At 30.5% G+C, this 267,495-nt stretch overlaps 36 protein-coding genes, 2 long non-coding RNA genes, 2 other non-coding genes and 1 pseudogene across 81 annotated transcripts in view; 16 read left to right on the top strand and 25 right to left on the bottom strand.

Moving 5' to 3' along the window:
- Positions 1–14,749: 14,749 nt before the first annotated feature.
- LOC114187060 lies at positions 14,750–16,066 on the bottom strand. The gene is made up of 2 exons (XM_028075182.1): positions 15,516–16,066; positions 14,750–15,382 (listed from the first exon to the last, which is right to left on the bottom strand). Exons 1-2 carry the CDS (start codon positions 15,788–15,790, stop codon positions 15,046–15,048), a joined length of 612 nt encoding a protein of 203 aa, XP_027930983.1. The 5' UTR covers positions 15,791–16,066; the 3' UTR covers positions 14,750–15,045.
- A 4,544-nt stretch (positions 16,067–20,610) lies between these two features.
- Positions 20,611–22,988, top strand: LOC114187549 (CASP-like protein 2A2). The gene is made up of 3 exons (XM_028075821.1): positions 20,611–20,917; positions 21,553–21,670; positions 22,486–22,988. The coding sequence occupies exons 1-3, from the start codon at positions 20,703–20,705 to the stop codon at positions 22,759–22,761; spliced, it is 609 nt and encodes a 202-aa protein (XP_027931622.1). The 5' UTR covers positions 20,611–20,702; the 3' UTR covers positions 22,762–22,988.
- A 4,224-nt stretch (positions 22,989–27,212) lies between these two features.
- On the top strand, positions 27,213–28,265 carry LOC114187636. The gene is made up of 4 exons (XM_028075931.1): positions 27,213–27,404; positions 27,491–27,716; positions 27,790–27,834; positions 28,159–28,265. The coding sequence occupies exons 1-4, from the start codon at positions 27,213–27,215 to the stop codon at positions 28,263–28,265; spliced, it is 570 nt and encodes a 189-aa protein (XP_027931732.1).
- Positions 28,266–30,622: 2,357 nt separating this feature from the next.
- Positions 30,623–31,638, top strand: LOC114188536. The gene is made up of 2 exons (XM_028077109.1): positions 30,623–30,955; positions 31,102–31,638. The coding sequence occupies exons 1-2, from the start codon at positions 30,623–30,625 to the stop codon at positions 31,636–31,638; spliced, it is 870 nt and encodes a 289-aa protein (XP_027932910.1).
- Positions 31,639–34,335: 2,697 nt separating this feature from the next.
- Positions 34,336–45,359, top strand: LOC114188755 (uncharacterized protein At5g08430-like). 2 transcript variants are annotated; one of them, XM_028077388.1, is made up of 13 exons: positions 34,336–34,489; positions 34,569–34,742; positions 35,378–35,457; positions 35,844–36,031; positions 36,781–37,672; positions 38,467–38,579; positions 38,700–38,759; positions 39,090–39,176; positions 40,089–40,139; positions 40,552–40,622; positions 40,857–41,110; positions 44,472–44,592; positions 44,699–45,359. In XM_028077388.1, the coding sequence occupies exons 2-13, from the start codon at positions 34,621–34,623 to the stop codon at positions 45,066–45,068; spliced, it is 2,409 nt and encodes an 802-aa protein (XP_027933189.1). In that variant the 5' UTR covers positions 34,336–34,489; positions 34,569–34,620; the 3' UTR covers positions 45,069–45,359. The 2 variants fall into 2 exon arrangements, with proteins under 2 accessions (XP_027933189.1, XP_027933190.1); XM_028077389.1 differs by lacking the exon at positions 39,090–39,176.
- LOC114188757 lies at positions 38,293–38,731 on the bottom strand. The gene is made up of 2 exons (XR_003605444.1): positions 38,545–38,731; positions 38,293–38,452 (listed from the first exon to the last, which is right to left on the bottom strand). It is a non-coding gene; the product is annotated as an uncharacterized LOC114188757 (long non-coding RNA).
- Positions 45,360–46,546: 1,187 nt separating the features above from the next.
- On the bottom strand, positions 46,547–48,020 carry LOC114188756 (COX assembly mitochondrial protein 2 homolog). 3 transcript variants are annotated; one of them, XM_028077390.1, is made up of 4 exons: positions 47,897–48,020; positions 47,568–47,676; positions 46,869–46,973; positions 46,547–46,796 (listed from the first exon to the last, which is right to left on the bottom strand). In XM_028077390.1, the coding sequence occupies exons 2-4, from the start codon at positions 47,610–47,612 to the stop codon at positions 46,698–46,700; spliced, it is 249 nt and encodes an 82-aa protein (XP_027933191.1). In that variant the 5' UTR covers positions 47,613–47,676; positions 47,897–48,020; the 3' UTR covers positions 46,547–46,697. The 3 variants fall into 3 exon arrangements, with proteins under 3 accessions (XP_027933191.1, XP_027933193.1, XP_027933192.1); XM_028077392.1 differs by having other exon boundaries at positions 47,568–47,646; positions 47,897–48,018; XM_028077391.1 differs by having other exon boundaries at positions 47,568–47,762; positions 47,897–48,002.
- A 638-nt stretch (positions 48,021–48,658) lies between these two features.
- LOC114188754 lies at positions 48,659–55,388 on the top strand. 5 transcript variants are annotated; one of them, XR_003605441.1, is made up of 11 exons: positions 48,659–48,848; positions 48,932–49,025; positions 50,090–50,665; positions 50,870–52,243; positions 52,378–52,702; positions 52,856–53,117; positions 53,201–53,417; positions 53,649–54,013; positions 54,109–54,433; positions 54,772–54,924; positions 55,032–55,388. XR_003605441.1 is itself a non-coding variant. In XM_028077387.1 (10 exons), the coding sequence occupies exons 2-9, from the start codon at positions 48,942–48,944 to the stop codon at positions 54,227–54,229; spliced, it is 3,324 nt and encodes a 1,107-aa protein (XP_027933188.1). In that variant the 5' UTR covers positions 48,659–48,848; positions 48,932–48,941; the 3' UTR covers positions 54,230–54,237; positions 54,772–55,388. The 5 variants fall into 5 exon arrangements, 1 of the variants encoding a protein (XP_027933188.1); XR_003605443.1 differs by adding an exon at positions 49,339–49,484 and having other exon boundaries at positions 48,680–48,848; positions 54,772–55,388; XR_003605442.1 differs by having other exon boundaries at positions 52,862–53,117; positions 54,772–55,388.
- A 3,713-nt stretch (positions 55,389–59,101) lies between these two features.
- Positions 59,102–63,014, top strand: LOC114187342 (probable helicase MAGATAMA 3). 3 transcript variants are annotated; one of them, XM_028075571.1, is made up of 8 exons: positions 59,102–59,185; positions 59,271–59,383; positions 59,548–60,090; positions 60,362–61,588; positions 61,680–62,007; positions 62,140–62,398; positions 62,491–62,727; positions 62,857–63,014. In XM_028075571.1, the coding sequence occupies exons 2-8, from the start codon at positions 59,276–59,278 to the stop codon at positions 62,897–62,899; spliced, it is 2,745 nt and encodes a 914-aa protein (XP_027931372.1). In that variant the 5' UTR covers positions 59,102–59,185; positions 59,271–59,275; the 3' UTR covers positions 62,900–63,014. The 3 variants fall into 3 exon arrangements, with proteins under 3 accessions (XP_027931372.1, XP_027931373.1, XP_027931371.1); XM_028075572.1 differs by lacking the exon at positions 59,102–59,185 and having other exon boundaries at positions 59,244–59,383; positions 62,860–63,014; XM_028075570.1 differs by lacking the exon at positions 59,102–59,185 and having other exon boundaries at positions 59,244–59,383.
- Positions 63,015–63,681: 667 nt separating this feature from the next.
- Positions 63,682–68,024, bottom strand: LOC114187343 (beta-catenin-like protein 1). 3 transcript variants are annotated; one of them, XM_028075574.1, is made up of 8 exons: positions 66,780–68,024; positions 66,477–66,584; positions 65,365–65,461; positions 64,934–64,997; positions 64,792–64,848; positions 64,457–64,494; positions 64,273–64,354; positions 63,682–63,964 (listed from the first exon to the last, which is right to left on the bottom strand). In XM_028075574.1, exons 1-8 carry the CDS (start codon positions 67,837–67,839, stop codon positions 63,875–63,877), a joined length of 1,596 nt encoding a protein of 531 aa, XP_027931375.1. In that variant the 5' UTR covers positions 67,840–68,024; the 3' UTR covers positions 63,682–63,874. The 3 variants fall into 3 exon arrangements, with proteins under 3 accessions (XP_027931375.1, XP_027931376.1, XP_027931377.1); XM_028075575.1 differs by having other exon boundaries at positions 66,477–66,581; XM_028075576.1 differs by having other exon boundaries at positions 66,477–66,561; positions 66,775–68,023.
- Positions 68,025–68,138: 114 nt separating this feature from the next.
- On the bottom strand, positions 68,139–68,220 carry TRNAS-AGA. Its single transcript has one exon. It is a non-coding gene; the product is annotated as a tRNA-Ser (tRNA).
- A 2,199-nt stretch (positions 68,221–70,419) lies between these two features.
- On the top strand, positions 70,420–74,670 carry LOC114187101 (protein DJ-1 homolog D). Its single transcript, XM_028075233.1, has 5 exons — positions 70,420–70,708; positions 70,812–70,928; positions 71,922–72,365; positions 72,686–73,048; positions 74,255–74,670. Exons 1-5 carry the CDS (start codon positions 70,655–70,657, stop codon positions 74,441–74,443), a joined length of 1,167 nt encoding a protein of 388 aa, XP_027931034.1. The 5' UTR covers positions 70,420–70,654; the 3' UTR covers positions 74,444–74,670.
- Positions 74,671–74,983: 313 nt separating this feature from the next.
- LOC114187097 (cold-responsive protein kinase 1-like) lies at positions 74,984–80,179 on the bottom strand. Its single transcript, XM_028075229.1, has 8 exons — positions 79,700–80,179; positions 77,446–77,837; positions 77,030–77,143; positions 76,659–76,786; positions 76,362–76,575; positions 76,024–76,255; positions 75,728–75,881; positions 74,984–75,637 (listed from the first exon to the last, which is right to left on the bottom strand). Exons 1-8 carry the CDS (start codon positions 80,071–80,073, stop codon positions 75,323–75,325), a joined length of 1,923 nt encoding a protein of 640 aa, XP_027931030.1. The 5' UTR covers positions 80,074–80,179; the 3' UTR covers positions 74,984–75,322.
- Positions 80,180–82,432: 2,253 nt separating this feature from the next.
- On the bottom strand, positions 82,433–86,610 carry LOC114187098 (cold-responsive protein kinase 1-like). The gene is made up of 8 exons (XM_028075230.1): positions 86,144–86,610; positions 84,882–85,273; positions 84,510–84,620; positions 84,255–84,382; positions 83,895–84,108; positions 83,569–83,800; positions 83,047–83,197; positions 82,433–82,969 (listed from the first exon to the last, which is right to left on the bottom strand). Exons 1-8 carry the CDS (start codon positions 86,518–86,520, stop codon positions 82,667–82,669), a joined length of 1,908 nt encoding a protein of 635 aa, XP_027931031.1. The 5' UTR covers positions 86,521–86,610; the 3' UTR covers positions 82,433–82,666.
- Positions 86,611–89,186: 2,576 nt separating this feature from the next.
- On the bottom strand, positions 89,187–92,370 carry LOC114187099 (cold-responsive protein kinase 1-like). The gene is made up of 8 exons (XM_028075231.1): positions 91,968–92,370; positions 91,496–91,890; positions 91,303–91,413; positions 90,865–90,992; positions 90,396–90,609; positions 90,080–90,308; positions 89,843–89,996; positions 89,187–89,763 (listed from the first exon to the last, which is right to left on the bottom strand). Exons 1-8 carry the CDS (start codon positions 92,339–92,341, stop codon positions 89,461–89,463), a joined length of 1,908 nt encoding a protein of 635 aa, XP_027931032.1. The 5' UTR covers positions 92,342–92,370; the 3' UTR covers positions 89,187–89,460.
- Positions 92,371–97,711: 5,341 nt separating this feature from the next.
- LOC114187096 (cysteine-rich receptor-like protein kinase 2) lies at positions 97,712–101,838 on the bottom strand. Its single transcript, XM_028075228.1, has 8 exons — positions 101,433–101,838; positions 99,537–99,925; positions 99,337–99,462; positions 99,104–99,231; positions 98,787–99,000; positions 98,466–98,697; positions 98,234–98,387; positions 97,712–98,152 (listed from the first exon to the last, which is right to left on the bottom strand). The coding sequence occupies exons 1-8, from the start codon at positions 101,810–101,812 to the stop codon at positions 97,838–97,840; spliced, it is 1,938 nt and encodes a 645-aa protein (XP_027931029.1). The 5' UTR covers positions 101,813–101,838; the 3' UTR covers positions 97,712–97,837.
- A 3,923-nt stretch (positions 101,839–105,761) lies between these two features.
- LOC114187094 (cysteine-rich receptor-like protein kinase 1) lies at positions 105,762–110,571 on the bottom strand. The gene is made up of 10 exons (XM_028075225.1): positions 110,132–110,571; positions 109,560–109,951; positions 108,392–108,701; positions 107,900–108,294; positions 107,563–107,682; positions 107,200–107,327; positions 106,813–107,026; positions 106,499–106,727; positions 106,222–106,375; positions 105,762–106,142 (listed from the first exon to the last, which is right to left on the bottom strand). The coding sequence occupies exons 1-10, from the start codon at positions 110,554–110,556 to the stop codon at positions 105,822–105,824; spliced, it is 2,688 nt and encodes an 895-aa protein (XP_027931026.1). The 5' UTR covers positions 110,557–110,571; the 3' UTR covers positions 105,762–105,821.
- Positions 110,572–111,220: 649 nt separating this feature from the next.
- LOC114187100 (cold-responsive protein kinase 1-like) lies at positions 111,221–114,226 on the bottom strand. The gene is made up of 8 exons (XM_028075232.1): positions 113,828–114,226; positions 113,344–113,735; positions 113,047–113,157; positions 112,604–112,731; positions 112,306–112,519; positions 111,972–112,203; positions 111,712–111,865; positions 111,221–111,633 (listed from the first exon to the last, which is right to left on the bottom strand). The coding sequence occupies exons 1-8, from the start codon at positions 114,214–114,216 to the stop codon at positions 111,331–111,333; spliced, it is 1,923 nt and encodes a 640-aa protein (XP_027931033.1). The 5' UTR covers positions 114,217–114,226; the 3' UTR covers positions 111,221–111,330.
- A 4,940-nt stretch (positions 114,227–119,166) lies between these two features.
- Positions 119,167–125,373, bottom strand: LOC114187095 (cold-responsive protein kinase 1-like). Its single transcript, XM_028075226.1, has 8 exons — positions 124,924–125,373; positions 121,726–122,117; positions 121,316–121,438; positions 121,048–121,175; positions 120,679–120,892; positions 120,346–120,577; positions 120,090–120,240; positions 119,167–119,844 (listed from the first exon to the last, which is right to left on the bottom strand). Exons 1-8 carry the CDS (start codon positions 125,355–125,357, stop codon positions 119,527–119,529), a joined length of 1,992 nt encoding a protein of 663 aa, XP_027931027.1. The 5' UTR covers positions 125,358–125,373; the 3' UTR covers positions 119,167–119,526.
- Positions 125,374–134,373: 9,000 nt separating this feature from the next.
- LOC114187580 (psbQ-like protein 3, chloroplastic) lies at positions 134,374–136,140 on the bottom strand. 2 transcript variants are annotated; one of them, XM_028075858.1, is made up of 3 exons: positions 136,011–136,140; positions 135,247–135,726; positions 134,374–134,711 (listed from the first exon to the last, which is right to left on the bottom strand). In XM_028075858.1, the coding sequence occupies exons 2-3, from the start codon at positions 135,706–135,708 to the stop codon at positions 134,616–134,618; spliced, it is 558 nt and encodes a 185-aa protein (XP_027931659.1). In that variant the 5' UTR covers positions 135,709–135,726; positions 136,011–136,140; the 3' UTR covers positions 134,374–134,615. The 2 variants fall into 2 exon arrangements, with proteins under 2 accessions (XP_027931659.1, XP_027931660.1); XM_028075859.1 differs by having other exon boundaries at positions 136,016–136,124.
- Positions 136,141–136,466: 326 nt separating this feature from the next.
- Positions 136,467–143,335, top strand: LOC114188087 (auxin response factor 8-like). Its single transcript, XM_028076606.1, has 15 exons — positions 136,467–136,663; positions 136,765–137,105; positions 137,326–137,438; positions 137,584–137,682; positions 137,784–137,840; positions 137,931–138,086; positions 138,163–138,247; positions 139,033–139,123; positions 139,217–139,381; positions 139,466–139,588; positions 140,059–140,134; positions 140,879–141,026; positions 141,401–142,407; positions 142,492–142,682; positions 142,789–143,335. Exons 2-15 carry the CDS (start codon positions 137,063–137,065, stop codon positions 142,964–142,966), a joined length of 2,532 nt encoding a protein of 843 aa, XP_027932407.1. The 5' UTR covers positions 136,467–136,663; positions 136,765–137,062; the 3' UTR covers positions 142,967–143,335.
- A 1,148-nt stretch (positions 143,336–144,483) lies between these two features.
- TRNAE-CUC lies at positions 144,484–144,556 on the top strand. The gene has a single exon. It is a non-coding gene; the product is annotated as a tRNA-Glu (tRNA).
- Positions 144,557–145,798: 1,242 nt separating this feature from the next.
- Positions 145,799–147,684, bottom strand: LOC114188535. The gene is made up of 2 exons (XM_028077108.1): positions 147,657–147,684; positions 145,799–146,798 (listed from the first exon to the last, which is right to left on the bottom strand). The coding sequence occupies exons 1-2, from the start codon at positions 147,682–147,684 to the stop codon at positions 146,092–146,094; spliced, it is 735 nt and encodes a 244-aa protein (XP_027932909.1). The 3' UTR covers positions 145,799–146,091.
- Positions 147,685–148,575: 891 nt separating this feature from the next.
- LOC114188534 lies at positions 148,576–149,585 on the top strand. Its single transcript, XM_028077107.1, has 2 exons — positions 148,576–148,669; positions 148,897–149,585. The coding sequence occupies exons 1-2, from the start codon at positions 148,576–148,578 to the stop codon at positions 149,583–149,585; spliced, it is 783 nt and encodes a 260-aa protein (XP_027932908.1).
- A 1,630-nt stretch (positions 149,586–151,215) lies between these two features.
- On the top strand, positions 151,216–152,368 carry LOC114189081. Its single transcript, XM_028077789.1, has 2 exons — positions 151,216–151,390; positions 151,601–152,368. Exons 1-2 carry the CDS (start codon positions 151,297–151,299, stop codon positions 152,233–152,235), a joined length of 729 nt encoding a protein of 242 aa, XP_027933590.1. The 5' UTR covers positions 151,216–151,296; the 3' UTR covers positions 152,236–152,368.
- Positions 152,369–153,200: 832 nt separating this feature from the next.
- On the bottom strand, positions 153,201–154,362 carry LOC114188939. The gene is made up of 2 exons (XM_028077615.1): positions 154,168–154,362; positions 153,201–153,479 (listed from the first exon to the last, which is right to left on the bottom strand). The coding sequence occupies exons 1-2, from the start codon at positions 154,306–154,308 to the stop codon at positions 153,411–153,413; spliced, it is 210 nt and encodes a 69-aa protein (XP_027933416.1). The 5' UTR covers positions 154,309–154,362; the 3' UTR covers positions 153,201–153,410.
- Positions 154,363–154,452: 90 nt separating this feature from the next.
- Positions 154,453–158,301, top strand: LOC114188938. Of its 2 annotated transcripts, XM_028077613.1 has the most exons (9): positions 154,562–154,643; positions 154,683–154,700; positions 155,105–155,499; positions 155,762–155,867; positions 156,385–156,440; positions 156,989–157,150; positions 157,326–157,409; positions 157,763–157,876; positions 157,969–158,301. In XM_028077613.1, exons 3-9 carry the CDS (start codon positions 155,122–155,124, stop codon positions 158,089–158,091), a joined length of 1,023 nt encoding a protein of 340 aa, XP_027933414.1. In that variant the 5' UTR covers positions 154,562–154,643; positions 154,683–154,700; positions 155,105–155,121; the 3' UTR covers positions 158,092–158,301. The 2 variants fall into 2 exon arrangements, with proteins under 2 accessions (XP_027933415.1, XP_027933414.1); XM_028077614.1 differs by lacking the exons at positions 154,562–154,643; positions 154,683–154,700 and adding an exon at positions 154,453–154,559.
- A 2,551-nt stretch (positions 158,302–160,852) lies between these two features.
- Positions 160,853–165,686, top strand: LOC114187210 (probable metal-nicotianamine transporter YSL7). Its single transcript, XM_028075392.1, has 6 exons — positions 160,853–161,102; positions 163,090–163,253; positions 163,433–163,530; positions 163,619–163,753; positions 163,860–164,049; positions 164,574–165,686. Exons 1-6 carry the CDS (start codon positions 160,868–160,870, stop codon positions 165,666–165,668), a joined length of 1,917 nt encoding a protein of 638 aa, XP_027931193.1. The 5' UTR covers positions 160,853–160,867; the 3' UTR covers positions 165,669–165,686.
- Positions 165,687–169,097: 3,411 nt separating this feature from the next.
- LOC114187211 lies at positions 169,098–170,129 on the top strand. Its single transcript, XM_028075393.1, has 2 exons — positions 169,098–169,417; positions 169,501–170,129. Exons 1-2 carry the CDS (start codon positions 169,177–169,179, stop codon positions 169,749–169,751), a joined length of 492 nt encoding a protein of 163 aa, XP_027931194.1. The 5' UTR covers positions 169,098–169,176; the 3' UTR covers positions 169,752–170,129.
- A 919-nt stretch (positions 170,130–171,048) lies between these two features.
- Positions 171,049–174,255, bottom strand: LOC114187405 (protein ROOT PRIMORDIUM DEFECTIVE 1). Of its 2 annotated transcripts, none has more exons than XM_028075656.1 (3): positions 172,768–174,255; positions 171,334–171,583; positions 171,049–171,257 (listed from the first exon to the last, which is right to left on the bottom strand). In XM_028075656.1, exon 1 carries the CDS (start codon positions 174,021–174,023, stop codon positions 172,773–172,775), a length of 1,251 nt encoding a protein of 416 aa, XP_027931457.1. In that variant the 5' UTR covers positions 174,024–174,255; the 3' UTR covers positions 171,049–171,257; positions 171,334–171,583; positions 172,768–172,772. The 2 variants fall into 2 exon arrangements, with proteins under 2 accessions (XP_027931457.1, XP_027931458.1); XM_028075657.1 differs by having other exon boundaries at positions 171,334–171,575.
- A 1,075-nt stretch (positions 174,256–175,330) lies between these two features.
- LOC114187199 (NDR1/HIN1-like protein 6) lies at positions 175,331–176,398 on the bottom strand. The gene has a single exon (XM_028075377.1). It carries the CDS (start codon positions 176,255–176,257, stop codon positions 175,526–175,528), a length of 732 nt encoding a protein of 243 aa, XP_027931178.1. The 5' UTR covers positions 176,258–176,398; the 3' UTR covers positions 175,331–175,525.
- A 2,908-nt stretch (positions 176,399–179,306) lies between these two features.
- LOC114186893 (WAT1-related protein At3g02690, chloroplastic) lies at positions 179,307–183,231 on the top strand. Its single transcript, XM_028074964.1, is given in 8 exon segments — positions 179,307–179,953; positions 180,112–180,159; positions 181,041–181,163; positions 181,387–181,536; positions 181,982–182,132; positions 182,135–182,152; positions 182,401–182,461; positions 182,719–183,231. Coding segments are annotated over 8 exon segments (1,224 nt in total). The 5' UTR covers positions 179,307–179,383; the 3' UTR covers positions 182,822–183,231.
- Positions 183,232–183,719: 488 nt separating this feature from the next.
- On the bottom strand, positions 183,720–186,368 carry LOC114187214 (uncharacterized protein At1g65710-like). Its single transcript, XM_028075400.1, has 2 exons — positions 184,918–186,368; positions 183,720–184,782 (listed from the first exon to the last, which is right to left on the bottom strand). The coding sequence occupies exons 1-2, from the start codon at positions 186,127–186,129 to the stop codon at positions 183,916–183,918; spliced, it is 2,079 nt and encodes a 692-aa protein (XP_027931201.1). The 5' UTR covers positions 186,130–186,368; the 3' UTR covers positions 183,720–183,915.
- A 760-nt stretch (positions 186,369–187,128) lies between these two features.
- LOC114188194 (protein TIC 40, chloroplastic) lies at positions 187,129–195,263 on the bottom strand. 2 transcript variants are annotated; one of them, XM_028076752.1, is made up of 14 exons: positions 194,783–195,263; positions 193,666–193,777; positions 193,429–193,486; positions 193,315–193,332; positions 192,502–192,793; positions 191,379–191,476; positions 191,233–191,296; positions 190,674–190,746; positions 190,022–190,062; positions 189,659–189,704; positions 188,872–188,963; positions 187,998–188,101; positions 187,874–187,921; positions 187,129–187,503 (listed from the first exon to the last, which is right to left on the bottom strand). In XM_028076752.1, the coding sequence occupies exons 1-14, from the start codon at positions 194,973–194,975 to the stop codon at positions 187,447–187,449; spliced, it is 1,296 nt and encodes a 431-aa protein (XP_027932553.1). In that variant the 5' UTR covers positions 194,976–195,263; the 3' UTR covers positions 187,129–187,446. The 2 variants fall into 2 exon arrangements, with proteins under 2 accessions (XP_027932553.1, XP_027932552.1); XM_028076751.1 differs by having other exon boundaries at positions 191,379–191,485; positions 194,783–195,261.
- Positions 195,264–198,976: 3,713 nt separating this feature from the next.
- Positions 198,977–200,386, bottom strand: LOC114188195 (annotated as a pseudogene).
- A 738-nt stretch (positions 200,387–201,124) lies between these two features.
- On the top strand, positions 201,125–203,216 carry LOC114186637 (probable 2-oxoglutarate-dependent dioxygenase ANS). The gene is made up of 2 exons (XM_028074600.1): positions 201,125–202,031; positions 202,751–203,216. The coding sequence occupies exons 1-2, from the start codon at positions 201,192–201,194 to the stop codon at positions 202,997–202,999; spliced, it is 1,089 nt and encodes a 362-aa protein (XP_027930401.1). The 5' UTR covers positions 201,125–201,191; the 3' UTR covers positions 203,000–203,216.
- A 563-nt stretch (positions 203,217–203,779) lies between these two features.
- On the bottom strand, positions 203,780–205,913 carry LOC114187500 (protein TIC 40, chloroplastic-like). 4 transcript variants are annotated; one of them, XM_028075763.1, is made up of 4 exons: positions 205,646–205,913; positions 204,405–204,511; positions 204,169–204,226; positions 203,780–204,065 (listed from the first exon to the last, which is right to left on the bottom strand). In XM_028075763.1, the coding sequence occupies exons 1-4, from the start codon at positions 205,658–205,660 to the stop codon at positions 203,964–203,966; spliced, it is 282 nt and encodes a 93-aa protein (XP_027931564.1). In that variant the 5' UTR covers positions 205,661–205,913; the 3' UTR covers positions 203,780–203,963. The 4 variants fall into 4 exon arrangements, with proteins under 4 accessions (XP_027931564.1, XP_027931563.1, XP_027931562.1 ...); XM_028075762.1 differs by having other exon boundaries at positions 204,405–204,516; positions 205,658–205,913; XM_028075761.1 differs by having other exon boundaries at positions 204,169–204,223; positions 204,405–204,516; positions 205,646–205,912.
- A 3,601-nt stretch (positions 205,914–209,514) lies between these two features.
- On the bottom strand, positions 209,515–227,257 carry LOC114186721 (KS1 protein-like). 12 transcript variants are annotated; one of them, XM_028074698.1, is made up of 13 exons: positions 227,170–227,257; positions 226,757–226,908; positions 226,587–226,625; positions 226,170–226,211; positions 223,188–223,229; positions 220,029–220,070; positions 217,285–217,320; positions 211,956–211,991; positions 210,954–211,347; positions 210,083–210,133; positions 209,955–210,002; positions 209,829–209,869; positions 209,515–209,717 (listed from the first exon to the last, which is right to left on the bottom strand). In XM_028074698.1, exons 1-12 carry the CDS (start codon positions 227,214–227,216, stop codon positions 209,848–209,850), a joined length of 951 nt encoding a protein of 316 aa, XP_027930499.1. In that variant the 5' UTR covers positions 227,217–227,257; the 3' UTR covers positions 209,515–209,717; positions 209,829–209,847. The 12 variants fall into 12 exon arrangements, with proteins under 12 accessions (XP_027930499.1, XP_027930500.1, XP_027930506.1 ...); XM_028074699.1 differs by lacking the exon at positions 227,170–227,257 and adding an exon at positions 227,011–227,101; XM_028074705.1 differs by lacking the exon at positions 227,170–227,257 and adding an exon at positions 226,981–227,094.
- A 5,057-nt stretch (positions 227,258–232,314) lies between these two features.
- Positions 232,315–234,774, bottom strand: LOC114187330. Of its 2 annotated transcripts, none has more exons than XR_003605241.1 (7): positions 234,570–234,774; positions 234,207–234,412; positions 233,465–233,523; positions 233,268–233,342; positions 233,056–233,118; positions 232,853–232,962; positions 232,315–232,678 (listed from the first exon to the last, which is right to left on the bottom strand). It is a non-coding gene; the product is annotated as an uncharacterized LOC114187330 (long non-coding RNA). The 2 variants fall into 2 exon arrangements; XR_003605240.1 differs by having other exon boundaries at positions 232,316–232,678; positions 234,207–234,463.
- Positions 234,775–237,064: 2,290 nt separating this feature from the next.
- Positions 237,065–243,601, bottom strand: LOC114187535 (RNA polymerase II subunit 5-mediating protein homolog). Of its 9 annotated transcripts, none has more exons than XM_028075808.1 (12): positions 243,061–243,178; positions 242,810–242,967; positions 242,445–242,486; positions 238,809–239,109; positions 238,487–238,522; positions 238,237–238,272; positions 238,024–238,071; positions 237,891–237,947; positions 237,763–237,810; positions 237,634–237,682; positions 237,504–237,550; positions 237,068–237,390 (listed from the first exon to the last, which is right to left on the bottom strand). In XM_028075808.1, exons 2-11 carry the CDS (start codon positions 242,955–242,957, stop codon positions 237,533–237,535), a joined length of 783 nt encoding a protein of 260 aa, XP_027931609.1. In that variant the 5' UTR covers positions 242,958–242,967; positions 243,061–243,178; the 3' UTR covers positions 237,068–237,390; positions 237,504–237,532. The 9 variants fall into 9 exon arrangements, with proteins under 9 accessions (XP_027931611.1, XP_027931612.1, XP_027931609.1 ...); XM_028075804.1 differs by having other exon boundaries at positions 243,070–243,176; XM_028075809.1 differs by having other exon boundaries at positions 243,064–243,171.
- A 16,877-nt stretch (positions 243,602–260,478) lies between these two features.
- The window catches only part of LOC114188937 (acidic leucine-rich nuclear phosphoprotein 32-related protein 2-like), a 7,387-nt gene continuing 370 nt past the window's right edge, over positions 260,479–267,495 (bottom strand). The window contains exons 2-6 of one of the 4 annotated variants that reach the window (XM_028077609.1): positions 266,324–266,365; positions 266,179–266,214; positions 262,258–262,480; positions 260,844–260,891; positions 260,479–260,731 (exon numbers count right to left, since the gene is read on the bottom strand). In XM_028077609.1, coding sequence (XP_027933410.1) covers positions 260,707–260,731; positions 260,844–260,891; positions 262,258–262,480; positions 266,179–266,214; positions 266,324–266,365 — 374 coding nt within the window. In that variant the 3' untranslated portion in view covers positions 260,479–260,706. Of the gene's footprint in view, positions 260,732–260,843; positions 260,892–262,257; positions 262,502–266,178; positions 266,215–266,323; positions 266,366–267,495 lie in introns of all 4 variants that reach the window. The other 3 variants (XM_028077611.1, XM_028077612.1, XM_028077610.1) reach the window with 3 other exon arrangements.

Below are 267,495 nucleotides of genomic sequence, written 5' to 3'. Positions count from 1 at the left end.
TTTAATTTAGTCCCTATATTTGTTATCTTTGTTCAATTTAGTCCCAATTTTTGTTCAAATAAATCAATTTTGTCCCTTTGAAATTGACACTAAATTTAATATCTTTTATACAAATTACATTAATATATTTTCTAAAATTGACATTTGAATTTATTATTTTTTAAATTTAATTATAAATTATTAAATTTAATTATAAATTATATAAATTCTTATATTTAACTGCTAAATAGAATATAATTATTTAAAATATTATAAGAATATAATTTTTTTTCTAATATTTGTATTCTAAAATATTTTTAAAATTAATATATACAAATCTTTTAAATATTCAAAATATTTTAGAAAAATAAACTAATATTTGTAAAAATAACATTTACATATAAAATATTTTTGATTTTAATATTTAAAATGCAATAAAAATATTAAATATTTTAAATTTAAATGTGAATTTTACAAATGTTAATATATATTTTTAAAATTTTAATAATTATATTTTAATAATATTTAAATAATTATATGCTATTTAACAATTGAATCTAAGAATTATATTCAATTAATAATTAAATATTATAATTTATAATTAAATTTAAAAAATAACTAATAATAATGTCAATTTTAAAAATTAAATAGTTTTATTTTAACAAATTTTGGGACTAAATTAAACAAAAATAACGAATATAGGGACTAAATTGAACAAAAATAACGAATATCAAAACTAAATTGAACAAAAATAAATAATACAACTACAAACTGACACGTGACACTAGCATTGACACGTAGCACAATTGTGACTTGACACGTGGACACTTTTTTTGAAAACTAAAAAATTTTAAAAAAATTTTAAAATAAAATTAAAAAAAAATAAAAAAAACCAGGAGCTGACACGTGACATGTACTACTGTTCAAAAACATTAACTATTTAGACACCGTTAGTGAAAATGACCAAATTGACCACAATTTGACGAAAATGATGACCTAATTGAACATAAAACGAAAATAAGGACCAAATTAAATAAAATCAACAAAAATAGAATCAAATATATATTTAAGAAAAAAAAACAAAATGTAAAAAATTGTGGTATTCATGATATCTTAAATATATATATATATATATATATATATATATATATATATTTAAAAACTACGAATATCTTTTTTATATATATCCAATAAATAACCGAACAAAGTTTTTAAATAGGACGAATAAAAGCTAGACATTACTTATATTCGATTTGACCATTTTTCATTTATTTATTTTGAATTGCTCTTTAATGATAACATAGTTTAGGAATTTTTTTAAACCACTTATATTTTCTAGTTTCTTAATCTTATAAACTGAATTCTAGTGATTTTAAAAATAAATTAACAGTACTTAGAAACAATCTTATATCATTATGAAATTATACATTATGAATTTGAAATTTAATGTACATTATCCATAATTGTCTCTATACATTTTAATTTTAATGATATAAGTAACCATTTATTTAATATGTCACACCGATTAAAATACTAGTTAAAAATTATAGATAACATTTTCTGAAATTTCCAAAAAATATGGATATTTTTTAATCAGGTAAGCAAAACTTTGAAACGAAACGTATCCTCATATTAATTTTTAAAGATAAAAAAAATGTTCCGTATGTACCTAAAATGTCAAATAACACATTCTTTAACTAAATTAATATAAATATTGATTTACAATTTAAGAAATAACACATTCTTCAACTAATTAATATAAATATTGATTTACAATTGAAGTATTCTTCTTAAAGACGGAATATTCCAATTTCGGTAACTGAAGATTTTTTTTCTTTTTCTCTAATCAAGTATGTAATAAAGTATTGACCTTTTTGAACGCGAATATTATTGATTAATTTTGGCGGGAAAATTTTGTCCTTTATGACATGATGAAGACAGTAACCTAACCAAAGCTGCACTTTATGTTGTCACGTGCTTTACTATGTGGTGGGGACAGTTTCATAGAGAAAAGAATATTCAGTTTTTTTTTTTCATTTCAATTTTTTCCATTTTTTCGTTTAGAGAACAATATTAAAATAAGGAAGGAGAATAATTACAATAACTATAAATATAATTAATTTTTAATATAATATATTATATAATAGAATTTTATTTATATTAATTTATTTAAATTTTATTAGTATTAATATAATTAATTATGTATTTATTTTTTAATAATAATTAATCATATTAATTTTTTAATAAGTATATGGGACTTATGTATAGTTAATCACATTTATTATTAACAGAGTTTAAATCAAATTAATACAATTAAAATATTATAATTTTTTATTATATAAAAATAAAAAATAAATTGTGTTAATATTTATAATAGTGGACATTTTTCTCGTAATGAAAGAAAAATTAATTGATTGTTATGTGCTCATAAATAATAACCTGATAACATAAATTCAGTGAAAATGTGTATTTGATTAGAATGTTCCAACTCAGATAATTTGTCAAGAATTTACAAGATGAACCTATAGCAGAAGATGTGGTTAATAATAATAATAATAATGATAATAATAATAATAATAGTAAATGATTGTATGGTTTTATTGTGAATGAGTGAATTGATTGATTTATGATATATGTCATTAGATGATAAAAGTAAAATTATGGGTTGTGCTATTGTTATTTTATGATGTGAATGAAAAATTGGTTGTGATTAAGGAACCATGTGAGAAGTGGGTATAACGGTTTGGATTTAATAGACTCATAGGACTAAATTTCAGTTAATAAGTAGTTATTTTTGTCGTGGAAATGAGAGAAAAATCATCTAGAATCACCGGTGCATACAGGTATATTTTACATAATTTTTATTTGGGTTAAATATGATTTTATCCTCAAATTTTAGTAAATTTTGTAGTTAGTTTATTTTTAAAATTTTATATCAATTTAGTCATTTATTTTTAGAAATACGTGGATTTAGTCCTTCTTATTAAATTTTGTTAAGTTTATTGACATTTTAAACATATTTTATGATAATATTTGAGTTAGCATTGAAACGAAAATGTGTCAAACAATGTAAACAATTCAAATACTATAATGAAATACGCTTGAAACGTCAGATAACTTAACACAATTTGGTTAAAATAACTAAATTCACGCATTTTTAAAGATGAAAGACTAAATTGGTCAAAAATTTTGAAGATAGACTAATTCTAAATTATACTGAAATTTGAGAGACCAAAAACATATTTAACCATTTTTTATTTTATACATACTCGTTGGGGGACCCAAACCACGATTGGGCATGAAATAAAAATTTTAAATCTAATGGTTTTAGAAGTTATACTCATTAAACGAGTCATAACTCACTGGGTGAGTTTAATAAGGCTTGGTCAATCGACGAGAGGAATTTCCTTGAGTGAGACTAAAACTAGAAACATAAGAACTCACGCTGCTTGAGGTTGTTAAGTGAGGGTTAGGTTTGTTGGGTGAAAATGTTAAGAGTTTTGCTCTAGGGGAGGTCATTGGGCCAGTTAAATCCTTGTTGAGTGAAAGGACATTCTTTTTAAATCCAGAGAGCTCTAGAGAACTAGTCATTAAGTGACCCATAGACTCTCGTTGAGTGAGTGTACCTCCTATAAGTAATCGTTGAGCGAGTAAAAAGAGTTACTGACACAAGCTTATTATTTAATAATGCTATTGTCTACTCTCGTTAGGCGTTCTAAATGGCGCTTAATGAGGGAGAAAGGATTTTGGAATGGAAAATGAGGTATTTTTTTAAAGAGAATGAGATAGCTATGAAGTATTTCCAAAGAGAAAATGCGTTATTATGTGACTTTAGGTGGTGTATTCAATACATGACTCCTTGACGAGATTATTCAAACTCTACTAAATATTTTAACTCACCTAAAGAAAGATATCCTGGTGGCGAAAGTCAATGGAGGTTCCTATAAAAAAATTTGGTATGAAAGAAAACCATTATGGCAGGCTATAGTGACTTAATCATGTTATGTGAAAAGAACCTAGTTCCTAATATATTTTGGACGAAATAGAGCCCGGGTGATAATTGTTAAAATGTAATGAGTATTACATGATAAATACAAAATATGTACGTATATTTATTTGTAATATGGTAGTTAGTTGCATGGTGAGCAATAATGTAATAGCTATTAGGGTCAATAATTATTAATGTATTTAATTTTTAATGTAATATATTGTGCATAACAATTTTAATTATATTAATTGATTTAATTAGTAATTTTGTATGATTTTTCTTTTGTTTTATATTTTTTATTAAGTTGAGTTCAATATTTTTTTTTAAAGACAATGGATCCCTCATGTTAAATCAAGGTTAATGGTGTTAAGAGATAGTTATCACATATGAGTCATACCTTTTTTTTCTCTCTCCAACATCTTATTTTTCATTGGATGACACAACTTCATCACCACCTTCTATGACAACACACACCACTATTTGATGTTGTTTTCAAGACTCTTGCCTCATAGTCATTGTTAGAACTCGCTCCTCATGCCTCCTTCATATCCAAGATTATTAGAGTTAAAATCATAGGTTCAGGTGATGACGAACAAGTTTGAATTGGTGATGTAAAGGTGGGTTAGGATTGGGAGGTCAAGTCGCACAAGAGCTCATGCTTTCACTTTTATTGCAACAATCCACTCCTTTCAATTTCTTCCATGTCTCGTTACCATAAGATCCAAGTCAACACAAATCAAATATGGGTTCAACCCAAATTTCAAAAAATAATTGGTAGTTATAATGGATACAAAACTTAATTTTTTTTAGTCTACTTTAGTGGGTGGGTCTCTGTGATTCAAACGGGCTGGCGTCACAAATGTATGAATTTTGAGAAGGGAATTAGGGATTTGTCCTTCATCCTGCCACTCCTATAACAACTGATGAGGTAGTGACTAACAGAAAAGGATTCGACGTGTGAGACTGAGTAAACATTATACTTTATGAAACATGTGCAAATTATACCTATTATGAAAAAAATATAAATAAATACATGGAGGTAAAATATCAAATCACTTATATTGTTCTCTATGAATCAAAGTTAAATTAGCTAACTTATCAGTAGAATGATTTTCTTCACGAAAAACGACATATGTATGTTTACAAAAATTCAAGAATCAATGTCATCTCCCTCTAAGACTCCAAAGAACCACTCATTGGTCCAAAAAAACATGACACACTGAAGAGGAATTACTCTCAAAATCAAAGCCTTTGATAATTCTCCCTCAAAGCATGCTCCAATGTGTAAATAATGTCCATAAATTTGGCATAAACTACTCACATATTCACCCCGACTTCTTCTAAATTTAACAACACATAAAGTCAAATCAGGACAATCCCTAATTACATTATCAATATTCACCATAAACCAATTGGTAGATATTTTATCAATAATTTATAATTAAGACCTTCTAACAGAAATAATTTATCAAGAATTTACAAAATAAACTTAATATTATTTTCATAAATAAATATTAAACAATCTTATAAAAAATGTTACAAAATTTAACTAAAGCTACAAGAGATAAAACTAGTTCACCGTATATAAAATCCACCTTATAAACTAATTTTATAAAATTGAATTATACTCTAATTCCTCGTCTTAATCGAAACATTCATTACCCACTAATACTCAATGATTTAAACATGTCGGCTACCCATTTGCAAGGATGGCCCTCTCACTGGATCCCATGTAAATACACATTAAATTATTGATATAAAATATTTATGAATTTCATTAGTGATTAATCTTGACTCTAGAAAATGTGAGATCATCTAATTCATTCGTAAGACTAATACAGTGAATATTCAAACATCTAAAGAATCACTCGAAAACTTTGCCTTCTTGAGAGTTAAAAAATTGCTTACGTGATGTTTACAAACACGAATTGAGATATTTCTTTTGTAATATTTTAAAGAAAAAGAAGAATCAGTATTGTGTAGTTGGATATGCTTGGATTGGATTCCAGCGGTGTTAATTGGTCCATTGGGGGCATAGTGGAAGTCATAAGACAACGATGGAGCACGGTCAAAACACGTCATGTGACCTCAAAAAGTATCAACCACAACATGACACTCTTTTTGTCACTATTTAATAATTATTTATAAAGATTAAATATCTTAATACTTTTTAAATATATATTTTTTAATTCAACCACATGTTAATTTTGTTTTTCTAATATGATATTTGAGTTGGTTATATAATTTATCATCTTTTAATAAAATTAGTGTAAAAGAAGAAAAAAGTACCAAATTTGTTGCCATTATCACTGACATCCTTTAATGTGTTATTTTGTTTTAAACTCTAATTTTTTTATCGCATAATATATCGTAGAAAAAAACATATTTAATGTTCACACAAAGATTTGTGTGAAATTTAGAGTAATTATTATAATAAATTATTGTTGTCAATTCTATCAAAATTAAGATTAACAGACAAATGTATCACATTTAAATAATTAATCATTTGAATATCTCATATTTGATAAATTTTTAACATTTTTCATTTAAATGTCAAGATGTAACAAATAAAAAAGTTAACATTATTAAATTAAAAAAATATTTATTTATTTATTTTTAAAATTTGAAACAAAAACGATCAATGATTTGGCTTTCAAATTTAAAAAAATATATTTAATATTTTATATAACGAAGAAAGTTGACACTCGTAAGGAAGTTTGCAAGAAAGTGACGATGAGGTTCCTCCCACATAATTGCTGAAATTTGACCTACTTTCCTTTCTGCTTTTTATTGTCGTCACCCCACACGAACCAGCCCAACTAACAAAACAACAACAATATAATAATAACAACACTCACTAATTCATTGCTCATGTCAATTTAAAACTTTTTTGTATCAATATACAAATATATAATTCCAAATATAAAAGAAAACATTTACTAAACAATTAAAATATCAGTAAATACTAATTTTTAAAACATTTTAATCGTGACCAAAATTAAAGCCAGAGAAGCATCGAGACGTTTTCTTAAAAGAAAAAGCTAAACTAAAATTTTAGTTTTAACTAAATATTTAAATTAACATTTTAACTATTTAAGAGTTTATTATTTTTAAAATTTATTTAAATTTTCTCTAAATTTTATACTAAATTATGAAGCTAATTCTTGATATTTTATTTTTCTCATTATATAACACTAGGAGGAATTAAGAAGGTGATGGAATAATTAAGATCCTTTACGATTCATGAAAGTTTATAATAAAGTAATCTTATTTCGACTCTATACCTTTTTCTATAGTATTTTTTGAATTTAAGTTGAAATTTTATATTTTATTAGTTTCTAAAGGTAAGAAAATGATATCGCATCAAAATCAATGCTTAATTATAACGTTTTAATTAATGTTTCTTTAGATGATTGAAGTTTTCCGAAATATAACTTTTTATGTACCGCTTACTTTGGAGTAATAGAAGTTTTTTTATGTCAGGTGTACTTCAACACCGAGACAAATTCATAGATGACTAAAAAGTTTAAAGAAGATATAAAAAAATAAAATGAATATTTTTTAAAGAGATAATGGTTTTTATAAAATAAAACTCCGTTAATTAATTTTTGGCTTAAATATATATTTGGTCTCTTTGATTTTATTCAATTTGGTCCCTATTTTCACTTTATGTTTAATTAGGTCCTCATTCTCGTTAAATTGTGGTCAATTTGGTCCTTTTCACTAACGGTGTTTAAATAGTTAACATTTTTGAACAGTACATGCCACGTGTCAGCTCCTATTTTTTTATTTTTTTTTTAAATTTTTTTAATTTTTTTTAATTTCAAAAAAAGTGTCCATGTGTCAAGTCATAATTGTGCCACGTGTCAGTTTCTGCTAGTATTATTATTTTTGTTCAATTTAGTCCTTATATTCGTTATTTTTGTTCAATTCAGTCTCTATATTCGTTATTTTTGTTTAATTTAGTCCCAAATTTTGTTAAAATAAAACCATTTAATTTTTAAAATTGACATTATTATTACTTATTTTTTAAATTTAATTATAAATTATAATATTTAATTATTAATTGAATATAATTTTTAGATTCAATTGTTAAATAGAATATAATTATTTAAATATAATTAAAATATAATTATTAAAATTTTAAAAATATATATTAACATTTGTAAAATTTACATTTAAATTTAAAATATTTAATATTTTTTATTGCATTTTAGATATTAAAATTGATTTATAAAAATGTTTTAAATATTCAAAATATTTTAGAAAAATAAACTAATATTTGTAAAATTAACATTTACATATAAAATATTTTAGATTTTAATTACATTAACATTTAATTATATTTAAATAATTATATTATATTTAACAATTGAATCTAAAAATTATATTCAATTAATTATTAAATATTATAATTTATAATTAAATTTAAAAAATAAGTAATAATAATTTCAATTTTAAAAATTAAATGGTTTTATTTGAACAAAATTTGGAACTAAATTAAACAAAAATAACGAATATAGGAACTGAATTGAACAAAAATAACGAATATAGGGACTAAATTGAACAAAAAAAATAATACTAGCAGAAACTGACACGTGGCACAATTGTGATTTGACACGTAGACACTTTTTTTGAAATTTAAAAAAATTAAAAAAATAAAAAAAAAATTTAAAAAAAATTTAAAAAAAATTAAAAAAACCAGGAACTGACACGTGGCATGTACTGTTCAAAAACGTTAACTATTTAAACACCGTTAGTAAAAAGGACCAAATTGACCATAATTTGACGAAAATGAAGACCTAATTGAACATAAAACGAAAATAGGGACCAAATTGAATAAAATCAACAAAAATAGGGACCAAATGTATATTTAAGCCTTAATTTTTTATTTTTAATTTGAATTTTTTATTCATCTAGTTTTTATAAAATTAATTTTTTATAACATAATTGAATATCAATTATAAAAATTACTTTTATTTTTAATTATTTTCTAAATCCTTATATATAAAATTACTAGATCTTAGAAAAAATATCTCTATTGAATAAAATTAAATAAAAAGTTCATCAATTTATATTATTATATTATTTGTTAGCATATATAGAATTTGGACATGAACAAAAATATCTAAAAAAGTTAAACAAAAAATAAATAAACAGAAAAAATGTAATACATATAGAGGAATGAGAGTTGTTTCTTTTCTTTAAACAGACACAAATTATGACAATATCGATAGCAACCATAAAGATAACATTACAAGTTTAAGAACAATTAAGTTGTAAAAGGAAAGTAATTAAGTGATACTAAATGAAGACATAATTTTGGTGCAGATTAGGGTTTTGTTGTGACATGTAGAAGTTGTGTATTCCACCCTGGACATGGTTGTGGTCCACCCAAATAATGGTGTGCCAACCCTACCACCTCCTCAATTTTGCTTTCTCTTCCCTGCAACTTGCTTTATTTATTCATTTATTCAATCATACATCAATCTTTTTTCATCATTTTATGTGCTATTCTCTGCTAAGTGGATGCATGCATCCATCATCCTTGCAAATGTAATAATTGTATTACATGTGAAATAGATCCAATCATTCTTTTTTATCCCTTTCCTTCTCATATTATAAACTTTGACCTTTCAGATCGGTTTTATTTTGGTATACCACAGCGGTTTAATGACAAGATTTATTAGTGATTTAGTTATTTAATTTGTTAATTTGGTTTATTTTGTCTCTTTTATTAATTTTAGGTTCAATTTATTTATTTAATTTTATAAGAAGGTTCAATTTGGTTATTTTATTATTTTTTTATTCAATTTAATCTTTTTTTTAAATGATTTAATGTTGTCATTTTTGATTTAAGACTAAATTAGTAATTAAACTTAATTATAATTTATATATACATGTTCAAATATTTTTTATAATTTATGTATGAATCTCTCCGCCTAAATGTAAAATATTTGAATATTTAGGTGGGGTATAAAAAAAATGATATACTATCTTTTCAAAATGTATGTTATCCTTTTGTGCTATCACATTCATTTGAACTCAAGTTTTTATTGCATTGGGTTAAATATGTTTTTGGTCTCTTAACTTTAAGTGAAATTTAGAATTAGTCTCGAAACTTAGACCCAATCTAGTCCCTCAACTTAAAAAATGTGTAGATTTAGTCCTTTTAATCAAATTTTGTTAAGTTTATTTGATATTTCAAACACATTTCTTAGCTAACATTCGGTTAACATTGAAGGAAAATTGTGTCAAATTGTATAAACAACTCTAATGCTATCATGCAACGCGTTCGAAGTGTTATATAAACCAAATAAACTTAATAAAGTTGGATTAAAAAGACTAAATTCACACACATTTCTAAAATTGAATGATTAAATTGGGTTAAAATTTTGAAGATGGACTTATTTCAATTTTCAGTCAAAGTTAAAAGACCGAAAACATATTTAATCTTGTTGCATTTTATTTTTTGCGGTATCATTCTCAAAGTCTAATCTTATCTAGAGAAAGCATCATATATGAGTTCACATTACTTAAAAAAATGTTCTTTTGATACAAATTGTTTTAAAAAAAAAGATAATTACATGTAACTGAAAATAGTTATTTTGTTATAATAGTTTTATTGGAAATGTTTGTGCTGTCTAACGTTAATGTTCAATAATTTTGTCATTTTTCTTTCTTTTCTAATAAGTTCCTACTTTACAACTTCTTCAATATCTATATTAAACAATTTTCTTCTATTTTTTTCCTTTCTATTTTCTCAAACCCCACTGAAAAAGGTAAGTATTTTAACCACAAAGTCAATCTACCAACAAACATAGGGTTCTTTAATGATTTAGATGGAGAAACAACAAAGAGAGAAATGATGGAACAACATAAAATAGAACAATTAAAAACTGAACAACAAAAAGACAGAAGGAGATGAGGGAGAAAATGGGGGGAAAGAAAGAAAATTATTATGTTCTCAGAAAAAGGCAAGAACACATACAGAAAAGTTGGCATGCAAACATAATTTGTTGCTCTGCATGTGCATAACAGATTATGTGAATTTGTTTCTTCTCCGGCACAATTAATTGACTAATAATAATGATTAAAACAAAAATAATAAGAAGAAATGTTTCAAATAAACTTATCAATAATACTTCTTCCTCTAGACTCAATAATCTCATGTAGTGAGAGTTGAAGTTAAATATATTTTGCTTTGTTACAAGAAAATTATTAAAATAACAATTAACTTAACAAAAAATAATTAATCATTGACTATTTTATAACCTTATTGATATAAAAGATATTTTTTATTATTAGTAAAAATAAATAAATCACAATCTAAATTATTCTCTAACATTAATAATAGTAAGTAGCTTACTAGCTTTATTCACAGAATAATTAATTTTTTTTATTAATAATAAAAATCATTTTAGATGTCAATAACTTTTATTTACAAAATAGTATTTATGCAATTATTGTCTATATATAAATTAGTATAGTTATTTAATGTTTTTTTTTTTGTAATATTTTTTTAATCATAAAACCATGATGAAAGTCTGAATTCTAAAAAGATAATATAACAAATGTTGTCTTAAAGTTGAAACATTTTGTTCCTCTCAAACGTTGGCTAAAACAGAGTTTCAAACTTCAAATCAGATAATCCTTATTTATTTAGTTAAATTAGTAATAAAATTATTTATTTAGTTTTATGTTAAATAGTCTTTAAAAAAATTCGTTTTATTTTTTAAACCAGGCTATCTCTTTTTTTTTGGTTTTTTCATCTCTTTCCTTTTTATAATAATAATAAATATTTTTCTACTTTTCTTTAATACACCGCTTAAGCTTAGTCTTTCATTTGTCACCTGTGAAGGGATAGATTTAAAAACTATTTTTTTTAACAATATAAGAAAATCAATATCCTTATCGCGAACCAGAGAATTATTTATTTGAGATACAAATTAAAAACTAAAAATTTAAAATATTCACTACAAAAATAAGAAACTATGAATTATACAACAAGCCATTGACATTTCTAAATTGAAACAAAATCAAATAATGTATATTTATTTTCTACCAAATAAAATAAATTTAAGTGGTTATAAGATAACATATACGTTTCATGGATAAAATTCTGTTATTTTATAATACTTTTGATGTTCTTTTTGATTCTTTTAATTTCAGTGATACTTAAAAATTACCCTTAATAATAATGTCTTCGTTTAGTTGTTGTGGTGGATCCAAATGTATTATAGTGATTGAAAAGATATTTAAATCTGAATAAATTGTACTGGCATAGAAGATTCAAAATACTCAATAGCATTATTCTATATTATCTTTCAAAATGAGTTATTTAAGATCACTGAGCTGGTTCTGATTCAATAAGATTAACTCTAATTAAAGACATAACCTAACTATATCTAACCTAATTAGTTTTTATAATTAATCGTGGTTCAACCATTATTGTCTCTGCAACCTATAGGGCTAAGGACTAAACATGATAACTGGTGCACAAATTGATATAATTTGAACTTATTATGTTAATTATACTATTAAATTGGGTTTATAATGCAAGAATTAGGTTACCAGACCAAACTTTTCCCTTTCTTTTTTTTCTAGTTGGATCACATTCAGTATCCACCACAACAACTAAAACAAATAAATAAAAGTAAAAACTAAAATTGCATCATGCTTACTAATTGAACCGTGATTACTAAAACTAAAGTAATGTGAATGAACAATATAAAACAAATAAGCGAATATGCAATAATATTTTTATGTAAATGAAACTGAATTTAGATCTTTCAAATAAGCTCCTAAATTCAAATTTAATAAAATTATACCATGAAAAAGATAGATTTTATTAAAAGTGACAAACCAATAAATACTCAATAGTAATTAATATATCATCTGCGCAAAGCTCTACGTATTTCTTTCTTATGTACACTTTAAATACTCCAAATAATAATAATAAAATTATTATTATTATTATTATGATAAAGTAAAATTAAATAATTTTATAATTAAATTTTTTGTATTTACTTTCGGTGGCAGAACTGTGAGTTATATGTTTCGAAAAACTAAAATAATATATTCAAAATTTATATATATATCCTAAAACAACTCATTTACACATAATTTTTTATACAATAAATATTAAAAGAAAAATATATGATAATCATGATTAAAAAATAAATATATATATATATATATATATAAATAAATTAAACTATTATTATTTTTCTTGAGCAACAAAAGATAACAGATGAGAGCAAAGATTTATGAGAAATTCAAAAAATAAAGAAAGAACATAAAAACTATTTCAATAATTTTATTTATTTTATTATATTTAATTTTATATTTTATTATTTATTAACATTAAATATTATATTTTATAAGTTATCGAGGAAAAATTTACTTAACTTAATTTTTACTAATATAATATATACTACATGTAATTTTAAATTTTTTCAAACATTTAGGAGTTATGGTTCCCTGTGTGGAATCTAAGATCCGTCTTTCTACTTTGTAGGTTGACTTATAATTATAAAAGAAAAAACGATCAAATAAAAAAAAAAGCAGTTAAAGTTAAAAATGTGGTCACTTATGGTAAAATTAATAAAATAATTATTTTAATTTTAAAAAAACTTTAATTTAAGATATTTATATATATGGATAAAAAATTATTATTTATTATATTAAACACATTAAATAATCATAGTTATAAACTAGTTTATAAAAGTGACGAGTAAACTTTACAAACTTTACCCATTTAGATAAAATCAACTAAGGATTGCATCATTAAGTTGAAAAATACACACAAAAAAATCGACACAAAACGGTGTAACATTGATGAAATGATATTATTCCATTTCGTTGCTAAATTTCTTGGGTTGAATCTACGTAAAGATGGGTTCAACGATTCATTTGTTTTGAACTTCGAAAGAAGTTACTTTTTCTCTATTTTGGAATGATTTTTATATAATTTTGGTATTCTTTGAAAAATAATTCCCAAAGGAATGGAGTGGCTCAATATATCTTTTGGACACTTCTTCATGCACCTCCATATTTTCAAACCTCAATTGTGAAATATCAAGTATACCCTTATTTAAAAATTAAATAAATTTATTAAATTTATTCTTTTCTATTCTTTCGGTTCATCTCTTTCTATTTCTGTAGCAGCGCCCGTATTCTGCTCCTGTCCCGCTCTTCCTTGCGTTTTATTTTATGGAGGTGCAGGAAGAAAATTTGAGGTTAAGGCAGTAGCATCCTAACTATCAATGTCTAAATTTATTTTCATAAGGGTAAAACTGATATTTTCAAAATTATGGGAGTGCATATTGAAAACTTGAGGTGCAGGAAGGAGATATTTTTTTTACGAAGTAAGCTGAGCTCTAAAGTCCATTATACGGCCCAGTTGGATTTCTATGTCCATTTTGGACTAATAATGTGGGCTTCTCGATACAGCAAGCAGATTATTATATTTTCAACACATCAAGACAATATTTTAGAATGAAAAGCATTACATTTTTTTAGAAAAGGACTGCGGGTTGATATTTTGAGATACAAAATGAAAAGTATTCTTGATTTAAATTTTAAAATATAAGTCTGAAAATATCTCAAGTGATGCTTTTATAACATATATTTTAATATTAATATTTTATTTTTGTAGCATCTTTAGCCGATAAAAATCACAAGATTTATTTTTTTTAAAAATAGAAGTTAAGTCAGTATGAGCTCGATTTAGACAGAAAATAGTAAAATAAGTCACACAAAGTTTATGCAAGACATGGCTTGAATTAGTATATTTGAGGTTATTTATAATTTTTGTGTAGCTCTGCAATCTGTGATAACATTCTGGGAGTAGTTATCAGAAGGAAAAAAAAAAAAATCATCTGCACAAAAATTATAAACCAAAATTGAACAGGTGAACAAATAAAATAAAATCTAGATTAATTGTTGCTCTCTTTTCCCCTCTCCAACAGTGCTTGGTCCTCAAAAGAAACTACTGAATCTACCTCACATGGTGTCCTCAAAAGTCAAAACAAAACCTAATTCAACAGCAGCAAAAGCTTCCATTCAAATCCCTTTCATGCAAACAACACAGTTTGATTAGGAATGGTGTTGGCGGTGGTAGATCTATGAGGAGGAATCGGTGGCCTACTACCTATGAAATTAGTGACACTTCCTTTTCTTGCATTCAAAGAAGAACACGAAGCCCTTGAACCTGCAGAATGCATCATTCCCCTCTTGGAAACCGCCATTGAAACCCCTTCCTTCTCAGCCAACCCTCCTCCATAGCTCTTGCAGGACTTCAACCTCTTGTTGTAAGGGTTCTCTGCCTTTGCAAGATCCTCCAAGCTCCTCACATTTGTTAGTGAAGTGAAAGACTGTGACTTCCCCTCGTAGAATTTTGATAATCCCCTCCTGCAACACCGCCATCACAACACAACAAAGCTTCAGCAAATTCAAGATCGTTCTTTGAAACCAAGTTTAAGGTTTTTCTTTTTTTTTTTGTTCTATACACTGACCCATTTGTCTGAAAAATCAAGAAACTTACTTGATGGGGAGTTGTTGAAAGAGAGAAGACATGTCACTGAATGGATCAGGCACAACTACAAGTTGTTGTTGATGATGATGATCAGCTGAGGATGATGATGGAGAAGATGTCACCTCTTCAAAAGAGTCACATTCCAATGAGGATAACCCACTTGAAATTTCAGAAACAGAGGATGATGTTGAAGAGTCAGAAGAAGAAGAAGAGAAAGACCCAACAACATCAAGAACATCATCATGGTACACATGAACTGGTTCTTTCTTCTGGGCTTGCTCCATTTTGATCACAAACAAAATTTGACTAGGTAGCACTTTATGACTTCAATCACACACAAAGAAACAGATAAAAAAAAATATATAGCATACCCTTTTTTTTTTCCTGTGTGAGAACTATAAATGGAATGGAAGGTTTGAAAAATGTTGGGATGATTTATAAAGAATGTGGTAAGGTGGCGGATAAGATTAAAGGATCTTTTCCACTTTTGTTGTTAATATTCTTCTTTGGAAAGAAACAGTAAGATTCGGCTTTATCCGAATATGATTTCTCATTTTCTCTTGTCCCCCCTACCCTATCATCATGTATCACTCTACTTTCTCTACCTTACCTAAAAATGTATCATTTTCTTTATCTCTATTCTCCGTTCTCAGTTCAACACCTATCTCTAGCGCGTGATTTTCCCACGTTTCAATGCAACCTTGTCTTCAACTTATTATATTTAATTCATCACATGGTCTTCATTATTTATCTCAAAATTCAAATGGGTCAAAGTATTATAAATATTTATAATTTTTAAAATTGTTTAACTAATTATTAAATATTAATTTGCAGTTAATTGTAGAAAGTTATAGAATAAAAATATGTTGAAAATCTGCATTTATAATCGTTTTCCACAGAAGGAATTGAAATACTACTAATAATCTCTAACTGTCTTTAAAGACAAGGAGTGAAAGCAACGTGTGAAAGAGAGCGCGTGCGTGGAGAGTGAGGTTTGAGAAGGGTTATGGATAAGGTCGAAGTGGTGACATGGCAACGGGCACGAGTTGAATTGTTAATAAACGGAACGGAATGCGCGGCGCCCACTGAGTTGAAGAAATGTGAAATTAGAAATATTTTGAAGGGATTGTTTGTTTGGTTGGGTTGTTTTAAGGGCATGATGGCCCCAACTTCATCCTTTTCTGTCTGCCTTTCTCTTCACCCAAACAGACACTAGTTCCTCTTTTTGGGTAAAACCTTCTCCACTACTAAATAAATTTATATTCCTTTCATATTTCTTTTTCATCACATTCTTATCACCATTCTCAATCAAATCTTAATTATCATCATCACTTCTCATACAATAAATAACTAAACTATTCATTTATTAGCTATTGGCTTTTCCCTAAAACAAGTTATTACCACTTTAAAAATACTTGTTTTTTCTTCTTATAACCCTTATTATATTATTGCTTTAAATTATTATCCATAGGAAAATATATTTTTATATATATGATAGATTCAAAATTAAAAGCTATCTTAAACTTTAATTATTAATTAATAATTATTATTTATTGTTGTAAAGAACAATTTACTATTATCACCTGTACCAACACATTATATTTATTTTTAGTGATATATTACTTGATAAGATCATATTAAATGACTTCCAGAGGATGATATCTTACAAGTTTTTTAGAAGTAATTGACGAGATGATATTACATTTATTTTTTCATAATATAATTTTAATATTTAAAATCATTTAACTGAAAAATATAATAAAGTTACTTAAAAATGTACTCTCACTATATTTATACATAAATGATTTTTTCTTGTAGGCAGATTTTAATAATATATATGAGCAGTACAAGAGGTTACATTACATTATATAAATCATACAAGAGGTTACATTACATTTAGAAATAAGAAAACAACATTTTACATTATATTAAAGTTAAAAATTAACTAGACATTGTTAGCTTTTAACATTAAACAAACTCTATTAACATTAACTCAATTGATTTTATTAACATCTGATATACAAGAAAAATACTTCGTTAACAACTAATTTTAGTGACTAAAATTAGTCACTGTAACGATTAATTTAAATATTAATTTATAAAATAAAAAATTATTAATAACTAAAATAGTCATTATTAAAAATAAAAATATATAATTGGTTTCTAAAATTTAACTAATGAAATTTTAGTTACCGAATGAAATAGACCACTAAACATTAGCTATCAAGTTTTTATTACCAAGAGTTTGTTTCTAAATTAGTGACTAATTATAATTTTTTATTCATAATAGTGATTATGTTAGTAATCAATATATATTTTTATTTTGTAAATTGGTGTTTAAATTGATCATTAACAACTTTTAATCATTAAAATTAATTATTAATAAAATATTTTTTTGTAATAATGATAAATGGTATTAATATCCTGACATTAAGTGAATTATGTCAATATAATACAATAAATATTCTAAAATATAAGGTGAGAGTTAAAATAAGTAGAGCTATGAAAATTATCTTATACGCATCTAGATTATTGAAACCACAATTGAAGAAATGTATCTTTGTATTCTTCCGAAAGAGAATTGTAAATTCTTCTGAAGAGCGACACCACTTAGAACTCCGTACCTAATTAACTATTTCAAAATAGATACATGTCTAAATCGTGGAAGAACATTCATATATATATTTTTTAAGTTTCCTCTTTAAGAAGTAATAAATAGTTGAAAGGTTGCTTTGGCTACGTGGTCATAAATTAAATTTGATTGACTTATATTGCAATTTTTTTAAATCAGCAAACAAATAAATATATGTATAAATAACATGTACAAGAGTTACCAATAATATTATTACATGAATTTTGGAATATATGGTAAGGTACTTTACATTTAACTTATATATTGCATATTGAAAGATTAAATATTGGTGGAATAAAATTTTGATAGGTGATGGTCAAAGAATGGTGAGTTGCTTTTAATTTTGTATTAAGTAAAGTTGGACTAATATCAAGAAAGAAAATATAGAAAATGTCATAAAATTGAGGAGTTGTTTTAATTGCTTTATTAAAATATAATAATTTTGTGGTTGTATACGAGACATGGGTAATTGTGTTTATGAGAAGATTAATATTTTATTTTTTTAGATTGATATTTTTATTTGTAAAAATTGTATGTTAAATAATAAATATTTGTTTGAATATTTAAATATCAAAGTGAGAAAACCTGGTTCCCACTACTTAACTTATTACAAATTAAGTTAAAAATTAATCAATTTAACCTGACTTATTTTTTTACAAGTTAAAATTTTTGTAACATGTTCGACCCATCATAAGTTGGTGGATTGATTCACTTAAAAATGTTGTGTTCATCTGATTTATTTTATATACCTATTGCAATACAATCAAAGTGGATTGACTTGACTCATATGATTATAGTAGTACAATGTTTATCTATTTAAAGAAAAAAATATTATAAGAAAGCTAGTAGTCTCTATTACATATTGCATATCAACAATGGTTATTGTCATTAAAAGTTCAAATAAAAGCCGATAATTATTTAGATTAAATTTTTTGGTAACCAAAACCTAGGTAGCTAATGTTAATGACTAATTTAGAGACCAATTCATAATAGAAACTATTTTAATTATCAATTTAGAGATCAATTATAATTTTTTGAAACAATTTTAGTTACTAATAATTTTTAGTTTATAAATTAGTATATAAACTTGTCACTATAGTGATTAATTACTTTTGATCACTAAATTTAATCATTATTTAAGGTTAATTTATAAATTAGTATTTAAATTGGTTATTTTAGTGATTAATTACTTTTAATCACTAAATTTCATCATTATTTAAGTTTTTTCTTAGAGTGTTTATTTAATTATTATACAGATATATTTTTGCTAGAAAAAGTATTTCTTAATGGTCGATTATGTGTGTATAAGATCAATTAATATTATTTTGTAAGACCAAGTTTTCTAGATTTATTTTATTGAGACGAAACTAATTGTGTTTTTAAAATTGTTTATATATATATATATATATATATATTAATAAAAAATATGAAAAACATTATTTTCATTCAATTAACCTATTAAAAAAACATTTAAATTTAATAAAAATTACATCCAACATTAAATATAGATATCTCTTTCAACAATATATTAATTTACTATGTTATACAAATCTTTTTCTACTAGTTTGACTTCATTCCAAATAATAATTAACTAATATAAAAATAAATTATGAATTTAGTCTTTAAAATTGTATTTTGTCATGACTTAAAAAACAATCAAATAAATTCATGCATTTTTGTGTCTCTAAAATCAACTAGAAATTCAAATGGTGATAATATTGGTATTAAAAGAAAAACAATAATTTGAAATATTTAAATAAAATCTTATATATGAGTTGAAAGAATTCATACTATATTAGAATTAAATATATTTTTGATCATATATATTCTTAATTTCTTAGTTGAACATCTCGTGTGATCCTAGGCATGATGGACCATTCCATTCCCCATGTATAGAGATTGATTTTAAACCACATACATGTGAAATCCAGATGGTTCTTATCCACACAACACATATTCATAAAAGACTCTATATTAATTATGACAAGGAAGATACTGCTATCAAACGAAGACATTAATGTTTAAGGAATGGAATACATGGTGAAGGAGAGCCATAAAATGCATGCATGTGTTTTTTCTGTAGATCCATGGAAAGTTTGATTAGGTTTTTGGACACGATTCTATGAATTTCACTCATGTTTGACATATACATGGGTGTATGTTTTCCTCCTTCGTCTTCCACTTAGGATTTATCAATATATGTTTCAACTGGTTTCAAAAATGGCATCACGTGAAAAGTAAAGCAGAAGCACTGATACATTATTTACTCCATTTATTGTGCTCCGTTGTCTCAAACTTCACAAAAGAGATAATGAAAAAAAAAAACAAAGAAAAAGTGAGAAGAGAAGTGAAAATGAGATAGGTTTGGGAACATGTGGCCTTCATAATAAAGACAACATTGAATGCAGTTGCAGTTCCCATACCTGCCTCTCCACTCTTTCCTTTAATGCCCTACATGCCTACCCTAACACCTCTACCAACTAGTAACATACTCTTCAAAACCTACCCACACGCATAAAAAAAAACAAAAGCTTTTGTTCATAACAACATTAGTGTATACAAGGATGGAGAAAACAAGTGTTGTGGAAGGTTCAAGATCTCCCATGCAGATGAAGATGGGAGATGAATTGGAAGGCAACACCAACACCCTACGCACTGCCGAAACCTTCCTGCGCTTGCTTCCTGTTGGTCTCTGTGTTTCTGCACTTGTTCTCATGCTTAAGAACTCTCAGCAAAATCAATATGGCTCTGTTGATTACACTGACCTTGGTGCTTTCAAGTACGTATATGTTACCAAGTACAGGAATATTACATGTATCTTTTTTCCTCAACTTCTTAGAATGTTTTTTAACATATAAGATGATGAAATAAGGGTGTATATATATATATATATATATATATATATATATATATATATATATATATATATATATATATATATATATATATATATATACTTGCAGTGAAACAGTTTTCATCTCCTACCTCTGTCACTACTGTTGCATTGGTCATCAATTTTATTCTCAGAATTGCCAATTAATCAATCTGTTAAGGATTAAAAGTACGGATTAATTAATTCTTTGACCAGGGACTCCGTCAACTCTAACTTTGTTTAACCCTTAAAGGGTTAAATATTATGAATTATTTGATTTTTATCATAGTATTTGGATTTATACTTTGTTTTTGGTTGACATTTTCTAACAGTTAGAAGCACTCATGCTTGGATAATTGGGTTTTAAGCGGAGATTGTGTAAGATGAATCTAACTTAGTTTTGGTTGAACTTTAGGCTCAAATATTGAAACTGCTATAATGTTAACAGTACAAAATATTGTGAATTTTTTAGATCTGAATCAGAATATATAGGAAAAGGATGAGAAAGATTTATATTGGTTGATGGGTGTTTGATGTTGCAGGTATCTGGTGCATGCCAATGGCATTTGTGCAGGTTACTCTCTATTTTCAGCTGTTATTGCTGCTATGCCACGCCCTTCCACTATGCCTCGAGCTTGGACTTTCTTTTTGCTTGATCAGGTCATCACATCCCACTCATTCTTAATTTCTTCCTGCAATAAAGTGTTATATATAGCTACCTAATTAAAGAGATTATAAATGCTCCAAATAATGATATGGTTAATTCAAGTATGTGAATCTATTTGGACTAGAAAAGTACAGATAAGGATTAAATTTAAGCCTTCAAAATGAAGTTCAAACTTGTGAAAAAGCAATTTTTGTAGCCTAAACCAGAATCAAATTTTAGTTTTTAAAACTTAAGTCTCATATATAATCAGAACTAGCAAATGAGCAGTTAAACCAAACACCCACTTTATCTTCTGGCATGTTTTGGATAATTCCATTGACCTGTTTTGCCACTTTGTCAATATAGTCCACGGATTTGACCCTGATCCACGTTGCTGGGTCAAAAAAGTTCATAAAATAAAAAGTCTCGACTTTCAAACATGAAAAAAGTATTAATTTTTTTAGAATAATATTATTAGACCTTCATTTAAGTCTTGTTTATCTCGACTTTCAATTTGAATTGATCTGTCTCGATCTTCAGAAAATCGGATAGGGTTGATCTTGAATTGAATTGAATTATCCCTTCGGTTCAGGCCAATTCATCTTGAACTTAAGTCCAGTTCGGTCGAAATTCACCTTCAACTTTGATTTGGACTGGACCGATTAGTCTTAACCTTCAATTTGGACTAACCGTTTCGATCTTTGACTTGGACTGATCTGTGTCAATCAACGACTAGATTTGGCATGTCTTGACCTTCAGCTCAGCTAATGATGTTAATGTTAATGCTAATGATGCATAAACTGAAAACTTGTCAAATTTGCATTTTTAGGTGCTAACGTACATAGTTCTAGCTGCTGGAGCAGTGTCAACTGAGGTTTTGTACCTAGCAGAGAATGGAAACACTGCCACAACATGGAGCTCAGCCTGTGGATCATTTGGTCGATTCTGTAACAAGGTGACAGCATCAATTGTTATCACATTTGTGGCAGTGTTTTGCTATGTGTTGCTTTCTCTTATTTCCTCTTACAAGCTGTTCACCAAGTATGATGCACCAGCAGCATGCAGACCAACTGCACCCATTGAGGTTGCTGCTTTCCCTGGCTGACTCACCCTTTATGTATAACAATGTTTTCATGTATGTGTATGCTTAATTGCTTCCAATTAATAATGTAAGGACATGCTGTTGTGTTAATTAGGACCTTAACTGTGAGTTTAGTTATAGTTTTAAACCTCTGACCTTAACACTGCTGTTCATGCATCTGCCTTTGACTTGTTTTACTGGTGCTTGGTTTTACCTTAAGTACAAACTTTGCTTTCACCTTCTTTTTTAAAGTTGTGTTTGTGAAATTATAGTATTAAAAGGGATCAATTAATCTTTAGTTTAAGTATATTTTCTTTAAATATATTATTATTTTTTAAGTATAATGTAAATATGAAATGTAGTAAGCACTTTGTACTCTGAGAAAAATATATATTTAGGAATGTTTCTTCAATATGATATTGATGAATTGCTCGTATGGTAAAGAAATGTGTGATGACTTTATTTTATAGTCATGTTATGATAAAACGAGTTACACAATTAACAATGATAATAAAGATAAATCTTTAGTGAAAAATTAATAGGATATATTGAACTTCGTGTTCAGCTAAGTTGATAGATTTAAGTATAATCCAAAAAAAAAAAAAACTTCCTTAGAAAAAGTTAAATTCACTTCCTAATTAAAATAAGATAGTTTACGAATAGATTCATATTATTTTACCTATAGACGGTTTTAGTTTATATAAAATTCAAAAAAGTTAAACGTTAAATTAATGTACATATAATTAGTATTATTATCTTAGATTTATTTATTTATCTTTCTTGATCATTAATCATGCTGACATTTATATGTCAACTTTATAATATTGAGAGATAACTTTATACATTGTTTAACGGTCTTATTATCACAAAATAAATTTTCAAATAAGGAATTTATGCCATTTTTATTGCTGTAAAATGACTCAATTTGTTTTGAACACTAAAAATGATAAATGAGATAATATATATATATATATATATATATATATATATATATATAAATGTTTTAAAAATCTAAGCCCTCATGTATTATTTTACAACAAAGTGGTTTTAAAATTGATTATCTAACTTCCAAATTTGAATATCCTAAACAAATATAAAAGTTATATATTTTATTTAACAAAATTTTGATTACATATATAATGCTTAATAAAAATTGAAAAAATGATATATATGAACCAAAAATGGACTCAGATGCAATGAAGGGTTATTTTTGATGTTACACTATTGTTCATGAATTGCAGTATATTTCGATATAGTAAATAACGAATAAATATAGGCTACAGTTAAAAATTGTTGTCTATATTATGATAGGTTACAATTTCATTAAATAACTGTAACCTATAATTATTTTCAAAGAGAGGTACAATTCCATCATTTTTTTATTTTATTTTGACTCTCAATGAGCAAAGTCTTAACAAGAGTGGATGAATAATGGACCAAGGCGTGAATAATGAACTAAGACGTCAATAATGGAGTAAGGCACAACCTTAATGAACTTGCGATAAAGATCAAAATGCATCATTGTGTGTCTCTTTATTGTGAACAAATATTAAACAGACCAAAACAAATGCAAGAAAGACGAAAACAAACATCCAAGCAATAAGAGATGGCTTGTGACACTAATGATGAAAATGGAGAGATTATGAGAAAAAGATGCTTCTCAAAGAGAGGAGATGAGAATAAGATGTTCCGTGACAATCAACAATGGAAATGGAGAAGAGTTTCCCATGGAGAGGAGGCCAACAATGACTAATTCAACTGCAATGGAGAAGGGAGAGTGTGAGTTTTTGCAAGTGTAGAGAAGTTACAAAGATTCTACAACGATGCAATGTTGTGATAAAGAAGTAATTTTTCTAAAAATTTAATCCTATGTAGAAAGCTTATTCTATGATTGACTAAGAATAAATTTATAGTTCTTTATAGACTTGAAATCTATAATTGTACAAACATTTTAAAAATGTCATGTGTCATTATATACTTCAATTCTTTAAAGAACTAAAACTTATATAAATATTAGCTAATACTAAAAATTTATAGTTGTACAAATAATTTAAAAGATGTTACTGCATTTTTAAAGATTTATTTTTTTCTTGAAATTAAATCTATTATTAGACAAAGTTAAATAATCTTTTTGTACCAATAAAAAGATATTTAAAAAAAAAGGCTTGATTGGATAGATAACCGTAGTTTAAAAGCTTTAGCGGAAAAAAAAATATAGACTAAGATTTTGGGTAAAATCATAACTTGCAAACTTTAGAAAAGATAAATTAAAAAAAAAAGACCAAAATATAGGTTACAATTTTTGGTATAATCATAGTTATGGACTATGATTTTTGGCAAAACCGTATCTTATAGTTATTTATTTTTTTGTTTTGGTATTTTGAAAATTTGACATGAGCAATTTCTGCATATAATGGTCACAGAATAGACTAACTATTAAAATTATTGTCCATTTAAATTATATATTGTGCACAAATTTTCCTTGCATAAGCTAATGAATCTGATTCTTGAAATATTTAACAAAAAAAATAAATTTAATTAGTATATAAAAAATAAAATTAAAACACTTTAAATTAAATAAACTAACCCTATTCGAGATAAAGACTACAATTCTATGTAAAATTGTAACCTATACTCTTTACCAAATTATAAACTATAATTTGATATGATATGAAGCATAACTTTTACCTTAAGAGTGTGTTTGGATAGAGTAATTTAATGAGTCAATTCATTTTTTTAAAGAATTTAAATTACTTTGTGATAAAATGTGTTGTTTGGACAGAGAAATTAAAAGGTATTTAAAATGCATGTATTTTTTTTAAGGAATTTTAATTAACTAAAACAGTAGTAATTGAAATGCCCTCAAAATAGTTAGAATTTAAAATTCTTCATCTCACACTTTGGACTCTTTGCTCACACGAATATTCTGGTGCTCTCTCTGGTTCAGTGGTGCTCTCTCTGCTCCTCTCTCACAGTCCCGTCACTGTTCCTCTCTCACTAGCTTTGCTCACACGAATATTCTACTCCTCTGCAGGTACACAACATTCTTCCTCTTCCACCACATTTTTATTTCCTTCACACCATCACAACTTGTTCTTTCCCTTTTCTTCTCTACTTTTTGTTTTATTTTCATTGTTCTTCCTTATTTGGTTGTTGCATTTGGGATTTGGGTTTCAATGTTAGTTTAATATTTTGTGTTTATCATTTTTGTCCCATTTGCCTACTAAATATTCGATGAAATGTTCAAGTCACAATGTTAGTTTTCTAGTGTTAAACTTAAGCAAGCAATGTTAGTTTTCTGGTGGTGGCTTCTCATATGGAGGATGGAACAGTGGTGGAGGGAGAAATGGGGGGTTATATAATGGCGGTGGATTTTCAGTTGGTGGAGGTTCATAGATGGGTGGAGGTTCAGTTATGGGTGGTATCCCAATTGGGGGAGGCTCATAAATGGGTATGTTGAAATTGGCCACCGTTGGTGTAGTAACAAGTGCCACTCCAAGAAGGAACAACAAGAGTGAGTGTGAAGAAGTCATGGGAACAACTTGTGGTGGAAACTAATAACAACGAAATAGTATTTATAGGGAAATACCAGAAAATTTTCTGTCAATATCATCAACCTTTTGTTATTTTATGCAAAATAATATTTAAATCCGAATTAAAGTCAAAAGTGTGGCAGATATAATTTGTGATTTTGATATTCAGTACCCGGGAATGGATTTTTCACCCATTCAGGTTTAATGGAGTCTACTGGGAATTACATGTTCCCAGTTTTCAATGTACAAATTCAAGCAGTGACTGTGTAACTATAAATAATTTATTTGATATGAAAGTTGAATTTGCAACAGCACATAGATAAGAATCCTATAATTTGCACAAGTTGTCTTGCCATTAGTCTTAAATTTCCCGCGTATATATTTTTTTATTGATAACATGGATTTTGCATTGGAAAAGTAACATAGTTGAGTTTGGCAACATGCATATCTAGATAAGATCTTACAGCTTGAGTGTAGGTGTAGTTTCTCCTGCCAGTGAGTTGGTCACCAGTGTAGGTGTACTTTTAGATACTATATTCAATATGGATTTTGTTGTTTAACTAATTGTTGTTTCCTTTTACTCTTTCAGTGCCAACATATTGTTAAGAAATGGATACTAGTATAAATGATGGTGCAATTATTTCAAGGAAACGTAAAAGAGAGGAATTTAAGAAAATCATTATGATTGCTGCTGCTTATGTTGTTTATATGTTTATGAGTGTAGCAGTATGGTATCACAATAATTACTTAGATAAGGAACCTGCTCGTAATTGGGAATTGGAACAACGTAATTTCCTTAATCGTCTTTATAGAGGGACAGAGAAAGATTGTATTGAACAACTAAGAGTTAGTAAAAGTGCGTTTCTCAAACTTTGTAAAATTTTACAAGAGAGAGGTGGATTGGTAAGAACGAAAAATATTCTAATAACTGAGGCAGTGGCGATGTTTTTACATATCCTGGCTCACAATCTTAAGTACAGGGTGATACAATTTAGTTACTATAGATCAAAAGAAACAATAAGTAGACAATTCAATAATGTCTTAAGAGCGATAATGAAAGTGAGCAAGGATTATTTGAAGTTTCATACTTATAACCTGGAAGGTCTTGATGCAAGTAGATGGAGATGGTTTGAGGTATGTTTATTGATAATTATACTAGATTAATTAACTTTACACATTTGTATAGACATTACATATTAATAAATGTATGTTGCTTGTAGAAATGTGTTGGAGCACTTGATGGAACTCATATTCCGATAACAGTTTCTCCAGAAGATAGGCCTAAATATCGTAATAGAAAGGGTGATGTCTCTACAAATGTGTTGGCAGTTTGTGGTCCAGATTTAAGGTTTATTTATGTGTTACCTGGGTGGGAAGGTTCTGCAGGAGATTCTCGAGTATTACGAGATGCTTTACATCGTCAAAATAAACTTAAAATCCCAACTGGTAATATCTTTTAAAAATAATATTTAATTTAATTTTAATTGAAGCCTATGATTTTTACTTTAAACTGTTGTAGGTAAGTACTTTCTTGTGGATGCGGGATATACTAATGGTCCTGGATTTTTAGCACCATATCGTGGGACTAGATATCATCTCAATGAGTGGATTGGGAACACCCCTCAAACTTACAAGGAGTTGTTTAATCTTCGTCATGCAAGTGCACGAAATGCAATAGAAAGGTCATTTGGGATATTGAAAAAACGATGGAGCATATTAAGAACTCCTTCATTTTTTGATATAAAGACACAAATAAGGATTATCAATGCTTGTTTTGTGTTACACAACTTCATCAGAAATGAGGGACTAACTGATAAAGTTTTAGAAGTTCAAGACCTAGAGCTTTTAGCTAATGTAGATGAAGAGTTAACCCTATCAAGGGAAATAATTCAAAACAATATCACAGATGAAGTTGCAACTATTCAAGTCACCGAAGAATGGACAAGATTTCGAGACACATTAGCAATGAATATGTTTGCTAGTTATCAAAGATGAAGTCACCTTTTATGTCATTAGTTGGCTTATTTCATTATGTGATTATTTCTTTATCTGAGATTGAGACTGGAGTTTTTGACAAGAATTTGTTAATTTCAGGATATGATTCTTGCTTTGAGTTCAGGATATGATTCTTGCTTTGAGTTACATAGATGTTATGCTAATATGATCTTTTGATTATAACAATTGTTGTGGTTTATGTTGTGTGCTCAACATATCTATTTTCATTTATGTCTGACTTCTTTTTCACACACTCGACACCCTCAATAATTTCAGGTTTTGAATCATATACAATGTGCATTTGAAATACTAAGATATTCTTTTTATCAGTATTAAAATAGCAGATACTGTATGCCTATGTTATTATATTTGATTCAGAAATGGCATGTACAATCTCTACTGTGTTTGAAGGAATTGCCCTAGTTCTAGAATGGGGGTTTTTGGGTCTGGTGTGGTGGGTTGTATTAGATACTCATGTTGTTGTGCCAAGATGATATTTCTTTTAGGATTCGTGACCGATGGTTTCTTGAATTTTTCTTTGAATCTGGCTAGTTTGCTTAAGTGGGATGGCTGTTGTTTTTCTCGGAGCTGTGTTTTGTCATGTACTTGTTGCTGAAATGTGTTCACTTATAGTAGCATCTTACAGTTATATTACTATTATTTGCCTTCCAGAAAAACGTTTTTTTTTTCACACTTTCACTCAATCAGAAATCGTAACATGCTAGATATCACTTTTAAGATAACTATTGTGAAACTCAATAAAGTAATCTATATCTGATTTGATGATGTTTTTGGGTCTGGTGTGGTGGGTTGTATTAGATACTCATGTTGCTGTGCCAAGATGATATTTCTTTTAGGATTCGTGACCGATGGTTTCTTGAATTTTTCTTTGAATCTGGCTAGTTTGCTTAAGTGGGATGGCTGTTGTTTTTCTCGGAGTTGTGTTTTGTCATGTACTTGTTGCTGAAATGTGTTCACTTATAGTAGCATCTTACAGTTATATTACTATTATTTGCCTTCCAGAAAAACGTTTTTTTTTTTCACACTTTCACTCAATCAGAAATCGTAACATGCTAGATATCACTTTTAAGATAACTATTGTGAAACTCAATAAAGTAATCTATATCTGATTTGATGATGTTTTATAATTATTGTAAAGTTAAAAGAAAGATAAAGTATATATGTCTTGCCATTGTGAAACTCAATAAAGTAATATATATCTGATAGATTAATACTTTTCTATTTCACTGCAAAAATGGTCTCTAAGAAAACTATAAAAATAGGATTTGGCTTTTTACAAGTTTATATATAAAATTTGATTGAAAAATCAAGGGAATCATTGTTTAAATTAAGTAATTGCTTTGAAAAATGCTCTATAAAATGAATGTGAAAATATACTAGCCTCAAAAGTCGCAGTAACTATGATTCCCGTAATTTAGTTAATAAATGAAAACCTAGGAACTTAGGATTACAGCATAATATGGGTGCATTTAGTTCTGACTGTTTGTAGTTCTGATATTTGAGATCAATATTAAAGTTAATCTATTTTTATTAGTGTCATTATTAAACACTACATTCTATTCTCTGTAGTGTATTAGTGTCTTTCTTTTGCTATTTCTTTTGTTATTAAACCTTATCAAATATAATTACCACAACTTTTAAAAATAATTATACACACATCTTGAGAATTTATGTATTGATTTGAATATTTTTTTCCACTCTAGTCCATAAGTAGTTCTCTTATAATTTCTTGATTATTGTAATTTTTCCTTGATTAATCACTCTACACCCATTTCACACCAATGTTATTGCCTATTAAAAACTCAATTATTATATAAGCAACAAAATTGGTATACAGATGGTACCCTGGCACTAAAAAGGAAAGAGTTTTCTAACAGTTATGATAAACTCTAGCAGATTGTGGGATCGATTAAAGTGAAATGTTCTTTTGCTTTTGCTTATGATAATAATATATGAAAGTTCTCAGGTATGCATGTGCTATTAAAGTGAAATGTCTAGCAATTTCCTTTTGATTTCTTTATGTCTTTTTGTTTTCTAAGTATTGTTCAAAATCTTGTACTTGTTTTCAACCATATTATATAGTGCGAATATCTTCTGAATCTACTGTTGCCACTGCTCCAATTAATGGGTTTTCTCAGCATTCTTGGTGTACGTTTGAAGCCACTGCTCTAGCCCAAAACTTGATCTGCTATTTCATGATCTTTATGATCATCACAGTAAATTAAGAATTCTGCTTGAATTGATAAGTTTTGTAAATTTCTTGTTTATCTTTTAGAATCACTTCTGCAAGTTATTTGTTATGTGTAGGTTAAGAAAATATGAAGGGTAAAAAAAACATGACAGAAAGAAGCAATGATGAAACAAGAAGTTATTTTTCATGGAATTTGGAGATGGAACGTGTGTTAGCTGAAGTATTAAGAGATCAAAGAAACATGGGCAATAAGAGTGACGGAGCTTGGAAAAGAGTTGCATATAATGCTGCAGCTGTAGTGTTATCCAACAACTTCAAAGTCCAAGTCACTTGGGAGAATGTTAAAAATCGAATCAAACTTTGGAGATCATGGTATGGAGTTGTAAGTGACATCCTTGGTCAGAGTGGATTTGATTGGGATGGAACCAAACACATGATTACAGTTGGTGATGAAAATGTATGGAATGAATATGTCATTGTAAGTACTCTTTTACATGCAATCCTGTAGCAATTGTTTTTTTTATATGCCATTATATCTTTGAGTAAACAGTGATTGTATGGTCTAATTCCTTTGTATGGAATTGTAGTTGTGTTATTATTGACTTCTTCCTTTTCATTTTCAAGTCGCATAAGGAGGCTAGACATTTTCGATTCAAAGCAATTCCAAATTGGGATGATATAGTGGATTTATGTGCTAAAGATAGAGCTACTGGTCATGGAGCTGAAACTGCTATGGATGCTGATGAAGTCATGAGTAAAGAGGTAACTGAAGTAAATTTTGTGGGTTTGGAGGACTTGAATGCTACTATAGATTTGGAGGAACCAAACTCTAACTTAAAAAGAAAAGCACAATCTACTTCAAGTTCTACTAGTACACAATCTCAAAGGAGAAAGATTAGTGAAAAAGAGCTAATGACTGCTTCAATGAAAGATGTGGCTGAGTCTTTTAGGCGATTGACACATGTATATGGTGAAAAGGTTGATGAAAATGAAATCAAAGAAGTGCTAGATGAGGTGCGTTTAATGCCAAATCTTACTAAGGAACAATGGACTAAAGTTGTTAAATGGTTAGCTGACATGCCAAAACAATTAGCTATTGTGAGAGCCCTTCCAATTGAGCAGAAGGAAGATTATGTTTTAATACATATTTCTACAACTTAAATCATGGTATGTAATATATATTTTCTTGTGATTGATTAATTTCATGGTATTTGGTTAAGTATGCTGCATATTCGTATTAATTGTACAATACTATGATTGATAAATTTTGTTGCACTTTTGTAGATCTAGCAGATGTTGAAGAGGACTGAAACAGGATGTTAAAGAGAACTAAAGAGGGTGTTGAAAGACTTACTAGTTGGATGTGGAAAAATTATAAAACAAACATATTAAATAAGAAAACACTTGTTTTAACATGTTATTTAGCTTGACATCATAACTTTGGATAATGAGTTTGGTTAATTGTGATATCAATTTATGGATTTATGTTATATTTGTGGGTTAATTATATCACATTGATGATATTGTGTTTTTACGTTATATATTAAGCTTGTGATTTTTATACTTAATTGTTTTATTGTTTATAAATGAAGTAATTAGTAATTAATAATATATTTCTTTGATAGAGTGAATCGATATTGATATAAATTATATTATTGTTGATCCAGAATTTTTAATATTAATTAATTTTAAAAAGTTGGCTAATATTTTTAAATTGAACTATTAAATATTATTTAAATATTTTAAGTTCATTACTATTTTTTAAATTTAATTTAAAAATTTTATACATTGAAATAAATATTATTAAAATAAAATTTTATTTTATAAGAAATTCAATTGTCTTATCCAAACAAGAAATTCAAATGTATGGTATTCTAATTATCCTATCCAAACAAGTTATTTAGAAAATGATGAAAATTCAATTACAAGAATTTTAAATACTATACATTTCAATTTCTTAGAATTGTTAAATTACCTCGTCCAAACACAAGGTAACTGTATTATGCATAATTAAATGTAGTTTTTCATTTTAAGATTTCCTTACTGTTAAATTTTCTTCATAGTCATGTGACATTATTAAGAATCTTCATTAATTACTTGTTGAATTTTTGTGGTGGATCATTATTTTTTAATAAGAAAAAAAAACATTCAGAATTGTATCCATATTAGTACATATTTTATATTTTCTTTATTTTACCATGAAGAGAAATTTCTTTTATTTTTAAGACTTATTATTTTAATATAAAATGTACATAATCTAGTTTTTGACATTCTTTTATAACTTAACCTATTTTACAACTTTTTTACTTATTTTGATACATATTTTTTAATAATTAAAATTTGACGTCGATAAAAAATCTAATTCCAAACAATTTTAAAAGAAAAATAAAAATTATATATATTTAATGCTGTGAATTTTTTTTATAATACTAAACATTGTCAAAGTAATAATGGGAAAATACTCTTTATTTTTATTTATTATTTAATTGGTGAATTTATTGTTTTTATAATTATCATATTGATTTGACTATTTTTTGGTATAGAAAATTCTCACAATTAACATAATATAAACAAACTAATTAATTGTAGGAAACGTTCTATATCATATTGAAAGAAATTAGTTTAAGTTTAAAATAACATGAAAAAATATCATTTTAATTAAATTGAAATAATGTTTTTAGTATAATTTTAGTTTTAAAAAAATTATAATACAGATATTATAAACATAATTTTAATTAAATTAAAATCACATTTTGGGAGTGTATATATATATATATATATATATATATATATATATATATATATATATATATATATATATATACTTCTTCTGGGATCTTATTTCTTTTATCAAGCATAATAAATGCTTATTCAGGAAGAAATGCCAAGGAAGTGATAGGAAAAAGAAATAATAAAACTTGTGAAATTTAAGAGAAAAAAAGTTGCTTTTATCATAATAGGTTGCTTAAATAGTTATTGAAATTGAAAATATTAAGAGCTTCTCACTTTTGTTTAAGGTATTCCTTTCAATATATAAAATATAATATAACAATGTGTAAAATATAATATAGTACGATTGTATACAATAATAATAAAAATAATAAACGATAAATAATAAAAATAATAATTAATAATAAATTATTCTTAAGAAAATAAATAGTATAAAAATATTAATATTAATAAATAAACTGAACTAATTTATTTTACTTCTAATAATATAGTTTCAAGACATTTTTTTTTCCATTTTTCATTTGTCTTCGATCAAATAACATATACTTTTATTCTACTCTTTTACTTATTTATTTTCACCTATTTTCTCTGCTTTTATTTTTATTTTTTTACCAAAAGTACCATAGTAGTACCAATTTCACTAATTCGGAAAAGACAAATTTTTTAAAATAAGAAGGAAATTAATTGTTTAAAATGAGAAATAATATCAGATGCCTGTGTATACAACAACTTTCAATTTTTTTTCATTCACGGAACATACCATAAATGTAAATACATCTTATTTATATGATTTCCACTATTAAATTAAACAATAGTCAAAATTATAAAATGGACTAAAATTTATAAAATTAAATTTAAGAAAAAAAAAAGTGTACAAAAAGATTCCAAATTTTAACTCTTCAAGAGAACTGAGTTTTTAAGTAAAATTTGAATAAAAACATGCGATACACGTTTTTGCAATAATAATAACATTGGACTAAACCGCGTTATTAAATTTGTAACTAAAAAAAGAAAAACCAAGATGAGTCAGAACATCTGTAGTTATTGAAAATAATTTGATTTAGAAAATGTAAGGTTCCAATTTGTATATATAATAATAATAATAATAAATACACTCAATGTGTCCCACTAAAATCCTACTCAGACCCTTTCTTCGGTTTCTGTGCCCTACTTTTCTTTCACTCTTTCACCCTCTCACTGTGATCACTCCCTCCATCCCTCACCAATGCCTTCAGAATTTACTCACAGCTTTCTTACAGATTGAAATTTTCATTATCTTCAGGTCTGTTCTTACGTTCAGTTCATCTTTTTTGTCTTTCTTAGTACTGCATTTTCTTATCTGATTTTTTGGTTTCTTTCAGCTACATTTTGCAGAGTTGTTGGAGTCTGTTTATTTTATTTTCGTGAAACAAGATGGTGAAGAAGAAGAAGACAAGGACCGTAAAGAAGAAGAAGAAGAAGACAAGGACCGAGGATACTGAGGACTGGTGTTTTATGTGCAAGGATGGAGGGTTGTTAATGGTCTGTGACCATGGGTAAGTTTCAACTCCCAAACAAGTGTAAGTTGTAGAGATGAAATTTTAATTTTAAAATACAAGAATGAGCTATGAATGAGAAGAAGACTGTTTATTCTTGGGACACTTTCGAAATGAAGCAGATATAAATTTCTTACAAATCTTTTATATACTACATTAATTTTTTTTTTTTAACCTTTGGTAGTGACAGATGAATCTGTACTAAAAAGAACATAATATTTAATTACTTTATTTTTTAATTTTTTTTTTGTTTTAATTTTTTACAGAGTGCTGTGACTTTTCACTTGGGTCTTTGTTTTTGTGGGAAATATGAAGTGTGTACATAAATTTGACCCGTGGTAGTTTGCTGCTTCTATAAATGGCATCAAATTTTTCATACCTGTTTTCTAATTTATACCAAGAATTTGGCCTTGCAGCAAACACAGAAAATTGTGAGGTATTAAAAAAATAAGTTGTTCATACTTTAGGCTTTGTTTATTTTACCTTTTGTTGGTAAAATTGTGGTTTACTTGAAATCTTCTTCAATCGTGTGTGTGCGTGTAATTAACAGTGGATCTCAATTTGAAATCTTGTATCATTTTATTCTCTGGAAAAGACTTTCTTTTTGACTGTTAATTAACCCATGTTGATTGAAGGGGTTGCCGGAAAGCTTATCATCCTCGTTGTGTGGATAAAGATGATTCGTTTTTGGAGAACGGAAGTGAATGGACTTGTAGTAAGCCCTGCTTCTGCCTATCACCCTACCATTATTGGAAGACAGTCAAATATATTTTCTCTATGCAATTGATTCCACCTTGAGATCTAATTACTCATCTTATATATCTGGGAATTATGCACAGATGCTTCAGTTGTTCTCTTATACACTATTTGTTGTCAGAGTCTACATTGCTTGATTATCTCAAAAAATAAGCAAAAAAAAACTACTGTTTATCTGTATTACAACTCCTAAGAAACCTCGTATACGGTCAATTTATTTTCCATGCATAGCTATAAATGCGTCTACCCCCTGTTTCCTCTCTCTGTTCATGTTTAAGAGACCATGTTAGAATGCCTTTTGATCCTTTTGTTACTGAAGGACTTTTGAATAAATTCTTTTTGCAGGTTCACATTTTTGCTACCTCTGCCATAAAGTGTCTAAGATTAAGTGTTTTTGCTGTCCAAAAGCTACTTGTGGGAAATGCTTTTATGATGCTGACTTTACAATTGTCAAAGGGAACAAAGGATTTTGCAGACACTGCTTAAAACTTGCTTTTCTAATTGAAGATGATGCTAGTATTGATTCTGACGGGGTAAGATTGTTTTCAATCACATCTTATATGCAGCAAGGGTAAAAGGAAGACAAATTGTGACAGTATTTGACATCCTAAATTTGAAAACAAAATGGAAAATTGCCATTAATGGAAAAATACAAGTTTAATTTTTTTACTAGCAAGTGACAAGAATGGCTATTAAAACTACACAGGTTGTTAAGCTGGGACAGTAATATTAACAGAGGCACATCTTTTCTGTGTTTTTGCCTGTTTTTTAAAAATAAATATTGTTCTATTTATTTTGAAGAGAAACTTGGAAGCACAGTCTGGAACTGTTTTATTGTTATTGTTTTAATTAAAAGCAAAAATTGTTTATGAAAAACACTAAAAGGAACCAAATCTGTATTTCTTACATTCCTCTCACTTGTATGAAATGAGACTTGAAAATGAAATCTTACGTTTGTAGAGTTAGTTTTGATGAATTTTAACTAAGAAATTATAATCAGTACTAACATATGGTCTTTTATGGCTGGATGCTTGATGCATACTGATGAATGGAGAATTTTTCATGACTGGATAAGATTTCAATGTATGCCTAGTTATAGAATTTTAAAATTTAAACTATGGTCAAGTGTAGTATTTTCGCATTTAACTTAAGACATGCTTATTTTACTTTTTCTTGATGGGAACTTGGAATTTAGTATAGAACATTTATCTTTCTCTGGAACTATTAAAACAATTTTATTTTCTTTCTATCACTTTATTTTTTCATGCTTTTTTATTAACAGGAAGTGGTAGATTTCAAAGATCAAGATACATATGAATTCTTATTTTCAGAATATTATAAAAGCATCAAAAAAGAAGAAGGGCTGAATTATAAACATGTACACTCTGCCCATAGATTTTTTAAGAATGGCAAAAGCAAATGTGACTTGGATCCAGATGAAATAGGTGTAGAGGAAGATGACACTGGTGATTCCGAAGACGTGAGTAGCTATATGGTTTCTGATTGTGATGACCTGAGTGACACAGCAGGATCAAAGTCGGGGAGGACAAAGAAGGGTCTGGGAAAGTTAAAATCAACGAAAGGAAGTGGGAAAGATAAGAAAAAAGAATTTATTGGATGGGGTTCGAGACCTCTCATAGAATTTCTTGAATATATAGGCCAAGACACGAGCAATGAACTTTCTGAACATGATGTCACTTCAATCATTATTGAGTACTGCAGAGAAAACAATCTTTTTGACCCTAAGAAAAAGAGAAAGATACATTGCGATGCACTGCTGATATCCTTACTGCGGAGGAAATCCGTAAACAAAAACAGGATGCAAAATCTTCTGGCACCACACTTTGCTGAGAATTGTCAAGAAATGGACGATATTAGTAGCAGTTCTGAAGATAGGGATTACAATGAACCATCCAACTTGTCAAGAAAGAGAAAATCGATTTCATGTACAGAATCTCATAATGTAAACATAGTTTCTGAAGGGCATCAAAGCTGTTTTGCAGCAATAGTTAGTTCGAACCTCAAGCTTGTCTACTTGAAGAGGAGTTTAGTCGATGAACTTTCAAAGCAACCACAAACTTTTGATGGCAAAGTGCTAGGAAGTTTTGTAAGAATCAAAACTGATCCGAATGACTATTTACAGAAGAATTCACATCTGCTTGTGCAAGTTGTAGGTAATTTATCTCTTGACTTCTTCAAACTACTGAAATAGTACTTGGTAGATTTTTCAATTTTTAATGGAAGTAAAGTAGTTAATTTTTGCTGGCAGCAAAAAGGTTTTCAAATAAACTGCTAATAGTGTAATTGTTTGATGATCCTATTTCTGAAATGGGATCAGAAGTATGCAAAAAATTTCTTGGTATGTAATTTGCCTTAAAATTCATGTTATGTAATGAAGAGATAGACATGTCTGTTGCAGCTAGTAGTAAGATATTCTTGTTTTGTATCTAGTTAGCATGTGTATAATACATGAGTTGAAGAACTGTAGGTATATAAACTACTTTTGTGATGTAAAATTATAGAGGATCCTGTGCAAAATGCTTTGTTATGTAAAATTATATATACCGACTGCCTTTTATTTATTTTTACTCAAAATAAATCTACTGCTTCTTATACTCGATTAAATAATATTATTTCTTTTGACAAGACATGTAAAGGAATTAATTGGATTAAACTCATCATAACTTTATCTTGAACTTCATTTTTTTAAATATTTTAAAAGAATTAGTGGACCATGCATATAGTTTTGACTCTAATTTTCTTGTATTGGAAGAAAAAGATCCCGAGTCATCCATTGTATTCAAAACGCATATCTAAATATAAATGAAATATAAAATCTCAAGCATATTTTACTTTGTTCTTTCTTTAGGCACAGTACATTGCTGTGGAAGGTCAACATTCCTGATGCTGTTATACTAGCCATCTTTCTTACATGCATAGTTGACATTCTTTATCTGCAAAATTACAGGAATAAACAGACCTTTAAACAATGATGAAACCAACAAGGAAGTTATGCTTCAGCTTTCTAATGTGCCAAAAAATGTACCTATCTCCAAAATTTCAGATGATGACTTTTCTGAGGTATGAATACAGTGGTAATAAGATTTTTCTCTAATTTCTCCTTTCCTTATAGGCACTGGAACTAAGTAAGCAACAGTTTCCTTCCATGGATTCATAATTATAACATTTGATGTTATGCAGGAGGAATGTCAAGATCTGTATCACAGAATGAGAAACGGTCTGCTCAAACAGCCTACCGTGGTTAGTTTGTATGACTTATTAGTGATTTAGTGCATACCATAATAAATACTATGCTCATTGCTCAATGATCTGTTTAAATTTTATTAAGGGAACTGTAAATCTTGAGTTTGATGATAAATTATTAATTAACATTTTTCTGCAATGTGTTGGTTATGTTTGAAGTTTTCAGCAAATAAAATGGTGAACCAATTTTTGTTATAGAATAGCAGTAGTACTGCATGTAAGGAAGCCTTTGGAGGGGGAATTTAAATATGATTTCTAAATTGTTGTCTCCATTTAATTGATCTGCCAAATAATGATGAGAGAGTTTTCTGACATCCATTTATGAAGCAAAGGGTTGGTCTTTCCTGTTTGAGGAGAGTCTCCAGTCACGTAACCCAGTTTACCTTTGCCGTTGAAGACTTGAGCTCGTCAAATGTAATTTCTTCCGATTAGCTTTTAGAATTGTAAACTGTAATTTAGAAACTGAGGCAGAGCATCATTTTAGATATTTATTTCAAAGTCCAACTCAATCTCACAAAATAGAAGATTAAAAACGGAGGAACATAATCATCAACCGAGAATGTATATGCTCACGACCAATTTGATGTTCCTAAACTATGTAACCTACCATTAGATTTCTTTGAAATTTAAATTAATTAACTAAACAGAAAAAAGAAGAAGATAAAATCTACAACAATAACAAGTTCTCTATCTAAAACTTATTCAATTCTAGTAAGGGAAAAATCTCATCACTTTAACACACTCCTTGAGATTTGTCATGTGTTGAGCTTTAACTCCACGAACCGGGAGTGCAGTCAGTATACCAACAAGTTTTCCTTTAATTTCTTGGCTTAAATCATTGTCATCATAGTCATTTAATTTAACTTCATATCTTTAAAAATGATATTCCAAGATTTTTTATCCCGAATTATCTTGCATGAAATTTAATGACTTCAAGTTGATAGGACCCCAGTCTTTCATGCCAAAACATCCCTCAATTTTGATAATAGAATCATGAACTTCAACTAAATTAGACTTCAAAATTTAAACCATTTCTAATCTTTTTAATCTTTGTCATCTCTATTTCATGTTCATGAATGATAAAACAATAATTTTCGGTAAAAGGAGACCGTGTATCTTTGTGTTGATTTTCAACAGTATATCTGTGTCTTTCATTCTAGTTTAGGGCCGTTAAACATATACTTTAGTAAGTCTAGACTATACTGATTAAATGGTCTTTATGTGTTTTATGTGCTATAGTTTGATTTGCAGAATAATATAATTTGTTAGTTAGTCATAGTACCATCATGTGACCAACAGATGACAACCACCTCTTTATGTTGACAGCTGGAGCTTGAGCAGAAAGCTAGAAGTCTACATGAAGATATAATAAAGCATGTACGTATGTACTTATCAATATTGTTTGTCCCTTTTGTGATTATAAAGATAGAATGCAATTCACAATACAATTTTCGTGTAGGTTAGCAGTTATAAACACGGTCTATGCATCATAAAATTCAACAACAAAGGCTAGCTTATTAATTACTATTTTCCAAAATTCAGTGGTTAGAATTGATTGTATCTTGTAATTATAAAACTCGCTTAAGCACATGCCAGCAGACACTAAACATATTATGCAAACTAAATTTTAAAATCTGCCCTTAAATTATTACTTTAATTCTTTATGCTTAGTATGTCTAATTGCATGTTAACATTATTGAACACCTGATTCTTTTAGGCTATTAAAGAGCACCACGCGTATAATTTATTTTTACTGATGTTTGTCTTTATGTTTTGCTTTATGTGACAGTGGATCCCAAGGAAGTTAGTATTATTACAAAACCTAATTGATCGGGCAAATGAAAAGGGATGGAGGAGAGAATATCCTTTCATGGTTTACTTTTTTTATTGATGCCTCAAATTTGTGGCTAATGGTCAAAGTATTTTCAGTTGTTTTCCATTTTAATGCTTGATGAAGCATATCTATCTCAATCGATTTAAAGTGGGAGAGAGGAGTTGTAAACTAAGCTGATTTTTGATAAATGTTGTCTTATTCTCTGTTTGGAGTTTGATCTTTTCTGTGTGAGTAGTTTGATCCTTGACCATTTTCCGTACGCTTTCTGAGTACTTAGATCAAAGGCTGAAGCTTGAGACACAATTCGAGCAATCACGTTTATTAAATGACATGCCAAAAGTAATTCCTGAAATAGTTGGTACCACACTATCCCCAGACGGTTCCCCAAGAAGAGATAAACTTGAGCAAGGTGGCTTGTCAGAATTAGCCAGTGGACAGACTTGTAACTCTGTCGGACAGTATTCCAAACACATTGGTTTTGCTCATTGCCTAAATAATAGAACATATGCTGCAGGTTTGCCATGTTTTTCTATCTTTACTTTCTTTTTTTAGTTTTTACATATATATGTTATTTTGAATACATATCTACCAGACAATAGTATGTAAATCAGGTTGATGTTGTTATGCAAGTGTTGTATTTATTTTATGTCTGACAAGTCTGATGTGTCAAATTTATTTTAAAACTTCGTCGATATGGTTGAAAATCAGTTTCATACCTTCTGACAAAAAAAAAAATTTAATAGTTGCCCTCTGCGATTTTAACTAAAATAGGAATTCAGTTCTAATCTGGTTATCCTAACATTCTTCAATAGAATGGTCTTGCTGAACTTGTTTGGCTTATCATGTTTGCTAGCATCATATTTATTAGTTAATAAAATCGTACTTCTGTGCTGATTCTGTTGACAACTATAGCTTCAAATCTCTTAACCAGGCGAAGAATACATGCTGACTAACCCAAAACAATCTGGTTGTATTATCTTTGTTTATGTCACAGTAAATTTTAGGCCTAAACTTAATCCATGTGCTGAAAAATGTGATTTATATGCTCTTGGTAAAGAAGGATATAGCTGTTGTTGCTTTACAAGAAAATATAACTGTTGTAGCTTTACAAGAAAATACACACTACGTCAGTGTGTATGTATCCGTTTGGAGAACCTTTATTTCTCTTATGGACGAGATCACGACCAATGAAGATACTTTTCTGCATGAGTTGGGTACCCAGAGGTTCCAAAATTAAGGGCTGGTTTGGCTGGAGGGGAGGGACTGGAAATGGGTGGGATGGATAAAATTAGGTTTGTTTGGTATAATAGAAAAAGGAATGAGAGAATTAGAAAGTCAGTGTGTTTCACTAGAGTTTTTTCGCTCTATATCTCGTCTATTTCTATTAATCTATCTATTTATCTCATTATTTCTTTTCTATTTCCCTTCAACCAAATATCTTTACTTTTCTCGTTATTTCTTTCTTATTTCCATCTGCATATTTTAGTTTCACCCACTTTATTTTTCTACTCTACCAAATGGACCTTAGAAGTATATTCTAGAAGAGAGATTAGGTAATTAAAGGAAGAGCATTTATGGTTGTTACAAACAGTTGTGAGTGGTACCTTTAAATAAAAGTGGGGTAGTGAGAGGGACTTTGATATTATGGGGTGCCTACATCATACAATTTTTTCAAAAAAGTTGTTACTGATAATATTCACAAAAGAGAGAAATTGCCCTTAAATAGAATACAGAAAACTTGATTAAGGAAACTCCTGATTTACGATAGACACAATCTATCCCTGTAATTTAGGATATCCTGTACAATAAATCTAAACTATATGGTCAACTTATCCTCCTTATTATGGAATGTAATTAAATCTCCTATCATGGAATGTAATTAAATTTGAACAAGGAAACATTATCTCCGACATATTTCAAGGAAACATTAACAGTAGACTGAAATGTGGCACCACTTAGCCCTTTCGTCATTACATCTGTAAGTTGATTTCTAAGTTGATTTCTAGAGAATACAAATGGTGTACAAATTGTCCCATTATCCAACTTTTCCTTTATGAAATGTTTTCTATTTCAACATTTTTAGTTCTATCATATTTGTTAGAAGTCCCGCATTGATTAGAGATATGAGTTTATAGTATTTAAGTGGATGCAAACCTGATCTTACAAACCAGTTTTGTGAGGTTGAATTAATATAGTATCAGAGTTATTGTTAAAGCCTATTTTAGCACTATCGAGCTGTTATCAGACCACACATTAATGTGTAGTCCCATACATGAGATGTATATACCTCGACGCGACGGGATGTGTTGGAAGTCCTACATCGACTAGAGATAAGACGAGTTTATAGTGTATAAGTGGGTGCAAATCTCACCTTACAAGCTGGTTTTGTGAGGTTGAGTTAGGCTTAAAGTCTACTACTTATCCAACTTTTCCTTTATGAAATGTTTTCTATTTCAAGATATTTAGTTCTATTATATTGGATTAAGCACAATATTTATTGCCAACTTGTTATTGCAATACAGTCTCATAGGCTTCTTCTCATCAATCTTCAAGTCTTTAAAATTATCTTTAACCATAGTATTTCACGAATCCAAAAGTCTATTGCTCTAAACTTTGTATTTGCACTTGATCTTGTCTCAATATTTTGTTTTTTGCTCCCCCAAATCACCAAATTTCCTCCAAGAGAAGTGATATATCAGGATTTAGATCTTTTTGTTGTATATAGAGAACCTGCATAGTCAACATCTGTGTAGGCTTCCAAGATCATCTCATTTCCCTTGTAAATAGAATTCATTTTCCAGATCCTTTCAAGTACTGCAAAATGTGATAACAACTCAGACATGAGTGTCCTTTGAATTGCATGGACAGACTTACAATCAATACATCATGGGTAATGTTGGGCTTAGGGTAAGACAAGTAGATCAATTTTCCAACTGGCATATGATAAGATTGTCTATCAGCTGCTACATCTTCAATTGATTCTCTAAGTTTGTGATTTTGTGCAATGTGTCTCTACTGGTTTGCATCCTAATTTACCAGTTTCATCCAATAATTCTAGCAGATTTTCGTTGGGAGATGAAAATACCATGACGGGAATGAGTCATTTTGATACCCAAGAAATATTTCAATATGCCTAACTCTTTAATTTCAAATTTTGTTGTCAAACGTTTTTTTTTTTAAGACTTCCATTCCTGGTGCCTAATCATTTCAAGTTACAACTATACCATCTACGTAAACAATTAATACATTAAGTCCTCCCCCGCCCCCGAAGAATTTTCATCTCCCACAAAAAGTATGTTCTTGATATACTTGTTTTGATACTGACAAAAAATCTACCTCTTGGTACTGTATATCTTTTAGAGAAAGTCTATTAATATGGAGAAGTAAAAAAAATAAGATAAAGTATCTCGTTCTAGTGCATTAGTTGAATTTCAAGCCCTTGCACAAGGTATATGTGGAAGATTATGATTGAAAGTCATACTAGAACCTTAAAATAAAGGTTTGCATCCCTGTACAGCTGTAGTGTGATAACATTAACCATTAAGGGAGCTAAAAGTTCATTGTCCTATACCAATATATGGTGAAGTTTGTCTTTATTATGAACTATTGTACATTAGAAGTTAAATACACAGTTTTAAGTTTATATGTTTTAAACAACCAAATCCTTCTTTTACTGTATTTTATGAACCTTTTATTATTACATTCCTATATTTAGCCCACCATATCATTTCAAGGTTAAGCAATCTGTAGACGTGTATGCATTTTACTGTAAAAAGTGACCTTTTTTTTTGTTCTGGGTTATGTGAGGAAATTTATGTAGACAGTATTTGCAAATGTACCTCACAATATGCACTCTGTTAATTTTCATGGCTTAGGTCCAAAATCTCCAGTAAAGGAAAACCAAGAGGGCACAACCTTTCCTGTTGCCAGTACTGCTTCCCAATATAAAGACACTTCTCAAAGGAATATGCCTCAATCTTCTACCTCAAAAGCAAGGTAAGATGATCCTGAGGCTAAACTCTTTGAATCTGAACTATCCAGCAAAATATGGCTTGTGCCAACTGAGGAACACTGAATCTGGTTCTGTTATAATAAATGGCAGAAATCTGTGTGTTACCTTGGATGCTGAACAAAGAATAAAGGAGAAGCAAAGCATTTCAGTTGCAAGTGTCAATGACAAACAGGATACATGTACCTCAGCTATTCCAGTGGAAGACAAGGAATTGAGCAATCCTACTGCAGGTGTCATCGTTTTAAGTGACGATGATGAACAAGAGAATCCTGATATTTCTATTTGGCATTGTATAGGTTCCTTTGGTGAAACAGGAGGACCCTATACAATGTCTGCACTCAAACTTTGGACGGAAACTTCTCCAATACCCTTAGAATTCAAGGTCTGGAAGACTGGCCAGAGTGCAACAAAGGCAATATCTGTCACTGATGCCGTGAAACGATTTTTCTCACGCACGTAAGTAAACGGAAACGAAGGGGGAGTCACTTCCTTAATCAAAGTACATAGACAGTGTTAATATAGAATTAAGTACATGGAAAGTTTTAACCAAACAGTTGCTTGGGTGGAATGTTGCCAAGTTAATAGTACTTCCTATGATAATGTTTACTTTGGATGTAAATTTCACCTACAGAATTGCAGCACAAAATAGGAACTCAACCCAGTGAAGCTCTCAAAAGTTGTGTATTTGCTTATCAAATTCGAACTTGTATTCCTTGTTCCTTTTGTCTTATGACCACAATTTTTGCTTTAAGTTATCAGCATTCTCTTGGAAAACTCGATCAAAAGCTAAACAAGGAAAAATTCACTGCGTGAAACTGGAATTTCAACTCCTTTTTGGATGCTCGCACATTATGTTTAAGATTCAATGTAATGTTTGTTTAAATTAAAAAAATATTCTTTTCTTATTAATAATGGATTTAATTACTTAGTTGCTTGCTGCTCCAAAAGGTTTCCAATTCTTTTAGATTCTTTTGTTCGTTTTTCAATGATTAAGGTAGTTACAGCCGACTAGAGGATTTAAGATCAGAAATTAGGATCTCAGTGAGTGTCTGGTTGTGTCTAAGCTAGTTTCGGAAGATTAGAGAATGATATGCTTTATTGAGAGCTAAGTGCGTCTATTGAAGATTGAATTAGATTTACGTAAGTTAGGCATCACATCATCTTTTAGAACATTTTAAAGTTATATCAAATGGCATGAGTGATAACTTCTTTATACTCCCTTTCGATTTTTACCTTTGAATACCTTCACCAAAGAAACAAACTACAATTTGAAAAATACAGGGAAAATGTTCGCAGCACTGGAGGGTAGTAAGCCAACAAAAAGCAAGAGTTAAGAAACCATATAAAACTTTTCTCATGTTCAAATTAAGAATGCACAAAAATCTTTTAAAAAAAATACAGAAGCTAATTTTAACTTGAGAGAGATGTTAATCTTTTAAAAATACACAAGTCAATTTTAACTTATAAATACTAAAAAACATCTATCTAAAATAAGACCTGGGTGCTACAGAGTGCCCATTCTTGGCAAAAGAAAGAACATGGTGCTGATATCTGTCTTCACCTAATAAAGTAAACCGCATAAATAATACAGACATTAAAAGAAACAGTTGACAGTAACAGCCATAATGTTCCCAAGGCAAAGTAATCTTCAAGCGAAGTTATATACATAACCACCTACATCATGCAGGGATAGGTACTTTAACATTCTGGTTCACTGTCTACAGTGGAACCCAAACATGTTATGCTCATTGTCAAGTCATAGCAAATTTAGAACCTTAGAAACCATACATTTTATGAGTGCTTTTTACTCCCTGATTCCAAGTTTAAATCCTAATTACATCAGCCAACAAACATGTAATGCTGACTGGGTAGCATGCATGTAAGTGAGCAGCACGCATAATGAATCAATGATTATTGACTGAGTAGCATAAAGACAGAGCAGGCAAGGGCATAAAAAATACTTCAAACAATATGGTCGTGTGTAACAACCCTCTTTTAAGGCTGTAAGAAGTATATCATATAAAGGCCATGTATAAAATGTTCTAATTTGCAGAACAGTTTGGCATTTTCTACATCTCAAAAAATCCTTCTATTGACTGCTGCTTGCAGCATTTTCTTTCCTCAAAATTCGCAACTGTTCCTTTAACTTTTTGCTCTCTTCAAAATTAGCCTTCCGCTTCAAAGCTTTCTAGGAGAACAAAGAGAGATCCTTAACAAACAACAACAAAAAAATAAAATATAAGAAAAGAAAAAGGTTCACCTCTGCTCTGAAACAGCGATCCAATTTTATTTTCAAATCAGTACATTCGCCAAAGAATTTGGCAATTGGATGTTCTACATGACACTTTTGAAACTGCTCAATAATCTGCATAAACGCACAGTCTAAATTAAAGTTATACTGCTTCACCTTTGCAAGACCAATTACAGTGAAATTCAGGACCAAGTGAAAAAGTTTGCCCTTATTTTCTATTTTTACTTTATTTCCCGTATTCTAAAGCTTATACAAGGAAAAGTAAAAACAGAAACAAATAAAAATTGTCTTCACTCTACCCATTTGCCATACAGACTTCCGAAGATAATAAATAAAGTAGAAATAAAATCTTAAACTAAATAGTAGCTTAGTAAAATCTGAATTTCTAAAGTCCACCGTGGACTGCAAAGGCAATGAAAGGAGATTGAAGCTTTTTAAGTATTGTCATCAAAGCTTCATTCCATTTATCCAACATAAAACTCCACATAGCCATTAAAAGTTTACATTGCAAAGGTGATTTACTCAGAAACACTAGATTAAGACCAAACATCCTACAGTTAACCATTATCCCATGACAAAACTATGAGCATCAAATTAACAATACACAACAAGTACACCAATAACACAACAACAATATCTATTTAAGAATACATTAATAATAGTAAATAGTTTGGTTTATTTTTAAACAGAGAGATAAAACAAACTCACTTCAGCGCACATTGGGTGTTTGTGCAATGTTAAAGGAGGGTGCATCTTCCACAGTCAAATATATATGCAACACCTTCTCCTGCGGAGCAACCACCCACTGTTATGTTCCCTTCACAGTACCAAACAAGAACTATATTCAAAAAATTGAAATCGGCCGCAGAAGAAATCCAATGCAAAAGATCATAATTTTGAAACCTAGCAAAGCCATAGATTACAACATAGCAAGAAATAAAGTGATGAAATCGATCAAATTGAAATCCAACGGGAAAAATATAAAACCGGAACTTCGAAATCATTATTAAAGTCTCGAAAGTGGGAAATTAACTTACCCGATTCAAATTTGAGATCGAAGGCTCAAATGGGAGTTTCTAAGCTAAGGGCGGTGAAGAGTTTGGAACAACGAATGAGGAACGGGAAAGACACGGCTCATAAATGTTTTTTTTTTTTTTTTCATATGTTATAACTTAATAAAATAATACAAATACCAGAAAATAATTTTGGGCTTAGACTAAACATTTTTTTTTTTTGCACATGATATACAATACAAAAGGGCCTTTTTGTTTCCGCACCCCTTAAACTAACTTCACACTCGGTCCAATTTTGTTTGTGACAAAAATATTCTTGCCAGAAACAATACACTCCAGAAGCTGAAGAAGAAATTGCCCCAACTTTGTTAGAATTGAATTAATACATTCCAAAAATAATCTAAAAGGAATACATACATGTGTCATTATCGTTAAAGTGTATAAACAACATATTTTATTGTTATTAACTTATATTAATTAAGTAATTACACAAAGTCAATAATAATAAAAAAATATATTTTATTTGGATTTATCAATTTTTTTATAAATCAAAAAGTTCAATTCCCAAAGTAAAATTAATCACTACATAATTTAATAATTACCCGGAATTGACATATTTAATACATATCCCTTTCCACTAGTTCTTAGAAGATGAATATGTTAATTTTTAAGTCAGTTATCAAAATAACTCCTAATACCTACATACTTTTCTAGCAATTAAATTTTTCAATAGTACATAAAACACACTGATTTGATTTACCAATTTGGATATTTCCTTCTTCTATAAAATTTTGAATGCTCGATAATTTTTTTTTTCTAACCTCTTTCACCAAAAAAGATGACATCTCTATATAAATTAGGCAATTGTCATGCCTCGTGTGTTTTGCCTCGTGTATTAGAGAGTAAAATTCTGGAACCTCTCTGTTATCTCTGCAAGGGCAATTGTTCCTTCTCTCCGAACCGGTAAATTCAAAAGGTACATTCATGTCTATTCGTTTTCCCGCATTGATCAACGAATTTCTGTATCAGTGAGTGATAATCTGATTGAATTTTTGTTAGAAACCAAGTGATGGAAACGAGTGAAGGTTTTTCGAGATTGATACTATCTTGGTCTCTTGAGGATGTACTCAACAATGATCTTTACATAGACAAGGTCAGGTTACTCATGTCCTAGCTTTATTAAATGGTCATTTGTTCCTCTATGACGTTTTTTTTTTCCTGAACTCACCGTAGTTAGTTTTAGGTTAAATTACGCTGTAAATTCTCACTTTAAAACTTTGAAGTTTCCTCCCATGGAATTTTTCAGTGTATGAGTGTTTTTGTTGCTACTGTCTAGTTAGGCTAGTAGGCTTTACGCAACTAACTTGCTGTCTGTCGTATGCGTTGGGTTTTGTTTGGTATTTACAAAGTTCCTTAGTGTTGGTGTAATAATTCAATTTTCCTCTTTACATTGTTTCTTGGTGCAGGTGTGAATCAATTTGTTTGACAACATAAGTGGACTGTCTGATTCTGGATCATTTGATTTGAGCCCAATATATAGTGATTTCTAGAGGGGAATATGTGTCACATATCGATATCCTGTACTCTAACATTGCCAGGACTTATTGATGAAGTATCTTATATATGAAGCACTAATTCTTTTATGATGATGATAGGTTATAGTTTTTATTACAATGTATGAGAAATGTGTTTTTACTTGCATTCACGCAATTGCAATTATATATACATTATGTTTTAAGAATTTTTATACATTTTAGATATGTAAGTGTCACATATAGTAACCTGGCAATTCAAAAATAAACATATCGTATCACCCTATCGGATAGTATTTGATACAAGTATTGTATCCATGCATCATACATTTATAAGTAGGTGTGATCACCCTGATCACGCATACAAGGGCTACCTGAGGTTTCTTTAGTACATAACAGGCTTGAGGATTCTTCATTGAGTATGTTCTTTGATGTGAAAAAAATATTGTTTTTCCTTCTTTTTTATATATTGATTTTTTTACGGATTAATGAGTTATGTCATGTGTAAACGAAAATAATTCTTACAGGTTGCATGCAGTTATTGGTTAGTACTGAGGATTTACATCTTTCTAATATGTTGATAAATATCTGATTGTGTAGTCAACATTCATTGCATACTAGAAGCTCCTTACCTTTTTTGCATATAATGAGATACTAAAGCTGTTATGTCTGTACGTTTTAATAGGTGAGGCAAATTCCAAAGACATTCTTGTCCGTAGCTCACTATTTGAAATCATTTACTTTTCCTCTTATTGAGGAAACTCGTACAGATTTATGCTCAAGCATGAAGATGTTGTCAGAGGCTCCGGTGTATGAAATAACCGACATTGCTTTTTCTGAAAATTATAAACCTCCTCAGGATTTGTTATACCAGATAGAAATGAAAACAGTGGTAGATAGTGATAGAAAAGGGGATATATGTGAGCCTGAGATTGGACAACTTTTTACTTTGACTAATACAAGGCCAGAATGCATAGATGATTTGAACAAGCATGGAAATTCCTATCTTATTGGTTTAATTGGGAAGGTTAGAAAGAAAAAAGACGAGGAAGATGTTTATGAGGTTCAAATACTAGCTTCAAATCCCATTAAATTGGAAATGTACTGGCAGGAGGATGGCAGATATGTATATGGCATATATGGTTTTGCTGCCTATCTTATCAATATAACAACAAATATGCGTATATGGAATGCACTGAACTCGGATCCAGAAGGTCCAGATATCCATGTGATCAAACAACTGCTCCAACCTGATCCTGCTGTAAGAGCAATGGTTTATTCTCTGCCTTTTACCATAGATATATATGCCTTGCAATGTCTAGTTCATGGTATAACTGTACAACTGGTTAGCAGATGAAGCTAGATCCTTTGTATATACCCTCTAATTTTGTTCCATTACCTTGTCAAGATAACCTTATTGATTGGATAGATGATTAAGTACTTCAAATGTTGCATCTTCTGACAGGTTGGGGGAAATTGTGCTCAATGTTTCTCTAGTGAAAGGTACACTATTGATGTGTCAAATATTGGTGCTGTTATTCGATCATTCGATTTGAACAAAGCTCAAGAAGAGGGAGTTTTAAGTTGTTTAGCTGCAAGGGAGTGCTCTCACAAAATTACTGTGAAATTGATTTGGGGCCCTCCAGGGACAGGGAAAACAAAAACAGTTGGCTCATTACTATTTGCCCTCCTCAAGCGGAAATGCAGAACACTTACTTGTGCCCCAACTAATGTGGCTGTGCTGGAAGTGACTTCCAGGTTTCTTAGGCTAGTGATGGACTCCATTGATTATCACACTTATGGTCTTGGCGACATAGTGTTATTTGGCAACAGAAAGCGGATGAGTATTGACGATCGAGATGATCTTCTTGATATATTTCTTGATTACCGTGTAAATATTCTTGCCAGGTGCTTTGCACCCTTGTCTGGTTGGAAACATCATTTAGAACTGGTAATTCGGTTACTTGAAATCCCTGAAGAGCAGTATCATGAATATTTAAAGTGTGATGAAAAGAGGGATTATGAGATCGATGATGATGGCTGCTTGAAAGAAGAGAATGAACTACGTGTAATTGCAAGTCAACAAACAAATCAAGAGAAAATAAATATGTCGCAGGACCCCAAAATTTGTAAGCAAAATGAGTGGATGAAAATAATTAATAGAACTTTAAGAGAAAACAGATTGTCTTTTAAAGAGACAAACAAAAGCAAATATGATAAGCAGGAGAAGAAGGATCTTCTTTTCCGTGAGAACAAAATAGAAAGGTTGACATTTCATGAGTTTTTCACGAAAGAGTTGAATTATATTTGGAGGCGGATGAGGACATTTGCAGTGGATATGTGTACGCATTTGCCAACTTCTTTTATTTCATTAAGAGCGATCAAAAGTTTATTTGAATGTCTTGATCGGCTTGAAGTCCTTTTAGAAGTTTTATCAAACAATTCCATTACTGATCACGAATTTAAAGATGCCATTTCTGTATCTACTATTGATCAAAGTAGAGCTAGTTGCTGTACTTGGCAGGCTAAGTTGGGTGTAACCAGGAAAGAATGCCTTAAAATGCTGAAATCTCTTGTTAATATCTTCGTTCTTCCTGATTTTACTGATGAATATTCAATCAAAAACTTTTGTCTCAGAAGATCTCGCATGCTTTTTTGTACTGCTGCGAGCTCTGCTAGATTGCATGCAGTAGAACACTGTAGACTAGAAATGTTAGTTATTGATGAAGCTGCTCAACTCAAAGAATGTGAGTCAAATATACCTTTACAACTTCCTGGTCTTCGTCATGTTGTACTTATTGGAGACGAGAAACAGTTGCCTGCCCTAGTCAAAAGTGAGGTGTGTTCCAGTCTTGTTATTTCCTGTTTTCCTGACTGTGCAAGCATGTTCGTTATTATGTCTCACTTTTTAGCTCTGTTATGAAATTCATGGACAAAATATTTCAACATATAGAAATTTTTATGAATATACAGATTTCCAGCAAGGCAGGGTTCGGAAGAAGTTTGTTTGAAAGGCTGGTCCTCTTGGGTCATGAAAAACAGTTTCTCAATATTCAGTATAGAATGCATCCATCCATTAGCTTGTTTCCAAATATGGAATTCTATGACAAACAGATTTTGGATTCTCCAAGGGTCAAAGAAAGAAGCTATGAGAAGCATTTTCTATGTGGTGATATGTTTAAGTTCTACTCTTTCATAAATGTTGCTTATGGACAAGATGAATTAGATGAAGGGAATAGCAGGAAAAATAGGGTGGAAGTAGCTGTGGTATCTGAGATTGTTTTTGAGCTCTACAAAGGTAATTTTATTATGTGATCTATAATATGACTACGGGTAAAAGTAACCAACTGAACTCTAAATGTTTGTGATAAGTTCTTCATCATGTAATTTATGAATGGTAACTTTTATTGTAATGTTTGGATTTTAATTATCATCTATTGACTCTTTACAGAATCAGTTTCTAGAACACGGACTGTTAGTGTTGGTGTTATATCTCCATATAAAGCTCAGGTTATTGCCATACAAGATGCTATTGGAAAAAGGATTGGTGGTGATGTTGATCATAATTTTTCCGTGAAGGTTTGCACTGTTGATGGTTTCCAAGGTGGTGAAGAGGATGTGATAATAATATCCACTGTAAGATATAATAACATGGGATTTGTGGGTTTTATTTCTAACCTTCAAAGAACTAATGTTGCCTTAACAAGAGCAAGGTATGATATGTTCCCATTTATTATACACGCTATTTGTTCTACATGTGTTGTAATCATGAATGTCCTGTTCCTTATCTATACAGGTATTGTCTTTGGATAGTAGGTAATGGGGAAACTTTGATGAATAGTGGCTCTATTTGGGAGAGAATAGTCCTTGATGCTAGGTCTCGAGGGTGTTATCATAATGCTGACGAAGATGATAGGTTATCTCATGCTATTACAACTTCCATTATTGATCTTGGTCAAGTTGGTGATCTACTGCATTTGAGTTCTCCACTCTTCAGGAAAGCAAGGTGGAAGGTAACGGACCTTAGAATCGTTCTCGAGACTCTACTTTTAATACTGAAAAAGACATAAGAATTCAAGTTAACCCTTTAAAGCATACATAACAAGAGACAGAGAACATTTTTTCCAACTAAAACAAAAAGTTTCTCACATCATAAATGCATACCAGATCGGTTATTGTCCTAGTCTTCTGACAATTCTTAAACTGCTTTACCGTTTTCATGAACTCCCGTGACTTTATTATAGGTTTGCTTCAATCAAAGTTTTCTAATCTCTATGGCAAGAATTAAGAGCGCTGAGATTTGCCAGAAAATATGTTCCCTGCTGAGGCAACTTTCAAGTGGTTGGCGTCAGCCTAAAGGGGAAATAAATCTTGGAGTTGTGGATGATATTTCTTCCCAACTATTGGAGCTGTACAAGGTCAATGAGTCACTTTATCTTGTTTGGACCGTCGATGTTATAAAGGAGAACTCAAATTATGTTCAAATTTTGAAGATTTGGGATGTTTTGCCATTGTCTGAGGTAACCAATTTGGCAAGGAATATTGACATTTCATACAGGAGTTATTCTGTTGATATTCTTAGATGCTGCAAAACCAGATGTTATGATGGGTATAACTCCTATACTAACTCTGTTTAGCTTCACATGGTCAAAAATAGTGGAAAATTTATTTCAAATAGAATCATTAACATATTAGTTACTGCAGGAAATTTGACATTCCAGGGACATGGCTTGCTAGTTCGAATCATCTGACAAATAATAGTCTTCCAGATCCTATGCAAGTTCTATGCAACCAATTTTCTTCACTTGGACTGAGGAAAAACTAGAATCAACAGTATATTACTCTCACCTCCCTTGAATTTTATTTGTTACTTACCCCTCACCTTTGTTTTGAAAAAAATATATAAAAAAATCAAAAAGAGGTTTGTTATTCGATGGCCATTTTTTTAAGGTGTTTAAACGTGTGGTGCAAGTAAAATACAAAAGGGGTTAGAGTAATATACTCAATTTCAACCCGTTAGAAGTTATGGGTAAGTTTTTCTTCTTTTGCCTTATTGGGACTTCATTGTCAGGCCATGCCTTATTTTAGATTGTGGTAGTTCTTCTAAATTCTAAAGTAATCATTTCCTTTGGTTAGTCCAAAAAAGATATTGATCTTGGTTTCTCACTTTGTATGTCCATCCTTAAACTTATTTAAGAAATAAGTATCATCAGGGTCTCTCTACACTTTTGAAAGTAAGGACAATTTTGTTTCTGATCTTTCCAATGTGGTTTCTTCATGAGATTTCATATTGTTTATTAAATTTTTTTTATTGATGAGGCAGAGATGATGATTCTTTCTTTTCTTTTTTTTCTTCTTGTTTTTCAGAAATATTAGATTTTGGAATCCCATATCAAAGCTGCTTTGGTTTGGAGAGCAATAGTGAATTTTTTGGGAAAGTATCGGCTTCAACAGCGAGGTCAATAGCAATTGTGTATATATACATATAGAAGAGTATACTCTCTGTGCATACAGTCATAGGTTAGATAAAAAATAATCCCTCTTTTGGGTTTGCTTTGGCTATATTTCTGACATGATAAGGACGAAGTATGGTTTGTGACTCAAAGACAAGTTATATTCTTCTACAGGAATTTAACTCTGCTGGAGTAAGCTTTCACTTTAGAGAGAAAGTAAAAAAATCTCAATAATCATCGATGAAAAAAAGATCAACAGTTCATATTACTCGAACATGTGCAACAAGCCATACATTTGTCAAAATCTTGACTTAATTTTGTCATTAATGATCGAGGTGTCTCACATTTCCTTTGTGTAGCAAACAAGAGTAAATTCCTTTCCGAAACATGAATATTTGAGTAGTCTGATGTATAGTTTCTTTGTGATTTGTGTTTTTCTTTTCTTGATTTTTCTGTTTTTAATGCACTTGCACTTATAAAATCAAGATGAACCAACAAAAGTGAATGTAAGAAAGTTTTAGATGGTTAATCAGATTTAGGCCATTATGCTATGTATTTTTAGTAAGTAGGGTGGTTGTTAGTTGTGAGGATTTAAGATGTCTATCTGTGCCAATGCTCTTCCAACTTTCAGATTGTAAAGTTCAGTAATTTGTATTTGTAAAAAAATAAAGCATTTGATTTGATGGAAAAAAAAAATTAATCGGTCGAATATGTTATTCAGTTTTGGGCTATTTCTTCCCCCACTGCTATGATTTCTTCATGCATCTTCGTATGGGTGGTAGAAAAGTGTAAAATGTCCTTTTAGAATTCAAATCACACAATTAAAAAAAATATGTTTTTAAATTATCCTATCCGAAATATATTTTCACATTTTATAACTTAAATTTCAAATTATATAATTTAGAATATTTTTTTAGACTCAAAAAATTATTTTGAATTATGGATTATAAAAATGCGTTTTATATTGTTTAATCTATAATATATTTTTGAAGTATACAATCTATAAACATATTCAAAACTTTAAATCGTATGTTCTGAAATGTATCTTTAAGGTGAAATAAATTTTTGAATTTTAAATTGTACAATTCAAAACAAATTTATGAATTACACAATTGGAAATGTTTTCGACTAATGGATGATTTGAATTTTTTTCATACTTATAAAAATTACAGAAAGGAAGTATTGAATGCTAAAAGAATTTGCTTGAGTTTGGTTGTGCTTTATAACTAAATTTACATTTGTGCATAATAGAGTTGAATATGGAAAAAATGGCTAAACCTAAATTTTAAGCTGAACTTATGATGAGATGAAAATTTAATAAATGAAAAGGATATATATATATATATATATATATATATATATATATATATATATAATAAGAAACTATAGTCCACTATTTTTTGTTTAATTATATTTGTATACAAATTTCTTTATTTATACCACGTCAATTATAATAGTAAACTTATTATTCAATTGACATCTTTATATTTTTAAATATTTTAGTCATGTGTTTTATATTTAACTACTAAGTTGGGTGGAGTTAGATTACAACTTCTTATAGTTTTTTAGTCTTGTTCATCTTTAGGCTAAGTGAATTATAATAGTAGACTTCTTAATTTGTTGATCAACAATATTTTTTTGTGTGTACATATTTTAGTTATTTTCATATATTTTGTAGGTAGCTACTAGATCAGCAGAGATTAACTTACAAATTTTTAATTTTTATTATTTCCTCTCTTTTTTTTTTCTATCTTTGCATTGAGTGAGTGAAATTAGGATTATAACTTGTAGTTTATACTAAACTTATTTCTACTATTTTCATTCTCTTTATATTTTTCTATTTGTTTCACTTGAGAACCTATTGTATCCTTACAATTTAAAAACTCTCCATTGACTATATTGTGCCATATTTGTTTTTTTTTTCTTCTGAAATTTTACTCTTTTATTTACTTTTTCGTTTTTGTTCTCATGTCTACGTAGGAAAGGTACCTAACATGTCAATAACTTCATGTATTCAGTTTCTATTACGGGTAGATAAATTAGACTTTTTTATCATTCTATTTGGAATAAATTATATTTTTAATATTCTCTTTATGAGTTTTCTTATTAAATTTATATGTTAATGTATATTTTTTTTGGCACTTGACCTATAGGCTCAATAAGAAAGATAAATTATAATTGGACTATTTTTTTTCTTTAATCATTTGAAAAATAATTTTTTTAGTCGACTATGAAATCTATATAATACATTAACCATATAAAAGAAATATAATATTTATAAGATATATGATATATAATAATAACAACCGATAACATTTATAGGTTAATATACACTTAACATTCAAATACCTAAAAAAGATATAAATATATGTCATTATAGAAATTCTATAATGTAATCATCTCATAAATACTCACTACAAATTTCTTAGGTCGAAAAAATTCTCTGCAGGGTGGACTATCCTCACCTTTGGCGATCACGTAGGAAACTACTCTGCCACAATTGGTAAGTACACTATGTTTGTTTCAAATTTTCAATATAGGAGACAATTTTTTATATTATTTTTTATTTTAATTTATTGAAAATAATCCATTAACTGCTTAATATTGTAAATTTTAAACGTTATCATTTAGAAGAAAATCTTAGTTTGTTTCAAATTCTCCACTGTTTGCATTACCAAAAAATTGGAGTGCTTCCTTCATTCCCAAGGCCCCAACCTAGGTTTCATTAAGAGTCCCTCCAATTGAACTTTCCAACACTATTTCAATTCTATTAAAAAAAAATGTTAATATCACTTTTTATTTTAATTTTTTTAGTAATTAAATGTTGTCTCCCGCTATTAAAATGTTGCTTCTAAATCATTGGAAAATTTTCTTATACAAATTGTTGGAATTCTTTTTACTGAAATAGATTAGACCGGAGAAATTTTCCACATATGAAGTATGTTCTTATAAGAGACCCAACATCGTATTCAATATAAAATTTTAAAGTTCAATGTTTATAAGTTTTTTTTTATATATACATCATTAAACTTTCTCATTTCTATTAAATTGAAGTATTTAAGTTCCTACCGAAAATATTTTTTCCCACTTCAAAAATTCTGCCACCCATTACAAGCTTTTGTTTATAAATGTAAACATTTAATCAAGGGTTAAATATGTTTTTGTGCTTTAATAGTAAAAATTAGAATTAATCTTTTTTGAAAACTTGAAACCAATTTAATCATTTATCTTTATAAATGTATTAATTTAGTCATTCAAACGAAACTTTTTAAAGCTTATTTGAAAAATTTCAAATACGATTTTCAGCAAACATTGTTTTGAACACATGTCAATTGGTTTAAATAAATTAAAATATTATAATAAAATATGTTTTAAACGTCAAATAAATTTAATAAAATTTGGATTAAATGACTAAATTTACATATTTATATCGTTGAAAGACTAAATTAGTTCAATATTTTCAAGAGAGATTAATCTCAATTTTTACTGAATTGAAGAAAAAAAATATATTTCACCCTTTAATCAGTAACAAACCCCTGTTTACTTCCAAATCTCACAATGGCAAAAAATTATAGAATTGGGAAATCGCACTGGTCTTGGAAATTGAATGGAAAAGCACCGATTACACAACAAATCCACAGGCCCAAGCACATTTATTAGTTTCCACATGGAAAACTTTATTTCGTTACTGTTTTCAATCGTACAACATAAGATATTTTCCATATGTGTAAATGAATACACAGGTTACTCTATATATATAAAAAAATAGAGATAAAAAAAAATAAAGAATCACATCGAATAATTACTAAAAAATTGAGTAAAAAAATTATATTAATCCTGTTAAAATAATTATTCATGCCTGTTTATGTTTTGTATCTATGGAGTCTTAAACATTAAGTAACATATTATTGGTTGACAAACTTTTCCATTAGTGTGGACAAACTAGTAGACAACATTAGAAGTGATAAAAATAAATGCAACCAATTAATTAATCACACAAACTAATTTCCAATGTTCTACAATTTCACATTCCACAAAAATTGCAGCGTAAGTAACTAATAAATAGAGCACAAAACCGAGTAGCATACCTCTTTACGCGTTCCAATGGAATCACTTACAATTGACTTGGAGTCAACTTGTTTCATAATTTCTCTCACAGAAACCCTTTTGCCACACTTTATTTTTTTGTTACAAGTTTTATGTGTACGGTAAATTGCTTTTATGACCACATCAACTACGAGAATCTTCTTTTAACTTTAATGGTGGATATTGAACTTGGTATACCTTGTTGAGGAAGTTTTTGTGCAAACTATTTATTTCCTTTGCATGTAAGTGATCCTTTGTATTGTATCTCTCTGCCCTTTTTGTTTTGGCCTGCAAATAACATTCTTCTGCTAGAGTCGTTGATCACAGAGAAAATGATGGAGAGCAGCTTTAGTGCCATAGAAGAGGGTCTTGATTTGGTGGAGACTGTGTTTTCTTGGACTCCCAAGGATGTTCTCAATGACAACCTCTGCAAACACAAGGTTGTTTTTCACAGTTTGACTGAATAATCTTCTGAGTATTTATAGATGAAAATAGAACAAGTTATTTCTTTGTTATGTTAACTTTTTAAAGTTTATTTTGATGTGTACGAAGCTTTGTTCTCATAAAACTATGTAAGTCTGAAGCATTGTTTGTTTCCTCTCAGGTAAGGAAGATTCCACTGACATTTTTGTCAATAACAGATTACTTGAACTCCTTCATTCCTTCACTGATTGAAGAGACTCGTAGCGACCTGTCTTCAAGCTTGAAAGGCGTGTCAAAGGCTCCCTTTTGTGAAATCTCGAGCGTTGCACTTGAAAGGCATACCGATAACTTTTTCTACCAAATTGCAGTGAACAGAACCAGCAGTGATGAGGATGGAAAATATGAACCTGAGGTTGGAGATCTCATTGCCTTCACATATTTTAAACCAAAAACCTTAGATGACTTGATCAGGTCCAAAAGAAACTACCATATTGGTTATGTTCATGGAATAAAAGAAAGTATTGACAGGATCTCAATACTCTCATCCAAAAGCTTTGACAGTGCACCGAATCTTTATGCCAAGAGTAGCACAGATGAACGAAAGCTTTACGCCTTCTGTCTTTTGAACCTTACAACAAATGTTCGAATTTGGAAAGCTTTGAAACTGCAGCTGGAGGGTTCAAGCTTGAGCATGATGAAGAAAGTGCTGCAAGCTGACTCAAAGGTATGAATCTCTAGGTCAACTCAAAGATTTTTTACTATTGGATAACAATGACATACTGGAGCAATTTCTTTTTTCTTTTCTTATTTGATTAGCATTGGTAACTTCTGCATGGTACATATTTTGAAATGTGCATGCATTTGTTGCTCATGTGGAATGTTGAAATTCAATGTTTTTGTTAGGATCATTTCCCTTCTTGAGATTCTCTCACTACATAGTTATCAACGAAAGATGGTTACCCTAATAACTACTCTTTCTTTCTTATATTTTACAGAATGGAGAAACCTGTCAACTTTGCTTTTCTGGTGAAAACGATAGTGCAACTTGTTCTAGAGTGAAAAACATAATCCTATCTCAGAATCTGAACGAATCCCAGAAAGATGCAGTTGTAAACTGTGTTACTTCGAGGGAATGCCATCATAATGATACTATTAAACTTATTTGGGGGCCACCAGGAACTGGCAAAACAAAGACAGTTGCTTCCTTGTTATTTTCCCTGCTCGAGTTAAAAGTAAGAACATTAACATGTGCTCCAACAAATACTGCAGTGTTGGAAGTGGCTGCTCGCCTGCATAATTTAGTTAAGGAATCTCTTGAGTTTGATATCGGATTTGGTGACATAGTTGTATTTGGCAATAAATCTCGAATGAAAGTAGACTGTTATCGAGGCCTCAGTGATGTCTTTCTTGATTATCGTGTAGACAAGCTTTTTAAGTGTTATGGATGGAAACATTCCTTGGAATCAATGATCAAGTTGCTTGAGTACCCCGAACAGCAATATAATTCATATAAGCGTGAGGAAGAAAATAGTGTTTTGTCATTGGAAGAATTTGCTATGCAAAAGTACTTGAGTGAGAAGAATGATGATCCTCTTACCTTGAAACTTTTGAAGGACTTCACTAGCTTTACAGAGGAATATCTTTTGTATAGGGATGAAAAAAAGAAGAGCTTCAAGGCTCTGGATCAATTTTTTATGGAGAGATTCCGTTCTAATACAGAGCAAATGGAGAAAATCCAGGGAACTTTGCGCATGCACCTTCCTACTTCTTTAGTTCCACTTGCGGAGATAAAGAAAATTCCTATTGCTCTTGATTTGCTAAGATCTCTTGAAAATTCTCTGTGCAAAGCCAAGTTGAAGCAAACTTCCGGGGGCTGTGAGGAAGGAGAAGGCATTCTTGACTTCCTACGAAGGTTAAGCACAAAAAAGGAAGAGTGCCTTGTCAAACTGAGATCACTTTCTCGGACAATTTTACTTCCAAACGTCAAGGACAAATATGAAATGGTGAAATTTTGCTTGATGAGTGCACGCCTGATTTTCTGTACTGCATCAAGTTCAACCAAATTATTCGAAAATGGAATGACACCAGTAGAATTCTTAGTTATTGATGAAGCAGCGCAACTGAAAGAATGTGAATCAACAATTCCATTGCAGCTACCAGGCCTTAACCATGTAATCCTCATTGGTGACGAAAAACAGCTTCCTGCGGTAGTGAAAAGCCAGGTACTTGCCTTTTTTTGACATTCTTGATGATTGGATTGTGTGCACATCATTAAGGGCTAGTTTCTAATATGATTACCTGATCAAATTTTAGGTTTCTGAAGAGGCTGAATATGGAAGAAGTTTGTTTGAGAGGCTGGTTTCATTGGGGCACAAGAAGCATCTGCTCAATGTTCAGTATAGAATGCACCCATCCATCAGCTTATTCCCAAATAAGGAGTTCTATGAGGAGCGACTTTCTGATGCCCCTTTTGTCAGAGAAATCAACTATAATAGGCGCTTCCTTGAAGGAAAAATGTATGCTTCATATTCATTTATAAACATAGCTAAGGGTAAAGAGCAGAAACCTGGTCGCGGACACGGTTGGAAGAACATGGCTGAGGCTGCTGCTGTTTGCAAGATTATAGAAAGCCTTGAAAATGGTTTTTTTTTTCTCCCTCCTTCTAGTGTCGATTTATGTGTCTGTGAATCGTTTGTTATATTAGTCTTAAATAAGAAATTTTCTTTTGGATACAATAATATAACCCTGGACATCATTTCTTTTTTTACTACAGAATTTTTGAGGTCAAATAAGAAAGTCAGCATAGGAATCATATCTCCATATAATGGACAGGTGTCTGAAATCCAGGAAAGAATTAAGCAGCAAAATTTGGTTTCTGATCCTAATTTTTCTGTTAGTGTTCGGTCTGTTGATGGCTTTCAAGGTGGTGAAGAAGATATAATAATAATCTCCACTGTGAGATCAAATGGGAATGGAAAAATAGGTTTCCTTGACAACAGGCAAAGAGCCAATGTGGCACTGACTCGGGCGAGGTATGTTTCTTACATAAGAGAACCATTGCATTCGAGCTTTCAAGTTGTGAAAAATGACAAATTGATTAAAACCCGGGTTTAATTTTGTGCAGACATTGCCTATGGATACTGGGGAATGAAAAAACTTTAAGCAGTAGCGATTCTCTATGGAGAAATCTAGTGAATGATGCTAAGGGAAGAGAGTGTTTCCATAGGGCTGAGGATGACAAAAAACTGGCGAAGGCCATTGAGAGCGAAGCCTTGCTTATTGAGCTACTGGATGAATCAGAGACCCCGTTTAAGAAACTCAGTCTAGGGGGTCCTTCTCGAACTACTGCTACCACCTTCAGGTTAGTGGATATCAAACTAGACATCAATTTTCATTTTACTCATTAATAACTAAACATGCAGAAGCATAATAATGTACACATTAGATTAGCATTATTGATAAGGAGAACTAACCATTTATGAGTATATAGCAGAGGGTCTTTCAGGGGCAGGCCAAGGACACCAAGGTGGTGAAGAATGGACTCTGTAGACTGCACCCCCACGATGGTGCAAGATTTAGGGCCAAATCCAATGCTTTGTAACAGTTTACCGACGAAGTATATATATATATATATATATATATATATATATATATATATATATATATATAAAATAGAGTATCAGCACTGCTGAAGAGTGCCACCTGGGACGTTATTAATATACTGTAAATTTGTGTACAATGGTCAAAATAAATCAAGGGTGACTATTGATTTCTAAAATACGATAATAAATGTGGATTCAAAACCATTCTTGCGTTATGATCAGATTCCCGACTTTATTACTTTCAAATATGCGGCCAGGGAAACATTTACTTACGCTGCTTATTTTATCACTGAATCCCCAATGTCATACCAGTCTTATTACATCATCGAACAGAATAAACTTTACAACATATAGTTCCTATATTAAAAACAACATACAAATAGAATATTATAATTACTTCAGTAAAAAAATTACCCAAACATACCATTGTCCAATTCTTCATTTATATTTTCCTCATCTTTTACCATGTACAAAAAGAATATTACTAAACAATAGATACGTTTCCTGACGGGAGGAACAATTGCTGGTTGTAGGCGAAGCATTTTATAACCGTGGACAAAAATTACCTGAAATATTAAAGGCTCAAATTAAAATGATTATTACTACAACAAAACTTTAACAACCGCACTCTTACAACCAGATTACTTTCAGGTTAAAGACTAAAGTTTTACTAATGGAATGGATAATAGAATAGAAGAACAAGATTCAAGATATACCAGGGGAAAAAACAACATCCATTATAACTATTAAGAGTGAGGAGAAGAAAACATTACAAGGCTATGATCTCAACAACATTTGCAGTTCGGCGTTTTTTCATTCCGAATACCCTAACTAACCTATTCCTCTTTTACAAGCACTTAATGAATAACTTCAATCATTTCATTTAAGTTTGCAAGTCTTAGCTAATTATAATGCCATTATGAACTTCTGAATTTTTGTCTGTGCTCTCTCCTTCTCTTCCGGTCCGTCAAGGTCACCAATATTGTCATGATACTCCTGAAAAAGAAAAAATTCCAATAGATTTGAGTCTCTGCTGTTTCTATTTTACAAAATTATTCAAACACATCAATGAGGTCGCAATCTTTTAAGGAAATGTACGCTACAACCAAAGCACTGCGTTTTTCAGGGGTAGGGGAAGGGGGTGGTTAAGTCATGGAATTGCAAGCGCCTTGAAATATGGAAAAATATAAGAAATATTGCAAACTGATATATAGTTGGACATGGGACTTCGACAATGCATCCACCATACACACTTTTCAAACCAACAATGGAAACATGATTAGTATATAGTTGAGAACAGATACCTGAAGTATATCCTTTATATGCGTCTTACTAAGTTTGTTCTGCTTGAGAAGTAGCTCAATTCTCCCTCTCATTTGTGGATGTCTGACCACCAAAACATTTAATTAACACTAGTCAGGTGAACACACTCGCACACACACACACACATACTTTTGACATTACCAATTTTTAGATGCAAATACTTACTCTGAGCACCAAATATGACCCAAAATGACAGCAATCAACTGCAAAGCCATATATAAAATTGTCAGTACATAAAACGGTGCAGAAATTACATACCAAAGTTCTTCCTAAACACAATTTAATTTATCAACTCCTAAATGCAGTTTGAAATGGAAAGAAATAAAACATTTGCAAAATCCAGTTGGTAATACAGTTGATCATCTATAGAGAAAATGTTTCCTAGGAAATCATATATGGCATCCGTTGTTTTAAAGTGATTATGGATGACTCCGTCAACAGAAAAAACGAACACTGTACGTCATTTGTCAGCACCAAATGTATTAAATATAATATCGTACCTGAAGGGTGTAAAGTCCAGATTCTAGTTTGCGATTGTATATTTCATCTTCATCCATCTATAAAATACAGAAATATTATATTGAGCTAAAAAAAGGCATTTCAGTGTGACACGTAGAAGCAGTAGTAGAATAAATCAACTACCTCCAAGTCATCAAATTCAACTTGATTCAATCTTTCAGTTTCTGCTTTGACTCTATCTGAATACCTGGTTAGAATAAAATAGAAAAATCAGGTTGTTAAATGAGAATATGAGCTTTAATATAAGAGCTTACTACCAATCACAAATTTTAAAATGTACAGGAAAATATGTAGACTAACTTTAAGCTCGGAGAAAAGAGCATAAGTTTATTTCCAGCAAATAAATACGCTAAGTGTACAGGTCAATGAATCAATAAATGTTAAGTGTTTTTTATTGGAAATTACAGTAGAGGTGCTTTGACAACATTAAATACAATGCTTTCCTTTAAAAGCTCTATGTTTAATTCCTTAACCGGTGTAAGTAGGGCACTATTTAACATTCTCACAGTTCAATAATCATGAAATTCACAATGCGTATAACAAGTCCAAACTACCTGATGTATAGTTCCATCAGTCTGTCTATCTTCTCACACTCATTTTCAACAAATTTACTTAATAATCTGTCTCTCCTAGAACCCCTCAAGATTCCACCTGGCAAAAAAACAGAGCACTAAAGATTAATATCAGAAATGGTATAAATATAAACCATGATAATTGAATCAAGATTCAAATCATTGATTGGAAAAACCTATTTTTCGAACTGTGGATCAAACTCTCTCACGAATCTAAAGTTCATTATCAATAATAAAAAAATAAAATATAATACACAACTAACATTGAATATGAAAGCATAAATTCATGGTCAATAACCGACAAATTAGGAACAATTTAACATGAAGAAACATGTCAAAAAAGTCAATACATGTCTATAGTGCAGAAAGAGGAAAATGTGTTAATGGCAGACAATGACCAGAACTTGCAGCAGTTGGATAGAGGAATACACAGCACAGTGAGGGAGAGGCATAGAAGAGAATAAGAAATAGGTAAAAGAGATGCAAATGAAGAATGGGCCACCTATGTTAGATTGGAGGGAAAGAACCGGCTGATTCCCTTTCTTTCTACTGATGCTTTGAAAAAAGAAAATATGTATATAGAATTTTAGGCTTTCAAAGCCAGATCATGCATGACCCACCCCATTTAGATCATAGACACATGAAGTCACGATTCAGACTCAGCACCACATTTCCTGCAATTCATGGCGTGATTCAAGCACCAAAATGATTTAGCATCCTAATGTCACTTTGAACAAATAAAAGAATTGTTGCCATTTTCATAGATACATATTAACATGTAATAGACCCCAACAACATTTTAATTACTCCATGAAGGCATGCAAAGACACCTTCACAAACAACAACCAGGCATTAAAAAACAAAATTTTCAGTAACCCATTTAAAGAAAAATAAATAAAAACAACCCCTTCGTGTTCAAAATTCATCACACCCAGTCAAATGCAGGACGCACTGTGTATTTGCAGAGGAACTGCAATTCGACCACAATAAATTTCAAACAAGACTAATTTCACATACAGTCTGAAATTGTTATTCACCAACCAAACAAGACATCCTAAGTCTGAACTCACATAAAAGTTCACTTGCCTGCTTACCAAATAATGACGCAATCAGTGACACAAGGCGCTCCTCCAAATCTTCTTGGTACCTTTCCTTCTTGTTCTTCTTACTTACAGGAATCTGTGCATCAAAACAGACAACTTCTTTAGAATAATCCATTAAAACACGTCTACAAAATCAGAAGACGACGAAAGCAAAAGGCAAGTTGACAACACACTATCAAACAAAATAAAAGTAAACAACATAAACCATCACAGACACCAATACCAGCATTTCAAAAACAAGCTTGAACTTCTGCCAAGGGGAGCAGAGTTAAGTTGTAGTAGCACTTGCCTTACCCATGAAAGCTGCAAAGGCGGTCTTCAACCCCAAAACATCCACAAAACGTTCACAAGCCGGCGGGTACTTAGTCATGGCAAAATCAAGCGCTCTAATAGCCGAACCATAAGCCAACTTCTTCTGCTTCATAATAATTATCATTAACTCCACCCCTTCAGCTTTCACAAACCTCTCCTTATTCTCCAATGGCATCAACAAACAACACAAGCAATCAAACAAATTCTCTAACATCTCCTCCTCGTCAGAACTCTTAGGATCCTTAGACTTATACATGGCCACGGCCTGAAGCACCACATCAACCCCATTCATCTGCCCCAGCTTCTTTTGATTCACCGTACTACTCTGCAGCAAAATCGCCAAAATCTCCGAAGCATACTGCTTATTGCTGTCAAATTCCCTCACCTTGATCTTCCCAAGAAGCCACTTCAATAGCTTCGTCTTCTCGCAAACTAACTCCGCCACCGCGGGCTTCACCTCGATCAAATTCTCCACTGTCGCGAGGGTTCCATACACGGCAACATTTTCGTCGGGGTCAGAGTCATTCAATCTATGAAGATTCTGAACCAGAAGCTCGAGAGCGCTGTTATCAACCAGCGCGTCGACCAAAACCCTAGCAGAATCATCGTTGTCGTCTAGAACGTCCTCATCGGTGAGGTCCTGCAGCAACTGAACAACGTCGATGGCGATATCAGTGTTGTCGTGGTTGAGGAGGTCCACGATTGACGGAACCACGTTGAGGCTGACGAGGTCCGGATAAAGCTCTGGCGCACCAGCGAGGACCTTGAGCTTCTGGAGCTCATCGTGGAGTTCGACCTCAGAATCGGCGAAACGGTCCGGTTGGTTAGGGTACTTGAGGCGCGCTTCGATGTTCTCCTTCAGGCGACGCTCGAAGGAAAGAACGTGCTTCTTTAGTGTTCGGAGGTCGAGGACTTCGACGGCGTTCTGCGATTTCTCGATGGCTTCGAGGAGAGAGAGATCGACATCAGTGGCGACGCCGTTGGAAACGGCGTCGTCGAATTTCCGCTTTGTGGCGGGGTTCCGCGCGTTCGCTACCTCCATTATGGCCGGCGATAGGAAACCCTAACGCTCTGTTATTTGAGGGGTTTTGGTTCGTAGACGAAGGGTATGAACGATGTCGTTTGGCATAAAAGAAAAACCTTTGCAAAGTGTGCTGCTAGAGTAATACTAGCCTATAGTGGTGGTAGTGAAGCAAGTGTCAGAATGAATCTATGGATGAATCTTTTGCACGACGAGAATTTAAATTGAATAAAATTATAAATACATAAAAATATTAAGTACATATAAGTCAATTTGATAAATTTATTTTGATTACATAAATTATAGAAGAAAAAAAAAACCGTGAACGGCAGGATTCGAACCTGCGCGGGCAGAGCCCACATGATTTCTAGTCATGCCCGATAACCACTCCGGCACGTCCACGTTGTTGCTTTGATGTTGTTACCAGTGACAGTGATCCTGTAGCTATTTCTCTTCTAAATCAGTAGTTACATTTCTTCATATTTTCATGTGTCGTATTCTTGTGTTTTATTTTCATGCGTTCTTTAATTAAAGATTATTCACTCTCACAATTATTTAGATTTTAAATGTAGTTAATTAAAATCTTGAAAGAAATAGTGGATCATTTAACATTTTGTTTTGAAGTTAAAAAATATTTTGGAGATAAAATGAAGTTGAAATCCATTAAATTATTAGTAGAGAGGTTATTCTAACTCTTACATGTTAATACATAATCAATATGTAAAAAAATAAAAATTTGAGAATGTTTAAATAAGTTTTGGAGATTTAGAGTAATTTTAGTATAGAGAAAGGATATGCTAATTTTGTCAATGGTTTAATGAAGGATAGTGAATTCAAATCTTCATTACACTGAACTTCTTCTTTCTTGTGTCACAATATCAAATGGTGATTAAGAATAAAAATAATATAATTATGCTACTCTAAGAAAGAAAAAAATATTGCAAAGAATTAATTGAAAACAAAATTGTAAACTTATATACATTTATACATCAACAAATATTATGAAGTTTATAAAATATTTTTAAAGCCTTTCAACCACCATCTAATGTCATTTACTACCGCACAACACCATTTAAACAGAGGAGTCATGTGAAGAGTAACGCTTAGCCAACTAAGTAGCACCCAACGCCGGTCTAGGTGTTCAGTGAGAGGATCTATAGAACTCCTAGGATTTATTTGATTTTATGACGCTCAAATCCTGATTGACACTCATCAACACTAAGTCAATAAGTTCTTTGACTTTGGTGTCATCGAGCGAGAAGAACTCTCACCCAACGACAGCCAATTCAAAAAAGCCACTGACATAGTAACACCTAACACTACTAATATTGGCCAAAAAACCTTCATTTCCACTTTTGAGTTTGATTCGTGTAATTTGACAGTCCTTGAGTCAATTATGAGTGTTTAAACATTTCAATGATCACAAAACTCATTTCTCTTTACTCAACCAAAGTCAAATTACCCAATTTACTCCCAAAGAGGCATTCTCAATAGCACATTGATCAATTTCAAAGCATTTGACCAATACAAAACAAATTACAAAGAATTTTGCATACTACACAACTTCAAAATCAAATCAAGAGCTCACACATACAATTCAATTCACAACTTTACAATTAAACATGAAGTTCATAATCACAAAGAAAAGAAATACAAATTCACAACTCAAAACACCATATTCACACATTATAGCACCAATTAACAAATATCAGCATGCAAAAATCTAGAATTAGCTTCCCTCACATGTAAAGACAACCCAAACAACTTTAAGAATACCTAAACTCCTTTAACTCCACAAGATGCTCTATTTACACATAGAAACATCACAAAAACGATCGTGACATACTATTATGATTACTGATCAACAGAAACTCATATTGATACTTAAACGACACATGCAACAAAAAGGAGGATCACATGCAAATACAAAACATATTGAACCAGGAGAAAAAGGTACAAAACTAACTTATATGAATGGTCTTAATTGAAGAGTTTGCCACAATGATCAATCCTAAGATTTCAGTTATTCAATAAGATAATTAGAGAAGGAGAACTCATAAAGAGAAGTTAAACAAGTTAAAAAAACATGATTTACTAGTAATTGATGTGTTTAAAATAATAAAATACGTTTATAATAAAACTATTTATACTAAATTTTTTAGTACTAACATAATTGAAGTCTCATTATTTTTCAATTATTGTCAATTCAAAATGTCATTTTCTATATCTTTATAATTCATATAAAATGTCAAATAAAAAAAATGATTTTTAAGATAATTTATATAAATTTGTGAATGAATAAGAGTATCTCCGATTAATATTCTTAAATTTAAAATTCTTTTTCTAATAGAAAGAATATTGAAACATGAGATCTTAAATAAGATTTTAAGTCTTAACAATAAAAATATTTAAATTTTTTAATATAAATAATTAAATTATTTTTTAAATTGTTAAAAATGAAAATCTAGACAAAAATAACAAATAAAAATTGTTCATATTACCATAACTTTGGAGAATAACTTTGAATAAGAACTAATTATTCAGGAGATAATCTCATGTCCGAGATTCTCTTAGTTTATTAATTAATTAGGTAGTAATGCTAATATCGTGGAACAAAGTAGAATTTATTAAAAGAGTCCAAGCATCAGAGAATTTATAATCCCGAGGAGAGATCTAAATAAAAGTGAAACGCTGATTTTGGCAAATCATACGAGGATAGTTACGAAATGCTCGGTGCCGCATAATCTCTTTATCTTCCTTTGTCTTCCTCTGTAAATTCAATAACACACTGATTCCCATTCTTTCTCTGAGAAAGTGTTAGTAGCAGCTACCCAGCATGGCTTCTAAAAGGGTTCTTCTCCTTTGCGGGGACTTCATGGAAGACTACGAAGTAACGTTTATTCATTCACTCTTCACTAAGAACTGTGAATTAATCTTTTCTCACACTCTTTTCAATCCACTCATATTAATTGTTTATTTCGTGTTGCTTGCAGGCCATGGTTCCCTTTCAGGCGTTGCAGGCCTTCGGTGTTGCCGTCGACGCTGTCTGTCCCGGCAAGAAGGCCGGCGATGTCTGCCGCACCGCCGTCCATGTGCTTTCCGGTGCTCAGGTCTCTGTCATCTTGTTCTCTGCCTTACATAGTATTTCCAAACTCTAGTGTAATTTAATTTACGTCTTAAAAGAGTTATCAGTACAAGGATTTTGAATTGAATTTTAAGAAGTCTCTTGAGTCGTTAAAATATTTTTGTTTTCGTTTAGGTATCTCGCCATTTGTTTTTGTCGATAACGGAATTTTGTGGCTCTTACTTATGTGTTTGTCTCTCTAATTCGCCGAACAACTTACACCTTCCTTTTTCAAACTCTTTTCTTCCCATTTGCCGGTTAACTCTCTCTTGGATAGGGAAAGAAAAAAGAGCTGACTGGTTAGTTGGAAGTGATTGTAGAAGGAGTGAGCGAGTTTATTAGTGAATTGAAAACAGTAAGACAAAAGTAATGGTTGCCTCATTCCCATAGTGATAAGGGTAATTAGACGAAAACAAAAAATATTTTGAACACTCAATCGAATGAAAATAAGGGACATTTTGAGCACTTGATTTGTAAATTTTTTGTCGATGAATAGAGCTTTAACTTTTTCGTATGATGAGAAATAAAAAATAGAAACGAGTCATGTTTAACTGGACATGGATGGTCAAGAGTACTAAAAGAATACCGTTTTTAGTATGGGGATTTTATTTTCTGTTTCCACTTTTAATTACAAACAAGTTGGAATTGAGAAAAAAAGTTGTTTTCTGTCTGACAGAGTTTTGAAAATAGGAAACAGAAAAACAAGTTGCTATTTTTTGTATGGAAAATCATATTTTGACTCTCATAATTTGACTTTTATTTTGTACTCCCTGATGTTACTTGGTGTGGAGCATTGATTAATGTACCACTATGTTTTCTTTTGAAAGAATCAATGTCCAATACTAAGCCATCAAGAAGTACAAAATGGAAGTCAAAATATCATTGTTCTTTTAGTTCCAAAAGTAGTACTTTTAGTAAACTTTTATTAATTGCTACGAGGAAGTTTTAATTTTGGGTGATGCCTTTTGGCTGCTTTCAGACCTATACCGAGACAGTTGGTCACAATTTTGCACTCAATGCAACGTTTGATGAAGTTGATGCTGCAAGCTATGATGGTTTGTTGTTGCCGGGTGGGAGGGCTCCAGAGTATCTTGCTCATATTCCTGGTGTTGTAGAGCTGGTGACCAAGTTTGTCAGTTTGGGAAAACAAATTGCTAGCATTTGTCATGGACAATTGATTCTGGCTGCTGCTGCTGGAGTGGTTAAAGGTCGCAAGTGCACAGCTTTTCCTGCTGTTAAACCAGTACTGGTTGCTGCTGGTGCGCATTGGGTTGAACCTGAGACCATGGCAGCAACAGTGGTGGATGGTAATCTCATTACTGCAGCTACTTATGATGGGCACCCTGAACTTATTCGCCATTTTGTGAAGGCATTAGGAGGCACAATAAGTGGCTCCGATAGAAAAATCCTCTTTATCTGTGGGGTATGTTTAAATGTTTTTCATGTTTGTTAAGGTGATAATCATGGGCTTACCTTACTTCCCTTGCATGACTAGTTGTAGGAGTAGAATTTTCAGGCATAGAGCTGAGACTATCTACTTTTTGTTTGAGAGATCCCTAGCCACACATGGTGTAAGATTATCATCTCACACTACACTATTGTGTAATTCCACCTAAATTCTCTAGACCATTTGCCTCAGTTATTGCACCTAGTGTACTCAATAATCTCTTGTTTCTCATCTTTCTTTCTTTCACTCTTATTGCAAAGATGATTTATGCAGATGAGTTTTACCAACTTTTGCAGGATTACATGGAAGATTACGAGGTCAAGGTTCCTTTTCAGTCCCTTCAGGCTTTAGGATGCCATGTTGATGCAGTTTGCCCCTCAAAGAAGGCTGGTGACACTTGCCCAACTGCTATTCATGATTTTGAAGGAGATCAAACTTACAGTGAGAAGCCAGGACATGCATTTTCTTTAACAGCAACCTTTGATGATGTGGATCCTTCGAGCTATGACGCTCTTGTCATCCCTGGAGGTCGAGCACCTGAGTACTTGGCTTTGAATGAGTCAGTCATTGCCCTGGTGAAGCATTTCTTTGAAAACAAGAAGCCAGTGGCTTCTATCTGTCATGGCCAACAGATTTTATCTGCAGCTGGTGTTCTCAAGGTATTGTTACTTGTATCAAAAACACTTTCTTATGTTTCACTCACAAAAGAAAATAGCATGGATTGCATATCTTGACGTAATCTTGAAGTTGAGGCATTTTACTACTGTTTTATGCTCTTGGTCGTTCTATACTAGTTTCTCTTTATCTTTCTAGTCAAGATTTGTCTTTCACTTGTGATTTAAGTTATTTGTTCTAACAGTATCAAAACAACTCTTTTGAAATGTTATAACTTATGATCATCTATTGGATTACGTTCATTTCCTTAAATAAGTCAAGCAGGCTTTCTCCGAATTTTGTTATCACAGTTTTTGTCCCTGTCTTAATTGTGGAGTTGCTTGGTAGCAACATACATCATGCATGAATTGAGTATCACAGCATCTACTTTGCAGACTTACAGATAATGAAATTCATGTAATGAGCTTCTGCGTGACTTCATTTCCTGGTGTATTTTGTGTTCATGAAGTGCTAGCATTACTTTTGTTACTCAAATTTATTCTTATCTTCGTTCTATCTCACTTAGGCAGTCCTCTAGCTTTTGTATAACTTTTTTTTTATTGCTTGCTTGGATAATTGGATTATAATCCCAAGTTACGATATTTCTCTTTCTTTTGCCCCTATCTTCCATCAAGGAGCAGAAGGAATGGCAATATATATAATTAATCTTAGAGAAATTAAATACACGTGGAACCAGACAGATGTTAACCAAGACTCTGTAAATTGATTCTTTTGTTTGATCTTTTCCATTTGCCCACCTATTATGAATTGATTAAATCTTTGGTCATGGGGGCATCCTCATTTTCTTGAATTATAACTTATAATACTTTGTCAGTGTTGATTAATTCTGCCGCCTCTTGAAATGCCTGATGAATTATTGAATTCTGTTACTATTGTCTGGATGCTACGATTAGTTATGACATCTTGTATATTCAATGATGTCTTTTTTGTTGCTTTTATTTTTCTTAATTTCTTACACATAATTTATCGGTGAAAATTGGTAGTAAAACACAGACTGATAATCATTGAATATTATGGATAAAAAACCAAGGATATTTTTGTCATTCCCTTATTTCATTTATCATCCATTGCAACAGAACTTCAACAATCAGCTCAACTATTTCTTGCCATTGCTTTTGTGATGAGTGATATGCATTGGGTGGTAGCATGAATTCTTAGTTCTATACTGACATACATTTTTATTGTTACAGGGGAGGAAATGCACTGCTTATCCGGCTGTGAAGCTTAATGTGGTTCTGTCAGGAGCAACATGGCTGGAGCCTGACCCTATAAGCCGCTGTTTCACTGATGGAAATCTGGTTACTGGAGCTGCATGGCCAGGGCACCCTGAGTTCATTTCTCAGTTGATCGCACTCCTTGGTATTCAAGTATCTTTCTAGCTGCACTTTGCGATGTAATTAATTACCAGTGAAAAAGGCTTGGCTGTTTGTGTAAGCATTTTGTATCAAATATTATAAATATATGGATGCGTTTTACTGTACTGTATTTGAAGGACCTATAATCTGCAAGTGCATCATGCACTTGTTACTTTGAGCATTTGGTGGTGGCTAGTATGAGTTTCAGTTCTTCTATAATAAAACTATTATGCAGTCTTTAGATCAGGAAATCATTATTAGTTCATAAAAATAAATAATTATGCATTTTTCTGCACCAAATTTGGCATTTTGCTGCATTTGTTCTCTTTGATGATATCTTAATTCATATAAAATATTTTCATGAATCATTTTTAATATTAATTCACCATGAACATTATTCCTTGATTCTCTAACATAACATACATACCTTAAAACAAAATACATACCCTAATCACTCTTGACATGATCATACACTGAAATTAATTGTTACAGTATAACAGTTTTACCTTTTATCTAGTTTGTTGTGAATTTTTAAAATTTTAAACTTAGTTTATCTTTATCTGTTACAAGAATATGAACCAATAATGATTTACTGGTCTAAAATCTTAAGTGTATATAATATTAATTAGTATATCTTCGTTACATTGACATGTTATAATTTCATTGGTCAAGACAAAATATGATATGATGTTTTAGACCGTTCAATGATTTCTCCACAATTTTACAAAAGCATTCTTAATTTTTATTCTCAAATTTATATTCTACTTATAAATCAACGGCACAACTGCAGTTCCTAATTAACATCATAATTTCTACCTTGACCTCAACTGGGATGAAAGCAATCTTTGTCTACTTTGTTATTGGTTCAGTTCGTCAAGATCCTTTGCTGCATTGGCCCCATAGTCATCGTGCTGATAGAACAGAAATAGAGGCAGTGGCATTAGATGAAGAGCCGCTGGTTGAGCTAGACTTGCTTTCCCGGATCTTCATATTCGTTTCAACAAACACAGGCATAGTTGGTCGCAGGTTCTCCACTAAGCTCTTGCTTTTGAGTAGCACTACTACTTCAGACATTGTTGGTCTCGTGGCAGCTGATGCCTGAGTGCATAACAATGCAATTTCTATGATTTTCTTAACATCATCTGCATCATAATCATTAGGGTCAATGGCCTTGTCCAGCAGCTCTAGGTGCATTCCTCTCTCATACAGTTTCCATGTCTGTTAAATGAAAGTCAAATCTCTCATCAGATGCTAAAATGTCTTGACAAAACCAACAGTTCCTAGTTCTACTTATAGCAACTTGCTTACTCGTTGAAGTAGGTATTCATGACCATCATCGTCACCCTTCACCTCGGTACTCTTTTGACCACTAACGATTTCTAGGACTACAATTCCATAGCTGTAGGTATCAGCCTTCTCTGATAATTGACCAATGATTGCATACTCAGGTGCTGTGTATCCCCTGACAAGTGTATCAGATTTAGTCCATAGTTATTAAAACATGACTGATATATCTTAGATTTTCCACATCAGATTTTTAATAGTCCCTTTTGCTACCACTTGATGTTGTAAAAGTTGAAGTGAATGCAATTGTTTTGACTTACAATGTTCCTGCAAATCTTGTGCTAAGATGGGAACGATCCTCTGGCAGAAGCCTTGCCAATCCAAAATCAGCAATTTTGGGTTGAAGATCATCATCCAAGAGGATATTAGAAGTCTTGATATCTCTATGTATGATGGACACGTGGAATTCCTCATGCAGATATGCTAGTCCCCTTGCTGTGCCTAAAATTATATCATAACGTTGTTTCCAATTGAGGGAACCTTTTCTGTTACCTGTTTGTTTCACAAGTAAGATTGTCGGAAAGAGAGGAAAAATTAATGAGTATGTAGATGAAAAAAAAGAAGGAATTTCTATCAGTGTTTGATATGAGTCATGTACCGAATAAGAATTTGTCAAGACTGCTATTTGCCATATACTCATAAACCAAGATTCTCTCTTGGCCTTTGCTGCAACAACCAAGAAGTCTAACAAGATTCCGATGATGAACATTACTTATAAGCTTCACTTCACCCTCAAAATCATCCTCCATCTTGCTTGATTTTCCCAACACTAGTTTTTTTACGGCAACAACTTTTCCATTTTTCAGAGTACCCTGTTAAAAGTAGTTTGTGTGACTGAAAAGGGAAAATAGTAAATGGTTTTCATGACAGTGTTGAAAATACAACATAAATTTACCTTGTATACATCACCAAAACCTCCTTCCCCAAGTTTGTTTTCAGCACTGAATTTTTTTGTTGCAGCTTTCAAATCATTATACTTGTAGTTAACTGGACCTTTCAACTCAGTTGCTCCCAATATGTCACCTGCTACGAAACAACCGTGTTTTGATTTTTACAATATATATTCAAAACCAATCATGACAGAATTAGGAACAGAATATGAAAGTTACAACTATGGATACATTGGATAAGAAAGAAAACATATGTTTATAAACAAATAAGTATTCTTTTGTATCAATCCATCTTTTTCTTATAGTTTCTAAAAATGGAAACCAAGAACCAATTAATCTCAAGCATTACATTGAAGACTTTTCCACATTGACTCACCTCTAGGAACCCTCTTTGGTTTTGTAAACCATCGACATGCAAACAACACACAGAGGAGAGCAACAACAGCTCCAACACTGGCACCAATTATAATCCACTTCTTGCTTGAATCTCCTGCAATACAGTACAAAGTTTATATCAGTTCTGAAATTGTATTCAGGTAGTCACACAAAAATCAAATATGTTTACTAGACACTTTATTTTTATTTCCAAATTTCATGTTCAAATTATTAAAACAATTAAATGTAGTCTGTGTGGATTTACACTAAGATTGAGATAAATGGAAATGAAAACTAAAGACTATAAAACCAAAATCTGCATTATTTACAGTGAATATATACAAGTAATTTAAACAATAGAAAAGTAATTTTTAATAAACCATATAACCATTTTGATTAAAATATACATAAGTGTACCTTGTTTTAAAAAGGGTGCAATATCAATGGTTTGGTTATCAGCAAAGAAAGGTGTGGTGGAGTATCTCATGAAACAGCCAGCATCATAAGCTCTACCCTCTGTGTTGGGAAGACAACTTTGTAAGTTGTTGTATCCAACTTGCATGCAACTCAGACATTTATCCTCGGTTGCAGTTTCAACACACTGTGCAACAGCATAAATTGCAGTTCCATCAGCGACCTGTGTCTTGGTTGCTGCATAAAACCCTTTGGTTTTGGGTGTTGCTGTTTGGATATCTGCGATAACTTGTTGTCCAACTAATCCAAGACCAGTGGCATTTGAAGTGTTCTTCCCACATATTACACCCTTGCCAAGTTCATTGGTCTGGTCGAAGAACATCTCGCTCTCATACCTCATCACATTTTCATAATATCCAACGTTAAAATTAATGACAAAAATTACTTTTTATTTTTCTCAAATAATTTTTATTATAAGTTTGACTATTGTGTTACCTGGCTAAAATAGTTAATGCTCGACTACTATATATTGTCTTACTGCGATTTTGATAGACGTGGATGGAATTTTTCTTTTTTGGAAGAGATAAAACTAATTAATGTGATAAATTGTCAATGATTCTCTCTCTCTCTCTATATGAATTTCATTTGTTTATTTAATGTGATAAAGGTTAAGTTCAAATTAAAATATTTTCCATCACTTTATTTCTTGTATTTTGTATTCCTTTATTAATTTGAATAGGTAATGCAGATTTATTTATTCTATATTATTTAAAGTTTGTTTGTGTTGATGTAAAAATTAAATTATATTGTTAACCAATAAACCAAACTGTTAAACATGTTAAATATATTTTTCAGTTATCAAATTACTTTTAAAAATTATATTTCGTTTTTAGACTAAATTTATATATATATATATATATATATATATATATATATATATATATTACAATACGAAATAAAAATAAATATAGTAAAGAAAAAACAAAATTTTTAAATATAATTTAGAGACAAATATTTGTCATAATTATAATAGTTTATGATTGCACAGAAATATAAAATTTTATACTACAAATACATTAAAATTAAAATTGAATTCCATCATTGCTATATTTGTTCAACATATTTTATCATACTATATTTTTATTTCATCATCAAATCATTATCTTATTTCACATTTTTCTCTATCTCTGTTGTTATAAACATTTATCTCTCTATAATTCACATATTTCTTACAAATAAACAATATTAAAAAAACTCATATTTCTTGTCAATTTTGTTTTAAAATTTTTTTCGTAGAAAATACTTGTAAATTTTGTAGTGAAACAAAATTTACAAGAAATTGCTACTAATATTTTTGTAAAATATTTTGTATAAAACATTTTTTGCAATAAATTTTGTAGGAAATACTTGCAAATTTTATAATTATGTAGGAAATAATTATTCACGAAGGCATTACCTACCAATTAAGATTTTTAGAAAAAAATGACAAAAGAAAATCTTTTTTTACAAATTTTTTTAACAAATTTGTAAGAAAAGTATCATGTAATATAAAAATTTCTAGTTATGAAAGTGCTTAATTCAAATTGATGAAATTGAGTATATATAAATTATACCAATTATTATATATTATTCAATACATATATATATATATATATATATATATATATATATATATATAAATATAAAGTACATATCATATTAACAATTAATATTAATCTAAAATATTTTAATGTCTCTTTATACACATCAAACTTCTCATAATATATACTTGGAAAATAGAAATAAGGAATAGGAAAGGTTAACAAAGTTGTTTTTTACAAAAGTTTCACAAACTATCTTTTTAGGTAAAAAATACTATTTTATTATTTTATTTTAGTTAAAAAATAAAAAATTAAAATACTTTAATTTCATTTATAAAAACTTTATCAAGTTTGTCAAAAAAGAGAATTTTTCTTTAATTTAATAGTTGATAAAATTGTGTTTTATTCAAAATTATTTGTAACGTAGAGATATCCCTCGTCGGTCTTACTGTGGAAAATCATCATCAATCATGAACACTCTATTCGTGTATATATATATATATATATATATATATATATATATATATATATATATATATATATATATATATAAGTTTTTATTGAAAATATGAGAGAGAACTATGCAGAGAACTTCTAAATGCATATATTCGTAATAATTTTGATTGTTTATGTTTTTTTCTTTCAGACTCTTCTGGATGATTTATATATGTACCCACCTGAGGAAGCAACCGTCGTAGATGACTCTGGCGCCGTTGGCGGCGGAGCAGTTGCGGATTTGGGTTGAGGCGGTGTTGAAGCAAGAAAGACAATCATTTTTGGAGAGATAGTTTCTGCATTGAAACATAGCATATGTGAGAACCTCTCCTATGGCTTGCTGTGTTGTGCCAAACTGCTTGCTGTTATTGCTAATATCTCTTCTAAGGTTTGAAAATGTTGCGTTGATATTCGCATAGAAATTCTGCACGTTGCTAGCGTTGTATGAACTGCACCCACTGTTTACAAGATATGTCTGTGGATCACCCTTTGCACCAATATTACTGCTCCACAACATCATCGTTAAGACAATAATTAGCTTTAGTTCAAACATCATGTTTCTGTCTGGTTTCTCACAGAATGAACAACAATGGTGTTTACACTGTTATATTTATACAACCTTATAGTACGTCCAAACATGTGAAACCAGATCAGTATTCATTTATTTGTAGAACTTGTTTTGGTATAACACCACAATTTATGTCAAACTAGACTTTTGAGTCAACAGCTGAATTAAATTGGAAGGAGTTTACTATATTTTATTAACACTTCACTATTTTTCTTATTTGGTAAATGATACATATTTTATAAAAAATTGTTATAAAGTTCCTCACAGTTTGTGTTGAAGTCACTGAAAGTTAAGAGTAGTTATTAATTTAGAGGTTTTTTTTTTTTTTATGATTTAGAAAGTTTCATGTTACTGATTAAAATTTTATATATAAATGTGAGTATGAGAGGCTTGGAACTTTACACATGTTAGGAAAATAATTCACATATTAAGTAAAAGCCAAGAATTATAGGAGCTACGTATTGACTACGGTTTCTAAATGCTCATTTATTGTTCTTCAAAAATGTCACTATCCTATATCACCAAAATACAATAAATTCTTTTACAAAAATGTGGACCAGTATACACTTCATCTTCTTCGTCCTATATAATTATAAATTAATATATATATTAATATTTTATGCTAATAAGATTGTTTGGTAGCATATCATTATATATTATACTAAGTGTATAACTAATTTAAGTTTTGTTAAAAGAAAAAGAGAGACGTGGAAACTATTTAATTAGTTCTACCTCCAATATTAATATTTAAGACAAGACCTTTTCTATTTTTTATATTAAGACAAGCCTTTGTAGCCTAACTTGGTTGACAAATTGAAATAAAATTAGTCACTTAAAAAAAGTTATTTAATAAAATACGTTAGTAGTTTGAAATAGTCTTTTTCTTTGTTAGACTATATGTGCATGTTTATGAAATCCACTTGTCTGAAAAATACTATACGCAAGCCTTTAACGTCGTAATAATATTCATTAATAATTATTTTGTTATTATAGATAATGATCCGATAGCATGAAAAACAAAAAAGATTTATATAGATGACTTTGAACAAGTTCATTATCCAATTTAATAGTTTTTTTTTTTAAAATTGGATTGAGTTATTAAGTTTCACTTTTTTTTTTAGATTTAATTTAATTTTAATATTGAATTGGAGTAAGTTAAGTTAAATTACAAATTTTGAAAAAAAAGTAGAAAAATTTATATTGTACAAATATAATTATTGAATTGGATTTAGTTAAATTACACATTTAGAATAACTTTTGTAAATAAACTAAATGATTGTTGTAGATAAAATTAGACAAAATCTTATAGTTACAAATTAAATATCAAAACTAAAATAAACTAATAATAATAACTAAACTATTAAGCGAGTAATATTTTTTAAAAATAATTTTGAGCGAATGGAGATAAATTTTAAAATTTAATGTACACAAATAGTCATTACAAAATCAGATTAGATTGAATTTAATTCAATAAAAATGACCACTGAGTATTATTTTTACCAGTGAGGAATGGAAACTAAAGTATATTTGTTTAGAAATACTTATTCATCTAAGGATGACGCATATATTTCTTTTTTTCTATAAATGTATATGGTTAGTAACCCGAATCCACAACTTGCATACCACTTTAATATTAAAGAAACTTGGTCGTGAAGAGTTTTCTCAATCAAATATATGTATTAAATTATTTACGGTCAACTAAATTAGATATTTAATATTTTTCTATTATTAAATAACCTGAAACTTATAAGCACATGATTTCTAAGTAATTAATATGCAGAATCATCGGATTTGAAATGTTCACAGATAAGAAAAATATTAATATATATATATATATATATATATATATATATATATATATATATATATATATATATATATATATATATATATATATATATATATATATATATATATATAGGTTGATAAATTTGGTTGAATAGTCTTAGCCATCTTTAGGAGCACGTCAATATCATAAATTGTCTATAGACCTTTTCGGTAAAACGTCATCAAGAAAATATTCATGTGTGTATGTTTAACAAAAAGAAAAGATTTTTGTTGGCAATTTGAGATTTTTGGTTGTGTTGTTATTTTATTTGATGTGGGTTATCATTTGGATGTATTAAATGAAGGTTACTAAGTTTAGAAAGAAAATATGAATGGGTTTATTAATTATGCAGGAATTTACACTATTGAATATGTTCTTGTTCAGTTATAGAATAAGAATTTGAATTTATTTTTGTGTGTATTAATCTTCATGCTTTAAAATATATTAAAAAAATTTAATATATCAATATCAACATATTTTTTATAATTTTTTATAGTAATAAGAGATAGTCAAAATCCTAATCAAGCGAAAATTAAGTATACTGTAGTCAAATTTCATGCATTTTTTAACCTTACATACAACTTGGGATGTGAAACTGCACCTACACTTAATGATTTGAAGCTAAAACCTAGAAAATATGCAGAATGACACATTCAAAACACGTAGAATGCTCAACAATCTGTATCTATATTTTAATATGCACTTTATTTGTTAAGATCATCGCCACCCTTTCATGCATTGATTCATACTTAATCATCGAGCTGATGGAACAGAAATGGAGGCAGTAGCATTAGATGAACTGGTAGAGTTTCCTTCTCGAGGGATCATATTTGTTTCAACAAACACAGGCATAGTTGGTCGCAGGTGCTCCAATAAGCTCTTGCTTTTCAGTAGCATTACAACTTCAGACATTGTTGGCCTCGTTGAAGCTGAAGCCTGAGTGCATAACAAAGCAATTTCTATGATTTTCTTCACTTCTTCTACGTCATATTCATTAGGGTCTATTGCCTTGTCTACCAGATCCAAGTACATGCCTCTCTCATGCAGTTTCCATGCCTGTTATCAAAACCAATGCTTAATTTTCATAATCACATGCTCAAATGTCATGAAAAATTGTTGAATAACTTGCTTACTCGTCGAAGAAGGTATTCACCATCCTCATCATTCTTCACATCAGTACTCTTTTGGCCACTCACTATTTCTAGGACTACAATACCATAGCTGTAGGTATCAGCCTTCTCTGATAATTGGCCATGCATTGCATACTCAGGTGCTGTGTATCCCCTGACAAGGACAGTCCATAAAATATAAAAACACGGTTAAAAAGTAAATTTTAAGTCTAATTCAATCCTACAAAATCGGCTTGTAAAGTGAGGTTTGCATTTATTATATCCTATGACATCGCTTTATCTTTAATTGAAGTAGAATCTCCAATATATCCTTTCATGCTGAAATATAGACATAGATATTAATAGGTGGTCTTATAACGAATGACACTATAGGTCTAACAAACAATAAATCTTATTACGAAAGATCTTAACTCATAGTTCTGATAATATGTTAAAAATTAAATTTTAAACCTAATTAACACTCTTCTCTGCTAGCTACGACTTCATGAAAGTAAATGTAGAGTGAAAGGAAAAGTTTTTACTTACAAAGTTCCTGCAAATTTTGTGCTAAGATGAGAACGATCCTCTGGGAGAAGCCTTGCCAACCCAAAATCAGCAATTTTGGGCTGAAAAACATCATCTAGAAGGATATTAGCAGTCTTGATATCTCTGTGTATGATGGAGACGTGGAACTCTTCGTGCAGATATGCTAGTCCTCTTGCTGTGCCTAATATTATATCAGAGCGTTGTTTCCAATTGAGGGAACCCTTTTTGTTACCTGTTTGTTTCGCAAAATTGTTGAAAAGAGAGGAAAAATCGATGGTTATAGAACAAAAAATGAAATTTCTGAGTGGTTGAGATGAGTTTTGTACCGAATAAGAATTTGTCAAGACTTTTATTTGCCATGTATTCATAAACTAGGATTCTTTCTTGGCTTTTGCTGCAGCAACCAAGAAGCCTAACGAGATTTCTGTGATGAACATTGCTTATAAGCTTCACTTCCCCTTCAAAATTATCCTCCATGTTGCTTGATTTCCCCAAAACTAGCTTCTTTACGGCAACAACTTTTCCATTTTTCAGAGTACCCTGTTGAAAATAGTTTGCATGACTGAAAGGGAAAGTGTTTTCTCTTCTGGTTTTAGATATTTCTCATATTTTTCTTTGAAAAACAAAACGTGTCGTCTTTGAACATGGTTTTCATGAGAGTGTTGAGAAATACAACATAAATTTACCTTATATACATCACCAAAACCTCCTTCTCCAAGTTTGTTTTCGGCACTGAAATTTTTCGTTGCAGCTTTCAAATCATTATACTTGTAGTTAACTGGACCTTTCAACTCAGTCGCTCCCAATATGTCACCTGCAAATACAGAAATTTTAGTTGTGGAGTTATTTTGGATGAACAAATCTTTTTCTCATTACAATGTTCTAAGTTTTAACGCCAAACATCATTCATTGAATAATGCTTTCATCATTTGCTTAATTACCTCTGGGAATCTTGTTTCTTTTTCTTGAGATTCTCCAGCCAAACAACAAAAGAAGAAGAACAACTCCTCCTGCAACACCACCTATAATTCCCCACTTCTTTCTTGAATTTCCTGCAAAATTTCACTTCATATTTAAATTTGATTTTTATTATTTCAATTGTGTAATTATGAAGTATTTGCTAACTCAACTTCAATATTTAATGGAGGCTAGAATAGCTTAACTCTCACATCAACACATGCATGACACTAACATCATGCCAGCATATCTATTAAATATATAATATGTGTGGTTGGCAAATGAATTAAAACTTCATAATTTAATTAATGAGCTTCAAACTATAAATATTTAAAGCAGGCATGGTGTAATTCTACCTTTTTTCAAGTAGGGTGCAATATTAATGGTCTGATTATCAGCAAAGAAAGGTGTGGTGGAGTATCTCATGAAACAGCCAGCATCATAAGCTCTACCCTCTGTGTTGGGAAGACAACTTTGTAAGTTGTTGTATCCAACTTGCATGCAATTCTGACAATTAATCTCAGTGGCAGTTTCAACACACTGTGCAACAGCATAAACTGCACTACCACCAGCCACCAGTGTCTTGGTAGCTGCATAAAAATCTCCAGTTTTCGGTGTTGCTGTTTGGAGGTCCATTAGGGCTTGTTGTCCAGCTGCTTTAAAATCAGTCACAGTTGAACTTACGTTCCCACATGACACCCCACTGCCAATTTCATTCGTCTGATCGTAGAACCTGTCACTCTCATATCTGCATCACATTTTCAAAACATCCAACATCAAAATCAAGTACATAATTAAACTAGCTCAATCTAAATATATATACGAAATGAACAGTGATATTTTTGACTATTAAATTTTGACAATTTTTTCTCATAACATGAGTTGACATCTTTTAAGTGGTTTTGGAATATTAAAAATAACAAAATGAAAAAATGAAAAACCACTCAAAAAATACCACCTAAGGTTGTAAGAGAAAGTTGTCAAAATTTCGTAGTCAAAAAATATTTTTCTTACTAAATTGAAGGTATTTGAGATTGTACATCGACTAGAGTTAGGATGAAATTATGATATATAACTGGTGTAAATTTCATCTTACAATCCGATTTTTAAAAATTAAGTTAGGTTTAAAATTCATTTTTTAAGATGGTATTAAAATAGTTATCGGACTATCTATTGATGTCACAACTAATGTATATGTTTCAATTGTATCCACCACTAAAAAAAACTCATATTCCCTGTCAATTTTGTTTTGAAATTTTTTGTAGGAAATACTTATAAATTTTGTTATGAAAAAAAATTTGCAGGAAATTGCTGTCAATTTTTTTGCAAAATATTTTGTATAAAACACTTTTCGAAACAAATTTTGTAAGAAATACTTACGAATTTTATAATTTTGTAGGAAATAATTACCCATAAAAGAATTACCTGTTAACTAAAATTCTTAGAAAAAATAACAGGAAAAAATTTTTTCTAATAATTTTTTTTAACAAATTTGCAAGAAAGTTTCGATATGAGAATTTTTAGTAATAATTATTTTAAGTTTATTTCAATCTATTTTATCTCTTATCGGTATAAGATTTCCGACCTACATAGTAATTAAAGTTAAGATATATTATACCTGAGGAAGCATCCATCGTAGATGATTCTGGCACCGTTGCCATTGGAGCAGTTGCGGATCTGGGTGGTGGCAGTGTTGAAACAAGAAAGACAGTCATTTTTGGAGAGATAGTTTCTGCACTGAAACATAGCATATGTCAGCACCTCTCCTCTGGCTTTCTGCACTGTGCCAAAGTGCTTGCTTTGATTGCTAATCTCTTCTCTCATGTCTGAAAACGTTTCATTGATATTTGCAAAGAAGCTATGCAAATCGGAAGCATTGAACGAGCTGCACCCTATGTTTACTAAATGTGCATCTGGGGCTGCAACTGCATCTTCAACACCATTACTGCTCCACCATATCAAAATCAAGCCCACAACAACCTTAAGTTGCAGCATCACGAAGGTTATTCGTTGGTATTAGGAACTGTGATGAAAGACTAAACTATGTTCAGTTAACAATGGCAGTGCGTTTTGTTAGCTTTTATAGGAGTCTGCTACATATTTTTTTTGTTGCAAAACAGTTGTTGTTGATGTCTGAAATTTTTATGTAGGGTACTGCCTGGACCAATTAATGAACAATGATTGTAACAATTAAACGAAGTCAATGTTCATAATGATATGCTTATAAAATGTGGCGTTTACTTCAGTATTATGGAAATCATTATCCTGTTATGCTTACAATTACACGCTTTTCTGTAATTGTATTTGTAAGTAAAATATGTTTACACCATTTTTATGTCACTTTATTTTTCAATGACTTTTTAAATAAATATATTTTAATATTTAACGGTTTATATATATATATAATTACTTAAAAAATATTATCTAAAATTATAAAAAAAAAATCAAAATTTAGTTCTCAAAAATATCAATATTTTAAACAAAATAAACGAATCAGATATGATTTGAACTAGGCATCGATGGAGTTCAGCCGTCTTTGTACGCTGAACTGGAGGGGTAATGACCAGAGGAGTTAATTTCAATATTTTAATAACAAATTAATAAAGTGTATATAATAAATCAATCATTGTTATGAGTTAATTTCAATCACTATTTGATTGTTGTTTAGCCCTCATTATTATTATTTCTTTTGATAGTGAAAGTAATCTATATATTAAAAAAAATATTCATTTAAAAATTTAATTGTAATATAATTTATATATTAACAACATTTTTTATTTCAAATTTTATTTATGTGTAATAAGCATATATCATATAAATTGCACAAGCTAAAATCCTAATTATCGTCAAACAAAACTATATTAATGAAAAAAACCCTTAATATATATTTAATACTTTTGTTAAATTACAAATTTATACTTTAATGATTTAGTTGGATGTCGAAATTATGAATAAAAATAGGCGGCTGTTTAAGAATTGACTTCTAAACTACTTTGTTGAATAAAATAATTATTACGTTTAAGAAATAAAGTATTTATTGAAAGTCTTTCTCCTTTTTAGGTTGATCTGTTCATGATATTAACAACTAGCTTTGCTTTAAGTACCAGGTGGCATGGCCTTCTAAAATTATTGTAATAATCATGCTAACAATTGTATGGTTTCAGCATTACAAGGAAAACCAAGGGATATTTAATTCTATTCATAAGAATGAAACCAATTAAATACCAGATATTCGTTAGAGCTCAAAAGCTATGCAACCAATTGACTTGGATTTCTTTATAAAGTATGCAACACGATTAGTATTTTTTAAATGCATTTTCTTTTCTTATGTTATTTATATAGGTTTAATTTTTAATTTTTATTTTTTTAATAAAGTGATGTGATTGTTACTTCTTGCTTTCCCTTTCTAATTGACTTATCTTCAATCTTTTCTAATTTATCAATGAACTTACTTCTTTCTTTTCAAGAACAGACAGAAAAATAGTAGAAAGAAAAGAAAAATAATCCAGTTATGATAAAATTAACAGGGACAATTAATGAAAATAACAATAACGTCGTCCAGTTATGACAAAATTAAATATACAAAAATAAAAAAGGGACAATTGTACATTGCACAATAATTTTTCACCAGGTCAATTATTAGGATCGAACTCTTATTACTAGTCCAAACATTATAACTATTAGTTAGGATGTAATTTTTTTTTACTTAAAGTGTAATAGTCAAAACGTTACGATTCGATCATGACGCGATCTACTTGATCTCTGTCATGGGACAATTAATACTTCCTTGTACCAATATATATATATATATATATATATATATATATATATATATATATATATATATATATATGCGTTGAATTTTTTTAGAGTCAGTTTGGTAAAAAGTTGTAAAAGCCTATATTTATATATATTATTTTTTGTCGATAAAAGAATTTGTGTTAATCCTGAAAGAAAAAAAATAATGTTTAGAATTTTGGATGCTTTTTGATAAAGCGAAGCTTATAAGTAATTCTTAGCGAGGGGGGCAGCACCATTAATGCTGATAAGTTATGATATTGTGTTTAAAAATAGATGGCATAGTTAGTGTATAGATACAAAAGCTGAAGTGTTGGCTGTGAATACGATAAAAAGTCAATGGTGTATTATATTCTGTTTAAATTCTAGAATTTAGGTTTTGTAGAGATTAAATTAGTATGCAGACATGTAGATACATATCGGTTGCACAGCCTAAGCCACGTTATGGACACAAGTAGAAACTGTCTTCTGCACATATCATATATCTTCTACTTTAGAATCTTTTTGCAACCTCACTTTTTAGTTTGAAACTGGGAAAAGTATGTCAAACATGTAGACAATAAACTCTCATGAAAAAGCTAGATTCATATCTTATTGAAGGTTCTGAATCGATAATGATATGGTTAGACTCCCAATGAAACTCTTTCTATAAATCTAACAAGTGGTATTATATGAATTCAAATCATATGAAATTTACTAATATGGGAGAGAAAATACCGTCTAAGGGCAAGGTTTTCATTTGGAGGATGGTTAAAAACAGAACTCGACAAATAATTGATAAAGAGAAATATTCTTTTGCAGACGTTGAATCTAAATTGTCCTTTTTGTAAAACTGTTTGGAACATAACATGTGTTCGCATATATTAGAGTTCACAGGATTTGGAACATATGTATGGTTGGATGGATTTTGCAACAACCCACAAAGAGGAATCAATTAAACAGACATTTTCATTACATTACATTGATCGATATCTAGGAAACTAGAAAATATATATAGCATTACACGTGTACAATGTCACTGATAAACAAATATATAACTACTGTTTAGATAAACTTCTCAAAACGTACACATGATGAAAAGTTATTATCCAAAACTTTAGTCTAATTTATTGGTTCAAAGCGATCAAATTCTGATTATCATCGAGCTGATAGAACAGAAATGGAGACAGTGGCATTGGATGAAGTAGCAGAGTTGCCTTCCCTATTTATCATATTGGTGTCAACAAACACAGGCATAGTTGGTCGCATGTTCTCCATCAAGCTCTTGCTTTTCAGTAGCACCACTACTTCAGACATTGTTGGTCTCGTTGCTGCAGATGCCTGAGTGCACAACAACGCAATTTCTATGATTTTCTTTACTTCTTCTGCATCATACTCATTAGGATCTATGGCCTCGTCCACAAGCTCCAACTGCATGCCTCTCTCATACAGTTTCCAAGCCTGTTAAGTCAAAATCAAATGTCTCATTCCTCATACGAAAACATCATCAGAAAACCAACAACATAGGAACTTTGCTTACTCGTTGCAGAAGGTATTCACGACCTTCCTCCTCATTCTTCACATCAGTACTCTTATGACCACTTATAATTTCTAGAACTACAATTCCATAGCTGTAGGTATCAGCCTTTTCTGATAATTGACCATGCATTGCATACTCAGGTGCTGTGTATCCCCTGACAAGTGCATCACATAATTAATCCATAGTTAATAAAAAACAACACTTATTAACGTGTGACATTATTTGTTTTTAACTTACAATGTTCCTGCAAATTTTGTGCTGAGATGGGAACGATCCCCTGGCAGAAGCCTTGCCAAACCAAAATCAGCAATTTTGGGTTGAAGATCATCATCTAGCAGGATGTTACCTGTCTTTATATCTCTATGAATGATGGACACATGGAACTCTTCATGTAGATATGCTAGTCCTCTTGCTGTGCCCAGAATTATATCATAACGTTGTTGCCAATTGAGGGAACCTTTAGCACCTGTTTTTTGAGTTTATTATTATATCATGCACTTAAGATTGTTGAGAATATTATTATATCATGCTGTTAGAGGTTAAGATGATTTACCAAATAAGAATCTGTCAAGGCTACTATTTGCCATGTACTCGTATACCAGAATTCTTTCTTCCCCTTTACTGCAGCAACCAAGAAGTCTAACGAGATTCCGATGATGAACATTGCTTATAAGTTTCACTTCACCCTCAAAATCATCCTCCATCTTGCTTGATTTTCCCAGCACTAATTTCTTTATGGCAACAATTTTTCCATTCTTTAGAGTACCCTATAGTATATATGTGGTTGGTAAATCAGTGAAAGAGATCTTCAGTATTTATTTTAAAGAATTATCCAAATCTTTATTGTATACTTTTAATAAAGGGCATTAGGAAAATCGATTTTTGTTTATTTTGCAGACGTAAACAAAAAACTTCAAATAAAACAGAATATTTTGACAGCTTTTAAAAAAACCTTACACATTAATCATTGTCTATGGCATGCTTGCAATCATGTTCTTAAAATATACACAACATAAATTTACCTTGTATACAGCACCAAAACCTCCTTCTCCAAGTTTATTTTCAACACTGAAATTTTTAGTTGCAGCTTTCAAGTCATTATATTTGTAGTTAACTGGTCCTCTTAACTCGGTTGCTCCCAATATGTCACCTGCTACGGAACACAAGTTTAGATTTTGAAATAAATGAACGAGAAACGACTTTAATTTCAGAATAAATTAATTGATAATAACAAACAAAAAGAGTTGTGGAGTAAACTATATATATTAAATGCAAAAAAAAAAAATTGTTGAAGATTAAATTGCTTTGAACAAAACTCAATCTGATATACACTGCTTTTGGTAAAAACTGGTTTTCTTTTACTGCTCATCATTAATTCTATTCGAAAAAAGCATTAAGCATGAACAAATATTAATACCAAACGTTGCATGCAATAGTGGAAAGTTTCCACATTTACATACCTCTGTGAACCTTGTTTCTTTTTCTAGACATTCTCCAGACAAACAACAGAAGGAGGAGAAGAAAACCTCCTACAACACCACCTATAATTCCCCACTTCTTTCTTGAACTTCCTGCAATGCATATTGTTAGTGTTATGTTTATGATGTTTAATTAATCAAAAGCCATATTTTTATAATATATAGTAGAATGTACCTGTTTTTAAATAGGATCCAATATCAATGGTTTGATTAGCAGCAAAGAAAGGTGTGGTGGAGTATCTCATAAAACAGCCAGCATCATATGCTGTCCCATCAGTGTTGGGAAGACAACTCAGTAAGTTGTTGTATGCAACTTGCATGCAACTCAGACATTTATCCTCGGTTGCAGTTTCGACGCACTGTGCAATGGCATAAATTGCAGAACCATCATCCACCTGTGTCTTGGTAGCTGCATAAAACCCTTTAGTTTTAGGTGTTGCTGTTTGAATCTCCGCGAGTGCTTGTTGTCCGACAACTTTAAAATCACGAGTGGTTTTCAAACTGGTGTTCCCACACGTTACCCCACCGCCAAGCTCATTGGTCTGTTGGTAGAACCTCTCGCTCTCGTACCTTGTCACATGCTGAGAATTTGAAACGGAAAAATGAAAGTGAATTTGAATATATTTGGTGAATAGAGAGATAGATACCTGAGGAAGCAATCGTTGTAGATAACTCTTGCGCCATTGGCTTTGGAGCAGTTGCGGATTTGGGTGGAGGCGGTGTCGAAGCAAGAAAGACAATCATTTTTGGAGAGATAGTTTCGGCATTGAAACATTGTATATGTGAGGATCCCTCCCCTTGATTTCTGTGATGTGGCAAAGTGTTTGGTTTGGTTGGTAACTTCTGCTCTCATCTCTGAAAATGTATCATTGATATTTGCGAAGAAGCTGTGGGCGTTGGAAGCGTTGAATGGGCTGCACCCAGTGTTTATTAGACGTGTTTTCGGTGTTGCTGCATCTGCATGTTCAACACTACAGCTCCACCATATCAAAGTTAACGCCAATAGTTTCAGTCCTAACATTTTTTTAGCTTTGTGTTTTGTTTATGAGAAGTGTTTTGGTGTGTATATAGGAACTGAGATTAGTCTTATATATATATATATATATATAATATGGAAAAAGGTTAAACGTTGGCATGTGTGGGTTCAAGAAAGAGAAAAATAAGGAGAAAGGATATTGGTATTTTAGGATGCGTAACAAGATAAATAATTATTTTTATTACAATGATATTTTGACTACTAAATTTTAACAATTTTCTTTTATTACATAAGATGTCATTTTCTAAGTGATTTTGAAATATTGAAAATGAGAAGATAAAAAAATAAAAGACCACTTAAAAGATGTCATCTAAGATTATAAGAAAAAGTTGGCAAAATTTAGTATTAAAAAAATCATTTTCCTTATTTTTATAAAGTAATTAATTTGGAAATTCACAATCCACTTGACATCGGTGAGAAGTGATTCAAGAGAGAATATATTTATGTTATTCAATGTGATATAATTAGAAACAAATGAGAAAAAGACATTAACTACGTATTTGACAATGGGATGTTAAAATATAATTAATAGTCTTTTATATATAGTCAGAAATTAAGATAAAGATATCTGCAACAGATATAAATTATATTATAATATTTTCTAAGAAATAAATAAATATATATTTTTGACTTAAATATGATAATGCACTTTGTTACTTCATTTTTAATATATATATATATATATATATATATATATATATATATATATATATATATATATATATATATGTATATATATTGAATTAAATTTATAAATGAGAATTAATTATCGTAAAATTTAATGAATTCTTATAGCCAATAATATATAATATTATACAAAAACGGTACACATAACTATTTCATATATCTAGGAACAAAAGTTTCAATAAAATTGAACAGTTTGACAAATTTTACTTAGGTATATGAATTATTGACAATTTTTTGAGCTATTTGAACCAACTTTTATATATTTGCAACAATGTTATGATTTCACACAACTGACTTAAATAGTGAACTTTTCTCAACATACCAAAATTCAATTAAAAAAACATTTTAAAACTCAACTAAAATAATGTTTTGGAGATTTAATTAAACATTATCAAATAAAGGACCAGACAATTTAATCTGTTTAATTTAGTCAAATAGAAACAGAAAAACAAGCACTCCGAGGACAACAAGGACAATGATTTTGTTATTCTATAGACCATGAGGAGAATGAAGTCTACTACTTTGGGAAAAGACTCAAAAAACTTAGATCTGAATTTACTTTATTTACATATAATCTGATAAAAAAATAGCAATATCTCCAGAAATTAAGGTAGTCAACCCATAAAATATGCTTAAAAAATTTGGAGATTATTATTGATCGATCAAGTCAATGACTTTCCATGAAATTTATGATGCATGGAATTATTGGGCACAAGTTTCATACATGTTCACACCACTTTCATATGTGTCACTTTCTTAAATGATATATCAAATAATTTTAATCAATGATATCTTTTAAGCAGGAAATGATGCATGAACTAGAAGAGGAAATCATATAAATATATATTTAATGTAAGATCACAATAATATTGTTTAATTGGGCTGCTAATGTAATTAATACTATATTTGTATGTCGTTAATTACAAAATAAAACTTGTTTAAAATCACTTTACGTCTCAAAACGAACAAGTTCTTTTAAGTTTTGTGAGTTAAATTTAAATATTCGAATTCTCATTTGATTATACATAATTATTCGTGATGGCATTGTTACATTGTAAAATTACAAACTCAGTAACACTCATATTAACATCTTTAATGAACCGTTTATTATTCATATAAATTAGTAGGCAATAAACTTTGTTATAATGTAATTAACGTGTTAATTGTACTATTAAGAATGTGAAATATTAAATGAATAATATGAAGTGTTTAAGATTATAATTCATATAATATAATTTTAAAAACGTAAAGATTATTTAAATTTATATATACAGTAAATTGACTTGATATCTAATTGATATAAAATATTTTATACATTTCATCTAAATTAGTTTAAGTTGAACTATCGTTACAAAATCAACTTTTTAATATGAAAATATTATTAAAATTTTTTATATTACATGATAATTTTCTTGTAAATTTGTTAAAAATTTTTACAAAAGAAGATTTTTTTTTTATTATTCTTTCTAAGAATTTTAATTGGCAGGTAATTTCTTCATGGATAATTATTTCCTATAAAATTTGCAAGTATTTTATACAAAATTTGTTGCAAAAAATGTTTTATACAAAATATTTTACAAAAATATTGGCAACAATTTCCTGCAAATTTTTTTATAACAAAATTTATAAGTATTTTTTTATAAAAAAAATCAAAACAAAATTGACAGAAAATATAATTTTTTTAATAGTGAAATTACTTTATATATATATATAATCGATATAAAATATTTAATTGTTAACATATGTAAATAACTTCAAGCGTAATATTATTATTTATTTAAAAAAATTGTGAAAAATGTTTTGCCTATTTTGAACCGTTTCTCTACTCAGTATAAAACAATGAATTCAAACTAGTATCGACTTCACATTTAATAAATGATTATAAAAAATATATTTTTGGTAATATTAATATTGATGACAATTTTTTATACACATTAGATTAATTTACATATGTAGTTGAAAGTTAATATAAAAAATAAAAAATAAAGTTATGTTTAGCATTTTATTTGAATTATATAAAAAAATTAAGACATTGGATGAGAATAAATTAAAAAATATTATATCAATCTTAATTTATTTCTGATTTTTTTTAATAATTACATAAACATCCACAATCCACTAAAGTATTGTATTTTATAGTTATTGCTATAGATGACTGTTTTTAAAAGTAAGATTACTCATCTAAAGTTACTAAATGAAGTTTTGATTTTATATTTGAAGAGTGAAATGATAGAAACACTTAATTGCATGATATTTGTAGCCGCCAAAAAATATAATTTGACTAATTGTAGTAAATTTTGCCTTAAGTCAAGTAGCTTTAAGGCAACACAATGATTAAGTATTTAATTTTTTATTAAACAAAACTTATGAACAAAAACATTATTTAATACTTGATATTTTTGTTGTCTGGACATAACAACTATACAAAGAATGAATAAAAATAGGCTGCTAAACATGTTTAAGATTTGACTTATAAATCTAATTAATTTTTTGAATAATGGATAACTCATGTGCAGAAATCTGGGATATCATGAGACTGTTAAATTTAATTTAAATAATTATGATATTTTGTTGAAAAGTCACAGGCCACCCAAGCGGAATATGTGGCAGTGAATGTGATATACATAAAGTTTATATTATAATATGGTTACATACGATGGTAATGAGAATTAAATAAAATATCAGTATCAAATAAACAATTAAATAATTGTCAAATAAATATAGAAAAGAGTAAAAATGTTTAAATAATTGTCAAGAAGTATTGTAGAGTAGAAATTAAATTGTTATCCAAATAAATGGATTAATTAAATTGTCTCTGTCTTCTCCTTTGGCGTCTACTGTCAATGTCAAAACCTAACCTTCTAGAATGCGTAAATAATGTATTCATTGTATTATTACTATTGTCAACTAATATAAAACAAGCCACACGAACCCAACAAATAATACAAAGTCAATGATATACAGATAGGAAAATTATACTATTAAAATTACTTTCATTTTTTATTTTTTGCGTAATTTAATATAGATTATTAATTTTTTTTTAAAAATAATAATGCATTAATCAATATTTCACACTAAATCACGTCATAAAATTAATAACAAAAGTTAAAAAGTAAAAATCATAATATCGTTATTCATGATATTATGCTAACATGCAATTAAACCACATTATGGACAGAAGTAGAAGTTCCATTGTTGTTATACAAACCTAAAAAAGTTACATTTTTATACAATCACACACACAAAAATAATTTAAAATTGAGTTAAATATGTTTTTAGTCTCTTAATTTTAAGTAAATTTTAGAATTAATCTATTTTGAAACTTTAAACCAATTTAGTCTTTCATCTTTCGAAATACGTGAATTTACCCATTTTAGTCAAATTTTATTATGTTTATTTGACATTTCAATAATGTTTCATAATAGTATTTGACTTAACATTCAAGCAAAAATGTGTCAAACAATATAAATAATTTAAATACAATCATGAAATGCATATGAAATTGATACTTAAATTGATCCAAAGTTTCGAAATAGATTAAATCTTAAATTCACTTAAAAAGACCAAAAACATATTTAATCCTTTAAAATTTTACATTTACATCTTAATGTCCTCAAATTTTATCACTTTTCTTATTTAAAAAGCTCCAAATTTTATGTTTATATTAATTTTTTAATTATTTTTTTTATTAAAAAGTGGATTTTTCTATATTAACTTTATCTCTTAATTAACTTCATCTTTAATTGATGTGGCTTATCCAACCTTTTTTTTTTTATGAAATTGATACTTAAGTTTTATCCATCATGTACTTATATAGGAAAGATGCACTAAATCAGAAAAAATAAATAGCAAGAAGGATACAGAATATTGTCAACAACCTTGTTAGAAAAACCTGCATTCTGGATTCTAAACTGGTTCCTAAAATATCTTGAAAAAATCAATTAGAAATATTCAAAACAAAATTTATCTTAGCTTCACTTCTAAGTTAACTAATCAGCTTCTCTGTAAATATGAATCATAACATAATTAATAATTTTATATATGAAATTATAACAATTTCATCTTTCTCTTGAAAGTAGTTATAGTTAAAGTTCAAAACACATTTAGACCTTTTAATCTCTTTGTTACTTGAGGAAGATATTACTCTCTCTCTCTCTCTCTCTCTCTCTCTCTATATATATATATATATATATATATATATATTTTTTTTTTTTTCTCCCATAGATAAAGAAAAAGATTAAAGATTAATTACTACCATGAGACAATTTTTATATGAATATGAATATTCAAAAGACAATGTATTTTATTTTTCATTTAATAATCATGTTACTTTTCCATGTATTCCAACATTTTCATTAAATTACTTTTATTTTTAATTTGGGATAATATCCTTGTGATTTTTGGTACCATGTAATATAACTGCTATTATTATTGTTATTTTATTTTTACTATCATTACTACTTCTATCATTACTATTATTACTATCATTATAAATAATACCGTTGATATTATTATTCTAAGTAACTTCTATTTTTTATATTTTCATTTCTTATTTTAACACTATTTAAAAAATGTCATCAGATTAAAAGAGGGAGTTACTAAAATATAAGTGGTAATAAATATTTACGTTGTAATTTTCCATCGAACACTACTTATCCTGTTGTTGTATTGTAATTTAATGTTAAAAGTAAGATAATGACGTGCAATTTAATAAAACTGAGGGGCTATTCTTTGAAAGAAGTTAGATTTAGAAATAAATGTAGTGATCTTGAAAATGAAATGCAAAATAATTGATCATCTAGCAGGTACTATAGAATTGGAAACACTAGCATTAGACACAGAGGAAGCAGTTGAGGCAGAGATATCTCTTGGGGGCCTTCCATTGGAGTCAATAAAGATAGGCATCGAAGGTCTCATATGCTCAAGAAACTCACTGCTACTCAGCAGCACCACTACTTCAGACATAGCTGGTCTCATACCAGCCGATGGTTGAGTGCACAACAAAGCAATGTCGATAACTTTCTTCACTTCTTCTCTATCATAGCTATTAGGGCTTAAGTTTTTCTCCACCAACTCCAACTGCATGCCTTTCTCGTACAAGTTCCATGCCTGTTGTAGTAAAAAACAAGCCTAATATAAAACAAAACAAACACTTTTTTGGTATGCTAAGAAATAATGTTAATTCCTTACTCGTCGAAGAAGGTATTCATGGCTACCATCAAGAGTGTTCACATCGGTACACCTTTGACCACTTATGATTTCAAGCACTACAATTCCATAGCTGTATGTATCAGCCTTTTTTGATAACTGACCATGGAGTACATACTCGGGTGCTGTGTATCCCCTGATAACATTAACAAATTATCAGATTGGGGCCTTCAAAACTCTCGAGCTAAGTCTTTTGTATTTCATTTTGACTTACAATGTTCCAGCAACTTTTGTTCTGAGATGGGATTGGTCCCCTGGTAGCAGCTTCACCAAACCAAAATCAGAAATTTTGGGTTGAAGTTGTTCATCCAAGAGGATATTGCCACTCTTGATGTCTCTGTGTATGATAGACACATAAAATTCCTCATGTAGATATGTCAATCCCCTCGCTGTTCCCAAAATTATTTCATAGCGTTGTTTCCAGTTGAGGGAACCTTTTCTGTTACCTGTCTTCCAAGTTTATATGCTAAAAACTTCATAGGAGAAAAGAAAACTTAACACAAAATAGTTGTATTGTAATGGACATGTTAGTTACCGAATAAGAATTTGTCAAGACTGTTGTTTGCCATGTATTCGTAAACAAGGATTTTTTCTTGGCCTTTACTGCAGCAACCAAGAAGCCGAACCAGATTTCTGTGATGAACATTACTTACAAGCGTTACTTCACTTTCAAAATTCTCATCTATCTCGCTGGATTTCCCTGAAAATAATTTTTTGACTGCAACAATTTTTCCATTCTTCATTGTCCCCTACTCAGTAGCATCATCAGCATCAGAACAAAAAAAATTGTTAGATGTGTAACTTACAATAGATTAAAATGAAATATTCTCTGAACAACTCATGTTTGTTTACCTTGTATACAGCGCCAAACCCTCCTTCTCCTAGAATGTTTTTCTCACTAAAATTTCTTGTTGCAGCTTTCAACTCACTATACTTGAACTTGGTTGCACCTTTCAACTCAGAAGCTCCCAATACGTTACCTGCCAAGTAAAGTATTAGTTTGATTTTTCTTCATACATAACATAAACAAAGCAATGCATGATTTTTCTTTACACATAACGTAAAAACTTTCCATATAGTCTTACTTGTGGGAACTCTCATGGGACTTTGGGATCTCCTAATCCAGGGAAATAATGATATAAGGATCACAAGAAGAAGTGCACCTCCAACACAACCACCAATAACAAACCACTTCCTGTTTGAACCTCCTCCTTCAAGACACAAAAGATCTTGATCTCAATTCAGAATGATATTATCCAAGAATACAAGATATGAGACATGGTACCTTGTTTTAAGAAGGGAGTGATATCAACGGTTTGGTTATCAGCAAAGAAGGGTGTCTCCGAGTATCTCATAAAGCAGCCAGGGTCGAATGCTCTGCCATCAGTACTAGGAAGACAACCTTGTACACTGGTCTGTTCATCTGACAAACAATCCAAACAAGTGTCTTGTGAGAGAGTTTCTGCACATTGTGCAAAGGCATAGATTGAACCAATGGCCATTTTTGTCTTGGTAGCTGCAAAGTAGCCTCTGATTTTGGGTGTTGCTGTTCGTAGATCTATCAGAAGTTGTTCTCCCACTGCGCTAAAATCAGTGCTTCCATCTGCACTCTGATTTCCACAGAGCATGCTGCTGCGAGAAAAGATCTGGTCGAAGAAGTCGCTGCTCTCGTACCTTAACAGTCAAACACATTTCAAGTATCAACATCAAATTCATCACTTTGTTTCGAATGCATGATCTCATCAACTGCTGACCTACGCATTGTTCTTTCTCACGATAACATATCTGATAATCCACACGGTCTCTGTAAACATCCTGCCGTTTTTCGTTTTATGTGTGAAAACATATATTAAAAGAAAATTAATAGCAACTAATTTTAAAGATTAAAAATTAAAAATATGAGTCAGTATCCTGATTTAAATCATTTTTATGAATAAAAAATTATAAATTGTAACTAGAGTCTAGATTATTTTTTAACATTAATTATCAAAAGTTTAAATTAGTTTTTAATTAAAAATTAAAATTAGAACTAATTTATAATCAATAACATAAAGAGTTGACATCTTAATAACTAATATTAAAAATGAATTTAGACTTTAATTTACAAATTAATTATAAATTTTTTATTTATAATAAAGATTATTTTCGTCGATATAAGAATTAATTATTCTAATCTTTAAAATTAATTATATTTAATAAATTTTTTTTAGCCTATAATCTTCATCGTCACATATTCTGCTAATATAACCTTTAATTAGCTTAAATAAAGTCGTTCATAAACTATCCACCAAATAAAAAAGAAAATCAGAAATAATAGATTGGATTGCATGAAATTTTGGACTAAAAATTAAACCAATTAAATTGAATTTACACGTACATATGTTTTTATTTATAACCTTTTTACAGAACTCATTTATATTTTATTTTTTATTTACTTGTAAAATTATCACTTTTTTTTCAGCATAAAATTATCACATCACATTTTTTTTTATTTAAGGAAAACTTATTTAATTAAAAACAGCGTTTCAATTACTAAGTTCTGGAGATTTATTCTCGATGGTCTATGTTAGATAATTATATATTATTAGTTATATAACGAACGAATTATAGATGAAATATCTAACATTTTTTAATTATATCTATTAATGTTTAATTATTTATTAATTTTTTCCAAACAAATAAATTAAAAAAGAAGAGTAAAATCTCGAATTCAAAACTGCTATTAATTTGATTAGATAAAAAGTTAATTTAAATTAATCCGATTGGTTCATGTAATAATAGACTCAATCCAACACATGAATACCACAGGGTATAAAAACGAGACAAAACACTCTCTTTTACATGGTTAAAACTCAGTTCTACATTTCATAAGATCAGTTTCGTAGTTAGTGTTACTAATTTTTTCACTCTTAAGGTAAAATTCTCTTTTTCCTTAGTGAAAGCGTTCACACAGTATCAAAAAATAAAAATAAGTAAATATAATAACCTCCTTTTTTTCATTTTCACATCAATATATATATATATATATATATATATAATTAAAGATTAAGTGAAAGATAAAAATGTTAATAAATAAAGAATATTTAGTATTATCTTTAACTTTAAAAACCACAGTAAAAGAGAAACAAAAATATTTAAAATTCCGACACTATAGAAGAAAGGTGTTGGAGAGGAAGCATACCTGAGGAAGCAACCATCGTAAATGACACGGGCACCGTTGGATCCGGCGGAGCAGTTGCGAATTTTGGTGACGGCGGCGGCGAAGCAGGTGGCGCAGTCGGTGTGGGAGAGGTAGTTTCTGCACTGAAACATGGCATAGACAGGATCTGTTCCGGTGGTTGCTTGCGCCGTGGCAAAGTAGTTGGTTTGGTTGGTGAGGTGTGCTCGCAGATCTGCGAAAGTTGCGTTAAGGTTTTTGTTGAAGTTGGATAAGTTGGTTACCATGAATCCGCTGCAATCCCATTTCAGCAGAAAGGTTTGAGGGTCTCCTTCTACGCCCTCTAAGCTCCACCATGACCACAACCACAACAAGGTCAACCCTACAACCTTCACTTCCGCCATTTTCTTCCCACACAAACTTATTCTACCTGTATATTATGATCTTCCAAACATGCATTCAAATCATTAGAGAATATATAGTATATAAAAAATAGGGTTAAATATGTTTTTGGTCCTTCAAGTTTCAGCGAAATTTGGAATTAGTCCCTCATCAAAACTTTTGACCAATTTAGTCCTTCATCTTTCAAAATGCGTGAATTTAGTCCTTTTAACCAAATTTTGTTAAGTTTATCTGCCGTTTCAAGCACATTTCATGATAGTATTTAAGTTAACATTAAAGCAAAAATGTGTCAAACAGTATAAATAATTTAAATACTATCATGAAATGCACTTGAAATATAAGATAAACTTAACAAAATTTGGTTAAAAGGACTAAATTCACGCATTTTGGAAGATGAAGGACTGAATTGGTCAAAAGTTTTGATGAGGGACTAAACCCAAATTTCGCTCAAACTTGAGGGACCAAAAACATATTTAACCCTAAAAAATATAGATAATAATATTTTGATCCATTTTTAACCTACCACTATAATTATGCTTCAATTATTTATTTTAACTTTTGTTAATAATATGATATAATAATTTAAAAATAATTAAAATGATACGTTAAAATTCAGTAAAAAGAATATCAAAATATCATTATCTTTATAAGGCTGGAATAACCTCTACTTTTAACCTTGTGATTAAATATTCCAAAGCTTTTTTTTGTACAATAATATAAAAATAATTAAATTTTGATGATTTTTTCTTATCTTTTAGATTTCGTCTTTTAATTAGTTTAAAAATATAAAAAAAATGAAAAAAAAATAAAGAAGACCACTTAAAAATAACACATTAAATTATATAAAAAAAATTGTTAAGATTTTGTTATTAAATAATCATTTTTTTTAATAACAATTCGAAGTTATTATTAATGATAATTAAAGACTTGTAATTGTTTCATGCAGAATAAAGATGATGCATGATCTGATAGAAAATAAATTTACTAATTTTATGGAAATTTGAACAGTAAAATGCTTTATTTAAATATAATAATTTAACTCATTCAAAATTATTGTTTAAGATTGGGTTAAATATGTTTTTGGTCCCTCAAGTTTCAGCGAAATTTGGAATTAGTCCCTCATTAAAACTTTTGATTAATTTAGTCATTCATCTCTCAAAATACGTGAATTTAGTCCTTTTAACCAAATTTTGTTAAGTTTATCTGACGTTTCAAGCGCATTTCATGATAGTATTTAAATTATTTACACTGTTTGACATATTTTTGCTTCAATGTTAACTTAAATACTATCATGAAATGTGCTTGAAACGTCAGATAAACTTAACAAAATTTGGTTAAAAGGACTAAATTCACGCATTTTGAAAGATGAAGGACTAAATTGATATAAAGTTTTGATGAGGGACTAATTCCAAAATTCACTGAAATTTGAGGGACCAAAATCATATTTAACTCTTTAAGATTCATCTATGATAAAGATGAATTAGGTTTAAAGTAGGCGTCTAAAAAAAATAGTTGAATGAAGCATAAATTTGATATATATTTATATATGGAGTGTGGTTTGAAACTTCCAAAATAGGCTAAGCATTTTTTAACTCCTACTTCTGAGGCGTAATCAATGCTGATAACATGCTAATTAAAGGAACGTTTGCATGTACGAATCAATAGAATATGTGTCTGTAACACTGCCCACATTGGAATATATTTCAATTTTATTATTTAATATCTAATACATTACAAATAATATTTTTCTCACACTTTTTCTTTTAAATTTATTATTATTTTAAATAGTTATGAAGCAATATCATTAAAATTTAAAATCTTCAAATAAATTTCTAAAATCTCAATTATATTCAAAAGTTTAAAATTAATAATATTTAATTCAAACAATAATAATGATAACTACATTTAAAAATACATATAAAAATGAGTAATTAAATTTAAAAACTTAAATAAAAATAACGAAAATTCAAATTTCTTTTTAATAGATATACAACTTATCATATCCCAAAATACTTACTTAAATTAACAATTTTGCTTATTGTTTTTTATAAATATTTTTTCTTATCGATCATTCTAATCTCTTGCACACACAACTAAAAAACTTATATTTCATACTAATTTTGTTTCAAATTTTTTTTTAAGAAATACTTATAAATTTTGCTATGAATTTTTTTTTCAAAAAATTATTACCAAGTTTTTTTTTAAATATTTTGTATAAAACACTTTTCACAACAAATTTTGTAAGAAATATTTACAATTTTATAATTTCGTAGGAAATAATTACTCACGAAAGAATTATCTTCCAATGAAAATTCTTAAAGAAAAAACAGGAAAAAGTCTTTTCTTACAAATATTTTTAACAAATTTGAAAGAAAAATCTCATGAAATATGAGAATTTTTAGTAATGATAGTTTAACCAGTATTTAATGAAATTTTTTTATTAATTAGTTGATCTTTATAAAAAATAAAATATATTACTTCAATTTCTAATTGAATCTAAGTCATACATAATAAATTTTATTTTTTATAATATCAACTATGAATTAACAAATATATATATATATATATATATATATATATATATATATATATATATATATATATATATATATATAAAAGAGTGAATTAATAATGTCAGCTGCCTAAAAAACTAGAGATCAAAATATTTATTAGCATAATAAACATGAATAATAAAATAATTTTTTTAGCATTTTATTTTCTTATATTATAACATACGATAGAAATTGAAAAAAAAATAACGTACCTATAATTACACTACTCTCACAAGCCGAAGAAAGTTGATGTAGCTGGACTGGTACATATAAGGTGAATGAAGTAAAGAGACCTTTTCTTTCTACAGCCCCACAATCTCTTCGTGAACGCCTAATTTTTATAAGGGTTAAATATGTTTTTGGTCCCTCAAGTTTCAGTGAAATTTGGAATTAGTCCCTTTTCAATACTTTTGACCAATTTAGTCCTTCATCTTTAAAAATACGTGAATTTAGTCCTTTTAACCAAATATTTTTAAGTTTATCTGACATTTCAAGTGCATCTCATGATAGTATTTGAATCGTTTACACCGTTTGACACATTTTCGCTTTAATGTTAACTCAAATATTATCATAAAATGCGTTTAAAATAGCAAATAAACTTAATAAAATTTGGTAAGAAGGACTAAATCTACACATTTCTAAAGATGAAGGACTAAATTGATACAAAGTTTCGAAGAGGGATTAATTCCAAAATTCACTGAAACTTGAGGGACCAAAAACATATTTAACCCTTTTTATAATGATAATTTCTTTCATAAAATGATAAGTTTTTCAGAATTTCCGGAATATAATTTCTAAAGATTCTGAAATATAATTTTCAGAACACATAAAATATATTTTGGAACAAACTTTTTAAAACAGAATTTTCTAAGAAGACATATAATACTCTTCAAAACAAGTTTTTTAGAATGAACTTCTAAGAACTATAAAAGACACCTTCTATAAAAGACCAAAGACCGTTAAATTTGTAATTAGTATATTATATCAATTTTTCCAAACATATTGCTTGTGCTTGCATCACAAAACAATTCTCTAAAAGGAGATTAATTATCATTATAAAAATTAGGCGATTATATAATATATATATATATATATATATATATATATGTTAATTTTACACATAAAAATATTTAAGATTATTTTGATCTTTAAAACTTTAAAATAATGTATTATGGTCTTTATTTTTATATAATGTTTATCTTTTATCTGATGTGAAATTTTTCCTCAGACTCTTAAATATGGAACAAAACGGTGAACATAAAGAGTTAATTCACTAGTGATCGAGACCAGAAGTTCAGTGATCACTATTTTACAATGCAAAGAACCCCACAGTAATCACTATTTTACAACATACGTTCAAGTTGTTTGATTGATAGGGATGAAACTAAGATAAATCCTCTGATTGTTTATTTTAGTCTGTTACATTCATTGGTTGAAGTATCGAAGTCGGTTTTCTTAATCATCGAGCTGATGGAACAGTAACGGAGGCAGTAGCATTGGATGAAGAAGCAGTAGTTGAGACAGACCTAGAATTGTCTTCTCGAGACTTCAAATTGGATTCAACAAACACAGGCATGGTTGGTCGCAGGTGGTCTACTAAGCTCTTGCTTTTCAGTAGCACTACTGCTTCAGACATTGTTGGTCTCGCTCCAGCTGATGCCTGAGTGCACAACAACGCTATTTCTATGGTTTTCTTTACTTCTTCTGCATCATACTCATTAGGGTCTATGGCCTCGTCCACAAGCTCCAACTGCATGCCTCTCTCATACAGTCTCCAAGCCTGTTAAGTCAAAATCAAATGTCTCATTCCTCATACGAAAACATCATCAGAAAACCAACAACATAGGAACTTTGCTTACTCGTTGAAGAAGGTATTCACGACCTTCCTCATCTTCTTTCACATTTGTACTCTTTTGGCCACTCACTATTTCTAGGACTACAATACCATAGCTGTAGGTATCAGCCTTCTCTGATAATTGACCATGCATTGCATACTCAGGTGCTGTGTATCCCCTGACAAGTGCACAGAACATGTAGCAGTCCGTAGTTAATGAATGAACACTCACACATAATATGTTACATTTTTCCAACATGAATGTCTAGAAATTTAAGTGAATGCAAATTGTTCTGTCTTACAATGTTCCTGCAAATCTTGTGCTAAGGTGAGAACGATCCTCTGGCAGAAGCCTTGCCAACCCAAAATCAGCAATTTTAGGCTGAAGATCATCATCCAGAAGGATATTAGCAGTTTTGATATCTCTATGTATGATGGAGACATGGAAATCTTCATGTAGATATGCTAGTCCTCTTGCTGTGCCCAAAATTATATCATACCGTTGTTTCCAATTTAAGGGACCTCTGTCACCTTTTTCCACCAGGTTTGTATCATATAGTTAAATGGGTGAAATAATAAAGTGATTTTTATTATTCTATTAGAGGTTGAAAGTTACCAAATAAAAATCTGTCAAGACTACTGTTGGCCATGTACTCATAAACCAGGATTCTTTCTTCTCCTTTAATGCAGCAACCAAGAAGTCTAACCAGATTTCTGTGATGAGCATTACTTATTAGCTTCACTTCACTCTCAAAATCATCCTCCATCTTGCTTGATTTTCCCAACACCAATTTCTTGACTGCAACAATTTTTCCATTTCTCAGAGTACCCTGATCAATATGATTGATTCATTTTAGAACAAAAGTGATTTTTCTCAGTTGTTAAAGTTGTTGTAGCATTAACTATTTCATTCTTGGGTTTTGGAAATCTGTGTCTCAGAATATCCTTATTGTGTTTTTGAACATACTCTCCATTGCAATACTCAAACACAATAGTTAGTTACCTTGTACACATCACCGAATCCTCCTTCTCCAAGTTTATTTTCGTTGCTAAAATTCTGTGTTGCTCCTTTCAAGTCGGCATATTTGTAATTAACTGGACCTTTCAACTCGGTTGCTCCCAATATATCACCTGGGAAGGAATATTAAGTAGGTTTGATTTTCTGATAGAGTAAAACAAGAATGTCTTCTTGGATTTACAGAATTTTGGATAAAACTTTTGTATTCTTGACATGAAGTTTGAAACAACTTCTGAGTATGTATTCTTTCTTTCCAAACACCAAGAATGTTTTGTAGTTTTCAAAATACTAAAATGAAAATTAATATGAAGCATAATGAAGTTAAAGATTTCAAAATTTACAACTTACCTCTGGGAAACCTCTTAGGTTTTCTGGATCTTCGAAAGGCAAACACTGCAAGGATGATGAGAAGTAGACCTCCACCTCCAACAACACCACCTATAATGATCCACTTCTTTCTTGAACCTCCTGCAATGCAGAAAAGTTATCAACTCGGTTGCACTGTTTTTATTAACTGATTTTATATTATCTGGGTTAATTTTTATAAGAGTAACTATTCAAAATTTCCAATTTATGTAAAATTAAGAACACTCATTATATATAAGTAAAAAACAGCTAGAGCATCACATGAATTACATTCATTAATCCAAAAAACAAAGGAAGGAAATTGCTGTAATGAATTCACCTCGTGTTAAATAGGGCGTGATATCAATGGTTTGATTATCAGGAAAGAAGGGTGTGGTGGAGTATCTCATGAAACAACCAGCATCATATGCTGTACCCGATGTGTTGTTGGAAAGACAATTTTGTAAGTTGTTGTATCCAACTTGCATGCATTTCAAACAATCATTCTCTGCGGCAGTTTCAACACATTGTGCAACAGCATAAATTGCACTGCCATCAACCAACTTTGTCTTTGTAGCTGCATAAAAACCTTTGGTTTTGGGTGTTACTGTTTGGAGTTGCATTAGCACTTGTTGTGCAACTAAGCTAAAACCAACAACCATTGCGCTCGTGTTTCCACACGATGCACCATTCCCAGGTTCAGTAGTCTGGTCGTAGAAACTCTCACTCTCGTACCTTGTCAAACCAACCGACATCAAATTCAAACATATTTACAAATTGACTATATTTGACTAAGATGATCCAAATAAAATTACTAATGTGAATAAGAAACCTGAGGAAGCAAGCATCGTATATGATTCTGGCACCGTTGGCAGCAGAACAGTTGCGGATTTGGGTGGAGGCAGTGTTGAAGCAAGCAAGACATTCGGTTTTGGAGAGATAGTTTCTGCATTGAAAGATAGCATATGTTAGCACCTCTCCCCTGGTGGTATTTGCTGTGGCAAAGTGCTTGTTCTGATCATTGCTAATTTGTGCTTTCAGACTTGAAAACGTTTTATTGAGATTCTCAAAGAAGCTAGGCAAGTTGGATGAGTTGTATGGGCTGCACCCCTTGTTCAGTAGATGTGGCTGTGGATTTCCAACTGCACCATCAACAACATTATCACCACCACATCAAGGTTAAAGCCACTAACTTTACCTGTAGCTTCCTAGCTTTTAGCTTTTTAGTGCGTATGATTATACGAGAGCAAGTGTCTTTTAGTCATAGCTTATCCTGTTTTAATCTTCTTTGTGTGCGTGTTATCAGATTCACACAGGAAGGTTCTTTTTTGATTATTTGAGAGACTAAATAGCGAGGGAGTTTAATCTTCTATGGTGGAAATCCATTGAAGTTTGACTGTTGACGAATGACTAATGGCTAGTGGATGGTGGACTCAGAAAGCTGAGTCAACACGAAGGCTTACTTCAACTGGTCCATGAATGATTTCATCTTATAGTGGAGCACTCACCAGAGAATCTAAACAATTTGGAATAGATATATGATGTGCTTTCAACTCCATGACCAAGTATAATGATTAAAACAGATGTTTGTATATGAAATATCTTAGCCCACTTTTGTGCCACTTTCTTTTCAATAATAAACTTAGAAAAATATGCATCTTGATCATTAATGTATCATTTTCTTAAAAATAGTTTAAAGTATGTCCGTTGCTCAAGCAAGTAAGTACATATTCAATCAACGATAGATCTAACCCTTTAAAAGATTTGAAAGACAAGGACAAGGACAAAGACTGTCATGACATATGTGTAATGTTCAGATATTCTTAAAAATTTCTAGCCATGAAGCCAAAAGAGTAACAATAGGTGGATGCAACAGGACAAGTGTTTTTACCTGTGATTGAAGGAAAGTAAGAAGTTTCCATTTTGTAAATATTAATAAAATCAAACTATATAATATGCATTCAGTCATGAAAAATAAATGGGAATTATTGAAATTCTACCTTGATCTAAATAGGGTGTGATATGAATGGTTTGGTTATCAGCAAAGAAGGGTGTGGTGGAGTATCTCATAAAACAACCAGCATCATATGCTCTACCCTCTGTGTTGGGAAGACAACTTCGTAAGTTGTTGTATCCAACAGTCATACATTGCAGACAGTCATGTTCTGTGGCAGTTTCAACACACTGAGCAATGGCATAAATTGCACTACCACCAGCCACCTCTGTCTTAGTAGCTGCATAAAACCCTTTGATTTTGGGTGCTGTGGTTTGGAGCTCCATTAACACTTGTTCTGCAACTAATTTAAAACTAGTGGCATTCGAACTCATGTTCCCACATGATACACCATTGTCAGGTTCAGTGGTCTCATTGTAGAACCTCCCTCTCTCGTACCTTGTCACATCCAACATCAAACTCAAACAAAATATTTGGATGACTACTTTTCACATCATTAATAAATTGATATGAAGTTGCAATGTGAAGTATAATAAACAAATAATATAATACAAACAATTGACAGTCATAAAAGATCCAAATGAAAATGAGTGTAATGCGTTTATACAATATGTAAACCTGAGAAAGCAGCCATCGTATATGACTCTAGCACCTTTGGCAGAAGAACAGTTGCGGATTTGGGTGGATGCAGTGTTGAAGCAAGCAAGACAGTCAATTCTGGAGAGATAGTTTCTGCATTGAAACATAGTATGTATGAGGATCTTTCCCCTGGCTTGTAATTCTGCAGTGACGAAGTGTTTTCTATGATTATTAACTTGATCTTTAAGCCTTGAAAACGTTCCATTGATACTGCTAAAGAAGCTATGCAAGTTGGATGCGTTGTATTTGCTGCACCTCTGGTTTAGCAAATGTGTTTGTGGGTTTGCAACTGAACCATATGCATAAACAATATTAATATTGCAGCAGCATATCAGGGCTAAGACCAGTAGATTAGGTTTCAGCATCATAAGTCTAGCTATTTCAAATATTGAGTATCTTATCATAAGACACAGAACACACAAGTATTTGGTTACGTCTAGAACTTATAATATATATATATATATATATATATATATATATATATATGTGTGTGTGTGTGTGTGTGTGTATATATGATATATGTATGTATGTATATAGAGAGAGAGAAAGAGAGATGCAAGAAGTGAATGATTTCCACAGCTACCCACTTCATATAGTGGCGCACTCAAAAGTAGAATTTAGACGATTTTGGAAAGTATATGCGACTCCATGATGATGTAGAAAGGAAAATAATGAATGTTATAGCATCTTTATTCTATTAGAAATTAAAATATCGTAAACCACTTATATTTTTTTTAATAATTAATGAAGTAATAAAATATATATTTTGATTAATAATATTATTCACAATTTGGCAATATGAACACGTGACCTTATGGGGATGGAAGGATATGAAACACATGCAAGTCTTGAGTTTAAGGAGGGGTTCCAGTTACAAGAAATTAATTGAGGTGTTTAAAATAAATAGAGAGTACTGAAATAAATGGTTTGCTATGATTAATGTATTGAATGAGACTGAGATTATGTCACCCACATGTAATGTAACAACTACTTAAATAAGATTACTTTCTTAAACAAGATGCACTAATCAAATATTAGAACATCCTGAATGTAGCTAATTTAGGTCCATTCAATAAGAGTCCACGAGAGTACCATTATTCAAGAGATACAAACGGTTCATAAATTATTGTGTTAAGTTATTAGTTGAAGTGAAGAAGACCCTTTTCCGCATCACATTATCATCGAGCTGATACAATAGAAATGGAAGCATTAGCATTAGATGAACTAGTAGAGTTTCCTTCCCGAGTCATGACATTGGTTCCAACAAACACAGGCATAGTTGGTCGCAGGTGGTCCACTGAGTTCTTGGTTTTGAGTAATACTACTACTTCAGACATTGTTGGCCTCGCTGCAGCTGTTGCCTGAGTGCATAATAAAGCAATTTCTATTATTCTCTTCACTTCTTCCGCATCATATTCATCAGCCTCTATGGCCTCTTCCAACAGCTCCAGGTGAGACCCTCTCTCGTACAGTTTCCATGACTGTTGAAAATCAAAGCAATGGTATCATGTCAAGAGAAAAACAATAATTCCTAGTTAACTATAGCGACTTTTGCTTACTCGTTGAAGAAGATATTCACTGGCCTCCTCATCACCCTTCACATCAGTACTCTTTTGACCACTTATGATTTCTAACACTACAATGCCATAGCTGTAGGTATCAGCCTTCTCTGATAATTGGCCATGCATTGCATACTCAGGTGCTGTGTATCCTCTGCAAGTGCATAATACATAAGCTTTTTAATCTCTCTCTTTTTGCAATGACTTGATGCTCGGTTAAATGTAAAGAAATTAAAGTTAACGCATTAGTTTTGCCTTACAATGTTCCTGCAAATTTTGTGCTGAGATGAGAACAATCCTCTGGGAGAAGCCTCGCCAACCCAAAATCAGCAATTTTTGGCTGAAGATCATCATTTAACAGGATATTAGCAGTCTTGATATCTCTATGTATGATGGACACGTGGAATTCCTCGTGTAGATATGCTAGTCCCTTTGCTGTGCCTAAAATTATATTATACCGTTGTTTCCAATTTAGGAAACCTTTTCTGTTACCTGTTTGTTTCCCAAGTAAGATTGTTGCCAAAATGGGAAAAAAATGAATATATTTGTAAAAGAAAGATTAATTTCTATCAGTGTTTGACTTGAACTATGTACCGAATAAGAATCTGTCAAGGCTGCTATTTGCCATATACTCATAAACCAAGATTCTCTCTTGGCCTTTGCTGCAGCATCCAAGAAGTCTAACGAGATTCCGATGATGAACATTACTTATAAGCTTCACTTCACCTTCAAAATCATCCTTCATCTTGCTTGATTTCCCCAACACTAGTTTTTTTACGGCAACAACTTTTCCATTTTTCAGAGTACCCTGTAAGAAGTAGTTTGTGTGACTGAAAAGGGAAAATAGTAAATGGTTTTTCATGACGATGTTGAAAATACAACATAAATTTACTTTGTATACAGCACCAAAACCTCCTTCTCCAAGTTTGTTTTCAGCACTGAACTTTTTTGTTGCAGCTTTCAAATCATTATACTTGTAGTTAACTGGACCTTTCAACTCAGTTGCTCCCAATATGTCAGCTGCTAATTAAGAACGCACACCACTTATGATTTTGTAATAAAAACTTTTTGATTTGCTTATTTTGTGCTTATAAATAGAACATTTTACTAAGAGATCTTTCGGAAACAAAAACATATTATCCACACAATAATCAAAAACCAACCATGAAGGAAACTGAAAAAAGATTCTGAAGAAGAAAATTTCATTGAAGAAATTCTTTTCGTACTATATATCATTACATTATATATATATTTTTCAATTGAAAAGAACTCAAAATGAAAAGCATGAACTATTAATAACAAGCATTGCATTGAAGACTTTTCATATTTACATACCTCTTTGAACACCCTTTGATTTTCTAAACCATCTCCAAGCAAACAACACAAGGAGCAGAAGAACAGCTCCAATAACAACACCACCTATAATACCCCACTTCTTCGTTGAACCTCCTGCGATGAAGTAAGAAATTTGACATCAGTTCCAAACGAGCTCTGCAGGTACCATAAAAAAATTGAAGGCGAGTTTTTTCATTAGAAACTTTATTTTTGTTATGAAAACGGACAATAACATTCAAAACAAAAACACACATAATTGATACATCAAAAGAAAAAGGGAATTGTTTTCAACTGTACCTTGTTTTAAAAAGGGTGCAATATCAATAGTCTGATTATCTGCAAACAAAGGTGTGGCGGAGTATCTCATAAAACAGCCAGCATCATATGCTGTCCCATCTGTGTTAGGAAGACAACGTTGTAAGTTGTTGTATGCAACTTCTAAGCAGTTCAGACAACTAGTCTTCATGGCAGTTTCAACACACTGTGAAACGGCATAAATTGCACTACCACCAGCAACAGGTGTCTTTGTAGCTGCATAAAAACCCTTAATTTTTGGAGTTGCTCGCAGGAGCTCCATTAACACTTGTTGTCCAGCTACTGTAAAACCAGTGACAGTTGAACTCGTGTTCCCACATGATACACCACCGCCAGGTTCATTGGTTTCATCGTAGAACCTGTCGCTCTCATACCTCATCTCACATTTTCAGAATATCCAACATCAACATCGTAGGTAACATAGATATCATATTGGAAAAAAAAAAATAATGTTTACTACAAAAACCTGAGGAAGCAGGAGTCGTATGTGATTCTGGCGCCGTTAGCAGCGGAGCAGTTGCGGATTTGGGAGGTGGCAGTGTTGAAGCAAGAAAGACATTGAGTTTTGGAGAGATAGTTTCTGCATTGAAACATAGCATATGTCATCACCTCTCCCCTAGCTTTATCTTCTACGGCAAAGTGCTTGTTCTTATTATCACTGCTAATTTGAGCTCTAAGGCCTTCAAAAGTTTCATTGATATTGGCAAAGAAGCTACGCAAGTTGGATGCGTTGTATGCGCTGCACCCCTTGTTCAGTAGATTTGTCTGTATATTTTCAACTGCACCGTATGCATGAATATTATCAGAGCTCCAGCATATCAAGGTTATTATTACTAGTAGCTCAAGTTTCAGCATTTTGTTGAAGCTACAAAACTTGCCTCAGATAACAAAAGAGCCCGAGAGACCAAGCATGATTAATGTTTTTGTTTTTGCTATACGAGGAGGAAGTGGTTCCATCTTCTACATTGCAAAAACATTGAGCAAGGTTTGACTTTTTGATGAAGAATTAATGCTGATTGATGACACTGTAGTGCATGTTGGACTCAGAAAGCGTGATCAACACGTACACATATATAAGTTGCTGAATTAGAAAATTTGACGTTAACTTTTAATTAAGATGATTAAGTTAAGTTAACCCTCCATTCTTCTCATCACCTCTTACATTATAAATGGCATATTGACAAAAGAATCTAAACAGTTAGAAATATAGATGAAAAAACCTAAGATTGACATTTGTAGAGTTGTAGGACCTCTTGATCTCTTAAGCTAAAGTGAGAAGAGTGTCAGATTCATCCCTTGAAACACAAATGGTTCTCAGAATCAGCAAATCTGCAATGTTTCAAACTTGACAGAAGCCAACGTATGAAAAATTGTATAAGGAAACAGATGTAATAGTAATTAAGGTTGTTAAGAAGCTTATTAATTAAGTGATTTATGAAAGTGGATTAGAGTTCAGATTCTTTGTTTTTGAATCTTCAAAGACAGTGATAGATTAATTGGTGGAGTGATTTGTTATGCAGACCAGAAAGCAGGTTGGTGGAGAAAGAGAGGAATTGAAGGGTTATCAATGAATGGAGTTGACCAACGGAAGATGCCCTCAGCCGCCTACTCTACGACAAAGAAGTAACTCAAGCTAAGTAGTGTTCATGGCACAATTTTAAACGAACTAAAATTAAGTGATATACAAAATTTGTGTTTAAATTTATGTATGTAAACTATATAATATTACTTAACGAAATTTTATTTTATTTTTTTCTTATTTTCCCATTCTATAAATATTTGTAGAAATGTTTTCCAATATTATCGTAATCTTTTTGTTCAAGTTTGCCGAGTTAAGACAAAAATGACTATAACTTAAAAAGAAAAAACGTGTGTTTTGCTTCTTGCACCCCATAATATTTTTTGCACCCTTCTTCCAAATTTTTAAAAGTGATGCATATGTTTTTACTCGTTAAATTTAGATAGGAAATTGGAATTTATCTTTATCTCAAAATTTGATACATTTTATTTTTATACTTTGAAATTAAATAGATATAGTCATTTTAATTTAATATTATTAATTTTTTTTACTATTAAATTGTGTTTTAGGTTGACATTTCAACTTAAATATGTTAAATATATAGTGAGAAAGAGACTAAAAAACCTTGAATGAAAATGAGTATTAGTAATATGTTGAAAATCTATAAAAGATAAATAATTATGCTAAGATCTTCTTTAGTTGATTAATCAACACCAAAGAAAGCTTTCACAAATCAATTATTTTAAATTTGATTTGAAAATCTCATATTGAGATGAGTAAACAATGTAAAACTCTTTTATTTTTAGAACCTTCCTTATTAAAAGAAATAAAAGTCAACTTTTTTAAACCACACCTCGTTCTTCATTTTTTCATTCTCTATGCTTTTTACCATCTCACAAGCAACTCATCTTCCTCCTTCTCATTTGATTTTCATATTTTCCTGAATCAGAGGTCATATATTTGGGATCACCACGAAATCCTCATTGAATCCACCTTAACAATTTCTTCTTTTGAATGAGTTGAAAATCCAACCTTTGTCTCCTTTTTTCAGTTTGGGGTTTTAAATTTTTGCTTTGATCATAATGATCAAAGCCCCATTCTTCTCTATGTTCTTTTGGTTTGGACTTCTCTAAGTTGAAAATCTACTATTTTTTCTCTAGCGAGAGAGATGTAGTTCAAGTGAAAATAGCCAGAATTTCACTTTGCTCTCTCTATTTGAATTTTAGTTCAAGCGAGAATTTTTAGCTTAAGAAAGAGCCTATGTCACTTAAGTGAGAATCTCTAGCTTAGACGAGAAAGTCACTTAAATTCTTTTTGCTTCTGTTTAATTTTAGCTCAAATGAGAATCTTTGGCTTAAACAAGAGCCCTTGTCACTCAAGCAAGAATCTCTAGCTCGGGCAAGAATGCTCCAAGAGTTTCAATTCCTTATTTTTGTTGGAAATAGTCCAAGTGTAAGTCAAAAGTCTCATATTGGATAAAATAGACAAAGTTAAACATTATATAAGAATAAAGATCCATAACCACATTGTCTTAAAGTTTTTGAATAAAAGTGGTGTTAAATTTCTTATATGTGTAAAATTAATGTCATATATATATAACCATGATGTCTCAATAACCATAACTCATACGAAAAATATATATAATACATAAATGATGGGATATTTTGAGAATAGACTTGTTTTGCATGAGATATAAGTTATTTTGAGATAATATGTGAAAGATATAAGAATTTGTTAAAAAAAATCCTTTGGTGGCATAATATAGTGAATGTACTGATCATTTGTAACAACCATATCCAATTATATAAAAGCATAAAGTTGGAGAAACAACCATATCCAATGATATAAATAAAAACATAAACTTGGAGACATAATGAACACCTAATTTTCTCACTTGTGTGTGTGTGGTGCTAACAACAATCTATTTTGACAAATATCCAATGATAAAAGCATAAACTTCGAGACATCATGAACACCTAATTTTCTCACTTCTCTAAAGACACTAAGCTATATATATCATTGATGCTTAGGAATTGTTCATCAAAGTATATTCTTTTTCAATAACTTTATATGCATAGTTAGTTTCTCTATTCATTGAGGTTTAAGAATAAGGTTAAAACAATTAATTTTATTGCACTAACTCAAGAAATTGATTTTAAAATCAAGAAATTAATAGGATTTCTCATTTGTTTCTGAGCGAAAAAAAACATGTATTTACTGATAAAATTAAGAAAATAAGACTACACAATATTATAAATAAAAAAATAAAACCGGTTATTTAGTTTAAACTTTCTTCGTTAGAGTTAAAAAATTCGTGTGAAAAATTAAATATAATCAATTATATAAAAACAACCAATTATATAAAAACAACCAATTATCTTTTAGTATAATTAATTGTTTTTTAATATATGGTTTATATTAAAATAATAAATTTTAATTTTAATGTTTTTAATAATTTTTATTTATTTATTAAAATTTTATAATAATTTTGTATTTTATTTTAATTTACATTTTGGAAATTTTATCTTTTACAATATTTTTTTTTAAATTATAAATTATTTTAGTTAAATATAATATTTAATCAAATTTATTCTATGATATTAATTAAATGTACTACAAACTTTTTCCTCGTATTTTTTTTAATTACTCTTTTGGTCTATGTTTTTTACAAAAATATTAAATTGGTCTTCTAGCATTTTTAAGTTTTAATTTAGTTTTAATTTTTAAAAAGTTTATGCAATTTAGTTTTTTTCGTTGAATTCTTTGGAGTGAATCAATGATCTTTATTAAAATTGGTATTATGATGTTGAAAATAGTCCAAGTGTGAGTTAAAGTCTCACATTGGATAAAATAGATAAAATTAAACATTATATAAAAATAAAAAATTATAACACCATTGTCTTAAAATTAATTGTCTTAAAGTTTTGGGTTAAAGTGATATCAAATACCTTATACCTTAAGATGCATTAATTTTTAAAAAATCAGGACCTTAAAAAAAGCAGAGAACCAATTTGATATATTTGAACAAAAAAAACTAAAAAAGTAATTAAACTTTTATATTAATACTGAATCTAAAAAATATTAAAATATAATTACTGTATTATTACGCCACATCCGTTGCCACGGTCACTTTAAAATGCTGTTATCATCACCGCTTTTATAATTATACTGGTTGTGTTAGTATCGTAATCATTAATTAGTGTTTATCGTGCCCTTATAATAACAATAATAATAATAGATAAACAATATGCTGACAACAGTAATGACAATGAATGATTTTTGAATAATATATATAAAATCGAAATTAATTTATAAAGGATTGAGTAAGGCTAGAAAAAAGAAAGTCTAACCTATTTAAAATATAAGTTAAATCTTACTCATACTTATTTATTATTAAGTGGTGTGTTCCGTTTAATACCTTTAAACAATGTTTATTGCAATTGTTGTGGCCATCATAGTCATGACATTGTCATGGAACAATTATTTTTGAAATTTTTTAATTTTAGTATAATTATACATTAATTAACTAAGAAACACGAATAAATTTTATTATACCAAATTCGTTTAAGAGATTGCACTGTTTTTTTATTATTCATATCGGGAGACCCTGACTAACGCAATATTCTTGCACCATTTAATAATTTCTACTTTGCTTCCCATGACTGTGGTTTACATTAGTTTGATATTTAAATATTAGTTGTTAATTTATATGATATAAGCGTTGGAATAATACTGTCAAATCTTTATATATGTGACGTTTTATAAAATAATGGTATACTTAAGTTGTTATAGTCACGGTATTGGCCAATAATTTTAAAAATAAAATAATATATTTAAAATCGAGTTGAGTTTTAATGTTTAATTTCTATAAATAATTAGTAGAGTTCATTGTCCAAGTATTATCTTTGCATCATATGTTATTCATCTGTTTTTTTCATGTGAGATGCTGCTTGTTTTATAATCTTAATGATGTATAGTACCAAACCCTAACTAAAAAAATCGTATTTAGAGGGATTTTTTTGCATGTTACACAATTCAAGTATAAATTCTTAGACCACAAGAATTTGAAATTGAATGATAGATAATCAATTATATAATTAAGAAAAGTAAGACATTTGAATTGTGTGTCAGACAGAAGACTATGTAGTGATTGAGAGGAATGAGTCTGAGATATCGTGGAGGAGTAATAATGATGCTAACAAGGATAAGGTGCTTAGAAATTTTTGCTTATGTGAATGGTTTTCTTAGCTTATGTAAAGCTACCCACCTCATAATGGCACACTCACTACAGAATCAAACACTTTGAAATGTACTTTAACCTATCAATGATATCTAATATGAATTTGAATTTTTCAAACACTTGTGGAAGTTTTTGTATACACTGTGAAAATTCTGTCCAGAAAAATACCCAAACTTTCTTACAAGAAAATGCAAAGTTAATGGGAGCAAATGACCCTCTTTTCCTAGCCAGTCCAAATCTTCACTAGTGTGCTTCACTTCTACAAAGTGGCCAAATTCATCAACTTCACATCAATCACTATTTGTAGCACTAAATGAGCAACAATAGTACAAGAATTATGGAAGAAAAATCCCCTTCTTTTCAAACATTATTTCCTTCAGTAACTCAAAACGTTTAATCCCTTAATTCATCGAGCTGAGGGCATAGAAATTGAAGCAGTAGCATTAGATGTGGAGGAACCAGTTGAGGTAGAGGTGTCAGCTGCCCTAGTCCTCAAGTTAGATTCAACAAATACAGGCATAGAAGGCCTAGTTTGCCCTAATGAATTCTTGCTTTTCAGTGAGGCCACTACTTCAGACATTGTTGGCCTTGCACCAGCTGATGCTTGAATGCAAAGCAAAGCAATCTCTATCACTTTCTTCACTTCTTCTGCCTCATACTCTGCAGGATCCAATTTCTTGTCAACCAACTCCAAATGCATGTTTTCCTCATACAGCTTCCATGCCTGTTAAAACGACACCGATTAATCAAAATTCATGTTAACACAACTTTTAAGGTAATATGGTAAAAGAATAAACTTATGTCGGAAGTCTCACGTCGAGTAGAGATAAGGTCAATTTACGATATATAAGTATATGTAAATCTCATTTTTCACTTTGATCTTGTGAGATTGAATTAGACTTAATGTTTACTTTTTAACATAATATTAGATGTATTGGTTAGAACAACCTCATGTGTGAAATTGCTTACCCTTTGAAGGAGGAATTCACCATTAGCATCTGCCCTCAGTTCACTATTCTTTTGGCCACTTACGATTTCTAGAAGTACAACACCAAAGCTGTAGGCATCAGCCTTCTCTGATAACTGACCATGGATTGCATACTCTGGTGCTGTGTATCCTCTGACATGTATATAATTTTTATAGCATGAGTAATGGAAGAATGTTTATTCTCACACATACCGTGAAATGGAAACATCAAAGAAACAAACATTTGGTCGGTCTTACAATGTTCCTGCAAATCTTGTGCTGAGATGAGATTGGTCCTCTGGTAGAAGTCTTGCCAACCCAAAATCAGCGATTCTTGGTTGCATTTCATCATCCAAGAGGATATTGCTAGTTTTTATATCCCTATGTATGATGCAAACGTGGAAATCCTCATGCAGATAAGCCAAACCCTTTGCTGTGCCTAAAATTATGTCATATCTTTGTTTCCAACTGAGGGAATCATTTCCTTCACCTGTTTTGAAAATTTTAGCAAACAGATTGAGTAAAGAGGGGAATATGTAGAAAACAGAGATTCACAAAACGATTCAATTAGGAGATTGGTGTGAGTTTTACCGAATAAGAATCTATCCAAGCTTTTATTTGCCATGTATTCATAAACAAGGATTCTTTCTTGGCCTTTGCTGCAACATCCAAGGAGTCGAACTAGATTCCTGTGATGAACATTGCTTATAAGCTTCACTTCACTTTCAAATTGATCATCGACCTTCCCGGATGGTCCTAAAATTAATTTCTTCACTGCAACTATCTTCCCATTTTTCAAAGTGCCCTGTTCCATGAATTGGTGATTTTAGCAACAGTTCTAAAAACTGATTTATCTCTGTCTCCAGAGAGGATAAACTTTGTCTCTTCTTAGTATTACCTTTCTCAGAATGAATCATGCTTGTTTTAAAACATGTGAATCAATAAAAATATATAAATTACCTTGTATACATCTCCAAAACCTCCTTCTCCTAGTTTATTTTCATCACTGAAATTTTTTGTTGCAGCCTTCAAATCCTTATACCTGAAGGAAACTGGACCTTTCAAGTCTGTTGCTCCCAATATGTTACCTGACAAAGAAACGAAATTTGGAATATCTCAGTGAATAAATGGATCCAATTATTCATCATAGAAACAAAGAAATTATACACTCCACGGTAACCAAACTTATAAGAAATCATCAATTCAAAGATTGTCCAAATTGTCTTACCTCTTCGAACCTTCTTGGGTTTCTTGTACCATCTAAGCAATGCAACTAGTGCAAGGAGGATTACAATAAGAGCTACACCTCCAACAACCCCACCAATAATAGCCCCCTTTTTGCTTGAACTCCCTGCAAGATAAGAAGACAGTTAAAAAGGTGATACACTTCTCGATAGGTATTTCGATGACTCCAGAGACACAACACCAATGAAACAGGAGTCCAATTCACATATAGATTGAAATCACTTCTAATCCAAAACCTTAAAGACGGTATGAGTTTATAAGTTTATGAATCTTCATCTTTACATGATGATCAACTTTCTCATACGTCAACTCACACTTGATTTCCAAACACCAGTATCATTCATTAAACCTTGTATATCAAAATCAATGTAAAGAAATTATCCTTAACTCTACCTTGTTGCAAGAAGGGTGTGATATCAATGGTCTGGTTATCAGAAAAAAAGGCTGTCTCTGAATATCTCATAAAACAGCCAGCATCAAAGGCTCTTCCCTCTGTATTAGGTAAACAAACATGAATATTGTTGTATCCAACTGTGAGGCAATCCAGACAACCACTCTCTGAGACAGTTTCAGCACATTGTGCAATGGCATAGATTGCAGCACCAGCCACTTGTGTCTTGGTAGCTGCAAAGAAACCTGTGATTTTGGGAGTTGCAATTTGCAGATCCTTCAGCACTTGCTGTGCAGTTGTGTTAAAATCAGTGGCTCCAACTGCTGTCTGATTTCCACAAATCATACTGTTCCCAGGCAAAGTTGTCTGGTCTAAGAAGCCAGCACTCTCATACCTTAACAAAACAGTTAAAATATGAAACATCAAAGTTAGTTATGACTCAATCTAACTCATTTTCTTGTCACCATTCTCAATCACTAGTATTTTCTGTTGACGTAATCATAGTTTTCTCTTGGGTTATATATTCTTTCATATGTTTTGGTTATATATGAGTTATCGTGGTTTTATATAGTTATATGACATTAGTCTTACAAATATAAGACATTTGACACCACTTTTACCTCAAAACCTTAAGGTAACGGTGTTATAGATCTTTAATCTTATATAGTATTTAACTTTATCTATTTTATTTAATGTGAAATTTTTGACTCATACTTGGACTATTGCAAACACTTCCTCACACTTGGACTATTCCAAACATTTTCTTAGACAATAAAAAAAAAAAAATTGGAACACTGTTTACACATTCAATGGTAGTACAAAACATGATTTCTTAATAGATTTCTTAAAAGCCTCATCGAGAAAAATGAATTTCGTAAAAAATTATAATAGATGTTTGTGTTTAAAAACTTAATTGAGATGGAGCACTTTTCAGAATTAGAGAGGGAGTTGGTTTGGTGCCATTAAACATAAAATTAGAGGAAATAAGTGTAATTTCGTCTTAATAAATCACATCGGCAAAAACTTAACTACAATGTTATTAAAAAATAAAAATTAAAGTTTTAAAATACAAAATTAAAGAATTTCTATAAACATAAGATTAATTAAACTTTTATATTTTTAAAGAATTATGTTTAAAACTAAAAAGTAAAATATCATTTTCTTAAAAATATGATTTTTTTTATACTTTATCAGAAAAATTAGAATTTTGCGATAGTATATGTTTATGATATATTTTCAACATAGAACAATTAAATTAAAGATTTTTTTTCTTGTAAAAAATATTTTAGTGTTTATATTCTACAACCTTATTTTTAAAATTTTCGTAATTTTGATATTTAATGTTTAGTTAATAAATTATCTAAAACTTAAAGTGAGTTTAATTTTATTAGAAATATAAGAAAAACAAATATATATTTTTTAAATTGAAGAAAATATAAACGTTAATTAGTATAATTTTAGGAAATAGACAAGTTAAATTTCTTCTAGTAAATAAGAATAGAATCTCATATTTTCAACGTTATGTTATCTATGTTGCACTAGTTTAACAAGTGCACATCACCCTATATTGGTCAACTCATAGGCCAATAGCATTTTAACCAATGAATATACTGTATTCTATTTTATTGTATCGTATTATTTTTATGATTTAGTTTTGAAAAATAGTCATGCTTTAATGAAATTAACCAAAGATCATGCTAGGTCAACTCAATGATCTTGTGACCACTAATTAAACAATAGTAGTATTAAACCCCTAATTAATGGTTCAGATTAGAAGTAATATGCTGGAACAATATAGAAACAACAAATTATGTATTTAGGACAAGTATATAATGCCAAAACATTTAGTTCATTGACTACACTTGATTTATATAAATTATTGATTATATTTTAAAAGAAATTATAAGAGATATAGAAGTGCAAGTTTGACTTTAGAGGTGTCGATTTCATTATATAAATCTTATTCTTAATGTTTTTATCTCCATTTTGTGAAGTATATGCATCATATTATGCTTTATTGAAAATTGTTATTAATATTTCACGAGATTAGAAATGAGAAAAATAATAAGAAAATCTATGTTTGTTTTTCTGTTTACGTGTATATATAGATGATTAAAGGTAAAAGAAAATAACATGAAAAACAAAAACATGTATACATACAACTGGTTTATGGTATAGAGAGAAATGGATAAATAAGGGATATATAAGATAAAATAATGACGAAGGAAAGAAAGAAAAATAATATTATATCAATAAATAATATATAATTCGAATAAGATTAACCATTTTCTTGTTGTCAACTTATGCAAGCTAGGGACATAATGGGAATATGGTGCTACTGTTAAATCATGTCATCACTCATTATTAATTATTAATAATGTTAAAAAGTCAACTAGCATTTATATTTTATATTTATTTACCCATTGGGAAAACTGTAACTAACACTCTCACATTTTTTTTCTTTCAAGAATAGTTAAATCATATTTATTAAAGTTTTTTATTTTATTAATTAAATTTTGGGAATACATTTTCTAACAAATTTGTTTGAACGCAAATCTCTATTAATGGACAAAATTAACAAAAATGCATTTTTGTATTAGTTGCTTTTATATTAATAAATTTCTCTATCGATTTTACAGTTTTGAATAAATTGCAATTAGTAATAAAATGTGTTAAAATAAGCATATAAGAAAAAAGTATTATTGACACTTTAATTACATCCCAAACTATATACAATTATTTGGTAGATATTTTATTTACATTTGGGTGTGAACTCTAATTAAATTCAGACCACATAAACCTTTTTATCTCTTCATCTAGAATCTCATGACTAAACCAATAAAAAATTCTTCACTACCTTAATTAAGGTCTTGTCAAATTATTTTTAAACTTTAGTCTCTTTACATTATTAACACAGTAGAATTAAATCTCCATGCCCCACCTGAATTCACAATTTGATAATTAATGCATGCAAGTTCATACATAACAACATGGATTCAATACCCAAAAAGTCCAACCATTGGAATTCCATCATAGACACGACAACTATGAAATATCTATAGAATTTCTTCCACAGTATAATAATAATAATAAAAAAATGTTTTAATATATATATAGATATAATAAAACAATATTTTTATAGAATAATAAGACTGCGATGAAGAAAGAAATAGTGATGCATATAGGTGGTGAAGGTGTACCTGAGGAAGCAACCGTCATAGATGACACGGGCACCGTTGGCCCCGGCGGAGCAGTTGCGGATTTGGGCGGCGGCGGCGGCGAAGCAGGCGGCGCAGTCGGTGGTAGAGAGGTAGTTTCTACATTGGAACATGGCATAGACAGGGTCTTGTCCTCTAGCTTCTTGAGCCGTGGCAAAGTGCTTGCTTTGGTTGGTAACTTGAACTCTGAGATCATCCAAAGTTGCGTTCAGATTTTGGTTGAAAGTGGACAAATCCGTGGCGTTGTATTGGCTACAACCCTTGTTCAGCAGAAGAATTTGAGGGTCTCCTATGGCACCCTCAAGGCTCCATAATAAGATGAACACAGTTAAGGGTAGGAGAGTACTGAGATGCACTTGCACCACCATGTTCGTCACCGAGGAAAACCAACACCACGACATGAACCCAGATATCATTATCCTTTTATGTATGAATTCAGAATGAAAAGGGTCCATTTCAAGAATAAAAAAGAAAAAGTTCTACGTGTTGATGTTGTTGGTGGGGACAAGACAGCATACACATCGTTGTCAGCTATTGCTGTTTTTTGGTACAGATTAATCGTTTTCTGAATGCCGTTTGCGAGGTTCCGTCTTCAAATACCCAATTAAACATAGTGCTCCCTCCAATGATGTTAAGAAATTCAGAAAATTTATATGATATATATATAATACTGAAAAAACCCATTTGACTTATAATATATGTCTCCGATTTAAGACAATCATAATCTATAAATAATATTTTTAACGATTTAATATGTTTTTATCCCTTAAATTTCAGTAAATTTTAGAATTAGTCTATTTTAAAACTTTAAATCAATTTAGTCCTTCATCTTTCAAAATACATGAATTTAGTCTTTTTAATCAAATTTTGTTAAGTTTAGTTGATGTTTCCTTACGCATTTTAGGTTTATATTTGAGTTGTTTATGTTGTTTGACATATTTTTTCTTTAATGTTAAGTCAAATATTATTATAAAACGCGATTGAAATATTAAATAAATTTAACAAAATTTAATTAAAAGATTAAATCCATATATTTTGAAAGATGAAAGACTAAATTAGTTCAAAGTTTTGAAATGAACTAATTCTAAAATTGATGGAAAGTTAAATGGAAAAAACATATTTAACCTTCTTTTTAAATTATTGAGAAATGTTTAGGTTTTGGTTCTTATATAAAATCAAAGTTTATATATGATCAGACTTCGATCGTCTGAAACCGATTCGATCATTTAGAAAATGTCGTTTATTTATAATATTTTATTTAGTTTTGGTTTTGTGTAAAACTTAGTTTATGGGTTTCAATTTTTGTCTAAGGTTAATCAACTAGTTAAAAAAATATTGTTATTTCAATAAAAAATAATTATTAGTGCGACTTAAGTTTTAAAGATACATTTTCTATTTTTTTATTTTTAAAAATGTGTTTGTGACTTTTTAAAGCATGTTAAAATAAGATGTTAAGTTGTTACAGAAGTTTTCTCCACGTGAGATTTGATAAGATTTAAAAATCCGTTTAGATGTACACAAATTGATTAGGTGCCTGATCTACAGGACAAAGAATTCCTTTCAGACTTCGAAATATGATTGATTGTTAATTTTAAAGGTAAATAAATATCTGCACACGGCGGCGGGTGTTAATATATGGACTGCCCAGCTGAATCGTCACCTATGACGGTTCTCTTCTTTTTCTTTTACGTATGATTGGATAAAACAATTTAAAAATTTGTTTATTTATTTGAAATAATTTTAGGGAAAATAATATGTTTGGATAATAAAATTTAAATTTAAAAAATATTGTAAATAATAAAAATAGTATAATTTGAATTTTTTACAAAAAGAAGGAAAGAAATTGATTTTCCTAAATTATGAAATTTTTAATTGGTTAGGACATAAAAAGTCCATAAATTCAAAAACTGAGGTCAAGTCGAGTAAAAGGTCAAGACAAGTCGGTTCGTGTTGAAGGTTGAACTAAGTCATATCAGGTCGAAGGTTAAGCCAAATGTTAAACTTGTCCAGCCCGGGCCAAAGGTTTAAGTTGGGTCAGCCTGGCCAGAAGGTTGAGTCAAGTCTATTCGGATTGAAGGTCGAGCAAGTTGATGCTGGTCGGTTTGGGCTGAAGGTTGAGTCGAGTTGGTCTTGGTCGAAGGTTGAGCTAGATTGGTTTGAATCGGATGTCAATCTGAAAAGGTCAATTCAAGTCAGCCCGTGCAAAATGTCGAGTTAGGTCAGTCTAGATTAAAGGTCGAGCTGGGTCAGCCCATGCCGAAGGTCAAACATAGTTGGCCTGTGCCGAAGGTCGAACCTAATTAGTATGTGTCGAAGGTTGAACCTAGTTAGTGTGTGTCGAAGGTCGAGCTTGATCAGTCTGGTTAATGTTCAAGCTTAGACAACCTGAGTTGAAGGTCGAGTCGGGTTGAATTTTAGACGGAGTCAAGCAAGATGAAGGTTAAGTTGAGTTGGCTCAGGCTGAAGGTTGAGATTGGATGGCCTGTGTCGAAGGTCGAGCATGGTTGGACAAGGGTGAAGGTCGATCCTTGTTAGCACGGTTCGAAGGTAGAGCCCGGTCAGCCAACACTGAAGGTTGAGTCGAGTTGATCCAAATTGAAGTTCAAGTCGAGTCGGCTCAGATCGAAGGTCTAGTCGAGTCGGTGCAGGTTGGCTCATGTCATAAGTGGAGCCGGGTTGACCCAGACTAAAGGTCGAGTCGTGTCAGCCTATACTGAAGGTCAGGTTGAGTCAACCCAAGGATGAGCTGAGTTGACTCGTGAGTCGAACCTAGTCGACCCAAGGTAAATGTTCAGGAGTTGATTTGGACTGAAAGTCAAGACAAGTCGTCTTGGATTGAATATCGAAATAACTCAATTTGAACTTAAAAATAAGATTGAGTTTATCTTAAAATAAATATTAAAATTATTTTATCCAAAAAAAAGTTGAAATCAAAATATTTCAATTATTTTATTTAAATAAAGTATATATAAAAATTAAAAACTTAATTGTAAATAATTTAAATATTAAATATTTTAATATTTTAAAAATGTTGAAATTTTGCATTACATATAAGGTTGGAGTAGGGGTGGCAAAACGGGCCAGTCCGACCCGTTTTGGCCTGACCCGCTTGTGACCTGTCAAAAATGGGTCGAGTCGGGCTGGCCCGCCACCTAAAAACGGGCTGGATATTATAACCCGTCCCATTTTAAGGTAGGCTGGTGTGCTGGCAAGCAGCCTACGGACTGGCCTTTTTTTTAAATTTTTTTTAATTTTTTTAATTTTTTTAACTTTTTGTTTTTTAAATCTATTATATATATATATATAAAAATTTATTTATATAATATAAAAAATATTATTTTTTATTTTTTTAATTATTTTTAATTTTAAACATAAAAAGATAAAAAATAAATAAAAAACAGGTTGGTGAGCTGGTCCACAGGCTGGCCTGTTTTGACCCGCTAAACTGGCGGGTTATGCGGACCAAGTTACTGTGTGCTGACGGGCTAAAATTTTCAATCCGATTCGCCTTTTTTGCGGGCTAACAAGCCAACCCGACAGACTTAGCCCATTTTGACATTCCTAGATTGGAGTATAGAAATATTGTTATCGGTGACAAAAAGACATATTATTTAATGTTATTTGTTCATGTGTATGAGTAAAAGATAAATCTATTTACATCATCTTTCTATACAGATAAATTATAGTAATTTTGCATAAATATTAATTTGAATATATTATTTTAATTTTGTAAAATTATTAACTAAGATTCAGAATTATATACACAAAAGATAATTAAATTATTGGAAAAGAAAAATTATAATTTTGTTAGTGAATAGGTATAAGTTCAATGAATACATCTTAATATATAACTTTAAAAAAATTATTTATAATAATAATAATAATAATCTAATGTCAGATTAAATCTTAATTTTAATGTTTTAATTCTCAAGTCTATTAATTGATTGACTCAATATTTAATTTTCAAGGTTAATTGATTGATTTAGTGTTTATTTTGGATTATGTTAATAGATTGATTTAATGTCTACTTTGGATACATTTAATTTTTAAAATATATATTTAAACTTTCAAAAAATAAATTTTGAATTATGTAACTTGAAAATTTAAAATAAAACAGCAAGTGAATTTTGCTTTTCAAAAAATAAACCTATATAACAATAACAGTGACGTAATAGGAGGTTAGAGTTTCTACCAGCATAAGTAGTTCGGTCTAAAGTACCAGAGATGGAGGAAGGAGCAGCCACAACAATGTACGAGGAAAAAGGGTTAAAAATGTTTTTAGTCCTCGAACTTTGATTCAAAATTAGAATTTGTCTCTGTCTGAAATTTCGATACATTTTGATCCCTAAACTTTAAAAATGAATGAATATAGTCTTTTTAACTCAATTATGTTAACTTTCTTTGATGTGTCAAACACTTTTCATATTAGTATTGAAGTTTTTTACACTGTTTGACACATTCTTGGTTCAATATCTACTGAAAAATATGTTCGATACTTCAAAAAAAGTTAACGTAATTGAGTTAAAAGGACCATATTCATTCATTTTTAAAGTTTAAAGACCAAAATCTATTAAAGTTTCAGACATGAACGAATTTCAATTTTGAGTCAAAGTTCAGGAACTAAAGACATACTTAACTCGAGAAAAAATGATGAAGAAGAGGAAAAGTAACATAAAATTATGAATGTAGTGAACTACATTTTGGTCTCTTAACCACTATGTAGGTACACATTAAAACTAGGAGAGTGTAGAAAGAAATAACCTTTTATTCTGTAATTTCAGTTTAAAAAAAAAAACACAATGTCAACCCAATGTGTGAACATTTTTTTTTAAGAAAACAACGTGATTACCTTTTGTACCTCTGTAGTTACTTTATGCACCTTTCATTATATCTTCTTCAAATTGTTATCTGAAATTGGTATTAGAAATAATAATTATCATAATTGTGAAATATGATAATTGTGAAAGTAGTATTTCTGTTGGTGAAATATTGGTCGGAGGAGAGGAAAAAAGAAACAAAAAATTATATTATCGTCATTTTTTTAAAAGCTATCTTTCTCTCCCAACGTACACAATTTAAATTAAATACTTTTATCAATTTTATTGATTTTAATTAATAATACAGTAAGCATAAACGTGTATTCTAGTTCCTTCACTAACATTGTTGAAAAAAAAAATTATTATCTATCATGGGGTTTAATTTGTACATTCCAGTTCTTAGTATCAAATCAAATTCTTCTTAAGCTTCTCAATTCCAATAAATCTAATAACTTTCAACATGTAAGATGAACCCTGATAAAAAAATAAATAAAGATTTAAGAAAAAAATATTATATCATATAATTTTTGTGACTTTTTAACAATAAAATATATATTTGTTTAACTTTTACTTTTTCTAAACTTGTAGAAACAAGTTTCTAATAGTGTTTTTTATGAAGATAAAAACAAAGTGTTTCCAAACATAATTGTTTTATTTCTTTCGTTAACTATTAATAGGTTACATATAAATTAATAAATTGGTTTCTGAATGTGGTATTGAATTCAACACCCTAATTATCAGAAAAGTCGTTCAACATCCATACCAATAATGTAATATTAAAAATAATTATATATTAATATATATTCCATTACTTGACCCATAAATATTAGATATACGGTCTCATAAATCTGATTAAAAAATATTATCCTGACAACATCTTCTAATTAAATTTAAAATTTTAATAAAAATAATTTGCCACGAGATTTTGTTAATAGTTTATAAACGACCCATGCCTTATATAATTTATACAAGTTATTTATTTTATTTCTTTCTTAGAAATGTTAATTATTCAATTCAATTCATGTTTGGCCACTCCCTTTTCAGATACGGTTGGTAACAGCCTTCAAACTTCAAGTCAAAAAATTGCATTCCCCTCACGAAAAATAATGACATAATTATTATTTAAATTTACAAAGTGTGTTAAAACAATATAATTTGTCTTAAAATTAAATTTAAAAAAAAAAAACTGTTCCCACTCCCTAATTTAACTTGATCAAAATTATTAATATTATTTATGTAAGTATAATATAATACAATTACTATTCAAATTATGTTATTATTTTGTTAATTATTTTTTTAAATATTAAAATTTTCAAATATTAAATAACAAGTCAATTTTTATATAAATTATTATAATTTTTTTTAAATTACAAACTTAAGAAAAAAATGTTAAAATCTTGAACTAATGAACCTAATTTAATTTAAATCAATTATTAGTGATTTTGATCTAATGAAAAGAAAATAGTTAAAAACTGGCCTAATCTGATTCAAGAATTTTCAATTGGGTTTGGTTATAAGTTCAGTACAATTTTTTTTTTCTTTTTATGCGTGTTGAAGATGAATGAAACAATCAAGAAAATTACTAATCATAGTTTGAAACTTTCTACAATCTTCCCCATCACTAATCATAGTTTAATTTCATTATAATTTCTTTTTTCCTTTCCATGACGTTACGCAATTAGTGCCTTTCCTTTTTCATTTCCTTTTTGTCCTTAAAATATAAAAAAGTATAATAGAAGATTCATTAAACATGCCTTTAACTCTTATTAACTATGATTAACTGAAAACCCCACAACACAAACATCACCAATAATTTAGAAGATGTGAATTAAGTTGGATGTTTCCTTGTTAGTGAGAAAAAAAAAAACCTAGTAGTGTTTGTCTCCTATCGACGAAACCTTTATCAGAGTGAAAAGATTAGAAAAGTACAAAACTCAATTATTCATGTTAATGTCACACAAACAACATAAAACCAAATAGTTAGAATGCAAAGATCACACTAATTTCTAAGCCAACAAAATCAGCGTATTCATGTCTCACACAGTCACGACAACTTTCTTCCCCGCCATGCTTGGTCTTACAATTTTCACACTTCAAAGGATTCTCAAAGTTCACTGTTTCAGTGCACACTTGGAAGGGATTTTCAACAACTTTAATGCTTTTATATTCTTTTTATTAAAAAATTCTCATAAACATTGTACTATTATATATATGCTTAAAAATGACAGTTGGAAGGGTTTGGTTTGAGTGACCCACAAACAAGACAAAGATCCTACATTTGACTTCTTTTCACCACACTCTCCCTCTTTGTTTTCTTAGGTGAGAAATCAAAAATTACACTACTACAAAATAATCTAATGTTTCTTTTATAGGTTTGTTTATTTCAATTCTTATTTAAATGAAAGGTTAGTTGTTTTGTGCTAGTTTTTTTTTTTTTAAATATTCAATGAATCTCAAATAGTTTTTAAGTTTATGTTATAAATTGATGATAACACTATTCAAACCTTAATAATATAATTATTAATGATACATGATGTTATAAATATTTAAGGTAATTGTCATGTATTATTTACACTACAATGTGAATATCATGTGTCATTTAAATTATTAAATTATTACATTATCCTTGTTCGAAATATGTTAACATCAATAAAAAAAAAGAAACCACATTAATTTTTATCAGTAACAATAAAACTACATTAAAATAAAAGAAAATGAGTGATTAAGTTAAATAATTCTGACAAAAATTGAGATGAAAAATACTATTAAATTTAGAAAAAATAGTTTTTTTTTTTTAAAAGTGAATCTTAAGATCATTAATTGTACACGACCAATCTATAAAATAAAGTTATCTTTACTTATATATAAATATAATATATTTAATAAAGAAATGTATATTATTTGAAGTATCTGAACTGGTATATGTTAAAATTAAAAAATGTTGCTTTTCTATTTTAAATTATTAAGTAAGTTAATTTACTTTTAAGTAAGGTACATGATTAAATTAGAGCTAAAAAATCACACTTTACAATATGTGCACATCATTCATTAACCATGCCAAAGAAAAAGTTAAATAATAATAATATACTCATGCTAAAAATAAAAAATATCCACTTACTTTTGTTGGATATCTCACACTATGTCAACAACTTTTTCTTTAAAAGTTTTTATTAACATTTTGTCATAATGGTGGACTTGTGGTGTTTACATTATAAGATAGTGTAATAATGTTCAACTATTTTTCCAATAGTAGTTTAAGACTTTGCAATCACTAATGTTCTACCCACCATAAAATCTTATAATCTTATAGAACTATATTTTGTAAATGGTGGAATTCATGGTGTAACTATTATTAATGTTAAACTCTTAATACCATTATTGTCATTGACTTTGTCCAAATTCAAGTTAGTTGATATTTTAAGGCTTGCAAGACAAAATAATACAAATATAGTATATTTTTATTCTCTTCACACTATATATTCATCATTTATAATCTTTAGTTTTTTATGTGGAATGATTTAGTACATATTTGGCCATACAATCTATTTTTAGGAATGATTATATTTTTCTTAAAAATAAAAAATAATACTTATCAAAATAAGTCAGTTGAAAATCAAATTAATACATTATTCATATAGTTCCATATTGTATTGAAATTTTTTTTTAGTCAATATTCAAATATGTTTACATGTGCATGGAATGGAATATATAACTTGTCATGCCTTTATTAGTAAATGAAGAAAGAGCATTATAAGAAGAAGATTTAACATCAATGAACTTTAAAAAAAATCAAAAATATTATATTTATTCAAATTTTAAATAGAGTTCTAATTTTTTATTCATATATCTATTATTATTTGCCAATTTTTTTTAATATAATAGATACTTTCAATTTATACTTAAATTTCTAACATTGTACATTAATTATTACATTAAAATTAAAATTACTATGTATTAAAAAAGATCTACATATTTTAGTATATATCTTTTTGAAACATGTTAATTATATTTTCTTATTATATTATTTTAATGAGGTAAATTTAATATTTTATATTCATAAAACTTGGAAACTGAACAAGGTTTATTGCCAAAATAAGAAAGAATCATATTGTATGTCCGAAGTCATGTTTTTTTATTATTTCTAGAATATGCCTTCTCCGATGCAAAAGTAGTTTGGTGTGAACTCCGTAAAAATATACGATATAACATAACTGCTATTAACAGATTTATTTTATGATAATTGTGTTTGACTTATTTACATTATATGAACATTTATTCACAACACTAATAACCTATTTAAAAAAGACAAAGCTCAAAAAATTAACCCTTGAGATAAAAGAAGTTCAATATTAACAAAAGATAAATAAACAATTTAATACATAATAAATTTGTAATAAAAAATATTTGTTTATATTTATTTGAGCATCTCAGATTTTTTAGGCTTAACAATTTTTCAAATAGTCTTTTTTATCTAGATAAAGTTTAATAGAAAATGCAAAGTTTTAGCTCAAATTCACGAGAAGTCAACCAATATAGACATTTAGTAAACAGAACCCATTTTAATCAAGAGTTTATACAAAAATAATTTAACCTTATCATGGTTGGAACTTCAACATTTAAAAAATCTATCTTATAGATTGTTCTGTATCAAAATTGAACATTTTAGTGTCAAATATAATCAAACATTCAACAATTACTCTTCATGATCAAACTCATGATCTATAATTGTATATAACAGGGTCCTTTGAGCATATTCTTCTTCATTACTCCACTTCTTGCAGCAAGCAATGTTGGCAACTGTTGGCAAAAACTTATCAAGAGCAATTCAATCTTCCATTTTGAAAAGGTTTGGGAACACTATAATCTGGATATAATGTCATTGACAGCCACAACAATGTTCTCATAACACTGCCACACTTGTGGTCCATCTCTACCCCTTGCTGCATAATCTAACTGCAATGTTTTCACCATACATGAATGTTGTCAATTGATCACATTTACACACAAAAAAAGAACAATAAATTTAGTAAAGAAGCTATCTGACAGAGTTTCAACTCAAAATCAGAAAGTAAACTTGAATATCAAGTTTCAATTTACCAGATATAAGCTATTATGCTGGTTGTATAGTACAATGCACACTACTTTCCCTGATTAATGAGCAAAAAGAAATTGATGATAAATCATCACTCAATATTTAAGTAAAAGTTATTGAATTTTTGACTAATCTGCAAAATGAAGAACTTCACTTCTCTTGCCTTCATCTTCCCTTTTTCCTGTAATTTGTCAATACTTTATACTTCCTTTTAATAGCATAATAATTTGTTCTAATCTTAACCATATATGAGTGTTGAATGGAGTCAAATCAAAGTACTCTACAAGCTATGATTCAAGAAAAAAAGAGAAACTAGACAATGAACACATATTTCTGAATCATTTATGGTTATGAAATTGAAAATGCACCTGAAGAGGGGCATGTTGTAACACTTACTCTAGTTACATTGTTGAAGAGAGTGAAATAAAGCTTCCTTAGTTCTGGCCTCTCAATTCCAGGCTTGCTCTGGATTATGATATATATGTCTTTCTTCAAAACTGCTGAGCACTGTCTCAGATACCTTTGTGCTTCTGTCCATGATTCTGACTCTAACAATTCTTTAACTTGTAACAAATCTTGTGCATGATTTCTCACACCAAGCAGTGCCTCTTCAGCTGTCATGTCAGGGGCCACAAATCTAATATCAAATGCATTTGCATCTTGTGTCCTAAAAATGTCTTCTCCACCCAAAATCAAGGGAGTTATGATTGCCAAAAATCCCACCCTTCTTCTACTGAATTTCAATGATAATTCCTTCTGCTGTAAATGCCGGAAAGAGTGTTTGAGTTTGACATAGCATGTGAATGTTGGAAACAAGTGCGACAAGTTTGGTTGCAAAATCAATGATCTTAACTCCATTGGAAAGGGAACTACCTCCTGAAAACATCCAAGTATTTATTACTTCACATGAATTGTTTTGTTCCTTCCTAATTTATCTTCAGAAAGGCAACGTTGTATGATTTAGTACCATGTCTTTTTAATGATGAAAACAACATGTAACGAAGTAGGGTTGAATGAAGAAATAAAATTGACCCATAACAAATTGAATGCAAAGTTTGTTGATTTCATGAAGGAAGTTTGGAATGATGAACAGAAAATGGGAGAAAACAAAAATGGAAGTGATGAAATAGTAGAAAGTAGAAGCAGGTAAAGAGCCTTACCTTACCTTATCTAGATGAAAGATGAAGCGAAATTTGTATGGACGACCAATTTGCTTTTGCTTTGGGTGATGATAATCTCTTTGCTTTTAACTTTTTCTTCTACTTATTACCCTTCACATCCATTTGCGGAGCACGCGCTTGCACAGATATTTTAAAAATAAAAAACCAATATTTAATAAATAGTAAAAAATAACAATTATTTTATGGTACTAATATTTTTCTCTATATACTCCGTACTTCTGACAGTGACCGGTGAAGGATGGTGGCACATGCCTGCTGTCACATCACTCCAAACAATGGTTCAGATTTTTCACGTACGGAGGATCCAACGGCTGAGATGGTTTCATCCGCCCATAACACTCTAACATGGATTTTCTCTCTCCTACGCTTTCTCTCTCTACTGCAGCATGTCCAGCTTGGTCGGGACCCCCTTATATATGGCAAAGACTCTTCTTTTATTTTTCTCTCTCTGTCACTTTCTCTCTCCTCTCTCATCACACTCTCTCTATCTCTGCATTGGTTCAAAGCCAAAAAATCCTGACTTGGGTCTCCATCGAAAGTGATAGGCCACAAAAGAGAGCCTTTAGTTTCAACATCACACTTCATTCTCAGCTTTCATGGCGATCTCGGGGAACGTGCCACCGTTGCTGCAGGTTCACTCCAATTGGGTTTGCTTTCTGCTTTGAAATTTCCTAAAAAAGGAGCAAAATAAAATTTTTAAGAAAGGAAACTTTGTTGTTGTTGGAGTCTGCAGGGCTGGTTTTGCGTTCTGGAGTTCTAGAGTGGTTGTGAATTTGTTGGGATGTTGTGGTCTTTGGATTTGGGCTTTGTTTGATTGTTTTAAGATTGTTGGGTTTTATGTGCGCACCCTATGGAGTAGTGAGTGCATTGGCATCATGGTGGAGGAGGAGGGTGTTGTTGGGGAATGCTTGCTTATGCAATGGCTTGAAGCAAATTGAGGGTAGTGACTTTGAGCTAGGGTTTCATGTGTGATTGGTATACTAGTGTCTTTGTGTAAAAGAGAAAAATAAAAGAAGGTAAAGCTTGATGATATGAAGCTTTCAACATCAGGTTTGGGGCAGCAGGGACTTGAAGGTATCCATTCTATTCCAATTCTCTCTTTTTACCTTTTTATTATTTGTTAAATTGAGCTAACATTCTGTGCTCTTAGTGTGGCTTCTTGTCATACTTGTATATAAATGTAAGGTGTCCCTTTCATACCCCTTTTGTGTTGCTTGAACATGCTTGTGAGTTTTTTGTTTTCCTTTTCCCTTTTTGATAATTTGATTGATGTGTGAGTAATGATGGTTTGTAGGGGAGAAGAAGTGTCTGAATTCTGAGCTATGGCATGCATGCGCGGGGCCCCTGGTGTCCCTACCAACTGCAGGGACTCGTGTGGTTTACTTCCCTCAGGGTCATAGTGAGCAGGTTTTTGTTTCTTTTTTTGACTCTAGATTGCGTCAATTTGCATAATAAAGAAGAAATATAGTGTTTCATGTAAACTTGAATCGAAACCAATTCTAATGATTCTATAAATAGAAATTGAGATGGATATGTCAAATGTTGATTCCAGGTTGCTGCCACAACTAACAGAGAAATTGATGGACACATTCCCAATTACCCTAGCTTGCCACCCCAGTTAATTTGTCAACTGCACAATGTTACAATGCATGTGGGTATACTATGTTTTCCTTTTAGTTATGTATGTGATTGAGCTATGGCTGCCTACTGTTAAGAGTAAACTCAGTGAAGTGCACATGTGTTAATTTTCAGGCAGATGTTGAAACGGATGAAGTGTATGCTCAAATGACATTGCAGCCTTTGACTCCGGTATCCTGTTGTTCTTTGATGAGTTCAGTGTATGAGTTATGAACCTCTATGATTCTGCAACTGAGCTTTCTTTTTTAACTTTGGATGTAGCAAGAGCAGAAAGATACATTTCTTCCTATGGAATTGGGAATTCCCAGTAAGCAGCCATCAAATTATTTTTGCAAGACATTAACAGCCAGTGATACCAGTACACATGGAGGATTCTCTGTTCCTCGCCGTGCTGCTGAGAAAGTTTTCCCTCCACTGGTAAGGTTCATATTTTACATGTGTTTGGCTCTGGTTCGGTATTGATGCATTTATCTCATATATGTGCACCATACAGGATTTCTCACAGCAGCCACCAGCACAGGAACTGATTGCCAAGGATCTGCATGATGTTGAATGGAAATTTCGGCATATTTTTCGAGGTAGGATTCTAGTTCTTTATTGATTCAAGTGTATGATCTAGTTAGGGACTCTCTCATTAGACTTTGGGGCAAGGCACTTTAGTAGTCAGCACTCTCTTGAAGATCTTAATGATTTTTAATCTGAAAAGTCCTTATACTCTTTTTCAGTGTATTTTAAATAAGTTCTTGTATGTTGTAAACTGTAATGTGGTCCCTGATCTTGATTTTGTCAGGTCCCTACAAGCACTTAATTAGAAGTGTTTGAAATTACAATGACTCCTTTATAATTATAGAACTATAAGGGGGACCTATTCAAAACATTGTAAGAGTACAGGGAAGTACTAAAGATTAATGTAGCCTATCATAATGGCATAAGAGATGGGAAGCCAACTGTGTGTACTCGTGTTAGATATGTTTTGCTTACTACTTGCTAGATTTGTTTCTTCTGTATATTTCACAAATTTAACTGATGTGCATGCAAACCATCAACTGTATCAACACAACTTTATGACCATATCTCAATCCTCTACTTAGTATTTTAGTAATTGCTAGTTGTTCCATGCAAGAGAAAAATAGGCCAGTAAATGTAATGATCATTTTCGTTCAAACGATTCATTTTTTCATTTCCTTGATTTATTTTTTTCATGAATTTGCCTGTCTACTTTTTGGTTTGAGTTAAGCATTCTACTTTAACAGTAGCATTAAACTTTGTTGTTAAAATTGGAGATGCGAACTAGTGTCATTATTAAATTTACTACTTACACATGATCACAAGCTTACAATATGTTGCATTCATATTATTGCAGGACAGCCGAAACGGCACCTCCTTACTACAGGCTGGAGTATATTTGTTAGTGCCAAGAGACTCGTGGCTGGAGATTCTGTGCTTTTCATATGGTACTTTAACCTCTTTAAGCGATATTTTGTTGCCCCCTATAAAACTGGACATTGATTCTTTTTTTTTCTTTTCCTATGTATTTTTACATTTAGGAATGAGAAGAATCAGCTTCTTTTGGGAATACGACGTGCCAATAGACCACAAACTGTAATGCCATCATCGGTTCTATCCAGTGACAGCATGCACATTGGACTTCTTGCCGCTGCTGCCCATGCTGCAGCGACCAATAGCTGTTTTACCGTGTTTTATAATCCGAGGTTCCGAATGTTGTTTAAGTTTATACTCATGAAATTCTTTCTCAAGTAATTATAATGGTTTTTTAATAGTTACATCATTGGCAGGGCTAGTCCATCTGAGTTCGTCATACCACTTTCAAAATATATCAAAGCTGTGTACCATACACGTATTTCTGTTGGTATGCGTTTCAGGATGCTATTCGAGACTGAAGAATCAAGTGTCCGCAGGTACATATTAGTAGTTTCTATTTTTCTTTAAACAACCATAGTATTTTTGCTGTTGAAAATCTAGAGACATTTCTTGTGACTCTTAGACTAGTTAGTTGTATTTTCAGAGATAGACATACTTATGATACAGAATCTTTGCCTTTTAAATAAATGAAAATAGTAAAGCTTGCCTTTGCCTATAATGAGGTTGATATGTTGCATGTATATGATGGATGGATACAAGTTATAAAAGCTGTGTAGGAAATGATATGGTGAGCAATATCATATAGGTCTACTGCATAGTTGGCTAGCCCTTACTTAGAATGTGAGAGATAAAACTTTAGCAGCTGCAATCTGAAGAAATGATAATCCAAAATCCTGGGGTTTAATTTGAAGACAGTGGAGACCAGTGGAAAAATATTATCCTCTGGTAATGCTATGGTATACATTTGCTTCATTTACTTATCAATGTGTCATCTTTGTTTTTTAAGGTACATGGGTACAATAACTGGCATAAGTGATTTGGATTCTGTTCGGTGGCCGAATTCTCATTGGCGCTCTGTCAAGGTAAGGAAGAAAACGTAGCTCTCTAGTCAAAAGACTATTTAGCAATAATTACTGATTCACAATTATACTCCTTTGATAAATACATTGCATAAGGATGCAGTCATTTTAGATATCTGACCAGATTTAATTATAATATCTAACCCTGTTTCATATAATATAACTTGATATTTTATTCTTATCAAACCATAAGTTTTATGTAATACCGCCTCCATCGTTTTTGCAGCATTAGTTTCCCTTCATCTATCACCTCAAATAACCCTTCGTTGAATCAGAGCTTATGAAGTTTTGAATATTGAATTTAATATCTGTGTGGTTCCTCCTACTGTATCCCCCATTAAATGAAAGAAAAAAGAAGTATACTATCAATCATAGGCTTCTGTATGACTTTAACAAATGAATGTTCAATTAAGAAAGGGGTCAGTTGAAAGCTATGAACAACTTAATTTGTTTTTGAAAAGCCATTGTAGTATTGTCTTGCTTGATCACAGGGAAGGGAACTATAGACTCAAATCTAGTCTATTTCTCATTTTCTCTTATCATGTGTTTTTGCTCTGATTCCTTTTATTACTACTACTACTACTACTACTACTTCTACATAAATAAGGGAATGTTATGCATAAATGGTGATTTGTGATTGTACGAAAGATCAGTCTATGGCAATAGCATTTTAAAAGTATCAGTACTTGATTTCATTAGATGTTTTAAAATAATTGCTGTTGCTTGATCTTTGTTCTGCTGTGCTAGGTTGGTTGGGATGAATCAACAGCTGGGGAGAGACAACCACGAGTGTCTCTGTGGGAAATTGAGCCATTGACAACATTCCCTATGTATCCATCATTATTTCCCCTTAGACTGAAACGTCCATGGCATCCTGGCTCCTCATCTCTGCATGGTATTTTTATTCTCTCAATGCTTTATTTTTTTAAGATTTTGTTCTAACTACTACCCACTAGATTGTTAGTGAGATACGACTTGTTTTTTTAATGAAAGGAGATTTTATCGCCAAAAGGAGGGATGACAAGATTCATGAATAAGTATCCTCCCAAAACAGTGAAAAAAATCCTTTTTTTGGACTTTGATGGGGCATGGATTGGCGTTAGACATTATGTAACTAGAAAATCTCAAATTTTACAAAAAAATGAAATTATTCCTAGTAACGTAAATATGGTGTTGTGGTCTCATTCATCCCTTATCTTACCTAGCAAATGACACGGTTGTTTTGAGCATCTACTTTTTGTGTCCTTTCTTTACTAAATCTTGTTACAGATGGTAGAGATGAAGCAAGTAATGGACTGATGTGGCTGAGGGGTGGACCTGTTGAACAAGGTCTCAATTCGCTAAATTTTCAAGGAGCTGGTATGTTGCCCTGGATGCAGCAGAGAATGGATCCCACTTTACTAGGAAGTGATCAGAATCAACAGTACCAAGCCATGTTGGCTGCTGGGTTGCAGAATCTAGGTAGTGGATATCTCATGAAGCAACAAATGATGAATTTTCAACAGCCTTTCCACTATCTTCAGCAATCAGGAAACAGCAATTCTCCTTTGCAACTTCAGCCGCAGCAATCAGTTCAACAATCTGTGTCTTCTAACATGCTGCAGCCACAACAAGCCCATGTACTGACAGAAAACCTCTCTCAGCACCTACTTCAGAAGCCACACAACAATCAAGAAGTCCAAGCACAACAGCAGCAGCATTCTTATCAAGAATCGCTCTTGATTCCAAGTGATCAGCTCCATCAGAGACAACACTCCGGCGTTCCTTCACCGTCGTATTCTAAACCAGATTTCTTGGATCCGAGCATGAAGTTCCCTGCTTCTGTTTCCCCCGGACAAAACATGCTTAGTTCACTTTGTCCTGAAGGAAGTGGAAATCTCTTGAATTTATCAAGGAGTGGTCCTTCCTTGCTGAGTGAACAGTTACCTCAACAGCAATGGACTCAAAAGTATGCACCTGTGCAGGTCAATGCTTATGGAAGCACTGTGTCGCAGACACAATATTCTGGAAAAGATTCTGCAATGGTGCTACCACATCTTAACTCAGATGCCCAAAATTCAACTGTATTTGGTGTCAATATCGATTCATCTGGCCTTCTTCTTCCCACCACAGTCCCTGGTTACAGCACCTCATCTGCGGATACTAATTCATCAACAATGCCACTAGGGGAGTCTGGTTTCCAGGGTTCTCTATTTGGTTGCATGCAAGATTCGTCAGAGTTGTTGCAAAGTGCAGGGCATGTTGACCCACAAAACCAAACTCAAACCTTTGTGAAGGTATGAATTTCAAGTACCCTTTGGCCTTTTCAAGTATGATTTTCTTATACTAAAACAAAGTTGTTTAATTTTATTATTCAACAGGTATACAAATCAGGGTCAGTTGGGCGCTCACTTGACATATCCCGGTTCAGCAGCTATCATGAACTGCGTGAGGAATTGGCTCAGATGTTTGGAATTGAGGGAAAGTTGGAAGACCCTCCTAGATCAGGCTGGCAGCTTGTGTTCGTCGACAGGGAGAACGATGTTCTTCTCCTTGGCGACGATCCGTGGGAGTAAGTACCAGATTCAATTGTTCTACTTTTTACTCAATGAGCTAGCATTGTGATTGAAATGTTTCATCCCTTATTTCTTCAATGGTCTGTGTTTTACATCTTGCAGATCATTCGTGAATAATGTTTGGTATATCAAAATACTTTCACCTGAAGACATTCAGAAAATGGGGGAACAAGCAGTGGAATCCCTTGCTCTAGGTTCAGGACAGAGGCTCAATGGCACTGGTGCTGAGTCTCAGGACATTGTTTCTGGACCACCATCAATTGGCTCACTTGAATACTGAGATAATTGAAACATGTATTCCTCTAGGCTCCATGGTCTAGAGAATTTCTGTGCATGTTTATTGCTTTGGTTCTTGTGTAGGATCAGTTCCCCCATTTCACCACCTTTTATTGTTTCTATCAGCATTGAAGAAAATATATATATTTATGATGAAAAAACTTAGGACATGCTTGTGTGCCAATTTGAACATGGGGCACTGCAAGCTAGAGTTAGTGTTGCTGCTATTTTAGCATAATATTTGATTAAACTTTTGCATGAACTAATGTACTCTAGATAGGAAACTAGAGAAAGCTGTTTATGCTTGAACTGTCTCTGTATTCTACAATGGCATTTGTATGAGTAGTATTTTACTATGTTGTCGTCAAAATCATCACCTACCTTGTACCATTGAGATGTCTCTGAAATGTTACTATGTTGTTGCAACATAATGTTTTTGCAGGGTTTAGTTTCTTACAAATATTTGAACCTTTTAATCTTTTTTTTCTAAATAGTTACTCTCTACGCAATACTTACTGGCTATATTTTATCGATGGATTTGTGATAAAATGTAAAAACTAAATGTTTTTCTGTATTCGGGTTTGGATTATGGCCGATCGCAATTTCTGGGTACTAAAGTTTTTGTGCGAAAGTTAGTGCTTATGATGACTGATAGGAAGTTGTTAACAGGAAATTAAACAAAACAGTAATGTTAAAGAGGAAACAGGTGAATGCAAGAGTAAATTATGAACATTTTTTAAGTTCTGCAATTCAAGAAAACTTTTTTTTTTAATCTTCATACTTATCTCTCCATTAATTACTTTAAAATATCAAACTAATTTCTTTTTTTCTTTTATTTTTCGTTAACCTTAAATGTATGGAAAAATATTGCAATGGGAATCCTTGTAAAGAAAGTTACTATTGTAAATATGGAAAAATATGAAATAGCTTAACAACATCTTATAAGTGATTATTAGTGTTGTAAAGACCCAGTTAATGTGTTTAAAAGCAGAAGTAATTTAAATGAAATTAAGTTTAAATAGTTAATTTTGTTTTTATTTATAAGCTATTGAAATAATAAAATTTTTATATTTCATCTCTTTTAAATCACTTTTACCCTTAAACATATCAATTAGCTTCTTACAAATGTTACTGTAAAATTTTAAATAAAAAATAATTTAACAAAACCTTAGAAAGTTATGCAACTTACCCCTTTACTTTTTCTTTATTATAAGACTAAATCATGGTTTGTATTAATTTATCACCTTTCTGTTGAGAAAAATTTAATTCATAAGAATCATTAAAATTGAAATAACAATATAATATTACTATTTCACTTTAAGAAAAACAAATAGTTTTAATTTATAATAATTTGTTTACCATTTTGAAGAGTAAGTGACATGAATTTTATTTCCTTCATCCGTTAATAGATGACTTAAAATGAATAAAAATACAAGTATTGATTTGATGAGAAGAAAGAAAAAATGGAATAGAAATTAAAACCCAGAAAAAATAATATCAGAATCTTTTGATTTCAAGGGTTCCGTTGTAGTCTAGTTGGTCAGGATACTCGGCTCTCACCCGAGAGACCCGGGTTCAAGTCCCGGCAACGGAAGTTTATTTTACTTTTTAATCAAAAGATCGTGGTTTGCTTCGGCTCAAAGGCTCAGAAATACTTAAAACCAAAGAGAGACACTACATTTCCACTCAAGATAGAAAAAGTAAAACACATATATTCGACAATAACTACATAAGCAGCATAATAATTTATGAATCACTCAATCAATTACGGATATCTTTCACTCTTTTATTAAAAAAGTTAGTTTTACTCAGTTTAGTATAATCCAAATAACTTTACTTTTCACTCTAGTACTCCTATCTTTTCATTTCTTTTCCTCTTTCCGCTTTACCACTTTAATTCCAAGTCTGGCAGAAATCCATATATTACAAACACACACACACACCTTACAAACCCAATATTTCACTGGTTTTCTATTTGTTGGAAAGGACAGAGTAACAATAACATTACACAAGGCTGCAGTTTTCCTCTTTACAAAACTAAAAACAATATTGCTTGCATTATTCTCAAAATGCTGATATTGACACAAACTATTAAGCAAAACTGGATACATGCAAGGCAAAAATACTGCCACAATTATTCTCAATTCCTTCTTAGTAATCATTATCAAATTGTAATCTGACTGGGCCCAAATACTTCCACTATGTTGACAGAACGAAATATTAACTTAAGCCCCCAATGAGCAAATTCTCCGAGTCAATTGATTCAGAAAATTCAATTAGTTTAGCACTAACAAGATCCAACACTCACAAAATACATTAGAATTTACAAACTCCATGATTTCAACAATACTATTACAGAAATACAAAATCACAGATCATTTCATGGATGCAAAATGATGCAGAAGAAGCTCACGGAGGAAAACAAGAACAACCCAATTGAGAACAGTAACCAATGCACCCTTTTAACTCAAAAATATTATACCAGATCAGATCAAAACCTCTACACAGAATTAAACCCTTTCCCTCAGACAAGTAACACTATTCTCGCTTAGTCATCCAAAATCACATTGAAACACCATTAGAGCGCGTTGAGTCATTCTAAAACACACTAACTCAACAATGTTATACCATAGCACATTAAACTCAGATTTTAACCCCTTTCCCCAGATTTCACGACAAAACCAATCACAAAAAGAACCATTTTCATTCATAATCAATTATAGAAAAGCTGGCCATGAGTGAATTATGCAAACATCCACCCAGAGACACCCAAAATTGAGATCAGTAATCACAAATCAGCAGAACCTGCATAAAAGATAATGATGAAAAGCAACGCTTCCAAATAAAACCCGTGAGTAAATACATAAATACTACTATATATGACGACTAGTTCCATATCCAAGGCAATGATTAACGCCATAAACACCACGGTTCGCCAGTTAGAAATAAAATAACGCAAATACACCAAATTCAAAAGTAAACATGTAACATAGAAGAAGCAGACACAAATACATGGCCAAAGTTCGCACCATTCGACACTTTCTCTGTTCAATTCACCTATAATTATTAACAACCAACATCAACCACACGGTTACCAAGAGATATCCCCAATCTCGACATTCGGGGTTTTTATACTGAGCCTTTGGCAGGGGTTGGAGCGGCGGCAACGGTCTCCGGGGCCGGAATCTTGACGTATCCTAACTTTTTGGGGCTCTCGATCTCTTCATCTGAGGAGAAGTCGTCGTAGGCCGCAGCGTGGTGGCGCATGGGAAAAACAGACCAGACGAGGTACATGGTAGCGGCGGTGAGGGCTCCGCAGCCTACACCGAAGAGGAGCGCGAGGGCAACGCTGAGGATGTCCTTGGTGCGGTCGCGGAGGGAGGAGAAGTCGTAGGCGGAGGCAAACCCTAGAGGGGCGCGTGGGTTGACGCGCTCCTGCTGTGGGAGCGCGTGGGGGAAGAAAACGTCGTAGGAAGAAGGTTTGTCGGTGATGAAGACAGGGGTGAAGGATCGGATCTCGGTGATGGTGGCGAAGGTGTTGGAGTTAGGGTTGCGGAAGGAGTAGGAGGAGATTATGAAGGTCCTGCAAGGACGCGCCGTCACGGAGGTGGCGGAGAGGGTGAGGATGACGGCGGCAACGAAAACGACGGCGATCGCGACACGGGCCATGAGGGACGAAAATTTGAAATTGGAAGAGAAAATGGGAAGAGATATTGGTGTGACGGAGAAGAAAGAATTGAGGAATGGGAAAAGATAAGAAATAATCGAAAAACGAAGGACGAAGGTGGAATGGTGTGAGTTTCCTAATGGTGTAGGTTCCAATAACAAGTCAAATACTAATTAATTACACATTAATTTACCCTTTTTGAAATAAAAAAAAATGCTTTGATTCTTTTCAATTTTAATAAAATTTAATTGACCAACTCGTAAAAAATAGAAATATAGTTAACTTATTCAATAATATTAAGCATTTTTTGTAAATATATACGAGGATAAATTACCTGTTCTCAAAGTAATTTATATTTTTTATTATTATTACCATTTGTTCCTTGAAATTTAAATAATTAAGATTAATTATTTTAAAAATTAAATATTTATAAAAGATTGGAAGAAGTAAGAGAAAAGATTATGAAGATTTTCATGGCTGTTTGTTTGGAGTGAGGATAAAAAGAAGAGGAAAACGGTGGACAATTGGGAAAAAAATTCATGAATTTGGACGAAAAAAATGGAAGATATTTTGGGTGTTGGACAAGAAGAAGAAGAAAAAAAAAAATAGTAGATTCCAATGACAAACTAATGGTACTTAATCTACGCGATTTGATGTGTTGATAGAGAGTAAAGAATTAAAAATTGATAAAAACAAGGAAATATATAGTGAATAAAGATAAAAATGTTAGATTTAATGTTAAATTGAGAAATAGATGTTGAAAAAGAATAAATAATATAAATTAGGAGAAAGATAGAGAGACAAATATATATATATATATATATATATATATATATATATATATATATATATATATATATATATATATATATATATATATATATATATATATATATATATATATATGAATGAAGTGGGTTAGTGTTTTATAAGATTTTTCATGATAAAGTGGTAGACACTTCAACATTACAAGACCCACAACCATGTGTAAATTTCAATGCATTTATCTTAATGCTTGGTATCGTACAATGAGATATTTTGAATAGCTTGATCATCGTATCTTCAACTAAACACCAAATTTAGAAGCTCAATGTATTCCTAATATCATGGTTAATTAAGTCAGTTAGACAATTAATTAAAAGGAAATTATTTTGTTAAAATACACAGAAAAATACGTTATATGTATGATTTGTAATAAAATATTTCTTCTTGGTTAACTAGCTTAATTTATTACAACAGGGTTTATGATAAAAACTCATCAAAATTTGATTTTGTTTTTTATTTCAATATCTCATAATTAAATTTGTAACATAATTATCATATAATATGTTATTATTACTATATTTTAAAGTTTTACTAGATAGTTGTTTAGAAAATAATTTTTAAAATTAACTTAGCGTTATGTGTGAGGAATAAAGTATATTTTAGTAATACTTGTGCCACAAAAGATAGTATTCATGCCATAATCATCGTAAGTCTTTTACTATAATTAACGATATATTAAACAAATATATTTTTAATCTAAACAAAGTAATACTTCATATCCATCAAACTTATCATGCTTTTGTCTATAGATTCTTATTTATTTATTTTTAACTTATTTTAATATTGTATATCCTTTCGTTAACTATAAGAAGCTCTAATCTATACTCATTGACGTTAAATATTAATAAAATATGGAAAGGAGGTGGTGAATGTGAAATTGAAGAAAGTGAAACGAAGGTGTTGAAGCAAAGTACAGAGTTCAATATATATACGTTCATTTCATTCCTTTCTTATTCTACCTAGCTTCAGAAAATACACACAAAAGATCTGAATCTGATAATCTAGTTAAAAAATAAATAAAAATAGTGATCAAATATTAGTGACGAGTTCGTCACTAATATTTGCATCACTGTCTCTAGTTTTGATTTTTCTTTTACATACTCAGTAATCAATAAGGGAAAATGGGAGTGTTTTCCAATAAGATTGACAGAGAACAGTTGAAACCCGGCGATCACATTTACTCTTGGAGGCAGGCATACATCATTGCCCATCACGGTCTTCTCTTTTCTCTTACTCTTCTTCTTCTCTGATCTTACACTCATTCGTTTCTGCATGTAAAGAATTGTTCTTGTTTTCTTAACAATGGAAAAAAAAAAAAGTGTTTTTAAGACACTGGTTAAAGATGTTTTTACAGGAATTCATATGAATGTATCAAGTGACATCCTTAAATTTGAGGTGTTTGTCAAGTTATAAACTATGCATGTTAGTAAAACATGTTGCAGGAATATATGTTGGAATGGGAATGGTGATCCACTTCACAAGAGGAGCAGCACAAGAAACAGGAACAGTCTTGAACCGATTTCATGGTGCTACACCATGCCCTAGATGTGGTTACCAAACAAAGACTGAGGGAGTCACGAGAACCTGCTTGGAGTGTTTTCTTTATGGTGGATACCTATACTTGTTTGAGTATGGTGTCTCATCTGCATTTTTTCTAGCCAAAGCTAGAGGAGGAACATGCACCACTGCATCTTCTGATCCAACCGAGGCTGTTCTTCGCCGTGCTTGGTTTCTTCTCAAGACTGGTTTTGGTGGCTACCATTTGTTCAAGAATAACTGCGAAGACTTTGCAATGTACTGCAAAACAGGCTTGCTTGTAGCCACAAACATCAGCGTAGGGCAAAGTGGACAAGCATCATCTCTATTAGCTGCTGCTGGTGCCTTAGTTTCTTCAGCACTTGTGTTTATGAACACTAGCTTCTGTGGTCTTGCTTTGGTTGGATGTGGCATGTATTGTGTTAGCAGATATGTTTCTGATATTGGAGTACGCTGTGATATAACCAAAGTTTCCGCAGAGAGGATTCATGAGGTGGCCAAAGAAGATTGGAACCAAGAAATTGCTGCATGGTTTGGAGAAGTTATTGCATGGTGTAGATTGTGTGGTCTAAATCAATATTTACATAATATGTAATCACAGGTAAAAGTAATAGTATATCACATAGAGATTGGTTAAAAGATCACAGGATGTTGGACAAGGTAATAACCAGGTTAAAGACAACTCTGTTGTGTATGGCTTTTAAGTTTGGTTTTTGTTCTAAAATATTTTCACCCTTGAAAGAGTTTTTATGGAAGATATTTGAATTCTGGAATTGACATTTGATTGCTATGAGTTTTTTTAACTTATTACAACGGGATTTGTGATGAAACTTGATTATGATGATGGTGATGATGAAATAGAGAAAATGAATTGCTTGAAAAGAATGCAAAGTTAACCTTCTGACATCCAGAGGAGGCAGAAAATGAGGCCAACGTAGAGAAAACTAATAAACAGTGACGAAAATTATCTTGCAACAAAGAATTTCAAATATTAACATGTTAGTAAAGTCAATGTTTATGTTTATAGTGAAAGCAATCGAAAGTTGTTAATAATATATCGATTTCTGACATAAATGAATAAAGAAGAACCCGTAACATGTTGTTGTCATAATAACAAGTAATAATACATGTTTTAATTTAACTAGTACAATAAGAAACAATTTGTCATTGCAAAAAATATATATGATTTATTTCAAATATTAAAAATTGGATAAAAGTGTATGGGAGATATTGGAACTTATAATAAATAATAAAAATAAAGTTTAAACAGAAAGTAACATAATAAAAGTACAGTAATACCCAGATTTTTGGTGTATAACCCCTGTTATTAATTCTAGCTTCTTAAAATAAAAAAAATGTATAATATTTCAACAGTTGCTAAGCTGGAAACTAGACAAAATACAAGTAGATTAAAATAATTAATTTTCTTAGTCTCAAAATGATGCAAATATATTAAAATATCGATATTTAATAACTTTAATGAATAAAATAATATGTTTTAGAAATTGAATTGACATATATTTATCATTTCAAAAAATCACCTATGAGTCTCGAGTCACCATGGACAACCTTAGGTAAATAGTAAACTTACTATTTTTCAAATAAATTATAAAATATTTACAAATAGTATCATAAATTTAATTTATCTTTTAGAAATATTTATACGTAACATTTATCGTAATTTTAAAAAATCAAATAATAATATATTATCAGTAGTTTAATGAGTGTATTCACTTTATTAGAAAATGAGTTAACATATATATATATATATATATATATATATATATATATATATATATATATTGCGTAGACATAAAATAACAATCAAATAGTTCTTGATGTATGCACAAAAAATAATTTTCTTTTTCTAGTGAGGAAAATGAGTAATGATATATAGACAGTTCAATTTATTAACACTTATTATACATTTGATTTTTCTCTCTATTTCTCTCTTCTCATCACATCATAACCTATAATCCAATCATTTTTATTCTTCCTCTAAGTGTATATTAAGTGCAACTCTTTTGTGTCCATAAATCATTTTTCGAGAAAAAAATATAGATAGATGTGAAAGACCAATGAACATTAATAACTATAGAGTGTAGGTGTAGAAGCCAAGGAGTCGGTTCCTTGGGTTGGAATGCAAGAACCTGATTCTTATGCATATTTATTATCCCTTCATTCCCTTCTTCTCCCATCTGTTTTTTTTTTTTTTTTCCCATTCTTCACCTCTACAAAGAGCACACACATTATTCTGATAACCTAGTTGTTGTTGGCATGCTTTGTTAACCAGTAATCTGAGGGAAATGGGAGTGCTTTCCAATAAGATTCACAGGGTTCAATTGAAACCAGGAGATCACATTTACACTTGGAGGCAGGCTTATATCTATGCCCATCATGGTTATCTCTTTTCTCCTTGGTGCTCTTGAATACTTCTGTCTTATGCATTTTAAGAGAATTCAAAAGAAGAGATCATGCAGAAAAATTTTAGAATTACCTGGCACTCTTCCTTATTACGTATTTTTTTTCATACCTTTTAAATTGAAAACCTATTTCTGTCAAATTATAAACGATGGATGTTATGTTGTCACTGAATTTGTAAAATTTCAGGAATATATGTTGGTGAGGGAATGGTGATCCACTTCACCAGTGGATCAGGCCAAGAAACTAGAAAAGGGACAATCTTGGACCGTCTTCTTATAAGTTCACCACCCCTTCATAATACTTGTGATATTTTATGTCCTAGATGTGGTGACCAAAAAACTGCTGGTGTCATCGGTTCCTGCTTAGATTGTTTTCTCTCTGGTGATGATCTATACTTATTTGAATATGGTGTGTCACCTGCACTTTTTCTGGCCAAAGCTAGAGGAGGCACTTGTACCATTGCATCTTCTGATCCTGCTGAAGATGTTCTTCGCCGTGCTTTGTTTCTTCTTGAGAATGGATTTGGTGGCTACCATGTGTTCAAGAATAACTGTGAAGACTTTGCAATTTACTGCAAGACAGGTTTGCTTGTTAACACAAACATCAGTGTTGGGCGGAGTGGACAAGCAGCATCTTGCTTGGCTGCTGCTAGTGCTGTAGTTTCTTCACCACTGAGTTTGATGATCCCTGGCTTTGGTGTTCTTGCATTGGTAGGAGGTGGCATGTATTGTGTTAGCAGATATGTTTCTGATATTGGAGTACGCAGTGATGTAACTAAAGTTCCAGTGGAGATGATAGCTGAATTAGGCAAGGAAGATTGACTGTAGTGTAGATAGAGGTTCATACAAAACTGTGGTGTATGATGCTTAGTTTGATTTATGTTATGAATATTTACTGGTTAAAAAGTATTTGTTAACTTGTCTATTCAGGAATGATTTGTTTATTGGATGCCAGGAAGAATTAGAAAATGATATATATTGTTTCTCTTTTAACTTGTCTTAGTCGCATTAGTATGAAGTATTTGCATTTGACAGTCTCAGAATCTGGCTGCTGAAGTATTTGTGGTCTTTTGGTAAAAGGAGTCATGACAATTAATAACTTCTATTGTTTGCTTTTAAAATGAAAAATAGCATCAAAACCTCCTCAAACACAGATTGAAATAACCTTGCTTGTGTCACTTGTTCATATGAGGAGAGGAATGGGGTAGAAAATGAGGTCAGTTGATATTATTTCGTAGCAGAGGAGTGCTCTTGCTTCGTCAGGATAGATAAACTGATAGACAACATTTGTATTTGCCTCTTCAACTTGGATAAACAAACAAATGGAAATGGGAACTTCTAACAAATCTCCTTTGTGTTAGGTAGACAATTTTTATAATGAATACATTATAGATTAAGTTTTTAATAGAAGAAATAGTTAACATAAACTTACAGGCAAGATTTAATGGTTAACATATTTTATTTATTTAAGAAACTCAGATCCAGATTTAAATCAATCAATTAAAAGCAGCATAAATAAATAAATATGATCTCTATTGGTTCGATTTCCTACCCTAAAAATAACAAGTAATCTTTCAAATTCCACTTTAGAAGAAATAAGAAAACGATGAAACTGATACGTTGAAGCGACAGAACAAATTCCAAGATATGTCACCTAATCAAAGATAAGAAGGATTAAGGAACATATGAACTAAACCGTAAACCAGATTTGAGATAGTTGAGCACAGCACTTCCATCCTAAGCTACGGGAAGGAGATATCGAATGAAAAAGAAATGAGATATAAAGAGACAGCAATATAAAAGCAAATCTTTATACTTGACTTCGCTATAGCTAACTGGAACATAAAATTGTACAAACTTTTTAGTCTCACATGTTTTACATACAAAGTTACATTTAGATATAAATACAAAAGGGAAATCCACAAATCACTGCATGGCGTACTAAGAATACCTCTATGGACAAAGACATCCAACCAGACCAAACATCATCAACTCATCTAAAAAGGCCAAAATTCTGGTCCACCAGGCTTCTTTACAAACAATTGATTGTATTCAGGCCTTGATGTCTGCAATTCAAGCAAACAGTTCTTGTTAGAAATTATAACTCACTCCCAAAAGCTCAGAATATGTGATCAATGGAAAAATGGAGTTCAGATGGAGAAAAATGTCATGCTGCCAATCATATAAAAATGCATTCAGCTAACTAGCCTAGTTAAAAGCACTTGTTCAATAAACTCTCATCACATGAGAACTTATATCTTAAATTTGACCATAAAACTTGTTGTTGGAATAAGCTTAAAAGAGAAATTTCGATAATAGACTTGTTAAAACAAGCTAAACACAACTTTACAAGCTCAGATAAATTCTACAAATCTCTTCCACGTATGTGCATCTATTCAGAGAAACCTCCATGCATAAGTACGAAGGAAAATAACCTTTTTATTTCATGTATCAAGGAGGCAACACCAATATGGTAAAAATTTAGTCATATAGTTCATTCACGAGAATTAAAGTTAATTAATTACAAAAAAAAAAATCAATAACAGAGTCCGCATAGTTCCCAATACATTGATCGCTAATGATGAAGAAATTTAATTTGAAGCAAAATTGAGATCCAAAGGTCAAAATTTGAGCCTGATTTTAATTACAGGGTAAAAACTGTGAATCTACAGACAATTTAACCACATAGAAAATAACGAGAATTTGAGGAAATTGCACAAATGGGTGGTGAGAAAACAGAGAGAAGGTACTCACGATGTCTTTGAAGAGAAGATAAGCAATGAAGAAGAAAAGAAAGAAAAGGATCTCAAACTCCGCGTGTCTCACGAAGGCGAAGACCGCCACAATCGCTCGAGTCAACAACGACTCGTTCCGATTCTCGCCTCGCCTCGCCATCGCTGTTCTCTCTCTCACTTTCTAAACACAACACACTCTCTCTCTCTTGCAAAGAAAAGAACCATAAAAATGGAAATGTTTCTCTTCAAACGGATCCGGGTCGGGTACCAATGCTTCCTGGACCGGCCCAGAAAGCCTATATGTCGTTCGGCCCAGAACGACATAGCCTTTCGCGTTTTCTTCTTCGTCAATTCTTCCACCTTTCTTCTCTACACCGCCATTCACCATCCACGCGTTTTGTGACCTTAAAAGTATAACCTTTATTTTTATAATTGAAATTAGAGTCTCAATCCTCATATATTTATTTCCACAAAGTCAATTCTTTAGATTGATTGTGTTATGATATTAATCTTCTTCTACAAACTCAAGGTGGTTAGGAAACTGGGCATTAGGTAAAGTCTTCTGATAATGTTGTATAGTGACGAAATCTGTTCATTACTTTTCATCTCGTGTTCATATATGTAATAGATTCCATATTGATTATGAATTGCATATGAATTTTGCATTTTCAATTTATATTGTCACTAACTATATTCTATCTATGTGTATGTAAGATTAGTTGATGTGCATAACATAACTGCTTCCACTAATATTGCATTTGACTTTTGTTTGAAATGATATGGCAAGTTTCTGCAATTTGAGATTCTCAATCTTCTACACATTTTGATCTCAACAAAATCTAAGACATTCCTCAATATATATGCTTAGAAAAAGGGCATTGTTTTTCCTTATTTTTATTCATTAAAATTAATATTTGATGAACGTTCTTCCACTGAACATATTTAATTGAATGCAGGACTTGATTTAATTTGTATGGTATTAGAAAGACAAATGGCCTTGTTCAGAAGATATGTTGCTGCTAGTGCTGTTGCGTTGTTTGTCTTCTTGCTGTTCTTGATGGCTTGCAACCTTAACATGGCTTCGGCTTCCTCCGGTGGCGTGATGGGAGGGAGTTTCTTCGATTCTGGTTCAGATTCAGATTCTTCGTCCTCAGAATTTTACACTAGGGATTCAGAATCATACAGAATGATGCATCATCGTAATAATGACGCGTCTTCTCATGACACTGAGCTTGCAGAGGGAGGTCACGCTGGAGTGCCCTTCTTGTTTCTATTCTTCATGTTGGCTATGTTTTTGTTTGGATTCTATAAAAACAAAAATGGAAATTCAGTTACTGTGCTCAAGCTTCAGGTTTGTAACTTGAGCTGCTCTGATCCCTCTTCAACTACTTCCAATGACTAATAATGAATTTTATGCTGAGCATGTAGAAATGTTTGACGGAATTTAGATTTAGGATAATGCTTGTTTTTGTGTTATCACTTACTAGCTTGATATTTTTGGGTTGAACTGATATTGTTATGAAGTTTGAGAGTGCATGCATTATGACAGTCATTGGTCCTTCCGTTTTCCGTTTTGAGTTTATTTTTAGTTTTGTTTTGCTGTCTTGTGTAAGGTTGCAATGTCGGGTGGGAAGGGAAGCTCAATACAAAGGGATCTAACTAGGATTGCAGAAACTGCAGATACATCATCTCGGGATGGATTGAAATATCTATTGACAGGTAGTTCCATGGATTGCTGGATACATTTTTCTTGTCATGATCTTGTGAGATATTATTTATATGGCATTATTGAGCCTGCGTGAAAATAGGTAGTGTTATGTTTTTTTACCAGTTGGTGTGGATTTGATGGTGGGAGGGTCCATTGTTCTTGAGTCATCCTCCTTAGCCATAGTTACTTCTTGCACGTCCAAGAAGCAAATCACCTCAGTGTATAGCTATTCATAAAATAATGTAGAAACTACTGTGATTAGAATGAGTGAAAAACATGTACATGAATATGACTGAGAGGTGAGTAAGGTGCTCTTGTGCACCTAGGAAATGCCTTTTGTGATGTTAGTGAGCACCTAGGAAGTTTCCTGTCTGTAATTCTGCAAACTATGGTTATAATTACAATCTAGTGTCAAAGTTCTTGAGGCTGTGTTTTTTATATTTTGTTCTATGTTTTGGCTAACATTGAACATTTCATTATCTATACAATGCTCTGTATTTGATGTTCTTAGTATTTAACTTGTGACAGACACAATACATAGTTTGGTTGGACATCTTGGTCACTGTGTAGCAGGATATTCATTTGTAAGTTCACTCCTTCTCCCGCGGCCAAATTTCAATAATAGTCGTTTCTTGGTTATTAGCAAGAGATAAAAAATAAATAAACCAAACCGAAGCACAAAAAATGAATCATTTTTATAAAGATTGAACCTCACCATTTTGAAAAACAATTCAGTTCAATTCAGAAGAATCATTTACTGGTTCAGTTCAATTCTTTGTGTTGAACCAAATCATAAACAAATTAGAAGTGCTTAAAAGAATTGAATTGAATCGAACTGGTTGAGAATCAAACCCAACCTTTTTTCCATGAAAAAGAACGAGCCAAACCTTTTTCATAAAAAAAAAAAAAAAAAACTCAAGCATTTCTTGGAAACAATTTGGTTTTCACAAACAGTTATCAACTTCGGCTCGGTTCTTTGTACTGAACCAAATCATCAACACCTTATAAGTTAATATGCATCTAAGTTTTGTAAAGCTAGCAGTTGTAGGGTTTTTAGTTTAAATATATGCATTTATGTAGCTAGGAAATTGTAACTGTTAAGAGGTGATCTCTAATGAACCATCTTTGGCAGGTGGATCTAAAGCAGAGTAAAGATGATGGGGAGAAATGCTATTATCAGTTATCAAATGAAGAAAGGTCGAAATTTGATGATGAAACATTAGTTAATTTGAACAACACAGAAAAGAGAAACACAAGAATCCAGAGTGATGAGATTAACAATGAAAACTCAGAGGTATGGTCTGATTAGTAAAAACCTAGTCTAAATTATATTTTCAATTTCTTGGAATCCAGCATGCAAAATGGTTATTGTGATGCACCTTACACCTTTGCAAAAAGGTGGTCTCTACTTCACTTTCAGCTGTTTGGAAAATCACAGTTTTGCATCTAACTAATATATTCTGTTGCAGTTTGATGGAAAAGATATTAAAGAGGAAAGAAAAATATTTGAAGAAGAGAAACTTCTCAACGGGTTTGGCAACGAGTACATAGTGGTATGGTATGATCTCTTTCTGCATGTATATTATGTTTAGCATAAACTTTCATTCCACTCCTAATTCAAGCATAAAAAGACTCCAAGTGCTTCAGTTCCACAATTTTTTTCATCCTTACTCGCTTAATTTGTATCATCTAACAAATAGGGTGGCACTAGTGGAAGATTTCACTATTCACATTAGATATTTCTAGATGTAACTCGTATAGCAGAAGAGGAAAATATGTTTGGATTGAAAAAACTGAATCCAGAACATGTATATTGAGAAAGACCCTTTTCTAGTCAAAGTTGAAAATTCAAAAATGAAAAAAAATTGTGTTGTTTGTTCTTATACTTATCACATACTTGTGCCAGATAACCATCTTGGTAGCTGCTAAAGGAGCACATAAGCTTCCTAACATCTATGGAGATGAAGATATGAAGAAAGCCTTGCAAAAGCTTAGAACTGTTCTCTCAAGCAATTTATTGGTATGATATCATTAATCAAATTAATCCATTTTTATATTTGAATTAGTGTCATTTCTTCATAAGTAATCACCACAATTTCAATTTTCTTACAGGCTGGGAAGGTGTTGTGGACCCCACAGAATGAGGATGAGACTCTTTCAAAACGACAACTACTTGAAGACTATCCTCAATTAGCAAATTGCATGAATACCTTCCTTGTTAAGAAACATGAATGAAACAAATGCTATAATCACGTTTCTATGCTAAATTATTCCCCTAACTTGAACTTCTTTTTCAGGTTTTAATATTAAAAATCTATATAAAATCAGTTCAATGTGTTCTTAGGTTTTAAATGTTAGTTTTTTTTTTACATTTAATTGTATACTTGAACCTAAATTCCATTGACAATGTAAAATATGTGTACATTTGTTATCCAGTTTTATAAAGAAAGTTCTAGTCTTTTATTATTTAAAAGTTCTACCATGCATTATCTGTGATTGGTTGACAATGAATTTTCTTTTGCAGCAACCAGTAATAGAGATTAAACTTGTAATTGAACTACAAATAGTTAAAGAAATTCAGCCTATATTAAAAATTATATAAATTAATTTAAAGCGTATTAATATTAATATTTTTTTTGCTCACTATCATTTAATCTATTAATGCTGTATTATATGTATATATAATAAATTCGTTGATTTTTATTTTAATTCCTTAAGAAATTTATCTTAATATTTTTTAAAATAGTTGCAATGTAATGCCATAATCAAATTATTTTCCTATAGTTAATTTTAAACTAAAATTAAATTCGATCAAGATTTATTAACTACATGTAGTCAACACTTTAACTAAAGTGAGGTAGTTATCAATAAACATAACACCAATGAAAAAAAAAAACCCAATAAACATAATACATTTACAAATTATTTTATTGTATTATTCAGATACGCAATAATTCTTTAAATATATTCTCAAATTCATTAGTTGTTAACACCAATTATTTCATAAGTTCACTATCAACAGTGTTGGTTTGAGCGAAAATGGGCTCATTAATATAACCTAGCATTCATTCATATGTTACAATTTACTTTTTTTTAAGCAAGATTTCGTTTACTTAAAAAAAAGTATATATATATATATATATATATATATATATATATATATATATATATTTAAATATTAAGTGCACTATCAATAAATTGCTGGTCTGATTGAAAATAGATTTCTTATCTTAAGTGAAATTTCTGTTTTGAAAATAATTAAAAAGCGAGATTTTATTAAATATTATTAATCAATTTACTATTAATTAAAGATTAGTTATAAATAAAATCGATAAATATATTTTTCACTAATATTATAAATAATAAAATGTGCTATATCCAAAAATGGAGTCTGATTTTCTTGAATAACCATTATAAAGATTTTTACACGATTAACAAAATAATTTCACCCTAAATATGACTTTAAAATCATTATTCCATTAGAATAAATATTGTTGTATGTCAGAATCCATAATAGATTACATTCACATAATGTAAAATAAGAAAAAAATGAAATATTTTTTTATAAGTTAAAACATAAGCTAATTTGTTGAAATTATTTATTAGCTTATTCAAAATTTATTTTTTAACTTATACTTAAACTGGTTAATTTTATAAAAGAAGCGATTTCAGTTTTTTTCTCTTAAAATGTTAATAAAGAAATCTCTAGGGAAAAAAAATCAATAACGGTGAACAACACAATAAGCACCAAAATAATTCACATCCAGTATTTAAAATGTTTAACTTGTTGATTTTTTATTTTTATTTTTGTCAAAAACCTTGCATTAAAGTTGTTTTTATTTCAAACACTAACTAATTCTAATAGAAAGATATAAAAGAAAAAAAGGTTGAAAAACTAGCATCCTTGGACGTTGACCTCATATACACAAAAAGGTCATCAAATTTGAATCTACATCAATGGAATGCACAAAAAACTTCAACACCCTACATACAAAAACGGAAATACTAATTTACAGTGTGAAACAAAAATAAAAAAGAAAATCCTGAAAAGCAACTTGTTTAAATTTAAATTAAAGCTATTTACATATATTTTGTGAAAAAAAAAATGCAACAAAATTTATATAAAAAGTTATAAATGAGTTAGTTACACCTATAATGACAACTCAATTGTTCTTCTATAGAATTTCTTTTACAATAATATGGTCGAATCGAAAGTTTTTACCACTAACATTATATTTAAAAAAATATATTACTCTAAACTGTATACCATATTATATCAACTAAAATTAACTCAACGTATCATTTTCAAGTATAAATTGTTCTTACTATAACCAATTATATCATGTCGTTTAAGAGTCGAAATGTTTTTAAAAATAAAACTATGATAAAACATTACGCTACAAAATAACAATAACTTAGATATTTGGTGGTCGACCCTAATAATATCATTCGACAAACTTGGACATAAATAGTTTTATTTTTGTTATTCATTTTTTTCTCCAACTCAACATCATATTGTATAAAAAAACATCCTATATAAAAAGATTTTTAAAGATAATATAATAGTATGATTTGATCTCTTCCATATTAAAAAAATAAAAAATTGAAAATGCCACTTATGATTTTGAAACACAAAGCACGGGTTAAGAAAAGTAATCGTAATGCATGCAAGTTATGAAATTAGAAAACATGTGTAGAAACAAAAGTGAAAGTCAAAGGTAAAATGCAGTGGCGGAAAGAGAGGAGACAGCATTTGTGTCTGTGTTCGAAATCATACTAAGCAATAACAGACCAAAGAAAAGGTCAAATGGAGAGTTAGAAAGCAATAAAAGTGAGAGTGGAGAAGAGGAGAGAGAGAGAGAGAGAGAGAGAGAGAGAGAGAGAGAGAATGGTTTGGGAAAATGAGGTGGAGAATGGAAATGAGGAGGAGGAGGTGGAAGACACGTCTGTCGAGAAGGCGTTTGAGGGGAAGGTGGTGCCACGATGGCAGAAGCAGATAACAGTGAGAGCAATGGTGGTGAGTTTGTTTTTGGCAGTGCTGTTCACATTCATTGTCATGAAACTGAATTTAACGACGGGGATTATTCCGTCGTTAAACATATCGGCGGGGTTGTTAGGGTTCTTCTTTGTGAAGACGTGGACGAGTGTGCTTGCCAAAATGGGAAGGCTCACTCACCCATTCACTCGTCAAGAGAACACTGTTATTCAGACATGTGTTGTCGCATCTGCTGGCATTGCTTTTAGTGGTACCACCCACACTCATGCATGAAATAACATACTAATCTCATTTAATCCTTCTTCTCCTTTCTCACACCACATCTTTTCAGTTTTCTTGTCAAATAATCAAATGCAGATGATGTCGATAAAATGATGTTAACTTTCTTCTTTTTAAATTTTTGATGCATGCACGCACACAAACATGTGTCCTTACACTTTTATTTTCGGTTTGTTGAATTATAAATAAATCTTTCCAGTAGAGTTACATCTTTCCAGTATAATCCATTAAAGAGTTACATGTTAATTTAAATAATAATTAACATGAAAATTATTCACTTATGCATTAGACTTTTCATGTCATTCAAAATTTTCATTAAAGAGTTACATGTTAATTTAAATAATAATTTATAAATTAAAAATTATTTATTATTAAAATAATTGAAATTTTTATTAATTAACATAAGTGAATAATTCTTTTAATATTTAAAATATTTGTAATTAATGTTTTAGTAATAATTTAGAGTTTAGTTTATAAAATAATTATATTTTTGTATTTGACTATTTTAGTTATAAATAAAATTTAATTTATAAATTAGTTTGGTCATAATAATAATTAATTATTTTTTGTTTCTAAAATTGATTGTTATTTTTAAAAAAAAATTATAGTGAGATCATTTGTATTATGTTTATGAATGCTCATGTTCAAAGCTTTATATGGTTAGAAAATTCAAAATTTCATGTCCAATTCATAATTATCCAAATACATATTAATTTAACTATATTTTAATGCATTTATCTCAAATGTAAATCTATGTATTTTTATTTTGAGTTCAATTAATTTAATTGGATATGGACTAGATGGATAAGTTATATAAATTATTTTATTTTGAAATTAAAAATTAAAATGAGGCTTGTTGAAAAGTTATGAAAGGTCAAGTTTATACGAAAGATTTGGTTAATTTAAGTCTAGAAAGGACTCACCTAGATAAGGCCAGACTAGTTCAAGTTGGGTACAATTCATGCAAGATTGAGCTAGGGTTGGGCTCAAGTCATCCAAGGTTAGAATAAATCAAGTCTAGAAAAAGTTAAATAAGGTAATGTCAAAGTCAAACTTGGCTATCCTAGACCTAGGTAATATGTTAGGTCAAGCCAATTCAAAGTTAGGTTGGTCTAAACTAGACTTAACTTCAAGTTAGTCAAACCTAAGTCAAATTTGGCCAGGTTGGTTAGTTTGAGTCTAATTGGTCAAGTCAAGTCAAGGTATAACTATGTCAAATTGGTCAAGATTTGATCTTTGGTCATATTAGGTAAAATTGAGCCTGAATAAAACTAGGTCAAATTAAGTCTAAGTAACGCCAAGTGAAGTTGGATCCAAGTAAGATTGAATCTATATTTGGCCAAATTGAACTAACTAAGTCAGTTAAAGTTGAGCTAAGTCGATTGGGACCCAAACTAAGCTAAGTCGACAAGATCAAGGTCAAGTCAATGTGAAGTGGGTCCAAATCTGACTAAATCAACCCAGATTCAAAACAAGTTAAACTTGTTCGAACCCAAGTCACATTGAATCAACTAGGTCTAGTCGAGATCAAGCTAAAATTAAGTCTCAAAACCATATTACTGATCTAAGTTATTAGTCTAAGCTTGGGTTAGGTCAAGTCATTTTACACAAAGTTAAGAATAGTCAAGTCAAGTGAGTCAAACTAGGCCTAACTCAAGCTATGTTTAGTGAACTTGGGTCGAGCGCAAGTCATATTGGATCACACCCACATCATGTTGGGCCTATAAATTGGATCAATTCATATCTAAATTTAAATTTAAAATTTCAAGAAATTAAAATGGATCTGATATATTTTTATTAAATCTGGATTAGATTTTGAAAATCCAATGATCAACAATGTTTGAGAAGTAATATATACTTTGTTGAAATTATAGTCAATGCTTTAACGGCTAACTGCATTTCTCATGGACTAACCTTATTTTCTGGTGACACTTGTTTGATTGAATTTCCTTGAGCAGGTGGTTTTGGTAGCTATATCTTTGCAATGAGTTCAGAAGTAGCAAACCAATCTACTGAAGCTAACGGTCCACAGGATATTAAGAACCCAAGTTTAGGATGGATGATAGGATTTATTTCCATTGTTAGCTTTCTGGGACTCTTTTCAGTGGTTCCGCTTAGGAAGGTACACTAATCTAAGGGCCTCCATCTAGTAATGAACAACACCAATTATTAGTTATAACAAGCATCACTGCAAATGCAGAATAACTAAATAATTTGAATGTCTAATTGTAAATTTTCTTTCATGGCATATAATTTTCTATGCATGTTGAATTGAGTTTTATTTTCCCTTTTTGTTGTTAGATTATGATTGTAGACTTCAAGTTGACATATCCTAGTGGTACTGCAACAGCTCATCTTATCAACAGTTTCCATACTACAGAGGGTGCCAAACTAGCAAAGTAAAAATTTGGCACCTTCTTTTTCTTCATTAATACAGCTATGAAAAGTTTTTAATTTTTCCATTTCCTATTAACACATTCCTTTCAGGAAACAAGTACGTGTGCTGGGAAAGTTCTTTTCCTTTAGCTTCTTGTGGGGTTTCTTTCAATGGTTTTACACTGCTAGTGATGACTGTGGCTTTAATAGCTTCCCTACATTTGGTCTTGAAGCCTATCAAAACAAGTATGTCACTACTATATATTTCTCATTAATGAATAAAGTAGGAAAAATGAACGCACCGCTAGTGTTTTCTTTCTGAGAATCTATACAATATTTATCTACATAACAGGTTCTTCTTTGACTTTTCGACTACATATGTGGGTGTGGGGATGATATGTCCATATATAATCAATATATCCCTTTTGATTGGTGGAATTCTATCTTGGGCCATCATGTGGCCTCTCATTGATGCAAGAAAAGGTGATTGGTACTCTGCAGACCTCAAGCAAAGCAGCTTGCATGGCCTTCAAGGTTACAAAGTAAGTTTTCTCTCCACATTTACAAACATCAAAACTATGTTTCATTGTGATCAAACATCACGTATATGAACGATATCACTTCAAGATATAGTATTGACACGTTCTGCTTTAAATGTCAGTCTGGAACACCGTTTAATACGCCAAAAACTTAATTTCATTAGATTAAAAAGGATTATATTCATTCATTTTTAAAGTTTAGAGATCAAAATGTATTAGATTGTGAGAGATGGAGAAATCAAAAACATGTTTAGCCCTAAATTTAACTGAAATATAGATTTTTAATGAACTTCTTTGTTAAATTGATGCAGAATGAAAAATGTTGTTCTTTGATAAACATATCATATTAATGACTAGACTAGTATAATATGCATTATTGTTTTGCAAACCATATTAATAATTTGGATGGAACAGACAGAGTTAGTATCAGTATGATACAACAGTGTAATAACACTATTGTTCTCTGAATAATATTAATTGGGAAACATGTGGTTGATTAGTCTTGTTAATGTATTCTCCAAGTGCAGGTTTTCATAGCCATAGCAATGATTCTCGGTGACGGTCTATACAATTTTGTTAAGGTTCTTGGTCGCACTTTTATTGGTTTGTATAACGAATTCTTCAGAAAAAAAGCAGTGACATCATCCAGTGATCCTGACTCACCATCATCACTCTCATACGATGATAGGTGTAGGACTGACATGTTCCTCAGGGACCAAATTCCTGCTTGGTTCGCCATTATTGGCTACGTTATCATTGCAGTGATCTCTGTCATCATTGTTCCCATGATTTTCCATCAACTCAAGTGGTACTACATTGTTGTGATCTACGTGATTGCACCAGCACTGGCATTTTGTAATTCATATGGGTGTGGACTAACAGACTGGTCCCTTGCATCCACGTATGGAAAATTAGCAATCTTCACTATTGGTGCATGGGCAGGTCCTTCTCATGGTGGTGTTATAGCAGGTTTGGCTGCATGTGGGGTGATGATGAATATTGTATCCACAGCCTCTGATCTGATGCAGGACTTCAAAACAGGTTACATGACAATGGCTTCACCAAGGTCTATGTTTGTGAGCCAAGTTTTTGGAACTGCCATGGGTTGTGTTATATCTCCTTGTGTTTTCTGGCTTTTTTACAAGGCCTTTGGAAACCTTGGGGTTGCTGGTTCAGCATATCCTGCTCCTTATGCTCTTGTTTATCGTAACATGGCAATACTGGGAGTAGATGGCCTCTCAGCTCTGCCAAAATACTGTCTCATCTTTTGTTATGCATTCTTTGGAATTGCAATAGTTATAAATCTTTTACGGGATTTGGTTGGAAAAAAATGGGCCAATTTTATCCCTGTTCCTATGGCTATGGCAATACCCTTTTACATTGGAAGTTATTTTGCCATTGATATGTGTGTTGGCAGTTTGATCTTGTTTATTTGGCAGAAGGTTGACAAGCTCAGTGCTGATACGTTTGGATCAGCTGTGGCTTCTGGTTTGATTTGTGGAGATGGAATTTGGACGCTTCCTAGCTCCTTTTTAGCTTTGGCAGGAGTCAAGCCACCTATCTGCATGAAATTTTTGTCCAGAGCAGAAAATGCAAAGGTCGATGGATTTTTAGAATCTTGATATTACTGCATTCATTTTCTACACTCTTTGTTTAAAGCTATACATTAGTTGTAGTACTTTTTTTATTCAACTCTTTCTTGAGTTTAGATGTTAGTTAATTTGTTTCTTTTATTAAGGGTTGTTGTTCAATGTGAAAGCGTGCTATTTTGCTTGCCTTAATCATGAAAAGCAACTTCATTCCCTTGATTTCTAAAATTAAAATTTCATCTCGTGTTTATTATCTTTCTCTCTCAATTACACGATGGAAGAATGACAAAAAAGTTACATTCGAGTAAAATGTACAAATAATGCGAGTCCAGAGTAATACATGGAAGAAGAATGCACACCTCCAAGTTTGTCTTCCTTTGCTTTTGATAACCAAACAAATATAACAGCTTTTCTGTTATATCAGTTTTTGTGTGTATGGATAATGAATTCAGTATATCCTCTTCTCCTTTCTTTTTTACATAGTATTCAGAGCTTCCCAGGTCTTACCATGCATTCTGAAAATTTTTGTGCTTCTCCTTCTTTTCTTCCTGGCACCTTCAATACTCTCATTTCTCTTAAGTTAGATGATGAACATTTTCTTATATGGCAACAAGTGTTAGCCAGTTAAAGGTCTCAAACTTACAAAGTTCTTGGAAAATCAAGATAATTCCTATAAATTTCTTTCTCCAGAAGATGCGCTCAATAATGTCATCAACCCCGATTTTCTGCACTCTACACAGCAAGACCGGCTTCTGGTTGTGTGGCTCCTTGCTATATGTCCCTTCCGATTCTGATAAAAATGGTTGGTCTCAACTCTTCCTTCCAGATTTGGACAAAATTACGTATTCAAAATAGAGCAAAAGTCAAGAAACTCATGATCCAATTGTGCACTCCAAAGAATGATTGCTCCTTTCCTGCTTATCTTCTTGATATCAAGAAGAGTGTTGACATTGGGGCACCGATTTTCACTGAAGACCATGTTGAAGCAATCTTGGATGGATTGCCTGAAGAGTATGACAGCTTAGTTGCCTCTGTTTTGTCACGCGTGGATCGTTACACTGTTGAAGAACTCGAAACTTTGCTTTTATCTTAAGAAGAGCCTTTTGACAAACACAAAAACTGCAGAGCAACCTATTCTTCAAGCCAACCTTGCATCTCAGGTCCTTGGTCTTCAAACAACCAGCGGAACAATAAAAACAGGTCTAGTAGTTCCTCATACAAAGGAACTCACAATCAAAATACAAATTCTGCTTCAAACAAATTGTCATGATAATCCGGGACGAGATCTACAAATAAAAATTCTTGGAACAACACAGCTTCATGGCAAAATCCGAAATTGCAGTGCCAAATTTGTGGCAAACTTGGACACACTGTTATTTTCAGGAGAGACAAGATCTAGAGCAACCTTTATGCAGGACTGCCAAAAACCAAAATTCAATATTGAAGTCAATAACAATGCAGCACAAAGCAATTAAGCATGGAAAAAGGGAAAACAAGCAAGCAATTTGCAGTCGATAGGCATAGTTTGAAAGTTCAACATAAATTACTGTAAGATAAAACTAGATCAAGACGTAAATGCACATTATTTAGAATTGGCATGTATAAAATAGACTCACCAAGGTTTTGTATAAAGTCCAAAGGTTCAACTCCTGCAACAGGACCCTCAAAATGCATAAATGGAAAGACAATGAAATTCTATCAAGGCCACAAATCAAATTTAGATAGAGAGCACTAACCAAATTCTTCCTTGAGCTTCCTTCTATGTTGAGAATCAGATAAAAAGTTGATGATGAATAGGTTGAAAAACCTAGATCATAAGATGAAGATATAAACATAGCAATCAAAATAGTTAAAGACTGAGTTTTGATGAATTTATTCAGTGGCTAAAGCACTCAGCAGAGTTTACAAATATATGTTCAATTTTAAATCGGCGTCTTTAATTGAAAAAAATTATTGGTTAAATTATGTTTTTTTTCTCATTTTCGTAAAAAATATTAATTTAGTTTTTTTTATTTATCTTAATTTAGTTCGTTAGTACTGTATTAATAATATTACAAAAAAAATGACACTTATTTAATGTCATTAGTACAGAACAAACAAGACTTTATTACATTAAATTTTTTAAAATAAAAATCAAATTAAAACAAATAAAGAAAAAAAAAGACCAAATATATATTTTTGTATGAAAATAGAATATTTTCTTCCTAATTTAAGCTATAAACTATCGATAAAAGATGATTTTTTTTAATTCTCACAGTTGAAAAGAAGGGAATGCCTAATTTTGAGAAGGGTGAAAGCATCGACATAAAACATTAAAACGTTGTATTTGATTTATCCAAAGTAAAGTAAGACAAAAAGAAGATCGTAGAGACCCATTAGACAATAATTTGGAACATTCCCTGCAAATGAGAGGTTTGGTGAAGGGACACGGTTATTTTTTTTATATTCATATAAGAGATAGAGGTGTTGTAGTTAAAGTTTGGTCCTTTTTGTTGTGGGCACTGATAAACTATTCAATTCCACCACCAAACAAATCATGAATAAATAAAGTTAGTGACTTTGGAAACCTAACCGAAGCAGACATAACTTTTCAGCTTTCAAAAACCCAATGCCAACTATATGTTTTCCCTCTTTTTCTGCCTTCTGTTCTGTTCTCAAATTACCACTGCATGCTCCCACCTTTTTAAGTATATCTCATTTATTATATTAAATAAATATATTTAAACTAGTTAACAATCATTACGTGAAAGATAAAAAAAAGAAGCATAAATGATAAAAGAAGAATTAATTTTGTTTTAAATTTAAAAATGATGCTTAAATATATATATTTTAAATATGATATTTAATGTAAATTAAAGTTTAATTATTTATTTAGTTTTATAATTGTACATCTTAACCTGACGTATTATTTTGAGTATTTTTATTTTTTATAATACTATCTTCAATAGCCTATATCTTATACCGAATACTTGAAATCTTGAGTTTAAATTTTGTCAAAAAAAAAATGGAATGAATTTTTTTCTTGCATAAACTTAATACAATTAAGGGTTAAAATATGTTTTTATCTTTTATTTTTTTATTTTTTATAAAAATTATAATTAGTTCTTTTGGAAAGCTCAAACCAATTTAGTTTTTTATTTTTATAAATGCATGAATTTAAAGCTTTAAATTAATTTTTTATAAATTTATTTAACGTTTTAAATGTATTTTTATGTTAATACTGAACTGAACATGTGTCAAACGATGTAAATAAACTAAAATATTATATTGAAATGTATTTAAAATATCAAATAAATTTAATAAAATTTGGTTAAAAGGACTAAATTTATATATTTATAAATTTGAGAGATTAAATTAATTCAAAATTTAAAAAAAGAAATAACGGACAAAGAATATATTTAATTCAATAATTAATAATAGATTAAATTTTAGGCAAATAAAATATAAAGATAAATATTTAAGCATACTTTAATCCCGTCACCTCAGCCATTATATCAGTGGTACAGAGTCAGAAGGTAGTGACAGAGTCTGAGTATGAGAAATGAGAAAGAGAACACGAAATGAAGCTAACAAGGAAAACCCTGAAATGAAAGGGAGCATGATGGAAGAACTGGCAAAGGAAGAGTTGGAGCTGCTTGAAGCCCAATATCCAAACCAGCATGAGTATCTAAAACATGAACTCAAGTCCTTCATCTTTCAACTCCAGACCAAGAACCTCGATTCTGAACTTCTTCTGGAACACAACCACTGCAACAACCACTTTGTTTTCCTTGATACCGAAGGTTTTCCGTTGCTTTTCTTTTTCCTTCTTTTATATGTTTTGTCATGCTGGTTTTTTAGATATATTGTTTTTCATGTGAAACAGAATCCACAAGCTTGGAGGGGCAAAAGAAGAGCATTGACTGTGGTTTAGAACCTGCTTTGGGAGACAGAGTAGTGACTGAGGGGGAGATTAGCGAAAGTTCTGAGCTTGAAACTCCCAAAAGTAACGTGATGAAGCACTCCTCAAGCAGGAAGAACAAGAGGAAAGATAGGGTGGATTTGGTTCTTGAGAGGGCACAAGTTTGTCTCAAAAAAATCAAACACTTGAAGACATTCTTACTTTCTTCCTTCTGAAGTTTGGACATAAATGTTTTTGTTTGACTCATGTGAACCTGGTGTTAGAAGAAGGTGACAAGAGATTTTTTGATGCTGTCCATGTTGTTTTGCTGTAATTGGTTGATATAGCGCATAGCCGTTGTGGGTTTTGTCTGGCGATGGTATCAGCACAGAGAATGGTTCCAAGGATTCTTTTGTGGCTGTTTTATGCTTTTTGCGAAAATATCAAAGTTGTGAATTTTCTGTGGTGTAAAGGTGCAACCGTGGACAGAGGTAGAATAGAATGAGTCAGTATCCATGTTGCAGTATACTTTATCAAAAAGAAAGTCTCCTTTTTTTCCTCTTTAGGACTAGACAATCTTGAATTAAAGAATCAGAAGGGCCAAATTGTGACTATTAAATATTCAAATAGTGCCACTGTGACTTTATTATATACATGGCATGATAAAATTTGCATGGACTATATGATTTGAGACCGTATAATGATTTAGATTATGGTAGCGTTATTTATAGTTCAAACCATGTTGCATTATCTTTTACATTAACAAAATTTTTAGTTGCTGTTGGCTCGGCCTCTTTTAATAAAAGCCAAAGTCACTTTGACGTAACGAAATAACGAAGAAAACTGTAGTAGATCAAGAATTGAGTTATGGTGAAAATAGAAAATAGAAAATAGAAAATAAAATGAAATTCTCTAAATTTGTGCATAAGTTAACTTTTAAAAGCTCTTTCATAATTTTTTAAACTTTTTTATTTATTCTATGCTATGAATAAATTTATTTCATTTTTTTTCTATGGGTTAAATATGTTTTTGGTCCCTCAAGTTTCAGCGAAATTTGGAATTAGTCCTTCATCAAAACTTTTGACCAATTTAATCCTTCATCTTTCAAAATGCGTGAATTTAGTCCTTTTAATCAAATTTTGTTAAGTTTATCTGACGTTTCGAGTGCATTTCATGATAGTATTTAAGTTAACATTGAAGCAAAAATATGTCAAACAATATAAATAATTTAAATACTATCATGAAATGCGCTTGAAATGTCAGATAAACTTAACAAAATTTGGTTAAAAGGACTAAATTCACTCATTTTGGAATATGAAGGACTAAATTGGTCAAAAGTTTTGATGAGGGACTAAACCCAAATTTCACTCAAACTTGAGGGACCAAAAACATATTTAACCCTTTTTCTATTTACCTTTCTACCTAAGTCATTAAGAAAGATACTCCAGGCATCCCTGTGAGCCATTTTCAGCAATGTTTATTCAGCTTCCATCGACTTAAATTGGACTGTTCTGACTTCTGATTTAAACTCACTTGAAGGAAGATCGATTATTCTATATTCTCCGATTCCAAATGTTTCTTTGATTTAAAAGTTTACTAACACCAAACATGAAAAAACTGCACAAACTCAACTCTGAAGAATTATATCAACACAGCAAAAACGAATAAAATGAATTGGCCAGAATGGTAGCGGTATTGCGTGTTCTTCCTTAGATGCTTGTTTCTCCGAACTTTCCAAGGCACTGCAAGAAACATAATAGATATATAATAAAAACTAAACAGACGTCAAAATATTTGATCACAAGTTTATAAACGCACCTTGATGTCAATGAGGATATGAACTTTCAGCCACAGAGATGAGCACAAATAGCAATGAGCCAATATCAACGGTCAATCATTCCAACCAGCTACCACTATCTTCAGGGTATGTAGGCACCATTGAAATCAAAGAAGTTATTGAATTCACCATTGGCCTGCTGTTCATCCTCAAAGTGGGAACAGAAATTAATGTTTTGTAATCTCGTAAGCAAGTTCCCGTGTTTACAAAATGCTCATCTTGCCTGGACAGCTAGACACATGCCAAATCATCAGTTTCAGTGAATCAGAGCAAAAGAGCAAATGAAAATCTCGTAAAACATATGATTATTAAAGAATATATATATATATATTGAAAAAACCTAAGGTTTGTTTGGGTAAATTTTTGGCAAACTCTCCCAGGAGAAGAAAATAAGAAGGAAAGGTGGAATAGTTTTTTCCATAAACTAAATTAAAGATATTATGCCTGAATCAACTTTTAGAGAAGCTAATATGAGAAGACTTTTGTAAATAAGCTTATGTATAAACAATTTTAATTTATTGAGAAACTTATTGCATTTTTTTCAACTTATTTTTCTCTCCTAAGAGTTTCTGAAAAGGTTTTCCCAGATACACCCTTATCATAGTAAATAAGTCAATGAAATGGAATACGGTCAAACAGGGGTAGAAGGACCACATAACACATTTAAAGAAATCTGAGACTCTTTTATCTAAAAGCCATTTTATTGAAGTTTTGGTTTTCCATAAAGTCCAATGGCAAAATTATCCCACAAAGCCAAAATCTATTAAATGGAATATGCCTTTGTTTAATGTCACTCTATTAAGAAATCACTACAGTTTAAATGCCTTTCTTCTTTTCATATTATTTAGGTAACTTGAAGACCAGGTTATGAATTTATACAGATTAAATGAACAAAAGCAGTTAAAACGAAAGTTTTGCATTAGAGTGGGGGCTGGATGTCCCAGCACTAGCATCATAGTTATGCCAAATATAGGCAAGACTTGCGACGCTATGGAGCTTATTTACTAAGATATCATTGCCGATGGAATAATTGTTAGAGAGAAATTTCATTGGTTTGTCAGGAATGCATAAAAGACAAGGATTTTGTGTTTTTATGGTTTCAGTAGCAAAACTTCTGTGGTAAGCAGGGAACCAATGTTTAGCATCTCTAAATGTAATAAAGACTAAAAGTCAGCTACAATTGCACAGAACATTTTCAGAACAAGCTGATACAAAGCAACAACATGGAGTTAACTTATACTTAAAGTTTAACCATCCAGCCATCTGGTACAGAAGAGAATAGAGCTTCTAATTAATTATGACGTTTTCCTGTATATACCATTCTGCTTCGACCAAGTTAAATATCAAATTTGCTATCCTTGTAAATGTGGGTGCATTCCAAAAGCAACACACAAGAAAATTAAGGAAAGAGGCACCTTAATCAAGATGGTGACAAATCATGTCTTTGCTGGTTTTCCTCTTGTCTAGCCTGGTGGCAGCTGCTTGAATCCTCCAACTTCGAATTAACAGCTGGCAAACCCCGACGTCCTAAAACAACAAGATCAAGGAGCCGTCTTCTTGCATCATAGACAGGATTTGGTTCTATCAAGCGCCCTCGTTCATAAGCTTCCCTCAGGAAAACAGTATGTCTTTTGCCCTTAGTTGACAAATAGAAGATCCCTGGGTGGTCCAAGAAGAGATCCCTTATATTTAAATCAATTCCAAACCATTTCCTAAACTGGCTGATCTTCTCAACTTCCACCATCTTCTCCACTGTCAAACTCAGGAACTCATGAACAATTGACACTGCTCGCTTCTCCATGGCCATCATTCCAGCCTTAGACTTCTTCTTCTCACCCGGCACTTCATAAGGCCCCACATAAGGCAACCTCTGCCACTCCTTCACCTTGGCCTTGAAATTCTTGCTCAACCTCATCCCCGGAGGATACCCCTGTTTGAAACTGAACTGCATTTCCGTCCTATCAACACTGCAGTCCTCCTTGCAGCACTCAACAACCCTCCAATCCTCAACAGCCGCCCTAATGCCATTTCTGGAAACACCATCAACCAGCTTCAACAAATGAGTATTCTGTTCATGGCCATCACACAGCTGAAAAACACCAGAATTAGCAGATATAACAGAGTCCTCGAAATCATCAGGCAGCCCAAGCTCCTTCCAAACCTTAAAAACAGCTCTAAGAGGCACCATTCTGGATGCTGACATGGATAGTATCCGGACAAGCCTTTCAACAACAACAGGCAAAGAAGCATTGATGGCCACCGCTTCCTGCCGTGTAACACCTAGAGCAGCGTCAGTTAACCGGCAAAAGGGCTTCAACTTGGAATGATCATAGTAAATGTGGAAGATGTGAGGAAACTTGCGGAGGAAGGCAGTGGCCCCACGGTTTAAGTGGAGCTTCTGAGAGAGCTTCGAGAGGAAATCAATGGAGACTGATTGGTTCTTTGGGTTTGCAAGGATGAGGTCTTGAATGGAAATGACCTTAACAAGGTTTTTGTAGTTGTCCATGAGTTTCTCAAACGTGGGGTCTCGAAATCTCGATGCTACATACTGAGCAGACGTTGTTTTGGATCGAACACACATGGGAAAACGAGTTGGGTGTTCCAGTCTGCCCATAAACTTCACACCCATTAGTGGCAAATACCCTTTTTTTATGCAAACTCGGTTTGACATTTCGTCGAACACCTGAGACTCAATTATTAATAAAAAAGAACGCAGATTCCAGAACAGAGAAAATTATGTTCCCGCTTTTAATCAGAGACCCGATTCTCCATCCAGTATATGGAATCGGTAACAAGGTACGATGAGGATACGAAGTTGGATGCAAAAGTTGCTAGCTTTGATGTCGGAGAATCTTGGTTACACTCTGCGTGTCAGTTAAACAAAACAAGTCTAATACTACTATTTTATGTTGTATATAGTGTATAGTGTATGCGTAGATGTATAATATTTCAAATATAATCATTTAATTATACATCTAAATTATTTTAATGTATTTTTTAATTAATTACATTAGCATTTATTTTTTCTGAAATCTAAAGATAATAACATATTTGTAGGAGCAATAATTAATATAATATAATTAAGTTTAATAGATAAAAAGTGCTATAATTTAAATAACGATTTTATTTAAATTTGAATACAATAATAATAATTTAAAAATTGTAAAATCATACCAAAAATGCAATTTCACTATTTTCACTTCAGTGTAAAATTGACTTGGATGCAAATATAAAAGACGAGTTAATATGTAAACTCTTTTTTTAATTATTGAAAAATGTAAAAGATTTAATTTTAAATAACTTTTATACTTTAATTATAAAAATATGAGTAACTTTTTAGCGATTACATATTACTATCACCAAATAAAACCGAATAACATCACACACGTAAATAAAGTAAAAATAATGGAAATCCATAAAAACTAAAAGACTGAAATTGATATTATCACAATAGTATCAATCATTAATTCATTATATTATATGCTAATTTTATTGATTTAACTATTTAATTTTAAATTATATTTTTATATTTTTTAGATTATTTTTCATGATTTAGGTTTATGAGAAGATTGGGTGGTGTTAGTGTGAGTTGGTTTATTAGACAGTGTAGGAGAATTTATTTGAATAACTGGAATGATATCTTCTGAATAATTTTGAAATATAAAAAAACGAAAAAAAATAGAGAAATAAAAAGTCATCACTTAAAAAAAACACCTCAAATTATGAAAGTTATCAAATTTTAATTATTAAAAATTTATTTTTTAATTTATTTTTGCACCCAAGTCTTTTCTAATACATTCTTATAAATATTTAAATTTCTAATATATATATATATATATATATATATATATTTATGGATTATACAATTAAAAACCTCTATAATCTAAAATTTAAAAACTAATTATCTTAAAAGGTTGGTTTGGGATTAATCTGTGATTAATTAAGCATATGAAACAGATAATAATGTATGCCAATTCGTGAGTAAGAAATAGCAGCTGAATAAATAGAATCAAATTACAAGAACTGTATCTCAATTCTGATGGAGAGAAAAACCACATAAGATCCTCAATCCCTTATGAAAAGTATCAATCAAACAAACCACAAAAAGAAGAACTAGTGAATAAACAATGGCACATATACTACCCTAATTAACAGAAATATGAACTAGTGAATTCATAACCTGAGTCTGAACTTACAACTACTGCTTGAAATGCTAATATCATTACTAGCACCAAGATTATCCACCACAAGCTTGCACTTAACCCTGAACTTGACCTTGAAGAGCTTCAATTTACCAAGCTTAACCCTCACAGGTTGATTAACCATAAGATCAAGGGGAATGTTATTGGTCTGTTGCAGCTGCTCCTGAATTCTACTTGTTAAAGAACTTGCATCTTGTGCTTCACCTGATAGAGACAGATCAAGCACTGTGGTGTTCCTGTGACCCTGGTAGAACTTTGGCAAAGACCCTTCACACAATTGTGTTCCCATGTACAAAGCCCTTATGTGGCTTCCACCCTCATAGTATATCCCAATCTTCTTGTTCGGATTTGTTGCAGTGATTGCCACATTGAAGGTGGCTGAGAGGGTGTTGTTGTCAGAAACATTGAACTGGGTTATCCTCAGTTGGTCCACTGAGTATTTTGGGAGCTTTGGCCTAAAAACAAGGTACATGATCCCTACAGTGATGCCAATAGCAATGATCAAAATCAGCAATATGCTAAGTGTCCAACACAAAAACCTGCAGCAACAGCTTCTTCTTCTCTTCGGTGGCTTCGAATGCATCACAGGAAAACTTCGTTTAGGAAAAACCCTATCAGATTTAGTACTGTTTCCAGGCACCAGAGGTCTGTGTGGTGCCTCCACATCATGAACAGGATGAATTCTTTGGTGTTCCGCCATCATTTTTTTGGTACAATATGCAAAAAAATTGAAGCTTTTGATGATATTTGTTGATTAACTTGTGTAAATATATAGGTGAATGAATAATATTCAATAGGGTGTGTGGAGAAAGAGCGTGGGAAGATGAACACGTAGAGGAGTTGGTAATGGCGAATGAGCAGAGTTGAAGCTTCCTATATTAATGTTTGACTTGAAATGTTAAAACTTAAAAGGGTCACTGTCTGGTTTTAATTTTGTCTGCAGAATGAGGCGATTATTCAACTTTGTGTCTTTATAATGCTGATGCAAATCGAACAACTTTTGTGATTTTAAGCGTTTTTAGCTACGGAATCAAAGTTCTTTTATAAAATGTTCACACAACAGGTACCTTGGTATTTTCTATGTATATAGTTGGTAAGTTGCTGCATAAAACAACTATCCATTTGGCATCTTCTGCAAAAAAAAAGTCTTGAACCAGTTTCTGTAAGAAAATGTCATATGATAAAGTAAAACATAATAAACCATGTTGCATAATAAATTATATTTCTTTTACGTATGTTAATGATAGAATATGTGTTCTTTGACGTAATACTGTTTCTTATTAGATAAAATCATTAAAAATGTTACTTGTGGTTTTGAAAAATAAAACTCAAATATATGTCTTCATTAGTAATATACCCTTGTTTCTACTTTTTAATCATATAGTTTTTTCAACACAAATTTTAAATGTTGTCAATTTTATTTTTGTCTCAATTCTACTATTTTATAAAAATGGACCTTTAGTTTTGAATAATTTGAAAAGGGATAATATTAAGTGAAAGAAAATTTCCAATCGTGTAAACCATTGAAATCGTGCACTCAAAATGTTCCATAGTTTCAAACTCAACGTCACAAATGTTTGATAATGTGATCCCTTATTTGAATTTGGATAAACTCTACTTAACAATACATAATCATTACAAAATATGTAATTAATCACAAATCACTCTTAAAAATTCAAGAAATCACATGATTTATTAGTAAGCAAGTGAATTTAAAATTATATTTATCCCACAATTTCGAATTTTAATTCTCTATTAGATTATTAGTATTGTCCTTAATTTAATAGAAGAATATTAAATTTTAAAAATATAATAGAAGAATAACACCAAAATTAATAAGAGAATCTAAACTTGAAAAATTATCTGAGTTCCTATTTCTATAATCAACTTGGATCACATAGTGTTGCTTTCAAGTAAAACGCATAACATATTTTATGTAAACAAAAGGTTCATTCATATTCAAAGGATTGCAGCCGCATATAACGCGTTCTAAAGACAAAGTCAAAGCTCTTTTCTTTCATTCCTATTACATTTCTTAAAATAAAAAAGTAATAATTAACAAACGTGTGTGTCAATTTAATTTTTAACATTAAATTCAAGTTTCCACTTACCTAATCCTCTTATCTTAATTGTTAGGAATAATTATTATATTTTAAATATCATTTGTTTAAAGTTTGGTGATTTTGTCACTATTTTATTTTGAAAGAAAATACATATTAAGTAGTTTTTGGAAATAGTCAAGTATTACTTTTTCGTTTGGTTCTTTTCCTGACCATTTCTTCTTCCATGAGCGTTTTTTTATTATTTTAGTTTTGGTCAATTCACTGAAAATGAAGTTTATTAATACACTACTTGTGCATGTGGGCTTACTAATTCATAGAAGTGACTTTTTCTTCCTGCACCTCCATAATTTTTAAAATGACTATTTTACTCTTTGTAAGGTGATTTCTAATTATTTATTCTAGAAATTTTTTGGAATAAGCATTCTGAAGTTTTTAAAATACGATTTTCAGAACAAAATTTCTGTAACAGAATGCATTATAGAATGAGATTTTCAAGACAAATTTTTCATAAATTTTCTTGAGTGAATTTCTGATGTAAATTTGTTGGAATAAATTTTCCAAAACATATGAGATGTATTTCAGAACAGCATTTTCTGAAACAAGATTTTTAAAACAAATTTCAGAACATATACTATACATTCCGAAACAACCTTCCAACCAAACCTATCATTTTACTTTCTCTTCTTTTTGCTTGTAGTGTGAGTTGTAGTTAATAATCTTTGGACTGCAGGAAGAAAAAATCATCAAACCTTATTGGATTCAGCTTCTCCATCTCCGATGACTATAACCAAGCCCAATTAAATTTGAGGCAGAAACATATTCTTGCTTCATGCACCCCATCATTACTAATTGTATATTCACCTGACTCATTTTATGCTGAACCAAAAATTTTGCACTTCGACTCAACCTATCAAGGTTGATAGGTTAAGTGGGTTGACTCACCAACGTACATAAAAATATTATTTATGTATTTATCTTTAAGTATTTAAATATTTAAATAATTTTTTAAGCAACCTATTAGATGACAATAAAATGTAAAATCAAGAACCAATATTTTCATCATGCTCACCACTAATATATGATGAATTATTTTCAAGGAAGTGTCTATATAGATGGATTAAGTGGGTCAACCCACTTTCAATCCAGTTCGAACCCGTGAGTTAAGTGAACTGAGTTGAATTCAACCTATTTTTGAAAAAACTGAATTTTTTTCAACCTAATCCGTTCGAACCCATGATAAACCAGGTTGACTCACAAGTTAAAATCCATTTTGACATCTCTACTCCCCTGAAAGCATTTAATGGTTTCAAAAAACTTATTTAAAAATACAGTTCTAGAATGTATTTCTAAGAGTTCAGAAAAAAAATTCTAATATAGAAAACTTGTTCTAGAAAGTATGTTTTGAAAAACTTATTTCAAAAAATTTCTAATAAATATTATTTAAAAGTTATTTTTACTAAAGGTAAAATATTCATTTCAAAACTTAAAGGAGTGCACCCAAAAATTATGAGGGTTCAGGTAAAAAACACCATTCTTATTTCTAATAACTTCATCTATCCCATCCCATGAATACTAAGGTGAATAGTAGTATTTAAAAAATGTAAAAATAATGTTTTAAATTTCTTTTTCAAAATAAAATAAGGTGCATTATTTAAATTTTATTTCATTATTATTACACTTGCTTGCAGTTGCACCACAAATTTCTAGTTACTGTTTCTGATACCAAGCGCAACACATCACCACAGCACCACCCACTCACTCCGACCATGGCGTCGTGGTGGTGCCCTTCTCCCTCCGCCACCCTCGCTGTACCCACCACCGTCACCACCACCGCTCGCCGCCACTCCATCACTTCCCAATTTCGCATCCAAACCCTCACATTCCCCCCCTCTTCCTGTCGTCATTCCACCGCTGCTCCACCTTCTCTCCGGTTTAGGGTTCCATGCTCCAACAAAACCGCCTTGCCGGATTCTCCGGCGCTGCCTCCGGACGAGGTGGATTGCGTGGGAACCGGACAAGACGTGGAGTGCCTCGTGAACACGGAAAAGACAGAATTGGAAACACTTTCGTCTTCATCGTCGATGCCCTGCCTCGCAGAAGCGCTGTGGGAATGGACGGTGTTGGTTTCGCCATTCTTTTTCTGGGGCACGGCCATGGTGGCGATGAAAGAGGTGCTTCCCAAATATGGGCCGTTTTTCGTTTCCGCTTTTCGCCTCATTCCTGCGGGGTTTCTTCTCGTGGGTTTCGCGGCTTCGAGAGGAAAGTCTCTTCCGTCTGGTTTCAATGCTTGGCTTTCCATCACACTTTTCGCCCTCGTTGATGCCACTTGCTTTCAGGTTCTTCTTCGTCTTCTTCTTTTTTCTGGAATACAATACAATACAGTATAAGTTGAAGTTTGATTTATTGATTGTGACAAGGTTTTCTCTTCTTTCTTCCTGAATACAAATACAATACAATGCTTATAGGTTGAAGTTTGATTTATTGATTGTGCCAGGGTTTTCTCGCAGAAGGATTGCAGAGGACATCAGCTGGTTTAGGAAGCGTATGTTGCCACTTAATTTCTTCATCAATTTTACCATTATTATGCATTCAAACTAAGTCTGAAGTGGACAAACTTACACTTAAAAGAATAAAAGAAAAATGAGTTTTTTTAATAAGTTAAATTTAAGTTATGCGTGTATAAGTGTAATTTATCTATAAGCCAAAATTTGTTTATGTATGAGTTAGGTTTAAAATTAATTGCATCTTAGCTTCTTTGAATAGTGAATGTTAATCTATGTTAAAACTAGTATTAGTTTATGAGCAAACTTTTTTAATTATTTTCTTATAATACTTATTGAGAAGATTTTCCTAAATCTTATTAGTACATTTCTTTTTATATAATGCTTCCTTTATAAAATACTATACTAGAAAAATATCATAAGCATAATAATCTAACAATGTGAAGGTTTGTTAACTTTGTTATTATAATATAATAGCCACGCAGGATAAGTTTGTTAATTTTTATAATAATTATTTTAAAATGTTAAACCCAATGTAATTAACTGTGGTGTCAACAATATAACTGTTTTTACTATTGTTAATGTCTGCTGGGTTTAACAATATAAATATTTTTAACTAGTGAAGTGTGTGTGAAATTAGTTTTGATAAACTGTCATTATGAAGTTTAGTTCTCTCAATCAATTAGAATTCATTTAATTATATTTCTTATAAATAATTATTGTAAGAAGTTAATAATTTTGTGATCATTCTTGACAGTTCATATAGTTTTCTTTTTGCATAGTAACTGCATTCTATATAAGTTATATTATTATTTGATTAGAGTGAATTTTATATTGATTCAAATTCTACTTTCCAATTCTGATAGCGACAGCCATTATTGTTGCATGCTTTGATTATCTACCGTGGGTGGATATATTGCAGGTTATAATTGATTCACAGCCTTTGACTGTGGCTGTACTTGCGGCTTTGTTATTTGGGGAGTCAATTGGAGTTGTTGGAGCTGCTGGGCTTGTACTTGGTGTCATTGGACTTGTACTACTCGAGGTAAATTCGATTCCGCATTTAGTTTTAAGCAAACATCAGTAAACATTGTACCCTTTAAAGCACAACACAAAATTAATAGTTGAATTCTTGTATATTTGATTTAGAAGGATGTTAAGAATACGTTTTGCAGTTGTTACCATCCAAATTTTTTATTCAATTACCTATTTACTTTTTATTACCTGGAAATATACAATTTCTGCAAGCACTGATGATTTTGTTGCAGCTACCCGCCCTATCATTTGATGAAAGCAACTTCTCATTGTGGGGAAGTGGTGAGTGGTGGATGCTTCTTGCAGCTCAGAGTATGGCAGTTGGCACAGTCATGGTCCGGTGGGTTTCCAAGTACTCTGATTCTGTCATGGCAACTGGATGGGTGCGCTTCAAATACCTTTTGACTATATAGTGTTTGATATCTTTATGTTGATTACCATTGTTAAATACCTATGACACCTGACTAAATGATCGTGTTTGTTTTAAAGTCATATTGCCTCTTTGCATTATCAGTTTGAAAACCAGACATGGCAAGTTTGCTAAACGATAAAATTTGGATATGCTTCTACTTTACGGTTCACTATTATAGTTGCAGCAATTTCTGCAGATGTATCTAGAAATATTATATATTTCAATACTAAGTTTGTATGTGATACTAGTGAAATGGAGTGTACTGTGTTCTTATATTCATGTCTTATATATGATTATTTCATAAAAAACTGTCGTCCAAGAAAAAAATAGGAAAACACAAGCAAAATGGAGGAAGCTATTCCACATATGATGTTATGGTTATAAGCTTATAGGTCAAAACTTTACTCTTGTTGCAGCATATGATTCTTGGTGGTCTCCCACTTCTGGTATTCTCAGTTCTTAACAATGACCCTGCGGTGAGTGGGAGTCTCAAAGAGTACACTTCACCTGACATATTGGCACTCCTCTATACATCTGTTTTTGGAAGTGCTGTCAGCTATGGCGTCTTCTTTACAGTGCAACTAAAGGTTTGTATGTCTCCGGCAATATTTTATTCTCTTCATCAATGAGTTTCCTTTTATGGTCACTGAGAATTCCAGCTTCCATGTAAAATCCGAAATGGTTAATTTATTCTTCAATATTGTAATCACTGTTATTGAAGTATCTTTAGCAATAACTTGTATGCGTACTGCTTTGAAAATTCTTGTTTTTCAAAATCTGTTTGATCCCATAGAAACAGACCACCATATTGATATTGCATTGTGATTCACTGCAGGCAGCTTGACCAAGCTCAGTTCACTCACGTTTTTAACTCCAATGTTTGCTTCAATTTTTGGGTAAGGCTGCCTTACAATGAGAAATAGTCATATGATTTTCAATTATTTTCAGATTTTACTAGGAATGTCATTAAGGAGGAAAAAGTGACCATCTACATTTAATGTTTTGGAAATTCCTTGACATAATATTTTGAAGTTCCTCTTTCTTTTTTGGTACTGGTATTTTCTCCAGCAATTAGTGTTTTCTTTCATTTTTAAAGTTTAAATTTCTTTCCGAGGACTTTGTGTATGACTCACATTTTGCTTTGGTATTTCAGGTTTCTCTATCTTGGCGAGACCTTCTCTCCTGTACAACTAGTTGGGGCCTTGGTCACTGTGGCTGGAATATACATGGTTAACTTCAGAAACACTGCTGAATGAATTATCATTTTTGCCTGGTTCTTTCAACCTAATCCAATGGTAAAAAATTGCTCGGGGAATTAGATGTTTATCATGAACTGAAATTGGGAACGACAGAAACAAGTTTGTACTGAGGAGGAAAATTTGGTGATAAACGACTTTGAGCCTTTGAGCCTTTGAGCCTTTGTAACCATGCTATGTAGAGTAAATACAATTTTGTTTGTTAGTTAAATTAGGCTCAAGCCTCTCTTCATAAGCTGAGGCAACATATACCAAAAACTTGGAAGTTACTTCGGGAGGACACAAACCTTATATCGGAATAAATTGTTTCCGTAAAGGTTTTTTTTGTTGTATAAGATGTTATGACTCAACAAAATGTACATATTATGATGACAAGTTGATGTATATGAAAGAAATATTTTCATAGACAAGTTTGGTATGTAGCGAATCTGTTATGAAAGAAATATATTGATTTCAGTACCAGCAATCACTACATGCTGGTACTGCTTAATCAAATAATAACTGAATAGTTCTTGATCTATTTAGTTTATGGATGAGTTGTAGAGATCTCGACGAATTACAATATGAACCTTCTGCGCGTATTCTTAACTAATGATTAATAACTTCTTTGTACGTGCATATCTGAAATTATTAAACAACATAATCTTGCATTAATTATATAATTCATCTGCACTAATGAAAATCAACAGCGACAAACAGGTTAACTTTTACACTAAAATGCAGAAAAGCTATACCAACCGAAGTCAATTGCAAAACACTGTTGACTAGGCTCCCCGTATAAACTTTGTTCATTAATTTATTTAACGTAACAGATTTTGTTCCCATTTTCGTTTGGAAATTGTAACAACGAATCATTGCCGCCAGACATAGGATCGGAGTTACTATAAATGGAGCTAAATGCAAGATTGATCACCCTATGTTATACTGTTCCAATTGTAAAAATAAAGAGCATAAGGTTCCAATTTGATACATGTTAAAATGTTGACCTCAGTTAAACAAGAACTGGCTGCGAAGTATGCAACTACAAACATTAGGAATGTCTAAACTCATGGAGTATGTAACATACAAGATGAAGAGAATTCATTCAACACAGTCTATGAGGGTGCAGATGCTGTGACAATAGGTACGTTGTGAAGTACTTTACTGGCACCAAGCCTTCCACGACCTATCCCACTCCCATGCTGATGATCACATCCTGTTTCAGATGACACACTCCCTTCCTCTCTGGAGTAGTTCAATCTTGAGGTCCTGCAATCTCTTGATTCAACAGAGCTGGGTTCCCATGAAGAAGAAATTCCCCAGTGCTGTTGACTATTACCGACAGTGAAGCTGTTGCTTCCTGAAGACTCTTGGTCCTCCATGTCCACCCCACCAAGTGAACCACCCCTATTCACTGTCACATACTTATGCAAGCTTGATTCCATCTCATCATCATCATCATTGAATACTAACATAGATTCCACAACTGGGTCCTCAGCATCTGGCTCCCTCTTCCCATAATCATTGGCACTCAATGGAACATTGTAATCATTCCTACTACACTGAAAAGCTGGTGCACTTCTCCTGTCCTCTGCACCACAGAGATTTAAGCTGGTGTTAGCGTTGAGATCAGCAACAGCTTCAAGGATAGAGCAAGCTTTGGTGACACAAGCTGGAAGAGAAACAGGTTGAGTGCTCTTCTGATGGAAGTTCTGGATATCTTCAAGCAGCAGTGATGCGTAGGACTGCGGAGGATTCAATAGAGCTTCAGGGTTGAGGTCTAAGTCCCGGGATCGCCTTGAAGATCTGCTTCTTGTTAATGTATGGGGTTTTGGGTTGTCCAATCCTGCTGGTACCATTGTTTTCACCACAACATTATCGGTCATTGAAGACTGCACTTTGATATCTCCCTCTTGTTGCACCTTTGTCTTGTAATTCACAGTCATGCCTTTGTCCAATGCAGTTCTGCTGCTATTTGTTCTCTGCAGTGAGGATAAACATATAACTTACATTAATCACATCAATAAGTCTAATCTATTTCTCAACATGAAAGATGAAAGGTCGAATCTCCAAAGCTGAAAAATTGTGAAGCAAATGTTAAAGAGTTAAAATAATACCTGAATAGCCTCTGTTTCAAATTCCTTTTTGGGTCTGTTTTGAACCCTGTTGCTGTTATTGTTGGCTGCTGAATGTGGAAAAGAAAGGGAGTTAGGTTCAATCTCACTCAATGGATTTCTCTTGTAAGGTGATTGTTCTGCTTTCCTTGAAGAGCTGCGGCTAAGGGATGGAGGCTGCTGATTCTCGTTGAATGGTTTATTATTATTAGCATTTGCTCTTGCAGGAGACTGAGAACGCGGTGAGGCAGCACCAACATTTCTCTTCACTGTTATCCTCTTGATGCCAGTGGTTGCTGCAGATTCTCCACCACCACCACCATTGTTGTTACTCTTATCCATCACTAGTGATGAAACAGTGGCCGGCACTGAAACCATTTTCCCAGGCCTAGAACTAGTGTTGCTATTGTTTCTTGCAATGGCAGGTGCGTTCTCTGATGACCTTCTTCCAGGAGATCTACTAACTCTCCTCTCTCGGCTGCTTGAACGTTGTTGCTGCTCTCTTTCCCTGCTTGGTGTTCTTCTTCTCCTTTCCTGAGAAGAAGGTCTTGGACTCGGTGACTGGCGGTGCCGCAGCCGGTGTTGGTGCCTCTCATCCTCACACAAATCACTGTTGCTTTCATTGGCATTGCCCTTCTTTGAGTCCTCATCATTGGAAATGGTGTCATTGTCACAATGGTCAAAATCGTAACTTCTCTTTGAACCTGAGTACCTTCTTCTGTGTTCACCAGAAGCAGCAACAGCATTACCTGAGGAGCTTCTGCTGAGTCTCCCACACTGTATGAGAATTGCATCCACCTCCTCTTTGGTGCAGCTTGAAGTCCTCACACCTACAACACCAATGTTTGTTGCTGCTGGTTGTGCGGTTATGTCACCCATTGATTCAGCGGTGACATTCTGCTGAGTGGTGCAAGGTGGCGACTTGGAATTCCTCTCCCTATCATCATGGCTCTTCCTGTGCTTGATGATGAATATCTCTTTTTTCACATGCCCCTCAACTTCTGCCACTGCCTCATGTTTCTCTTCCACTTTCTTTGGGTTTTCCTTCTTCGGTTTCACTTCTGGGTCAGTTTCCAGTTTGGGTTTGGAAACATTGACACCAACAACAGAAGAAGGTTTCTTCAACTCAGCAACTGCGGAAGCTGACTTGGGTGCAGCAATAGGGGAAGAGGTAGAAGTAGAAGACCCTTTTTTCTTACTCAAACATGCACCCATGGAATTTTGAGAGAAAGATACTTGTGAAGAAAATTGTAAAGTAAAAAAAATGCGTAGATGGTGTTAGGATAGAAAGAACATGAGAATGGAATCAGAGTTAGAAAAGAGAGCAGAGAGGAGGGGGGAACGTGGTGTTGAACAATGGCCAAGAATCTTTTTTTCAAAAAAAGATTGTGGCCTTTTTATCAATGACAGTGAAAGAGAAACAATTCAAAATTTGAAATACCGAGCGGGCTGTAATTTTGCGACACAGATTCATTAAAGGGTCAAGTTGTGCTGTCTGATCCAGCCGACCCCACAAAGTCACTAACTTCAATTTCATAATGTTTTTCTGACCATGGAAGTATATACCATGCAGTAATAAATATTAAATACTACTTTGCTTGCACTTCTTGCTCTGTCACCATTCAAATTTGTACGACGGGGAATTCGTATAACGGTTATATATTTCATTTGGACCACAAAAAATTACTGGTGTTATACTTTACGTTGGTTTACGAAACCATCAACGGCTATACTTTGGAATTTTTGTGATAAATCAATCATAGTTGCCTTTACCAACCAGTCAACTGCATGTTAAAGGATAGTCAAAGTTGAAATTATTAAAATCGTCAAAAACACTGACATTAGCCCAAGGTCTACCAACTCCAACGGATAGCCCTCGATGAAACGGCTCACTACAGGATTTGACAGTTTCCACTTATCTGGCTGCTTACAAAAGTTCAGTTTGGAATTCAACTTCTTACTTCTTATTCATGTTCCTAGAATAGAAAAAAAGATATTTTTTATTTTCAAGAACTAAAAAATAATTCATAAAAACCCTACGTATATCTATTCTAAATTCTTATTTTTAACTTGTAAAATTTTACTTCTTACTTGTTAGAGCTTAAGGTAAAACTTTTCCAAACAAATGATTCATCTTCAATTACACGCCAAATATTAAGAAGCCATGTTATCCATGTTAAAAGTTCATATATGCACAAACAGACACCCAGATAATTAGTTTAACACAACTAATGATTTATGAAAATTTATTATGTGAAACATTCACAATTTTACGGAACCTGAGTACACAAAAACAAACTGCAGATAAAATTCCTCAACAAAATATTGGCCGAAATTTCAAACATCAATGTACATTCGCAACTATTTAGTGAAAAAAAAAATGGCAATATTTGGCCCAGGCCAGACACAGTTAGTATCCGCATGTCACAATGGAGTTGTAACCGTGAGCATGAGAGCTTTGCATGATAACATGTGGTTGGTTAGGAAGAGGTGTTCTCATAACTTGACCCAGTAAACAGCAACTCAAATGAATCATGGTGAACCTACTCCAGGGAAGAGTTCTGATATTTTATTGAAGACATCCATAATCTGAAGTGTTCAAGAGGAAAAACCATCAGAAAAAATTTAAGAGCCAAATCTTAAAAAAATTGACATTTATTAGATTCATTAGAAATTACTCATAGAGAGGGTAATTATATAGCTTTATTCATTAGAAACATGATGGCATGCTTGCAAATTCAAAACCTCATGTTTTAAATCCCTTTTCTGTGTTAAATCATAAAAATTGTAAACACAGTTCATGCCAGCTGTAAGAACATTAATAAGAATGTTTCTCTATCTCTAAACTCTTAAAGTAAAAAATATAGTCTTGTCCACATGTTGCAATTGATTATTTGAAGCCAGGAAAAATCAGCAATTCCAATGGGTTAGAACACAATAGGAGTTTTGATAAGCATACCTCTTTATCATTTTGATATTTGGTAATATTCATCGGATTCTGTGAACACTGTAACCACAACAAGATTCGGTCAGAGAGGAGTTTTGACATGAAAGACTAATAAAGTATTTAAGTTAGAACATACATCCATGATAGCTGCTTGAACTCTAGGATTTTGAAAAGCCATTGCAACGTCAGGATTGGCCATAATCTTTGAAACGACTTCTTCAGGAGAAAGCCCAATTTGATCTGGTGAAAGTAAAAATATTTGAAGAGAAGACCCAGAGTGGAGTGAAAGATTCATTCGTAAGCTGTTAACAGTGTTTGAAGGGAAATATGCGAGGTGATATTTTCAAAGACTTATCATCAGTTTTCACGGCTTCTGAGAATTCAATAAACTAAACCTAGACAGAGAAGAAACTAGTGATGTCTACAATCATATAAAGACAAATTAGTCTGCGAAGTCGAGCAAACATTGTTAATGAGTAAAAAAGAATGTTGAATCATACCAAATACTACTGTTTGATAAATTGGCAAGAAAAGTGGTGTGTTTCTGAATGAGATCCTATCAGATTTTTTTTTTTTTTCACAATGGAACTTACCAAGGCATTTATCAGTTCACAGAAAATTTTTATTTTGAGTCTTTTAAAAAATAACAGTATATGATCCCCTATTAAAGCAGAACTAAAACCAATATTTGCTAAAGAAAATATTAGAATGTTGAGAAGTAACCAGACAGATGGAATCAATTTATAAAAATAAGTCATAGTCAATTATCGCCCATTTGTAATGCAACTTCGGAGAAAAAAAAAAAGGTGTTAATCTTCAAGAATCGATGGCAAACTAAGTAGAACAGATGAGTTCCATAGGATGGAAGCAAGAGAAGAGATTTTTTAATTTAAGAATATTTTCATGTCAATAAGTAACAAGCAAGAATTGAACTACGATAGTTGATCCTGCTCTCAGAAATAACGTGACACTAAATAAGATTTAAGGCATAACAATGATAAAAAACTCACCAAATTGCTGCTTAACTTGGGGACTATTGAGGTCAAAATTCTTTAAGGTATCCATCATTTGGCTGTCCCATTCAGTACCACCCATGTTGCTTCTGAAATCAAACATTAAGAATAACGAGGAAGGGTTCATAACCTATATTAATACACCAGAGAAGACTTCATACCCTATATTAACAAAATATGCACAGATTTGTCTAACTGCAGCACATCGGATGAGAGGGAAATAAAAAATAAGAAATACAATTTTTAGATACTTGAGATCTCAAGTAAATGCAATGGCATTGAGTGTGGTTGTCATAAGACACATGAACCTGGCTCTGAAAAGCTAAAATATAAATTAATCTAAATATACAAGGGGAGAAGGACAAGGAGATGAACTTTAAACAACAATGTCCGGATGTAAGAACACGCATTTCCACCCCCATAGGTTAGAGGGAGGGCTGGAAGCCAAGAGTACAAAAGAAGTAAAACAGATCTTTCAATCATGACTACCGTTTTTTCCTAATCCTAAATTATAAATTCTAATATATGAAGGATAAAGAACGAGGGTCAGTTTTAATTATCATCTCATCAAATTCATGAAATAAGAGGTTAATAACTGGATTGTAATTCTGAAGAACTTTTCCATTCACCCAAAAACTAGTTTTTGTAGAAATATGTCAAACAAGCTTAATGCAGATATGAGCATTTTCCCATCTTAGCTGTTCAAATTGAGCTATAGTCAATGGGAATATTAGTAAAGCAAAAAGGCTCTAAGCATCTGAAGAAAACAGTGTGAAGAACTTACAGCATTTCTTCCAGTTGTTGACGGTACTGTGGATTCTGCAGCATCCCTATTAAAAGCAGCGACAGAACAGCAACTATCACTCATTGGCCAATTATATCAAGTTATGCAGAAAGACATGACTTTTGACCTACGACTATCTTTAAACATAAAGAAGTGCTTACATTATATAATGGTAACAGATAAAAAAGGATGCGTATATACAAGTGTTGCATACAGTCTATATTAAGCATGTAAACAAAAGTTAACAAGCAAACTCACATTGTGGTTACACGGGATTTATTCCCGAAAGGAGCTAAACAACAAAAATTACACACTGCACTTAAAACTATTATTAGCAGGAAACTGATAAAAGTAGAGAATTACATTTGAAGGTATCAGGATTCCTCATCTCCTCAGGTAAATAGCTGCAACAAAACAAAAAAAAAAGTAAAAACCTTTTGGATAACAAGGGAAAAAAGTTCTTAAATAATCTACACAAACATGTACATCATATATGAAATTTTTATTAAGTAATTGTAAACAAGAACACATTAGGAATCAGTTTATTTTACAAGAGAAAGAAGATAAGTTAGTTCCACTCCACTCCATGATCAACAATTAAAAGGATACCAGTAAACCAATTACAATTCATTTGCGAATAAAGAAAAAAAATTTTAAATGAAAAGAGTGCATAAGTATAGGCTTCCCTCAAAACTATCTGCAGCAAAGTTCCAAGAGGACAGAGGGAAAAACAATTAAGTGCTCCAACAGAATCTTTAGATACATCCAAACTTCCAAAGTAAACATTTCAAAAGAAATAAACAAAAGAATAAAACTACTCTAAACTCCAATTCTGAATATAAAAGGTTCTAGCACTAAAGGTACTACTAGTACTTCTGCCATCAGAAGTTCTAAGATAAGAGACTTCTACCAAACTACTCAAAGTTTAAACATATACATATTCCTACTCTACTGACAAAGCCACAAGAAATGCAAAAGTATAAACATTATTTAAGATGAAGGGAATTAATCTTACGGATAAACCATCTTCTGTACTGTTGGGTCCTCCATCATTTTCTCCAAAGCATCCACTGACAAGACTGATTTTTCTATCCAAAAATAAATAATGGCGCTTTAGGACTTTGATTAAACCAGAAAGCAGCTCATTGAAGGAAACATGGAAATAACAATTGTACAAACAATATATATTTCAAGACAACAAAAAAAGTTTAATTGATTTAAGCCATAATACCAATGAGATTAAAATGCTAATATTTTTTTTATTTACAACATTATTTTAAATACTTAATCAGAGTCATAAAGTAAAGGAAAGCTAACAAGAAAAAATTCATAAGAGTAAAATTACAAAGCATATGAGGTGCCACGATAAACTCAGCAATGATAAGAATTAATTGATATTTACTATCATAATGCAACGAGTACAACTCATTTATTTGGCAAGACTGATCTAAGGCCATGTTATGTCAGCGCATTTCCCATAAATTGAGGCTTGAATAGATACATCACATTCCATGGGGTTTTCCATCAATAAAGCTGAACTGCAAATATTTACAATTTCAACAGACTCTACTTACTTGTAGATTGAGAACCAGGAAAACCACCAAAACCTTGGTTAAAGGGAACTCCATTTTGAGAAACCTTCAATAAATACGTATTAGATAATAAGAACAACACAGGTCAATGAACTTCTTTAGCAAAAACGTGTATCTTATAAACTCACTTCATCAGGAACCCGGGCTTTCTCCTTGACAGAACTTGATTCATCATCTTTAACACTTTCAAAAGGACTCTTCTGCACAGTTTCTTCAGGAGTAACATCTACAAAAGCTATAATGGAAAGTCTAAGGAATTTTAACAATTAAAGTTTCAATTTTTACGCACATAAAAGCTGTCATCAGATATGATCACTGCAACTTATATGGATAATGAAGGTTTTCCATCTTCAATTTCTGTTGGAAATCTTTATATAGATAACAAGAAATTGTTGCAAATATTTTAAAAATATTTATCATAATTGAAATTTTAAAAAAATAATTAATAAAGGAAATGAAGTAATAAACATTAATAATTATTCAAATACTTTTAATATGCAACAATTTCAAAAATAGTTAAGCTTTTGCTTTCTGTTTTCTCCTCCTCAACTTCCCACTTTCTATTTCCCAACATTATCCCATTTTCTACATTATTTTAGTTTCTGAATATATAATTGGTGTGATCTCACCAACTCACCCCTAGTTTTTCATATTAGAATGTTTAATACAAAGTAACTTGTCACTAAAAGTAAATAACACAAATTACTGTGAACTGGTACACTTGCATGCATGCAAAGCTCAAACAACTTAGTGACATAGATTCATCCTAGCTATAATACAAAAAATAAGAAAGCTTAAAGATCATCATTGGCAAGTCAATGAAGCATTCATGGTATAGGCTGAACCAGTTGGCAATAACCTTTGGAAGATTCCATAAAAAAAAAAAATTATCTGATATCAAATTCAGCATGGCAATATCCTTTGGAAGATTCCATAAAAAAAAATATCTGATATCAAATTCAGCATGGCAATACCAAATCATCCTTTAGTATTCTGTAGAACGTCAGTGGAGTTAAGTCAATTAGAACAGTAATCCAGGCTAAAAGCCAAAAAGAAACTACTGTACTATACCAAATAAATAGGCCAAAAAGAAAAAACAAAGAGCTTTCAAGACCATTACTTAATTTAACCGGAACCACATATATCTCCTAGTGGACACATCACCTCACCATATATAAAATAGAAAAGTAGCATGTTTCATCGAACAAGAAACAGATAGGATTGCTTTAAGACATTATAAGGTTAAGTTACCAATTTTTTTGGGTTCGTTCTGTACTTCCACTTGATCTTTAATATCAGCAGTTCCTGTTGCTTCTACTTTTGTTGCAGGGATATCTACGGTGATGGTGGATTGAGATCTACTAGATGTTGAAGGTGCTCGAGATTGAGCAGTTGCAGAACCAGCAGGTACAGTGGGCCCTGCTGCTGAAGGCATTGAAAAGGGAAAAGGAGACCCCGGAGAAAAGGCAGCATTGCCAAATTGGTTATTTTGTGAATTCATCTGGCCCATCATGGTCTTGAAAGCTTGTTGCATTGCATATTTCTAAAATAAAATTAGAAAACATGTTTAAATTATGTAATATTTTCAGGACATAAAAAATAAGGCCAGACAGAGCATATACTACAATTAACAAAGTGATAGGAGAGGGAGTACCGATCAAGAGGCTGATAGTAGGCTAATTTTGACTGTTAAGATATAAATGAATGACAAGATTAAAAGTTATTTGAAGGTCGCATTGACCCTGGTGTTTACTTGCTAATCCGACTATTCATTTAAAATCTAATGGTCAAGATATGATCTCCTGAGTCTCACATTGAATGACTCCTCTGACTAGTCATGGTCCCTATAACTTATGGTAGAACTCAAAGAATGCACCAGCTTATATCCATGACTTCTGAAATTTGTAACATACAAACCCATATTTACAGTTGAAATCAAAGTATGCACCAAATTATAGCCTTTACACCAATGACTAACAAACTTTCTAACATCTTCCACAGTTATACTCGAAATTAAAGAATGAACAAGCTTATATCAATGCATAGCAATAGAGTGGCAGTCACCTTTAATCTTGAAGCTACCTGCAAAAACACAAAAATTTATTAAACATAGAGAAAAAATAAATCCGTCATCAGTACATGTAATGTAAAGTTGTGACTACGGTTCTCAGTTCTCACCATAGAAAACAGTGCAGAAAACCCAACACCAACACCAATCCAAAAGAGAGGTGACCCTCTGGAAATAGAGTAAATAGATAAATTATAGTGTGAATTTACATGCAAAAGATGTCACCAAATTTAAATCAACAAAATATCCCTCAACTACGACCACCTCAGTAGCTGCCCATCATAAAAACATGAGATCACAATTTAAAGAAAAGTAATATGAAAAATGTAAAGAGAGTAAATGATTACATAGTTGAGGACGGAGGTGGTGATAATTGTGGGTTAACTCCAACTGATGTCGTTTCTTGAGTTTTTGAAGAAGAAACACTTGCAAAATGATTTACTACCACCTTCTCCTGCACTGTTTCACTGACATGCATTACTTATAGGTCTTAAGTGATGAGTGAAAAATATTGATACAGATATTCAACTTGCACAGCAAGCACTCATTAATCACAAGAGAATAAAGTCAACAGACAAGATAAATATACATTACTTAAATGGATTCAAAATACACAGACATGAGATTAATTTTTTAACCATGGATTCGAATTCAAAATGATATAAAGTAAGCTTGAGCAAAACTCCAAAATCCACAACCTGTGTCTGTCTACGAACACTATATTCCAAGTGTAGAACTACTACTACTCTTAAACATAGAGTGGTGAACTATTATATATAGAATGATATATTGATTCATCATAAATTAGGGCTCATTTGTTTGTACTTCTTAATAGAGTAAAAAGTGCTTCATAAATTTGAAAGACTAAAATGGTATTTTTAAAATTGTATTTTTTTTCCCTCAAATTCCGTGTTTCGGAAATAAAACCATTTTTTTTTTCAAAATTGAGGGACTAAAATGAACTTTTTTTAATTTGAAGGGCTAAAACCAGATTATCCTAAATTTCATGAACTAAAAACATAATTAAACCCGAAAAAGAAGAGAGGACTTAAACTTTCTAAAATAGTGGCTTCCAGAACAAAAGTCCTATCATTAAAAGTGTCTTTTTCTATTGCCTGCATATCCAAAACAATCCTTAAACCCTTGAAAATGTCAACATAGTGTATTCATGACTCATGTCCAATAACAACAGAACCAACATGTTCAATTCGGTTTCTATCTTTAGTGCCGAGGAAGGAAAAAAAAGTAAAAACAAACACAGCAATAGCATAATCAGACCTATCAATTCAACTTGAACAGTACACATTTCATTTTATTGGACTCCATCAGAACCCAGTGATTCAGCGAATCCTTTTCCTACCAAGAATAAATTCCAACCCAAAATTCTAATCCCCCATCAAACACACCCACGCGCACATAGAATGATAATAACAAAACAAGACAAAAAGTTTAAGAACTGAATACCAGATTTCGGGCCATGATGGGAAGAAGAAAGCGCAGAAACACGATATCGACAACGGTGAGGAGCAATCAAGACCCTCCCAAAAGAGAAGGGCTTTCTTCTTAACACGTCTCTGTCTGCAGCGTCTCTTGCAGGAACACGTCCCAACATCAAAGGTTTAGAGGAAGACACAAGGGCCAAGTTAAGGTTCTCCATCTTCTTCTCGCTTCCAATATATGTAACCCAAAATCAAACAGAAACAGAGATTAAGAGCAAACAATGAACCGAAACAGTTGAAATCAACAGTGATGGGAGTGGCAGTGGATTTAGAAGCAAAGGGGTACAATTTATGGGAAATTTTTGAACTTCAAGAAATTTCGGTAAGTGGGTTTGGACTTAGGGGTATGGCAGAGAAGGAGGCAAGATTGCAATGGAGTGTGAAGTGGCTAATGAAGGTTTGAGGTTTTGGGTTGTGTAGTTGTAGGGATAAGTGACAAAATAAAAACTTGAACTTTGCAAATGCTACTAGAACGATGTCGTCTATAGAATATTTTGCTGACATTTTTTCTTTTTTTCTTTTTACTTTTTGCTGCAGCGGGATATTTATTTATAACTTTTTTACTTTGATTAATTTTACAATTAAATAGTTTCATATTAAAAAAAATGTTCATATAATTTTAAATGTAATTTTTTTTTCATGTGGAATAAATCAACCAAAATATATTTTGTTTTTCCAAGGGTGGAAATGATCTCATAAGAGACCACGGTTTTCCAATTAGGTTGAGAAGTTCTGTTTGTCATCCTTTAATTTATGGTGGTTTCAACAACATTTCAATATTAAATCAATGTATCATATCTTAACAAAGGAATAAATATATATATATATATATATATATATATATAATTAATTAATTAATAGATAGGAAAATGTCAATCTATTTATAGTATTTTAATGATTAACTTGTATGAGTAGTACCTTTATTTCATCTACATCATTAATCTCAAATTGTATTTTTAGGATGTGTTTGGAAATACTATGAGAAAATTGATTCTATTTTAGGTAGGAAAATTAATGGAGAAGTTAGAAAGAGTTGCTTCTCTTTGATGTGAATTTTTTATCTACAATTTAGTCTTTATTCTATTTATTTCAATTTTTCATCTATAAATTAATGTAATGGTAAAAGTCATGAATAATATATTTATGTTTTGTTATTGATATTTGTTATACTCATGAATAACAAAGTTTTGGTAAATTTGTTATTCATGACTTTTATCACTAAACTTTAATATAAATTTCAATACTTAATTTTATAAGTCATTCCTAATAACAAATATAAATATAACATTTATATAAATAATAAATTTGATCTCAATGGAGACACAATATTTTTCTATTTTGTAAAAAAATATTCGGACAAAATTGAAACAAATAGAGCGGAGACTAAATTGAAATAAATAAACATATATGGGTACTAAATTGAAACAAATACACATATATGGAGATTAAGTTGAAATCAAGACAATGACACTTGACATATATCTTATGACGTGTCACAGACAATGTCACGTGTCACAAGGATTTGACATGTGACAATTTAAAAAAAATTAAAAACAATATTAAAAAATAAAAAAAACTGTGACATATCGTTAACCGTATTTATAAAAATTTAATGAAATGTACTATTGATGCAATTTTAAATTTGGATAATAAATTAAAATAAACATAAAAGTAAAAGTAAAAGTAAGTATATTTTAAAATTTTGAAACCAAAATATGTTCCAAATAAGGTATCGATCAAAACCATCGAGATAAGATGGTAAGGTTTGATAATGAAACGCGCGTAAACCATTTAAACGCAGGACCTTTCAGAGATGTTGAGAAAATACAACAAAAGATGACATCGTCCGATGTGTATCAAATATATGACCATACTCCTCAAGTTTATAATCCTATCATGCTGACTCGTGGCCAAACCTTTCCAATCGGAAGAAGTTCATGATCCCATAAACAAATGGTTGACGCCGAGATTTGTTTAGTATGTAGTTTTTGCTGAGATGATTTGGACAATTGCAGGACTTTTCATAGTCGATATACAGTGTAGAAATGTTCTCCCATCATAAACAAATTCTTCGTTTTTTAAAAGCACCAATTCTCTCAATTTATTTTATTAATATTGTTTCGCTTTCTTGCAATACTTTTCTTTTACGAATTAGGATATATTTACACCATCCAAGTGTTTTCAAATTGGTCATTCATATATAGTTATACTGTCTACTGTAAAGCATTATAGGATAGGATGAGAACCAGGTGTAGATTTGATAATAACGTCTTCATTTTTATATTAAAATTTTATTTTTTTCTTTGTGTATTATAAATATGAAATATTTGTTTTTTTATTTATCTTTTTAAAAAAATATATATACACTTACTTTCATATTCATTTATTTATTGTTTCAAATAATTATTAAATATTTTTTATAAAAAAATCATTAAAAAAATATTGTATTCTCACCAAATTAAGACAAAGTGTTTTAGAGGTAAAAATAATGAAATTATACGAAGACAAGTTGACAATAAACTATGAAAGATCTATTTGCATCTTGGAACACTCATGATAATAAGAGTTTAAAGAGAATACAAAAATAGGATGACATAAAAATGAGCACACAAAATTGAATAAATTCTCAATATTTTGATATAATGTATTTATAGGTTTTTTTAGCCATGAATAAATAATATAATTAGTTATCTTAAATATATTTTGTTAACTGTACTATGATAATTAGTTATCACATCATAAGATATTATCTGAAAATGTTTTAAAAGTATTTTTCAACATGTTAGAAAATACATTAATTATTTAATGTAAAAAAACATATATTACTTTCTATTATTCTAAACATAAAAAAGAAATTATTATTACATAAATACCGAATAAACAGTATAAATAACACTCGAATAAATGTCAAATAATTATGAAAAAAAATTGAAATAAATATCTTCAAAATAAGTATTCTAAGTAGTTATCATAACTTAATAATTGAAGATATTATCTGAAAATATCTTGAAAATATTTTCTAATATATCAAGGATACATCAATTATTAAATGTAAAAAAATGTATTTTTTCTATTATGTTAAATATAAGAAAAAATTATAATCATATAAATATGGAATAAAAATATAAATAACAGTTAAATAATCGTGAAAATAAATAAAAGAGAAATATGCGTCTTAAAAATAAGTTAGAAAACTAAAAACAATATAAAATAACATAAGTTTGTTACGTACCAGTTACCAGATAATTAAAAGTATTCTAATAATTTGAAACAAAAATAACATGATGGATATCTAAATACTTTTCCATTTCTATAACCAAATTAAGCAAATCTTATCAATACGAAGACGAAGATTTTGGTCAACGTAGTCTTATAAGGTGTCTTTCTTTTTTATTTTGTCATTTTTTTTTTCATATGATGTTTGCCTTTTCATTTCAAAACTGGTAAAAAAGACGATTCAAAATTGTAATTATGAGGATTTTTAGTGAATTATTCAATAAAAACATTTAAGTTGTGTTTGGATAATTTAATAAAATAATTTATTAATTTAAAGAATTTCTTTAAAGTAAAATGATTTCTTTGGTTGAGAAAACTAAAATTCCACTAGTTGAAAAAATAAATTATTGGTCAGAATGAAAAAAGTCTAGAAGTCTAAAAAGTTAACTTAAATCGACCTTTAGCTTAGGTTGAATTATCTTTTAACATCTAGTTTGAGCCGACTTAGTTCGATTATGAGTCTAGACTGACTTGAATCGACCTTTGGTCAAAGTCAAAGGCTTTGTGTGGACTTGAACTAAAAGTGAACTTGAGTCACCTGGACTGAAGGTTGAGTCATGTCGTTTCGTACTGATTTGACATAAATCGAATGTTGAGCTAATTCAGAATAAACCTAAGGTCAAACCAATTTGGCATAAACCAAAGGTCGAGTTGAGTCGCTCTGAACTAAGGCCGAATCAAGTCAGTCATGGTCGAAGGTAGATCTGAATCAGCCAGGACCGAAGGTCGAGTCGAGACGACCTGAGAAGAGTTAGATCAAGTCAGTCTAGGGGAAGGTTGACCTAAGTCGACACGGGCTGAAAGTCTAGCTGAGGAAAAATGTAGAGATGAGTATTAGAAAGGAAGTCCCACACGAGTGAGAAATAACATTGGGGCTTACTTTTCATATTATAAAAGGATTTACCTCGAGTTCAACAAAAACCTCATGTACAAATCCAACCTCTCATAGAACTTGACGTACCAGTCTATCAGCTTATGTTAATGTGGGATCCATCGTTGTCCCACAAGGCCTTCAGGTACAACAAATTGAAGCTCATTTTGTCCAACATACAATGAAACTATTCTTTAGTATATTGGTTTGCATCAGATATTTCCACTATCATCTTTAACAACAATCTAAGGTCGAACTTCAGTGAATTGATTCACATTTGAAACACCCTGTAAAGAAAAATTTGTTAGTGAGTTTGTCCTTATTCTTTTAAACCACAACGCATATATACCATACATCTTTAATTTCATTTGTTGACTTCGATATAGAAATAAGAGTACATGTATTAAACATTATATAAGTTATGCATTTTAGAAATTATCAGATTTTAATATTTTCAAGTCATGACAACAATGCAAAATCAAGCATGACTTATAGGAAATTGACCAAAAGACTTACCCTCACAATGCTTCCATCAACTACACCTCCTTTTATTCCATCAACCTCAAAACCATGTTTATTAACATCAAATGACCTTATCATGATCATATTAGGTGGAGAAACAAAGTTCCTATGAGGGATTGGGATCTTCTTCACAATATACTCACACACAACATCAATATTATACTTTAAGTGTGCTTAAATGGGTATTATTGGTTCACCATCAACAACAGCTCCCTGGTAAGTAAAAAAAAAAAAATAGAACAATTATCATGTATGTCATTGAAAACAAATCCACTTGTGTAAAAGAAATCTCTTCAAAGAAACTTACATGTATAAACTTTGAAATTGCTTCATGCTGATTGATTGCCACATTTTCCTAAATCAAGCCAACCTTGCTCTGAAGGATTATTATATGTTGTAAACGTAAAATTTCCACAACATCTAAGTGCTCAGCGATTTATGGTTGTGGGCAACTTTCATCAGCAACTACGAGTAGTAAGGCTTTTTCATGATTGTTGTTCCATTAAGCATAATGGCCATGAGAATATCATGCCCCAACAGAAATTGGTAAAGTAAAAAGAAATATCTCACTTGTGAAAACAAACCATGCGTTATACACGATAAAAAGCAGCCCAAAAATAATGCAAATCCAGGACATTACCGAACAATCCACAAATGAAACATGTCTCAGCAATTTCATCTTGTTGTCTTCGAACCCTGGCACATCACACTTAAGACTACCTTCTTTCCCACTTCCATAAGCCTTGTAAAAAAAATTGATCAACTCACCAAAAAGTAAATTATTACCTGATATCATTGCGGCTAATGTAAAAATAAACACCAACTTGTAGCACATTGGTCTTGAACTTGAACACCGTTCAACTTCACAATTGTATAGTTTTGCAACAAATACCAACGTATGAAACTAAGAAAACTCAAACACGAAATAAAAGAAAAAATTAAAAAATCATAAACACTTCAGCAAAACTATAAAACAAAACAACATCGCAAAAACAGAAACGAAGAAAATAAATGTCATATCTGATCAAACTCAGAAAAAATAGAAGAAGTAAAACTCAAAAAGTAAAAACTTAAAAATAATGAATAAACCAAAACCACGAACAAAAAAACAAAAATATAATACCTTGACAAACTTAGGAGATGTAGAGAATAAAATCACCTAACACCATCCTTAAAATTTAAAAATTGATCTCAATGCAACTCAAGTCAGAGTTATTAATGCATACAATATCAACTAACTCAATGCATAATATTTTCCTCTATTAAACAATTATAGAGACGATAAAAACACAAATTACTTCTATGATCAAACGAAACAAAAAGGAGGTTGGACACCAGGACTAAAGTAGTAAAATACTAAATCTTAAGTTTAGAAAACAGATAAATGGAAATTTTAAAAAATAAACAGGTATTAATGAATAAAGTTGGAATATTTAGATAATATAAATAAATATTTTTAAAAAAATTGTAAAATGAACATGTATTAACGAATAAAATTAAGATATTTAAATAATACATAAGGTATTTGTTTTCATATATTATATTACCGAAAAAGTTTCTATAAATATTCATAGTAAGAGTACTTACGTGACAAATTTCTCATAGTCTAGTTTATTTATTTGTATTAGTACTTGATATTTATTTATCTTTGATGTTGTCGTAGCTTTTAAATAACGCAGCGTGTATTGGATTAGGATCCTATCCAATGGAAGTCAGCGAAGAAGGCACAAGGAGGGTGCAACACCTCGCCCAATCGGGTCTCTCCCGGGTTCCACCCGAATACATTCAACCCCTTCATACCCGACCCCTTTTTCACACCCGAACCGACCCTCGGAATATTCCTCTCATCGACCTATCTTTCTTCGACCCGACCCGCCGCGCCTCCACCCGCGAATCCATCGCAAGCGCCTGCCGCGACTGGGGCGCCTTCCACGTCACCAACCACGGCGTCCCTCTGTCACTCCTCGACGCCATACGCCGCGCTGGCCGCGCATTCTTCACCGAATGCCCCATGCCGGAGAAGCTCCGCTACGCCTGCTCCACGGCTGCGTCGGAGGGATACGGCAGCAAGATGCTAGCAACCTCCGATCAGCAGCAAGACGACGCCGTCGCGCATATCCTCGATTGGAGGGACTACTTCGACCACCACACTCTCCCCCTCTCTCGGCGGAACCCTGATCGGTGGCCGGAGTTTCCCCCCGATTACCGGGACACGGTGGCGAGGTACAGCGACGAGATGAAGATACTGGCGCAAAAGTTGCTGGCTTTGATATCTGAGAGTCTAGGGTTGCGTGCTTCGTGCATTGAAGATGCTGTTGGAGAATTTTACCAGAACATCACGATTAGCTTCTATCCTCCGTGTCCCGAACCAGATCTCACGCTTGGGTTGCAATCGCATTCTGATATAGGTGCAATCTCGCTTTTGATTCAGGATGACGTGGAGGGTCTTCAAGTGCTTAAGAGTGGTGATGATGGTGGTGACAAGTGGGTCACTGTTGAGCCCTTGTCAGATGCTGTTCTTGTTCTCTTGGCTGATCAAACTGAGGTAAATAAACTGTTGACCCTTTGGTTTCTTATAAATTTACTCATGGAAATTCTGTTGAACTTGAACATTTGATTTTTGTACTGGACAAATGTTGTTCTTAGGTTTTTTTGGGTCTGGTTTTCATTCATAATTGAAGTTTTATCTCGGTAATTTATACTGATATTTAGTTGTTACCTTGTCTGATGACACAAAGGGCTATTGAATAATAGGACTAGGGGTGTGCTTGGGATAACATTGGGTTGAAAGTAACCCACGTTTTTCCCAAATCCACAAATACAGTTCCTTCTCAGTTTTCAGTTTCCAAATACGTGTGGAGGATGCTTAGTATTTTTCAAACGGCAAATCAAACACTCACTAAGAGTATCTGAAGAGAAGAAAGTGCTTGATAAAAACCTTCTGAAAGACTTATTCTTAATGAGTGAAATTTGGTTGAGTTTCACTGATCACGTTTCCCATTTGGGTTTACTCCCAAACTAGTGAGAGCTAGGTGAATTTCAACTGATAGAGGAAAGAGGGATAGAAAAAGTGTTAAAAAAGGAATGCAGTGTGCTTCTAATATGAAATAAGTGGGTTGGAGACTTTTAGCAGATTGCAGATATTAGTCTTTTAGCAGATTGCAGATATAAAAAAAGAATTGCAGATATTAAAGTTGGGGTTAATTAATTCACAAATAGTCTTTTTGCAAGTTTTCAACTAACAGAAAGATGTTTTGGCACCAGATTATAACCAATGGAAGGTACAGGAGCTGTGAGCATAGGGCAATTACTAATCCTGATAGAGCAAGGCTTTCTGTTGCAACATTTCATGACCCTGCTAAGACAGTCAAGATCTCCCCTGTCTCTGAACTGATAGATGAGTCATCACCTGCTAAATACCGTGATGTTGTGTATGGAGACTATGTGTTTTCATGGTATACCAAAGGCCCTGAAGGAAAACGAAATATTGATGCAGTTGTGCTGGATTCTTAGGTTTGTGCTTTTTTATCTCTCTTTGTCTCGTGGCTTGGTTGTGTCTTGTGGGGGAAAGGAAGTAAAGTTATTTTATAATGTAAAATTCTCTTACTTGGATAGTAAATAAAACCTTGAATCTTCCTTACTGTGGCAAGCTGTTTGTAACAGACGATGATAATCACCATTATGTTGTGATTAAGAACAATATGATACCTACAATCTTTCTTTGACCTAACTTAAAAACTTAATATTGTAACCGAAAAAATTATAAATAAATAAGTAAATGCACTATGAACTGACTAATTGAATCAACTTTTCAAAAAATGAAATTTAATTGAAAAAAAAAGACTTGAATTATTTCAACAGAAATGACTAATTTAACTCATTTATAAATTAATTTATTATTTAGTGATGGACTTATACCAGCTTCAATCAAATGTTGCAATTTTTTGTGACATACAATTAAATGGATTACATTCACACAACGTGGACAAACATTCTGTTAACATATATAACACTTTAGGGTAGATGATACACTAAATAAATTTATTTGATTTTAAGTGTTCGCAGAACTTTTATCATCATATGGAACTTTGTTTAAATTCTTAGAGATTTACAAACTTTAATGAGAATTGCTTAGAGTTTATTATGTATTGGAGTTTGTTTTAGTTATTGTTTTTATATATTTATAAATCTGCTCACAATGCAAAACTTGTAAGATCTTGGGCTTATATGAATCTGATTGGTAAAAACTGTCCAAGAATGTGGATTATGCACAAATAAGTTAGATATAAAAAAAAAAAAAAACTCACTTATGTGTCATTAATTTGTGTCACTTGTAATGACTGTATTTTAGAGAACCATCGTTTGGGCAGAACTCAAAAAAGGCAACAGCCCATGGCTAGTGAAATTTCTAACAGACAAACCCTTATTTACAGTTGAACTCAAAGTATGCACCAAATTATAGCCTTTTCACCAATGACTAGACAACTTTGTTACATCTTGCAGAGTTATACTCGAACTCATATAATGAACCATCTATATCAATGCATAGAGTGACATTCACCTTTAATCTTGAAGATAACTGCAAAAACACAAAGATTTATTATATATACAGCAAAAGTAAATCTGTCATCAGTACATCATACATGTAATGTACAGTTGTGACAACGGTTCTCAGTTCTCACCACAGAAAACAGTGCAGAAAGCCCAACACCAACACCAATCCAAAAGAGCGGTGACCCTCTAGAAATATAGTAAATAGATAAATCAAGTGTGAATTTACATGCAAAAGATGTCAGCAAACTTAAATCAATAAAATATCCATCAACCACGACCACCTCAGTAGCGCCCATCCTAAAAACATGAGATAACAATTTTAAAGAAAAGTAATATGAAAAAGATAAAGAGAGTAAATGATTACATAGTTGAGGACGGAGGTGGTGATAATTGTGGGTTAACTCCAATTGATGTCGTTTCTTGAGTTTTTGAAGAAGAAACACTTGCAAAATGATTTACTATCAGCTTCTCCTGCACTGTTTCACTGACATGCATTACTTATACGTCTTAAGCGATGAGTGAAAAATATTGATAGAGATATTCAACTTGCACAGCAAGCACTCATTAATCACAAGAGAATAGAAGTCAATAGACAATATAAATATACATTACTTAAATGGATTCAAAATACACAGACATGAGATTAATTTTTCAACCATGGATTCAAATTCAAAATGCTATCAAGATAAGCTTGAGCAAAACTCCAAAATCCACAATCTGTGTCTGTCTACGAACACTATCTTCTAAGTGTAGAAGTAATACTCTTAAACATAGAGTGAACTATTATTATATATAGAATGATATATCGATTCATCATAAATTAGGGCTCATGTGTTTGTACTATTTAAACATAATTTCATGAATTAAAAACATAATTAAACCAGAAAAAGAAGAGAGGATTTAAACTTTTCTAAAAGAGTGGCTTCCAAAACAAGAGTCGTATCACTAAAATTGTCTTTCTCAATTACCTGCATATCCAAAACACTCCCTTAAACCCTTGCAAATGTCAACATAGTGTATTCGTATGACTCAAATCCAACAACAGAACCAACATGTTCAATTCGGTTTCTATCTTGCCGAGGAAGAAACAAAAAGCAAAACAAACACAGCAAAAGCATAACCAGACCTATCAATTCAACTTCAACAGTACACATTTCATTTTATTGGACTCTATCAAAACCCAGTGATTCAGTTAATGAAGCACCTGGGCCTTTCCGTTTGTGAGGAACACAGCCACGTGAGGAGAGCTCATGGCTGCAGTGGCAGAACAACGAGAACAGAGCACGGGATTTAGGCACGAAAGAAGAAACACAGGTATGTAAACTCTTCTCTATCTTGATTTGAGAGTAATTTCTGAAGTTACAAACTGGAACGAGAAACCTATCTTAAATAGGTTTAGAAAGGGAGAAAAACTAAAAACCTAGATAACTGATAAATCAGTTATCGTAAAACCTAGGGGGAAAGAAACAGAAAACCTAAAGGGTTTCAATATCAGTGAATCTTTTTCCCATCAAGAATAAAGATTCTAATCCCCCATCAAACACACCAATGCTCACATAGAAAGATAATAAGAAAACTAGACAAAAAGTTGAAAGAACTGAATACCAGATTTCTGACCATGATGGGAGGAAGAGAGCGCAGAAACACGGTATCGGCAACGGTGAGGAGCAATGAAGACCCTCCCAGGAGAGAAGGGCTTTCTTCTTAAAACGTCTCTGTCAGTGGCGTCTCTTGCAAGAACACGTCCCAACATCAAAGGTTTAGAGGAAGACACAAGGGCCAGGTTAAGGTTCTCCATCTTCTTCTCACTTCCAAGCAATGTAACCCAGAATGAAGGTTTGAGGTTTTGGGTACGAGCTTTTGTACAGAATATTTGTTAATATTTTATTTATTTATTAATACTTTTATATGTAAAAATATCTCGCAGATATCTATAACAATATATAAAGGGGATTCCCCTTTTTGTGTCCACTTTTCAAAATACCGATTTTATCCTTTAAATATAACAATTTATTAAATTTTTAAAAATTGACCGTTACTTTTACAAACTTTTAATAAAATCAAATGTCTCAACTTCTTCTTTTTTTTCTTTATTTATCAATGATTATTCTTTTATTTGTTTTGATATATTTCACTTTATTTTTAATAAATATAATTTTAATATATATATTAACTTAATACTATAACAATATATAAAGGGGATTCCCCTTTTTGTGTCCACTTTTCAAAATACCGATTTTATCCTTTAAATATAACAATTTATTAAATTTTTAAAAATTGACCGTTACTTTTACAAACTTTTAATAAAATCAAATGTCTCAACTTCTTCTCTTTTTCTTTATTTATCAATGATTATTCTTTTATTTGTTTTGATATATTTCACTTTATTTTTAATAAATATAATTTTAATATATATATTAACTTAATAACATTATAATATCACGCATATTTAAAAAATGCATAAACATATCGCGCCTGTGTTACGCTAGTAATCTATAACGAGTATGAATATACGTGGATAATGAATATAAATATTTTTTATATCTAAATATTAATGGGTACAAATATCATATTGATATTATAGTATTCATACATATGTACTGTGCGGTTGACATTAATGTCAGACCGCAGGTATTTATTTATGTTTTTTATTTTGATTAATTTTACAATTGAATAATTTCGTATATTTTAAGGAAAAAGAAGTCTTGATATAATTTTAATTGTAGTTGGTTTTTCGTAAAGAATAAATCAACCAAAATATATTTAGCTTTTTCAAGGGTGGAGATGATCTTATAAGAGACCACGGTTTTCCAATTAGGTTGAGAAGTTCCCTTTGCGCTCCCATTTTAGGTTGGTTTCAATTTCATCAACCCTTAAATATATCAGTATATCATATCAAATGAACAATAATATATATAAAATTAATTAATAGTATAGGAAAATGTCAATTTATTCATAATATTTTAATGATTAACTTGCTCCAATACCTTATTAAGATCTTAAATGAGCAGTACCGTAATATCATCTACATCATTAATCTGAAATTGTAATGTTTTAGGTCATTGGTATTACTTTTTACTCTAGATTTGGGACTTTCATATTTCTGATTGAGATATCCTTTACATTATATTCAATATATTCTAATGATATATTCTTTTGGTGAGGGAAAAAAGAAAATCAATGCATTTTTACAAGTAAGTTAATTTGAAGGTTTAAGTCAGTATTTTTCACATCTTTTTAGACAATATTACCTCAGCTCTAGCTTAATATTCTCACTTCTGTATGTATGCTAATTTGAGTTTCGTTTTCTACTCGAAGTCAATGTGTTTGTGTTAAAGAAATGTTGTCCCATCATAAGCATTTTTTTTTTTTTAAAGCACCAATTCTCACAATTTATTTTATAAATATTGTTTCGCTTTCTTGCAATGTTTTTCTTTTACGAATTTGGATACATTTACAACGTCCAAGTGTTTCAAACTGGTCATTTATAGTTATAGAAACTAATTTAAATCATGTCAAATGGTGTGATGTGTCTACTCAAGCATAGAATTGTCATTCTGGTTGTCCACAGTTTTGGTCATGACCAGATGAGTTGGGGGTCAAAAAAAAGTCTAGAGGACTAAAAAGTTTTTGTTAAAAAAATTCACAGGACCAAAAAGTTTAGAAAAATTATATGGATCAATGTCAATTCATGAAAATTTTCTTTTAAACATGTAAATATATTATTTTTAAAATATATTATTAAATTTTAGGTTTAGTTTGACCTATTTTAATTTACAGTCTAGTTTCATCTGTCTCGAACTCTAGTATGGATCGGTTCGAGACGACCTTCATGAGTTAAGTCCACTCAACCAATTTCAATCAAATTTTATCATGTATAGATTCGATTGAATTTAATCAAATTTCAACGTACACAAACTCGACCAAATTTCAACCAAATTTTGACTCCGACCAATATCCAACTGAATCAATCGAATTGATTTATCAAAATTCGATCAAATTTCACTGAGTTGACCAAACCGAAATTTTGATCGTATATTGTTGCCATTTATAAAGAAGTTGCATGTAGCGATTAGGGCAAATATTTATTTATTTTTTAATCTAGATTTACTGAGCATGGCCAAAGGGGTTTATGGGAGCAATGTATGGCACGACTATAGACCATAGTACATGTGCATTGCAAAGGAATAATCATTACCATGATCCTTTTGTGACCAGTCATCACCAGCTAAATACCGTGATGTTGTGTATCGAGACTATGTTATCATTGTATACGAAAGGCCCCGAAAGAAAACGAAAGTTATTTTATAATTTAGAACTCTCTTTCTTGGACAGTAAATAAAACAATGAATTAATCTTCTATGGCAACCTGTTTGTAACGACAAAACATGAGGATGATAATTACTATTTTGTTGTAATTAAGAACAATATGATAGTTATAATCTTTCTTTGACCTAACTTAAAAACTTTAAAAAATAATCGAAAAAGCTTTAAACTTTTTTTTTTTAAAAAAAACTCGAATTAACTTACATGTCTTCAATGTTGGTAATATAGTACTAACGAAAATATATAATTGAATCAATTTTAAAAATGAAATTTAATTAAAAATAAAAGATATGCTTAAATTATTTCAACAAGAATTGAAAGTAAATGACTAATTTAACCTATTTATAAATTAATTTATTATGTATTAATTCATGGACTTATACTATATATATGTTGCAATTTTTAAAATGACAATAATTGGATTATATTTGAACAACGTGGGCAAAACATTTTGTTAACATCTATAACACTTTAGGCTAGATGACACACAAGTATAAATTTATGTATGATTTTTTACTTAACCGATACACAAAAACCAGGGCCAAAATAAAGGCAAAAAAAAAAAGGTTATTGAGGATGTTGGGAATAGTTCACGTGTAAGTTAAAGTCTCACATTAGATCAAATAGACAAAGTTAAACAATATATAAGAATAAAGACCTACAACACCATTGTCTTAAGGTTTTTGGATAAAAATTGCGTCAAATGTCTTATATGTATAAAACCAATGTCGTATGTATCTAGAACCACAATCTTTCTATGACTATAACCCATATGAAAATATATATACATAAACCCAACAATGATATCAGAGTCGATGGTTCGGGATGACTAACTGGTCACCATATACTTGAATACCCATAACACCATTGTCTTAAAGTTTTGGGATAAAAATGATATTGAATAATTTATATATTAAAACCAATGTCATATATATATATATATATATATATATATATATATATATATATATATATATATATATATATATATATAAAATCACAATCTATCTATCTATGACTATAACCTATATAAAAATATATATACATAAACCCAACAAACAGCATGTCTCAAAAGTTATTCAAGATAATAAACAATCATACATCTAATTGTACCACATAACGAACTACTATCCAAATCAGAGGTTTTATTGACATTTAACAACAATAAAACCTTGAATTATTTAAGAGAATGTGGATAAGCTTGCCAAGTTCTGGAGCTTGAGTTTACATTTTATTATAAAGCTAGTGCCATTGATTGTACTTTATGGCTACATATTAACATGAAGAGAAATTCTCCTTGGCTAGACCATAACCATATGAATATTCATGCGTAGTTTCTTGAGTACTGTCTCTGTTTGTAACATCAAAACAACAAAGGAAAAGAGAATCAATTGCCAATTGTTAATTACACTACTTTGTTGCTAATAGTCACATTAGAGTACATAGTTTACATAATTTTTACCTCCCCATAGACAATTTACTTATTCTTGAAACCAGAAGTTCCTACATTCATATAAAAAGTTGACCTTAAGGATATATTTTTTTCATCGATAAAAGATAAGAAAATATGATGAACCTTATAACATACCTCCCCATCATCGACCTATTACTCATTCGATCAATAGTGAAGTGATGCCTACATTCATATAAAAAGTTGACCTTAGGGATTTTTTTCATTAATAAAGATAAGAAGAAATTATGAACCTTATAACACACCTCCCCGTAGACAAATTACGCCTTTCTGCTGGCTTCAAATCCATGAGATGTCTGCATTTATATAAAAGTTGACAATAGTTTTTTTTTTTTTGATTTGTAAATATAAGAAGAAATGATGAACCGTATGACACAATTAATGAAAATCGCATACAAATATTGTTAGAAATTTGGATTATATATATATATATATATATAATAAATAGTTAAATGTGTTAGTTATATTTTATTAACTAATTTAATAAATTGATCTAGTTAATGGGTTAATTATATCTATAGCTAAGAATATATAATTATATCATCAAAATATTAATTGTGTAGATATCCATGATATTCTAATTTGATGACGAGGACAAATTAAGAATATTACCTTTACAAGAAAAGTAACTATTAGAAGTTACATAAAGGAGTTATGATCCCCATCTGAGATCACGTCCATTATTATTCTGTTTTTTCTTTTTCTTCCCATCAGAAGAAAAAATTAAGAGAAAACTAAGGGTGCTTTACAGGTGAAAGATCACCAAAAACCTAAATTTATCTACGATTTTCAGATACACTTATGCTTTCGATATTTTGGGATATTGGAAACTATATTTTTTTTATCTGTGGATTCATTGTATTTATGTTTTCATAAACCAACTAATATGAAAATTTGCACGTATGATGAAGGAAGATTATTTTGTTTATATTCTTCTCCTACAATTGCTATTTTTTGTGAATAACAGAAGCCAATGACAAAAATAACCACTATAGCAGAATTCTTTCAAGAGGTGCTTCAGTATCTTGTTAATGATGAACTCTTTCTTAGTTTTTTCTTATTCAACAACAGTTATGATTTTCATTTGGTTAAGTTGTTGTGAACATGTGAACAAACCTTGGTGGCTCATTATCTGAATCCTCGTATTCTTCTGATGATTCCTCAGAATTTATATCTTCAGCTTCAGATTCCTCAGAATTTATATCCTCGGTTTCATATTCCTCAGAATTTATATCTTCAGCTTCAGATTCCTCAGAATTTATATCCTCAGCTTCAGATTCCTCAGAATTTATTTCTTCGGTTTCAGATTCCTCGTAATTTGAATTCTCATCTTGAGATTCCTCAGAATTTGTATCATCGTCTTCTGACTTCTCAGAATTTGTATCATCAACTTCACATTCCTCAGAATTTGTATCTTCAGCATCACTACCCTCTACATCTTCAGCATCACTATCCTCTGCATTTGAAACCTTCGCCTCAAAATTCTTTGCATTTGTCTTAGAAAAGCCACCTGTTCAAATATCATAATAACCAATAAACTATTGAGCTTAAACAATTAATAATTCAAGGAATTAAACTTTAATTACTGATCTTAAACATGTTAAAAAAATATAGTAAAAACCCTAACGTGCATAACAATTTTGCCATCCTTCTTTCAAAGCTTTAGGTTTCTAATTGTAATTATTGTTTTTAAGATATACATTGCAAGTAAGGAAAACTATATATTTTTTGTTATTAATTTTGATATCTTGTGATATTTTGCTATGGATGAAATATGTGATAAAATGTGTATAATAGTGATGATTTATTTGTGTTGAATATTAGTATGATATATTAGTTTGAAACACTATGTGACTGAAGAAAATTTGAGATAAACATATAAAATTGTTTAAATTAGCTTCTGGTGATATAGTTTAGAACTGAATTGGACAAGTTGGATTAATAAAAGAGATTAAAAATATCAGCTGGAGTCAAGAGACCAATTATATATATATAAATAAAAATGTACGTGCATGTTGTATACTTATTTCATATATTTATGCATATGTCTAAACTTTGGATTTAAAATATTTTTTGTAACATTAATTAAACCGGGATTTTTCATTGTAAAAGTAGTACCTTGTTGTCTCTGGGGAAGCTCGGAAAAGAGATACCCTACAAATCAGAAAAAATAAACGGCATATGATTTGTAATTAATTTATATGAAAAAATATTAAATCACAAGTAAATGAAAGAGGGGAATTCATAAGGATTTAGGGTAACTTATTGATAATATATATGTTAATTCAGTTGATTCAATTAAGAATGATAAACGAGCTCGATTGTTCTTATCAAACGTGCAGTCACCTAATTGCCATTTACCCTTAACCATATATAATCACAGTTAAATATAGTACTAAATGTTTATGATACGGTGCATAACTTGTTTATATCTTCCTCTCTATTTTCTTATTTAATTTTGTTCCACAATATAAAAAAATAAAGAGTGACAAAGTTAGTGTTGACCAAGTGATTTTATATAATTAAAAATATTGATTTTAATGCAACTTGTTATTTTATTGTATGTGAAATATTTACATTTTAAATTTTAATGTATTTGTAACATTTTAAATTAGTTATATATTCTTTTAGATGTAATGTTATTGTTGTCCTCCACTTCTCTTTTTCTTTTTCTTTCTTTCTAGTATTTCTCTCCTTTTTTTAGGTTTTTTCTTTGCATCTCATTTTATTCAAAATCTGACCGCTATTGTTGTAATTGATGAGTTTAGAAACATTTTTGTTTGATTTGATTTCTAAGCAACACAAGTTTCCATTTGCTCTAAAGATTTTTTTTTCTTATTATTTTCTCATCAATCTTAATAAAGTCAATTAAGAAATCCCTAGATTTTATATTTGTAACATTTTCTTATTATTTGTAACATTTTTTTTTATATTTGTATACCTTGTTCCAAAACCCTAGATTTTGAGTAAATTTATACTTGAGCTAGAACATTTTTTCGAAAGTCAAAGGTAAGAAAAGCTAAATTAATTCTAACAGTACTCTAGGATAAATTATGTAGTTGTATAAGTGATATGACAAATAAACGTTAATGAGTTGATTGAAATTGATATGTTTAACTTGTTTGTACTATCTTGAATATTTTGGATAGTTTAAATTTAGATCATTTGAGTCAAATTGTTTCGGTATGATGTTATTTTGAACCATATATTAATTTTGGCATAAGAAATAAAATTAAAATCAAGTCTGAGTCAATTTGATGATTAAATATGTCTTTTTGGAGTTTTGAATTATACAAATTCATTGGAAGAGTCATATATTTTCTAAGAAAAATTCAATTTTGACAATTAAGTATGAATTCTTTTTTCGTTGAGCGAGCTTTTAAATAAGACTTTTAGGTCTTGTTTTTTTGGGTGGATCTTCTGTTCAAGAGGATTAGAAAAGAAGACATAAAAGGTGATCACCTTATTTTTTTTGGGATGATGCAAGGGAATTGCCGCGATGGAATAGAGGGATTGCTAAAAAATTTCATCCCACTATTGTTAAAGAGGTTAGAAGGTAATGGATAAAAAAATACCTCTTATCCTCGTTATATTTATTATTAATAAATTCTCCAATAAAATTTTGTTTTCAATTATTTGTTAATCATTTAATGAAATAGTAAAAAAAATGATTTTAATTTATTCTTGTCTTTCAATTTTTATATAAATTTTTCTACATGTAAAAATATTATTTACTTTAAAATTTTTAGATAACTTAATTTATTAATATTTACCAATTTTAATTTTTTAACAAATAAATATATGTAATTTGAGTTTTAATTTATTAATAAAAATAAATAAAAATTTTATTATTAATAAACATCTAAAAATCTAAAAGTTAAAAATATATAAACAATATATAATTCTAAAAAATTTGAAGAAAAGAAAACAAATTTATTAAAAACTATTACCTATATTATTAACAAACATAATCAAATTAAAAAATATGTTCATATCAAATAAACAAAAAAATTTATACGACTTAAAAACAATATATATATATATATATATATATATATAATATGTAAATAAATTATTTTTTATGTAAACATTAAATTGATAAATGTCAAATTTAATTTGATATCAAATAAATTTTATTATTCATTTTTTTATAAATATTTTTTTATTATTTCATACAATTAATAGAAATTAAATAAATTATTCTAAATGATTTATATAGTCTTTTATATTATTTTTAACATTACAGATATTTTGGTAATCTCATTTTTTATCTATTAATTTTTTTTAATATGTCACATCACTTAATTCAATCATAAACTTTCACGAATTTCTCTCTCTAATCTACTCTAAAATTACATCCATATTCTTTAAAAAGAACAACATCAATTTTATGCTCTAATCTTTCTCATTTGTTCTTCTCTCTCTGCTTCTAATCCTTCCTCTCAAAAGAATACAGCCTTAATATTTTGGTTTGCTCGAGAAAGTTAGTTTTATAAAAAATATCATAGCTCAAAGAAGATAAATCGCTAGTAGAGCAAAAGTTTTGTTAGGAGAATGAAATTTCACTTGTTGTGCTGAAACCTTTGGTTGAGATAATAGAATTCTGGTTGAGCGAATTTCAGAAAATGTTTAACTCATTTAATGATTTCAATTCTAGTTGAGTGAGAGAGTATTTTATGAACTAAAACAATAAGTTTTCAAATGTTTTTAAATATAAATTTGGTTTATGAGAATTTGTAATCACAAATATAGGATGATATGGGTAAGGATTTGAAGAAAAAAAACCTAAGTGTAGAAGTATAAGAGAAATGTGCCTAGAAGAAGGATAGTATATGTGTAAGATGAATGTATTAGATGGTATGTGTAAGGATCTAGTGTTCTCGTGACTATCACCATCCGCTGCTACTAGTGCTTATGTCATGAGTTTGGTTTCTGATGCTCTCCGTCGTTCGGTGTAAAAGGCGTGAATGGTGGTCACAAGTGTAGCGGCGCAAGTGAAATAAAATTTAAAATGAAAAATAATAAAATATTATTTTCGGTATTACTTTTTAGATGTTTTTGTTACCCCACTTATAATCTCATATCCCAAAAATAATAATCATGCACACATCATCTTATATTTGGTACTTTATTTTATAAAATAAATATATTTTCTTCTTAATAAAACTCATGCATCATTCTACAATATCAATGTATATTTTGTATTATCTTCGTTCAGGGTATGATTTGTTCATGGTATGATTTGTAAGAGTATCATGTTTAGTTGTTTGCACTATATATACTATAAGCAACATGAATCGTCAAAAATATAAAACCTCAAAAGCGTTAAAAATTCTAAAACCTAAAAACGTCAAAAATATAATATTTTCTTAGTTTTAAAAATATAAAAATAGTTTTCTTATGATATTATATATCATGACTCTATAAGTTATTGTGCTCATGTAGGAGAATACTAAGTAGTGAGAGTTGAAAGAGGTTCCTAGGGTATGGAGAAGAGGTATTTATATATATTAAAGGGTTAAATATGTTTTTGATCCTTTAACTTTAAGTGAAAATCGTTAATAATCCTCTTTGAAACTTTGATCCAATCTAGTCTCTCAACTCTATAAATGTATGGATTTAGTCCTTTTGACCAGCCGAATTTGGTTAAGTTTACTTGGCGTTTCAAACAGTTTCATAATAACATTCAAGTTGTTTTAATGTTAGCTGAGAGATGCATTTGAAACGTCAAATAAATTTAATAAAATTTGGTTAAAATGACTTAATCCATGCATTTGAAACGTCAAATTTTCATTGAAATTTAAGAAATAAAAAACATATTTAACTTTATATTAAAAATGATCATGTCTTCCAATTGATATAGGAATTTACTTTATCATATGAGCATACTTAGTCCCATGAGTTGGTAGAACCCGTGTGCAAGGTGCATGCCAAAATTTTATGGTGATTCATATGACATGTGTAAAATTTCTGAAGTCTCATTCAATACTTTTAATCTTCCAAAAGTAAATAATGATTATTATGATGGAAAGCATGCCGATCATTTGTCTATGTGTGTATTATGAACTATGTGATAGTTTGGTGGATATATGTTGTTGTAATATTATATATTCGTTTTTCTTTATGTTAGCTTATCTCGTGTCCTGTCTTTTGTGTGTTATTTTTTCTATGATTATGTGTTATATGAAAGCAGATAATAATATAGATGGTGGTGCATAGCAACAGAGATATGGATTTTGTAGGTAATATATATATATATATATATATATATATATATATATATATATATATATATATATATATATATATATATATATATATATGTGGATGACAAAAATATTTGTGTTCGTGGATATCCGTGGATAAAATTCACAGCAGATAGTTGGTATCCGCAAACATTTATTATCCGCAGATAACAAATATTTTAATACTTGTTTCTAAACGGGTTGGGTGCACGAATATCACACTATATGTACCTGCAGACATCCGTTACCCGCAAAAAATTAAATTAAAATTAATTTATATTTTATTAAGTTAAATTTAATTAAAATTAAAATTTAATTCATATTTTATTAGTTTAAATTTAATTAAAATTTAATTTATATTTTATTTCATTTTTTTTTGTAATTTTGTTTAAATTTCATTTTAAAAATTTATAAAATATATATTTTTTAAATATTCGCGGATATCCACGAGTATCTTCGAGTTTTAAAAAATCTGTGGATATATTTTAAACGGTTACTCACACAAGTAACAAGACGGATAACAAGTGAATTTTTTTGTTGCGGATCAAGTTGCAGATAGAAACTATATGTGCATGACTCCACCCTTGCCATCCCTAGATGTGTATATATGTTTTTGTAAGTTTTATGTTTTTGAAAATTTTAATACATGATGAATATAAAATGTTATAATATATGTGTGGTCTATGTGGTTGTGGTTCTTGTATTTGAATTTTGAATGTGTTTGAAGTGTTGTGGCTTGATTACTTAAAATGTCTCTTTTTATATGTATATTTCATTATGTTGATAATTTTATTTTCAATAAATTATTCTTACACATGTACTGTTTATTTTATAAACTGCGATGAATGTACTACGCGAGCAAATATAGGTATATGTACAATATGGGAAGTGAATAAAATTTTTCTTTCAATTTAATTATGTTTGTATAAATATTTGTATATTTATATGTGTTTAGTGTATTACTATAAATATTGTAAAACCTCTTTTAATGGATTTATTATATAAATGATAGGTTAATTTTTGGATGTTATAATATAAATACTTGAATATATAATATGTGGTATTTGTATGTGTGTGTATTGTTTAAAACTTTAAATCGACTTATTTTATTGTAATATTAATTAAAGGATATTTTATTTTATTATTAATATACACTAACTACTGGACTAATCTCATGTATATGTTGTTAGTAAGATTAGTACCTAGGTCTTGTTCATTGATGTACTCCAATTGACGCCCTGCAATAAGTAAGAAAAAAAAAATAGTAACTAATGCGTATATAACTACATATAATTTTAGATCAAGTAATTAAAATATACTTTAAAGAAATGTATTCCCCCCCTAAATTTGAAATTATCCAATTGTTATCTTCTAGGTAGTATATAATTATTAATAGTTGATTCAATTTTAAAGTAGTAACAAAATTTAAAAGATAAAATAATAGACAAATTCATAACGAATTTTATATGTCAAAAGTTTTTTTTTTATTATCAAAATGGTATAATTTTAAAGTAAATATACATAAATGGGTAAAAATTTTAAATTTTATGACCATGAATAAGTTACATTAAGCTGATTAGGATGATAAGAGGGTCAGATGCAAATAATGCCTATTCGTAATCCTACCGTAATAAAAAAATTCACTCTTATATAGTAGATATCTCTTTAAAAAATATCCACAAATATTTATAAAAATATATTTTATAAATTTTTAAAAATAAATTTAAATAAAAATAGAATATAAATTAAATTAAATTTTAATTTTAATTAAATTTAATATAATAAAATATAAAATAAATTTTAATTTTAATTAAATATAACTTCATAAAATATAAATTAAATCTTAATTTTAATTTTTTGCGGATACCGCAAAAATATAATTGTAATGCAAAATAGGTATATTATTTGGATGATCTTGAATAGTCGTGATTATTGGACATTATTATCGTAGAAAATAGGTACATTTTTTCAAAAATATAGAAGTGGAAGAAAAAAAATTAAAAAATGTATGTGGTATTTGACAAAAGTAACTTAAAAAAAAGTAATGCAATTTGTAGCGGATGGATGGCGGCGGTGACCAACAATGAGGGCGGTTGACAACGGTAGTGGTTGACGACGAGGGCAGTTGGTGGCGGTGGCAGTGTGTATTAGGTTCAAGTATTAAGTTGAATGCTTTTATTGGACCAGGCCCAATTTTTAAGTATGTATTAGTTGGGTTTTATACCCAACAGAAGACAAAAATAACACGATAGCCTTCCATTTAGAGTTTCTTTTCCTTCCCATGTGTCGCTACCCTTCATGTATAGGGTTTCTTCTCCACGCTGTTTTGTTTCTTACTTCTCCATGCCGCTGCCTTGTATTTTTCGCCACACTCATTCAGCTCCCGCCAGTTGTTATAAAAAAAGTGGCCGCAATGCCGCAATGAGAAGCTCGATTCGCCATTGCCTTGTTGTTGTGGCAGGTTGCAAAACTGCCATTGGTTTCCGTCGTGGTGCCACCATAACCATGATAACACTGGCTGTTATGAGCGAGAAAGTACTTTATGAACTCTTAAAAAATAACTTCTTAAATGATTTTAAATGCTAATATTAGTTTACCTTCATTTCTAAAAATGCTTTTAAACATACTTAGTTTAAAAATAATTTCAGAAATATCAGTATAATATTTATAAAAAAGTATCAAGTTTAATCCCATTCTAGTATAACATTTATATAAAAATTAACTTTGTTATTAATTTAGAAAAGGACGAAATTGATTCATTTTAACAAAAAATAGGACTAAATTGAAATTAAGTTAAGGACAAATATAGAAACTAAATTGGAACTAAAATAACAAATATAGAGACCATACTGAGATTAAGTCAACAATGTGGCGTTGACAATGACATGTGACTACAATTACCATGTGGCACAATACTGATTTGACATGTGACATTTTTTTCTAAACTAAAAAAAAATATAAAAAAATTAGAAAAAATCACAAACTGACATGTCACACATATTTAACACTGTTAGCACAGTACTAACGGAAAGGACCTAACATTTTCAAAAATAGGGACCCAATCGAGACGAGTCAAAATCTAAGAATCAAATTGAGATTCAGATCAAAACATGGACCAATAGATGGTTTAAACCTATATTATTTTTGAATGTTACATTAATGCAATGTAAAATTAATTTTGATTTATGAGATGTGATGAATTTTCATTGAGGTGAGATACATATGTATGATATGGAGTGATGATTTAAAATTTATATAAGATTGATGAAACCTATATAAATTTGTGATCACATATCTGAGATGATATGTAAATGATCTAAGTCACATAGACTAAGATAGTGAAAAAAAAGGGAGAGTTTTACACACATCAACATGTGTAGTGCGTGGTATATGGGTTGAAATGATCTTACTTTATTCTTGTGTTCACTTGTATATTCACGTCTTAGATTGGGTTAATTGTTAGTCCTTGATAGGTCGTATTTAATATGAGTCTTTTGAAAGACGTCAATCAATATTTAATTTGTTGAATGTTTGTCAATGATTGAAATTGTATTGTTCATCAATTGCTAACGAAATTTTTTTTTTTCTATATTATGATCTTATGCTAGAAATTTATTTTTAATAGTCTACAATGCTTTTATCGTCTGTGTGTGATGACACTAAAAGAAACTGAAAATTTTATCGTCTATGTGTGATGACACTAAAAGAAACTGAAAATTTTATTTTTGACATCTTTATATATATTTATATTTTGTGTCTGTTTATGTAATATCCTTAAAATAATTTATGTTATGTATAGGTCTTATATTATGTTATATGTTTTATCTTTTGGTTAAGAGTGTTACATAACGAGAATTTGATACTTTCCCCACTCAATCATGTGTTCCGAAGTGGAAAATGAAACTAATATGTTTATGACACGTAACAGAAGTATGAACTAACATACCTTGAGGAGGGAATTGTCTAGGAAGGTTCGACAAGAGAACACCTACGTTCATAAAAGAAGAATATTTGTAAGAACTTTGGTTGAACAAGTTAACAATTTGATGCTTGAGTTCACCCAAATCATGTATTTAAAATTACATAATCTTGAGTGTGATTTTTATTTTGAAAGAACTTATCTATATTTTCTTTACTTGAAAACATATTCTAAGGAATTTTAACTAGTAATAATGTGTCAGATTACTTTTCTGATAAAACAAAATTAATGAATAAGAATGGTGAGGAAAGCATAATAGTAAGGTGAAAATTATTGTTACATCCAAATGAGTCAGATTCATTTTCTGACAAAACAAAAAGAATATAATGGTAATATTTAAACATGTAACCTTGCAAAGTTAACCATAATCGACAAAAGTGGATTGAAATTTATGATGAGATGAAAGAGTTAATGATTATAATATAAATTCCTTTGGTAACAAAAATAGGTAGCTAATGTTAGCGATCAATTTAGAGACCAATTCATAATATAAACTATTTTGGTTACCAATTAAGAGACTAATTATAATCTTTTGAAATTATTTTAATTACCAATAATTTGGACTCTATAAATTAGTATCTAAATTGGTGACTATAGTGACTAATTAATTTTGGTCACTAAATTTGGTCATTATTTAAGGTTTTTCTTGTAGTGGCCAAGACAAACCTACCTGGATAGACGAACTAGACGGGCGTACCCGAACCAACGACCTTGATGGGCCAAACCCAGGATGACAATAGAGAAAGGTCAGCCATGCTGACGACCTAGACGAGTCGGCCAAAGGCCAATGACCTAGACAGGCTTGCCAGGATTGACGGCCTAGGGGAGTCGACGACATAGATGGGTCGACCCAGGTCGACGACTAAGATGGGCCAACCCGGACTGATGACCTAGAAGGGCTAACACGGGCCGACAACCTAGACAGGCCAGCCCGAGCCAACGACTTAAAAGAGCCAACCTGGGTTGATGACCGAGATGGGCCGACTTAGGAAGACCACCTCGATGGACTGGCCTAGGCCCACAATTGACATGGGTCCTTCCTACAAAAGACCTAGAAGGGTCGACCTGGGCTATCAACCAAGATTAGCTAGCCTAGTCCGACGACTTAGACAATCCAGCCCGGGTCGATGACCAAGACAAACTAGCCCGGGCCAACGATCCATACAAGCCTTCCCGGGCCGACAATCTAGACAGATCGACTTGGGCTGACAGCCTAAACGGGTTGAGCCGACGACCTATACATGTTTGGTAAGTGTCTAGAATACATATAATTTCCACATAAACTTGACACTTATCATGCTTTAATTGATCATATTTTACAAGTAAACAATCCATTTTAGCAAGAAGAAAAATAAGAAATTAATGAATTTTTGATGATTTTACAGCAATTTCTCGAAGAATTAAAAATGATGTAGATGAGCATCAAAATTCACGGCTGAGCTCTAGTAAGACATTCAAGGAAGGATCCAGAATATGTCTTTTGGAGCTGAACCACAACAAAATGGTGCTCAACACTTAAGGCGGTGCATGAATGAGCCACAAGAGAATGTGAGTGCATGGTTGAGTCACAAAAGAATGTGCTCAACACTTAAGGCAGGGCATGACTGAGCCACAACATAATGTGCTTAGCACTTAGTGGTGCATGGCTGAGCGCCAAAAGTTGGGTTGAGCACTGCCCAAAAATTTCTATAAATAAAGATCTTTGGTTCTCATTATAAGCATTGAGTGAAGGTTAAAAGATATAGCAGTAGGATAGAATAGAGTATGTGAGGCACGAGGGAAATGCGCTTAGCGTAAATCTTATGTGTAGATGCTACTAGAATTACATTGTAATATTCTATGAGTAGTTGAACTCCCTTGTGTATAGGTTTGATGTAATCAATTATGATTCTATATACTTTTGCTTCTTGGGTATTTACCTGTGCTTTCATTCAATTGTTTGTGGTTTGATTTATGTTTAATGATGACTTGATCACTAATCTATTTAACTGGTTTAGATTGAGTTGAGAAATTGGTCTCAAACTGAGGTCCATTCAAATCATCATACTTGTACTAGTGTTTATTTAAATAGCGATAGGGGATGCTGGATGGAAGGGTCTTGCACATGGCAGTGATTCATTCAATGAGTCTTGCACATTACAGCAAGGATTCATTCTACCAGGAGTTGAGGAATCATATTGGGTTTGAAGTCCTTAGATTATAGTGATTCAAGGATGAACCTAGATCTACATAGAAAGAGTACTCCAGGGCATCGAATGATTTGCATGGTAAGTAAACAAGATTGTTGTCATGTAGTAGAAGATGAGATGAAATCAATTTATAGCCTCTACTCCACTCAATTTGTCTAATTACTACTATCTATTTTTACTTGCACTCTTTATCAAAACCAAAAATCCAAAAATCAAATGACCAAAATACTTGTTAAATCCTTGTGGATACGATACTTGTTGATACTACTACGTAGTAGTACATTTGCTGGAAAATGGTTGTTGTGAAACAATCATCAGGGCCCTTTCGAGTTGATAGCCAAGATAGGTTGGCCTAGGTCGACAACCTAAATGGGCCAGCTCATGCCGAAGGTCAAGACGAGTTGACCGAGACGAGCGAGTTCGAGCCGACGACATGGACGGGTCAACTCGACTCAACTATCGAGACTGGCCTTGACCCACAAGATTTTTGTGAGAGTTTTAGTCTTGTGGACTTCTTTAATAGGGAACTTTTTGACTTTGCGGACTTTTTTTTCTTCAATCAACATGGACTAGAGCCAAGTCCTGTAAAGTTGACCAAATTGACATCTCTCCACATTTTGCTTAGTGTACACAAATTTCCTAAATATTAAGTATTAATGTAATTTGTCTTAAGAGATTTAATTTACTATCATACTAAATTATTTAATAATAATAACGAGGTATTTTAATAAACTATTGTTTTAATTAAATAAAAATATATTATCATCTCTTCATACAGTTGTTTTTATGAAAAACTTGATAAAAAATGTTATTCTCAGAAAATATTATTTTATAATGATACTATTTTTTAAATGATAATTAAATATGGTAAGTGTACTTTAAATTTCTGATTTTTGAAAATTAAAAAAAAAATGATATTTCATTGTAAGATTAGTACCTTGTCTTGAATTATGGTTCATCCTCTCGACGAAATCATACCCTACAATCAGGGGAAAAAAAACACACTATCATGCAAAAATAAATATTAAAATACAAATGATATTATTCGGCTAACTTACTTGATTTAATGTTTCTTGTCCTCTCTTTTAACTTATTAAATGTGATCTTTTATAAATATAAGTTATATATTAATTTCTACATATAATTGATTCATGGTTTTATTTAAACAAGTTATATTATATTCCAATATTTAATGAGATTGATGAAATTTATGTATTACAAAAATGTTATCAAGATTATGAAAGACATAGGACTTGTGATAATATATTTGAATGATATTAAATTATTATTTAATTTGAGTATTAAGTGCATATATTGTGGTGTAATAAAGATCTCATAATTTCATAGATAGTCTAAATCACATATATTAAGATACCAAAATTTAATAATAATGTATAACAGTATATAAAGGATTTCCTCTTTATGTCGACATTTCATTTTTTCAATTTTACCCTTGATTATTATCTTAAAAATTAATTATTTTCTAAATATTTAATCTGTAACAAGTATCCTAACAACTTCTTTTGTCTTTAATAGATATTTTAAAAACCTCCTTTGTCTTTAACAATTATTTTAAAAACCTCTTTTATATACATATTTTATTTTATAATTTTATTTATTATTTTAAAAATTAATTATTTTATAAATAATTTACCTTCGACTGTTATTCTATAAACCTCTTTTTGTTTTTAACTTATTTTATTTAACAACTATTTGAAAAGTTATTTATATATATTCTGAAAGTAAATATTATTGATCTTAACTCAAATTTTTATTAAAATTAAAAAAATGCAACACATAAGCGCTGTTGCGTCTGTATTTTCGATAATAGTAATAATAATGATAATAATAATAATAATAATAATAATAATAATAATAATAATAATAATAATAATAATAATGATAATTTATAACAATATATAAAGATGATACATTTTTTGTGTCCATATTTTGTTATTCCAATTTTACCCTTAATTGTTATTTTAAAAATGAATTATTTTATAAATAATTTACCTTTAACCATTGTTTTCTATTTTTTTTTGTCTTTAACCGTTATTTTAAAAACATATTTTATTTTTTTAATTTTAAATTTAACAACTATTTTAAAAATTAATTAATATTTCTTATTGATCTTAATTCAAATTTCTATAAAAAAAAAATGTAAACACACATGTGCGACAACACGACAACGCTTGTATTTTTGTAAGTGATAATGATAATAATGAAAATAATGATAATTATAATAATCATAATAATTATGGTAATAATAATAATAATATTAATGCTAATAATAATAATAATAACAATAAAAAATATAAATAATAATAATATATTAATTTCAACTATAAGGATGAAATAGTAATATTATATTTTAAATTTTAATATATTAAACTTTCTTTTCATCTATCATATTATTCAAATTAGTAAACTTTCACAAAATTTACTTTCAAATCCATTCATTTCCACCTCTAAATCTTTTAAATGAAACAACACAAACTTCACTTTCAAATCCACTCAAATTCATATTCATTCGCTATCCCCACATCCATATTTCAAAGGAAAACATCCTCTCAAACCTGGGTCCCAAATACGATTGTGTGTCAAACAACATGAAGCAACCATTACACACTGCACACTTTTAAACCCCCATTGTTTTGTTAAACTTTGCACCAAACTTCGAATTTTCGAATTTCAAAATTTGAAGGGAAGAGATCAAAATTGAGGTTTTGGTGGTGGTGTTGCATCTTCAATTGGTGCAACTAATCCTAGTTTTCCATTATCAATAATGCCATTAATTAAATCATACTCTTCTGGCTTCCCTGTAATTTCTCACACAGAAGAGGGGGCGAAGGGGCAGGTGGAAGCGTCGATGCAATGAGGGAGGGTGGAGGCGCATGAAGGAGAATGTGGTGGTGGCTATGGCGCTGCAGTGGGTTTGACGAGAGGGGAAAGAAAAGGGTTTAGGGGTTTGAGAAATTGGGTTATGTAGGTTTGCATAATTGTGAATTATGGAGATGCATGAAGGCTATTGATGCATGAGGTTATCTATTTTTGTGGATTATAAAGTAGAAGTGGAGTTGAATATCGGTGTTGATTTAGTTTTCCGTTGAATCTAATTGAGACGAGTCAAAATCTAAGGATTAAATTGAGATTTGGATAGAAACAAGGACCAATAGATGGTTTAAACCTATATTATTTTTGAATGTTACATTAATGCAATGGAAAATTAATTTTGATTTATGAGATGCGATGAATTTTCATTCAGGTGAGATACATATGTATGATATGGAGTGATGATTTAAAATTTATATAAGAATGATGAAACCTATATAAATTTGTGATCACATATTTGAGATGATATGTAAATGATCACGTAGACTAAGATAATGAAAAACAAAGGAAGAATTTTTACACACATCAACATGTGTAGATGTGTGGTATGAGTTGAAATGATCTTACTATATTCATGTGTTCATTTGTATATTCAGGTCTTTGATTGGATCAATTGTTAGTCTTTGATAGGTCGTATTTAATATAACTAGTTTGAAAGACGTCAATCAATATTTAATTTATTTTCTACATTATTATCTTATGCTAGAAATTTATTTTTAATAGTCTACAATGCTTTTATCGTTGGTGTGTGATGACACTGAAAATTTTACTTTTGACATCTTTATATATATATATATATATATATATATATATATATATATATATGTTTATATATGTTTATGTAATATCCTTAAAATAATTTATTTTATGTATAGGTCTTATATTATGTTATGTTTTATGTGTTTTGGCTAAAAGTGTTCCATATCGAGAATTTGATATTTTCCTCGCTTAATCACGTGTTCCGAAGTAGAAAAGAAAATGAAACTAATATGTTTATGACATGTAACAAAAGTATGAACTAACATACCTTGAGGAGGGAATTGTCTATGAGGATTCGATAAGAGAACACCTACGTTCATAAAAGAAGAATATTTGTAAGAACTTTGGTTGAACAAGTCAACAATTTGATGCTTTAGTTCAACCAAATCATGAATTTAAAATTACATAATCTAATCTTGAGTGTGATTTTTATTTTGGAAGAACTTATCTATATTTTCTTTACTTGAAAACATATTCTAAGGAATTTTAACTAATAATATGGTGAGGAAAGCATAACAGTAAGGTGAAAATTATTGTTACGTCCAAATGAGTCAGATTCATTTTCTGACAAAACAAAAAGAATATAATGGTAATGTTTAAACATGTAACCATGCAAAGTTAACAATACAAAAGTGGATTGAAATTTATGATGAGATGAAAGAGACAATGATTATAATATATATACCTTGATATGGTGGCAGGAACTCATAAGGTCGTCCAGTAGCTAGAAAGAAGGGAAGAGAGGTTAATAATTTATAAAAATAAAGTTGGTTTAGTGAGGTTTCAGAGAAAGGATGAGAGAGAAGTTGTAACATCTATCGATTGTCGACAAAAGAAAAAAGAAAAAAACTTTACTTGTGGGTTTCCAGTCTGGTATTTTCTCTTGTGCTTTGTTTGAAGCATGGAATTTTTTGGTGAGCGTAACCACTTCTTCTTTCCTCACTATATCACCACGAGAGTTTCGTTTTTCAACACTTTTTCTCCTCAAACGCAACATCCTCTTGTTTCTGCAGAAAAGCAGTGTTAATTTTCTTAGCTTTGGGTTGGGAATGGGAACCAACCAAGCTACTAATAAATACTTGGATAACCGAATCAACTACTACTACTACACCATGTGTCTGTTCAGGTTTAGTATCTTCATCTTCTTTCAAGAATAGAACCCAGTTATTGATTGAAGAATATATGCACCACCCACTATTCTTCTCTCTGCTTTATCAATCACTAACAGATAACTTTCAACTATTGATACAGTAAGAATCAATAATTACGTTACACTCAAACTATGCAGGATATGGAATATTGTCGCTTCATTCATTGCTTAGAAAATAAGCTAACAACTAACTAATGTTGTTTCTGTGTTGAACCTTATCTGCTGCATGTAGTTAGCCAAATTCTATCCAACTAATATGATTCCCTTTTCAACGCTAATTAATTTTCCTTTTATTAACTTAATTATAAAACGGTTATCATACTAATTATAATGATTGCCTTAAAACTCACATGAAATCATTTCAACTGATCAATAACAACTATAATTTTAGTATTTCTTCAAAATAATATTTTTTATAAATTAGGATCAATAAAAATCATATTTTTATGGATCAAAACTATATGTCAAACTTAAATAATTATTTGTATTTTGATATTATTAGCGATATCAATTTCTATTTGGCTGCCGTGTAACACTGATGTCATACCATTTAGTGATCAGAGTGACATGGCAAAATTCAAAAATACAAATGTATGGTGGTTATAAATTTGAGAATAAAACAAGGAGTTTGGAATAAAGAGAAGTTCTATTTTTCAGAACATTTAATAATACTTTTGAAAAAAAAAGAAGATATTTCATATGTTCGTAATCCACCAATACAGTTCCTTCTCTGTTTTCACTGATTAGTGAAACTCAAACAAATTTCACTCAATAAGATAAAGTCTGTCCGAAAATTTTTTGCATGCACTTTTTTTTTTTTTTATTGGTGGATTACGAACATATGATTTTTGAATGATAAATTGGTAGGTCAAATTACCTTATGGACAAATACCCTAGACTTGATCAAAAGACATTAAGTAAGGAGAACATACTTAGTGAGATGGGTGTCTGGAATGACAACATGTGGGAGTGAAGTTTACCTTGGAGAAGACAATAGTTTGAATGGGAGAGGAGCTAAGTTTCTGCACTTGAGAAGGATTTAGAAAATATTACTCTAAGTAGGAATAGGAAAGATGAATGGTTGTTGAAGGGAGATGTATGACAAAAAGTATACAATAATGTCTGGGTACAAGAAACTATACAAGGGGACGATAGGGGAAGATTCAAAGTCATATAACATGTTATGAAAACTAAAAGTGTGGGATATGTGTAGTAAGTGGTTTGGAGAAGTGTTTGGGTAGCCATGGTTTGTAATATATGGAAACAAGGAATATATGTGGGATACGTCGTTAATTTTAGTAATATCTTTTATCACTAAATTTTAATATAAATATCAATACTTAATTTTGTAAGACATTTTAAATGCTAATACAGTTAACGGTGTTAATCACTTTTTTTTTTTTACTGAAATGGACTTAATTGAGACATTTTTTTAAAAAATTGGGACTCATTTGATACCTTTTTGAAAGCGGGTACCAAACTGACACATTTGAACAAAAGTGGATACCATCTGACTAATTAAACTTATTATTTTTAAGTCATACGAGGTAGATACAGAGGAGATTTTTTATTTAGCTCAATCAAATGTTTGGACCATGTAAAGAAACAAAATTTCCAAAGCAAAATTTTCATATTTTGAATGGTATTTAAGTTCAATTCAATGCATAAAAGTCATATGTTACTAAGTCACACCAAATGGACTAAACAAGTGACAACTCTTGTAATGCTTGTAGAAGTCACAAGCAAAAAGTCATTTTTTGTAAGACATCTTTTAGTTACGACTGAAGTGGGATAGTAGGTGCAGAGGTGTTGAAATTGAAACTGAATGTGTATCTTCTATTTGTAAAACAGAGACAACATACTTTTTCATTTTTTGCCTTGCACGAGTTAAACAACCTTTATGTTTGTATTTCTAGTTTTCTTTTGTTTGTAAAAGGGTTAAGGCACTCTAAGTGCTTTTTTTATTCAATTAATTTTTTGTTGTTAATAAAAAGAATAGAACAGCAGTCAATGAATTCAAATATACAAGATTAGGAAGACAAAATAAGATTTTTTTAGATATTTAATAATAATTTTAACAAAATCAGAGGATGCATGTACACCTTAATTCTCATGTACTATGTTTGTCACCGATTATTAGCATGATAAATTTATGACCAGTAATCACCAGCTAAAATACCGTGTGTAATGGTATACGAAAGACCGAGAAGGAAAACGAAATATTGATGCACTTGTGCTGGGTTATTAGGTTTGTGTTTTTTTTTTTTTTCTTTCTTTGTCTCGTGGCTTGGCTTGTATCTTGTGGGAAAGGAAGTAAAGTTATTTTATAATGTAAGATTTTCTTTCTTGGATAGTAAATAAAACCTTGAATCTTCCTTACTATGGATGGTAACATGTTTGTAACGACAGAACAACAGAGGATGATAATCACTATTTTGTCGTAATTAAGAACAATATGGTAGCTACAATCTTTCTTTCATCTCTGATCAGTTTTATGAGTTGTTTGCAACTATGGCAATTATAAAAATTGTTGTAATTATTTAATATTTTTGGATCATGTAAGTAAAATTTTAAAAACATTCATATTCATTAGCTTATTATATATATGTTATTAATAATGTATTTAGATTTAGGCACACACATGGTTTGTGTTTGGATGAGGAGAAACATGACATATATTTTTGCACCCTCAACTTCACTCAATGGATAACAAGAGGGTAAAAACACAAACGTACATCACGAATAGCTTATGAAGGAAAGGAATTTATTTTGCTCAATATGTACTTTAGCAAAATCCATCTTTACTAAATAAGTTATGGTATATTATTTAAATATGTGAAAGTAATTAATTTTCAATTCGGACATAATTGGAAACTTATGGTTATGCTAGTCCAAGATCATATTTAGGGATGTCAAAAAAATCCGTACCCACAGGTCACTGCGGATAAAACCCACAACGGGCAGGAAATGAATATTAAAAATGGATACCTGCGGGTACGAGTATTTTTGATACCCGCATGTTAACGGGGCGGGTACGGGTATCATAGTATTTGTACCCGTGGATATCTGTACCCGCTAAACTTTAATTCACAAAAGTACTCTTATATATATATATATATATATATATATATATATATATATATATATATATATATATATATATATTAGTAAAAAACAATTTTTTCTAAGTTGCACATCTAGTCTTCTGTCTTCATTCTTCAAACTTCAAGTATTGATATGTTGTCTTCTTCCAAGTACACCCCTTGACATTCTTTTCTTTTCTTTATTTGAAATTGGGCATATACGTCAAATCCTATGGTATGTTTGTTGTCAAATGATGAAATCAAAATAAGAATACTTGGCACGTGGCAATTGAGGTTTATTATTTGTTTATTTTGTTTATTTTTTAGGAATCAATTGGAAAAAGTGGACTTTTTGATCAAAATACTAATTAAAAAATTTTCATTGTGTTGAACGTCATTTTATATTTACTTTTATAATTATTTGGACTTGTATGAACTTGAGTTTATTTGAACTTTATTTAAAATTTATGATAATTATGTATTTTATTTTATTTTATTTAAATTTGTGATTAAATATTTGTTTTTTAAATAATTTTGTAAATACCCGCGGGTACCCGTGGATATCCGCGGATATGAAAAAAATAGGCGGGTACCCGCATAACGGATACCCGACGGATATGGGTACGGGTACGAGACAGATGTACCCTACCCGCCCCGTTGACATCCCTAATCATACTAATCCACAATTCTACTCTTTTCATAAGAAGCATCCTACTTATTTTAAACAAACAATACATTGGTAAGTTGATTTCAAGCAATGTTTAATATTACATCAACCTTGCACAATATCATGTATTCTAACATCAAATGTTTTATTTTAGTGGTTACTATGGATATAACATAAAGTGGTAGGCCAAGTGCAATATCATAGAAGCTCACCTAAATGCACCTCGAGGTATTCAAATTGCATCCTTCATTTACTTTGTGTTGTCATTAATTAATCTAACCATGTTTACTATCCAACAGAGAGTAATAAATACGAGTGTGATTATTATGTGATGTAATGGATGATAATCACTGTACGAGCTGATATTAATAGGAGTTGGTATCAAGGAATATGTTATAACCCACTATAATATACTTATAAATTAATTTTTTAGTTACTCGTGATCTTATAGTAACTTCAATTCATATGTTACAATTTATCGACGACAAATAACCATTGGATATAGAAGCATTAGATTACATTCAAACAATATGGACAATAATTTTGTTAACTTATCTAACACTTCAAGGAAAATGACAAACTAGAATAAATTTTACAATTTTAAGTGTTAATATACCTTTTATCATTTTATGAGACTGTGTCTAAATTCTTAGAATTTTACAAACTCCAATAACAATTGTTTTATGGAAGGGTGTGTGGTTTTTAACTATAAGGAACATATGGGATCATAGGAACAAAATTGTGTTTAGACAAGGAAAAGTAGATATAAACTATGACAATTAAATGTTTAGGCTTGGATGAAGTATAAAATTGGTAACGCTAATTCACTACAAAAATAATTATTTTTAGCGGGGGTTATATTTGGTATTTCTGGGGATTTTAACCTCCACTAAAGACTTTACCAGGAATTTGTCATTCTCCTAGAAAAACTAGCGTCGGTAATGAATTACCAAAGGATTTTAGCAACCTCTGGAATTAACGCAGATTATCGAAGGTTTACAGAACCCCCGGTATTGGCTGGGGTTTCAAACCCCCAATATTGTTGGAGTTTTGAAAAATCATCGGTATTCGCTGGGGTTTCGAAAAACCCCCGGTATTGGCAAGGATTTGATAAAAAAATCCTGGTACTCTTAATCCACCATGCTGCAAGCGAATTCTCCCATTATGTTGACAACTTTAAATATTTTTAATTGAGATTTGCTATTTTGTTTGTTTTATATTTTTTAATAACATAAATTATAAAAGGCAAAACATTTAGGTTTTTACCATTTATAAGTTGCATAAAAGATCAAATAATATAAATGACAAAGCGTAAAATTTATAATTAATAAGTCATTACAATATCATTGTTCTAAATAATAAAATAGACATAATGTAAAAGTAAATAACATTATTTACTCCAAGTGATGGCTGTAATTTCCAAAAGCACTTAAAGAGTATGAAACAAAAATGTTATTTGCATCACAATTGCTATCTCCTCTTTTCTTGTCCCCTGTGATGGAGTGAAAAGTAAAGTGGGAGTTACATATATGAACAAATCATACTGGATGGCAATTTCCAGTTTGGTAAAATTCATCAAAATGATTAAGAAAAAACAAGAATATATTGTTTTTTCTTAAGGAAAAAATACATAAAGATAACTATCAATAATTAAAAAATATACAACTTCGTATTTGATGGCATGTTTCTAAAAAGGTATTTGATATGCCATAATATTGTACAACGAAAAAAAAAAAGGATAGTTGTCTTCTATGAAATCATAAACCACAAGGGTGCATAACGTGAAAAAATCTTGGTACTTGCCAGTGAAAAATCAATTGTAGGAAATAGAGATTGATACTCCCTGATACTTCTTCTTTGTTGTAGGGATGAACCCCCTGCATGAGAAAACACACGGAGAAATTTGTAAAGGTTCCCATGATGACCTTAATAACAAGCTTAAGAAAGCTTATATAAAAACTAAAAAAATGTACTAATATTGTCTATAAACATAAAATACAACTTCTGACAATATTGGGGAGGGGAAAATAAAAGAAGAAGTCATGTTTAACCTTTAATCTCACTATTGTTTACACAATTTTGAGATTCAGAAAACCACCATATTCATCTTCAAGAGCTTGAGGGAAACTAGAGTGAAATAGAGTTATAAAAGGTTGTTGTTCTGTAAACAAAAATAGGTACATTAGTTTAGTTTGATATGGAAAGTATCATGAGAAAGAGAGATAGAAAAAGAAAGAAAATTATGTCCACTGACCATTTGCTATCAGATCATTTATGAGATTGTTTTAATATACAATGCCTTCTCGGTTAACTCCACCTAAAATCAAAGTAGTTTAAACTTAATTGCATTATGGACAAAGTAGACAAAGTTCTACTAGATAAAGTCTTAAGAAATCCCTCAAAATCATGCAAAGTCATGATTCAAGTTGGACCAAAACATAAAAAGAGATTATTATAGTTTCTCACGAGGTAGTATTCTTGGCCAAGAAATGGAGACCTATAGGCATTGAATCCAATATCCTTCATCATAGCCACATCCCGCTGAAAAATAAATCATGGGTAAAAACACAAAATCATAAATCTAGATGAAATAAAATCTCAAAAAACTAAGGAAATTCCTCTTGAACTAGATATCTAAGTTCAAATTAAGAGAAAGAAAGTACCTTGTAGTGGTGGTATAAATCAATGGCAACATCCGCATTACTGTGGTATGCTATTCTATCTGAAAATCAAATAAAAATGTCTCAACATTTTGAGTGTGCTTCATTGTTCAACAAACCAACTTTGTTCTATAAAAAAGTACCTTGTATAAACCAACTTCATAATGAGAAACCCAAAATCAATTTGGTCAAGCACAATACATGATATCCTCTAGGTTGTTTAACACACTGCTAACTCCATAACAATGACACGCCTAAGGAAATCACAAACATAGTTTTGTAAGTGGGGAATGCGTTTTCTGTTACGCATAAAGTGGACCTAATTTAAGGATATACTCAAACTCAAAAGGCTTTTAGACACCATTAGTCCCAAATCCAAATCTTATTGTTCAAACTTTGAAGTTTATTACCACTAGTTCACAATCCAAATCTCACTTATGAGCTATCAAAATTCATCTTACTATTCTCTTGAGAACAAATCTGGGAAGAACCATCATCCCACCCCATCCCCTACAAAAAATTTCCCCTCATTTTCTTCACACTCACAAGCTCCTTCACCCAAATCTCATAACCCGACTCTTGTTTCTGTCAGAGTAGACCCTTGGGTTGGTGAATAACAATCCATTGAGTCAAAAACACATTAAAATCTCCCTCATCAGAAAATACAGTTTGACTTATTGGTTTTCCTACTCTATTAAAACAAACAAACCACAATTATACAAGAGAGAAAAAGATAAAGATGAACCGTGATTCTGAAAGGAAAGCGCACACGCGTTAAACCGAAGCAGTTGCGAACCTCCGAAGTCGCAAACCCCTAAAGCAGCCACGAACCGGCAAAGCAGTTATGAACATATGCAACTGCTGTGAACAAGTCAAGCAAACAAAAATCACCGAAGCAGCTGTTGTGAACCCACAATGCAGAGCAACCGATCTAAACACACAAAATAGGGACTGAAAGCAAGGTCTCAAATGCACGGTCGACATAAAAGCAAAAGGCATCGCCTGATAACAAATCAAAATCCCACCGATAGTAACAGTGATTTAGAGCATGAGAAATTGGAAGAGTGAAAAGCAATTTCGAAAAATCAAAGAGTGCAAAGCGAATTACCAATTGAAAGCTGTGATTGAGAGCTAAAGAAACCAAATAGCGAAAATTTTCTTCTGTGATCGAGAGAGGAAGATTCAAAGGAGATGGATGTTTAGGTTTCGCGATCACGTTTAGGTTTCGCGATGATATACCAAAAATAGAAGAGATAAGATAAAAATAAAGTAGCATTGAAATTTTAACTGGTTTTCCTGAAAAACTTTCCAGGGGTTTAGAAAACCTCCATTATACATATTATTTTCCTAGAGGTTATTAAACCTCTCTTAATAAACCTCCGATAAAATTAAGTTTTTTTTATTGATTTCTCCTATTCAGACTCAATTTTTTGTTCAATTTAGTGTTTTCATTCTGTTACTTAGAAATATAACCACAATCACAAATAAGGGACTAGGTAGGGACCATGAATATCTATCAGGAAGCAAGAAATGTGATTCAGATGCTTTGTCCCTTCTCAAGACAACCTAAACATGTCAGACTTTTAGTTTATTGCTCATTTTGTCTGTGCAGGAAATCAAGGAAGATTTCGTCTCATGCAACTATTATCATATTTAGAGGCAACTTGTAAATACCAACAATATCTGATGCAAACCAAAGGACTGAACAATGTATTATGGATTTGTTAGAGTATGATGCTTGATTACAAACCCAAACTTTGGATTTGATGAAACTCTGTAGTCACTCTACATAAATGTCTACAGGGAAAGTTAGCTGAATTTTGTTAAGTTTAAGTGTATGATGTTTACAATAGATAAATATTTTTGTAATAGGGTAGTACAGTGAAAAAAAAACTCAGTAATTTTTTATATTAATATATATATATATATATAATTATTTGTTGATAAAAAAAAACAATAGAGTTTATTATTGGAGTTTGTTTTAATTATTGTTGTAGTTGTATATTTATTAATCTGTTCACAATGCCAAAATTCATAAAATCTTTAACACTTATAAATATGTTTGGTAAAATTTGTCAAGGATTATGGATTTATGCACAAAATAGATTAGGTATTAAAAAAAACTCACATACCGACTATAGTTATTGCTAAAATCATTGTTGATTTATCACTTTTAATGATGGTTTCTGAGAGAACCATTGTCTTTTCCACGAATTAAAACTTTCATTTTTTTTATTATGACTTTTAACGACGGTTTGTGAGAAGAACTATCATTGATTTGACACTTTTAATGATGGTTTATGAGAGAACTATTGGTTTTTCTTTGAAAATAATTTATTTTATCTTTTATTTGTCACTTTTAATTACAATTCATGAGAATAACCGCCATTATAACTGTTTAAACAATGGCGGGATCAATCATCATATGACTTACGATGATAGGCTTCTTAATGGCACATCAAGAAAATTAGTTTTAAAAGTTCCTTTTAACAATTATTAAAAGCCTTATTTACAGCAATGACACTTTTAAAAGGTATTTCAAATAACTAAAATAATATAACTTAAATTTTTTTAGAAAAAGAAAATTAAAATTTCACAAGTTTCGAAATTTTTAATGGTTAGAATGAAAAAAACTTAAAGTTGATTCATATTGACCTTCAACTTGGGCTGAGTCATCTCAACATCTAGTCTGGGCTGACTCGACTCGAAATGAGCTTGGACCGATAGTTAGCGTGACCTTTAACCTGGACCGACTCTTCTCATCGTCCATGTCTGACTCATCTCGATGGTCGACTCGTCTTGATCTTCGGTCAAAGCCAACTTGTCACGAGCCTTAATTTGAGTTGACTCTTCTCAACCTTCAACTAGGATCGACTAGTCCCAACCTCTAGCTAGGGTCGACTTGTCTCGACCTCTGACTAGGGTCAACTAGTCTTGACCTCTAGTCTCGAACTTTGGTCAGGACCGATTATTCTCGACCTTTGGCTAGGGCTAACTCGGCTTGAGTCAACTCGACTCAATCTTATGCCCTAATTAACTTGGCTCAATCCTTTGATTTAGATCGGCTTAGCTCAACCTTTAGCATTGAAGGGTGAGCCGATTTGGTTAGAAATGAAGGATGAGAGAAGTCGACCATTGTTGAGGGTCTAGAAGAGTTTTCTTGGATCATAGGTCAAAACAAGTTGGCCTAGACTAAAGGTCAAGCGGAATCAAGCAAAATATTTTTAAAATAAAATTTTACCTTAAAAAAAACTAAATTTCTTTATCCAAACAAGAAAATTGAAATTCAAAATATTTCAATTACTCATTCCAAACAAATTATTTAAGAAATGAAGAGAATTCAATTGTATGTAATTCAAACACCATATATTTCAATTTCTTCAAATTGTTAAATTCCTTATTTATCTCAAAATACTTAAGGTTAGTATACTAACATTGTTTGTGGACGAAATTTAGTTCATACTAAAGAAAGTTTTGTTCAAAAATTTCTCCCCTTCTAGAGTGCCATATACTAATACGTCAAAAAAAAAAAATCCTTTAAGATAAATAAATTCTAGGACACTTAATCGACACATTAAAAACCAAGGTCACAACAAATGTAAATATTGGCTGAGTCACATGCATGTAGACAAAGAACACTCACAGAAGCTATTCAGGGTAATATAATAGTCATACATAGAAGCACACACTTATAATTGTACCACATAATCTAACAAACAACTATCCAAACTTGGTCGATAGACATTTAGCAAACAACATTAAAACCTTGAATTATATAAGAGACTGCTTATAAGCTTGCGAAGTTCTTGAACTTGAGTTTGCATTTTATTATAATTAAGCCAGTGCCATTGATTGCAGTTTATGGCTACGTATCAACATGAAGAGAAATTCTCCTTGGCTAGGTCATAACCATTTCTTGAGTCTTGTCTCTATTTGTAACAACAAAACAACAAAGGAATGTAGAATCAATTCTCAATTATTAATCACACTACTCTGTTGTCGATAGCAACATTTGAATATATATAGTTTACATAATTTTTACCTCCCCAAGACAATTTACGTATGCTTCGATCAAAATCTACCAGGTGCCTACATTCATATAAAAATTTAACCTTAAAGATGCTTTTCTCATTGATAAAAGATAAGAAGAAATGATGAACCTTATAACACACCTTTCTGACAGAGGAATTGCGATCGAGTCGATCGATATCAATGAGACGCCTACATTCATATACAAAATTGACTTTAAGAATTTTTTTTAATGATAAAAGATAAAAAGAAATGATGAATCTTATACACACATCTTCATTGACGAATTCTGATTGAGTCGATCAATATCGATGAGACGCCTACATCATATAAAAAAGCTAACTTTAAGATTTTCTTTCATTGATAAAAAATAAAAATAAATGATGAATCTTATACACACATCTTCATAGACGAATCGTGATCGAGTCGGTTGAGTCGATCGATATCAATGAGACGCCTACATTCATATAAAAAGTTTACCTTTAAACTTTTTTCATTGATAAGAAAAAAAAATGATGAATCTTATAACATACCACCCCTTAAACGAATTAAGAACACCTTGATCGATATCTGTGAGGTGCCTACATTCATATAAAAGATTTACTTTAAAGATTTTTTTCATTGATAAAAATAAAGAGAGTATGATATTAGTGAGAAGCATCACTCATAAAAATAGTTGACATTAAGGATTTTTTCATTGATAAATAATAAATATAAGAATAATAATGATGAATCCCATGACACACCTCCTTGTAGACGGATTAGGCATATCAATGAGTCGCCTACATAAAAGAGAGGTTGAATTTTAAGTCTTGTTTTACATATAAAGAGAAGAAGAAATAATGAACCTATGAAATTAATAATGAAAATCGCATATCAAAATACACAGTGAAGGAAAAAAAAATATTTAGTTTATATTCTTCTCTTTACTATTTTGGTTGATATTAAGGATTTTTCATTGATAAATAATAAGTAATGATGAGTACTATGACATACCTCCTCGTAGATGGATTAGGCAGATCAATGAGTCGCCTACATAAGAAAAAAAATAAAAGGTTGAATTTAAGATTTTTTTTTACCTGTAAAGGTAAGAAGAAATAATGAACCCTATGACATTATTAATGAAAATCCTTATCTATAATTATGAATTACTTATGAATAATATAGAAAACAAATTTAACTAGTAATGAGAGGAACAACTACATAGCATAATTCTTTCAAGAGATCCTTGAATATCTTGTTATTGATGAACTCTCTTTTTCTTCTACAATAGTTATGAGTTTCCTTTGATTAAGTTGTTGTGAAGACGTGAACATACCTTGGTGGCTCTTCATCTGAATCCTCCTCAGCTTCTGATGATTCCTCAGAATTTATATCCTCAGTTCCAGATTTCTCAGAATTGTTATCTTCAGCTTCTGATTCCTCGGAATTTGTTTCCTCGTCAACCTCAGATTCCTCAGAATTATTGTCTTCTGATTCATCAGAATTATTGTCCTCAGCTTCTGATTCCTTGGAATTTGTATCTTCAGCATCACTACCCTCTTCGTCTTCAACTTCACTACCCTCTGCATCTGAACCCTCCGTGTCAGAATACTTTACATTTGGCTTAGTAGAGCCACCTGTTCAAATATCATAACCAATAAACTAACTGACTTTAACAATTTTAAATCAAAGAATTAATAATTTAAGGAATTGAACTTTAATTGGTTAATTTAATCATGTGAAAAGAGAGAAAATATAGTTAAATCAGATTTCAATTCCAATCTTTTTTACTGTAAAATTCTTATTTACATAATCCATTCCTAAAATACAAAGAAATCTTTTTTGCATAGCCTCTCCTGAATTTGTTGCTTCTTTCACTGCAAAAATCCTAATGTGAGGAACAAACAAATAGAACATAAGTATATATACATATATATTAAAACTAATAATTAAGGAATGTTGGTCTTTTAAAAAAGGAAATTGAATTGGGGTGGAGTGATTTTCCATCAAAACAGAGAAGACTTTCTTCACCTTCACTTCGTCCCCTTCGTATTTCTTATCTTCCCTTCAAATTTCAAATTTTTTCATCATCCTTAATGATCGGAGACAATAGAAGCATTCTCTGGAAGAAGTACTTTAATCTACTCTGAACGATCTAATATAAGGTGAATGAAATTTGTCTTTAGGGTTATTTTTGGTTTTTGTAATGCATGCAACATTCTACTGTCGCATGTGATTTCTTCCTTGTAATATGGATGAAATTTCACTTAGTGTTGGTCATAGAATCACAAAATTTATTATTATAGAGTTTAACTATGTATATAGGGCAAACTTTAGGGAAACTGGCATGCTAAATGTAGAAATTCAGCGATTACCCTCCTTGAGATAAAGGGAGTTAAATTCATTTCAAATTTTAAATTCATTTTTTTGAATTTAAATATTGAGGGTATGAATATTGTAGCTGTAGTTGTATGTTGATTTAAATATAAAAAAGGTATGAATTTATTCTTAAAAGTATTCTGGTTCAAAATGTGAAGTTGATTGAGACTTCTAATTGTGTTAAATTGTGGGTTTTCTGAGTATTAGAGTGGTTTAGGGAAGTTTAGGTTAAAATATATTATTTTCAACATGTTGGATTGATGAGTTATTTTGGAACATGACTAAAGTGTTAATTATTTATATGTGTAAGAATAGAGAGGGTTTGATGTCATAATAATGAATGTGGCATATTGGTTTGCATATTAAAATGTTGTATGTGTGTACAAATGTTTTAAATTGAGGATAGGAATATGAGAAAAATATGAAGTGTTGATAAAGTCGTAATCTTCAGAAAAAAATTGTGTGTAACTTTTCTCTTAGACGATAACCCTGTGACATTTTGTTTATACTAGAGATGGTTTATATATTGCCAAATGATTTTCTTTGCCTATCACTAATTATAGTTACTATTGTGTTGTGTTATGTGTTAAAAACTATAATAGAAAAAAAATTGGTACCATTAAAATTTATTTTTTATGTAAGTTTAATTTTTTTGTATAATTATCTATATAACTTGTGAAGACCATGAAAATGAATATTTTATTAATGAAAAGTTAAACCATAAATAGAGTATTTATTGTAAAATCATATTACAAACTCAAACTCAAATTTGTTAGAAGTAATGATTCCTAGAGGTGTCAATTTGATCAAAGGCATGGACTAGTCTTGACTCACTCTTCATTAAGCTTTTTTTTAGGGACCCCTAAAGGAGGGGGCAAAAAAAAATCCCAACTCCTAAAGCTCTCTCTCAAGTGGGCTAGGGTCAGTGCTAAGGTGAGTTTGACCTCCCAAAAACCAATACTTTTAGTATGAGTCACATATTAGGTCGAACCATCTCGAGTTGATTCGGACCAAAGACTAAACAATTGGGTTGAACCAAAGGCGAAAACATGCGGATTCAGGCCAAAGGCCTATTATAAGAAAAACCTTAAATAATGACTAAATTTAGTGACAAAAATAATTAGTCACTATAGTGACCAATTTAGATACTAATTTATAAACTAAAAATTTCGGTAACTAAACTAGTTTCAAAATATTATAATTGGTTTCTAAATTGGTAATTAAAATAGCTTCTATTATGGAGTAGTCTCTAAATTGGTCACTAACATTAGTTATCTAGGTTTTGGCTACCAAATGAATTGGTCACTAAATTTGTCTCTAATTATTTGTAGCGACTGGTGGCGGTGACTGACAATGAGGGCAGTTGGCAGCGATGGTGGCTGACGATGAGGGCAGTGGTGGAAAGCAACAAGGTGAAACAAAGGAAAGTGAGGCTGAAAAAGAAGGGGAGGCGTGTGTATTAGGTTCAAGTATTAAGTTGAATGCTTTTATTGGACCAGTCCCAATTTTTAAGTATGTATTAGTTGGGTTTTATACCCAACAAAAGACAAAAATAACACTTCCATTTAGGTTTTCTTCTCCTTCCCATGCATCGCTACCCTTCATGAATAGGGCTTCTTCTCCGATTTCTTCTCCATGCTGCTATATTTCTTACTTCTCCACATCACTACCCTATATTTTTTGCCATACCCGTTCAACTCCCGCCAACCGTTATACAAAAAGCGGTCGTCATGAGAAGCTCGATTTGCCACCGCCTTATTGTGGTGGCAGGTTTCAAAAGTGCCATTGGTTTCCATCGTGGTGCCATCATAACCAAGTTTTGATAACACTGGCTGGTCTAAGCGAGACAGCACTTTATGAACTTAAAAAATAACTTCTTATATGTTTTTAAATACTAATATTAGTTTATCTTTCACTATTAAAAATGCTTTTAAATATAGTTACTTTAAGAATAATTTCATAAATACCGGTATAATCCCAATACTAGTATAACACTTATATAAAAAAATTAAATTTGTTATAAATTTGGAAAATGACAAAATTAATTTATTTTAACAAAAATTAAAACTAGATTAAGATTAAGTCAGTGACAAATATAGGGACTAAATTGACACTAAAAATATAAGGACCATATTGAGATTAAGTCAATGGAGTGGCGCTGATCAGTGACATATGGCACTACCACCACGTGGCATAATACTGATTTGACAAGTAACAATTTTTTCATAACTAAAAAAAGAATTTAAAAATCAGAAAAACCATAAATTGACATGCGACACATATTTAACATTGTTAGCACAGTACTAACAGAAATGACCTAATTGTTCGATTCTGGGACCTGTGGGTTATGTGCTATTGTAATTTAGACCATAATTCGGTTGTATATAGTTTTGTGTATGTAATATATTCAAATCTATAATATATTCAAATCTTATCTGCAGTTCTCCCTTATATCATGTTATATGTTTTATAGTTTGGTTAAGTGTTGCATATTGAAAATTTGATACTTTCCTCACTCAATTCTGTGTTCCGAAGTGGAAAATAAAACTATAATATGTTTATGACACAGAACAGAAGTATGAACTGACAGTACCTTGAGGAAGGCATTGTCTATGAGGGTTGGACAAGGGAACACCTACGTTAATAAAAGAAGAATATTTGTCAGAACTTTGATCGAACAAGTTAAGAGAATTTGATGCTTTAGTTCACCCAAATCATGTTTTTACAATTACATAATCTTGAGTGGGATTTGTATTTTTAAAGAACTAAGGATTACGTATATGTGCAAGTGATGGAAAACATTAAGAAATTTTAAATAATGTCTCAGATTCCTTTTCTGACAACAAAAAGAATATAATGGTAATGTTTAAACATGCAAACATGTAAAGTTAACAATAATCAACAAAAGAGGATTGAAATTTATGATGAGAAGAAAGAGATAATGATTATAATGTATACCTTTACTTGTGGGTTTCCAGTCTGGTATTTTCTCTTGTGCTTTGTTTGAAGCATGGAATTTTTTGGTGAGCGTAACCACTTCTTCTTTCCTCACTATATCACCACGAGAGTTTCGTTTTTCAACACTTTTTCTCCTCAAACGCAACATCCTCTTGTTTCTGCAGAAAAGCAGTGTTAATTTTCTTAGCTTTGGGTTGGGAATGGGAACCAACCAAGCTACTAATAAATACTTGGATAACCGAATCAACTACTACTACTACACCATGTGTCTGTTCAGGTTTAGTATCTTCATCTTCTTTCAAGAATAGAACCCAGTTATTGATTGAAGAATATATGCACCACCCACTATTCTTCTCTCTGCTTTATCAATCACTAACAGCTAACTTTCAACTATTCATACATGTTATGACAAGATGAAAAGAAACATATTAAAAGAAAAAGAAGACACACAAATTTACGTGGTTCAGTCAATGTGACCTACCTCCACAGGACAATTCAAGAGTTTCTTATTTCTGAATAATGATAGAGATACATGATAAAGATGCCTTTCAGTCTTATAAAAGAGTAAGAAAATAACAGTTCCTTTAAACCTCATTACAATCCATAACTATATCATAAATATATGAAATAAGGAAGATGAAGGGACAACATAACATTCAAGACATCTTAACAATACATTAAGAATCAGTAATTACGTTACACTCAAACTATGCAGGATATGGAATATTGTCGCTTCATTGCTTAGAAAATAAGCCAACAACTAACTAATATTGTTTCTGTGTTGAACCTTGTCTGCTGCATGTAGATAGCCAAATTCTATCCAACTAATATGATTCCCTTTTGAACGCTAATTTTCCTTTTATTAACTTAATTATAAAACGGTAATCATACTAATGATAATGATTGCCTTAAAACTCACATGAAATCATTTAAACTGATCGATAAAAAATATAATTTTAGTATTTCTTCAAAGGATAGATAACATTTTTTATAAATTAGGATAAATAAAAATCATATTTTTATAGATCAAAACTGTATGTCAAACTTAAATAATTATTTGTATTTTGATATTATTAGCAATATCAATTTCTATTTGGCTGTCGTGTAACACTGATGTCATACCATTTAGTGATCAGAGTGACATGGCAAAATTCAAAAATACAAATGTATGGTGGTTATAAATTTGAGAATAAAAAAAAAGTTTGGAATAAAGAGAGAAGTTCTATTTTTCAGAACATTTAATAATACTTTTGATAAAAAAGAAGATATTTCATATGTTCGTAATCCACCAATACTGTTCTCTGTTTTCAGCTTCGAAATGTGTGGAGGGATGCTTAGTGTTTTTCAAACGGCAAATAAAACACGCACTAGGAGTATCAGAAGAGAAAAAAGTGCTTGCAAAAAATTTTCTGACAGACTTTATCTTATGGAGTGATCTATGGCAATTCACAAACTTATTTTCATGATATTTATCATTAGTCAAACAATAATAATATCTATATACATTAAGATGGTACGAATTGGACAGAAAAAAAGAAGAAGGAACATATAAATAGTTTTGATATTTCTCCTCCAATCTTTTCTATTTAATAATATGTATAAAATAACTAATAAAATATCGCAACACATATTATCTATTTTAAAACAGATACTAACAGATTAAAAATAGTTTTTTTTTTTATCGGCAATAGGTTAATTAAAAATAGTAATTTGAAATTTTTATAGATAAAAGTTCAGATACATATTTAGATACATATTTTACAGGAACTATACAACTAAAACTCACGTTTTTTAAGACTAAAACTAGTTATTTAAATTAAAAAATATTTTTTAACAACTAAATTTTGATAACTTTTTTTTATAAAATGTATGACATTTTTTAAGTGACTTTTTATTTTTCTATCTTCTCATATTTCTATATTTTAAAACCATTTAAAAGATGTTATTTTAAATTATAAGAAAATATTGTTAAAATATTATTATCCATTTAAATTATATGTCATATTCTTAGCGATGAAGCATGATTATATTATATAACTAAAAAAAAAACATCTCGTAGGTTTACATGAAGATAAACAGAAGAATACAAATATGGTGGGTGGAAAAAATTAGAAGGAGAAAGAAGATATTCAAGAAACTTCATATATGCTTTAGTGCATGCTACATACGTATTTTTTTTACGTGTGCATGTTGTTTGACAACATACGTATTTTATTACGTTTTCATGTTTTTGCAACTTTTATTTTTCTAAGCATGCATTTTGTTTAAACTTGTAAGTATTTATATATTTTAAATTTTATATATTGTACCGGAAAGACCTACATATAGTGGTGATAAGACCAAGAGAAAGATTCTTCATCAACTTGAAAATTTCAAAACTTTTAGAATATAGTTTGCTTTTTATGATTAGAATTTTACGTGTGTGTTTTTTTTTTTATGTAATCATGTATTAGTTTAAATTTTTCTTGATTAATATATATTATATTTATTCTATCGTTTTTGGCGCCATTTAACTTTTTTTATTGGCATTACTTTAAAAATATTTTTAGAATATATTAATAGATTATGTTAAAATATATTTGATTATTATATTTACATATTCCTTAAACAAATAATTATTTTATGTATAATCAATTAAATTTATTATCTTAAATAACAATAGATCATTTGAAGTTTAGTATAAATATAAGGTTTGCTCATTATCAATTATATATTAAAATAATCATTGATATTAAGTTTTTATATATAATTAATCTTGACTAGATAATTCTATATTAACTTATATAAAAGTCTTTTCGTAAAATTCAAAGTTAAATGGTTAAAAATAATTACAACTAGTTTTCTAGCTTTGATTTTTTTTTTTCTTTCTAAATCTTTCAAAGAATTTTTTTACTAATAAGTGTCATGAATAAATAAAATTTTCATTTGAAATTGATATTTATCATGTATTAAATGGTTTTATTTATATATAAAACAAATCTGCTTAGCTTAAGATACAAATGATATAATGAGAATTGAAGTTTTATGAATTGTAATGATATTTTGTTGTTTTGCAGTATAAGAGAAAAGAACAAGTATACATCTCAGTCCCAATCACTGGTGCTGAATCATGAAAGTAGAAAATATAAGATAACATAGTTTGGCTTTCTAGTTGAGCACAACAAAGAGTAGCCAAGAAAACCCTTCCAAGAGGGAAATGTCAAGTGTTAAGCATCAGGATAAGGGACTGAATTGAGAAGGAAACCCACTTATGAAGAAATCCTTGTGGCTGAACACTAAAAGTTGGATTGAGCATCGCCCAAAAATTCTTCTAAATAAAGACCTCATGTCTTCATTCTAGGCATTGAGTGGAGTGTTAGAAATGTAGTTGTTGGAGAGAATATGGTCTATGAGGCTCGAGGGAAATGTAAATCTTATGTGTAGATAATGTTGAAATTGCATTGTATATTTTATGAGTAGTTGAACTCCCTCGAGTCTAGGTTTGATGTACTCAATTATGATTTTATGCACTTCTACTTCTTGGGTATTTATCTTTGTTTTCATTCAATTGTTTGTAATTTTATTTATACTTAATAATGACTTGATCACTCATCTATTTAACTTGTTTGGATTGAGTTGGAAAACTAGTCTCAAACTGTGGTCTAATCAAATCATCATACTTGTACTAGTGCTTTAGTGATACCTAGAGAAGATGTTGGATGAAAGAGTCTTGCACATGAAAGCAAAACAAGGATTCATTCAACGAATCTTGCACATTAAAGCAATTATTCATTCTACCAGGAGTTGAGAAATCGCATTGGGCTTGAAGTCCTTACGTTCTAGTGATTCAAGGATGAACCAAGATCTATAGAGAAAGAGTACTCCTAGAATATTGAATAATTTGCATAGTAAGTAAACAAGATGGTAGTGGTGTAGTAGAAGATGATATGAAATCAAATCATAGTCCCTACTCCACTCAATCTAATTACTACTATCTATTTTTTACATGTACTTTTTATCCAAATCAAAAAAACCCAAAAACTAACTATCAATATATTTGCTAAATTCATATGAATATGACACTTATTGATACCGTTACGCACTAATGCACTTGTTGGGAAATAGTTGTTAAGAAACCATCATCATTTACTCCAAAGCATTTAGTAAAATTCTTGCATATTTTTGTGTTCCTTTTCTTTTCTAAAATATCGTTACATTATATTATATTTTTTCATATACTTTATGAATTTGTTTTTGTATACACTTAAATTTTGTTGGTATTTCAAGTAATAACTTTTATAAAGTTTTGTATTTTTATACATTTTAAGTGATATCATGTTTTGCATCTAAAATTTGTAATATGAATTTTAAAATGCAAAACAGTTACATTAAAATTAGGATGATTTAAACTGAATATAAATTTCAATAAAATTGAACCAACATAAAAATATTCGTTGTTATTCTCTCTTTTATATTTATGTTCGTTGATATATAAATGATGACAACAACTTTTGTCTTTTTTTATCTAGTGTCACCAAAAAAAAATTATAAGATCCCACTAATTAGTATAAAATTCTTAAAGCACTAATCCAATTCATTTTAATATAATGTATAATTTATTTTTATTTACATATACAGTAAGTACACATATGAAAATGTACCTGTATGTTGTATACATATTTTATATATTTATGCACATTTCTAAAATTTTGAATGAAAACATTTTTTAACGTTAATTAAACGGGGATATTTCATTGTAAAAGTGATACCCTTTTGTTGTCTTTTGAGAAGCTCGGACAAGAGATACACTACAAATCAGAAAAGAAAAATGGCACATGATTTGTAATCAATTTATATAAAGAAAAAATATATTAAAGCACAAATAAAATAAAATAAAATAAAATAAAATAAAATAAAATAAAATAAAATAAAGTAAAATAAAGGATACCTATTAGGTTACTTTATTTCACGGAAGCATGCATTCGGCGTTAAAAATTGTAAAGCCGTGCCCCATCTTTCTCTCAACTTTTTTTTCATTATTTATTTCTCTCTCTATTAAATTTGGTGTCTTTCTTATATTTAATTCTATTTCTCCATGAAACTCATCTCTTTCAAAATCTAATTATTTTGATACTTATGATTTTGTCATTTAACATCGTAGAGTCAATTGAAAAAAAATATCCTTTAAACTTAATTTAATATATATTAAAATTTTGTTGTGTTTGGATAATTTCCTCTATATCCTAAATTTTAAAATGATTTTATTATTTTACTTTTAGAAAACTACTTTGAAGATAAACATGGTAAATAAGAGAAATTATTTAATTTTTATATAGATGATTTGGATGTAAATGTGACGTGATTATAATATTTTGAATTTTATGCAGAAATTGTAGTTGATTGAGAAATTATTTAATTATTTTATTGAATGTTGTTGAGTTTTATTTGATACGTTGATGTATGTTAAGTATAAAAGTTTTTGAACTAAGTTATGAATATGGTTTAGACCAGTAAAATAATTTTTTATATTTTTTTTCTTGTGATATTTTATGAAATTGATAAGAGTATACAAGCATATTTTGAATTAAGAGACTAAGATTGATTTGAAATGAGTAAATAATGATGTTTGAGTAAATCATGGTTTAGATTAATCTTTTGAATTGTTTAAAAATTGTATTATTAAAATATCAATTTCTGGTAAAAAAAAACTTAATGTGAGTTTTTTAAAAGATATTAATCGATATTTCATTTGTTGAATATCTTTTGACATATAAATTTGTATGTGGTCTATATTAATTTTGTATGTTTGTATTTGATTGCAGAGGTGGAGCTCTTTGGGGACAGGAAGCGCCCTGACCCCCCAAAATTTTGATTATTTATTTATATATATATATATATATATATATATATATATATATATATATATATAATACAATATAAAAGTATATTTAAAATTTATTAAATTTTTTAAATTGTAGGTAACATATATTAGAAATTAATAAAAATTAAAATTTTTATTTCTTTTATTTAAACATAACATTTAATGTAAATACATAATAAAATATAAAATATAAAATTAAATATAATAAAAAATAAAAATATTCAGGTTTAATTTTTTTTGTTCATGTTTTTATTTAAAAATTGAGACTAGGATTAGGTTAATTACACTAACAAAGATAATCATTTATATTAAGAGTTTCAATTTTAATGAAAAGATCATTTACCTCTTTCGAGGAATTTAACGAAATTGATCGTAAAAGACTGAATTACATCATATTTTCAAAAATCAGGACTAAATTGAGACTAAAATAAATTAGAGGACCAACTTAACATTTTAAAACGAAAACATGAATCAAAAGAGTAATTAAACCAAATATTTATTAATATAATTTTTATTTTTCTTTTCATTGTCTTTTTAGTTTTTCACAAATTGTAATAATCTCTCACTCTCATATGTCTTCCTTTTGTTTTTAAAGAAAAAAAAGTTAGACATAAACTCATTATATTTCTCATTTATCCTCTTCTTTTCCCGTCTCTTGTCTTACTTGATAATGAAAATATTTTTTTTATCTCATGAACTTTTTGTATATTTTTTTTAATGAATATAGAAAAAAATAATAGTGTATAATGTATTAATAATAATGAATATATTTTTCTTTTAATAATTACGTGTCTCAATTTTTTATTAGATTATGATCAATTATTTTTTAGTATTATTTACAAAAAAGGTATATTGATAAAGAACGAAAGAATAAATTAATCGTTTAAGAGTGATGAAAAGGAAATTATTGAGTAAAACAAAATAGATTCTACCTCTTCACATATTTTGAAGCATTATACTAATGATAAAAAAATGTTCAGGTAGAAAAGTCATTTTTTGAAGCATTATACTAATGATCGAATCTAATGATCTCAAAATTATATTACTTTGGCCCCTCCGACACTTTTGATCAAGATCCGCCACTGTTTGATTGCAATTTGATATTTATGAATTGTTAATAAAATTGTTTTTTTATATCATTGTCTTATGTTAGAAATTTATTTTTGGTAAATGGCATTAAGATGGTTTTATTATGTTTATTTCTTTTATTGGTATTTTATTATTATCTTTTAAAATAACTAAGAGTTTATTAAATAATTTTATAAAAGATAAGTATTTTGTCTTTTATTAGATAATTTAGATTTTGTTTAATAAATTGGAAAATATAAGTATTTGGTTATATTTTGGAGATAAGTAAGAATATCAGATATTTAAGAAGTTATCAACATAACCAATTATCAATAGAGCTTGTTACTTCAATTACAAATTCAAGTACAAATAAGTTCCATCCAGTTCTGAAAGTCTCTAAATAGAAGACTCTATACAATTAAAAATGAACACCCATTTGAGGAATAAACCTCTCTTTTTGGGGGGAGAGAGGAAGCTTTTTTTTTTTTTGTGGAGACTCATTCCGGAGGCATTCAACATTATTCTCTTTCTAGTGTTCAAAATTATAGGAGTTGTGGGTATCTAATCATTGGACACGATATTAAAACCTAAACTACAAAAACTACAATAGACAACTAGTTGATTGTCAATATAGACATAGAGTACATCATTAATCATTATTAACATTAACATTCGAATTTAAGCTTAATGCAAACTTTTAGTAAGAAAATGTCTAAGACATTAATGTTTTTATTAAAGTTTAGACTTGTCACTAAGATATTAAGTATGGAATTAGAAATATATTATTAGTGTTTTCATATTGATTTGATGTATGAAATCCACCCTAGTGAAGTCTTTACCTCATAAGAACTTTCAAAAATTTAATTTTTTTTAGATTTTATAATCTTCCACATTCAATATTTATTTTATCACTCAAAGTTTTTGTATAAATTAGTATAGAATCATAGTTTTCTAAACAACACAAATCTCTTAAGATTTTGATATCTGAACTTTTCATTTTATTACTTAAACGATTTGATACATTTGATTTATGTGTCATTTGTTTTTGAATTGTAATGATTGTATTACGTACACAAAACATACAGATATACAAGTACAGGAAAAAATATATGGAAGATAATACATTTATTTTTTTAATTTTTTTAACTATTCTTATATTAGTATTTATAATTGTGTATATTTTATATTACTACAAATTTTATACAAACTCTTTAATGAATTATAGTATAATCACTATAGGACAATAATTGTACTTTATTATGCATAATATACTTCGGTTTTACAAGAGACGTACGTAGTCTATGAAAACGTGATAATATTTTTTACAAAATATAGACTACGGTTCAGATCAAACCTGTACCTTTTACTATCTGCGTATCAAAATAACATGATACTAAATTTAATTATGTATTATATTAGAAATACTTGAATAAGTACAATATAATATTTTGTATGTTTCTATATTGTTTAAAACTTTAAATTGACTTATTTTATCGTAATATTAATTAAAGGATATTTTATTTTATTATTAATATCAACTAACTAAGAGACTAATCTCATTTATACGTTGTTGTAGGATTATTACCTATGTTTTTTGTATTGAGATAGGCCAATTGGCGCCCTGCAATAAGTAAAAAAAAAATGATTAAAATGCTTATATTGTTATGAAATAAAGTAAATAATAGAGAGAACAATAGATAATAGAGAAGAAACAATAGAGAATAGAAAATAAGAGAATAGGAAGCAACTCATCTGTGTCTTATTATTGATAGGAAGAGTCTTATTTATAGATGCAATATGTAATCCATAAAGGAAACAAATCAACTTAGTTAATACAAATATCTACCATAAAGAGTAATGAATCATATGAGTAAATGTATCAAATCAATGGACAATCATTAATTCATAACACTCCCCCTTGAGTGTCCATTGATAAAGAATGTGTCTCGTTAAAACCTTAATAGGAAAAACCCTTTGGGATAAAAAACCTAGTGAAGGAAAAAGAGTACAACATTCTGTATTCTTTAATACAATATTGTTTATCACATATTCTATTTCTCCCTCTCATGTAAACTTACATCATTAAGGTGACAGAGTCCGAATTTGTGAGTCATTTGCTCAAAAGTTTTTCTTGGCAAAAACTTTACAAATAGACTTGTCATATTTTCAGATGAACAAATTTTTGGATATCTATATCATCCTTTCAATTGAACAATATACTATTGTCTTCATATATGGTTGTTGATTCTATCTTTCTCGGGGATAGTCACAAGTTTCTTGCACATGTTAAATTATAAACCTTAACCAAACATATTCACAACTTTCCTCGTAATTTTGTATGATTAGACGATGTTGCTACTATGGTTTGTTTCATATACCTTAATGAAACCATTGTGCTACCACATTTGAACAAACATCTTGTTTGTGATCAACCATTGTGACATTGTAAGAATATGTAAAATAACATGCATATCCATAACCCATTGGTCTGAATTTGAATCATTTAGATGGAATAAGCTCATATTCGTAGTACCCTTAAAGTAACGAAGTATATGTTTTACTCCAAACCATTTTTTTCTTGTAGTTGAAGAACCATTTTTTTCCTAGTAAGGTTTTAACGAGGCACATTCTTTATCAATGGACACTCAAGGGGGAGTGTTATGAATTAAATTGTCCATTGATTTGATACATTTACTCATATGATTCATTACTCTTTAAGGTAGATATTTGTATTAACTAAGTTGATTTATTTCCTTTATGGATTACATATTGTATCTATAAATAGGACTCTTCCTATCAATAATAAGACACAGATGAGTTGCTCCCTATTCTCTTATTTTCTATTCTCTATTGTTTCTTCTCTATTATCTATTGTTCTCTCTATTATTCACTTTATTTCATAACACGTTATCAGCACGATGCTCCAATTGAGGACTAGTGGAAGTTTTTTCTCTCTAAGGACAGTGCTTTGCGTGTCTCAATCCAGGCTCTTTCTAATCCTTTCTCAATTTATAATTTTACCTTATATTCTTCCTCTTGTGATAAGAATTGTTTGACCTTATCAATTTTCATCTTCGTCTTATTATTTATTTTTATTATGACGATGATTATTATTAATATTATTATTTTGATGATGATTATTATTATTAATATTATTATTTTATGTGTTAGTTCTAAACACGCGAAACGTTGCAAAATTTGGATTTGTGACCCTTGATATTGCAAAGAAGAATTCCTTATATTGAATTTTAAATGTTGAAATACATTTAGATGCAATGGATAATTGGATACCATTAAATAAAGAAATAAAGCATCTAAGCAACTAATTTGCTCATGCGATAAAAATATTGTGAAAAAGGATTCACAAATATTATGAATTTATTTCATGCTTATGTATGGCTGGCTGGACAAAGCAATAAAGCTTTTGATGAAAAATCATGAGATCCGCCTAATCTGCTCCATTCCCAGAAGTGAATGCAGCAATCAATATTATGAATTTATTTCATGCCTTTGTATGGCTGAAAAAAAAAAGCAATGAGCTTTTGATAGAAAATCATGAAACCTGTCCAAATTGGTTCTGCTCCATTCCCAGAAGTGAATGTAACAACATTTTATTTATATTTTCATGATCGTGATCGTGATCGTGATCTTGATTATGGACATGGTTATAAAGAAAATTTCAAAGACACATTTTGTCACCAGAAGTGGCATAATAATGTGAAAAAAAAAGGAAAAGAAAAATGTGAAAATATTGACAAAAAGATGAAAGTATATATTATCATTACGGTGTTAAAGGCCATTTGAGTTGTACTTATTGTACACCAAAGCATCCTACAAATAATGAGAAGAACATAGAAACACATTTTGCTTATGAAGATGGTGATTCTAATTATGGCCATATGGATGCTACTCATCTTAATATTGTTATTTTCTTTGCTAAAGCAAATGAAAGCATTGATCACCTAATTGATTATGAGAGTGTTGAAAAAAAAAATCTCATATTGATATTTACGTTTATATGAAAAATGAATGTTTTGCACTAGTACCAAAAGATATGTGTCTTATTGATTGTGCAACAACTTATACAATTCTCAAGAGTAATAAAATTTTCTCTTGTTTGATAATGTGAGACATCGATGTTAGTATTATTTATAGTACTACAAATATATTTGAAGACTCTAGAAGAACTATTATACTTCTACCAAGAAGTTGAATAGAAACTTATTAAGTTTCAATGATATTTGTCTAAATGGATATTATATCGAGACAAACAATGAAAAAGATATTAAATATCTTTATATCTCTATGATTGAGTTGAAAAAGAAAGTGTATTGGAGAAATTATCAACATTCTCTTATAGTTTGTACTACAAGTTTATTACTACAATTTAAATGCATGTCATGGTAAACCAGAAGTTTACAAATCAAAATGATTGCCTTGTTTGACATGATCAGTTATTATGATGTGAAAAAAAAAGGGTTGAAAAACTCATGTGAACACGTTTGAAGCTTGGTAGACCGATTGGTTCCAAAGATAAAAACTCTTGAATGAGAAAGGGGGCTAATATGCAAAATAACCTAATCGAAAAGGTTAAAATCCCAAAAGATTCATTTGACATAATTAATGGTTCGGTTCCAGAAGAACCTCAGGTACCTGAAATGGTTGAAAATGATGAGATCTCAATAAATTATGTCATGAATCATATAATATGAAACCAAAATGAAGTTAACATTGATGAAACTTTTACTTATAACATAGCAATGAATGCTATGAATGACAATGAGGATCAATAAGCAATGATCATTGAAGATTGTCGGCAAAGAAAAGATTGGCCAAAATGAAAATATGCAAAGAAGCATAATTATATTTGTTTGCTAAACGAAAGGTTTTTGAACATATAGTTCGCACACCTGAAGTTATGAAACCCGTTGGGTACATATGAATTTTTGCGCAAAAATCAAATTAAAAATGATGAAATTGTTAGATACAAAGTATAATTGGTTGCTCAAGGTTATTCACAAAACCTTGTATTGATTAGTGAAAAAACATGTTCACTAGTATTGGATGCAACAACATTGCAATATTCGATTATCCTAGTTGCACAACAAGTTTTGCATTTACATCTAATGGATGATGTTACAACCTATTCGTACGGTTCTTTTGAGAATCATATTTATATGAAAATCCCTGAAGGATTTTATTTGCCCAACAAGACAAATTCTAAAAATAAAATTGAACATGCTCTTTTATTGATTAAAGCAAGGATGTGTGTGGTATAACCATCTTATTGAGTTCTTATTAAAATAAGGATATGGAAATGATCCTTTTTGTCTTTGTATTTATATGAAAATATTAGAAAATCAATTTTTCATAATTATTGTTTATGTAGATGACATAAACATCGTTGAAACTACTAATGAGCTCACAAGACAATTGAAAGAATTTGAGATGAATGATCTTTGAAGGGCAAAGTCTTGTTTGAAATTAGAAAATTGAGTATTTAAATAAAAGTATTTTTATACATCAAGAGGCTTATATGATTAAGGTGCTTAAAATGTTCTAAATGGACAAGTCATGTCCATTATGCACTCCAATAGTTGTGAGGTCGTTAGATGTTGATAAAGACTCTTCTTAGACCTCAAGAAAATGATGAAGATCTTCTTGGTCTAGAAGCACCATATCTTAGTGTCATAGAAACACTAATATATCTTGCGAATTATACTCGATCTAATATTGCATTTGCTATAAATTTGTTAAGCAAGATATAGTTCTTCAACTACAAGAAAAAAATGGTTTGGAGTAAAACATATACTTCGTTACTTTAAGGGTACTACGAATATGAGCTTATTCCATCCAAATGATTCAGATTCAGACTAATGGGTTATGGATATGCATGTTATTTTACATATTCTTACAATGTCACAATGGTTGATCACAAACAAGATGTTTGTTCACATGTGGTAGCACAATGGTTTCATGAAGGTATATGAAATAAACCATAGTAGCAACATCATCTAATCATACAAAATTACGAGAAAAGTTGTGAATATGTTTGGTTAAGGTTTATAATTCAACATGTGCAAGAAACTTGTGACCGAGAAAGATGGAATCAACAACCATATATGAAGACAATAGTGTATTGTTCAATTGAAAGGATGATATAGATATCCAAAAATTCGTTCATCTGAAAATATGACAAGTCTATTTGTGAAGTTTTTGCCAAGAAAAATTTTTGAGCAAATGACTGACAAATTCGGACTCTGTCACCTTAATGATGTAAGTTTACATGAGGGGGAGAAATAGAATATGTGATGAATAATATTGTATTAAAGAATACAGAATGTTGTACTCTTTTTCCTTCACTAGGTTTTTTTTTTATCCCAAAGGGTTTTTCCTAGTAAGGTTTTAACGAGGCACATTCTTTATCAATGGACACTCAAGGGGGAGTGTTATGAATTAATGATTGTCCATTGATTTTGATATATTTACTCATATGATTCATTACTCTTTATGGTAAATATTTGTATTAACTAAGTTGATTTGTTTCCTTTATGGATTACATATTGTATCTATAAATAGGACTCTTCCTATCAATAATAAGACACAGATGAGTTGCTCCCTATTCTATTCTCTTATTTTCTATTCTCTATTGTTTCTTCTCTATTATATATTGTTCTCTCTATTATTCACTTTATTTCATAACATATATAAGTAGATATATATAAAACAAACAATAAATATATTAATAATCAAAGAGATTGAGAGAGTTAAAAATAATAAAAGTACTTTTTTTCAATAATAGGTGTAACGGTAGAAAAAGATACAAAATTCAAGGCCGTTCTAACTATACTAATTAAGCTCTTTAATATTGGAGGGTGTTTGGTACGAGAAGTTTTTTCCGAAATAATTATTCCCAAATTTTGTTTAGTAAACCTTACACAAATTTCCTAAACATTAAATATAAATGTAATATTCCTTAAAAAAAATATTTACTATCATATTAAATATTTAATAAGAATAATGTGGTATTTTAAAAAACCAATTATTTTAATTCAAGAAAACTACATTCTTCATAAATTTATTTTATGAAAAACTTGATTTTTCCAGCCAAAAAGTATGAGTATCTAATTGCCTAGAACCTATGATGCACGAATCCGATACGTCAATACGTTTGTTTTACAATTAATAGGACACGATACGTGATAGATACACGACATATTAATATTGAAATATGGGTACAATAATTCTTAAAACATAATAAATATATGGTTGTTATTGTGTTAATCCAAATCAAAATATATGTACTAAAGTTATTAACATAAAAAATATAAATTATTGTCATCATCAAAGTAATACTGTATAAAAACTCTTAGATAATGATCAATTTTAGTAACCAAAAATATGTTAGAGACAAATTTCCTAATTAGAGACCAATTTATAAACTAATTAGTTTGGTAGTCAAAACCTTGATAGCTAATATTAATGACCAATTTAGAAACAAATTATTTTGGTAGTTAAAATCTTGGTAACTAATATTAGTGACCAATTTAGAAATCAATTCATAATAAAAGTTATTTTAATTATAAATTTAGAGACTAATTATAATTTTTTGAAACTATTTTAGTTGTCAATAATTTTTAATTTTTAAATTGATATTTAAATTGGTCATTATATAGTGACTAATTATTTTTGTTACTAAAATTGATCATTATTCAAATATTTTCTTATTATGTATTACGGTTTTGTAAATTAGATACTTAGATACTTCACTGATAAGTATCGATAGGGTATCTTAAAATATCGGATACGGATACGTATCAGACACAAATACGTAACACAAATTGAAGTATCCGTGCATCAATCCAAAACATTCAATATTATAATACGCTCCTTCACCACTTACTGGGGTCTTTTGATGTTAATAGGTTGAGACCTCCTCTATTCCCTCAATTATCAAGTCCAGAGAAAACCTCTATTAATTATTTATCACGTAACCCTTGTTATGTATTTGGTGGATATCCAATTAACTAACATTGAAAATCCTAAATCCTTTATTTTTCGATATTTATCCTATTAAAATAATCGACTTTAAATCTATCACCACATTGATAAAAAATTATTCTCAGAAAAATATTATCTTATAATGATACTACTTTTTAAAAGATAAATTACATAGGGTAGTACATATGTTTTTGAAATTTCAGATTTCTGAAAAATTTAAAAGTGGGATATTTCATTGTAAGATTAGTATACCTTCTTCTGGTGTTTCTGGCATACTCTGGGAGGACGTAATCCCTACAAGCAGCAAAAAAAAAAATTACACTGATAAGTATTTATGAGTCCCAGTTGAAAAATAATACTAAAAAATTTATGATACGGGTTTAAAAGAATAAATTTATTTATATCTTCTCTTATTCATCTTATTCAACTTTCATGATTGCAGTACACTACATTATAAAAAAGTAAAAATTAAAAATACTAATTTATATATATATATATATATATATATATATATAAACTTATATTTTAATGAATTTATCATAATCTCTATTATTTGTATCCAAGTATTAATTTAGATGATTTATTATCTTGTAAAACATACTTAATACAAATCTTATGAAAAAAATCATTAAATTTTAATATGATATTAATTATAATATTTTCTTATTTATATAATTTTTATTTTGAAATACTATCACTATAACAGAATTCTTAAATCATGATAAATTTTAGTGATAATAAATATATTAGAGACCAATTTAGAAATTAATTTTTAAATTAAAGATCAATTTTTTTATAATTAATATTACTTACTAATTTAGAGATTAATTTACAATAAAAATTATTTTAGTTATTAATTTAAAGTTCAATTATATTTTTTTTTTAGTTTAAAATTGATGTTTATTTTAAAAAATTCTTATATTATACATATTATATTTTATAAAGGTCCTATTGTTATATGTGAACGTGGTTTAGAACAACAAATATCAAAAGACCTATTCAATATATATACGAAAAATTTAAAAGGTTGTTGAACTTCATTACATTTTTTAATTCAAATATAATAAAAATCATTCAACTATATATGGATAATTAAAATATTTATTTGGCATATTTGTTTCAAGAACAAAAGTAAACTACATACTGTATGATTGTTTTGGTACTATTCTCTTGTTTTTTTGAATTAATCCATTGTAACTTCTATTGAAAACATTTATTGTTAATTTTAACTAATGAGACTTTATTTCTTACTAAAATAACATAGAAAAAGAGGCTTCATCTAAGTTTTGTCATTGTTTACAAAGAAAATTTAACTTAAGACTTATTCATAAAATGATGGCAATGAACGAAAGTGGATTGAAATTTACGATGAAAAGAAAGAGATGTATGAGAGGGATAAAGGAAGTTTACTTGGCTGCCTTAAACTCAACATCTTCTTGTTCTTGCAGAAATTTTAAACCCAGAAAACCAGTGTTAATTTTCTTATCTTTGGGTTCGAAATGGGAACCAACGAAGCTACTAATAAATACTTCAACAATGGAATCAACTTCTGTACGATGTGACTGTTCAGGTTTAGTATCTTCATCTTTTTCCAAGAATAGAACCCTGTTCTTGATTGAAGCATATATGCACCACCCACTATTCTTCTCTCTGTTTTATCGATCACTAACATCTAACTTTCAATACTTCCTACTATAAGAATCACTAGTTACATTTTGTTCACCATATCAATTATGCTAATTACATTTTAGAGGTTAAATGCATTTTTTTTTAATTGAGACATGTGTTCAAATTGTTAAAATTGAGTATTTACCACAAGGTGAAGAGTTATACTCATTACTTAGGACCTAACTTTTTTTTTTTATTTAAGAATCTCGTTCTTGGATTGTGACTTGGCTCACTTGACCTTTGGTACAAGACAATTGTGCAACCCACAACAATCTTTCCCTTAACAATTGACATTTTTGCAGGTTGCACAATTATCCAATGTGAGACTTTTTGACTCACACTTGGACTATTCCCAACACTTAGGTGGGTCAAGCCACAAGGGGAGATTGTTGTTGGTATCATCAATTGTCCCGTAATAGAGGTCAAGTGGACCGTGTTACAATCAAATCATAGAGCTTGAGCTGTCACACCCTTAAGTAAAAAGAGTCGCAGCTTATCTAATAGCTATAACTTTTTGTCTAGTGGTACCAAATTTATCAATTACTCAACATAATTGATCTGAAATTATTAGTATGTGAAATAACATCTTTCATGGATTTACTATTGTGATTTTCATCTTGCTTAGTTCACATCGATAATTGTATGTACATTTTAATCACTTCGTTTGAAAGTCATAGTTTTCTTCATTTAGATCATCCTAATAAGATAGAAGATAACAATTTTGTTGTTAAGAGAATGACTGATGCTGTTGTATATATACATTAAGAAAAGAAAGGAAAATTTAGTTTATTAAAAGAATTACGACAATTCAAAAACCTAAAAGAAGTTTTCTTGAAAAATTCCTCTTTTTTTAAACTACCTTGTACTAAAAAGTTACCTTTTGAAATTCCCAAACCTATTTTTGTGATATTTATTATTGGTCAAACAATATTCTAATTGTATATGTATATTTTGTCAGAAAAAAAATGTTTTCTCTATCTCAAATTCTAACGCACTTAATCTAGAATTCTTAAACATTTTGAAAATTATGCATTTTATTTCGAGGACCAAAATAAAAGGCAAATAAAAGTCATACGTAGAAGCACACACTTATAATATTATACCACATAAACTAACAAACCACCATCCAAACCAAGTCAGTGGTCGATTATATAGATATTTAACGACAACATTAAACTCAAATTATTAAGAGAATAATGATAAGCTAGTAGAGTTCTTGAGTTTGAGTTTGTTGTGTATGGCTACATATAACATGAAGAGAAGTTCTCCTTCTTGGCTAGTCCATAACCATGAATATTATTCATGCGTAGTCTCTTTTGTCCTGTCTGTTTGTAACAACAAAACAACAAATAATGTAGAATCAATTGTTAACTATTAATTACACCACTTTTGTGGTCGATAGTCACATTAAAAATATTTAATTTACATAGCTTTTACCTTGCCATAGACAAATTATGCATGCTTTGATTGATACCCGTGAGGTTCCTACGTTCATACGAAAAGTTGACTTTATAAGACTTTTCATTGATAAGTAATAGAGGAAACGATAGATCGAATGACACACTTGATGAAAATCACATACACAAATGAGAATGTTTAGGCATGTCAAGAGGATGAGTATTTATGGGTAGTAGTTTTCTAGTACCTTATTCGTTAGATAAATATTTGTCTCATATCCGTACTCATATTCGTGCTCATATTCATTATGCAGGTACTTCTATATTTTTTTAATATCCACCGAATATTCATGGGTACCCGTGAATATTTAAAAAAAAATTATTTGATAATAAAAATTTAACCAAAAATTCGAATAAAAATACAATAATCTTTATAAATTTTAAACAAAGTGAAAGTAATTCATTTAAGGGTTAAGTATGTTTTTAGTCCCTAAACTTTGACCAAAAATTGGAATTCATCCTTGTCTGAAACTTCGATACATTTTAGTCCCTAAACTTTAAAAATGAATGAATATAGTCCTTTTAACAAAATTATGTTAACATTTTTTTAGGTTTAGAATGCATTTTTTTTGTAGATATTGAACCGAGAATATGTCAAATAATGTAAACAACTAGAATATTAACATGAAACGCATTCGATCCGTAAAAAAAAATAACGAAATTGGGTTAAAAGGACTATATTTATTCATTTTTAAAGTTTAGGGACCAAAATGTATCGAAGTTTCGGATAGGGATGAATTCCAATTTTGAATCAAAGTGCAAGGACTAAAATCATACTTAACCCTTCATTTAAATAGTGTTGAATGACAACTTACAAATTAATGAAGATTTTTTAAAACCAATTGATAAAAAATAACTCATTTAAAATCAATGTGTTAATGTTTTAATAATTTTTTTTAATTTAAATTAAAGTATAGCGGATACAGGTGTCCACGGGTACGGATACTATGATACTCGTACTCGTCCCGTTAACATGCGGATACGGGTATAAAAAATATTTGTACCTATACCTATTACCTGCGGTATCCATTTTCAATACCTATTTTTTAACCATTGTAGGTTTTATCCACGGATACGTACGATTACAGATTTTTTTTTTGACATTCTTAAAAATGTCCATATATAAAGAAAGAGAGAATTCTTTTTTCTTGTTTATCCTTATCCTATGATTGCTATTTGTGAAATAAAAAAAGAAAAGTTATATAATCTATATAATTATGACTTGGTTACGAATAATAGAAAACAAATTTAACTCCAGAGTCAATGACGAGTTGATAACTATAGCATATTGTTTCGAGAGGTCATTTGAGTTTCTCGTTATCGATGAACTCTTTTTTTTTTCTTTATTTATCGATAATTATGGTTTATTTTTGCTTAAGCCATTCTGAACATACCTTGGTGGCTCTTCATCTGAATCCTCGGCATCAGATTCAGAATTTATATCCTCGGCATCAGATTCCTCAGAATTTATACCCTCGGCTTCAGATTCCTCAACTTCGGATTCTTCTTCAGTTTCAGATTCTTCGGCTTCAGATTCCTCATCTTCAGATTCTTCGACTTCAGATTCCTCAGCTTCAGATTCCCAATCCTCATCATCACTATCCTTTGTATTTGAACCTTCCGCATCAAAATACTTAGCTGACTTAGCAAAGCCATGTTCAAATATCATAACCAATATATATTGAATTGGTATTTAATAATTCTAAAATAAATGATTGAAAATTTAAAGAATTAGACTTTAATTAGTGAATTTGATCATTTGAGTTAGGTATTACTAAAAGAGAAAAATATAGTAAAATCATATTTCTCCTTCGATCTTTTCTATTGTAAATTCTTATTTGCATAATTTATTCCTAAAAAAAAAAATTCTTCTAGACCTTCTTTTAAGAATTCGTTGCTTCTTTCACTGCAAAAGTCCTAACAATTTTGACATCCCTCTTCTTTCAAAACTACCGGTTTCCTAATAATTGACACTGAAAAAAAAAATACTTTTTAAGTATAACACCAACTAATAAATAACAATAATTTATACGACAATAAAATAGTTTTGATCATAATGATTAAAAATTAATTACAATTAAGTTTGACGTGAAAGAAACTTCCATCGATATTAGTTTGAAAAACACTATCGATTAAGTTGATGATGTTTCAACCTTGTCGTGAGAGTTGATGATATCTTAACCAAATTCAAGTCAATGATCTACTGATTGAGTTTTACTGAAGAGATACAACACCAATAAAATATGAGTCTAATCGTATAAGGCATTGACACCACTCTCAACTCAAAACCAAAAATCTTAAGGCTTTGGGTTGAGAGTGATGTCAATGTCTTATGTGGTTGGGTTTAGGTTTTATTGGTGTTGTATCTCCCCAGTGAAACTCCCTCCCCCTGTAGACCTAACAAGTGGTATCAGATCCGATGGTTAAAATCGGTTCAGACGAGTGCAAATCCATGTATCGAAAGTTTTCCTAGGGTTCCTGGTAAGTGTGTTCCGTTAAGATGAACGGCGATACGAGAAGGGGTACTCATGGTTGGGAATGCTTCCGCTGGAAGGGAGAGTGTACCAATGTGGTGAAAAGGACTCACCCTTGAGGGGGAGATTGTTAAGAGTCCAAGTGTGAGTCTAAGTCCCACATTGGATAGAAATGAAAAATTGGAGCACCATATAAGGACAAAGACCCATAAACTCATTGTTTTAAAGTTTTTTGGATTGAGAGTGATGTCAATGTCTTATGTGGTTGAACTCAGATCTCATTGATGTTGCATCTTCCCAGTGAACTTCCTCCCTCAAAAAATCCAACAAGTGCTATAAGAACACGATAAAATTCTAAATTTCAGGGGAGAAACGATATAAAAAAAATTTAATTATTACTTTTTAGGTGAAATTTAAAATTTTTAATTTCTTAAAAATTGTCTATTTAGACAACATATTTTTATTATAAACATTTAATTTTTGTATATAAATTAATAATCCTCTAAAAACGTCCTAATATAATATTATTCGTAAGTAATGGATATAAGTATTTTAATTACTTATTTATTTATTTATAGGACTAGAGGATATATCATAGTATCTAACAACATATACATGGTAGTACCTATAAGAAATCAATCATTACAAATAAATTTTATTTGGATATTAAAAAGAAATAAAGTTATTGACAAAGAAATACTGACCATCGATTTTAAATTGGATTTATATATTTATATATTTTTTACTTATATGAAATTGAAGTTCTTTTAAATAAATGAATTGTTTTAAACTTAAACTATGTTATACAACTTATTCAAATTTGTTTTTCAGAAAGACTAAATTTATTTGCTATGTTATGCCATTTTATTTAAATTATACTTTTAAATTATTTTTTATGGATGGACATAAAAGAATTCATCATGAGTATTTTTTTTTTTTTAATTAAATACCTATAAGTAACGAAACGGTTTTCAATTTTTAGACTAGGCAGGTATAAATATACCTTCTAACCATCTCGATCCGTTGTTGTTTATATTTGGAATGACAATCTAACCTTATTTTAAAGGTAGTGTTGAGTATAGTTACATATCAATATAAGAAATATATAATTTAACTTATAGTTTAAATCAAATAAATTACATTAAAGTATTAGATAGTGAGAAATGGATTACGAAATTTTTATATTAGATTTTATCGAATAGATGTAATGAAGTGTCCTTGCTATATCAAATAACAACTAGGAATATGTGTGTAGTTCCTAAATCTTGTACAAGTGATGTTTTAGACCTTTTTGATTCCTAAGAATATTTATGTAATTCCAAAATCTTTGTGGAAATAGAGTTGTGTGTTGTTACTTATACTTTTATGAAGGGAAAAAAATGTGTGTGTGACGATGATGTTTTATGAATAAATCCTCACAAATAATTATGGGAGCAAGGATTAAAATTGATTTATGCACAAATGATCTTGTATTTAATTATGACCGGTATAAGTTAATTTACTTAGTTTGTGTTTGTTTAGTGACTATGATGATTATATTTAATATACGAGTATAATTAAAGAGTACTTGTAGGTTTAAGATATCATCAAAGATTTATTATTATTAGAATTTTTCATATGGTATGAGATTCTTCTTATAAATTTGTTAAAATATTTGCAAGAAAATATTTAATTATGAATATGTGTTACTGTGAAAAGATTTTTAATTTAATTTATAGCTTAAATCAAATAAATTAAAATATTAAGTACTGGTAAAAAAATATGAAATTCTTGTATTAAATTTTATAGAATAAGTGTAATTGATTTAAGCTAATTTCCTTGGTTTGTGTTTGTTTATCGTGATTATACTGTAATATACGAGTATAACGAGTGCACGAGATTAGAGCAAGTATTAGTTTTTTATACTTAGTAAGTATTATACTATAATATACGAGTATAACAATATTGTAGCTTTAAGAGACCATACATTAATTATATAAAAAATTTAAGAATATTATTTTTATTCTAAAAAACAGTAAACATGTAGTATATTGTGCTTTGAATAATATTATAATGGTGAATGCAAGATTATTACCTTGTAGCAATTTCCTAATCTAGGACAAGTCTACAATCAGCAAAAAAGACATGAAAAAAGATTTTGCAATTAAGTTTTATACATAAAAGATATTAAAGTACGCATCAAAATAAAGAGAGAGGTATTTAGATAAGTATTAAGGATAACAAATAACCATATGTTGATTGAGTTCACTCAACCAGTTGAAAATAATACTAAAATATTTATTTAAAAGAATAAACCTCTTTATATCTTCCTTTTTCAATGAATGTATTTATGATATTTTAAATTTAGTTATATATTGAATTAGAAACGCTTGAATATATACTATACAATATTTTAGGACGTATGTATGTGTCTGTATTGTTTAACTTTAACTGGGTCATTTTGTTATAACAATATATAAAAAGTAAAAAGATATATTGTTTTGAATCCATTTTTCGTTATTTTAAGTTTATTCTTAATTATTATTTTAAAAATTAATTATTTTATAAATAGTTTATTTTTAATTATTATTTTAAAAATTTATTTTATCATTAAAGGTTTTTTTAACAATTTTTGTTGTATACATTTTTTATTTTTTTAATTTTACACTTAACAATTTTTAAAATTAATTATATATTTTTTATTAATTTTTACGCAAATTTCTATAAAATTAAAAATGTGAATACACATACACGGTAACGTTTGTATATCTGTTAGTATTAACTAAAAAATATTGTATTTTATCATTAATTCCAATTAACCAAGACACTAATCTCATTTATATGGTGGTGTAGGATTAGTACCTTTGTCTAGTTGTTTGGCATAGGCCAATCCACTCTCTACAATAAATGAAATAAATAAATATATATATATATATATATATATATATATATATATATATTATATTTATGATATATGATACATTACAGAAGCATGAACCAACAGTACCTTCAGTAGGGACTTGGCTCTCAGGCTTGGAGAAGGGAAAACCTGTATTCACGAAAGAATAAGAAGAATGTGATGCTTTAAGTAATTCACGATAACTTTAAGTAACATTAATATTAACGAATGAGACTCTGTTTTCTACTAAGAAAGAAAAAACAGTTTCATCTATGTTTTGTTTAGTATTGGACAAAAAATCTAATTTTTTATCCATTCCATTTTTGCTATAGTTCAATCCATTTAAAATCTATTTTATTAAAAAATTCAATCCATTTAAAATCATTTTAATGAATTTGGATTTCAATCTAATCCACATTTTTATATATTTTATCGATTGAATATTTATTATTTAAATCAAGATTTTCAAATATGGATAATCCAAAAAATTCAATCCAAATTTTCAATTTAAATTTTTAGTTGGGTTAAACTAAAGGTTGAGATGGACTAGGCTAAATCCAGACTCAGATGGACCTTATTCGACGACCTGTACGGACCGGACAGGCCTGATGACCCTGAAAGACCAAACAGGCCCAATTACCAAAATAGCCTGGACCGACCCGAATACCCAAATGGGTTGGGACGACCCGACACTTAGATGGGTCATGCCTGACGACCTGTACGAACTGGGTAAGCCCGATGACCCTGATGGGTCAAACAGGCCTGATGACCCGAACAAGCTGAGTCGGCCCGATGACCTGGACAAGTTGAGTCCGCTTGACGACTCGGATGGGTTATGCCAAACGACCTGTATGGACCAGACATGCCCAACGACCCTAACAGGTCAGGTGGGCCCGATGACCCGATTGTGTGAGGTCGGGCCGACACGATGAGTAGACTTGTCGACCCTGAGCCGACGACATAAAGTTTAATAATATATCTTAAAAAATAATATATTTTTCATATTTAAGAAGAAAGTCCATGGGCAGACTTTTTTGGCCCTAGCCCACGTGGGCTAGGACCTAGCCTTGTGAGTTAGGCCAAATTGACAGTTCTAACTAAATTGTATTGTGTCGGCCTTTAAGACACAAGTTTTAGAAAATTCAATTTAAATTTCTTTTAAAAAAAATGGATTCTAGATTTGGATCTTGATCCAAATATTTGGACTGAATTTAAATCTTGATCCAAATATTTCGATCTGAGTTTTAAAAAGTCTAAATTAATTTGGTTAAAAAAATGGA

Source organism: Vigna unguiculata, chromosome 6, assembly GCF_004118075.2.
Source record: "Vigna unguiculata cultivar IT97K-499-35 chromosome 6, ASM411807v1, whole genome shotgun sequence".
NCBI classification, from domain to species: domain Eukaryota; kingdom Viridiplantae; phylum Streptophyta; class Magnoliopsida; order Fabales; family Fabaceae; genus Vigna; species Vigna unguiculata.
Note: the sequence above shows the minus strand (reverse complement) of the source record. Positions and strands in the feature narration are given on the sequence as shown.

Bases quoted from the DNA above. Each gene is read 5' to 3' on its own strand.
- LOC114187060 (XM_028075182.1), bottom strand. From the start codon at position 15,790: ATGGAGCAAGCCCAGAAGAAAGAACCAGTTCATGTGTACCATGATGAT. The intron at 15,383-15,515 runs GTAAGTTTCTTG...GCGGTGTTGCAG, and splicing joins TTTCAACAACTCCCCATCAA to GAGGGGATTATCAAAATTCT.
- LOC114187549 (XM_028075821.1), top strand. From the start codon at position 20,703: ATGGAGAAAACAAGTGTTGTGGAAGGTTCAAGATCTCCCATGCAGATG. The intron at 20,918-21,552 runs GTACGTATATGT...TTGATGTTGCAG, and splicing joins ACTGACCTTGGTGCTTTCAA to GTATCTGGTGCATGCCAATG. The intron at 21,671-22,485 runs GTCATCACATCC...TTGCATTTTTAG, and splicing joins CTTTCTTTTTGCTTGATCAG to GTGCTAACGTACATAGTTCT.
- LOC114187636 (XM_028075931.1), top strand. From the start codon at position 27,213: ATGTTTTTACATATCCTGGCTCACAATCTTAAGTACAGGGTGATACAA. The intron at 27,717-27,789 runs GTAATATCTTTT...AAACTGTTGTAG, and splicing joins TAAACTTAAAATCCCAACTG to GTAAGTACTTTCTTGTGGAT. The intron at 27,835-28,158 runs TTTTAGCACCAT...CAAGGGAAATAA, and splicing joins ATATACTAATGGTCCTGGAT to TTCAAAACAATATCACAGAT.
- LOC114188536 (XM_028077109.1), top strand. From the start codon at position 30,623: ATGACAGAAAGAAGCAATGATGAAACAAGAAGTTATTTTTCATGGAAT. The intron at 30,956-31,101 runs GTAAGTACTCTT...TTCATTTTCAAG, and splicing joins TATGGAATGAATATGTCATT to TCGCATAAGGAGGCTAGACA.
- LOC114188755 (XM_028077388.1), top strand. From the start codon at position 34,621: ATGGTGAAGAAGAAGAAGACAAGGACCGTAAAGAAGAAGAAGAAGAAG. The intron at 35,458-35,843 runs GTAAGCCCTGCT...TTCTTTTTGCAG, and splicing joins CGGAAGTGAATGGACTTGTA to GTTCACATTTTTGCTACCTC. The intron at 41,111-44,471 runs GTTTGCCATGTT...TTCATGGCTTAG, and splicing joins TAATAGAACATATGCTGCAG to GTCCAAAATCTCCAGTAAAG.
- LOC114188756 (XM_028077390.1), bottom strand. From the start codon at position 47,612: ATGCACCCTCCTTTAACATTGCACAAACACCCAATGTGCGCTGAA. The intron at 46,974-47,567 runs GTGAGTTTGTTT...GCGTTTATGCAG, and splicing joins AACACCCAATGTGCGCTGAA to ATTATTGAGCAGTTTCAAAA. The intron at 46,797-46,868 runs GTGAACCTTTTT...TTGTTCTCCTAG, and splicing joins ATCGCTGTTTCAGAGCAGAG to AAAGCTTTGAAGCGGAAGGC.
- LOC114188754 (XM_028077387.1), top strand. From the start codon at position 48,942: ATGGAAACGAGTGAAGGTTTTTCGAGATTGATACTATCTTGGTCTCTT. The intron at 49,026-50,089 runs GTCAGGTTACTC...ACGTTTTAATAG, and splicing joins ATGATCTTTACATAGACAAG to GTGAGGCAAATTCCAAAGAC. The intron at 53,418-53,648 runs GTAACGGACCTT...ACTTTATTATAG, and splicing joins TCAGGAAAGCAAGGTGGAAG to GTTTGCTTCAATCAAAGTTT.
- LOC114187342 (XM_028075571.1), top strand. From the start codon at position 59,276: ATGATGGAGAGCAGCTTTAGTGCCATAGAAGAGGGTCTTGATTTGGTG. The intron at 59,384-59,547 runs GTTGTTTTTCAC...GTTTCCTCTCAG, and splicing joins ACAACCTCTGCAAACACAAG to GTAAGGAAGATTCCACTGAC. The intron at 62,399-62,490 runs GTATGTTTCTTA...AATTTTGTGCAG, and splicing joins GTGGCACTGACTCGGGCGAG to ACATTGCCTATGGATACTGG.
- LOC114187343 (XM_028075574.1), bottom strand. From the start codon at position 67,839: ATGGAGGTAGCGAACGCGCGGAACCCCGCCACAAAGCGGAAATTCGAC. The intron at 66,585-66,779 runs GTAAGGCAAGTG...ATTATTCTAAAG, and splicing joins CGCCTTTGCAGCTTTCATGG to AAGTTGTCTGTTTTGATGCA. The intron at 64,355-64,456 runs GTAAGTATTTGC...TTTGGTGGTCAG, and splicing joins GGTCATATTTGGTGCTCAGA to ACATCCACAAATGAGAGGGA.
- LOC114187101 (XM_028075233.1), top strand. From the start codon at position 70,655: ATGGCTTCTAAAAGGGTTCTTCTCCTTTGCGGGGACTTCATGGAAGAC. The intron at 70,929-71,921 runs GTCTCTGTCATC...GGCTGCTTTCAG, and splicing joins ATGTGCTTTCCGGTGCTCAG to ACCTATACCGAGACAGTTGG. The intron at 73,049-74,254 runs GTATTGTTACTT...TTATTGTTACAG, and splicing joins CTGCAGCTGGTGTTCTCAAG to GGGAGGAAATGCACTGCTTA.
- LOC114187097 (XM_028075229.1), bottom strand. From the start codon at position 80,073: ATGATGTTTGAACTAAAGCTAATTATTGTCTTAACGATGATGTTGTGG. The intron at 75,882-76,023 runs GTAAGTCAAAAC...TACACTTGTCAG, and splicing joins ACAAGATTTGCAGGAACATT to GGGATACACAGCACCTGAGT. The intron at 75,638-75,727 runs GTAAGCAAGTTG...TTCATTTAACAG, and splicing joins ATGAATACCTACTTCAACGA to ACATGGAAACTGTATGAGAG.
- LOC114187098 (XM_028075230.1), bottom strand. From the start codon at position 86,520: ATGCTGCAACTTAAGGTTGTTGTGGGCTTGATTTTGATATGGTGGAGC. The intron at 85,274-86,143 runs GTATAATATATC...AATGTGATGCAG, and splicing joins TACGATGGATGCTTCCTCAG to ATATGAGAGTGACAGGTTCT. The intron at 84,621-84,881 runs GTAGAATTACAC...GAAATTTTGCAG, and splicing joins TGCACCCTACTTGAAAAAAG to GAAATTCAAGAAAGAAGTGG.
- LOC114187099 (XM_028075231.1), bottom strand. From the start codon at position 92,341: ATGTTAGGACTGAAACTATTGGCGTTAACTTTGATATGGTGGAGCTGT. The intron at 91,414-91,495 runs GTACATTCTACT...TATGCATTGCAG, and splicing joins TGGATCCTATTTAAAAACAG to GAAGTTCAAGAAAGAAGTGG. The intron at 90,309-90,395 runs GTAAATCATCTT...CTCAAAAAACAG, and splicing joins CCTTGACAGATTCTTATTTG to GTGCTAAAGGTTCCCTCAAT.
- LOC114187096 (XM_028075228.1), bottom strand. From the start codon at position 101,812: ATGGCGGAAGTGAAGGTTGTAGGGTTGACCTTGTTGTGGTTGTGGTCA. The intron at 99,926-101,432 runs GTATGCTTCCTC...TTGACTGTTAAG, and splicing joins TACGATGGTTGCTTCCTCAG to GTACGAGAGCAGCGACTTCT. The intron at 98,698-98,786 runs GTAACTAACATG...CTTGGAAGACAG, and splicing joins TCTTGACAAATTCTTATTCG to GTAACAGAAAAGGTTCCCTC.
- LOC114187094 (XM_028075225.1), bottom strand. From the start codon at position 110,556: ATGATAAGATACTCAATATTTGAAATAGCTAGACTTATGATGCTGAAA. The intron at 108,702-109,559 runs GTAGAATTTCAA...TTGATGGTGCAG, and splicing joins CACACCCTATTTAGATCAAG to TTGGAAATCCACAGCCACAT. The intron at 106,143-106,221 runs GTAAGCAAAGTT...TTGACTTAACAG, and splicing joins GTGAATACCTTCTTCAACGA to GCTTGGAGACTGTATGAGAG.
- LOC114187100 (XM_028075232.1), bottom strand. From the start codon at position 114,216: ATGCTGAAACTTGAGCTACTAGTAATAATAACCTTGATATGCTGGAGC. The intron at 113,736-113,827 runs GTTTTTGTAGTA...ATGTGAGATGAG, and splicing joins TACGACTCCTGCTTCCTCAG to GTATGAGAGCGACAGGTTCT. The intron at 111,866-111,971 runs GTAAGGCAAAAC...ATGCACTTGCAG, and splicing joins ACAAAATTTGCAGGAACATT to AGGATACACAGCACCTGAGT.
- LOC114187095 (XM_028075226.1), bottom strand. From the start codon at position 125,357: ATGATATCTGGGTTCATGTCGTGGTGTTGGTTTTCCTCGGTGACGAAC. The intron at 121,439-121,725 runs GTAGAGTTAAGG...CTTATCTTGCAG, and splicing joins CACACCCTTCTTGCAACAAG to GGAGTTCAAGCAAAAAGGGG. The intron at 120,578-120,678 runs GTAAAACTCACA...TTTTCAAAACAG, and splicing joins CTTGGATAGATTCTTATTCG to GTGAAGGAAATGATTCCCTC.
- LOC114187580 (XM_028075858.1), bottom strand. From the start codon at position 135,708: ATGGAGTTAAGATCATTGATTTTGCAACCAAACTTGTCGCACTTGTTT. The intron at 134,712-135,246 runs GTAAGTGTTACA...AAAACATTGCAG, and splicing joins TCTTCAACAATGTAACTAGA to TTAGATTATGCAGCAAGGGG.
- LOC114188087 (XM_028076606.1), top strand. From the start codon at position 137,063: ATGAAGCTTTCAACATCAGGTTTGGGGCAGCAGGGACTTGAAG. The intron at 138,248-139,032 runs GTAGGATTCTAG...ATATTATTGCAG, and splicing joins ATTTCGGCATATTTTTCGAG to GACAGCCGAAACGGCACCTC. The intron at 142,683-142,788 runs GTAAGTACCAGA...TACATCTTGCAG, and splicing joins CTTGGCGACGATCCGTGGGA to ATCATTCGTGAATAATGTTT.
- LOC114188535 (XM_028077108.1), bottom strand. From the start codon at position 147,684: ATGATCAAGCTATTCAAAATATCTCATT. The intron at 146,799-147,656 runs GTACGATACCAA...GTAATTAATTAG, and splicing joins GCTATTCAAAATATCTCATT to TATTTGACTTGTTATTGGAA.
- LOC114188534 (XM_028077107.1), top strand. From the start codon at position 148,576: ATGGGAGTGTTTTCCAATAAGATTGACAGAGAACAGTTGAAACCCGGC. The intron at 148,670-148,896 runs GTCTTCTCTTTT...AACATGTTGCAG, and splicing joins ATACATCATTGCCCATCACG to GAATATATGTTGGAATGGGA.
- LOC114189081 (XM_028077789.1), top strand. From the start codon at position 151,297: ATGGGAGTGCTTTCCAATAAGATTCACAGGGTTCAATTGAAACCAGGA. The intron at 151,391-151,600 runs GTTATCTCTTTT...GTAAAATTTCAG, and splicing joins TTATATCTATGCCCATCATG to GAATATATGTTGGTGAGGGA.
- LOC114188939 (XM_028077615.1), bottom strand. From the start codon at position 154,308: ATGGCGAGGCGAGGCGAGAATCGGAACGAGTCGTTGTTGACTCGAGCG. The intron at 153,480-154,167 runs GTGAGTACCTTC...CTTGAATTGCAG, and splicing joins ATCTTCTCTTCAAAGACATC to ACATCAAGGCCTGAATACAA.
- LOC114188938 (XM_028077614.1), top strand. From the start codon at position 155,122: ATGGTATTAGAAAGACAAATGGCCTTGTTCAGAAGATATGTTGCTGCT. The intron at 156,441-156,988 runs GTAAGTTCACTC...CATCTTTGGCAG, and splicing joins GTGTAGCAGGATATTCATTT to GTGGATCTAAAGCAGAGTAA. The intron at 157,410-157,762 runs GTATGGTATGAT...TACTTGTGCCAG, and splicing joins TTGGCAACGAGTACATAGTG to ATAACCATCTTGGTAGCTGC.
- LOC114187210 (XM_028075392.1), top strand. From the start codon at position 160,868: ATGGTGGTGAGTTTGTTTTTGGCAGTGCTGTTCACATTCATTGTCATG. The intron at 163,254-163,432 runs GTACACTAATCT...TTTTGTTGTTAG, and splicing joins CAGTGGTTCCGCTTAGGAAG to ATTATGATTGTAGACTTCAA. The intron at 163,531-163,618 runs GTAAAAATTTGG...CATTCCTTTCAG, and splicing joins GAGGGTGCCAAACTAGCAAA to GAAACAAGTACGTGTGCTGG.
- LOC114187211 (XM_028075393.1), top strand. From the start codon at position 169,177: ATGAGAAAGAGAACACGAAATGAAGCTAACAAGGAAAACCCTGAAATG. The intron at 169,418-169,500 runs GTTTTCCGTTGC...CATGTGAAACAG, and splicing joins TGTTTTCCTTGATACCGAAG to AATCCACAAGCTTGGAGGGG.
- LOC114187405 (XM_028075656.1), bottom strand. From the start codon at position 174,023: ATGTCAAACCGAGTTTGCATAAAAAAAGGGTATTTGCCACTAATGGGT.
- LOC114187199 (XM_028075377.1), bottom strand. From the start codon at position 176,257: ATGATGGCGGAACACCAAAGAATTCATCCTGTTCATGATGTGGAGGCA.
- LOC114187214 (XM_028075400.1), bottom strand. From the start codon at position 186,129: ATGGGTGCATGTTTGAGTAAGAAAAAAGGGTCTTCTACTTCTACCTCT. The intron at 184,783-184,917 runs GTATTATTTTAA...TCCTCACTGCAG, and splicing joins TTGAAACAGAGGCTATTCAG to AGAACAAATAGCAGCAGAAC.
- LOC114188194 (XM_028076751.1), bottom strand. From the start codon at position 194,975: ATGGAGAACCTTAACTTGGCCCTTGTGTCTTCCTCTAAACCTTTGATG. The intron at 191,486-192,501 runs GTAACTTAACCT...TTTCCATTATAG, and splicing joins GAACGAACCCAAAAAAATTG to CTTTTGTAGATGTTACTCCT. The intron at 190,747-191,232 runs GTAAGTAGAGTC...ATTTTTGGATAG, and splicing joins TCCTGGTTCTCAATCTACAA to AAAAATCAGTCTTGTCAGTG.
- LOC114186637 (XM_028074600.1), top strand. From the start codon at position 201,192: ATGGAAGTCAGCGAAGAAGGCACAAGGAGGGTGCAACACCTCGCCCAA. The intron at 202,032-202,750 runs GTAAATAAACTG...TTTTGGCACCAG, and splicing joins TCTTGGCTGATCAAACTGAG to ATTATAACCAATGGAAGGTA.
- LOC114187500 (XM_028075760.1), bottom strand. From the start codon at position 205,838: ATGGAGAACCTTAACCTGGCCCTTGTGTCTTCCTCTAAACCTTTGATG. The intron at 204,517-205,645 runs GTATTCAGTTCT...TCAGTGAAACAG, and splicing joins CCATCATGGTCAGAAATCTG to TGCAGGAGAAGCTGATAGTA. The intron at 204,227-204,404 runs GTAATCATTTAC...CTATATTTCTAG, and splicing joins CCACCTCCGTCCTCAACTAT to AGGGTCACCGCTCTTTTGGA.
- LOC114186721 (XM_028074698.1), bottom strand. From the start codon at position 227,216: ATGAATGAAGCGACAATATTCCATATCCTGCATAGTTTGAGTGTAAC. The intron at 226,909-227,169 runs GTAATTATTGAT...GCTTTTCTGCAG, and splicing joins CTGCATAGTTTGAGTGTAAC to AAACAAGAGGATGTTGCGTT. The intron at 223,230-226,169 runs GTATGTTAGTTC...CCCTGATTGTAG, and splicing joins TAGACAATTCCCTCCTCAAG to GGTATGATTTCGTCGAGAGG.
- LOC114187535 (XM_028075804.1), bottom strand. From the start codon at position 243,101: ATGAAGATACTAAACCTGAACAGACACATGGT. The intron at 242,487-242,809 runs GTATACATTATA...TTATTAACGTAG, and splicing joins CTGGAAACCCACAAGTAAAG to GTGTTCCCTTGTCCAACCCT. The intron at 238,523-238,808 runs GTATGTTCACGT...TTTCTTATGTAG, and splicing joins TCAGATGAAGAGCCACCAAG to GCGACTCATTGATCTGCCTA.